This window comes from Rhinatrema bivittatum, chromosome 12 (genome assembly GCF_901001135.1).
Source record: "Rhinatrema bivittatum chromosome 12, aRhiBiv1.1, whole genome shotgun sequence".
In the NCBI taxonomy this organism is placed as follows: Eukaryota; Metazoa; Chordata; class Amphibia; order Gymnophiona; family Rhinatrematidae; genus Rhinatrema; species Rhinatrema bivittatum.
Genome location: NC_042626.1, coordinates 72,957,851 through 73,213,902, shown reverse-complemented (window position 1 = coordinate 73,213,902; position 256,052 = coordinate 72,957,851). Strand labels below are relative to the sequence as shown.

The 256,052-nt window shown below is 48.3% G+C and overlaps 2 protein-coding genes across 2 annotated transcripts; one reads left to right on the top strand and one right to left on the bottom strand.

Annotated features, from left to right (window-relative positions):
• Positions 1-16,969: 16,969 nt before the first annotated feature.
• CSF3 (colony stimulating factor 3) lies at positions 16,970-43,048 on the top strand. Its single transcript, XM_029572250.1, has 5 exons — positions 16,970-17,251; positions 35,389-35,664; positions 36,587-36,694; positions 39,240-39,386; positions 39,749-43,048. The coding sequence occupies exons 1-5, from the start codon at positions 16,970-16,972 to the stop codon at positions 39,914-39,916; spliced, it is 981 nt and encodes a 326-aa protein (XP_029428110.1). The 3' UTR covers positions 39,917-43,048.
• A 78,259-nt stretch (positions 43,049-121,307) lies between these two features.
• Positions 121,308-255,570, bottom strand: MED24 (mediator complex subunit 24). Its single transcript, XM_029572517.1, has 25 exons — positions 255,121-255,570; positions 253,762-253,844; positions 233,553-233,591; positions 218,926-218,999; positions 218,606-218,829; positions 218,059-218,170; positions 217,630-217,780; positions 211,715-211,828; positions 203,664-203,711; positions 203,467-203,549; positions 186,987-187,073; positions 185,579-185,690; positions 184,707-184,849; positions 184,534-184,571; positions 177,472-177,554; positions 155,677-155,855; positions 143,876-143,975; positions 142,603-142,778; positions 141,496-141,760; positions 141,225-141,406; positions 140,816-140,909; positions 140,259-140,358; positions 125,406-125,483; positions 124,079-124,227; positions 121,308-122,296 (listed from the first exon to the last, which is right to left on the bottom strand). Exons 1-25 carry the CDS (start codon positions 255,248-255,250, stop codon positions 122,180-122,182), a joined length of 2,961 nt encoding a protein of 986 aa, XP_029428377.1. The 5' UTR covers positions 255,251-255,570; the 3' UTR covers positions 121,308-122,179.
• Between the last annotated feature and the right edge of the window lie 482 nt (positions 255,571-256,052).

The following is a 256,052-nucleotide window of genomic DNA, read 5'->3' as shown; positions in this document are numbered from 1 at the left end:
TAAACAGCGTTGGTGAGAGGGATGATCCCTGAGGTACTCCATGCGATGTGCAGATGGGGGGGTGATACCTTATTGTTTATTCTGACCTTGTATTTTCTGTTGCTGAGGAAGGATTTAAACCAACTGAGGGCGGTACTGGAGATGCCGATGTCTGCAAGTCGGTTGATGAGGATGGGATGATTCACAGTGTCGAAAGCTGCTGAGATATCAAGTAAAGCCAGTAGGTAGGATTGACCTTTGTCTAGGCTCAGTAAGATGTCTGTAAGTGAAATCAGAAGGGATTCTGTGTTTAGTAATTTACGGAATCCGAACTGGGAAGGGTAGAGAATCTTGTGAGTGTCTAGGTATTCTGAGAGTTGGTTGTTAACCAGTTTGTCCATTAGCTTAGCGATGAAAGGAAGATTGGCAATGGGGCGAAAGTTAGCAGAGTTAGCTGGATCCAAGTTGGGTTTCTTTAGTAGAGGTTTGAGCGTGGCGAGTTTCAGGAGGTCAGGGACGGATCCTTGGGAAAGGGAGCAGTTTATTATATCTGCCAGAGGTTTGGAGATGGTGTTGGGGATGGTAAGTAGGAGTTTAGTTGGTATGTGGTTGGATGGGTGAGAGGAAGGCTTCATGTTCTTGAGGATGGATTTGATTTCTAGGGATGAAGTGGGTTTGAAGGAGTCGAAAGTAGGATGTGAGTAGTGGGGGGGTTTGTAAAGGGGCGGTGGTTGGTTATTCAAGGGGATCAGAGGGGCCATAAGTTCGAGATGTTCTTCTTGAAGAACGTTCCTAGTTCGATGGATTTATTTTGAGCTTCATCATCAGGGATGGTTGGGGGAGTGGGTTTTGTGATATAGAGACATATGAAAACAAGGCCTTTGCGTCATAGAGAAAGTTGTGGATTTTATTGGCGTAGAAATCTTTTTTTTAGTGCGTAGTATGGTGTTCCTGTAGTAGTTCATGGAGGCTTAGTAGGCTGATTGTGAAGCAGGGGTGGGGTCCTTGCGACATCGTTGTTCTTTGTGGCATAGCTCTTATTTAAGGTTTTTTGTTTTGTCGGGCAGGGTTAATTTTCTTCGATGACATGGGACATACTTTATTAGCTACGGAGTTGGTGATATGCCAAGAGGTCATGGCAGAGTCTGCGTTGGTGAGGTCGATGTTTTGTAGGTTCGTAGAGAGGTGGGAATTGAGGTCATCCATTGAGCAGGCTTTTCTGAAGTGGATATTCGTTTTGGGGAAGGGTGGGGTCGGTATTTTCATTATTGCGAGTTCAATGGAGATCATCGAATGGTCAGACCAAGGGATCGGAGATCATCAAATGGTCAGACCAAGAGCTCGGATCGGCCGCCAACATATAGATGTTGGTGGCCAGTCCTTTCGCCAATGTACCGCCAGCTCCTGCCGAGCAACGCTGATCACTTGATGAATTAGAGCCCGCACAGTCGATGACCAAGTTGCTGGGTAATCAGATAGCAGATAGATCTCCGGTTGAAAGGAAATGGTAATGTTCAGCATTTGTTTAATCAGTGTCTGTATCCACTTCCAGTATGGTACTATCTTAGGGCAATCCCACCAAATGTGAAGAAAGGTACCTACTTGATTGCAGTGCCTCCAACATTTTATCCCCCTGGCTGGGATAAATTTTATGTAATTTAAAAGGGGTAAGGTACCATTGAGACAGCAATTTATAGTTAGTTTCCATGATGTTAGCAGAAATAGATCGCTGGGTAAGGACACTAAAGCATTGTTTCCATTGTATAGCAGTCCATTGTAAATTTAAGTCCTGTACCCATTCCGACTGGTACCGGGTCAAAGTTGGTTGTGGACGAGTCAGTCATACAAATATATTGGATATGGTGCCTTTCGTGCCCGGCTGCGTGCAGCACATATTTTCAAAATCAGTTCTTGCCCGGATCACATCATCCTTAATGTATAAATCCTGAAGACAGTGCCACAATTGTAGATAGTGATAGTATTCCGTATCAGGCAATCCATATTGGCGCTGTAAGTCCACAAAAGGGATGATACGTCAGTCCTGTATCAGCTGTCCGTAACACCACACCCCCCATTTACTCCACATAGAATGTTGGATTCCCCCTTGGTGCACCCAGTACTTATTTTTATATAAACCAATTGGTAACAGTGGTGTGACTAATCTCGGCCCAGTCAGTAAAAATCAACATTTCTGCCATATCCTCAATGTGACCCGGGTAAAAGGGTTACCCATTTCCCGTTCTGTATCTTTCTGTGGCAGACCCCATACTCTGTGATGCATGGGGCCCCCATTGCCTATTGATTGCTCAATTAGTACCCATTGTTTCGGGTTTTGTCTTGCGGTCCATTCAGGAATTACCCGTATTTAAGCTGCTTGATAATACCAGAGAAAGTTTGGGACAGCTACCCCCCCCCCCCCCCCCCCCTTCCTGTATAGCTTTATATAGGACCTGTCTGGCAATGCGCGGTGGCCTCCTGTGCCATATAAAATGAAATACCTTGGCATGTAGAGTTTTCAGAAATTTAGTTGGTAATTCAATTGGCAACGTCTGAAAGAGATATAGCCACCGCGGCAGCACGTTCATTTTTATAGTGGCCACTCTTCCCCACCCATGAAAGCATATAAGGACACGATATCTCAAGATCTCTAGCCGTTTGCATCATCAGGGGTATATAATTTAAAGCAAAAAGTTGCCTCCAGTTCGCACTCGGGGTGATACCCAGATATTTTAATCCTCGGGTATTCCATTTAAAGGGGAAGTGGTCCTGAATACCAGAAATCTGTGCATCCGTTAGCATAATATTCAGTATTGCCATCTTTGTCATGTTAACCTTAAAACCCGATATGGAGCTAAATCGATCCAATTCCTGAACCAAAATTGGCAACGTAAGTTGGGGATATGCAACCGAAAACAGAATATCATCTGCAAATAGCGATATTTTATATTGGGCTTCCCCACTAGGAATCCCTTTAATATCCCCATTTTGTCGAATCACAGCTGCAAATGGTTCCATAAACAGGGCGCATAGAAGTGGGGATAAAGGGCACCCCTGACGGGTACCCCTTCCCAAATCAAAGGTGGGGGAGTATGAACCATTAACTTTTATGCAGGCCTTTGGGGAAGAATACATAGCCGCAATCCACGTTCGGAAATTATCCCCTAGGCCCACCTTTCTCAATACACCAAACAGAAATCCCCAGTGGACCCTATCGAATGCCTTCTCTGCATCCACCGACATCAAAACCGAAGGGATTTTATGCACTCGTGCAGTCCATATCAGATTAACCACCTTTCTAATGTTATCCCCTGCTTATCTACCCGGTATAAATCTCGATTGATCGGAGTGTATGAGCATTGGCAGAACCATATTTAATCTACGTGCCAAACCTTTGGCCAGGATCTTTAAATCCAAATTAAGCAGAGATTTGGGCCTATACGATCCACAAAGTGACTTATCCTTTCCCAGTTTAGGTAGTACCGTTATACCAGCTAGATCCATGGTTGATGGCAGTGTTGGTGTATTGAGAAGGTCATTATATACCAATTGCAGATATGGAATAGGTAGTTCCTTAAATTTTTTATAAAATAGGCCAGTGAAGCCATCTAAGCCCGGGGCTTTATGAGGCTTAAGAGTAGATACAGCATCAGAGATCTCCCCTTTGGTTATAGGTTTATCTAGTATTTTGGACTGATCATCAGTTAAAGATGGCATTACAATCCCCTGTAGATAAGCATCAATCTGTCCAGCTGGTATGTTGTGCTCGGCAGAGTATAGTTCCTTATAGTATTGGGCAAATCTATTCCGAATGCCTGTGTTATCCAAAATATAGTTGCCCAAAGGGTCCTTAATTTTAAAAATAGTACTCTCATGCTATTTGCTGCTTTAATTGTCTCGCCAGCAGCCTACCCGGCTTATTACCTTCCAGAAAATAGGTACCCCTTGCACAAAAAAAAACAAAAAAAAAAAAACCCCATCAACAAAAACTTTATTGAGAATTCGATCAGACCCTAGTAGGCCACTACCAGACATATAGTGAATTCACTAATACATTTAAAGGAACTTAGACACATTCCTACTCCCATAGCAACCTAAAACTTAACTAGGAACTAATCAAAATTGAGATGAAGGCAGCAGTCCAGCAGCAAGAGGGGGGCTTCCCAGTCTTTTGCATCGAGTGTCACATGTATGATTTTTTACCCACCGGTGAGAAGTTGTACATGTGCATGCGATGCAAAGAGCTCCTGGCTCTCAGAGAACGAGTCCGATCTCTGGAGGCTAGAGTGGCAGACCTGGAGGAGCTGAGGGAGACAGAGAGGTATATAGATGAGACCTTCAGGGACATAGTAGTCCAGTCCCAACTTCAGACTGGCAGCCCTGGTGCTGCCTTGGAGGAAGAAGGTCTCATAATGGGAGAGCACCAACCAGATGTAGCAGGAAAGGATCCTGTAGCAAGGACCTGCTCTCTAGGTGATGCATTGTCCTTTCGCACTGAGGATATCTCCCCAAGGCCTACTGCCCAGGAGGGAAGGGTTAGGTCGGCCGTCATAGTTGGTGATTCGATTATTAGGAATGTAGATAGCTGGGTGGCGGGTGGGCGTGAGGATCGCCTGGTAACATGCCTACCTGGTGCGAAGGTGGTGGACCTCACGCGTCACCTAGATAGGATTTTAGACAGTGCTGGGGAGGAGCCGGCTGTCGTGGTACACGTGGGCACCAACGACATAGGAAAATGTGGGAGGGAGGTTCTGGAAGCCAAATTTAGGCTCTTAGGTAGAAAGATTAAATCCAGAACCTCCAGGGTAGCATTCTCTGAAATGCTCCCTGTTCCACGCGCAGGTCACCAGAGGCAGGCAGAGCTCCGGAGTCTCAATGCGTGGATGAGACGATGGTGCAAGGAAGAGGGATTCAGTTTTGTTAGGAACTGGGGAACCTTTTGGGGAAGGGGGAGTCTCTTCCGAAGGGATGGGCTCCACCTTAACCAGGGTGGAACCAGACTGCTGGCGCAAACCTTTAAAAAGGAGATAGAGCAGCTTTTAAACTAGAACAAAGGGGAAAGCCGACAGTCGCTCAGCAGCGCATGGTTCGGAGAGATGTATCTTTAAAGGATACTAATGATGCATTAGAATTAGGGCATCCCGACAGTGAGGTTCCAATAATTAGAAAAGTAGTCCAAGTGCCTGTAACTAAAAACTCACCTGAGCTAAAAAATTCTAACTTATCCCTATCAATTAAAAAGCAGAATAAAAATACAATCAAAAAACAAACTTTGAAATGTTTGTATGCTAATGCCAGAAGTCTAAGAAGTAAGATGGGAGAACTAGAATGTATAGCAGTAAATGATGACATAGACTTAATTGGCATCTCAGAGACATGGTGGAAAGAGGATAACCAATGGGACAGTGCTATACCGGGGTACAAATTATATCGCAATGACAGAGAGGAGCAGTCGGGAGGAGGTGTGGCGCTTTATGTCCGGGATGGCATAGAGTCCAACAGGATAAACATCCTGCATGAGACTAAATACAAAATTGAATCTTTATGGGTAGAAATCCCTTGTGTATCAGGGAAGACTACAGTGATAGGGGTATACTACCGTCCACCTGGTCAAGATGGTGAGATGGACAGTGAAATGCTAAGAGAAATTAGGGAAGCTAACCAAATTGGTAGTGCAGTAATAATGGGAGACTTCAATTACCCCAATATAGACTGGGTAAATGTATCATCGGGTCACGCTAGAGAGATAACGTTCCTGGATGGAATAAATGATAGCTTTATGGAGCAATTGGTTCAGGAACCGACGAGAGAGGGAGCAATTTTAGATCTAATTCTCAGTGGAGCACAGGACTTGGTGAGAGAGGTAACGGTGGTGGGGCCACTTGGCAATAGTGATCATAATATGATCAAATTTGATTTAATGACTGGAAAAGGAACAGTGTGCAAATCCAAGGCTCTCGTGCTAAACTTTCAAAAGGGAAACTTTGATAAAATGAGAAAAATTGTTAGAAAAAAACTGAAAGGAGCAGCTACAAAAGTAAAAAATGTCCAAGAGGCGTGGTCATTGTTAAAAAATACCATTCTAGAAGCACAGTCCAGATGTATTCCACACATTAAGAAAGGTGGAAAGAAGGCAAAACGATTACCGGCATGGTTAAAAGGGGAGGTGAAAGAAGCTATTTTAGCCAAAAGATCTTCATTCAAAAATTGGAAGAAGGATCCAACAGAAGAAAATAGGATAAAGCATAAACATTGGCAAGTTAAATGTAAGACATTGATAAGACAGGCTAAGAGAGAATTTGAAAAGAAGTTGGCTGTAGAGGCAAAAACTCACAGTAAAAACTTTTTTAAATATATCCGAAGCAGAAAGCCTGTGAGGGAGTCAGTTGGACCGTTAGATGATCGAGGGGTTAAAGGGGCACTTAGAGAAGATAAGGCCATCGCGGAAAGATTAAATGATTTCTTTGCTTCGGTGTTTACTGAAGAGGATATTGGGGAGGTACCCGTAATGGAGAAGGTTTTCATGGGTAATGATTCAGATGGACTGAATCAAATCACGGTGAACCTAGAAGATGTGGTAGGCCTGATTGACAAACTGAAGAGTAGTAAATCACCTGGACCGGATGGTATACACCCCAGAGTTCTGAAGGAACTAAAAAATGAAATTTCAGACCTATTAGTAAAAATTTGTAACTTATCATTAAAATCATCCATTGTACCTGAAGACTGGAGGATAGCAAATGTAACCCCAATATTTAAAAAGGGCTCCAGGGGCGATCCGGGAAACTACAGACCGGTTAGCCTGACTTCAGTGCCAGGAAAAATAGTGGAAAGTGTTATAAACATCAAAATCACAGAACATATAGAAAGACATGGTTTAATGGAACAAAGTCAGCATGGCTTTACCCAGGGCAAGTCTTGCCTCACAAATCTGCTTCACTTTTTTGAAGGAGTTAATAAACATGTGGATAAAGGTGAACCGGTAGATATAGTATACTTGGATTTTCAGAAGGCGTTTGACAAAGTTCCTCATGAGAGGCTTCTAGGAAAAGTAAAAAGTCATGGGATAGGTGGCGATGTCCTTTCGTGGATTGCAAACTGGCTAAAAGACAGGAAACAGAGAGTAGGATTAAATGGGCAATTTTCTCAGTGGAAGGGAGTGGACAGTGGAGTACCTCAGGGTTCTGTGTTGGGACCCTTACTGTTCAATATATTTATAAATGATCTGGAAAGAAATACGACGAGTGAGATAATCAAATTTGCAGATGACACAAAATTGTGCAGAGTAGTTAAATCACAAGCAGATTGTGATAAATTGCAGGAAGACCTTGTGAGACTGGAAAATTGGGCATCCAAATGGCAGATGAAATTTAATGTGGATAAGTGCAAGGTGATGCATATAGGGAAAAATAACCCATGCTATAATTACACGATGTTGGGTTCCATATTAGGTGCTACAACCCAAGAAAGAGATCTAGGTGTCATAGTGGATAACACATTGAAATCGTCGGTTCAGTGTGCTGCGGCAGTCAAAAAAGCAAACAGAATGTTGGGAATTATTAGAAAAGGAATGATGAATAAAACGGAAAATGTCACAATGCCTCTGTATCGCTCCATGGTGAGACCGCACCTTGAATACTGTGTACAATTCTGGTCGCCGCATCTCAAAAAAGATATAATTGCGATGGAGAAGGTACAGAGAAGGGCTACCAAAATGATAAGGGGAATGGAACAACTCCCCTATGAGGAAAGACTAAAGAGGTTAGGACTTTTCAGCTTGGAGAAGAGACGACTGAGGGGGGATATGATAGAGGTGTTTAAAATCATGAGAGGTCTAGAACGGGTAGATGTGAATCGGTTATTTACTCTTTCGGATAGTAGAAGGACTAGGGGACACTCCATGAAGTTAGCATGGGGCACATTTAAAACTAATCGGAGAAAGTTCTTTTTTACTCAACGCACAATTAAACTCTGGAATTTGTTGCCAGAGAATGTGGTTCGTGCAGTTAGTATAGCTGTGTTTAAAAAAGGATTGGATAAGTTCTTGGAGGAGAAGTCCATTACCTGCTATTAAGTTCACTTAGGGGCAGATTTTAAAAAGCATTTACATGCGTAAATCTGGGTTTTACGCATGTAAATGCACTTTACTCGAGTAAGTGGGCTTTTGAAAATTGCTACAATATATGCCATTGAATCGTCCATAGGATTTATTCGCATAAGTGCACTTTACTCGAGTAAGTGGGCTTTTGAAAATTGCTACAATAGTAGTTACATTTATGCGCGTAACTCCTTTTGAAAATTACCCCCTTAGAGAATAGCCACTGCCATTAGCAATGGTTACATGGAATAGACTTAGTTTTTGGGTACTTGCCAGGTTCTTATGGCCTGGATTGGCCACTGTTGGAAACAGGATGCTGGGCTTGATGGACCCTTGGTCTGACCCAGTATGGCATTTTCTTATGTTTTCTTATCTAACTTATCCATTATTTCCCCATCCAATAGTATCCGTAACTCATTACGCTTTTTGTCCAATTCCTGAAGGGTACGCCACCCCCCATGTTTTTTATGTTTCCTTTCCAGCCTACCAATTTCTGTATTCAGCTCGAAGTGTAACCTCCTAGCCTCTTTTAGTCTTGCTGCCACTTTAGCTATTAACTTCCCTCGAATGACAGCCTTAAAACAATCCCACACTGTTGTTGGAGGGACTTCATCATTATCATTAAGATCAAAGTGATATTTAATATCTGTTCTTAGGGATTCGCACACCTGAGAGTCCATGAGGAGATTGTTATTTAAGCTCCAATATTTAACCCCTGGTTCATCCTTTAAGATACAAAAGGTGCCATGAATTGTTGCATGGTCAGACCATGTTATATGTCCTATCTTGGATTCCTGACATCCCATATACCAAAGCTTACTTCCTAGCTACATATCTATGCGAGAGTAAGACCCATGGACTCTGGAGAAAAACGAATAGTCCCTATCTTTTGGATGCTGTTGGCGCCAAATATCCAATAGTCCCCAGTGTTTCATCAAAATTTTTAACCTCTGTGGCCCCTGGGCCCCCCTCCAGTCCAATTACTGTGATCCAATTGAGGGTTCAGGATAGAGTTGAAGTCTCCTCCCATTAGTAAAGACCCTTGACTAAAATCACTTAATGATTGTTCCAGCTGGGTGAAAAAAGCCCCTTGATTTTGATTAGGTGCGTATACATTAAGTAATGTAACCAGAACATATCTACCCTTTCGATCTTTCCTGCTGTCTATAATTTCCACTCGAAGCTCCTTTGCTAGCAGGATTCCCACCCCACATCTTTTTTTCCTCGCAATTAGAAGCCAAGAAAATATGTGGGTAAGCCTTATCCCTTAGTAGCCTCTCATCTTTTCTGAGCAAATGTGTCTCTTGTACAAAATAGAACGATGCCTTATGTGCCTTTGCATCTTTAAATAACAATTGACGTTTCCTTGGCTGATTCAGGCATTTAGCATTAAGAGATACTATACACAAGTCAGCCATGGTGTCTGTGATACTTCTCGCCAGTTATGGAGCCTCTCCCCAGCTTCAAAGGGACACTCTTCACTACCCCCCCATGAAAACCTTCTTTTATACACCAGAAACCTTCCCCAAGACCCCCCCCCCTTCCCCCATCCCCCATCCCTATCCAGCAACAGTGAGGTACCCTTCCTCACCCTAATTATAGTGGAGGAATGGCGTCATCCCGTCTAGCATTTAAACATAAACCTTAATACTATTGCTAAATACAATATGCTATTACTTGAAATGCCCCCCAATACCACCTGGAAGCCCCATGTAAGCTCCAGATTACTTAATATACCCACTTTCATCCCACAGCCATCGTAAACTGCTTGCTCTACTGCCATCTATACATATGAGAGTCCCGAGAGATTGGGGCAAAAAGAAAAAGCCATAACGTCCCTCTTTCCTGAAGAGCTCCATCCGGATCCAGACGCAGGAACTGAATCAGCCGTCACTGTGACCAGTTCCCTCTTTGGTGCTATCTTGTTTTCGCAATCGCTTCCCTCCTTTTCCCATGCGCTGCCATCTGGGTGCCGGGCCAGTTCCTACTTGTTGGTTCCCTGCATTCTGCACTTTCATCTCAATTCCATGTTGGCACAGAAATTTCTCTGCTCCTTCTGGAGTTTTCGCCACACAGGAATTCCCACTGATATTGAACAGGAGTCCAAACGGTTACAACCATCTGTATCGCACATTTTCCGCTCTCAGGGTGTCTGTGATATTTTTCATCGCCCTGCGTTTTTTGCAGCGTGACTGCCGATAAATCATTAAAGATTTGGATCGCCGACTCCCGCCACACAATATGCCCCAGCGTGCGTGCATTATTCATTATCAATTCCTTTATCGGGAAGTTATGTAGGCATACAACCACATCTCTAGGTTTATTATTGATTGGCTTACCCAGGGCCCTGTGTGCTCTGTCAATGGCAATGTGCTGCCCATACTTAACACAGCCTTACATAGGTCCTGCACGAATCCCACATAGTCAGTGGTGTCCTCTGTTTCTGGAATACCTCTAATGCGAATATAACATTGCCGCTGTCTGTTTTCCAAGACTTCAATTTTATTGAGCAGTTCATCCGTGGCTTGCTGAATGGACTGAATATCTTTGGTATGTTGCGAGATGGCTGTGGCCTGCTCGTCTGTGCTCTGTTCCACCACGTGCATTCTCTCACCCAACTCTTCCACCTCAATACGGAGAGCTCCCATGTTTTCTTTTATTTCCAATTTTAAGGTCTGTATGATTTATTTTTTTATCTCCTGGAGCCACATTTTAAGCTCTTGTCCGGCGGGGCTGGGCTCATCGGTCATCCCTGTCTTAGGCGCTGTCTCCGGCGCAGATCCCGCCGCCATGTTGTCTTCTTCCTCCAGTGTCGGCATGTTCATGTTCGCGGCATTCCCGCTATAAGAAAATTCAGACAAGTCTATTGTTCGCCAGCATGCAGCCATCCGTCTCACCCGTGCAGAGATCCAAATTGAGATTCGGCGGGGGGCAATTTCGCTATTTTTTCCACGTTTATATCCCACAGCTACACGGAGCTAAGAGATTATGCTGCCATTCACAGGGGATGGCGTCACTTCCTCTCAACATATACATTTTTTAAATCAATCCTTTCATACTGTGGGCATGAGAGCAGTAACCTTCAGAGAGATTTCTCCGGGGACAAGAGCGATCTTGCCTGTAAGTCAGAAATGAAGTGTTTGATCTGAAGATAAGGAAAGAATTCAGATTCAGGGAGCAGATATTTAGTCTGTAATTCAGCAAAAGAAAGTGTCTTACTATTTACATATATATGTTCAATAAGACAAATCCCTCTATCTTTCCACGCTTTGAAGGACTGAAGGGGTAAGCAGGGAGCAAATGCGATTGTGAAAAAGAAAAGTGGATTGAAAGTACCAGCTGGTGTTTCCAAGCTGTCCATAACTTCAGGGCGTGTTGGGTAGTGGGTGCTATGTTAGGACAATGACGCCAGGAACGGCGAGATTGCCAGAGGGTAGCCTGCAAAGACATGTCCTGAAACCAGAACTGCTCCATTTGAACCCAGTTTTTAATCAATTTAGAATTCTGCCAATTGATAACGGGACGCAGCTGAGCTGCTGTGTTAGTACCAAAGTAGATTGGTTACCCCTAGCCCACCTTCCGATTTAGGCTGGTATAAATGGTGCGAGCAATCCTAGGGGGTCTACGTTTCCAGATAAACCAGAAGAGTTTCTTCTGCCAGAGTCTCAAAATAGAATTGGGTTGAGAGAGGGGGAGGGTTTGGAACAAGTAAAGAAATCTGGGTAGGATGTTCATTTTTACTGTAGAAATCCTCCTTAGGTTAATGTAAGTCGGGCCCAATTATCTAAGTCTTGTCTGATTTTCTTTAGGAGGGGTCTGTAATTTAGAGTAAAGGTCCTCCAGGTGTCTGCCAATGTATATGCCCAAAATTTAAATTTGTGCTGCGCCCATTTAAAAAGATGGGGCAACTACAAATATGATACTAAGTGTGCATAACAAGAGATATTGAGGAGCTCTGACTTTTCCCAATTAGTTTTAAAGCCGGAGACAGCACTGAATGATGCCAGATTCGATTTAATTTCTAGCAGTAAAGCGTGGGGGTTGCTAATAGTAAATAGAACGTCATCCGCAAACAATGATAATTTAAATGACTGGGACCCCAATTGGAATCCAGGGATAGGGGGGTTATTTCTTATGGTGGTGGACAATGGTTCAAGGAAGATAGTGAAGAGTAGAGGTGAAAGAGGGCAACCTTGCCTGGTTCCCCTCTTAACCTCAAAAGGATTAGAGTACCCTCCATTGATTTTTAGGCATGCTTTAAGGTTGTGGTAGAGGGAACACAGCCAATTTTGAAAAGAAACCCCAAATCCCATTTTATATAAAGTAGTGAACAAGAATGGCCAGTGGACCATGTCAAACCCCTTTTCAATGTCTATGGCTAATAGGAGGGTCGCTTTGTGATTCTTGTGAGTCCTCCAAATAATATTCAAAATTTTGCGGACATTGTCACTGGCCATTCTGCCTGGGATAAATCCTACTTGGTCCTGGTGGATGAGTTGGGGGATGAAACGATTGAGACAGTCGGCCAATATTTTAGCTAGCAATTTAAGGTCTAAGTTTATCAAAGAGATGGGTCTATAAGAACCGCATATAGAGGGGTCACGGCCCGGCTTAGCAATGACTGTAATACTGGCCAAATTAGAGTCTGGTAATAAGGACCCTCCATTACATAGGAAATTGAAAACCTTTTGTAGGTGCGCTACTAAAAAAGGAGCAAATTGCTTATAAAATTTAGCTGTTAGGCCATCAGGACCTGGGGGCCTTACCCACCTTTAAATTTTTAATAGCGGAAAGGATCTCAGGAGTAGTAATTTCACAATCTAATGATTCCCTCATGGCCTCAGATATATATGGTATGGTACGGAGTTCAGGTAGCCTTCTATCGCCTCTGTAGATATTGAGAGATCTGAGCTACAAAGGGTTTGGTAAAAAGAAACTGTTTCCTGATGTCTGTGTTAGTGGTGAGAATCTGACCTACCTCATTTTTAATCTTTAGAATATGGTTTTGGAGGGTTATCATTTTTAGTTTATTCACTAGGGGGCAGATTTTAAAAGGCCTACGCACACCAGGCCTATTTTAAAAAGGCCCAGCGGCGCGCGTAAAGCCCCAGTACGCGTGTAAGTCCCGGGGCTTTTCTGAATGGGCAGGGACGGGGCGGTCTAGGGGCATGGCCAGAGGCCTACGCATGGCTGCTGGGCCGAAGGATCCCACACTGACACTTGGCAGGCGCGTGCGCGCAAGTTTCGCCTGCCTCTGGCAGGCGGAACTTAGAAGATGAAGATACTGGGGGGGGGGGGGGGGGTTCGGGCTGGGGAGGCGGGACAGGGAGGGGAAGGTGGGGGGGAGGGAACAGGGAAAGCCAGCTGGTCTCCCCAAGGGCTCGGCGCACACAAGGTGCACTAGTGTGCACTTCCCTGCGCACGCCGACCCCAGATTTTATAACATGCACACGGCAGCGCACACATGTTATAAAATCGGGCATACATTTGTGCGCGCTGGGTAGCACGCACAAATGTATGCCACGTGTGCATGTTATAAAATCCGGCCCTAGTAGTTTACCTGCTTTTTCTCCTCCTTCAAAATATTCCTGTTTAACAAGTTCCATTTGCTGGGCAATTCGTGAAGTTTCTAAACGATGCAATTCCTCTCTAGTCTTGACAAGTTGGGAAAAGGTTTTGTTTGAGTTAAGGAATGCTGATGCGAGAGAGCTTGAATTTTATGATGAGTGAAACGCATGTTGCTTCTTCCTGACGTTATAATCACCTTAAACAATCCCACACTGAGACAGGAAGTCACGGAGTGCTCATTATTGAGAAAGAATTCTTGGATAGCAAGAGTGACAACTTTGGTATAAGCTGTGTCTTGTAGGAGAGAGTCATTGAGATGACAACATTTTTTCCCCCATCGTACTGATCAAACGTGATATCTAAAGAAATAGGGGCATGGTCAGACCAGGAGATAATTCCCCAATCCACTTTCCTGTTGTTATGAATCAGTGACTTATCTACTAATAGATAGTCAATTCTTGTGTATAAATCATGTGTCGCTGAAGAGAAGGTATAGGACTGAGATTTAAAGTAGCGTGAGCGCCAGATATCAACTAGTTGTAGGTCCTCCATGAGAGTTCTCAAAGCAGCTACATGAGATTTATCCAGAGAAGAGGTGCCCTTCAAGGTGTCAAGGCTGGGGGTTACGGCTACGTTATAGTCTCCTCCCTAGATTAGGGCCCCAGTACAATGTGGGAGAAGAAGTTGTAGCTGTCTAAAGAAAGCGGCCTGCTCTTTGTTAGGGGCATATATATTGACTAGGGTATACGGTAATCCATTAACCACAATACATAGGAGAAGATACCTTCCTTGAGGATTGGGAATACATAGGGTACACTCACTTATGAAATTCTTGAAAAATAATATAGGGACCCCTGTATATTTTGCAGACTTACTGTGAGGGGTAAAAATTATTGGGGAAATCTAGATGATTTAAGCAAGTATTCATATCGATGAGACAGGTGTGTTTCCTGTATAAATATGATCTCAGATTCATTCAGTCTCATTTCTCGAAATAATAAGCTCCTGTTATAAGGTGAGTTAAGCCCCTTGGCATTAATGGAAGTTATGCGAAAGGGTGGCATTTACATTATTGATAGTTATTACTTATTGAAATATCGCATTATTGCCAAGGCTCTCAAGTCTGTAGGACAAAAAAAAAAGACTTTAGGAGCCCGTGCAGTTTTCCATTCAATGGAGCTATTCGGGAAAACAAATTGGGAAAAAAAAGTAAATGTAATAATCCTTTCAAGGAAAGCACATTTAAAGTAAAATAGGATTTCCAATGGAAATACAAAAAGGAAAAACAGGCAACAAAAACCCAACCCAAAACTACTCACCCCCCCCCCCCCCCCCCCAGTTGGAACTGATCTGCATATTCCTCCTTGCAGGCCGGTACAGCCCCTTTCCAGGGAGGAATTACCATCATCAGTGGAGTGGAGCCCCATTGCCGCACACACATAATAAAGCATAAGAGTACTGTATAGCAAATTACTCAACATCAGATTAACTATAAGATAAAGGAAAGAATCATAAGCCGTAAGTATATAAGGTCCAAACTATATGGATCCTTAAACAGCAGAGGTAAGGTTACCCAGATTTACAAATTATGTCCTCTGGAGAGGAGGAAAGAAAGTCAAGTTGTCCCTTGGCTGGACACAGAACCTCCAGAATGTCAGTGGAGCCTGCTCTTGCATTTTCCTATCCTCTGCCACAAAGGAAGCACAGCTCTCGTGTTAGACTGTTTAGCTGTCTAACACGAGAGCTGTACGTGGGTACTTCCTCAGGAGAGTGCAGCTTATAGGAGATGCCTTCAATAGCAAAAGAAAGTCCGAATGGATGTAGCTATCTATATTTAATATTTTCTTTTCTTAAGAATACAGTAACCTCTTTTACATTTTGTCTGTTCTGAAGGGTGGCTTGAGAGAGGTCTGCAAAGATTGAAATTTCTTGGTCCTCCCAGTGCCAGGTAGTTTGTTTTCTTGCTGCTAGGGCCACCATCTCTTTAACAGAAAATTGTGAAAGCAAACCACAATATCGCGGTGATGGTTAGCCATCGGAGCGCGAAGAGCACAGTGAGCCCTGTCAAGATGAATATCGGGGGCATTAGGACCAGCCTCGGTGTTGGATGTAGCCCGGAGAAACTGACAAAAACGTTTAATTATTGCCTTGCAGTCCTCGCTCCCTGGGGACTCTTTAAAACCCCTAAAGCGCAAGTTGCTTCTTCGCGCTCTGTTTTCCAGGTCAGCCAGCTTTGCCTTCAGGTTTTGATTATCCTCTTGCAGGTCAGCACATGTTGATTTAAGATTTTTAGCCATTTCAGCCTGGCAGTCCAATCAGGTATCCAAGTCATCTACTCGGTGACCTAGCGTTGCTATTTCCTCCCGAATTTCTGCCATGTGTTTTAGCATTACTTGCTGGTATGCTTTTATATCCTTTTGTAGATTGGAAAACCACTCCTGGAATTCTGTTCTGGTGGGGAGTTCAGAGTCCGGAATGGCAGCGGGATCAGGGCTGAGCACCTCTTCCTCTGATTACAACATAGCAGTGCCATCTTAGGTCTCGTGAGCGCTCTCCATATTTACAATAGGAGAAGCGGCAAAAGTCAATGTTTTTGCATTTGGAAGACATGTCGTCGCTTCTAAGACACAGGCACAGCTACTGGGTATCAAGGGAAGATTGAAAACGGCTTTGATTACAGCAGATTAAGAGAGCGGCACTGGGAGCTCGTGATTCAGGCTGCCATCTCCGCCACTGACATCACTTCCTCCCTCCATGAGGCTTATTTGGCACAGCAGGCAGGGCTGGGTTACCAACAGACAGGGCTGGGGTCCCAGTCTCTGCACCTGGGGGATCACGACATGGCTGCTAGGCCTAACCGGTCCCGTAGTTATCTGGCCTTCTGTAGTGCAGCATTTATTGGGCTCTGTTCAGGCTGTTGGACCGCTGGAGACCCCCAGGGATTCGGGGGCGATGTTGGGGGATCAGGATGCTGATCCAGATGTGATAGGCTCGGTTCCAGGAGATGATATGGAGAATATTCCGATCTCAAAGGGGGACGACCCCAGAATACTCCGCTTGTTCCGGAGGGAGGAATTAGTTCCTTTGATTCCTCAGGTTCTGGAGGAGCTGAGGCTAAAGGTCCCTCAGGAAGACTCAGACACGGAAGGGGTCATGGATGGGCTTAGGGGCCCCTCCGAGAGCGTTTCCTTATCTTAAGTCCATAAAAAAGATAGTGATAGGGAGTGGGGTGCTCCCAATTCTGGCTTGAGAGTAGGAAGAGCGATGTCAAAGCTTTATCCCTTGCCTGAACAGGCGTTGGAGCTTTTTTCTCTTCCAAAACTGAACATGGCATTTTCGGTGGTCACAAAGAAGACGACTATTCCTGTCGCTGGCTCTGCAGCTTTGAAAGATATTCAGGATTGGAAGCTGGAGATCCACCTCAAAAATATCTTTGAGGTGTCAGCCCTGAGACTGCAGGCTGCCATTTGCTCCAGCTTCATGCAAAGAGCATGCCTGTGCTGTTTACAACAGCTTCAGGACAGGCAGGCGAAGTCTGATGACGAGGAGGCTAAGGCTGAACACTTGGAAGCGTCAGTTGCATATGTGGCGGATGCTTTGTATGATTTGGTGAGGACTTTGTCTCATGGGATCCACTGTGTCAGCCAGGCGGTTATTGTGGCTGTGTAATTAGTTGGCGGATGTGTCGTCTAAATCCCAGTTGGGTGTGTTACCTTTCAAGTCTTTTATTTGGGGAAGACTTGGAACACTTGATGAAGCGACTGGGTGAGAATAAGGTATACAAGTTACCGGAGGACAAGCCTAAGCAAGCAGTCTTTTCAGTCTCGTTTGCGTTTTTGGGAAGGCAGAAGGTCTCATCATGCGAGAGGAGCTCCAGCGTCCCAGAAGCAGGTTTCTCTTCAAGGTCAGGCCAGGGGGAAGTCCTTTGTGGCAGTCGAAGGTCCTTCAGAGCTTCCACAGGAGGTGAGTCTACGGGGGCTAAATCTGAACAATGAGGTCCACTCCGTCGTTCCCTTTAGAGGGGGGTCATCTAGCACGATTTTATGGAGAGTAGGCCAAGGTCACTCAGGATCAGTGGTTCTCAGTGTAATAACAGACAGGTACGCATTATAATTTGCACTTCCTGTTCGCGAACTGTTTCTAGTCTCCCCCTGCGGGGCGTTAGAAAAGTGTTGGGCGATCCAGGAGACTTTAGACAGGTTGCAGAGATTAGGGGCCGTGGTTCCGGTCCTCTGGACGAACAGGGCAAAGGTCGATATTCCATTTACTTTGTGGTTCCAAATAAAGAAGGCACTTTTCGCCCCATTCTGGACTTGAAACGAGTAAATGCGGTGTTAGAGGTTCCGAGATTTCGAATGGAGACCTTGCAGACAGTAATTGAAGCGGTGGGCAATCAAGAATTCTTAGCTTCTGTGGACTTGACTGAGGCATACCTGCATATCCCTATTCAGAGGGATTACCAGCGTTTTCTGAGATTTATGGTACTGGGACAGCAATTCCAGTTTCAGGTTCTTCTTTTGGGCTGGCCACAGCGCTGCGCACCTTCACCAAGGTCATGGTGGTAGTGGCGGCGGCTTTACGATGCGAGAGGGTGTTGGTTCACCCTTATCTAGTCGACTGGCTCATCAGGGCAAAGTTGGAGGACAATTGTTGCATCACGGTGCAGAAGGTGATTCATATTCTGGAATCTCTAGGCTAGATGGTGAATTTGGCAAAGAGCCACCTAATTCCGTCTCAGACTCTCGTTCAACATGAGGAAAGGCAAAGTTTTCCTGACGGAGGAGAGAGTTTGCAAGTTACAGAAGCAAGTTTGGCACTTGTTATTGTTGCAAGTACCCAGAGCCTGGAATTTTTTGCAGGTTCTGGGTTCGATGGCTTCAATACTGAAGTTGGTACCGTGGGCCTTTGCGCATATGAGACCACTACAGAGGGCTCTGTTTGCACAGTAGAATCCAATATTGGAGGAATTTCATCAGCCCATGTCTCAATGGTCATGCGCAGGACAGTCTCTCTTGGTGGTTGCAGACATCCAATCTACTACGTGGTGTCGATCTGGAGGTCCCGAATTGGGTAATTCTTACTACCAATGCCAATCTTTCTGGTTGGGGGGCCCATGGTGCTTGGTCAGCGGAAGAAGCCTCTTTCGGATAATAGAAGGACTAGGGGGCACTCTATGAAGTTAGCATATAGCACATTTAAAACTAATTGGAGAAAGTTCTTTTTCACTCAACGCACAATTAAACTCTGGAATTTGTTGCCAGGGGATGTGGTTAGTGCAGTTAGTATAGCTGTGTTTAAAAAAGGTTTGGATAAATTCTTGGAGGAGAAGTCTATTATCTGCTATTAATTAAGTTGACTTAGAAAACAGCCACTGCTATTACTATCATCAGTAGCATGGGATAGACTTAGTTTTTGGGTACTTGCCAGGTTCTTAAGGCCTGGATTGGCCACTGTTGGAAACAGGATGCTGGGCTTGATGGACCCTTGGTCTGATCCAGTATGGCATGTTCTTATGTTCTTATGTCTATCAATCTCTTAGAGACCAGAGCAGTGCGGTTAGCATTACTTGCTTTTCTACCTTTGGTTCAAGGCCGCTCGGTGAGGGTCTAGTCGGACGATGCAACGACCATAGCATATATCAATCGGCAGGGAGGAACCAAGAGTCAAGTGGTGGTGCAGGAGGCTCAGGAATTAATTATTTGAGCGGAACAGGACTTGGTTCATATAGCGTTGTCTCATATTGCAGGGGTTGAAAAAGTCCAAGCGGATTTTCTAAGTTGCAAAATGCTAGATCCAGGGGAGTGGGAGTTGTCCAAGTCAGCTACGAGTTAGCAAGGATTCCGGTCCTGCTAATTTCGCCTTGCATTCAGACGCCATCCGCTCTGAGTTCTCGCTCCTGCATACCCTCCGGGGATACTCCGTTCCAGCAAGGACACTCAAGGCACCCGCTCCTCGGGGGTTTTGCCTCGCTCTTGTCTACGCTCCTCGGGGGCCTTGCTTCGCTCCTATCTACTTCCAGGGTTGACCTATTCCAGCAAGGATGTTTAGGCACCGGAGCTCCGGGCCTTGACTCATTGCTACCCTCGCGCTGTGAGGGTCATCTCTTCGACAGCTACCAGCCGTAATGAGTACTCTACTCTTCAGTCTCTCTCTCTGCCTTGCCTCACCAGTATAGATTCTCGGCGTACTCCGCTCTGCGGACCACTACCGGATCTACCTTCGCTGGCTACGTCATCTATACCTAGGTTCTCGACCTACACCGCTTCGCGGACTACTACCGGACCGTCCACTCTCCAGCATTCGGTGAGACTTCATCTGCACTTACAACCCCACAGTGCCTAGACTGAACATCACCATCTGAGACTACTCCATTGGCTGAAGAGAGCTGCCAGCTCCTCAGGCATTGCTCTATTGCTGCATAATAAAGACTCCATTCTCTCTTTGTTCGTTACTGTAGAGCAAGCCTATTGCTATATTTCCCCACAGGGCTCCACCCCATGGGAGGAGTCATCAATATAGCAACCAAGAGCCCACAACCATGTGAAACCCACAACACCTATCTTCTCCAGACCCTTACTGTACTGGAGAAAGTTGGGGAGGGGAGTCCCTGCACACCCTGTCCATGACAGGCCTCCTGCCACCTGGAGGCAAAATGGTTGCTGTCTGTTTTAACCCCCCTAGGGCCTCATGGACGGGGCCTGCAGACCACGTGCAGCATCCACCTGCTGAGACCTCTTCACCTCCAGAGGCACAGCCGGCGCATCACAGGACTCCTTCCCTCCGGGGATTCGGAGGAAGAAGTTTGTTACAACTGTATCCTTCCTTTCTCAATAGTGGGCAAATCAGTTTCCGATATGATTCGCAGACACTGGCATGCACTCTCACTATCTAATCTGCTTCATGGTTCCCTCCGGTTCACTTTCCGGAGAGGGAGGAATCTCCGTGATCAACTTGTGCACACCAATTTTCACGGACACGGGAGGGAGCCTGTCTCGGAAGGGATTTATAGCCCCTGTGGACATTGTACTATGTGTGAGCACACTGGTTTGGTTACTGTATTTAAACATCCTAACACTGATCGTACATTTCACTTACGGTCTAAATCCGATTGTACTACTAAAGGTGTGGTATACATAGTGCAGTGTCCCTGCCCCCTTCTGTATGTAGGGAAGACTATAAGAATGGTGAAAACAAGGATGTTTGAACATTGTTCCAACATACGACATTTAAGAATGGATGAACCCCTTGTGACTCATTGGTCCCAACTTAATCATTCCATCTCGGACCTCTTCTTCTCCGTACTTGAGGTGGTCGCCCGCCCATCCCGGGGGGGTGACCTTGCTGAGGTACTGGGGAGGAGAGAGCAGAGATGGATATACACGCTAGATACTGTCAGCCCGGGAGGTCTCAACAAGGAGATTGAGTGGCATCTATTTGATTGATTTGTGCTCTGCTGTGATTGGTTCAGGGATCTCGCGAGGGATCTCTGTTTCGCGCCAATTTTCTGCTTTAAATGTTTGTCTGACTGAGGGCGCTCGCGCTCCATGACGGCTAAGAATGGTATGTACTATCTTTTTGAATGTTTTGAAAATAATAGCCTGTTTGTTTTAGATTCCACTACACGTATATTCTCTTTTTACAGATTGCTTGAATACTTGTGGTCCCTCTCGATGCAGCCACCGCGAAACACGGGACCGTGTCGGGGGACTCTATATAAATGAATACTTATTTACTTGTGGAGTTGCCAGTTTCACTCTTTTGAACTGAATAAATATAAACTTGTTCTGAGAACTGGTGGAATTGAAGATTTGTTCCTGCACCGTTGTCTTTGAGTACTTGCTGATGTTATTATTATTATTATTTATTTCTTTTATATACCGACATTCAATCGAGATATCACATCGGTTTCCAGATAACCAAGAGAATAGGGCGTAGTCCGCCCTATTTTACATTATAACATGGTAACCAAAAAAAAAAAAAAAAAAAATTATAACATATTATAACAGTGGTACATGGAACAAAAGGTTATAGGATATAACAAAAGGTTATAGAAAATAACATATGTACATGAATGTGTTGTTGATAAAATAAATTTAGGATTAGGGACTTGTTGGTTAGGTAATTTAGGAATAGAGGTGGGGGGGATGTGCAAGGTTTTTGCTTCGTGACTGTCTTGGTAATTGAAATCTCCCATTATTACTGCACTGCCAAATTGGTTAGCTTCCCTGATTTCTCTTAGCATTTCATCATCTGTCTGACCATTTTGTCCAGGTGGATGGTAGTATACTCCTATCACTATACTCTTACCCAACACACATGGGATTTCTACCCATATAGATTCTATTGAGCATTTAGTCTTTTGTATGACCTTTATCCTTTTGGATTCTATATTCTCCCAGACATAAAGTGCCACACCCCTACCAAGTTGATCCTCCCTATCATTGCGATATAATGTGTACCCAGATATAGCACTGTCCCATTGGTTATCCTCCTTCCACCATGTCTCTGTGAGGCCAATTTTGTCAATCTCATCATTTACTGCTATACACTCTAACTCTCCCATCTTACTTCTTAGACTCTGCCATGACATACAGACATTTCAAATTGTGTTTTTTGTTTGTATTAACAACCTGCTTTTCGGTTGATAGGGATAATTTGGTAATCTTTAGTTCAGGTGATTTTTTACATATAGGCACATGGACTACGTTTGCTTTTATTGGAACCTCTCTGTTGGGATGCTCTAACTATCCTGTTTCATTAGTATCCTTCAAGGATATATTTCTCCGAACCATGCACTGCTGAGTGACTGACGGCTTTTCCCCTTGTTCTAGTTTAAAAGCTGCTCTATCTCCTTTTTAAAAGTTAGTGCCAGCAGCTTGGTTCCACTCTGGTTAAGGTGGAGCCCATCCTTTTGGAAAAGTCTCCCCCTTCCCCAAAAGTTTCCCCAGTTCCTTGCAAAACTGAATCCCTCTTCCCTGCACCATCGTCTCATCTATGCATTGAAACTCCAGAGCTCTGCCTGCCTCTGGGGACTTGTGTGTGGAACAGGGAGCATTTCAGAGAATGCCACGCTGGAGGTTCTGGATTTCAGCTTTCTAGCTAAAATCCTAAATTTGGCTTCCAGAACCTCCCTCCCACATTTTCCTATGTCATTGGTGTCCACATGTACCACGACAGCCGGCTCCTCCCCAGCACTGTCTATAATCCTATCTAGGTGACGCGTGAGGTCCTCCACCTTCGCACCAGGTAGGCAAAATACCAGGTGGTCCTCATGTCCACCGGCCACCCTGCTATTTACATTTCTAATAATCGAATCACCAACTATGACGGCTGACCTAACCCTTCCCTCCTGGGCAGTATCACTGGGAGACACATCCTCGGTGTGAAAGGACAATACATCACCTGGAGAGCAGGTCCTTGCTACAGGATCACCTCCTGCTACACCAAGGTGATGTTCTCCTACTAAGAGACCTTTCTGATCCAAGGCAGAACCGGAGCTGCCAGACTGGATTTGGGACTCGGCTACTATGTCCCTGGACGGGCTGCGTGGACTTCCAAAGGCTTTCCCTTTGCTGAAGAAGGTGAAGAAGTTAATTGACCAGGAGTGACATTTTCTTGAGGCAGGACATAAAGTGGCCAGGGCTATGGCCAGGTTATATCCGTTCATGGAGGTCACTTTGGAGGTTTGGAACTTTTCGAAGGTGGATGCAGCAGTGTTGGCGGCGACAAAGAAGACAACCATTCCTTTCGACCCATTTTCGATCTGCAAAAGGTCAAAGCGGCCTTGTGGGTGCTGCACTTTTGGATGGAAACATTGCAGACAGTGATTGCAGCGGTACGCAATGGGGAGTTTCTCGCGTCCTTGGATCTAACGGAGGCATATCTGCACATTCCCACTTGAGCAAACCATCAAATGTTTCTACGCTTCACGGTGCTAGGAGAACATTTTTTAATTTTGTGCGGTTCCCTTCGGGCTGGGGACTGTACCAAAAACATTCATGAAGGTGATGGTGGTAGTAGTGGTGGTGGACCTCAGAAGGGAAGGGATACTAGTGCATCCCTACCTGGACGATTGGCTCATTCGGGCGAAGTCAGAGATGGCGTGTCACTGTTTCATTCAATGGGTTACGGAGCATCTAAGGTCCCTGGGCTGGGTGATAAACCTAGCAAAGAGCCACCTGGAGCTGTCTCAGTTGCTAGAAGATGGGAGCACAATTCGACACCCAGTTAAGCAAGGTGTTACTTACCCAGAGAGGTTAGTCAAGTTGCAGTCACAAGTGGTTTGACTGCTGGATCTGTCGGTTCCCAAAGTCTGGGATTATCCTGGATTGGTGCCATGGGCCTTTGTTCACATGCGATCTCTTCAGAAGGCGCTCCTGTTCCATTGGAATCCATTGTTGGAGGTGTTTCAGCTACCTTGCCACTCCAGGAGGAATCCAGATCCAATCTCTCGTGGGGGCTGTCGCATCCCAATTTGGAGTAAGGCAAATGCCAGCCTCAGTGGTTGGGGAGCGATGTGTCAGGTATCAACGACCCAAGGGCAGTGGTCACTGGTGGAGGCATACTGATCAATCAACCATCTGGAAATTAGAGCGGTTCGCAGGGCACTATGGTTTTTCTTCCTCAGATTTAGGGGCGTGCGGTGCGTGTGTTCTCAGACAATGTAACGACAGTGGCCTATATCAATTGACAGGGCAGAACAAAGAGTCATTTAGTGGCTCAGAAGGTTCAGAAACTCTTTGCCTGGGTGGAGCGTCATCTAGCAATATTAGTAGTTTCGCATGTGGCAGGTGTGGACAATGTGCAGGCAGAATATCTCAGCAGACAACAGCTGGACCTGGGAGAATGGGAGCTGTCAGTGGAGGCCTTTAGCCCTCATTTGGCGCAGGTGGGGCAAGCCCCAATTCAATCTTATGGCAACACGGAAGAATGCTAAGGCGATCAGATTTTTCAGCCACCGGAGGGAATTTGGCTCCAAAGGTATCGACACTCTGGTTCAGCCAAGGCCAGTGAGACTTTTACTGTATGTATTTCCCCCATGGATGCTCATAGGTCGAGTGTTACGGTGCATTAAGCAACATCCAGGAAGAGTGATCTTAGTGGTACCGGAGTAACCGTGCCATCCGTGGTTTGCAGATGTAGTCCAGCTGGTGGTAGACGTCCCCGTCTGGTTAAGCCACCTGAGGGAATTGCTGCGTCAAGGGCCCATCTTTTCAGAATAGGCGGATCACTTCTTTCTAGCAGCCTGGCTTTTGAGAGGCGATGCTTCTGCTTGAAGGGGTATTCAGAGCCGGTGATTACTACTCTACTTCAGGCTAGAAGGTCTTCTTCTTCTTTGGCATATGTCTGAATCTGGAGAGTGTTTTAGTCCTGGTGTGGGGTTCATGACGCTAATCCTTTGCAGGCAAATGTTGCCCAGGCTTTCACCTTTTTGCAAGATGGCTTGTTAAAGGATTTAGCTTATAATTCTCTCCGAGTCCAGGTAGCACCCTTGAGCTGTTTCCGAGGGAAGTTTCAAGGACAGCTGGTAGCATCTCATCTGGACATAGTACATTTTCTTAAAGGAGCAAAGCATTTATGTCCTCCAGTTTTTAGAATTTGTCCATCTTGGAATCTTAATCTGGTTCTTCGAGCATTGTGTGGGCCTCCTTTTGAACCATTAAGAAGGGCATCTTTGAAGGACCTTACCCTGAAAACTGTGTTCCTGATGGTGATTTGTTCAGTAGGTGAATTTCGGAGCTACAAGCCTTATTGTGCAGGGATCCTTTTTGGCAGATTTTGGACGACGGAGTCTTATTGCATACGGTGCCTTCCTTTTTACCAAAGTTGTGTCAGCCTTTCATCTTAGCCAGATGGTGGAGTTGCCGGGTTTTCCACGCCTGATGTCTGGTTCGTCCAATGCAAGGGAACTTCATCTTTTGGACGTGCGTCGGCTCCTATTGCAGTATCTGAAAGTGACAAATGACTTTTGGACGTGGGACCATCTCTTTTTTTTATTCAGTGGAGCAAAGAAGGGTGGCAAAGTGGCAAAGAGCACGAGTGCAAGTTGCTTGAAGGAAGTAATTGCTTTGGCCTGAATCTGTAAGGGTCGGTCGGACCCAGAAGAATCAAACGTTTCTACGCTTCATGCTGCTAGGGCGCAGGCAGCCTCCCGGGCAGAGCGTCAATTGGCTTCTCCGCAGGAGATTTGTCGAGCAGTCACTTTGTCCTCTTTGCACACTTTTATTAAACTTTACCATTTGGATGTTAGGGCATGGAAGAGGCCACATTTGTTGAGAGTGGGCTGCGTGCGGGCCTTTCAGGTTCCCACCCAATGTAGGGGGGCTTGGGTACATCCCACTTGTCTGGACTGATCTGGGTATGAACAGGAAAGGAAATTGGTTCTTACCTGCTCATTTTCGTTCCTGGAATACCACAGATCAGGCCAGACTCCCGTCACCTTATTATTATGAAAGAGTTTCCCGCTTCTGGATGCTGCTGGTGATGCAGAATTTGAATGAGTAATGCAGAAATTGAGCAAGATTGTACATAGTTTTAAGCTAGTTTGAAATTGGAAGTTTTTCCATTGCCCTAACTTGAGGGTTCAGTTTTGTTGGGGGTTCCCACTATATCCTCAGCTTGCTCTAGAGGGAGAAATCCTTTGAGTTTGGAAAGTAGCCATCTTAGCTTGGGTACAGGTCAATACTGAGGGACCTCAGGTGGCTCTCTCAGATATGTAGCAGTGCCTGAAAAGTTTATTCTCTGCCTCCATCTGCTGGTAGGGATGCAAAACCCACTTGTCTGGATTGATCTGTGATATTCCTGGAACAAAAATTAGCAGGTAAGAACCAATTTTCCTGTTTTCATAAAATAAATATTTGTTTATTTTAAAATATTGTAGCCTGCTTTCTGCAGAGTTTGAGGTAGGCAACAAGATAATCATAAAATATAACAAATTCTCTAGACAAATAAAAAAAAATTATACATATAAACAAACTAAAACCATACAAAGACAAAACTAATAAAAGTTAGTAACTGGGCTGTCATCATGAAAAAATAATGAAATAAAGATAAATGTATTTTCCCTAGCCTCATGTTGGAGGTTTAGCCCAGAGGTGCATTATTTTATTTAGTTTTTTATATTCCACTTTTCATAGATACATCAAAGCAGATTACATTCAGGTACTGGAGGTATTTCCCTATCCCCAGAGGGCTTACAATCTAATTTTGTACTTGAGGCAATGGTGGGTAAAGTGACTTGCCCAAGGTCACAAGGAGCGACAGCAGGATTTGGACAATGGTTTCCTGCTGCTCTAACCTCTAGGCTACTCCTCCACTCAAATTATGCCATGTAAGTACTTAGTAACTGTCTGCTGTGGATGGGCAGTGACTTTCCTTGGCCTCCAGGCACGCAGTGTAAGCTGGAGTTGGAAAGGCTGAAACAAAACCTTTGCTTTCCATATACTGGTGGGAGCGAATCTAACTTTTGACAAGTAAAAGGGAAAACTGGCTTGACCCTTTATTGTGTTATTTCTATTGAAAAATTTAGCTTTTACAGGTTAAAGGTTTCATTCTTTTATCTTACAGATATACAAAAATTCAGAGGAACCAATACATGAATAAAAGAAAAGTCATGTGGGACATTCATTGCTTAAAAAAAAAAAAATCAAATCTCATTGCCCTTAGGACCTTGAACAAATCACGTCACCTTTCATTTCCTCAGGTCCAAACCCTCTGGACACAGGAGAATACCTGGAGTACCTGAATATACTTTCCCTGAGCTAACAATGAAAAGGCATGAGCTAAATATAAAGAAATATTCCTACCCAGATCTCAGTTTCTACCATGTAAACCTCAGTAAATGGTCAATCTAACAGTGTTCTTGTGCAAACGATTCTACTCTATTCATGCAAGCTCTATGCACTTAGTTTTTCATTAGCACACGGACGCCTACCCTGGGTCAAAAATTGTCTTTCCAAAGGGAGCCAGGGACTGAGGTGCTGTTTAACCTCCTGTGACCAGCAGATGGGGCTCTTGTGTGGGCACAGCTGCCTGTCTTGCTCTCAGGGATGCTGAAAGGCTCTCTCTCCAGATGTTTTTGGCAAAGACAGATGAAGATTTGTTTTCTGCTGCCTGGCTCCAGCATTTTCCTTGTAATTTTGGTGTCAACAGCAAAACATTTGAGGGGAGGCTCTGAACTGACTTTATACAGGAAAACTGAAACAGATCCTGCATGCATAAAGCACATTCAGATGTGTATTACCCTAAACCTGTCCTGGGCACCCCAAAGCCAGTCAGATTTTCAGGATATTCACAATTAATATGCAAGAGATACATTTCCATATACTCATCCTCCATAGTATGCAAATTCATCTCATACATATTCATAGTGGAGATCCTGAAAACCCGACAGGTTGTGGTTGTCCCCAGGACAGGTTTGGGAAGCCTTGCACCAGATATTCCTCTTAGCTACACAGATTAAAATCATATTGTCTGTAGAATATATTCAGAGGATAATTTTATACCTACACGCAAACTCAGGTGTGTAAGCTTGCCTTGAAAACATGTGGGTTATTCACTGAATGAATGCACGCAGTCACTCGTGTAACATCCTGCTGATCCTCCGAGGCCCTCAAAGTCTATGCAGGGTAGATAAGAAGGAAATGCTAAACAGTTTAGAGGAAAGGTCCACAGAAGGAACGAACGCCAAGAAGAAAATTGCAATAATCAGCAAAAAGAACACAAATACTGGACTTATTTTCCAAAGGAATGAAATGGGGACAAATGAATGGATATAAATATCACAGTAGCTGGATCACAGAAGACAGACAACATTTAACTGAAGTGAAAGGAGAGCTGGAAAAGCCTAAATATGGCTTTTGGGACTAGACGGAGTTTCATGGGAGAAGCTTACATTTAACAGCAGAGAGAAAATTACTGCATCAGGGTGGTAGGATGGGGAACTGAAAGGTGGATTTATAGTAAAGAGGCCATGATGAAATTAAATCCATCTGAAATGTGCTCTGAAGATTAGTTAGAAGATTGATGGGAGGTGGAAGAACAGGAGAGCAATCATCCTGGGTCAGGTCAATGGTCCACGAGCAGTGGCAAGTCCGGGTCACTAGGAATGACCCCACAAATCCCAATATGTTTCATGTTCCTCACCCCAAGAAGTAAGAGGCAGAGAAACCAAAGTATCTGGCTAATAAGCGTTTATCAACCTGCTCTCTAGAAACTTTTCCAAACCTTTTTTAAACTCAGTTACACACTAGCCTTCACCAGATTTTCTGGCAACAAATTCCACAGTTTCTTAAGTTTATTTTAAATCTTCTACCACCTAAAACAAATTTTAAGAGAAAGAAGAAGACCTGACCAAAAGGAAAATGAGATTTATTGGTGATGCACTCCGAGAAGATGGCTGGCAAATTAGCAAATCTAGTACTGGAGAGCACAAGAGAAGGGCAATCAAGGAGAAGTCGGGGGCAATGGCATTAACAAAAGATCCCAGTCTGGAACCTAAAGGGAAGCGGAGCACAGAGGCAGTAGGTGCCTGCTAGCTGCCACCCTTCGTACCAAAGATAGCACCTGAGGGTGGCAATGCCAGGTAGAATGGATCTGACGGGGCCCTTCTCAGGCTGATCAGCAAAGTCTGTGTTCCAAAAAACAACGAAGAAAAAATTGCAACCAAATTCCTATTCTCCATGCTTTGAAGCCAGGCAGAAATAAATGGAACGCTCCTTCCTTTATTAAGGTGATTGCACTGGTAGACAATAGTCCAGTCTGTGGGCAAGGCTTGTTTTGCCTTTGCAAATGGCTTTTCTTCTTTCTTCTTTAACCTGGATTTCAAACTCTCTTACAAGAAGACACTTCAAGGAAGGGATGTGAAATATGTAAAAGTAATTTTTTATCTGCAAGTATATATATATAGAGAGAGAGACAGAGTGAGCGAGAGATTGGTTGGGTAGTTCCAGGTGACCTGGACTTGGTGCTGGGCTCGTGGGCCATTGGTCTGACTCAGGATGATTCCTCTCCTGTTCTTCTACCTCCCATCATCCCATGGATTAACACCTTCATTTCAGATCATATCCTTACAACTAATCTTCAGAGCACATTTCAGATGGATTTAATTTAATCATGGTCTCGTTACTGTAAGTCCACCTTTCAATTCCCCATCCTACCACTGAAATGAGATCTGCGCTCAGTAACTTTCTCTTTGTTGTTAAATCTAAACTCCTCCCATGAAATTCCATCTAGTCTCAAAAGTCATATTATATGTGTGTGAGTGTGAGTATTGCATCTGAAAATATGTTCCAACAGAATAGGACATGTTGGAAGCTCCCAAGAACTGCAATATTTAGGCATCACAATGTTACATGACGTCATTAGCTCTTGTGGTTTTCCTGTGGTGAATTTCCAGGAAATAAGAACATAAGAAATTGCCATACTGGATCAGACCAACGGTCCATCAAGCCCAGCATCCTGTTTCCAACAGAGTCCAAACCAGGCCACAAGAACCTGGCAATTACCCAAACACTAAGAAGATCCCATGCTACTGATGCAATTAATAGCAGTGGCTATTCCCTAAGTAAACTTGATTAATAGCAGTTAATGGACTTCTCCTCCAAGAACTTATCCAAACCTTTTTTGAACCCAGTTACACTAACTGCACTAACCACATCCTCTGGCAACAAATTCCAGAGCTTAATTGTGCATTGAGTGAAAAAGAATTTTCTCCGATTAGTCTTAAATGAGCTACTTGCTAACTTCATGGAATACCCACTAGTCCTTCTATTATCTGAAAGTGTAAATAACCAATTCACATCTACTCTTTCAAGACCTCTCATGATCTTAAAGACCTCTATCACATCCCCCCTCAGCTGTCTCTTCTCCAAGCTGAACAGCCCTAACCTCTTCAGCCTTTCCTCATAGGGGAGCTGTTCCATCCCCTTTATCATTTTGGTTGCCCTTCTCTGCACCTTCTCCATCGCAACTATATCTTTTTTGAGATGCGGCGACCAGAATTGTACACAGTATTCAAAGTGTGGTCTCACCATGGAGCGATACAGAGGCATTATGACATTTTCCGTTTTATTCACCATTCCCTTCCTAATAATTCCTAACATTCTGTTTGCTTTTTTGACTGCTGCAGCACACTGAGCTGATGATTTTAAAGTATTATCCACTATGATACCTGGATCTTTTTCCTGAGTGGTAGTTCCTAATATGAAACCTAACATCGTGTAACTACAGCAGGGGTTATTTTTCCCTATATGCAACACCTTGCACTTGTCCACATTAAATTTCATCTGCCATTTGGATGCCCAATCTTCCAGTCTTGCAAGGTCCTCCTGCAATTTATCACAATCTGCTTGTGATTTAACTACTCTGAATAATTTTGTATCATCTGCAAATTTGATAACCTCACTTGTCGTATTCCTTTCCAGATCATTTATATATATATTGAAAAGGCAATGATCAGCTTCACCTTTGGCCTGATAATGCCCCTGCAACTCACTCTCTGCTGTGGATCATCTGTGCCACTGAGATGCCCAAGGGAGGCGTGGCCAGCATAATACTGGGATTTTATTGTGTCAGGCTGTGCTGAAAGGGGCTTCAGAGAGACCCTGATTACATTATTGTATGAAAATCAAGAAGGAGGCAGAAGTGATGAGCCCTTGGATAAGAAATTGGTTTCTTGTCATCAGAGGGCACATTAATATCCGAACTGGTATGACCTGAAGATAATAACAGGCTTTCTGGCTAATTAGCAGCTGTTGTGAGATACTAACCCAATGCCACAGGCAACTATTCAGTAAACTTTGTGTCTAGTAGCCTACAGAAATGATAAATAGTCCTAAACTTTACTCACATAACTAAGAGAAAAAACAATAACTGTGTATTGACAAATCTTTTCTTTATTGTATAAAGAATCATCATTTATTGTATGTTTAAACAATTTTATTGAGTTTTTTAGAAGAAATATAAACAGTACAGGAGAGAGTGGTATCAGATCTCTCCCCTCACAGACAAACCCAACAGATCCAATCTTCCCCCCAGCAGAAAACCCCTCCCCTCCCCCCCAAGTGCTAGAATCATCATTTATTGTATAAAGAATCATCACGCCACAATTCATCCATTGGAGTCCCACAAGGCTCCTCTTTATCCCCTACTCTCTTCAATATTTACCTTCCACCACTTTGCCAACTCCTCACTAACCTCAATTTAAAACACTTCCTCTATGCAGACGACATTCAGATACTGATCCCCATCAAAGAATCCTACTCAAAAACCCTCGACTACTGGGAATCCTGTCACCTAGAAATCAAACGCCTCCTCAATAGCCTAAACCTAGTACTAAACTCATCCAAAACCGAAATTTTACTCCTAACTCCGGAGAACAGCAATCTCACCGCCTCTCCTCCAACCAACCCACAAACCACACAAGTGAGAGATCTAGGTATGATAATCGACAATAAGCTGAACTTCAAAGCCTTCATCAATAAATCAACCAAAGAATGCTTCTACAAACTTCAAGTTTTAAAAAGGATAAGACCCCTCTTCCATGCCAAAGACTTCAGAACCATCCTCCAAGCTATTATTTTTTCTAAGTTAGACTACTGCAACTCTACCTTACTTGGTCTCCCTTCATCATACACCAAACCACTCCAATTGGTACAAAACGCAGCAGCCCGACTACTAACAAACACCAGGAAAAGAGAACATATATCTCCAGTTCTAAAAGACCTTCACTGGTTACCCATTCAATTCAGAGTTATCTACAAATCCATCACCTTGATATACAAAATTATTCACCAACATACCACAATCGACCTACAACTTCCCCTCCGCTTACACAAATCCATAAGACCAACCAGAGAAGCATACAGAGGATCACTCCATGTTCCCCCTAATAAAGCCACCTTCCACAGCACCTTAAGAGACCGAGCCTTCTCTACAGCAGGCCCATCTTTATGGAACTCCATCCCCCCTGATCTCAGAAATGAGCCATGCCTCCTAACCTTTAGGAAAAGACTCAAGACATGGCTGTTTAAGCAAGCCTTCCCGAACTCCAATTAACACGCCTCGCCAGCAAATATCCTACACAGCAGCTATATTTATTGTTTAATGTATATATTGTATACTTGTATATAATTAACCTCTTCTATCTCTCTTTAATTCCTCCACCCCAGTTCAATAGTCCTTGTTAATTGTAACTGCTTCTCTTCATCACGTTTAATCTATGTTCGTTGTTATATCCATTGCACCCCTGTTCTATGTAAACCGACATGATGTGAGCTCTTCATGAATGCCGGTATAAAAAAACCTTAAATAAATAAATAAATAAATAAATAAATAAATATAATATTAATTTATTTTAAACATTTTTTACTCCCTTTATAACATAGTGCTCAAAGCAAGCTACAACAATGTTAAAACAAGCAACAAGCAACAAACAAAGCATAAAAGAAAAGATTTTCACCCGTTAGTACATAAATATATCAGTAATAAAAATAAATGTGCAATGATCAATAGCAAGAAAAAGTAACAGTGACAATAAAGAATTAAAAAACATGCACAGTCCCATGCTGTTAGAAAAACAATAGTTTTCTGTTCTAGGAAGGGATCTCAGCACTATGGGGCCGATGCAATACAGTGCGCTCACACGAGCGCACTGTTTAACCCGCTGTCGGACACGGGTTACATAGGCGCTAATCCACCCCCTAATGCAATAGGGGATCAGCGCCTATTTAACGCGCATCCAACGTGGAGTGAATGAGAGAGCGCTCATCACATGCAAATACATGTGAAGGAGACTATTACTCAGTCACTCCACATTCAAAAAATAAATGTGAGTCTCAAATGCACATTTATCGCTCACATATGAGCGCATGTAAAAGAAGTACAGAAAAGCAGAAAAAACTGCTTTTCTGTACTTCTTCAGTAAAAAAAGGAACCAAACAAAAATACCTCGGCAGACCGCCGGGTTATTGAAGACCGACCCCGGTAAAATCGGCGTGCGTTTTTATTACTGGCAGACGGCCGAGTTTACCGGCGTCGGTCTTCATAACCGGCAGCTGCCGTAGGCTCGCGTTAGCAAGGAGGCGCTAAGGTCGTGCAAGGTACCCTGCCCCTCCTTGCTAGCGCGACCCCCTAATTTGTCTATTGCATGGCCCGCCTTGCGGGCGCCATGCATGCGTTAAGAAAGCAGGCACTGAAAAGTCAGCACCCGCTTTCCGCGAAAATTATTGCATGGGCCCCTGTGAGCGGCAAAAGGTATCAGATTTGACAGGCAAGGAAAGCTCAGGGAGGGTCCTTTGCACAGGGCGTCTGCAGGTGGGATGTGCTGGACGCACAGAAATGGCCTCGCCACGTATGCACATGTGGAGCGGGGTTTTAGATAAGGCAGATCTGTTTCCCAGGAAATCTGTGCAGATGTTATACCAGTGAGGATAATTTCCAAAGCGGGCTTAAGCACGCAGGTCCAGTTTGAAGACTGGTGTAAGTTACATGCCCGTATGCACGATGTTACAAAATGACCCTCTTAATCTGCAACCCTAAACAGGGATAATCTGTCTCACCTGCGCAGCTGTGGACTCTTCGGACGTCCCAGTTACAGGTCCATGCAGCTTCAGGACCTCGGGCCTCCTATACAGCAGCTGCCTCCCCAGTCTAACAAATTAGATGGAACTGGAAAAGTCTGCATGACATCTGACTTCTCTGATACAGAAGAAGGTGATATGTGGAAGAGGTGGCCGCATATAGGGACTCATTTTTATTTTCCCATATACATAGAATGGGGGGAAAAGCCTTAGTTAGTAAATCAGGCCCTTAACTAGTAACCAGATCCCTCCCCCTGTCCCCACAAATTCTGTGAATTAACCCATATTATTGCTGGGTTTTGTCTGTATTATAGAAATCATTAAAAGAGTTTCCACTCTCCTCAGACCAGAGGCTTCTCCTGACATGGCTTACACCGGGCTGATCTCTGCCAGTTACATGAAAATATTCCAAAATCTTCTTTGCTTTGACAACTAATTCCAATAGAAAGAAAACCCCAATTGCTAGAAGCATTCTGAAGCCCCCAGATTATAAATCCCTCCCACCCCATCCCCCCTCTCTCTTTCCATCTCATGGGCTTCTCCTCATCTCCCCTACAACTCCCAGAGACGTTTTATTAATCTGGAGAGCAGTTTACGATTGAATTGGAATTTGCAATTAACGGAGCATTGGGATCCAGCATAGGAAAACCCAGTTGTGAACAGTTTCAAGATTAGGACTCTCATTAATATTTACAAGTATATATTTAAAGGATTTTAGTTGTTCTAAACTATATTTGCAGGGATGTAAGTAACTTGTTTTGTAACTAAAAAAATAAATAAAACTGAAAGGAAATTGACTCGTTTCTTTCAAAGAAAAAGATGTTTGATCAATAAAGCCTAACAGTATGGAAAGCATATCCTCCTTGAATCTTACATCACCAGGGATATTCCCAAAGCCAGGTATATATAAGTGCCAGGCTCTCACCGGTGTATCAGCAGTTCTACAAGGACAGGGAGTCCAACCCACAGTGCAGCCAGCTCCTCAGCATGAAAACTTCAAGAAGTGAGTATCCGCTCTCCATGCTTCCAGGGGCCTCCTTAAATGGAAGGAATGGTGGGGAATCCCAGCTCCGCCACTGACTGTGTGGCTTTGCTGACTCTGCTTCAAGGCTCGGGGGTGGCAGTGAGTGGGGAGTCCTGACACGATGACTCTTCTCAAGGCTTTAGAGGCAGGCAGGCAGGCACAGGCTTGCTCCCTGGCATTTCTCCAGTAAGCCACTTACTCTAACTCCTCTGTCCCCCCCTTCTCTTCCAGATGTGCTGCAGCTGGTCCTTTGCCTGCTTGCACCATTACTGCAGGGACTGTGGGCAGCTCCCCTGCCTGAGTTCTCGGGGGCGTATGGCTATTTGTCCGGAGATCAGGGGTTCCAGCAGTTTCTCACCAGCAACCTGGAGTTCAGCCTGAAGATCAAAGCCGGTGCCGAAAAACTGCGGGAGGTTTTTGTAAGTAGTCCCAACATGGAAGGTGACCAACTAGGAAATGCATTGGACACGGCAACTTCCATTTAATTTCCTCTTTGTCCCACACCCCCCTCCCCCTTCTCAGCATTAGAAGATCTGATCCAGGGTTAGCAGCATTTCAATCCTGTCTGCCAAGAATCACACACCCTCTGCCAGTTATTCCACTAACCAGCAGCTTTTGCTTAGCTTGGCTGTCACCCTGCCAGACTCCCAGCAGCGGCTTTCTCGCCTGGCCTGCAACCAACCTCCCCCCATCCCTTGGAGGGGCGCTGGAGTGCTGGGGCTCAGTATTTCTGTCCTAAGAGAATCATTAGGAAGGCTTGGAGGAAGGTGACAGCTATAGAAACTACTAATTATAGACAAATCATTCTCTGCAGAAAAGTCCTTGGGGTATTAAGCGTGATGGGTGGCTGGCATTCTCCTTTGAGTCTCAGACCCAGGGCGGTCACTGGATGTGTGGTGGCAGAGGTTTCTGCTCAGGTGCTGTCCTGATCCTCCTTTGGGTGTGGGTTCAGCTCTCAGGAATGCTCAGGGTGCAGCCTGGGCACCGGCGGGCAGTGCTCCTGCTTGTGCCAATCTCAGGGTCAGTGAGTGGGAGGAGAAGAGATGGGATGGACAGGGCGTGAAGGGGATTAAAGTGGTCTGGGAATTGAAGGGAGAGTGCTTCCGTTCCAGCTGATTACAAGAATCTGGCTTCAGAAGTTTCCCTTGCAGGAAGATTCGATGACTGTTTATTTATTTCAGCGTGCGTGTGAGTGGGAAAAGCAGCACCAATCTCAATCAATTTATTTCCCCTTTCATATCTGCGGGGGGGGGGGGGGGGGGGGTGTCTGATCTGTTGAACTTGTCAGCCCTGGCAATACTTTCCAGCCTGACTCTGTCTTGTCTTGTCCTTGTCCATTAGTGCCAGGATTACAGACTGTGCAACGAGCAGGAACTCAGCCTGGTGAGGCGGCAGCTGAAGATTTCACAGGCGCCCTTGGATCAGTGCCAAAGCACCAACTTTAACCTGGTGAGTGATGGGCCTGGACTGCAGCCCCCCAGGACCCCCTGCTGCAGAGGACCCCATGAGCAAAATGATCTTTCCCATGCTGTGTCTATGGGGACCCAGCAGAACTAGAGTGCGAGTCCCACTGCTGCAGGGCAGCTGAAGGAGGAGCTCTGGGATGGAATCTTGTTCCAAAGTGAAAACATTGTCTTGAATTCTCTGTCCCCATGTGGCATTCTGAAGGGGCCAAGGGAACGCCAGGATTCTGGTTTGGTCATCAGGTGAACCCTCAAAGCCCAGGCCTACTGACTCCCCCGCCCCCAGGAACCTTTCAGCTGAGAGTTTCAAAGTTAACATCGTCTTATTTCAGGAGCAGAACGCATGTTTTGCCTCTTGCTCTCAGGGCATTACTCTAATTATTGGAGATTCTATACGTAGCATTAGATCTGGAGGCCCTCAGCCTCGCTGAGTCTTTAACATGACTTACACTCTGCAGTGCTTATTTTTCATCTAACATTTATACTTTAAATGTTTCTATGGATAAATAAGGAAAGTTTTAGTTGGGGGTCGAATGACTTTTAATTTAGTAAATGCTTGAGAAATGGAAAAAGAATCCATGAGGTTGGAAGATCTCTCTCTATCTTTCAGGCCGACGCAATAAAACCTGTGGGAGAACGGGCGCTCTGAGGCGAGCGCCCGCTCTCCCGACGCGCGCCCAGGCACCTCTCCTGGACGCACAATTTTGTATTTAAATTAGGGCCTGCGCTAATAAGGAGTCGCTAGGGACACTAGGGCATCCCTAGCCCCTCCTTATTAGCGGAAGCGGAGGCTGTCAGAGGGTCCAACAACAGACGCTTAATTTTACCGGCGTCGGTTTTCAAACCTGCTGACAGCCACAGGTTCAGAAAACGGTCGCCAGCAAAATTGAGCGTCTGTTTTCAAATCCACAGACTGGCGGGCAGATTTTATTTTTTTTATTTTTTTATTTTTGGTGCCTCCGACTTAATATCGCTATGATATTAAGTTGGAGGGTGTACAGAAAAGCAGGTTTTTTCTGCTTTTCTGTACGCTTTCTATGGTTAACACTTGCCCTTGGCCGCACATTTTACTTTCAGTATTCCGGGGGAATAACTAAAAGGCTCATCAACATGCATTTGCATGTGATGAACGCTATTAGTTTCGGGGTGGTTGACCACACGTTTTCCACGCACTATTACTACCCCTTACAGTATAAGGAGTAATAATAGCGTGTCTAAAACGTGCGGCCAAATGGGGGCTAAACGTTGTGCTCGGCTGAGCGCCCCATTCTGTATCGGCCTGTTTGAATGTTGTTGAAGGGCAGAAAAGCTATCTTTTGTCATTTGGATCCTTGTATGACGAATCTGGTCAAGAGTGTCCCGGATTATATTAACAGCTCTTTATCTCAGGGTTTAGTGTCTTCAGCTCGGCTGTTAATCTAGTCTTGAATTGTTTGTTGGATCCGTTTGTTATAGTTGTAGACCGATGTCTCACATTCCCTTTTTATGGCGAAGCTTTTAGAGAAGGCTGTATCCAAACAAATGGCCCTGGCTTTGGAGGAATTGGGTGGATTTCATCCCAAAAGGGAGGCAGTACAGAGATGGATTTAGTTTCTCACTGGCTGGATGTCTCTTCCGTGTTTGATCTAGTTGGCCATGCTACTCTTCTTGATGGATTAACTGGTACAGTTTCTCACTGGCTGGATGTCTCTTTCGTGTTTGATCTAGTTGGCCATGCTACTCTTCTTGATGGATTAACTGGTACAGTCTTACTCTGCTTAGCTTCTTTTTTGAGGTGAGGGATAGAACCTCTAAGGTTTGTGTATAAGGTTCTGTTTCTGCCCTTTTAACATGTGGTGTTCTGCAGGGATCCCCTTTATCCCCTCCTGATATTTGTTTTGCAACCACTGGGGACTTTCTTTTCCCCTCTTAATCTATGAGCATTATATGTATGCAGGCGATATACAAATCATTGTTCCTATAGGCTCTGATAGATCAAGAGTGATCTGAAGTTATAGTCAAACTTTGCAGTAATATCTAATTGCTCCTACACATCAATTAAGATCAAGTCAAGGGGCATTATTAGTAGCCCCAACTTATATCTGGTTGCAGTCTAGGACATTTTCAATCAGTGGCCCTGTATTATGGAATTCACTGCCGGTTGATATTAGGCTGTAAGGTAATTATTTGATCTTTTAAAAAATAAAAAAAGGTAAAATCATGGTTATTCTCACAGGTATAGTTGGCTTTTTAGTGGAAGACTGGAGTCAGATTGGATCATTGTATGTTGAAGTAATTTTCTTAACTGCATGTTTGATTTTAATGTGTGTTAATTGGATTATGTTAGTATGCATTTGATGGAATTATGTATGTTATTTCTTGTACACTGCCTCAGGCAATTTTTATATGGGAGAAGCGGTTAATACGTTTCATTAAATAAGTATTTAATGAATGTCTCAGGGCAGGCCCTCTCCCACCCTTCCAGACCATTTCCCACTCGTCGGTGATTAAAGGAGCTGAGATTTATCAATTCCTTCCTTCTCTTCCTCCAGGACTCCTGCTTCACTCAGATAAGGAACGGGCTCCAGATGTATCACACCGACTTTTCCGTCGTCCAGCAACACCTCCCCGCTAATTCAGTGGCCATTGGCAGGCTGGTGCTGGATATTTCAGACTTCGCCAGTAACTTCCAACAGCAGGTAAAATGCTGTTCATTCTCTTGGAGGGCAGGGCCCAGCCCAGAGTGTCATTTCCAAGCAGTGACCCCTTGATCTGTGTCAGCCATGTCATGAGGAGAAATGTTCAAATGTCTTCTCTTCATCTCAGTCTTTGAGCATTATTGTATCGTGTACTTCTTTAAAAATAGTCTTGCATGTGAAAGGTCTCTACAAACAGAACCTGAGCCTCTGATTTACTATCAGCCTATTAGAGGCAGCAGGCAGCATGATGTGGTGTCAAAGGATTCTGGGAAGAGTGGGGCATGGCCATTTTTGCTCCAAGTCATTGATCTGAGGGACAGGTCTGTTTACTCACACCTATATGTGTTCCTTGTCTTGTTTAGATGGAGACCATGGGCATTGCTGTCGTGAGTTACCCAGGCCTGACGGGGCAGGATCTCAGCTTCCCAACCACCTTTCATGAGCAGGCTGGGGGGTACCTCCTCCTCTCCAACCTCCAGCACTTCTTGGAAACTGTGTTCCGAGCTCTGCGCTTCCTCCAGAAGCAGTAACTCCACCAGCCTTCTGTCCGCCGTCACTGGCAGTCACCAGGAACCAGAGGTCAAAAACAGCAACAGAAATCAGGAAAGCCTGGGATAAGCACAGACAATCCTTGTTTGCGAAGAAGAGAGGGATCTACGGCAGTATTCCCGGAAGTAAATTGGGCGGATACAGGCAGGACCATCGCAAGACATAAGGGCACCCTATATGTCTGGGGAGGGAAGATCCCCCTCCGATGATGCGGCTGCATGGGGCAACCTCCACCGCTTGTGTGATTCTAGTGGAGGCATGGATATCCCCAACCCCAGGCAGGTGCCCATCTTGCCTGCCCATTGCAGTGGTCCTGGATACAGATGAGCTTATGATCCTTATCTGTCTTATTCTATGCTTCTAAGTCATCCATTCCTGCTTTCACAATGAGGACATCCCAGAATGCTTTGCAAGAGTTGCACTCCCAGGTGTGACCCAGATGTTCCTTGTGATGGTCTGATTTCAGCCTTGCAGACGATACAACACAATTCTGGCTGGCTATGTACTGCCTGGCTCTCCAACAATTTGTCTTTTTCCCTGTTACTATGTTCTTCTTGTTCAATGGTTAGAACAAATATTTTGTTAGTTTCACTTCTAGAGTTTTTGCAGCCATGTATTGACAGCTAGTGGTTATAAGGATCATTGGATGCTGAAAATCACCAGCTCCTGATGGGCACAGCCTGGGATCCCCTGCTGCACATTACCAGGTGCAGATGGGCACAGCCTGGGATCTCCTGCTGTAAAACATCAGGTTCTGATGGGCACAGCTAGATTACTGTGTTTAATATTTAAACAACAGAGATACAGAAATCTGGACAGTCCAGAAAACGTAATTCTGCAACAGTGATCATAGATCCATAAATCCTGTTGCAGAGAAAGCATGGAGCTACAGCACTAAAGCACAAAACAGGTTCAAATCCTCCTTTCCAGCTGCCCCTTTCTTTATCTCCATGTGCCTAGTAACTCTGATTTGAACAGCAAACAACAACATTACTGCCCCCCAAATCCCTGCAGTTTGGCAGCTGGGGTCCAAGTTTAATCTTATAAAACTTGAGGCACCTAGGAGTGACGTGCCCTGGCCAAGGTGCGGCACCTAGAGAGGATACAATAGATAAATAAAGACAGATGTGTTGCAGGATCCCATTGTTTAATATTTAAACTTCAGAGTATAACTCTTATTTAGTTTTAATGTATGTACAATAATGCAATGGTTGTGCTTTCTGTTCCATAGGTTAAGTGACCTGACTAAATTGTAAGCTCCTGTAGCAGGGACCATCTCTTAGGTGTGTATCTGCACAGCGCTACGACTTACCTGGTAGTGCTATAGAAATTATTATTAATAGTGATAGGTTCCTGCTCCTGTGAGCTTCCTGAAAGACCGTGCAGGAGACACTGTCCTTCCAAAGCCAAGAGCATTCAGAGGAGAATGGTAAATTTGTTTGGCAGGTGAGGAAGTTCGGTCTGAACTCTTGTGTTCATCTACCAGAAGGTCCTGCCAGTCTGATCTTCTGAGATGTGAGACAGGAACCAGCGCCAAGCAGCTGTTAGGGGGACATATTTCACTTCCAAACAGATGTAAGATTTAAAAAAAATGAAACAACTCTTCAAAAACTAGGAAGCTAATTTGCTTCCAAAAATAATTGTATTCTGTTGGATATTTAGGACCTGCTTCATGAAACCCTTTCCCAGAGACGCAGAAAAGGAGAAAAACCTGGAGCTACGCTACCCTTAGGGTTAAGATTATTATTTTGGTTCCAAAGATGCCAGAATATTAATTTCCCGACAAGGAGCATTTTCTGTTTGTAAAATGTTATATTTAAAGGAGGATGTTTGTAAGCCTCATTTTATACTTTGTCCTCGGGCTTGTTTACACAAGAGCACACGGGTCTGTGCCTATATGAGAGATTCTAATTATTATTTTATTATTATTTATGGTGTGGTTGGATTCTTCACTTCCAGAGCAAAGATTTCATTTCACAAGACAAGAAGTGAAAAATGAATTTTATTTTATGATGAATATATTTCTATGTATTTATTTATTTAATTGAAAGGTTTGTGCTTTTCTAAAGATTTGATATGTAAATGTTTAATGATTTTTGCTTTTATGTATGTATTTTTTTAATATTTGTGGGTGGGATATTTATTTCCTCGGTACATTATTTAGGCCTTCTTCACTGTAAGTGCTGTAGGAACGAACTTACCCGGGTAACTCTCCTGGCAACATAAAGTGACGGGTGAGATTAACCCACAGACAGGCAAAAAGGAGGGGGATCCATGAGGGTGGGGACAGGACCAGAATGGCTGGAGGGATTCCCTGTGGTCAGTGACCTATTCTGCTTATTGAGATGGGCACCCCTGCAAACACCGCCAGGCTGCCCCAGTAACCTCAGCTCTAAATGACTCCTACATTTGGGCAATGTCATCCTTAGCTCATTCAGCACCGACCTGAGGAGGGCACTGAGTGCTCAAACTTTAATCACAAAAGGGAACAGATTGTAGCTTGTTTGCTAATCTTACTTTCTATGTGTCCAAGTGGACTCACACAGCAACCTCAGGGTTTAAATCTATTATAAATGCATTTAGGAGCCGGTCTGATTCCAGCCTCCTCACATAAGCAAGAAAGCACTGAACGTTACAAGGGCCAAATGGCCTCCTACCTGTCCAGACCAGAAATGGAAAATACTTGAAGTTATTCCTATATATTGCCTTGAACTTTGTATTATTTTTATTATTATTATTGTTACTATTTATTGTTTTCAGTTTTTTCATAATTTATGAAATCATTATTAGTTTGTAATTGTCAATTTTATGGTATTTCTATGATTTTATGTATTATTGGATGTTGATTTTGTAGCGTTCAAGTTTTTCTCATATGATTTAATGTTATTGCCTTTTGGTATAGTATAATCCGGTGTTTTTACCTTCTGTTTGATGAACCCACCATGAACTGCCGAAGGAAAGGCGGGCTGTAAATAAAGTTGGTGTGATTTCATTTGACGGCTGAAACCGCTAATTTATATTTCAGATTATTTATGCAGGAAATTATTTATTGACTGTGTGAACTGTATGCTGCAGGAATCTGAAGTTTACATTGCATGGTTGCTGTTTGCTAAATGGAGATTTCCAAATAAATTCCATATTTCTTTCATGTGTTGTCACTGAGTGCCTTTGTTGATTTGCTTAAAGCTGACTTCATTCTCCTTAGCCTAGAGAGATCTCATCTTTCTCTTCCTCTTATCTGCAGCTGGAGAAGTGACTTTCAAAGGGGCATATGATGATAACACTCCAGGGACTTTTAAGAGATGAGAGAACAGAAAAGGTCACCATTTCCCCACCAAAACCCCATACTCTGTGAAACAAAAAGTTACCCAATTCCATCACTCACCTCCATAAACCTCAATGACATCTCTCTCCTAACCCATCGCTCACCTCCAAACACCTCAATGGAATCTCCCTCCTAACCCATCCCTCACCTCCATACACCTCAATGACATCTCCCTCCTAACCCTATCGCTCATCTCCATACACCTCAATGGCATCTCCCTCCTAACCCATCACTCACCTCCATACACCTCAATGGCATCTCCCTCCTAACCCATCACTCACCTCCATACACCTCAATGGCATCTCCCTCCTAACCCATCACTCACCTCCATACACCTCAATGGCATCTCCCTCCTAACCCATCACTCACCTCCATACACCTCAATGGCATCTTCCTCCTAACCCCATCGCTCACCTCCATACACCTCAATGACATCTCCCTCCTAACCCCATCGCTCATCTCCATACACCTCAATGGCATCTCCCTCCCAACCCCATCGCTCACCTCCATACACCTCAAATGGCATCTCCCTCCCAACCCCATCGCTCACCTCCATACACCTCAAATGGCATCTCCCTCCTAACCCCATCGCTCACCTCCATACACCTCAGTGACTTCTCCCTCCCAACCCCATCGCTCACCTCCATATACCTCAATGGCATATCCCTCCTAACCCCATCACTCACCTCCATACACCTCAAAGGCATCTCCTTCCCAACCCATTGCTCACCTCCATACACCTCAATGGCATCTCCCTCCTAACCCCATCACTCACCTCCATACACCTCAAAGGCATCTCCCTCCCAACCCATTGCTCACCTCCATACACCTCAATGGCATCTCCCTCCTAACCCTATTGCTCACCTTCACAGACCTCAATGGCATCTCCCTCCTTACCACATCGCTCACCTCCACAGACCTCAATGGTATCTCCTTCCCAACCCCATCGCTCACCTCCAAACACCTCAATGGCATCTCCCTCCTAACCCATCGCTCACCTCCATACACCGCAATGGCATCTCCCTCCCAACCCATCGCTCACCTCTAGAGATGTGAATCGGAACCAGAATCGGTTCGGATTTCAGTTTCGATTCACATCTCTACTCACCTCCATACACCTCGATGGCATCTCCCTCCTAACCCATCACTCACCTCCATACACCGCAATGGCATCTCCCTCCTAACCCATTGCTCACCTCCATACACCTCGATGGCATCTCCCTCCTAACCCTATCGCTCACCTTCACAGACCTCAATGGCATCTCCCTTCCAACCCTTCCAAGGTACAGAGAAGGGCTACCAAAATGATAAGGGGAATGGAACAGCTCCCCTATGAGGAAAGACTAAAGAGGTTAGACCATTTCAGCTTGGAGAAGAGACGAGTGAGGGGGGATATGATAGAAGTGTTTAAAATCATGAGAGGTCTAGAATGGGTAGATGTGAATCAGTTATTTATGCTTTCGGATAATAGAAAGACTAGGGGGCACTCCAAGAAGTTAGCATGTGGCACATTTAAAACTAATCGGAGAAAGTTCTTTTTCACACAACGCACAATTAAACTCTGGAATTTGTTGCCAGAGGATATGGTTAGTGCAGTTAGTATAGCTGTGTTTAAAAAAGGATTGGATAAGTTCTTGGAGGAGAAGTCCTAATTAAGTTGACTTAGAAATTAGCCACTGCTATTACTAGCAACGGTAACATGAGATAGACTTAGTTTTTGGGTACTTGCCAGGTTCTTAAGGCCTGGATTGTCCACTGTTGAAAACAGGATGCTGGGCTTGATGGACCCTTGGTCTGACCCAGTATGGCATGTTCTTATGTTCTTATGTTCTTAACCCCATCACTCACCTCCATACACCTCAATGGCATCTCCCTCCTAACCACATCGCTCACCTCTACAGACCTCAATTGCATCTCCCTCCCAACCCCATCGCTCACCTAGCAGCAGACCGAGGGGGTCGCCAGGCTGTTGGCGCACCCAGGGGCCCTTTCTTGTATTTTTGCAGTGCATATACTGTGGGGGGCGAGCTCTTACGAAAAACTCTGGGCCCTGCAGCAGGAGCAGGGAGCACATGGGCCCTATGAGCAGGCAGGCGGGGGAGTGTGATTTTGTGTTGTGTGCCCGAGGAGGCGGAGCATGGGCATCGGCCCTGCGCGCTTGAGGCCTCCAGGGGCTGTTGAGAGCCTCAAGGTAGGAAAGACCTATAGAGGCTGCTGCGCACACCATCCAGTACTCTGAGTCGCCAGCAGCCACACCCTCCCTCCCCTCAGATTTTAATGTGAGGCAGAGGCCAGGGTGAGAGAGAGTGTAAGTGTGTGCCTGAGACAGAGGGAGCTAGGCACACAATGCATAGTGGTGGGCATAACTAGTCAATATGAAGAAGACCAGAACCACAGGACGGTCATATGGCGGTTGTGACTGAGGGAAGGGAAGGAGTATGCATGAGGGAAATAAAAAGAAGGAGAAAATGTGAAGGGAAAGGGAGTTGAGTGAGTGGGAGAGGGGAGTAAGGGAGAGGGGAGAGAGAAGGATAGGGTAAAAGCGAGAGTGTGTGCGTGTAGAAATATTTTGTGTTCCCTTCTCTCCTGCCTCCCTCCCCACAATCCAGGACTATCTCAGGGTGACTGGAAATTAAAAGTACATAGGTATGGTGAGGGGAACATTTTTTATCCTTATTTTATTTTTTTTTTTTGTTAATAGTTTTATTCATGTGTGCAGGAAAGTAAAACATACAACAAGAAATATGAGGTAGCTTGACAATAAACCTAAAATATAAACCATAAATTGCAATTCCTAGATTTATACCACTCCACATGAAGGCATTTTCCCATTTAGCCCTTACTCCCACCCCACCCCATCCCTCCACCATGCCCCAGTAGAGAATCCATAGGAAGGCAGCCATAAGCACCATAATCAAGAGTCTGAGTCCAGCAGAAAATCACAGATCCGCTTCAACGCCAGCCAAAATCAATCGTTAGTGATCATAGGGAACCAGGCTCACGGGAGGAGCGCCAGTGCCAATAATTACGCCAAGTTTCCTCAAAGCGACCAAGTTTATCCTTCTTAACAGCGGTCAACCATTCCATATAGTATATCCAATGAAGTCTCCGTAAAGCGCTGTCGAAAGATGGAGGTGAAGCCAACCTCCATTCCCGTGCAATGGCGCCCTGAACAGCTTGCAAAGCAGCCTGTAGAAATAAGTTCTGAAGGTTGGAGTTTCCAGCAACTGGAAAAAGCAAGAATCCAATCTGAGGTGTCAAAGTGAGGGGTATATCCAATACTAAATGAATCCAATCTTCAGCCGATCGCCTCGTTGCAGTATAATAAATATATTCTTCTCTCTGTGTTTGTTCCTGCTGAAGCCTAGCCATCGTGGCAAGTCCCCACAGGGCTCCTCCCTGTGGTTGGAGTCAGCTCTTGCCACGATCCAGGGTTCACTACCAAGCCAAATTATAACAGATTGCTAACTCCATGGACCCGGCTCAGGTCTCAGTCCTACAGGCCACCCCTGGCCTGGCCCAACGCATCACCGAACAACAGAGGACCTTAGAGACCCTGGCTATCGCCTTTAATCAGTTGAAATCCAGACTGAACACTTCTACTTCGGACAAAGATGCTTCGCCTCAAGTGGTTGCTGTACATACTGCAGTTCCTTTGCCAGCACCTACCCACTTCTCAGGTGATTCCCTGATGTGCAGAGGCTTTCTAAACCAGTGCTGTATGAACTTCTCTCTACAACCATCTTACTTTCCTACTGCCATAGCCAAGACGATGTATATCCTGTCTTTACTAGATAGAAGAGCCCTGGCCTGGGCATCACCCCTCTGGGAATGTACTTCAAAGATTAAGAGATAATCGTCTTTACGCTAAGCTCGAGAAATGTGCCTTCCACCGGGAGTCAGTTCCCTTCTTGGGATACATTGTGTCCAGCAAAGGTTTTCAAATGAACCCACAAAAGACCAAGAGCATACAAAACTGGCATCAACCCACTGGGCTAAAGGCACTTCGGTGCTTTCTTGGCTTTACCAAATACTATCGCACATTCATCAACCACTACTCCTCCTTAACAGCACCACTTACCACCATGACTAGGAAGGGTGCTAACCCTTCAGAGTGGTCTCCAGAGGCTATTGCCACCTTCCAAACCCTTAAAGAAACATTCCTCAAAAAACCTTGCCTACATCATCCAGACCCTTGATGACCATTCATCGTCAAGGTCGATGCCACTGATGTCAGTGTAGAAGCTGTGCTCAGTCAAATCAGCAATACCAATACTCTACACCCATATTCCTTCTTTTCATGGCATTTTACACCGGCCGAGAGGAACTATGGTATCAGCGATAAAGAACTGTTGGCTATTAAGCTGGTCTTTGAGGAATGACGGCCTTGGTTGGAGGGAGCTCAACACCAAATAACGGTATATACAGACCACAAGAACTTGGAATATTTGTGTCACGCCCAGCGACTCAACCACCGACAGGCTAGATGGTCACTCTTCTTTAACCGGTTTAACTTTCTGCTCAAATACCGCCCTGCGGATAAGAACGTCCATGCTGACGCCATCTCACGTTCCTTTGTGCCTGAAGATGTTCCGGATGAACATCGCCACATCATTAATCCGTTAAAGGTGGTGTTGGCCACTACTCACTCTGTACCAGCAAGTAAGACAGTAGTTCCTCACAACCTGAGGAAGAAGCTTCTAAGTTGGTCCCATGACTCCTGATTGGCTGGTCATCCTGGACAAGCCCACACGCTAGCCATCTTACAGCGCTTCTATTGGTGGCCTTCGATGAAAGCAGACGTACAAGCTTATGTGGAATCCTGCGCCACTTGCGCCCGACAGAAACCTCCGGCCGGACGTCCCTGGGGCCTTCTCCATCCCTTGCCTGTTCCAGACAAGCCATGGACACACATCGCGACTAAATTCGTGGTAGACTTGCCGGTATCCAACGGAAACAACACAATTTGGGTCACTGTCGACCGCTTCTCAAAAATGGCACATTTTCTGGCTCTGCCTGGACTGCCATCTGCTCCTGAACTGGCCAAGCTGTTTATAAAACACATCTTCTGCCTGCACGGCATGCCTAAACACATCCTATCAGATAGAGGCATACAGTTCACAGCCAAATTCTGGAGTGCACTGTGTCGAAAGTTCGACATCACATTAGACTTGACATCAGTATATAATCCACAATCAAATGGTTAGACGGAAAGAATGAACCGGACACTTAAGCAATTCATTCGTTCTTACGTGAACTCCAGACAAAGCGATTGGGCAGAACTAACCCCCTGGGCTGAATTCGCCCTGAATTCTCACCCTGCATCTGCTTCTGGATCAACTCCGTTCCAAATAGTTTACAGCTGGCAGCTGTTACCACCACTTCCTTTACCTTTGATGGTAACATCGCCTGCAGCTCAAGCTCAAGCAGAGGAACTTCAGCAACTTTGGAGAAAGACCAAAGACCTCTTACATAAGGCGGGACAACAGGCCAAAAAGAGCTATGATGCCCATCACAGAGCAGCACCCCAGTTTCAACCAGGAGATAAGGTATGGCTCAGTACCAAATTCATTTGTCTCAAGCTGCCTTCTGTCAGATTTGCCCCACGTTACATCAGGCCTTTCTCCGTCCTTCGCCACCTTGGACCTCTGACTTACAACCTGAAATTGCCTTCATCCATGAAGATACATAATGCTTTTCACATATCTCTCTTGAAGCCTCTCATACTCTCAGAGTTTTCAGGCAAAGCTCCGGATCCAGCATCTCTTACTGCCAAAGAGGACATTACCTATCAAGTACATCCTGGATGTATGTTAAAGAGGAAAGCACTGGGAGTACTTGATCTCATGGGAAGGATACGGCCCTGAAGAAAATGGCTGGGGAGCCTGCTACCAATATCCTCATCAAAGAGCTGATTCTCCAGTTTCACCTAACTCACCCTAGGAAGCTGAAACCCCTTGGGAGGGGCTCTAAGAAGGGGGGTACTGTTACGCTCATCGGTCGCAGACGGATGCACCCTCTGTTGCTCACCTCTTTTTTCCCAGCTCCTGCTACTCTTGCCAAGATGGCCACTTCCTTCTCTGAACGCTGACCTCCCTGGCGTCCCTGGGATGGCGTGAGCAATTGCGTTCGCCATTTTGATTCGGGAGTTACTTAGGGCAGGCACGCGCCAGCCTCCCTCTTAAGCACGTCTTGGCGGGAACCTCGGGAGCGTCCCCTCCACATGTCATCACTGCCTACGTGTATTTAATCTCACCGCTCCGTCCTTCCTACGAGTTAGCAAGGACTTTCTTCCAGCTGAATTCCCTTCGTTACAGACGCCTACTGGTTCCTGTATCCGAACGTCTTAGGTACCCGCTCCTCAGGGGCATTGCCATGTTCTGGTCATCCGCTCCTTGGAGGGCCTTCTTCGTTCCAGTCATCTTCACTTCTGTGTGAGTACTGCAACTACCCTGCCTGTCTCTCCTACTTTGCTTGTTCCTTCAGTGTGGATTCTTGGCGTACCCTGCTCTGCGGACCACTACCGGATCTACCATGCAAGCGTGTCATCTACTGTGTGGATTCTCGGTGTACCCCGCTCTACGGACCACTACCGGATCTACCTTGCAAGCATGTCATCTACTGTGTGGGTTCTCGGTGTACCTCTCTCTGCGGAACTCTACCGGACCTACACCACCTCAAGCTTTGGAGAGAGCAAGTTCCAGCGCACCCCGCTCTGCAGGCAGCTACCGGAAACCATCGTTGGGTATTTCTTACTCTGGACTATGCCTTACTGCCTATCTCAGGGCAACCTTCCTCGTTGCAGTATAATAAATATATTCTTCTCTCTGTGTTCATTACTGCTGAATCCTAGCCTATCGTGGCAAGTCCCCAGAGGGCTCCTCCCTGTGGGTGGAGTCAGCTCTTGCCATGATCCAGGGTTCACTACCAAGCCAAATGGTAACACTATCCACATCACTCACCTCCATAGACGTCAATGATATCCCCTTCCTATCCACATCACTCACCTCCATAAACGTCAATGATATCCTCTTCCTATCCACATCACTCACCTCCATAGACGTCAATGATATCCCCTTCCTATCCACATCACTCACCTCCATAGACGTCAATGATATCCTCTTTCTATCCACATCACTCACCTCCATAGACGTCAATGATATCCCCTTCCTATCCACATCACTCACCTCCATAGACGTCAATGATATCCTCTTCCTATCCACATCACTCACTTCCATAGACGTCAATGATATCCCCTTCCTATCCACATCACTCACCTCCATAGACGTCAATGATATCCTCTTCCTATCCACATCACTCACCTCAATAGATGTCAATGATATCCTCTTCCTATCAACATCACTCACCTCCATAGACGTCAATGATATCCCCTACCTATCCGCATCACTCACCTCCATAGACGTCAATGATATCCCCTACCTATCCGCATCACTCACCTCCATAGACGTCAATGATATCCCCTACCTATCCGCATCACTCACCTCAGCCTTCAGTGATTCCTTCTCCTGTCATTCTCCTCCATAGACTTAACTGGCATCTCCTTCTAAAGTTTTTTTTCTTAACTTCAGAGACTGTGTACTGTACATCTTCCTCATCATTATCTCAGCTAGCTGAGATGTACATTTTCTGGCATCAGAAAGGAAGAATTCCTCTTAAACATTTGTGCCTAGACCCCATGTCCACTTTCTACACTGCATTTTTCATTCTTATAATCAAAAGGGAAGTGGAATAAGAGATGGCAGGGTCTTGTCATATGCACTCATGGTCTCTGTCAGTGAATTTCTGAGAATTAATTGAAGTAGAAAGTGCTGCTCCCTCAATCACCTTCCTCGCAAGGGATTGCTGCCAAGTCTATTTATTTATTTATTTATTTAGAGGGGTTTTTTTATATACCAATCTTCGTTTGCACATCATATTGGTTTACACGGAACAGTTGTAACAGAGTGAGAGAGAAATACATGGAACCGGTAGAGCTAACATTAGAGCAGGCAGAAGCACAACAGGTAACAACATTAAAAGTAAGTCAACAGTGATGAATTAAAATGATTTACAAGCTCACATTAGGCCGGATGCAAAAAGTGAGGGAGGCGATGAGGAGGTGGAGGGTATTGTAGCGGAGGAGGTATTTGATATAATGTGTGAGGTGGGCGATGTGCGAGGTGGTGTTATGCGAATGCCTGTACAAAGAGCCAGGTTTTCAGTTTTTTTTTTAATTTCTGAATGCAATGTTCTTGGCGCAGGTCGGGGGGCATGGCGTTCCAGATTGAGGGCCCTGCAATGGACAATGCATGTTCTTTCGTGGAGATGAGATGAGTGAGGTTAGGAGAGGGAGTGTATAATTTCCTTTGCAGGTGGATCTGGTGGGTCTGTTAGAGGTGTGGAACTGTATGGAGTCACTGAGCCAGTGCATGTCCTGGTTGTGTAGGGTTTTATGAATGATTGTGAGGGTCTTGTAGAGGATTCAGAAGGAGATTGGGAGCCAGTGGAGGTCTCTGAGGATGGGGGTGATATGGTCTTTCTTGCGGGTGTTGGTTAGGATTCTAGCTGCAGAGTTTTGGAGCATTTGAAGGGGTTTAATGGTAGCTTTGGGGAGGCCTAATAGTAGGGCGTTGCAGTAATCGAGTTAGGAGAATATAGTGGCTTGTAGGACCGTGTGGAAGTCGAGGTCCTACAAGTTCTCGGTGAATGGCCACCACGTCCCCAGGGCAGCCTACCACACCACACAGGTTTCCCAAAGATCCTGAGGAAAGGACTGTGGATTGGTTCTTAAAGGAGAGTTGCCATCTGCCAGCAATTGTGTGGGCTATGGAGGAGAATACCATAACTCTGCATCAAAAATCTGTATTTATCTGTCTATCCAAGGAGCTGGTTTGGAAGTATGCAGAGCCAGAAGAATGTAGTGAGGGAGGTTAAGGCATCCAGGACTGGGGCGGAGAGCTCTTGTTCAGCTCTGGCCCATTTCCAGGAGAATATGAGTTTGTTTCCTTGGCTTGATCAGAAAGGAGAGTGCTTTAGTTTGCTAACATACACATTCACAGTCTAACTGCCGGGGCACACTGACTGTCAAGCACGCTTTCTGCGTCCACCTCCCTGAGCTGTGCTGGTGTAGGGAGATCTGGGAGAGGGTAGGAAAGAAGATCCCAGGACCTCTTGGCCCCACTGTTTTAGACAAACAACAAACAGGAAGCATCTGCCATGGACACAGAATGAGTGGAATTTTTTCCAGGAGGCTTCTTAAGAAAAGGCTGGCCCTCAGTTCCCAGTCAGATATCACAGAGGACTTGAGGCCTTGCAGTCCAAAACTCAGGGAGCAGGCAAGAGGCATTAGAGGAGATGATAATATGCAGTGGAATTCCAGTGCTACAGGAAAGTAACTGCACGCCATCTCCAGCTGAAGTGATTCAGTGCAATGGGAGAATCAGTGGTAGAATCTCTGCTTAATCTAAATCACCCTATTTACCCCCATATACCAACGCACAGAGTCCATCGCCCCACCCCACCCTCCCTACCCCCATACAGCAAAGTACGGAGCCCAACGCCCCAACCCACCCTCACTACCCCCATATAGCAAAGTTCGGAGCCCAACGCCCCAACCCACCCTCACTACCCCCATATACCAACGCACAGAGCCCAATGTCCCAACCCACCCTCACTACCCCCATATACCAAAGCACAGAGTCCATCACCCCAACCCACCCTCACTACCCCCATATACCAAAGCACAGAGTCCATCGCCCCACCCCACCCTCACTACCCCCATATACCAAAGCACAGAGCTCACCGCCCCAACCCATCCTCACTACTCCATATACCAACGCACGGAGCCCAACGCCCCAACCCACCCTCACTACCCCCATATACCAAAGCACAGAGCTCACCGCCCCAACCCATCCTCACTACTCCCATACACCAACGCACGGAGCCCAACGCCCCAACCCACCCTCACTACCCCCATATACCAACGCACGGAGCCCAACGCCCCAACCCACCCTCACTACCCCCATACACCAACGCACGGAGCCCAACGTCCCAACCCACCCTCACTACCCCCATATACCAACGCACGGAGCCCAACGCCCCAACCCACCCTCACTACCCCCATACACCAACGCACGGAGCCCAACGCCCCAACCCACCCTCACTACCCCCATATACCAACGCACGGAGCCCAACGCCCTAACCTACCCTCACTACCCCCATATACCAACGCACGGAGCCCAACGCCCCAACCCACCCTCACTACTCCCATATACCAACGCACGGAGCCCAACGTCCCAACCCACCCTCACTACCCCATATACCAACGCACGGAGCCCAACATCCCAACCCACCCTCACTACCCCCATATACCAACGCACGGAGCCCAACGTCCCAACCCACCCTCACTACCCCCATATACCAACGCACGGAGCCCAACGCCCCAACCCACCCTCACTACTCCCATATACCAACGCACAGGCTCCTCCCCAACCCCCCCCCCATCCCCCGTTTATCATACACAGGCCCCACTACTTGTTCTGCATTTTCCTTATGTAGTTGCTCTGTAGTACAGCATTTTCCAGTTTTTCAAGTCCAAGACACACCTGTCACCTGCATTAGCACAAATGTCTGGCACACCAACCTCCACAGGGGGGCAATACAGGCAGAGAGAGGATTTGTGTGGCCAAAAGAAGAGGTAGAGAAGCACTGAAAGTCCCACCAGTCTCTTTTCCAAATGGCAGAGAGAAGTCAGTGTGGTGTGGGCAGCTGGGCTTGGCTGCACATTTGGCTGCCAGAGCTGCATCACTGCTGCCGTCTCCGCTTCCCACACTCTGAGTGCTCAGTGCGTGCACTCCCCATCGCACCTCGCCTGGGATAACACAGAGGTCAGAAGGACTCACAGGAGGAGGAAGTGCACTGTATGTACTGCATACAGTGGGGCGGAGCTATTCAGGTCCTGCATGCTGCCCATTAATTGGTGCGCTCGGGCCGTAGCTAGGAAGGGGCGTGCACGATTACACGTGCTCACAAAGGGCTACAACACATTTAACAGCTGCCTCTGCTATATCTTGTTGCTGTAAGGTGCTGAGAGAAAAGGTGCTGGTCTGGATTTGAGCATCAGGCAGTGGTGACCTGAGCAGGTCTGAAGGCAGGCTGATTGGGAAACACCTCTCAGTGGATTTCTTTTCTGTCTCCCTGTGTGTCTTTAATGATTTCTGCCATTACCTTGAGGTAGAATTTCACAGAGGTCAACACTCCCCAAGTGTTCAAGGCTTCAACAGTGGATGCATATGTTTCATTTGTAATACAATATACTGTTAGACAAATCTTTTCCTTGTTTCACAAGACCCAGTCCAACCATAAACTGAATTACCCACATCACATGGCTGTGAACCACAGGACACAGAACACAAAAATGACATCACCCTACAGAGAGAATAGGACACACCCTAAGGCAAAAAGATAACTGACAGCTGGCAGGAAATGCTCTGATGTCACTTCCTGACCCATAACAGTTAAAAATATGCAGAGCTGTTCTTGTTGGGGAGGGGGACAAATAGGAGCAAATGCCCTAGGGAGGGCCCTGTCCTGCCATGGCAGCCCCATCCCCAACACTATCATTTCCGCATTCCAGGGTCCTGCACCCTCCTAAGGTCAGCCCTGAAAATATGCACCAAATATAAATCTAATTGTTAGCAGCATGTTCAGTGCTGTAACTGTGCTCTAGGCCCAAAGCAGCTGCTAAGCAGTGATCCCCACCTGCAGAATCTGGTGCACAGGAGCAGCGGAAGAAGATATCATGGACCTGGGAGACCACAGACAGCACCACCTTTAGCTCTCTACCAAGGTTTAATAGCTACATCTGACACTAGAAGTCCCTCTTATTCTGTAATGCTGTCACTGCGTTTGACATCTCTCACAGCAAAGAAATGCTAGGAGAAAATGGTTGTGGAAGGAAAGATTCTCTGATTTAATATTAAATATTTCTGTAAGGGGCAAAATAAGATCTAGAAATAGCTATTCACATTGGCCAAAGAGTCAAAGATCTTCTTCGTTAGGGATTGCTCCCTTCCCTCATTCTCAGGGCTGGTAGGATGGGGACACAGGTTCATCCAAGCCAGGCTAATTATCCAGCGAGCTTCCTTTGAAAGAGCAAGGGTGCAAGGCACCTGGCCGTGTGAAACACTCACCACTTGTGCTCCTTACTGTCCAAGTCCTTATTTAGCTCTACGGCTGCTTAGGTCACTGGAGGGCAGTGCCATCAGGAGAAACCAGACAGAATTTTGTAAAGAAAGCAGCTTTGCTCATAGCGAGAGACTCAGCTGATCCCGGTCTTCCTCCTGGCAGAAAGAGGAAGTTCAGAGTGTGAGAGTGGAGGGTGACAGATGTGCAGAGAGGAAAAACACAGTCAGCCTGAAGTGAGAGTGACAGCACGAGGTGAGGTCAGCAAAGCTCAAGAGTGACTCAACAGCGACTTGGAGAATGAACAGGGTTAGTTTACCCCTACTGCTCCCAGGTCAAGCTTTGAAACCTCCAAAGACTGAGATATGCTGGAGGGGAAGGGTGAGATAACCTTGCATTCCAATAGAAATGCACTTTCTGAAATCAAACAACCCAGTCAGCAGCTCTGTGGCAGCCTCTCTCTATTTGATCCTGGGTAGTAAAGGGAAGGGATCATTTGGTAACCTGACTGGCAGCAGAGGTCGATGTGAAGAAAGCTTTAAGTTTCCAGAGGCGGAAGATCTTCAATGAGGATGTTGCCGCCGGCAAAGGAAGCGGTCAGGGCTGAGGCGTGTGCAGGGAGGCTGGAGGCTCCCAGCGGCTCCTTACTAACCCACTGCCCTCCTCTCAGCAGCCCTGTGCAGGAAACGGTGAGTCATGGCAGTGAGAGAGGATGACGGGGCCAAATCCTTCTCTACAGAAAGAGGATTCTGCTGACGCATGGCAGCTTGTCAGATCCTCATTCATAGGTTCCCGCAGGTAAACAAATTGGAAAGGAAACATTATGAAAAAGGTGAGATAAAAAGAATTCCCTGCGCCCACCAGTTTGCCTTTCCATTGAGTCCATACTTTCAGATTGGTAAATACAGTAATTGGAAAATTCAGCAGCGGTTGCCAGGTGGACTTAGGCTGCCATGGGAGAGCAGAGAGGGGCAGAGAGCCTACCATTGTTTGCGCAGCTGTGACCCTATTGTTTTGTGTGTCCTATATAAATCTGTCAGGGCCCGAAGTTGAGAAGCCGCAAAGTCCCAATGTAAGTTGGAACCCCCAGGCTGCCTCGTACCCCAGGCTGGCATCGTCCTCTGTGACATCCTCGGAGGACGACGCCTCCATATAAAATCAAACACCTTTTTCTGCCAAAGATGTAAGAGGGCCACAGATAGATGAATTGGTAAGGTGATGCAATAAGACAGAAATCGCAGCAATCTATTCATTTTAATGATGGCAAGAAAAATGATCTCTGTGCCACTTCTCCTTATCCCCTATTTATAGCTTTCAATAAAGTTAAATAGTTCAGGGAAAATAAATCTGCAACACAAGAGCCAATATGAACATCCAAATACTTAATAGTTTTCTTAGCCCATTTGAAAGGGAATTGCGACTTAAGCGCACCAACTTCAGACTCATCCAAATTAACATTCAAGATCTCAGATTTGTCAAGGTTGATCTTAAAACTTGAAACCGCCCTGAATTGTTTTATGTTTAATCTGTTTATTCACATTTGCAAACATATACATGAGCAGACTCAGCATATGATACATAATGGACTCTGTTACACACCACATGCATCAGAAACAAGATCGTGCATGAGATATTCTGAGCCCCAGCACCCCCTCCTCTCACCCACCCACTGATGAGAATGCTCGTTAAAAGAAAAGAAAGAGTCATTCAAATTTCCAAATGGTTAAGGAATAGGCTGCATGATCTGTGTGAAGGAAGATAATAAGTAAGGCATCCAAACAGATATCATCTTCTTCTTAGATGAAAAAGATGTGTCTATTAGACAACATTTCCATAGTGAGAAGATGGATAATAGTGGTGTGCCAATGCGGCGTAGACGGTTCCTCGGGCTTCTGCCACACCTGCAATATTGCTTTAATTGCTAGCATGGAGTGGAGGAGTATCCTAGTGGTTAGAGCATGGGGCTATGAACCAGGAGACCACTGTTCAAGTCCCACTGTCACTCCTTGTGACCTTAGGCAAGTCACTTTACCCTCCATTGCCTCAGGTACAAACTTAGATTGTAAGCCCTCTGGAGATAGGGAAATACCTCCAGTACCTGAATGTAACTGCTGTTATATGTCAGTTTGTAATTAAATAAAATGTAGAAATACTTTGTTTATCCAAAGCTTGTAAGGTGAAGTGCCCTTGAAAGATGGAGGAAAAATACCAAATAAAGCTATGAGAGAAGAAAATGGAAGCAAAGATCTATCACCTGGGCAGCAAAGTGAAACATTTTCTTTCAAAATAGTTGGAGACGCTCACACTACCAAATGGAATAACCCATGCATGCCACCTCCTTTTTGCACCTTAAACAAAGATCAGAGTCTGTAAGCTTGGCCAAATAAGCTCAATGCTGAGAGAAGAACAATCTGTAGAATAACTTGTATCTAGTCTCTCTGAGCAAAACATTGCACGTAATTTTAGAAGTATCCATGAAGGCGGCAATAAAGGTCGAAAGAGAAAAAGTACTTTGCAGTTCTTGTTGCCTCTTAGTCCAAGCCGTCTCCAAAGACCACATTTTGTAAGTGCTTTCCAAAAACGTATAAAAAAAGGATATTGAGTGGCGTTGGGGTTCTTCCACGTTAAACCAGTCCAGAAGAAAATGCCAGTTCGGGTTGCGCAATTCCAGGAGCTTGAAGGTCTGAATGTAATGTCTCACTTGATGGTAAGAAAAAAAGTCCTTAGGAGATACGTCATATTGATTACAAACATTAGAAAAAGCGATCAAGGAAATTAGGCACAACCCTTTCACCTCCCACTTTTGAAAAATAGAGACACCCAGTCCCGGAGAAAAATCACCATTGCCCTGAATAGATAGAAAAGGAGATGCATTGGAAGACAAGGAAGCTTTGGTCAAAAGCCAATGCCAAGTTCTCCACAATGGTAAAAGAAGCAGAGCAGACTATACATGCGAAGAGATGGTAGAGACAAAGGGAAGACCAATTGTGCTTCCAAAATAGTAAGAGTAAAAGGTGGCATTTAACAACCAATCCCCCTATGTGTCATAAATTAATAGCATGATTATAGACCCGTAGATCAGGCAGGCCAAGCCCCCCCTTAGAAACTGATTTCATCAACACTTTAAGGGCTAATCTGGGCTTCCTCCCCCTCCAGAGAAACCAGCTAAGCAACACTTGAAACCTCTTAAGAGTAGAGTTGCGCAAATTAAATAGGAGTACCCCTAAGGCATAGGTAAAATAGTTATTTTCAATAAGTGAATACGGCCTGTAAGGGACAATGGTAGAAGCATCCAGGAGGAGAGTGATGCCTCCATTTTCGCCTGCAGCTTTGAAATATTAACAGCATACAAGGCAGAAATATCTCTAAGAAGCCATATGCCCAAATACTTAATTTGATCCCCCATCCACTTTAATGGGAATGTATCCCCCCATTTCACCTCTGTACCAATCATCATAGCCTCCGACTTATCCAAATTCAATTTAAATCCAGCTACGGGCCCATATTCTGTGATTACCGCTAAAGTGCTCGACAGAGAACTAATTGGGTCTGCTACATGAATCAACAAGTCATCAGAAAAGCTGCCACTTTAAAAGACGATGTCCCAAACCGTATCCCAACAATTTCAGTCGAAGAGTCTATAAGCCGCAGAAAAAGTAAAGAGGACAGGGATAACACAAAACGTTTAGTGAATTCCCCATTGACCAGCACCGCTGCATGCGGATTTGAATATAACGTAGTGATAAGAGATAAATTGGCCCTAAAAGCCATACCTTTTTAAAGTCTCAAATAAAAAGAGCCAGTTTACTCTATCAAATGCCTTTTCGGTGTCAAAACTGACCAATAGGAATTCAATTTCCTTTAGAGAGAAAGATCCAGGGAGGCCAGATCCTGCCATACATTAGTGACCGCCTGTCGCTCCTTAACGAAACCCACTTGGACCAATAATAGCAAATGAGGGAGAATGGATGCCAGATGGTCTGCCATCACCTTAGCCAAAAAATTTGATATCACAATTTATAAGGCATATAGGCCTGTATGAGCTAGGTAAAACAGGATCCTGGCCCGGTTTGGGGAGGACTACTATTGTAGCTTTATTAGCCTGCCACATAGTGAATTGCAGGTCCGACAAGGAACAAAAGACCTCCACCAAAGGCATACAACTTGGTCTGACAAAATCTCATAAAACTCATTAGACAGTCCATCTGGACCTGGAGATTTACCCAGCGCTGAAGATTGGATTGCCATGGCCAGTTCCGCTCACTGAAGTGGAGCATTTAAATGCTGTAAATCTTACTCCTGTACAAGGGCAGATCTATTTTAACTAAATTGTCCTGTATTGCTATAAGGTCTCATGACTCAGCTTTATATAAATGCTGATAATAGTAATAAAAGATATCTCCTATATCCTTAGTGGAGGCCTTGACTTGTCCCCTATCATCTTTCAGAGCTAAAATATGAGTTCTCCCATCCCAGGACTTTATCAGATGGGCCAATAGTTTCCCTGCTCTATTTCCATACTGAAAAAGCTTATACTTATAATAAAGTAAGCTTTTCTGAGTTTTTTGTTGAATAAGATCATGCAAACCACTTTGAGTTGCATAAAACTGTGTTTGAGTCACCGCTGAAGGGGCTTGACAATATTTCTTTTTGGCTATCCCCAACTGATGTTCTAAAGGTAGAATGCCATTAGCTAGCTCTTATTTTTCGCCTTGTGACATAAGCAATTACCTCCTCCCCCAGTATGTCTTTGTCAGTTTTCCAATAAAGGACTGGCTTGGACTGATGGTCTTGATTAAAATGAGCAAACTCTCTCCACTTTTCCCATAAATAATCCTAAAATTTAGTATCATAGTAAAGAAAAGCTTGGAATTTCCATCGTTGACTCTCCTGCAGCCCAGTAATATCCACCCATACAGGTGTATGATCAGAAATAGCACGGGGGCCTATCTCGGAACTAACCACTTTAGCAAAGTAATCCCAACTAATCAACACTTAATCTAGACGAGACTTGGACCCATGAGCCCTGGAGACATTAGTAAAGTCCTCCTCCTCCGGATGCAGGGCTCTCCAAAAGTCCACGAGGCCTAAATTATGACAAAGATAAGGAAAGGCCTAGAAGGCCACCTATCCATAGTAGAGTCATAAACTGCATTGAAATCCCTCCCCCAAAATAATCAGTAAATGAGAATATGAAAGAAATATATTGAATACAGAATTGAAAAAAGATTGAGAATAAGCATTGGGAACATATACATTGCCTAGGAGTAACTTTTTACCCAATAACTCAATTTCTAGAAAAATGTACCTTCTTTCAGGATCCACCAGAGACTTTTGAAGTGTGAAAGAAAGGGACTTGTGAAGCAATATAGCAACCCCTGCTTTCCAAGAGTTAGAGGAGACGAAAATACCTTCCCGACCCATTGTTTTTGTAACTTATTGTGCTCTATATCTGAGATCTTAGTCTCCTGCAGTACATATGGAAATGGTCTACCCCATTTAGAGATAACACAAATTTGTTGTGGGTATGGAATCCCCCAGCCTAGACCACCCCTCCACCCCCGGAAAAAAACCCAATAATAATATTCCTGATCCCCATAAGATTGAACAAAAGCAGCCAGCACGTAAAAAATAAGAGAACAAGAAGCCAAAAAGAAGTGAAAATTCACCATACAAACATATCGCATGATAAACAATTGTAAATCCCCTGCCTTCTCAGCATATGCCCCAAAACAATGCCCCAATATGGGTTCAGGATAGAGCAGAGGAAAAAAAAATCCCCACTCCAGCCATAACAGCCACAAAAAAACAAAACTCTCCAAAATAGAGAGGTCATTAACGCTATGAGGGCCCCCGCCTACAATATATGATCATAAAGATGAAAAACATCAAACAAGAGAACGTGAAAGTACAAACTATGAGCTATATCAGCTCACAGAGCAAGTCATTAGGTCCATGATACCTTATGCAGAAGTTCTCACATCCCCATCAGCCAGGAGTTAAACCCTGTATAAAAGTGGTGACAGCCTCCACGTCTGTATAAAAAAAACAAACAAATATCTGCCCATTGTGAAAAACTTTTAACTCGGCAGTAAATAGCAACGTTGATCGGATCTTCAGCTGTGTGCATGCCGGAGCAAATGGCTTCCTGCGCTTAGCAACAGAGGCAGAATAATCTTGAAATATGAGAATTTTCTCTCCCTCAAATCGAAGCTCAGGCAAGCATCTACAGGCACGCAAACTGCTGACTTTGTGCGCAAAATTTAGAACTGGGAAAATGACTACCCAAGGTCTATTGGGGGTAGTGTCTCCAGAGTTATAGGCCCCAAGCGGTGGTCCTGTTCAATTCTCAGGCTGCCATTTTCATTACCCAGATTGAGGGCCTGCGTCAACCAAGTTTAAAGTCGGGAGCCTACAGCCTGCTCCGGTATAGATTCTTAAATTGTTGTGATGGGACCTGTTTCCAGGGTCCTCTACTTTTACTCGTAAAGTCTCATGAGTGTCTTTAAGCACCTTCAGTTCGTGCGCCATGGAGGCCGAGGTATCTTCCACATCCGAGAGATGCTGTTCTGCAGCTTGTAGTTGTTGTATAGCCATTAATTGCTTGCTAATTTGAGAGGAGAGATGGATAAACCTGCTTTCAAGGGCAGCGATTGCAGCCGTGGCAATATCTGAGCCGGCCGTGTCCTAGTTTTCCGACTCTGAAATAGGGTCAGGAGCGTCAGCCATTTTGGCATCCGTCCCTCTCACCTTCTTTTCTTTTCTCGCTGACTTCGTCACCATTCTGGACTGAATAAAGCTATCAAAAATAGTTGGTGGGCTCCCCTGTGTAAGAGAGAAGCTGATGGTAGGTACTGCGAACTCTTTTAATAACGTAGCTTTTTGAAATAACTCTTAAAAGGGGAGGGGACCCTCAGAGAGATCAGGAACACATCTGTTCTCCCTCACAGCATCATGTAACCCTCTCTCTTATAGCATCACATGACCCCTGCTGAATTGTTTTAATTCATCCACTATACCCAACAATGAACAGCTAGGATTAGTTAAAGTAAATATGAAGTCGTCAGCGAAGAGAGACAACTTATACTGCCAACCCCCCACCCTTACCCCTTTGATCCTTGAAGAAAGGCGCACTTTAGTAGCAAAGGATTCAAAAAACAGGGTAAATAATATTGGGGATAGCGGACATCCCTGCCTCGTTCCTCTCCCCACTTCAAAACACTCTCCATAACTCCATTGACTTTTATACATGCCATCAGCGCGTCATAAAATTTCCCAAGCCACTGCATGAAGAAAGGTCCAAAACACATCTTTTCCAATGTCTTAAACAGAAATGACCAGTGCACCATATCAAATGCTTTTTTGGCGTCGATAGATAACAACAGGGAAGGAACATGCTCTCTGTTAACCCACCAAAGAAGGTCAACAATTTTGCAGACATTGTCTGCGGCCATACAATTAGGTATAAACCCAACTTGATCTGTATGAACCAGGTTAGAAATGATCTTGTTCAGCCTTTCAGCTTGGACCCTGGCCAATATTTTAAGGTCTGAGTTAATTAATGATATTGGTCTATAGAATCCACATAAAGATTCGTAATACTGAGATACCGGCATCATTAGAGTTATGTGGAAGAGAACTACCATCCATGAGATAATTAAACAACTCTGCTAAAGGGACCGTCGACATGTGAGGGAACTTCTTGTAATAACCAGTAGAGAAACCATCGAGGTCCAGCGATTTCCCTGTTTTGAGTAGTTTAATAATCTGTAGGACTTCAAAAGAACTGATGGGTCCGTCCAAAAATTTCTGCTGTTCATGAGTAAGGGCAGGTAGGGATACAGAGGCTAGATATTGATCAATGGCAGCGGCCTCTATATTTACCTCTCTGGAATATAAAGAGGCGTAAAATTGAGAAAAACACTGCCTTACCTCTGTGGTTGAAGTGAGGAGCTCACCTTCAGGCCGATTCAATATAAAGTGCAGGAGAGCTGGCGCTCCGTGTTGAGCGCCCGCTCTCCTGATGTGCGCCGGGCCGGTTCTCATCAAGAGCTTGCTTTTAACCAACCTTGCTTCCTCATGTGTGGGTCTCCCTCTCTCTCTGTTATGGACATTTTCACCATGTGGAAGATCTTGTCTGGCCCGTCCTGGGACTGCTGCACTCACAGACCCTAGAAGAGAGAGCTTCCAGTTCTGAAAATGGTGGGGGCGGGGGTCAGCTCATTTTGGGGATGGTGATCAGAGGCAGCCACTGTGTAAGGAAACTTGGTCAGCAGCTCTTCCAATCAACCCGCTTGAGGTTCCTTTACAATCTCCTTTCACGTACTCATTCTGACCTGGGGGGAGGGGGGCTTTATTGCGGCTTCACTACCTGGTCCTGGGAGAAGGAAAGGGGACAGAAAATAGAATAGAGAAATAATGGTGCCGGTGCAGAGCCGCCATATAATCTAGCTGATGGGCAGAAATAGACTTGAGTTTGTGGGGTGGTGTTATAGGACTGGAATAGGGCCAGATGTCCCATTTTGTGTTTCTTGGTTGTAGGATAGAGCACTGTCAAGTTGACTCTGCTTACTGTGAGAGCAGACTTTCATCTGTTGTTGGTCTTTTGGGGCTTAAGGCTGGGCATGGTTCTGAAATACTCTATGCATGGGCATAACCCCCAGCCATACAGATCTGACAATCAATCATTGAAGGGCCTAAGTCTGAAGAGGGGGAGGGGGAGCCTGGTGCCAATGAGTGGCTGGCAGGAATAACTCTAATGCAATCCCAACAAGCAGTCCCTTCCCAGGGCCCGTGAAGACAATAGTAAGTCAGACCAGCCAATTTCTCATCTCCTGGGCAGTTACAGGAAATGTTCGCTAAAGACTGAAGCCTTCCTGGAGATCTTTAGCTCGGGGTTTAGGAAGGGACTTTTTTATATGAACACACTGACTGTCAGACAAAAGACAGAGGTGTCATAAACAGAAAAAAAATAAACAGAAAGGCAGCATGCAACTGCTCAGTCCTGGCTTTATCCTCTCTCCCTCCTTCACATGCAGGACTCATTCTTCCCTACAAAACACAGGACTACATCTCCCTGCATGCAGCGGGGTAAAACCAGGGGTGGCTTGCCTGTTCCTCCTGACCTGGTCACCTTAATCTAAGATAACCAAATGACTTCGTAAATTAGTGCAACGTTGTACTCAGGTTTAATATTGCTTCTTACATTCTACCTTTCAGGCCCTTCAAAGCAGATTCCATTCAGGTACTGCAGGTTATTTCCCTGCCTCCCGAGGGCTCCCAATCTAAAGTTTGTACCTGAGCTGATGGAGAGAGAAGTGTCTTGCCCAAGGACATACAGAGTGACAGCGGGAAATGAATTCTGGTTTGCAGTCCGCTGCTCTAACCACTATAGGGCTGCTCTGGTGGGTTGGAAACGTCTCAGACGTTTCTGTACTGGGGCTGCCAGCAGCTGGAATAAACAATTTACATAGCTGCAAAGAGCTCCCTTACTGCATCTGGAAATAGCTTTTTAGCACCATGGAGTGGTTTGCTCTATCTTTTCATCAATTTGTGTGCTAGGGATGGTAAATCGGCACAGCAGACTTCTCACAATGTTTGGTTCTGAGTAAGGACTTTGTGTCTCTAAGAACCTTTTCTTTCTATGATGTGAGAGTTATTGATTTCTAAACTGATTAACTACATCATGCTCTAGTGCAGCGATATTTAGTCCTAGCCCTTGAGGGCTGCCAATAGGTCAGATTTTAATATATATGAGATAGATTTGCATACAATAGAGGTAGTGTGCAATCAAATCTATTTCATGCATATTCATTAGAGATATCCTGAAAACCCAACCTGTTGGCAGGGCTGGGAGTGAATACCAGGGCTCTAGGGCTCAGGTGGTATATAGCGCAATACTGACAGTGTGCACAGTACTGACAGTGTGCAATGCGGAGAGTCTGCACCCACGCTGACAGTGTGTGCAGTGCTGACAGTGCACACCATGCGGATAATGTATGTTGCACCGACTGTGTAGGCAGCTGTATGAAGGCACAGCAAATGACTAAGATAAATAAATCAGACAGGTTATCCGGGTAAGTTCTATTGAATATATGATTATAGTTTATCAGGGGAAATTTCCCATTCATAGGCTTCCTCTAAGAATCAAGCTGTGGGAGAAACCTTTTTAGTGGACTAAGTTAAGACAATTTTGCTCAGTTCTCCCAGGCTCTGTGCCCTTCAGCAGGTCAGCACAGTCCTTTCTGGTTGACCTTTGTTTCTAAATGTCCAGGACTGAGCAGTTGCATGCTGCCTTTCTGTTTATTTTTTTTCTGTTTATGACACCTCTGTCTTTTGTCTGACAGTCAGTGTGTTCATATAAGAAAGTCCCTTCCTAAACCCCGAGCTAAAGATCTCCAGGAAGGCTTCAGTCTTTAGCGAACATTTCCTGTAATTGCCCAGGAGATGAGAAATTGGCTGGTCTGACTTACCATTGTCTTCACGGGCCCTGGGAAGGGACTGCTTGTTGGGATTGCATTAGAGTTATACCTGCCAGCCACTCATTGGCACCAGGCTCCCCCTCCCCCTCTTCAGACTTAGGCCCTTCAATGATTGATTGTCAGATCTGTATGGCTGGGGGTTATGCCCATGCATAGAGTATTTCAGAACCATGCCCAGCCTTAAGCCCCAAAAGACCAACAACAGATGAAAGTCTGCTCTCACAGTAAGCAGAGTCAACTTGACAGTGCTCTATCCTACAGCCAAGAAACACAAAATGGGACATCTGGCCCTATTCCAATCCTATAACACCACCCCACAAACTCAAGTCTATTTCTGCCCATCAGCTAGATTATATGGCGGCTCTGCACCGGCACCATTATTTCTCTATTCTATTTTCTGTCCCCTTTCCTTCTCCCAGGACCAGGTAGTGAAGCTGCAATAAAGGCCCCCCCTCCCCCCAGGTCAGAATGAGTACGTAAAAGGAGATTGTAAAGGAACTCGGAAGAGCTGCTGACCAAGTTTCCTTACACAGTGGCTGCCTCTGATCACCATCCCCAAAATGAGCTGACCCCCGCCCCCACCATTTTCAGAACTGGAAGCTCTCTCTTCTAGGGTCTGTGAGTGCAGCAGTCCCAGGACGGGCCAGACAAGATCTTCCACATGGTGAAAATGTCCATAACAGAGAGAGAGGGAGACCCACACATGAGGAAGCAAGGTTGGTTAAAAGCAAGTTCTTGATGAGAACCGGCCCGGCGCACATCAGGAGAGCGGGCGCTCAACAGGGAGCGCCGGCTCTCCCGCACTTTATATTGAATCGGCCTGAAGGTGAGCTCCTCACTTCAGCTACAGAAGTACGGCAGTGTTTATCTCAATTTTACGCCTCTTTGTATTTCAGAGAGGTAAATATAGAGGCCGCTGCCATTGATCAATATCTAGCCTCTGTATCCCTACCTGCCCTTACTCGTGAACAGCAGAACGTTTTGGACAGATCCATCAGTTCTTTTGAAGTCCTACAGATTATTAAACTACTCAAAACAGGGAAATCGCTGGACCTCAATGGTTTCTCTACTGGTTATTACAAGAAGTTCCCTCACATGTCGACGGTCCCTTTAGCAGAGTTGTTTAATTATCTCAGGGATGGTAGTTCTCTTCCACATAACTCTAATGATGCCGGTATCTCAGTATTACGAATCTTTATGTGGATTCTATAGACCAATATCATTAATTAACTCGGACCTTAAAATATTGGCCAGGGTCCAAGCTGAAAGGCTGAACAAGATCATTTCTAACCTGGTTCATACAGATCAAGTTGGGTTTATACCTAATTGTATGGCCGCAGACAATGGCTGCAAAATTGTTGACCTTCTTTGGTGGGTTAACAGAGAGCATGTTCCTTCCCTGTTGTTATCTATCGACGCCAAAAAAAGCATTTGATATGGTGCACTGGTCATTCCTGTTTAAGACATTGGAAAAGATGTGTTTTGGACCTTTCTTCATGCAGTGGCTTGGGAAATTTATGACGCGCTGATGGCATGTATAAAAGTCAATGGAGTTATGGAGAGTGTTTTGAAGTGGGGAGAGGAACGAGGCAGGGATGTCCGCTATCCCCAATATTATTTACCCTGTTTTTGGAATCCTTTGCTACTAAAGTGCGCCTTTCTTCAAGGATCAAAGGGGTAAGGGTGGGGGGTTGGCAGTATAAGTTGTCTCTCTTCGCTGATGACTTCATATTTACTTTAACTAATCCTAGCTGTTCATTGTTGGGTATAGTGGATGAATTAAAACAATTCAGCAGGGGTCATGTGATGCTATAAGAGAGAGGGTTACGTGATGCTGTGAGGGAGAACAGATGTGTTCCTGATCTCTCCGAGGGTCCCCTCCCCTTTTAAGAGTTATTTCAAAAAGCTACGTTATTAAAAGAGTTCGCAGAACCTACCATCAGCTTCTCTCTTACACGGGGGAGCCCACCAACTATTTTTGATAGCTTTATTCAGTCCAGAATGGTGACGAAGTCAGCGAGAAAAGAAAAGAAGGTGAGAGGGATGGATGCCAAAATGGCTGACGCTCCTGACCCTATTTCAGAGTCGGAAAACTAGGACACGGCCGGCTCAGATATTGCCACAGCTGCAATCGCTGCCCTTGAAAGCAGGTTTATCCATCTCTCCTCTCAAATTAGCAAGCAATTAATGGCTATACAACAACTACAAGCTGCAGAACAGCATCTCTCGGATGTGGAAGATACCTCGGCCTCCATGGCGCACGAACTGAAGGTGCTTAAAGACACTCGTGAGACTTTACGAGTAAAAGTAGAGGACCCTGAAAACAGGTCCCATCACAACAATTTAAGAGCATTTGGAGTACCTGAATCTATACCGGAGCAGGTTGTAGGCTCCCGACTTTAAACTTGATTGACGCAGGCCCTCAATCTGTGTAATGAAAATGGCAGCCTGAGAATTGAACAGGACCACTGCTTGGGGCCTATAACTCTGGAGACACTACCCCCAATAGACCTTGGGTAGTCATTTTCCCAGTTCTAAACTTTGCGCACAAAGTCAGCAGTTTGCGTGCCTATAGATGCTACCCTGAGCTTCGATTTGAGGGAGAGAAAATTCTCCTATTTCATTACAGACATAAGAACCATATACTGGAGGCTAGTAGGAGATTTAAAGAGGTCACTTATCAAGTGAAGCGAGTATATACTTTTCTCAAGACTTCTCAGTAGAAGTACAGAAAAAGCAACAAAGCTTTGCAGAAGTCAAGGAGGAGCTAAAAAAGATGAGACTGACCTATATACCGCTATATCCAGTGGCTCTCTCAGGACGGCACCACCTTGATTTTCAATAATGCTAAGGCAGCGACACAATATGTGCAAGAGCTTGAGGCGTGCATTGTAGGAGCTGCTTGACTTTGTGCCATATATACTTTTTTTCTATAGTCACTTAAAGTGCTGTGAATTGCAGGGTGCGCTTGAAGGGGGTCTGTATTTATGTGCGGTATTAGAAGCAAAGGGAGGGGGAGTGGGAGGCAGGTTGGAATCGCTGGGTCTATTCAGCTTGGCTAAATTGAGCGGCAGGGAAATGGGTGCGGGGAGGGTGGCTTTAAGCTGGTTTCTTATTCTCCTTGCCACCTTTACATTACAGTCGGGGGTCGCTGAACAAGCTATTTTGAGCAGCATTGGCCGGAAGCATCGTGCTGGATCTCTGAACTTGGCCTGCACATGGGCAGGTGGAAGTGCCAATTTGAAGAATCCTGATGCGGTGGACCAAGTGGCAAGGTGGTGGTTATGGTATCTACACAGAAGATAAAGGCAGCTATTGCATCAACAATCTCTAAGACTGGGCGGCGATTTTGGCAGGGGTCTGACCAGTCGATTTGAGGGGTGGTGGAGAGGGGGGAAGGGAAGAGTACTGATTTTTGGAGGGGGAGGGATGGAATGGTTCCTTTAGTTGGGGGGAGGGATTACGTGGCAGGGTCTGTTTACAGGTTTCGTTGCTGGGGGTGCTGGGTCTCAGGGGTTCCTTCATGCAGACACACTGACAGTTCAGTTGGGAGGGGGGTGGGTAAGGGGTTATGTTTTGGGTTTGGTTGGAAGGGGGATAGTTTCCTGTCTTGCCTTTGGCTGCAAATGTTTGGGGAATTGTTAAATGGTTGGTTTTGTTGGGAGTTCTGTGCTTAAAAATGATGCAGACACATCACTGCAGGAAAGAGATACAGGTGCCCTTTAAAATCTACTATGGCTAGCAAGATGTTCCAATATTCCCTCCCTGAACATTAGGGGAACAGGGACTCTGGTTAAACAGAAAAGGATCCTAAATTTTCTGAAAACGAAAGGTACAATGGTGGTGTTATTACAGGAAACCGATTTCTCGCAGGCTAAGCCTCTGAAACGGCAATGTGACTCTTACTAAATCCCTCTCTGACCCTGTGGGCAGATTTATGGCTTTGGAGGGTGCCATATATGACTGGAATTTTGTGCTGGGTAACATGCATGTGCCCAACGAAGGTCAGCAGGCGTATTACAGAGAGTTGACTAATATCCTGCAAAGTTTTTCATCACATCCTTATATCATGGAAGGGGATTGGAATCTGTGCCTGGATCCGGTGCTGGATCACCCTTCAGGGTCCAGTGCAGATAGGTGGCAGATTCCAAACTTACAATGTCTAATACAACACCTGGCTCTCATGGATGCTTGGCTCGACCAATATCCATCTGGAAGAGACTACACTCATTTTTCCTCAAGGCACAACACTTACAGCCAGATAGACTATTTTGTATGCGCGGCCCTGCTGGTGAAGCTGGTGGGGCAAATAGACATTCTGGCACGTAGTATAACGGACTATCATCCGGTGCTTTTTCCCCTGAATGTATCTTAGGCTCTAGATTCAGTCAAGCAATGGCGCCTCAATGCATCCTTTTGGGTAATGATCAGTTTTGCATTATGGTGATTTAGGTGGTACAGGATTATACTGCAATTCATGCAGGAGCCAAACAATCTCGTGTAGTGCTATGGGAGGCGCTCAAGGGAGTGCTATGAGGGCTAATCATTAGCTTTGCCAGTCATCTAGATGGGTGGAGCGAAAAGGAACTGTCCCTGGAAAGGAGGATCCAGCCCTAAGAAGGCAGGCACAAAGTTACATTGCTCTCCTCCGGTTTTACACAGAGCTAAGGAGGTGGAGAGGAGAGCTGCAGCACCACCAGATATCTGGGACAGAAAGATCTTTAAATTTGCCAGACAAAAACTATACAAACATGGGGGCAAAATGAATGCTTTACTGGCAAGGGCATTGCAGAAATGTGCTATGCCGACACTTATACATGGGAGTTGGGGGGCAGATGGGGCAAAGATTTTTTTGCTAACCTGGAGGAGTTCAGTTTGAAAGAGCTAAATAAATACCTACCTGTGGGATGTTCATGTCCGCGGGCTGAAAGGCAGGTCATGAGATTGTCTGCCCAGATAAATATAGAGATGTATAAAGCAATGCTGGGGTTCCCTAATGGGAAGTGTCCTGGGCCAGACGGTTTTGCTCTTTAATTCTATATGAGATTCTCACAGGAATTCTCTCTTCTATTGCTAGCTGTATTTTCTTTCTTACAGAAGTCACCTAAGGCTGACAGTACCATAACACCATGGACCCTGGTTCTTATAGACCAATTTTGTTGCTGAAAATTTTTTTAACTCTTTATTTAAACAAATTCCAATAAGGAAATAATGAGAAAAAGACAAAGGAACATTTGAAGAAATCTGAAACCTTCCCCCCCATAACTACCTAGAACTCCTCCACAGAAGGGAAGAAAAGCTTAGTTAATATACCTCTCTGTTCCTTACAGCAATAGGATTCATGTTTTCTGCAATCAACATCATCTCACCCTTATTTGGTTTCCATATACCGTTAATTTCTCTGATTGGCTATTCCAGTACTTCCAGTAGGAGGACTAAATCTTTTCATACAGCAACATATTTCTTTTAAGTAAATAGGTAAGCTTCTCCACCAACACAATTTCATGCACTTGATTCTGCCATCTACTCAATGTGGGAGCAGACTTTCACATCGATGCTATTGTGAACATCCCGGCATGTATTAACTGATCTGCCAAACACCTTTGTGAGGCGGTGAGAGTATGTTGCCTCCATATTCCCAACAAACACAGTTCGGGCTTTATATCAATTACTTTTTCCAATATTGTATGGCACTCCGCTTTAACTTATTGCCAGAAAGATGTAATATGTACACAGGTCCACCACACATGTATCCTCAGTGACCACAACCCTGCCAGCAGAGCCCTCTTGAGGTTGGTGAGAACTTAGAATAAAAGTGAGGGTACCTGTAAGCTCTGTGGAGAAGCTTAACCATCATTTCTACACGACGAGTACATATGGAAATCTTATGTATCTTTTTCCATATACCCTCCCAGTGCTGACTACTTAATTCTAGCTGAAGGTCCCTATTCCATTGCTGCATTATACCAAGAGGTGGGACTTGGTTGATTTGGCATTTTTGCAGGGCTTTATAGAAAAGAGAGATATCTCTATGGAGTATATCTTCTTGTATTATTATGTTCTCTACCAGACCTGGTACTAGGGGCTGCCATCCCTTTTTCTCATATGTGCTCAGCTCTTCCACCAAGCTTTGGTAAAAGGATTCAGAGCCTCTCTCTACCTCAAATTCTTCCTGAAGGCCCTGAAAGGATTTTAACTTAGTACTACCATCTTCCATAATTGCCCTAAAAATGTTAGGCCCACTTTTCTCCAATTGACAGCATCCCTGTATAGCATTGATGATGCCAGTTTAAGATGACCTCTTAAGGGGTAATCTTAGACTGGGCACTTTAATTGTTTACTCAAGGCTTTCCAAATTTTCAAAGTATGCGGAATATGGGGGCTAGCCTCCACAGCTTTCTTTATACCGATAAGAAGTTCTGGCTGGAGTAAATCCACTCCACCCACAAGTCTAGCTTCGAGCAGTTACCAGGGCAGTTTGCTCTCTATGAAGCCAAACCATAGCTCCCGTCAGACCACATGCCCATAGTAGCTCTGTAGGTCCAGGAGAGCAGTTCCACCTGCTTCCTTGGGTTACCAAAGTATACTCAATTTTATATGCGCAGGTTTACATTGCCATATGAATTTATTCATAACCCCATAGAGGATCGAATAAAAACCTTTCAGGCAAATAACAAGGAATATGTTGGAACAAATACATTAGCCGAGGCAGAATATTCATTTTCAGGACATTAATCCTACCAGTCCAAGAAAAGAAATGGTCATCCCAGCCCTTGAAATCGTTCTTGATCTTGTTGATCACTGGCGTGTAATTAAGTCTGTATATCTCTGCTGTTCTGCTTGGTACCCATATTCCCAGGTATTTAAAACCATCTTTTGCCTTCTTAAAGGCGGGGAAACATCTCAGTATCTCCTCCATCACCAAAGGCCCTAGTGGAAAAATTTCAGACTTGGCATAGTTAATTTTATATCCAGATAGCCTACCTTATTCTGACAATATGACTAATAACTTGGGGCCGGATAGTCTGGGATTGGTCAGGAAAAAAAGGACATCATCTGCATAGAGGGATATGACATGTTATTACACACTCCACCTGAAACCCTGTCACATCTGGGTTTTCTCTGACCTTATATGTCAAGATTTCAATTGCCAGGTTAAATAGCAACAGAGAAAGGGGACACCCCTGTCTCGTGCCCCTAGCTATAAGAAAGGGGTCTGAGCAATAACCATTTGTGAGTACTTTGGCGCAAGGATGTGCATAGAGTATTTTAATCCATTCCCTGAACTCTATCGGAAGACCAACTTTACCAACACTTTAAATAGAAAGGCTCACTGGAAATGGTCGAATGCCTTTTTGGCATGTAAAGCCACTACCAGGCCTGCCATGTACGTTTGCTTTGCCAGGGTTATGATGCTGAATAGCTGCTTCGTATTTGTGGTCAAAAGGCGTCTTTTAATAAATCCCATTTGATCTTCTTTAATAAGGGGAGGCATTACCAGCTCTAGTCTCAGCTGAAGAATTTTCGCTAAAATCTTAATATCTGAATTCAAGAGCGAAATTGGGCAATATGAAACCAGATCTAGCTCGTATCTACCTGGATTTTGAATAGGTACTGTAACCGCATTAGACATATTATGCAGTGTCAGGACTACTCCTTAAATAGTCATATGTCTCTTTCAAGCTCGAGGCTAGCTCGAATGGAAATTTTTTTTTAAAGTCTATATGAAAACCATCCGGTCCCGGGCTTTTACCCTTGGGTAATGACATATTGGCTCTATACACCTCTCCCTCTGTAAAAGGGGCCTTTACACTATCCATTTGCCATTCAGTAAGTAGTGGCAGGTCAATCCCCCTTAGCTATTCATCTATCTGTCCTCCCTGTCTTCCTCAGTATTACTGTAAAGTGTTTAATAAAATTCTTTGAATATGTCATTAATGGACTGTGACCAAACGTGACATCCCCAGCAGGAGTTCTTATACTACCAATCACGTTCTGGGACTTTCCTTTCCTTATGGCTCTGGGTAGCAGTGCCCCCGTTTTGTTCCCATGTTCATATATTCTCTAACGAGAGAATTGAAAAGATATAGTTGCGATAGAGAAGGTACAGAGAAGGAACAGAGAAGGGTGACCAAAATGATAAAGGGGATGGAACAGCTCCCCTATGAGGAAAGACTAAAGAGGTTAGGACTGTTCAGCTTGGAGAAGAGATGGCTGAGGGGGGATATGATAGAGGTCTTTAAGATCATGAGAGGTCTAGAACGGGTAAATGTGAATCGGTTATTTACTCTTTCGGCTAATAGAAGGACTAGGGGGCACTCCATGAAGTTAGCATGTAACACATTTAAAACTATTTGGAGAGGGGGGCGCTGTTGCGCGAGCGATGGGAGCAGACGTGTGAGTGCTGTGCTCCTGCTATCGGGCCCTCAATCCCTTAATTTAACTAGCGAAAAATATTGCAACCCGCTTTTTCGTGACACAACAGAGCTTTGTGAACTGTTCATAATGACTACCAAGCGAAAAACAACAGATCTGAAGCACTTTGGCTTTCAGAAAACGATGCTGGAAACACTTTGGCTTTCAGAAAACGATGCTGGAAACAGACCTCCGGATTCAGCGATGACACAGGTACTCAAGAGGGGAACTCTGATGTCATCCCGGAGCTTAGCACCAGTGATTTACCTAGTCGAGATGAAATTCGCGGCTGGTTTATGGGGCTCCAAGGTGATTTACGCCAACATTAAACGGAGCTCCTCGCCTCCATGAATGAAATCCAAGATGATCTTGCGGCCCTAGGACACAGGGTTGATGAGCTGGAGACCCACGTGGAGGGACACGCGGTGAACATGGCGGCCAGCGCTTCTCAATATCAATTACTCCAACAAGAAAATCAAGCGATTACAGAGAAATTAGAAGATCTAAAAAATCGCTCGCGGAGGAGCAATTTAAGGATAAGAGGGGTACCCGAACTGGATACACATAAAGACACAGCAGAGGTAGCAAGAAATATTTGTATATTCTTTTTTATCCAGCCCACATCGGGGCAAAATGCAGCATCGGGAGATTTCTCACCCATCATTGACATTGAACGTGTTCATAGAGCTCTAGGACGTCGCACTGAAAATAAGATCCGCAATATTGTCATCTGCCTTCGTAGCTTCGCACAGAAGACTCAAATTTACGACGTGGCACACCAACAATCCACGTGGCAGTGGGAAGGCCACACTATTGCTATTTTCCAAGATTTAGCTCCTCTGACTTTGAAAAAACGCTTTGAACTCCGGGAGGCCACGAGAGCGCTGAGGGGTGTGCAGGTCCGCTATCACTGGACCTTTCCATTTGGATTCTTTTTCACCATCCAAGGCACTTCATACCGAATAAAGACCCTTAATGAAGTGGCGGAGGCCATTAAATCTGCAGGTATTCCAGTTATTTTCTCCTTGCCAGATGCGAGTACAGCACTACCGAAGAGAGATGACTTTCCTTGCTGGCAGCGAGCAGGCAACGGCCATCTTTATCTGACCAGGGCTGACAATTTCTGACTGGAAAATACCTGCTGGCATTTAATTATCTCTAAATGGTTATCCTTCATTATCTTAGAAGTGGCCTAACATAGCTTAAGTATATATAAGTCATTGGATGCGCTTCTTACCAAGCGCCAAGTTCTACAAGGTTCTTGTTTCCAGCTGTTATGTTGCCTATATGGCTTAACTGATTATTATGATTTGCCGGTTGAATTTCTAAATTTTCAGCTTGTTGAGAATCTAAGGGATATGGGTGGGGGCCCGGGGGGGGGACATTGGTTGTTTGTCTGTTTTCATGGCCGCCAAGGTCCCCGAGGGGTCGTTACTCTGCCAGGGAGGTAAGGCAGATCTTTGGAATTTTAGGGGACATGTTGAAACATGCTACCAAACTATAATTTCCTACTAATTGTTGTTCTATATTTAGACCTTTGTTATCTTTTAAAAAATTTAGCATTAGAATGTACTTCCTATGAAAAATTGCTAACCATGTTAACAAAATGTTAGAATTGTAAACCGTTGTGATGGCAATACCGAACAACGGTATATAAAACTCTACAATAATAATAATAATACGATTAATGCTTGTTCACACTAAATGCTATGATTCTGTACATTCAGCATTCTATGGAAATAACTGTGTTTCCCTAAGCGAGGAGATTTCTATATTACCCAATGGTTAAGCTACTCTCACTAAATGTAAAGGGACTACAAACATATCGCAAATGTCAGCTTTTATTTCAAGAATTGAACCACTTTAAAATTGACATAGCCCTATTGCAGGAGACACACCTGAAAGCTAGATATGAAAGGTTACTTACACACAAAAACTATCCTGCACAATACTTTGCATCTAGCATGGTACAAGCTAAATACACGGGGGTCGCTATCTTAATCTTTTCAGCTATAGTGTATGAAGTAATTTCTCGCTATGCTGACCCTGGTGGGCACCTATTACTATTTACTATTCGCATAGGTCAGGAGATCCTCACTGTAAGGAATATTTATGCGCCAAACGTAGCACAGGTATCTTTTTTGCAGCAATTGGAGAATCGCTTATCCACTATTGCAGGGCACCACTTGATCTTAGGTGGCGACTTCAACATAACCTTGAAGCCTACCTTTGACAACTCTTATAAGGGCTTCCTACTGCGAAAGAGGCTAGATGAACACTTGCCCATTTAATGAACAATTGGAGCCTCATAGACGTGTGGCACCAACGATACCCTAGCTCCCGCCAATATACCTTTTACTCTCACACCCACTCCACATATACTTGCATTGATTATTTCCTTATTGATAAGGGTATATAGAAACAGAGAAACATTGAAATGACGGCAGAAGAAGACCAAACGGCCCATCCAGTCTGCTCAGCAAACTTCGCACTTTTTATTTTCTCATATTTATCTGTTACTCTTGGCTCTTAGTAACCTTTTGGTTCTATTTCCCTTCCAACCCCACCATTAATGCAGAGAGCAGTGTTGGAGCTGCATCTAAGTGAAATATCTAGCTTAATTAGTTAGGGGTAGTAACCGCCGCAATAAGCAAGCTACACCCATGCTTATTTGTTTACCCAGACTATGTAATTCAGTCCTTGTTGGTTGTTGTCTGTATATAGATCCACTTTTCTTCATTCCCCCTGCCGGTGAAGCAGAGAATTATGCTGGATATGCATTGAAAGTGAAGTATCAGACTTTCTCCCCTGCCGTTGAAGCAGAGAGCTATGCTGGCTATGCATTGAAAGTGAAGTATCAGGCTTATTTGGTTTGGGGTAAGTAACCACCGTAACAAGCAAGCTACTCCCCACTTTTTTGTGAATGCAAATCCTTTTTTCCACATTCATTCACATCCTCTATACTTTATGGATCCACAGTATTTATCCCACGCCCCTTTGAAGTCCTTCACAGTTCTGGTCTTCACCACTTCCTCCGGAAGGGCATTCCAGGCATCCACCACCCTCTCCGTGAAGAAATACTTCCTGACATTGGTTCTGAGTCTTCCTCCCTGGAGCTTCAAATAGTTACCCCTGGTTCTGCTGATTTTTTTTCCGACGGAAAGATTTGTCGTTGTCTTTGGATCATTAAAACCTTTCAAGTATCTGAAAGTCTGTATCATATCACCTCTGTTCCTCCTTTCCTCCAGGGTGTACATATTTAGATTCTTCAATCTCTCCTCATAAGTCATTCGATGAAGACCTTCCACCTTTTTGGTCACTCTTCTCTGGACCGCCTCCATCTTGTCTCTGTCTCTTTGGAGATACGGTCTTCAGAACTGAACACAGTACTCCAGGTGAGGCCTCACCAAGGACCTGTACAAGGGAATAATCACTTCCCTTTTCTTACTCGATATTCCTCTCTCTATGCAGCCCAGCATTCTTCTGGCTTTAGCTATCGCCTTGTCACATTGTTTTGCCGACTTCAGATCATTAGACACTATCACCCCAAGGTCTCTCTCCTGCTCCGTGCACATCAGCCTTTCTCCCCCCATCGAATACAGTTCATTCGGATTTCCACTCCCCATATGCATGACTCTGCACTTCTTGGCATATCTTCGACCACTCTTCTAGCTTCCTTAAATCCCGTCTCATTCTCTCCACTCCTTCTGGTGTGTCCACTCTGTTGCAGATCTTAGTGTCGTCCCCAAAAAGACAAACCTTACCTTCCATCCCGTCCGCAATGTCACTCACAAAGATATTGAACAGGACCGGTCCCAACACTAATCCTTGCGGTACACCACTTAACACCGCTGTCTCTTCAGAGAGAGTTCCATTTACCATCACACATTGTCTTCTGTCCGTCAACCAGTTTGCAATCCAGGCCACCACCTCGGCACTCACTCCTAAGCTTCTCATTTTATTCACCAGTTATTCACCAGTTTCAGCTTTGCTGAAATCCAAGTAGATGACATCGAGTGCTCTTCCTTGATCCAATTCCTTGGTTACCCAATCAAAAAAGTCAATCAGATTTGTCTGACAGGATCTTCCCCTGGTGAATCCATGCTGCCTCTGGTCCAGCAATTCTCCCGACTGTAGATAGTTCACTATTCTCTCTTTCAACAGTGACTCCATTACTTTTCCCACCACCAAAGTGAGGCTAACTGGTCTGTAGTTACCAGCCTCTTCTCTGTTCCCACTCTTATGAAGCATGTTTGCAAAATCATGTTAAACGTGTGGAGATAGAAGCGATTACATGGTCTGACCACTCTCCTATATCGATGGATGTCTCTATAGCTGACATGTCATGGGGAACGCAATATTGGCGCTTAAACGAAAGTCTGTTAGAAGATGCCCTGTATGTTAAGCTGGTGGAGCACACTTTGCTGGACCTTTTTTCAGAACCAGAATACACAGGAATCATCCCCGACCATTGTTTGGGAATGTTCCAAAGCTTTTGTGAGGGGCGAGCTTATATCTCGTGCAGTTTACTGTAAGAAGTTAAAGGGAGAAAACGAACACAGCTTCTACAAGAAATTCAAACATTATCTCGTCAGCATATGTTAAACCCAACAGATCAGCTTTTTAAACAATTAAGCATTACTCGCAGATTCCTTCAGATTATAGATAATGACCATATTGCACACACCCTTAACATCACCAGACAAATCTATTTCAAAGGTGGCAACAAGGCAGGACGTCTTCTAGCTAGATGCCTCAAAGGTGTGCAACTTTGAAATAGCATAGCCAAGATAAAAAATGATCAGGGAGTAATGGTAACAAAGACCATGGAAATCAGTCAATGTTTCACCAAATTTTACGCTGACTTATATAGTGCACGCACTGATATTTCTCTGCTGGATATCGACCGGTATCTAGATTCTGTACAGATCTTACAGATTCACAGCAAATACTTTTAGTCAGCCCTATCACCATAATAGAGGTACACCAAGCAATAAAAGCCCTTAAACCGGGCAAAGCACCATGCCTCGATGGCTTATCTGGCAAATATTATAAAACATACGCCTCCGCCCTAGTTCCACCATTAATAGAAGTATTTAATTATTTGGGAACTGAAGGAACCCTAGGACCTCACTCCAACACTGCAGGCATATCGGTCATCGCTAAACCTGGAAAAGACCCCACCTTGTGTGCGTCCTACCGCCCAATATCTTTAATCAATTTAGACCTTAAATTACTAGCTCGCATACTTGCGGAACATCTTAACCACCTCTTACCGGAGTTGGTGCACAATGATCAAACGGGGTTCATCCCAGTTTCAGATCTGCTTCAGATAATGTGCGCAGGACTATTGATCTCATATGGTGGGTTCAGAAGGAATCGATCCCAAGCGTACTATTGGCAGTCGACGTGGAAAAAGCGTTCGACATGGTTCACTGGCCATTTTTGTTTCGTACTCTTGCTAAGATGGGGTTCGGGGAGCAATTCCTAACCTGGCTGCATCAGCTCTATCATCTACCCACTGCGCAAGTGAAGGTCAATGGAGGTTAAGGGGCAAGTTTTAATATTGCCCGTGGAACAAGACAAGGCTGTCCTTTCTCCCCACTACTTTTCGCTCTTTTCTTAGAGCCTTTTACCACCACTGTCCGGGGGACAGCAAACATTTGCGGGGTGCAGTTGGGTGCAAACTAATATAAAATGACTCTATTTGCCGACGATATTCTTTTTACACTTACACAACCCCAGACTTCGTTGCCTGCAGTGTTGGAAGCCATTAAGTCCTTCAGCGCTGTTTCAGGGTTTAAAGTAAATTTAGAGAAATCTGAGATTCTCAACTTTAATGTAGTAAACTCAGTAGCACAGCAGATAAAGAATATGCTTCTGTTCCGATGGACAACTAAGTTCCTGAAGTACTTGGGTGTCTACTTAAGTGCAGATGTTAACTTGTTCCAGTTAAATTATACTCCCTTATTTAAGACCATAGATGGAGATTTACAGCGATGGTATGGAGACACTCACTCTTGGCTTGGCAGAATAGCCATAATCAAACTGAACATTCTCCTTCGATTGTTGTATCTGTTTATTACTCTCCCAGTATACCTGTCTTCTGGTATTGTGAAGAAAGCCCAGAAAAAAAATGTTTGACTTCATCTGGAAAAGGTGACCACCGAGGGTATCCCGGGCTGTTCTCTACTGCTCTAAAGAGTGTGGTGGGATGGGTATGCCTAACTTGAGTTGGTACTACGCCGCCGCTCAGTTGAAGGCTATCTTAAATATCCATAACCAGCGTCTTCGCCCTACCCCTTGGCAACTCATTGAACAACAGCTTATGGGTGATATGCCACTCATTGTCCTTCCCTGGCAACCCAGAATGACCTGGAGAACCATTCTGGCTCTCCCTCTCCCACTTCACACAACTCTGCGGGTCTGGTCACAGTGGAAAGCGATATTTGTGGGAAATACACCTTATCATTGTCTTTCCTCTCTATTCCACAACACTCATTTCCCGGTGGGCCTACCCAAGCGTGCTTTCTCTGTATGGAAAACCCTGGGTCTATCGACTATGGGCACTCTAGTATAGCAGGGGAGAGTAATTTCTTATACATCACTTGTAGAACAATCTCATACAGTTTCTCTCCCCTTCCTGGAGTATGCCCAATTAGCACATTTCCTTAAGGCGGAGTTATCCTCATCCTGTCTGCATATAGGTAAATCCCTTTTTGAAACAAGAAGAGAACACATAACACCTATCTTGATGGACCTCCATTGGCTGCCCATCCACTTCAGAATAATCTACAAGGCCATTCTCACCATTTTCAAAAACATCCATCAATTAGCCCCAATCGATCTACATATCCCCCTCCGATTACACCATTCCACAAGACCGACAAGAGATGCTTACAAAGGATCACTTCAAGTACCTCCAGCCAAGACTACCAGACACATCACGCTCAGAGATCGGGCATTCTCCACAGCCGGTCAAACATTATGGAACTCCATTCCCCCGGATCTTAGAATGGAACCCAACATCTCAACATTCAAGAAAAGACTCAAGACGTGGCTGTTCATGCAGGCCTTTCCTAACTCCAATTCCATCTAACTTCCTTCTTTCAACACGCTCCGCTAGCATTAGCGTTAATAGCCACCTCTTACAATGTTATTTATACTTATATATAACTATCTGATCTTCATTTCCCTTCTCATTCCAAGTTATTGTTTTCCTTGTTATATGTAACTGCTTTTCTGCACTATTGTTTAAATGGTAAAGTTTATTATAATTACACCCCTGTTTCTTGTGAACCAGCATGATGGGACCACCGTCTTGAATGTTGGTATATAAAAAGTTAAATAAATAAAATAAAATAAAAAACCTACTGTACATCAAATCGTAATATCAAAAAGGCGATATCAAGGTCCGCAAACTACCAAGCTGGAATGCATGCTTGCCTGGGAACGGGAGCTAAATCTTACTTTCAGCTTAGAGGAATGGGAGGACTTGTTCCTCCGTGCTTGTAAATGCTCTATGTCTGCTAACTTACAAGAACGCTGTGTGAAGCTTTTATATAGATGGCATTATGTTCCCACCCGCTTGCATACCATGTACCCCATGCTTGATAATAAATGTTGGAGGAAGTGTGGACTAATTGGCACTTACCTGCACATATGGTGGCAATGTCCAGTGATACTTCATTATTGGACACAGGTCGCAGCATGGCTCACCCAGATTTTAGAAATGGCCATACCTGCTGATCCGACAATTATACTACTGGGAAGACCCTTTGTGGACGTGAACTCCTATTCTCAGAGGTTATGCCATCAAATATTCTTAATAGCACGTATAGCATTGGCCTGTCATTGGAAGAGTCCCACTGTCCCGACCCTGCAGTCCCTTATCAGTCGCCTTCATAGAATACGAGAGCTAGAACAAATTACAGCTCTTCTCTATCATTGTACGTCTGCCTATCAGGTGATATGGGGACCCTTCATTCAAAAATTGGAAGAAGGATCCAACAGAAGAAAATAGGATAAAGCATAAACATTGGCAAGTTAAATGTAAGACATTGATAAGACAGGCTAAGAGAGAATTTGAAAAGAAGTTGGCTGTAGAGGCAAAAACTCACAGTAAAAACTTTTTTAAATATATCCGAAGCAGAAAGCCTGTGAGGGAGTCAGTTGGACCGTTAGATGATCGAGGGGTTAAAGGGGCACTTAGAGAAGATAAGGCCATCGCGGAAAGATTAAATGATTTCTTTGCTTCGGTGTTTACTGAAGAGGATGTTGGGGAGGTACCCGTAATGGAGAAGGTTTTCATGGGTAATGATTCAGATGGACTGAATCAAATCACGGTGAACCTAGAAGATGTGGTAGGCCTGATTGACAAACTGAAGAGTAGTAAATCACCTGGACCGGATGGTATACACCCCAGAGTTCTGAAGGAACTAAAAAATGAAATTTCAGACCTATTAGTAAAAATTTGTAACTTATCATTAAAATCATCCATTGTACCTGAAGACTAGAGGATAGCAAATGTAACCCCAATATTTAAAAAGGGCTCCAGGGGCGATCCGGGAAACTACAGACCGGTTAGCCTGACTTCAGTGCCAGGAAAAATAGTGGAAAGTGTTCTAAACATCAAAATCACAGAACATATAGAAAGACATGGTTTAATGGAACAAAGTCAGCATGGCTTTACCCAGGGCAAGTCTTGCCTCACAAATCTGCTTCACTTTTTTGAAGGAGTTAATAAACATGTGGATAAAGGTGAACCGGTAGATATAGTATACTTGGATTTTCAGAAGGCGTTTGACAAAGTTCCTCATGAGAGGCTTCTAGGAAAAGTAAAAAGTCATGGGATAGGTGGCGATGTCCTTTCGTGGATTGCAAACTGGCTAAAAGACAGGAAACAGAGAGTAGGATTAAATGGGCAATTTTCTCAGTGGAAGGGAGTGGACAGTGGAGTGCCTCAGGGATCTGTATTGGGACCCTTACTGTTCAATATATTTATAAATGATCTGGAAAGAAATACGACGAGTGAGCTAGTCAAATTTGCAGATGACACAAAATTGTTCAGAGTAGTTAAATCACAAGCAGATTGTGATAAATTGCAGGAAGACCTTGTGAGAATGGAAAATTGGGCATCCAAATGGCAGATGAAATTTAATGTGGATAAGTGCAAGGTGATGCATATAGGGAAAAATAACCCATGCTATAATTACACGATGTTGGGTTCCATATTAGGTGCTACAACCCAAGAAAGAGATCTAGGTGTCATAGTGGATAACACATTGAAATCGTCGGTTCAGTGTGCTGCGGCAGTCAAAAAAGCAAACAGAATGTTGGGAATTATTAGAAAAGGAATGATGAATAAAACGGAAAATGTCATAATGCCTCTGTATCGCTCCATGGTGAGACCGCACCTTGAATACTGTGTACAATTCTGGTCGCCGCATCTCAAAAAAGATATAATTGCGATGGAGAAGGTACAGAGAAGGGCTACCAAATGATAAGGGGAATGGAACAACTCCCCTATGAGGAAAGACTAAAGAGGTTAGGACTTTTCAGCTTGGAGAAGAGATGACTGAGGGGGGATATGATAGAGGTGTTTAAAATCATGAGAGGTCTAGAACGGGTAGATGTGAATCGGTTATTTACTCTTTCGGATAGTAGAAAGACTAGGGGACACTCCATGAAGTTAGCATGGGGCACATTTAAAACTAATCGGAGAAAGTTCTTTTTTACTCAACGCACAATTAAACTCTGGAATTTGTTGCCAGAGAATGTGGTTCGTGCAGTTAGTATAGCTGTGTTTAAAAAAGGATTGGATAAGTTCTTGGAGGAGAAGTCCATTACCTGCTATTAAGTTCACTTAGAGAATAGCCACTGCCATTAGCAATGGTTACATGGAATAGACTTAGTTTTTGGGTACTTGCCAGGTTCTTATGGCCTGGATTGGCCACTGTTGGAAACAGGATGCTGGGCTTGATGGACCCTTGGTCTGACCCAGTATGGTATTTTCTTATGTTCTTATGTTCTTTTATTTCTTGGTGCCAGCTCCATATTAAATCTTAAGGCTATCTACTAATGAGTTCCTTTACAGTCTCTACCTGATGTTGATTTCATGTCGCACTCATGTGATTGTGCTTCTTTGTTTATTATTCATGGATACGCCACTTGATGATGACTACCATTGTGTGTAAAGTGCAATATGCTTTTGCATTTCCATAGTATTCTCTTTGTTGCTAATGCCTTATCACTTTCAAGTCTTCCATGTATTTTGTGGACAATTGACGCTGTTATGTATGCCGTACATGCCACCTTATGCCATATTGTAGCCTGTTTGGTAGGGGGGGTGGGAGAAAAGGGTTGGATTTGAATTGAAAAATGGAAAATGTTGACAATAACTTTCGGGCCGATACAGTACAGTGTGCTCCGATGGAGCGCACTATTAACCCGCCATTGGACGCGTGTTTTCCCTTAGGTATTCCCGCGCGATTCAGAAAACAAAATGTGCAGCCAAGCTGCACATTTTGCTTTCAGAAATTAGTGCCTACCCAAAGGTAGGCGCTAATTTCTTTGGCACTGGGAAAGTGCACAGAAAAGCAGTAAAAACTGCTTTTCTGTGCACCCTCCGACTTAATATCATGGCGATATTAAGTCGGAGGTCCCGAAGGGTAAAAAAAGTAAATAAAAATTTTTTTTTAAAATTTGAAGTCGGCCCGTGGCTGTTGGGTTGAAAACCGGACCTCAATTTTGCCAGCATCCGGTTTCCGAGCCCGTGGCTGTCAGCGGGCTCGAGAACCGACACCGGCAAAATTGAGCGTCAGCTGTCAAACCAGCTGACAGCCGCCGCTCCGGACCTCATTTAAATACAGAATTGCGCACACAGGCGAGCGGGCATTCGCCCACTCTCCCGTGGACTTTACTGAATCGGCCCGTTTGTTTGTTAGATTTATATGTTGTATCATTATATTTGCAAATTTGTCAATAAAAGCTTTAAATAAAAAAAACAAAAAAAACTAATTGGAGAAAGTTCTTTTTCTCTCAACGCACAATTAAACTCTGGAAATTGTTGCCAGAGGATGTGGTTAGTGCAATTAGTGTAGCTGGGTTTAAAAAAGGTTTGGATAAGTTCTTGGAGAAGTCCATTACCTGCTATTAATTAAGTTGACTTAGAGCATAGCCACTGCTATTACTAGCATCAGTAGTGTGGGATAGACTTAGTTTTTGGGTACTTGCCTGGCTTGGCCACTGTTGGAGACAGGATGCTGGACTTTATGGACCCTTGGTCTGACCCAGTATGGCAATTTATTATGTTCTTAACAGTCTTTCGATTCCCTCCACTTGCAAGCACCAGAGTTCATCCCTCGCCCACTGAAAGAACCATATACGTTTGGAGAACAAACGGCTTTATGTTGTACCTCCAGAGTTTTAATTTTCCCCTCCAGAGATCTTTTCTGCTGCAATCAGATCTTCTTTTAGTAGGATGCAAAACTAATAATTTTACCCCTCAGTACTGATTTTAGTGTTTCCCAAAGTACTTGTGGCGACTGCTCTGCTGCTCGATGCACCTCTGTAAATTCTTTAATTGCATGCCTTAGCATCTGACAGAACTTCTCATTGCCCAGCAACAAGGGATTGAAATGCCACGTTTTAACAATCGGGGGTCCCTGAGATATTTGTAATGGCAACAGATCTGGATTGTGATCTGAGATGTGGCTGGTAAGGATGTCTAATTGTCCCATACATGTGAGCACAGAAGCCATGCATAGAAAGTGTTACGCCTGTCGGTCGCAGATGGCTGCGACCTCTCATGCTCACTTCTTTTTTCTCCACTCCATCAAGTCTAGGAAGAATGGCGGTGTCTGCCAGTTCAAGCCGACCTCTCCAGCGTTCCCGGGACAGCGTGGGCACTGCCGGCCGCCATCTTGGACCTGGAATTACCTAGGCACTCGCAAGGGCCTTATTTCAAAACGTCATGGCAGGAACCTCGGGGGCATCCCCACCCGATGACGTCAACCCTCTAGCGTATTTAATTGAGCCAGCCCTTGCCTTCCTCAAGTTAGCAAGGAGTTCCGTCTTGCTGTACTCTGCTCATTCAAGGACTTCCTTTTTCAGCTTTGGCAATTGGACGCTCTGAGCACTCCTCGGGGGCTCCCCTGCGTTCATGGCTATCCGCTCCTTGGGGGGCCTTCGTGCCTGTCTGCTGCTGATCTGCTTCTCTGATCTACTTGCTCCAGGAACCACCTACTGTGAGTATCTCTACAGACATCTTCAATTCAGAATATTACTGAGGAGCCTACTGCTGTCCCGCTCTCCCTTCCCGCAGTTCAAGAAGTTGGGAAAGGTGGACGGGCTGTAGGCAGAGTCACTAAGCCGGCACCGGGATTCCTTCCTCTCGCTGGAGGTTCCAGGGGAAGGGGATGCTTTCAATGCGTTTCTAGTGCTGTCCTTTGTTTCAAGGCTGGAGGGCAGGCTCCGGTGTTTCCCCTGATGCTGCTTGCTGGCGACCAAAGAGAACACCAAGGTGTCATGGTTTTACAACCACCGGTCGGAAGAAATCAATGCTCTGGAGCTGCCATGGACTCAAGGGATTCTTCTTTATGTCTTCCCTCTGTGGCCTATGATGAACAAGGGATTATGGAGGATAGAGAAATATCCAGGCAACGTGATCCTGATAGCTCCAGAATGGCCACAACAACCATGGTTCCCAGATCTGATCAACAGACATAAGTCGACTCTTCTCCCCCAGAGTCCAATATTTTCAGGTCAGGCGGATCACTTCTGTCTCGCGGCTTTGCTTCTGAGAGGAGACGACTGAGATGGAGGGGATATTCTGAAGTAATTATTTCCACCTTATTGTAGGCTGGGTGATCTTCTATATCCTTGACATATGTGCAAATTTGGAGGGTCTTCGAGTCCTGGTCTGCTGTTGACAGAGTGCAGCCTCAGCCTGTTCAGGCTACGGTGTCACATATTTTGTTTTTTCTACAGGAAGGTTCTGGTCAAGGCCTTTAACTCTCTGAGAGTCCAGGTAGCAACATTGTGTTGTCTCCGGGGTAAGGTGCAAGGGTATCCTCTGTCTGTTGCATCGGAGGTGAACACTTGAGCCGAGGTGGGGTTGATGCAACCCGTAGGTAAGGACCTACGGGTCCCCACCGTCAGCAGGTGGAATGGGCTGATAGACAGAGGCCACTGGAGCTTCACCTATACCAGCCCTCATTCCCCGTGGGTTGAGCCTTTGGGTGCTGGGGCCGGCAGGACTTAGGTGGGCCTCTGTGTGTAGTCGACATAAGAGTTGGTTCAGTCCAGAGACAGCAGGTAAGAGATGGTACAGTCTTACTCTGGTCTGGATAATGTCCTGGAAACTCGGGTGCCAATGGAACGGAGGCAGACAGGGGGTGTTCGAGCAAGAGCAGGCCGAAGCCTGAATAAATCACGTCCAGGGAGTAAGCTGGAGAGGCATCAAAGAGCAGGCTTGAGTCAGGGCTGGCGGCAATCCGAAGGCAGTGGCAAGCAAGGCTGAGGTCTGATCACGGAGATAGTCAATGGCGTAGTCAAGCGAAGCAGAGGTCTGGGTCTGGAGATAGGCAATGGCGTAGTCAGGCGAAGCAGAGGTCTGGGTCTGAAGATAGGCAATAGCATAGTCAGGCGAAGCAAAGGTCTGGGTCTGGAGATAGGCAATAGCGAGGTCAGGCGAAGCAGAGGTCGGAACTTGGAGAGAGTCAATGACGTGGTCAGGCGAAGCAGAGGTCCAGGCTTTGAGAGAGTCAATTGCGTGGTCAGGCAAAGCAGAGGTCCGGGCTTGGAGAGAGTCAATGGCGTGGTCAGGCGAAGCAAAATCAAAGTCTGTGTAGTCAATCCGAGGAATGAAGCAGGATAGGAACAAGAAGACAGGAACCAGGAACAATGAGGAACAGGAACGCAGAGATGAGACGAATATCTAGGAGGCAACGAGTATTCGACCAGTGAGGAGACCTGTTGCAAAGGCAACGGTAGGGAGCGGAGCTTGAGCTTAAATACTGTAGCTGGGTTGACGTCATCATCCAGGGCCGCAGCTAGGTTCCCGCCGCGGTCCCTACTTAAATATCAATGGTGCGTGCACGCCTAGGGAGGCGCGCAGCGTGAGTAGCAGTGTCTCTCCGCGGGCCACGCAGAGAGGCCTGTTGAGAAGTGGTAGCAGGACCGGGAATGCCAGGGACTGCGGCAGGGCTGGAGGCACCGGGGGAGGCCCGAGGACAGAGCTGATGCCCACCGCCACCAGCGAGGAGGAACCAGGAGCTAGAGTCATTGTAGAAAGGTGAGGGGGCCATGCCGTGGGTCTGCCGTGGACGGCACGGGTAACACTGTCCACACATCTCTCAAATTTAGATCTCACCTATCTGATATATGCTGACGATATACAAATCTTACTCCCCATAAACAAATCCATCGAAGACAGCCTAAAGAAATGGAACCAACTCAGCACAGAGATCACTCAACTGCTATCCCAACTATCACTATGCCTCAACCAAAGCAAGACAGAAATACTACGCATCTCCAATGACTTCATCTCAGCCCCCATCAACCTCGTCAACTACACCAACGCAGAGGCACATCTCACACCATCCACAAGAAACCTAGGAGTAACTATAGACGACGAACTCAACCTCAAGCATCACATCTCTAACATTATCAAAGATGGATTCTTTAAACTGCAAACCCTAAAAAAGCTCAAACCCCTACTACACACACAAGATTTTCGGACAGTACTACAATCGATTATATTTGCTAAGTTGGATTACTGCAATGCCCTATTCCTTGGACTACCCGAAACCACAATCAGACCTCTTCAAGTCCTGCAAAACGCAGCTGCCAGGTCCATCACTAACTTAAAAAAATGCAACCACATCACACCCACACTAAAAGAACTCCACTGGCTGCCCATCGCCCAAAGGATACAATATAAAGCCCTCACCCTCATACACGAAAAAATTAACAATGAGATGAACTGGCTAAACACCGCCATCCGCCCATACTCCTCCCATAGAAACCTCAGATCCACGGACACTGGCCTACTCATCGTTCCCAGCTCTAAAAATGCACACCTCTCCTCCACCCGAAATGAGCCATATCTGTTGCCGGCCCCACCCTCTGGAACTCCCTCCCACCCCTCCTCAGGAACCCAAGCTTTCAAAAAACAACTCAAAACCTGGCTCTTCAGAAAAGCCTTCCCCCCTGATACATAACCCTTCGTGGATCCATCCGGTCTCCTTTTTGATACATTCCCACGTCTTAATTACTATTGTTTTTAACTAAAATGTTTCCTCTCGAGCCACATCCTAAATATTAATATCAGTATCTCAAGTATTTCTCCTGTATGTATAATTTTTACCTACAATGTTCCTCACGATCTCCACCCTAAACATTAACATCTATGTATCATGTATCCTTCAAGTTACTTTGTTGTTAAGTCTTGTTATTCATTTTTACTAATCTTGTTACCATGTTACAATGTAAGTTACCTAGTCACCAAGTAAGTTACCTAGTTACCATGTAAGTTCCCCTGTTACAATATAAGTTACCTAGTCACCAAGTAAGTTACCTAGTTACCATGTAAGTTCCCCTGTTACAATGTAAGTTACCTAGTTTCAATGTAAAATAAGCAGTTCCTGCCTTATTGGTTTCTTGTTTCATGTGAACCGATGTGATATCTCGATCGAATGTCGGTATATAAAAACAGTTAAACAAATAAATAAATAAACATCTGGCTGTTATACAGTTCCTTCAGGGAGTTTGCATCTTCAGGTACGGAACATTTGTCCGTCTTGGAATCTGAATCTAGTTCTTAGAGGATTGTGCGAGGTTTGGTTCGAACCACTAATGACGGCTACGGTTAAGGACTTGACTCTTAAAGTGATTTTCCTGGTGGTTATTTGTTCAGCCAGGAGAATTTCAGAGCTCCAGGCACTGTCGTGTTGAGAGGCTTACATTGGTGGTGATTTTTATCCAATTCGGAATCTTCAGTTCCTCACCATGCTTGAAACTGGTGCAAATAAGCAGCATGAAAGACTGTCCTTGGCTTCTCCCACTAATGGAAGAGAGGGGATGAAACTCTTCCAATAATAGATTCCAGCGGGAGAAGAGCCCCGCTGTAGAAGCCACATATGTGTACACACCCAATGCATTAATTTAAATGTCAATGTCATAGAACTCAAGATTTGTAAACAATCCCAGATCCTGGGCACTGAAAGCTTTAGCAGAAGCCTAATCTATCACTGCAATTTCAGCAATCTCTCTCTGTGAGATTGCTGAAATTGGGATCTCAGCATGTCCAACTGAGATCCCAGATACTCCGGAGTTTGTAAGAGGACTAAATGGCTCGTTGCTAGGTTCACAATCCATCCTAGAAACTTCAAGTGCATCGGTAACTTTTGTACTGATTGTTGACAGAAGTCATTTGATTTTGCACGAATAAACCAGTCATCCAGCTATGGATACACCAACACACCCTCCCTTTTGCAATGCAGCTGCCCCAACCACCATCACCTTGGTGAAGGTACGTGGAGCCATCGTCAGCCAAAGAGAAGGGCCCGAAACCGAAAATGTTCCCTTAGGACCATGAACCTTGGGAATCTCTGGTGCTCCAGCCTGATGGCTATGTGCAGATACGCCTCTATCAAGGTGAGAGATGCCAAGAAGTCTCTCTTGCATACTGCCGCTATGACGGACCTCAGAGTTTAACTTCTTCAAATCCAATATCTCTTAAAAATTGACCTCTGACCACACTAAGCGTGTTCAGGGTCTGAGTCAACAAACTCAGCGAGATATCTCTGTGAAAAAAGAAAAAAAATCTGAGCAGAGTCCGAAGCAGCTCTCAATCATATGCAATTTCTCACTCTTCTAGAGATGAGGGAGACAATTCCCCATTGGAATCCTCTGATGTCTTATGATACACACCCCTTTGAACATTACCAGGGACAGCTTCCCTGCAGCGTTTTCCTGCCATGACTGACAAATGGGAGACCTGAGCACACGATCCCTTCATAGCAAGTTGCTTCGTCTTTTCTGGGCACCCCTACAGAAAGGTCTGCAGGCCCTGGAAACATTCCACCCAGGAGGAGGAGGATGGATCTATACCAGAGCCCACAGGCCCAAACTTGCTCTCTCCAACCTCTCGGGGAAGCTTCTGCCCTCAGGAACAAGGGAGGAGAACTGACCATTGTCTCACCTCCTACTCCACTCCATGCCAGAGACACCATAGGCCGAGGGGATGTCCCAACATGAGCAAAAGTTGTAGTAGTAGTCAAATCGCTTTGAGCATCTAAACAGCGCTGACACAAATGGAGAGAGAGTGAGGACTGAATTGCTATCAGATGGCAAGTTTCAAAGAAAGCAAGGCGCTTGGACCTGTTCATTCCCTGCGCCTAGTTCTCCTGAACTTCGGCTGTAGGTGGCCTCCTGTGCCCACACCAATGTCACCTGAGCGAACACGCACACCCCTCCAGGATGCGCACAAATACATGCTAAAGGCTAGGTCGCTCTGGTACGTACACAAGTATATGTGCAAATATGCGCTTGTATAGGCCATGCACATATGCGCACAAGTAGCTGCGCAAATAGGCACTCAAGTTTGGGTTGCAATCTTATGCACACCAGTACCTGCGCAAATACACGCTCCAGTCTAGGTTGTGGCCTTGCGCACACAAGTACCTATACAAATATGCGCTCAAGTCTAAGTCACAGACGTACACGCTTAAATCTAGGCCACAGCCTTATGCACACAGGTCCTTGCGCATGCAACTGCCATGTGGCAAGAATGTGCACACCTGTGCACGTGGGAAAAGAACCATTGATGTGGACTACCACATGGCTAAGCAAAGCCTATCTGCACCTTCAGCGTGTTTAGGCCTGGATCTGTTTAACAACTGGCACCGAAAATCATCAGCCTGAAGAGCTTCTCAACAGCTTAGGCCTCTTGTCTGGCTGAAAATCCATGGAGACTGGGGTCAAGAGCCAGCATCCCACTAAACACACTTTGCACAGAAGCAGTTAAAACCAGCAGGAGACCTCTACCAGAACCAGAGACTCCTCCTCAGAGCAAGAGCCTCTCTGCACCTCTGTAGGACAGGGAACCGCCAGCAATAGTTGAGGAGAGAATTCTCCTGCCTCTCCTGCCAACCAGTGGCATAGCCACGGGTGGGCTTGGGTGGGCAGCTGCCCACCCAACTGGAACCGGACCTGCAAGACCGTTGCGGGATCCCATCTCCGCGTGGCGAAGAGGAGGACCCAGGGCTGGTGCACCATTCCGTGCATTTGCACGGCACACATGGGGAAGCGATCCTGCAGCCGTACGGCCCACCGATCTTCCTATTTTGTGGGGGGGAGGGAGCAGAAGCGCAGCACACAGCTTCCGCTTCCTCCCCCTCCCCCCCCAAGCAGGAAGATCGGTGGGCCATACGGCCCAAAGATAGCAGGAGGCTGATGGCAGTAAGAGAGGCCAACCGATCTTCCTGCTTGGGAGGGGGAGGAAGCAGAAGCTGTGCGCGGGCTTAAATGTGTATGTGTGGGTGAGAATGGGAGCCTAGGTGTGTGTGTGAGAATGGTAGCTTGAATGTATGTATGTGTGGGAGAGAAAAGAAGCCTGGGTTTGTGTGTGGGTGAGAATGGAAGCTTGAATATGTAGGTGAGAATGGAAGCCTGGGTTTGTGTGTGGGTGACAATGGGAACTTGAATGTAAGTATAATGGGAGCCTGAGTGTGTGGGTGAGAATGGGAGCCAGGGTTTGTGTATGGGTGAGAATGGAAGCTTGATTTTGTGGGTAAGAATGGGTGCTTGAATGTGTGTATATGTGGGTGAGAATTGGACCTTAAATGTGTGTATGTGAGGGTGAGAATGGGAGTCTGGGATTGTGAGTGGGTGAGAATGGGAGCTTGAATATGTGTATGTGGGGTGAGAATGGGAGTCTGGGTTTGTGTGTGGGGGTGAGAATGGGTGCTTGGATGTGTGGATGTGTGGGTGAGAATGGGAGCTTGAATATGTGTATGTGTGGGTGTGAATGGGAACTTGAATATGTGTATGTGTGGGTGAGAATAGGAGCATCGGTTTGTGGGTGAGATTGGGAGTCTGGGTTTGAGTGTGTAGGTGAGAATGGGTGCCTGGATGTGCGTCTGTGTGTGCATAAGAATGTAAGCCTGGGGAGGGGTGAGAAAGTGAGAGCTTGTATGTGTGTCTGCAGATAATGTGAGCTTGTGTGTGTGGGGGGGGAGAGCTTATGAGAGAGAGAGAGCTTGAGTGTATGAGGGAGTTTGTGAGAGAAAGCATGTATGTGTGTGTGTGGAAGGGAAGAAGACAGTAGGAGAACATAAGAACATATGAACATGCCATACTGGGTCAGACCAAGGGTCCATCAAGCCCAGCATCCTGTTTCCAACAGTGGACAATCCAGGCCATAAGAACCTGGTAAGTACCCAAAAACTAAGTCTATTCCATGTTACCGTTGCTAATAATAGCAGTGGCTATTTTCTAAGTCAACTTAATTAATTGCAGGTAATGGACTTCTCCTCCAAGAACTTATCCAATTCTTTTTTAAACACAGCTATACTAACTGCACTAACCATATCCTCTGGCAACAAATTCCAGAGTTTAATTGTGCGTTGAGTAAAAAAGAACTTTCTCCGATTAGTTTTAAATGTGCCACATGCTAACTTCATGGAGTGCCCCCTAGTCTATTATCCGAAAGAGTAAATAACCGATTCACATCTACCCGTTCTAGACCTCTCATGATTTTAAACACCTCTATCATATCCCCCTTAAGCCGTCTCTTCTCCAAGCTGAAAAGTCCTAACCTCTTCAGCCTTTCCTCATAGGGGAGCTGTTCCATCCCCTTTATCATTTTGGTCGCCCTTCTCTGTACCTTCTCCATCGCAGCTATATCTTTTTTGAGATGCAGCGACCAGAATTGTACACAGTATTCAAAGTGCGGTCTCACCATGGAGCGATACAGAGGCATTATGACATTTTCCGTTTTATTCACCATTCCCTTTCCCAACATTCTGTTTGCTTCTTTTTTTTTTATTTTTCAGTTTACAAATATGTAACTACATTGCATTCAATTGAGTCCATTGAAATGTAACATGTATTTCAACTAAAAGAGTAAAGGAAAAAAGAGAAAAAAAATCATCATTATCAATAGTATTAAACATAAATAGTTGAAATACTTCAAATGAAACAGTTATATTTATAATAACATCTTTCTAAAGAAACATTTATAATAAACTGGGGCTTCACTTAGTACTGGAGAATAATTAGAAACTATTACCATTTGATTAAATTAGCACAATATCACTGCTGTTTAATCCTTATGCCTTACACATTGTGAGATAATGGAGATGAGGTTACCGGTTCTCGTGTTTCTACGAAATGACGCAATTGATCTAACAAGGTAAAACTAAAAGACTCATTTCCTCTCTTCAAAATACATTGATATGGATATCTAAGAAGAAAGGAGTAACCCAACGAAATAACTCTTTGCCTGAAGGTTAAGAATTCTCGTCTCTTATTACGTGTTACAGGTGCTAAGTCTGGAAAAATGTTTACATTTTGACCATAATAGGATACAGGGTATTTCTGAAAATAACTCTTCATTAGTTTACTAATATCTGATGTTGTTATAAAAGATACTATTAAGGTATCTCTATCTAAAACCTCCATAGTTGAATTTTCTAGAAAACTAGTAAGATTTGCAGGAATAGGAACAACTGCTTGAGAGGGTCTTTTCTTAACAAAGAAACATGTATTAATGGATAATATGTTATTTTCAGAGAAACCAAGTACCTCTACTAAAAATCTCTTTACTGATACATATGGAATTTCACCTGCAATTTTTGGAAAATTTAGAAATCTAACATTCAGATATCTCATATTATTCTCTAGCATTTCCAAACGTCTAGAACACATTAATTGGTCTTTTATCATAACAGTATTCAAGGATTGTATAGATTTAATATTTTTCTCCGCTTCTTGGACTCTATTATTAACCTCACTCGCTTGTTGCTGCAAGGTTTGAAATTGTTGCTGGAAGTTAGAGGTAACAGAGTCAATTTTTCCTTCAAGTCTATTCACAGTCACACTTAAACTACTCACCAAATCCCATATAGCTCACAATGTTACCGTCTCTGACCCTAATAACGTGGGCTGATGTTCTTCAAATTGTCCAGATTGGAGGGTGTCACGATGTAATCTTGCAGAAACTGCTACCTCTTCCTCCAAGGGGAGGGCCTCTTGCGAGCTCCTCTCCTCTACTCCACTCCCCTCCAATTCCAAGACGGAGCCTGCTCCTTCACCCACTATGTCTCGCTCCACATCTTTGGTGGGCTGCACAGCTGCATCTCCGTCGACACCGTGTTAGGCTGGAGGTGGACGTTGATCTGGGCTGAGAGAAGCCTCATCTAGGGGAGCCACCCGTTCTCCCTCCGGAGGGCTCCCAACAGATTCACTGGTGCCCTCACTCACCAGCTGTGTCATGAAGCGATCGATCTCTAGCTGCAAAAGCGGGGCAAGGGCTCTGAAGGGAAGACCCTTACCTTCCCTTTCCTTTTTGCTGGCATAATTCATCCAAAGAAAAAATAACTCTTAGTAACCTGGAAAAGCTGGAGACTCGAACACTCCAGATATGTGCTATCTTCTTGAATAGGCCTCAGTAAATGGGACCAATATGAAGAAATTCCCCCATCAGTCCGTCCTAGTCTGGACTAAGCCTGACCAAGCCGCGCGCACCCCTTAGGCGTGTGCGGCTTTGGCAGCGCGCCACTTTTATGGCTCGTTGGGCTCCTCCTACTCACACCGGGGCTTCCAGGGGTGAGTGATGTTCCGGCCCTGGTCCTGGAATTCAAAGTCCGGTTCCACAATAGCGCGCCGCTCCCAAGCCGCTTTTATGGCTCGTTGGGCTCCTCCTATTCACACCAGGGCTTCCGGGGGTGAGTGATGTTCCGGCCCTGGTCCTGGAATTCAAAGTCCAGTCCCACCTCTGTTTGCTTTTTTGACTGCTGCAGCACACTGAACCGACGATTTCAATGTGTTATCCACTATGACACTGAAAAGGAATTAGGTAATGAGCGACAAGGGAAAAAATAGGAAAAAGAGACCAGGACCAACTGATTAGAAAAATACAAAGATCAGACAACAAAGGTAAAAAAAAAATGATTTTGAGATGTTAGATATGCCATCTTTGGAAATGTGCATTTTGTATCTACCATATAAATGGACTTGGACCGACGTGCCGCAAATGCGCAGTAGAGAGCAGCTCTACTGCGCATGCGCAAGAGCACGTCGGTCAGAGGACAGCAACATGGTGCTGGGAAGGAATGAAGCGGTGGGGAGGAGCAGTGGTGGTGGCGGCGGCAGCAGCACAGAAGGTCTCCGGGGTTCTCTCTCTCGCGCGGGGAGAAGCGGCGGCACAGACATAGAAATGGGAGGTCTCCAGGGGTCTCTCTCGCGTGAGAGCGCCTCATCACCGAGCGTCAGGCGGGCCAGCAACGAGCCCCGTGGAGAGGCGCGCACGAGAGAAAGACCCCTGGAGACCTCCCATGGAGCAACGGCGGTATCTAAGCGTCAGGCGCGCGTTCTGGATAAGAGAAGAGGGAGTGGAGGAGGGCTGAGGGAGAGGGACAGGTTTGTGGAGGAGGTGGGAGGGGAAGGGGAAGAGGAAGGAAGAGGATGTGAGTAAGTGGGGAGGGTAAAGTTGTGGAGTACAGAAAAAGGGAGTGGAGGAGGGATGAGGGAGAGGGAAGGGGTTGAGGAGGAGGTGGGAGGGGAAGGAAGAGGATGTGAGTAAGTGGGGAGGGTAAAGTTGTGGAGTACAGAAAAAGGGAGTGGAGGGGGGCTGAGTGAGAGGGAAGGGGTTGAGGAGGTGGGAGGGGAAGGAAAGGGAAAATGAGAAGGGATGGAAGGAAGAGGATGTAAGTGGGAAGGGTAAAGTGGAGTAGAGAAAAAGAGGGAGTGTAGGAGGGCTGAGGGAGAGGGGAGAAGGGGAAGGAAAGGGAAGGTGAGGGGGAAGGAAAAGGGAAGAGGATATGACTGAACAAGTGGGAAGGGTAAGAAGTTCTGGAGAAGAGAAAAAAGAGTGGAGGAGGAGGGCTGGGAGAGGGAAGGGGTTGTAGATGAGGTGAGAGGGGAAGGAAAGGGAAGATGAGGGGATGGAAGGAAAAGGGAAGTTGTGGAGAACAGAGCGGCTCTAACCGTGCCGGTCTGACCGATGGAATCTCGCCCGTTTTAATGGGCTTAACGGCTAGTATTTTTATATTTTGCTCTTTCTTCAGTATTCCTCTGTTCAGAGACTTTAATTTCTTAGGCTTTCTATTTTGGTTTTATCTGCATGTTTCTGTTTCTAATTTGTGGTCTCTTATTTCTATATTAGGTAAAGATCGGTCCCTGTTTTGCCTGTGTGTGACTGAAATGCAGTATTTCTGCTAGCGTGTAATTTCTCTGTAGTAGTAGTCCAGCTTGTTCTGTTATTCCCGTAGGTGATGTATTAATGATCTAGGGCCTGGTGTAGTGTTTGCATTGCTGCTTTTTCATAAGGTTGCTGTTATTTGAATCCTGAGTCAGTGCTGTGACTGTATGACAAGGTTCTAGATGCTGCTTTCTTTGCAAAATTTTGTGTTACTTCACAAAATAGCAGTGGAGGGTTATTTTTTGCTGAGGTGACACCAGAATTTGAAATTTTTTTTTTCATGTTAGTTGTAATGTGAATTGCCCTAGCTCTGCACCTGTTCTGATGATTAATGATATTTTATTGTATTTATGAAGATTTCTGGTTTTCTGCAAAGATGGTTCATGAAAGAATACATTAATTTTTGTTTTATTACATGATTGGATTGGATTGTTTTCTATACTTGTGCATTTATAAACTGCAATAAATATAAAATAAATTCTGATTAATATGGAATTTTTAATGCTGGTAAGTGCTTGAAATAATTGAGGTAAAATGTTTTAAAGTTTCACACATGATGCATAATGGCTGTTGCAAATTACTTAGAAAGCCATTGTAGGGTGCAGTATATGGCATTATTTATCAATAAGAATACAACTACTAGGTCTCAGACCTGCATGACTACAGCCCACCCATGTTAACCTTTTGCCTACCCAAAAAATCAATTCTGGCTACGCCACTGCTGCCGACGCTGCTAGGGAATTGAGCATGGCTGCCGTTTTTGCCTGATAGGGAAAGCTTCAGCTCTAGACCCCGTCACCAGTGAGGCTTGTTCTACTGGTGCAGTCATGCTTGATGCAGACCCCGAATGCTTTTGCTGCACGCACACGCTGTTCCACCCCCACACCCATGGCACCACCATCACCTAACTGCAAGCAGGGGAACAGTCCCTCAGCACCAAGGAGCCAACACCCGGTCTCCTCCGCAGGCAGAGAAGCTGCTGAAAAACCCCATCGCTGAGCTCCCAGAGCTGCTGAAGAAGCTTCCCCCTCTGGAGCCTCACTCCTGCAGATTCCTCTAACTCAGAGCTTTCCAAACTGTGTGTCGGGACACGTTAGTGTGTCGCCTGCAGTGTGCAGGTGTGTCGCACATGCCCGGTTAACTCTGACCAAGTTTGGGCTTTTTTTTTTCTAGAGATTCACTTTTTTTTTTCAGTTTATGGGTTGCTTATTATTGGGTGATTTTTGCTGTCAATCGTGTTTTTTTGGGGGGCTTGGTGGGTGGAACAAGCCCAGCCATCCTTGCATTGGCTGCTGCTGCCGCCGATGAGGCCTGGCCATGAGGAGTACTGACTGCAAGCAGCAGTGTCTGGTGATCATGGAAGGGAGTGAAGCACTTAACTGGCAACAATCAAAAAGACGAGGTACATGAGTGTGGGGGCCAGACATGTGCTGGGGAGAGAGAGATGAGTGAGTGGGGGGCAAATGTGCTGGGGGGACAGACATGTGCTTGAGGGGGAGAGATATGAGTGTGTGGGGGCCAGACGTGCTGGGGGGAGAGAGATGAGTGAGTGGGGGGCAAACGTGCTGGGGGGACAGACATGTGCTTGAGGGGGAGAGCTATGAGTGTGTGGGGGCCAGACATGTGCTGGGGGGAGGAGAGAGATGAGTGTGTGGGGGACAGACAATTTGTTTTATTATTGTTTCTCATAAATTATAACAATAACATGAATCTTGGAATATATATTTTTAATATAAATTTAAGGTTTTCATGAGATAGGTTGTGTTGTGAAACATTTTATTTATGTATATATTTAAGGAAACATACATAAATTGTCGAAATATGTTTCGTTCGTTTAACCTTTAACCTCTGGTTTACTAGTAGACTGAATTACTGTGTCCCGAAATTATGTTTGTCTAAAAAGTGTGTCACCAACATGAAAAGTTTGGAAAGCTCTGCTCTAACTAGTTCCTTGTTTTGGGGTTTTTTTTACTTTCTGAGAACAAATAGAGATACTTAGAAACCAACACTTTCCTTTGGTGCAGAGGTTCCAATTCCAGGAACGCATGCTGCATGGCAGATCAGAAAAGAGCCAGACCACTGCCTATTAGAGATGTGAATCAGAACCGGAATTGGTTCTGATTCCGGTTCAGATTCACATCGTGGTTTTTTTTTCGTCCGGCCCGATCACGGTTTTGTTTATCGGCTGCGCCCGAGCCGATAAACAAAAAAACCCACCCCGACCCTTTAAAACTAATCCCTTAGCTTCCCCCACCCTCCTGACCCCCCCAAAAAACCTTTTACAGGTACCTGGTGGTCCAGTGGGGGTCCCGGGAGCGATCTGCCGCTCTCGGGCCATCAGCTGCCACTAATAAAAATGGCGCCGATGGCCTTTGCCCTTACCATGTGACAGGGTATCTGTGCCATTGGCCGGCCCATCACATGGTAGGAGCACTGGATGGCCCGCACCATTTTTAAAGATAGCGCCGGCCATCCAGTGCTCCCTCCATGTGACAGGGGCCGGCCAATGGCACAGATACCCTGTCACATGGTAAGGGCAAAGGGCCATCGACGCCATTTTGATTAGTGGCAGCCAACGGCCCGGGAGTGGGAGATCACTCCCGGGACCCCCACTGGACCACCAGGTACCTGTAAAAAGGTTTTTTTGGGGGGGGGAGCTAATGGATTAGTTTTAAAGGGTTGGGGTGGGTTTAGGGGTTATTTTTGTGTGCCGTTTTTCCCGCCATCCCCCAAACGATAAGAGAACCCCCACGAACAATTTCGTGGGGTTTTCCTATCGTTTTGGGGGAGCCCCCGATTTCTGACGATTTTGAAAATATCGTACGATATTTTCAATCGTCCGAAGCCCGATTCACATCCCTACTGCCTATATCCATCTTCTTTCACCAAACTTTAGCAACCCAGCCCAGGACAAACTGTATAAAAGGGATACTTCCCTGCTCCACTGTAGTGCAGAACTGACAGCAGGTTCCACTGCTGTCTCATGGGGGATGAGGGATCTAGAGCACCAGATGTCCAACCCACGGACCTCCGAACTGAGCTATAAGACGGGTCACCAACCCTCTGTTCATCTGCCTCAAACCAGGGGGAGATGGCCCCACCAGGACCTCACAACCCCCTGGGAGGAGCCAGAAATTTGGCCTTTTATTCTTTCTCTCCAGACTACAGGTTTAGCACCATCTACCATCTGCTGGAGACAGAGAAATACTGAGGACTGCAGGTGGCACACTGGGTTATGTACAGTGTCAGTGAAACGTTCTCTGTCTCCATCTGCTGGCAGGGAGGCATAACCCGGGAGTCTGGAACTAAAATTATGAGGGCTGGGATTGCTCTGGTGCTATGCCTGTTGGGGACTTGGATAGACCGGAGCCTGTCAAGCTCTAAGAGAATTCTAGCAGACCAGTAAATTATCTCCAATACATGGTTGGAGATAATTTACTGTAGCACTATTGTGGATAGAAGCTCCCACTATCAGGCTGATGCAATACAATGTGCTCAGCCAAGCGCACTGGTTAACCTGTGGTTGAACGCACGTTTTGGACGCACGTCCACAACCTCTTATGCTATAAGGGAATTGGTGCATCCAAAATGCACATAGATAATAGCACTCATCACATGCAAATGCATGTCGATGAGGCTATTAGCTATTCTCCCTGATTGAAAAAAAAAGTGTGCCCGACACGCACCTATTTATCCTCAGAAATTAACCCCTGACTGGAGCAGGCCTTAATTTTTTAGCAGCCCGTGGTGATATTAAGTCAGAGGAATAAAAAGGAGGAAACCTTTAAAAAAAAGTAAAACCAAATGCCGGTGGTCAGGTTAGGAAAAGGGACGCTCAATTAACTTGTGTCCATTTTCGTAACCCGTAGCTGTGCACAGATTAGGAAAATGGACGCTTGTAAAATTGAGCATCCGTTTCCCTAACCGGCTGACAGCCACCTCTCCTGGGCGCCCGCTGTCAAGGTGGCACTAGGGGTGTCCCGGAGAAGTCGATATTGCATTGGCCTGTTTGGCAGTGTGGAATAAACAGATTTATGAGATTGCTTTAATTGAAAAATTGACATATAAGCTGAAGAATAAAGATGAGATCTTTGATAAGATTTGGAAATGCTATTAGGAATACTGGGATAAAGCAATTAAGTAGCCATGTTAATGGAGCAGCCATGATAAATAAGTATGAATTGCTATCTCTGAACTCAGCACGTCATGTCTCGCATGCTTCCCACATAATTTCTTGGAGGATTATTACGCCTTGTTATTTTTATTTTTCCCTGTGTGTGGTATGCTGTTTCTTCCTAAATAAAAAGTTAAAAACAAAACAACCCAACAGAATTCCTTGAGCCTGGGGCAGGGACACACGAGGGTGAAACTCAGGCCTGGAGGGAAAGTTCCAAGTGCGCTTCAAACTCTGAACAGCTGAGAAAATTCTATGGGGAAAACCTCCTTGGCTAAAAGTGATAATGAACTCCCCTGCCTCGCCCCCAGTCTTTAGCCAGAAATCCAGAGCCACCGGGTGACTTGCATTCCAGTGCATTGTGGTAGCTGTAGTCCTGCTCTGAAAGAAACAGGTTCCAGGCTGCAATGGTGGGGGAGGCGTGGAGTGATAAAGTCAGGAGCGTGCTACAGTCTCCCTTCAGGAGCCAGGACACTGGGCAGCTGTCAGAAAGGCCCTGCTGCTAGTGGTGCTCGATGGCTGTCCTCAGTAGCTGGCGCGTGCTGTTATGGTGGCAGGGCCCCATGCTTGCTGGGTCATGAATCAGGGTTAGAGGTTAAACCTCTTTAAGTCCTGCTGCAATTCCCAAGAATCCATTACAAGCTGCTTTCAGGTGCTGCTTCCTATTTCCCAAACCTTTCAGTTCCGCAGAAAATCTCTCCTGCACAATTAACATTCTTTTCGTACTCGGGCTGGCATCCTCCCAGCTCTGGGTTTCTGATACAGGCGCCAGTTCTTAGTCGGAGCACAGCAAGCACTGAACTCTTCACCTGCACCTTTCCTGCCCTCCTGGGGTTTTCCCGCCCAGGCCATGTGGCTACTGGTTCTCCTGCAGATTTATTGAGTTCTCAGGTGCTGTAAAGGCCAGAGCCACTAACAAAACACAGATCCCACAACACCCAACACAGGTTTCAGGAAAAAAAACCCAAAACCTCTGGAGAAATGCCAGGTGTCTGGAAGCAAGAGATGTTTCAGACACGAGTCCTTTCCGATCTAATTCATTATTATTACCAATACTATTTAATATTGACCACGTTCTTAGCCATGTAGACAGCTGAACAAAGCAATGATGTGGCCAAGACCCTGCCTCTTAAGAACCTGATATTAAAAACAAACGTTTCCATGGGCATAGAAAGGGAGAAAATGTTGTATAAAGCAAGACCACACACGTGTCTGACCCAAGTACTAATTATTTAGTTAGTGTACACCTTTCCATTGGTAGCTCAAGGCGAGGAAACAGAGTGATGTGACTTTCCAAGATCATAGGGAGCATCCGTGAGAGAAGTGGGATTTGAACTCTGCCTTCCCCAATTCTCAGCCTGCACGAACCACTAGGCCTTTCCTCTGCTCCATGATTGCAGCAGGTTAAACATGACTAATCCCTGGGCACACAGAGAGCATCTGTAGCAAAGCTGGGATTAGAACCCATCCATTTTCACTGGCAGCCATGCCCAGCTGTATGTATGCTGCCTTCTCCAAGAATGGCCTCCAAGCAGATTACAACAGAATTAAATCAATAATAGCATTTGAAACAACTTTACAGTCGTGTGTTGCTTTCTAAGAGCCAAACCAGGGCTTCTCCTGTAGCGAGCAATAACTACTGACCTTTTAGAGCTAAGGAGTAGGTGAAAGAGTGAGATATTTGTATACAACTATTCCAGTTATTACTTGCACGCTGCAGGTGTTGCGTTATTTAGTATTTTAAATTGGTTATGTCTCCTTCTCCCCTTACTCTCGTTCCTTCCTCCTTCGCTTAACTGTGTTATTTTCCCTTGCCCACTCCTCCCATTTCTAGCCTGCCCCCTCTCCCCCTTCCTCGTTCATTGAAATTTCCTTCTTCTAGTTAATTGTAAACCGGTGTGATGTGTCCTATGAACGCTGGCATATAAAAGTTCATAAATAAATAAAGAAAATAAACCCTCTGAAACCGTGATATCCAGCTCCCTCGGGCGAGCACCAGCAATTGCAACAGCTGCCTTTTTCTTTGGGAGAATCATGAGAGCTTATGTTTTAAGTGGCAAACCAATTTAATGATGTTTCCCCATTAATCCCATCCAAACTCTCTCCTCCTCTAAGGCAGACAGCGGTGGGCATGAGATAGACCCTTTTAGGAGCTTACAGGTAATGCCAAAGAGCAGCTTCAGGAATCCCAGCCCCAAGCCGACTTTCCCCCTGTCACTTTTTAGCAATGTCCTGGCAGAATCCCACAGGCGGCTGCGATGGCATTGGTGCACTGCTCGGAGGAAGGATTAGGCAGTCGTGCTGGCTTTCTGATAACAAGCAAGCTCCTGGACTGGGATGTGGGGAGGTGTTTCCCCAAAGTACTGAAGCATATCCGGATGGGTCTCATTACGCCCAGGGAGAAATACAGAGACAGCAAGGAAACTATGAGCGCCCTCCCCAAGGAGCATGACTAAAGGGGGAAGGGATGGGGACAGACCTGATCCCTCCTGCTTGCCCAGTCTCTCAGGGCAGTGGAAGGTGACGTGCAGGGGATTTTTAAATGTATCTCAGACAGTGGTATTGGTTCATGGAAACACAGATGTTGGTAGATAAAATCACCTTACTCTCCCCCTCCCCAAATGCAATCTGTGCCTGCCAAGGGTACGGTCCCCTCTCCTCCTCCCCCGTCACAAAGGTCCCTTGTGTCTGCATGCTTGACTTCTGCCAGTGTTTGGGCTCCTATAACCTCGTCTGTCTGTTGCAGAGAGAAGTCCAGGATGCTCTCAGTGCAGAAGGTTCAGCCTGGGTTCCCTTGCTATAGGATGAAGCTTTCAGTCGTGAAGTGGCAGTCTTTTCCAGCCCTATTCCTGGAAGTGCCGTGCAGCAGCGAGAAACTTCCTGCTCTCTGTGTTGTGGATACATATTGTTCTCAGGCAGCCCTAGCGACAGCTTTGCTCACATTAAACGTTCAAGGAAGGTAAAACAAGACTGCTGTAGCGGTTTCCTATGACATAGACTTGCTGGGAAACAATAGACTTTGCAGAAGGATTGAACGCCCCACTGATATATTTGTATTTTTGTGATTGTGCTCTGGTTGATGGCTTAGACCCATTTCTTTTTTTAATGTTAAGCTATCCATAAATTACAATAAATGTAAATGAGGCTGCTGGGAAATAGCAGAGACTATGCAGAAGGGCCGAGTGCCCTGTGACATAAAGGGTAGAAAAGAGCAGGGACTTTGCGGAAGGGTTGAGTGTCCCACTGCTGTAACTGCTAGGAAATTGCAGAGAGTGTGCAGAAAGGCCCAGTGTCCTGTGATATACAGGGCAGAAAAGAGCAGGGACTTTGCAGAAGGGTTGAGTGTCCCAGTGATGTACAGGCCTGAAAACCATGGGGACTTTGCAGTGTTATAGGAGCCCTCCTTGTCCTGGAGAAAGCAGGTCCTGCTACCTTCATCATGTACTCTTGAAAGTTCATTTCCATCTTCGCTATAGCATGCTTCCAGGTGGTGCAGGAGGCATCGTGAGCTGCAAAGGAACATTGATGCCTACCAGATAATTTTCATTCCTATAATATCACAGATCAATCTAGACAAGTGGGTTATACATCCCTACCAGCAGACGGAGGCAGAGAACAAAAGCTTTGAGGCACTGCTACATAACCAAGAGTGGCACCTGCACGCCCTCAGTACTGACCTGTACCCAAGCCTAAAAGTAGACCCCATTCCCCCCTTCTTAGGGCAAACTGGAAAAATCCAAACAGAGGGTTGGAACCCCCTAAACTAGAAAGCCAAATAATGCCAGGCAAGTGCCTGCTAACCGCTTACTCAGAAAAAGAAATACAACTTTTTAACTGCGTGAAAACAAAAAGCACTTGCTGTACAAGGGCTAATCTTCATCGGGAAATTCAGTCTTTCGGCAGCAACGACGGGGCAGGTCTCTGGCATTATAGGAACAAAAATTAGCAGGTAAAACCCAATTTTCCTTTCCTGTTCATACCCAGATCAGTCCAGAGAAGTAGGATGTATCTGAGCACCCCTATACCGGGCGGGCACCCGAAAGACCCGCTCTTAACACACACTCACCAAAAGATGCATCCTCCTGCTCTCGAACATCCAAACGGTATTGCTTGGTGAAAGAATGTAATGAAGACCACACCACTGTCTTACATATCTCTTAAGGAGGCACCAACTGACACTGCACACAGGAGGCTGCTTGTGCCCAAGTTGAATGCACCTTGAGGCCCATCAGAATTTCACAACCCTTGAAGATATAGGCTGAACAAATGGTCTCTTTCAGCCATCTAGAAATCGTAGGCTGAGTGTCTTTCTCCCCTTTTTTTGTTCCGCCAACCTCCAAAAGCTATTATTATTTCAATTAACACAACAGCTTGTGACGCACATCCAGGAGATGCAAATCCCTATCCTGAGGAGACCCACGAGACCATTCTGGAAAGGCTGGCAACTCAACAGTCTGGTTCACATGAAAAGAAGACACCACTTTCGGGAAAAAGGAGGCAATCATACGTAAGGTCACTCTATCCTCCTCAATAATCAAACATGGATAGTGACAAGAAAGTGCCTGAAGCTTGGAAATCCACGTGGCTGAAAATATAGCGATCAGAAAAACTGACTTCAAGGTCAAGTCCTTTATGGAAATCTATCTCAAAGGGCACGCTACAAAGAATCCGCAAGATGAGGTTTCAATTCAGACACACCTTCCGAACCAGAGGCCACAAATGCTTAACCCTCTTCAGGAAACGTGTGACATCAGGATGAGCGGCCAAAAACCTTCCCCAGATTTTGTCCTTCAGACAACCCAAGACTGAAACCTGAATGCAAAGCGAACTATAGGCTAGGGCCCTGGATAAGCCTTGTTGTAGAAAGGACAAAATGTGAGAGACTCCCATCGAAAACAGTTCCAGACTCTGTTGCAGACACCAGGCCTTAAACACCTTCCAAATCCTACCATGCATCAAAGACATAGAAGATCTCCTAGCCTAGAGCATAATGGAAATCACTGGTTCGGAATATCCCTTCAGGCGCAAGCATCACCTTTCAAAAGCCAAGCCGCGAGACATAAGTGATCCTCCCGATCCAAAAATATAGGTTCTCGCCAGTCGGTCTGGCAGATGAGCCAACCGCAGAGGCCCATCGATCGCCAGATACACCACATCCGCGAACCAAGGACATCGAGGCCACTCCAGCACCACGCTTCTTGGATGAGACTCTATGCACCGTTACACTATCGATGAGTGGCCAAGGAGGAAACACATAGAAGAATCTTGGTTGGCCACGGGCAAACCAGAGCATCTAGTCCTATTGACCTAGGCTCTCTTTGGCGACTGAAGAATCTTGCAGTCTTTGCATTGGTCCGCGTTGCCATGAGGTCCAACTGCGGAAGACCCCACCTGACACAAATGTGATTCCAGGCTTCTGAGGACAGTTCCCACTCCCCAGGTTCTTGCTGTTGTCTGCTGAAGAAATCTGACTGGGCGTTGTCCATTCCTGCAACGGTTGAGGCGCAATCCCCTCAAGATGATGCTTCACCCACACAAACAATAGCTGAGTCTCCCAAGCAACAGCTTAACTCTTTGTCCCTCCTTGGCGATTGATGTACACCACTGTCGCGTTGTATGAAAACCATCCCTCCCCTGGACTACCGGCAAAAACGCCTCCAGGACTCTGGGTACAGCTCTTGTCTCCAGACAATTGATCGACCAGATGGCTTCCACTGTTGACCGAAGACCCTGGGCAGACTGACCCAGGCACACCACCCTCCAGCCCTTGAGGCTGGCATCTAGGGTCACCACCACTCAGTCCGGGGATCCCCAGGTCCACTCCTTTTCCCAGGCTGCTCCTCGATAGCCACCATGAAAGACTGGATCTGGATTCTCCTTGCAGAGGTAATGGCAGATGATACTACTCAGATAATGGATTCCATTGGACAAAAGCACTCTTTGCAAGGGATGCATGTGAGCAAAGGTCCACAGAACCAAATCCAACATCGAGGCCATGGAACCCAGCACCTGTAAACAGTCCTAGACCTTTGGCACTGACAGACTCAAGAGCCGCGTCACCTGCGCTTGCAACTTTATCAACCTGTCCGCCATCAGGAACACCCTGCTCTGCTGGGTATCGAAGTGGGCACTAGATACTCCAATGACTGGGACGGAACCAGGTGACTCTTCGCCACTTTGATCACCCACCCCAAAGAACTGAGGGTTTTCATCACTCACTGCACTAACTGACCGAACTCCTCCTCTGTCTTTGCCTGAATAACTCAATTGTCCAGATATGGATATACCAGGATCCCTTCCTGTGTCAGGGCTGCCGCCACAACTACCATCACTTTTGTGAAGGTCCGGGGAGCCACAGATAACCCGAAGGGAAGAACCCGAAACTGGAAGTGTCATCCCAGCACCATGAATCGGAGAAACTTCTAATGGTCCTTTCGAATGGGAATATGAAGATAGGCTTTGGTCAGATCCAGGGATGCGCAGAATTCTCCTTTGCGGACTGCCGCTATTACAGTACGTAATGTCTCCATCCAGAAACGTGGTACCCGCAAGGCTACATTTACCTTTTGCAAATCCAAAATGGGACAGAAAATGCCCTCCTTTGTTAATACCATGAAATAAATGGAGTACCTCCCCGTCCCTATTTGCTCAGCGGAACTGGAGTGGCCTCTAAGCTTAGCAACCTTTGCAGAGTCTGCTTCACTGCGCTCCTTTTGCTGAGAAGCGAGCAGTGGGACTCCAGAAAGGCCTCCCTGACTGGGCGTGAAAATTCTAAGGCATAACCCTCTCTTACGACTTCCAGCACCCACCGGTCCATAGTGATCTTGGTCCATTCCTCGTAAAAACAGGACAACCTGCCCCCTACTGCTTCCAGCAAGGAGTGGATGGGCCTGGCTTCGTTGAGAGGCCTTACCCCCTTCGGTCCCCTAACCAGAACCGCCTCTGGAGGATCTGCCAGTGCTCCAAAAGTCCTGAAGTCCTGATGACTGCTTTGACCCAGAGGTTGTGACCCCTCTTCCGGGATGAAACCTCCTTGAATGCCGAAATTAGAACTGGGATGGAAAGACCGTCTTAGAACTCTTCTTATCCTCAGGCAGCCTGTTTCTTTGGATTGCCCGAGGGACTTCATCAGCTGATCCAGCTCCTCCCCGAATATCAGTTTCCCCTTAAAAGGGAGATTGCACAGCTGGGCCTTGGTCTATATGACCATCAACCAACTGCGTAACCACAGAAGCCAGCATGCTGACACCGCCGAGACCATACTCGTGGCAGAGGTACAAACCAAATTGTACAGTGCATCAGCCACATAGGCCACACCAGTCTCCAGCCCTAAGCCTTCTGAATCCAGCATAAGCAGGCCTGCTGCATCATGCTTCTGCTCCCATCCGGAGTTGGGCTTGGTGCCCCCCCGTTTTGGCAGCACAGCGTGAGCGAACCACCGAGAAAGGGAGGGACGCCCCCGAGAGAGAGAAGGACGCTGCTGAGAGAGAAAGGGACGCTGCTGCATAAAATTGAAAGAGAAAAGCACACTGCTGTGAACCTGCTGTGAACCGCTGTGAGAAAGGGCGTCTCCGATCCTGCCCCAGCCGTACCAAAAGGGAAATAAAAAGAAAAAACACCACAACGGGAGTGAGAAAGTGAAAAAGCTCAAGAATTTCTGAATCAGCTCCTACAAAGTAAGCCTCCCCTTCGAGCGACGCCTTACGCCGCCCACTCCCTCCCTGAGCTCCACCTCCTCCAATCCGGAGACCGGAGCTGCGTCCACGTGGACGCCTGGGAGGAAGGCCCAATAAAGCCTTTAAATTTGCACCTTTATCCGCGGCGCCGCGTGCACGAAGGAGCGCAAACTAAGGGGCCTGCCCCTTAGTGCGCCCCTTCGTGTGCCTACTGCAGGGAATACACTTTGCCACCTTCACCAACAGAAAATCAACAGATTTCGCTGGAATGGACCCATCATAAGAAAGTACCTTGCAGTTTTTCTACTCACTCCATCTCGCAACTGCAACAAGAACATCTCCCACCCGCTGCGCCCCTGGAAAGGTCTCCATCCAGTTCAACTGACTTTCACATTAAGTATAACCTCTCTATCATGCATTATATCTGTACCTTGTAATTTGCTTTCAGATAACTTCCACCCCTCCTCCCCCCATACAAGGGCCTCACTCATATCCCACACCAACCATTCCCTCCAGCGCACTTAATCTTTTTTTTTTTTTTTAAACTGCCTGTTTCCTTTAAGATATTCTGTCTTCATCATGCACTCATTCCTCATCCCAACCATTAAACATCATACTAGGGTTCCCCCCACTGAACCACCACTGGTCAGACACAGAAACCTGGTACCCATCATGACCACGCCATTCACCCAACTCATTGGTATCACTACTTTCACAATCCTCCTACTTAATGCACAGTCCATCTCAAAAAAAAACCCTCTAATTCATGACATACTCACTGATGACAAACCCGACATTCTCGCCATCACAGAATCTTGGCTAAAGGATTCCGACACCGCCCTTATCAATCAACTACCCTTACAAACATATGATTTATTTTCTATCCCCCGACCTAAAAAAAAAAAAAGGAGGCGGCCTACTACTAGCTGTCAAAAAGGCCTTTAAAATCGCACACAAACCCATTACCCCACCACACAAACTTGAAATCAGCCTTTTCACTGCCTCCAATCTTCAACTTTGCCTTGTCTATGCCCCATCCGGCCTTCTTGAAAAGAACCCTTTCATCCTAATTGAATACATTACAAAGCATATAAACATTTACCTCCCAGCAATCATCCTTGGAGACTTCAACATCCATGTTGATGCAGCAATGCTCTCATCCTCCTGTGAAGCTATTCTTTCTGCATTAGATGCCCTGGGCTTCAAACAACTTGTCTCTACTCCTACACACAAAGCAGGTCATACCCTGGACCTTATATTCACCAATTCCCTAATCACTGCCAACTCCCCCAGTTGCACCCCCATCCCTTGGTCAGATCACTTTCGCATAGACATCTCCTGCTCCATAAGCAAATCACTTACACCCTCACCACACAAAAAAATCCTTGCAATTCAGACGAAGTTGCAAGCATGAGGACCTAGTAGCAGCCCTTACACAAGAATTTGATAAACTCGACCTTACAGACGCAAACACTGCCCTCAGCTCTTGGAATTTTCTCACCAATACTATTGCTGACGAACTCTGCCCCATACAATCACTCTTGATAGACCCAGTCAGAAATAAAAAGTAACCTTGGTTTACTAGAGAGCTAAAAGACATGAAATGCAGCCTTAAGAAACTGGAGAGAAAATGGCAAAAAAAACCCTACCTCCACTCTACGTGCCACCTTCAAAACTCACCTCCATGCATACAGAGCAGCCATTGATAAAGCAAAAAGAGACTTCTACGCCCTTAGAATTAATCACCTTCAATTCAATCCTCGGGCCCTCTTTGAGTTGGTAAACTCCTTAACTAAGTCCAGTCCCAACTGCTTCCAGGTCACTGACGAACAGAGCAAATGTGACGACCTTGCTGCATTCTTTAACACAAAGATTTGCAACATTCTAGCACGTTTCCCTAACAACCAAGCCTCCTCTGACTGTTATGTACCTACCAATATCACAAGGCTCCCTGCTCTTAATACCGTTTCCGCTATGGAAATTGACTCTATCTTAAAAAAAATGAGGCCCTGCACACATCCCTCTGATACTATACCGACTAAAACCCTACTCACGATCTCTCACATCATCGCCAAACCCATTGTGAATATTATTAACTGCTCCATCACTTTTGGTATTGTTCCCCAGAAGCTGAAACATGCCATCATTAAACCTATCTTAAAAAAACCTTTACTAAGCCCTTCAGACTGTACCAACTTCCGTCCCATTTCTAATCTCCCATTTATTGCGAAAATCCTTGAAAAGGCTATCAATCGACAGCTATCCGACTACCTGGACGAACACGACTTGCTCCCACACTCACAATATGGCTTTCAGCGACACCATAGTACTGAAACCCTGCTTATTACTATATCTGACTACATTCTCAAAAGCCTGGACTCAGGCACTTCTCATATCCTGATACTCCTGGACATTTCAGCCGCCTTTGACACTGTTAATCATGAAATAATGGTGCCTTTCAGATATTGGCATTGCAGGTACCGCGCTGCAATGGTTCCAATCTTACTTGCAAGATAGGCAAATCAGTGTACAAATTGGCAACTGCACCTCCAAAACCATTCCACTGCCACAGGGTGTACCCCAAGGTTCCTCCCTCTCCTCCACCCTGTTTAACATTTACCTTCTCCCTTTATGCAATCTTTTAACCAATCTAGGTCTCCCGTACTTCATACTTCATCTACGCTGATGACGTGCAACTTCTCATACCCGTAAAAGACACTCTTCAAAAAGCTATTGAGACCTTGAATTCCACATTATCAGCGATCAAAACACTCCTGACAAGCAACTTTTTGGCACTCAATGCGGATAAAACAGAACTAGTGCACATCTCTCCACAAAACATTCCCCCTCCACTGCAACCTTCCTGCAGCCCTAACTCCGCCCTTGTTTTCAGCCAACAGGTGCGCAGATTTGGCATCACTATTGACAGCCATCTCTCATTTAAAAAATATATCAATAACACCCTCAGAGCCTGTTATTTCAAACTGCACTCCCTCAAAAAAATCAAACCCCTGCTGCATCTCAGTGATTTTCGCACCATCCTGCAAACATTCATTTTATCCAAAATCGACTATTGCAACGCCCTACTGCTAGGTTTACCCAAAAGTACACTACTCCCACTACAGCTTCTACAAAACGTTGCTGCACGGATTCTCACTAACACTCACAAAAGCGACCACATCACCCCTGTTCTTAAAAACTTGCATTGGCTACCTGTCGCCGAAAGAATATCCTATAAAACTCTCACTCTGATCCATAAGGCCCTCCACAACCAAGACATGCACTGGTTCTCCGATCACCTCATCTTTCACAATTCAAGCAGACCGATAAGGCAACAACACAGGGCTACCCTCATTACTCCCTCACCCAGACAATCCAAACTTGCTTCCACTAAAGCTCGGGCACTATCTTTAGCTGGGCCTGCCCTTTGGAACAAACTCCCCCCTTATCTGCGGCAGGAACCCTGCCCAAAAAAATTCAAACACAATCTAAAAACCTGCCTCTACAAGCAAGCTTTTGCTTAATAGCATTCCCTTCACGCGTCCTACTTATAGTAATTTAACTCTTTATCTAATTATCTAACCATGCCTTTCTTTTGTAAATATCTCCCTCCTTTCTTCTCCCTTTATATTGTATCATATTTCCCCCTCCTTTTGTTAAACTGATGCACATTTGTAATTTAATTGAGGAAACTGTTAGAAATATTATGTTCTCGTTCTTTATTGTATATTTGGTTCAAGTTTCTCTGTAAAGCGCAGTTTGCTACACGTTGTTTCTTGTAAACCGATGAGATGTTCCCAACGTTCATCGGTATATAAAATCCTCTAAATAAATAAAATAAATAAATGCTGGCACACACTGCGGCTCAAAAGCTTAAAGCAGACATCTCAAACATGCACTTCAGCTGAATCTCCAACTTGCGATCCTGAACATCCTTAAGTGCAGTCGAACCGGCAACAGGGATCATGGTCTTCCTTGTCGCTGCCGAGACCAACGCATTTACCGTAGGCATCTTTAGGCAATCCAAATGTTCCTCCAACCAAGGATAAAGCTTCGTCATAGTCCTACTGATCTTTAAGCGTGCCTCCAGGAAATCCCACTCCTGGCTGATCAGCATCTGTATCTTCTTAGGCAATGGAAAGGCCGTAGGAGGACCCTGCAGTCCATCCAGGACCGGATTCAAACTTCATTGTCCAACTCCTCCTGAGTCCGCTTAACTCCCAATTCCTCCAACACCTGAGGAATGAGAGGCTGCAGCTCCTCTTTCTTAAACAGCTGGACTACCCGAGGGTCATCCTGCTCAGGTTCTGGTCTCATCGAGATCCAGATCATTCTTATTTAAATCCGGAATCTGACCCCCATCAGGTTCCCCATCCAGGTCCACCCCATGCGGTGATGCAGGATCTGGCATCTCATCCGAGTTATCCAGGTCCCTGAAGCCTTTGTCTGCCCTGGCGCGGCGCAGCCCCGGGCACTTCATTAAATCCCCAGAACCGCTCGCTGATGCCATCTTTGGCCTTTTGGGCAAAATGGAACGAAGCACCCAGGGAGGCTCTGTGAAACAGCAGGCTAAATTCCAGGGAGAACTCCTCCGGATCGTCGGTCCCCTGTGAAATGAGGCTGTCCTCTGAATCTGCTCCCTCTCCTCATGGCCATCCTCAGTATCCTGCACCACAGGAGAGAGAGGAGAATTGCTGGTGTCCCAGCCTGAACAACCCTCTGACCAAAATCCTCCACAGGCCCAGCTGAAGGGGAGATCCCCCCCTGCACTAATGGTGCAGTTCCCGACCCATGGGAGGCCTTCCTGGACCTTGTACCCCCCATGGAGGATCCCTCCGCTCCCGAAGCAGAGGGAGCTGGAATTGAGTTGGGTTGACCAGAGCCCGCAGGCTCTGCACGCTGCCATATGCGGTTTCTCCACCATGGTGCCACACACTCAAACCGTCGTATGGCCTAAAATGCGCTGCTACAAGGCAGTTCGCCCCACAAGGGAGCTCTTCAGCACTGCATACTCGTGGTGCGGAGACCGTGGCAGGCCGAGCAATGCACACCAAAAATCAAGCCACCCAGCCCAACTTTCCCCGCCAGGGAAAAAACAAACAAACAAACAAAAAAATCACAACACTTACACCCTCCTCCTCCTGTGGTCCTCAACAGCTCCCTGCTGTCCAACCACTCCATTCACTGTGCCACCGACCAAACTTCCTCACTGACAAGAGGAAAATTGGTTCTTACCTGCTAATTTTCCTTCCTGGAATACCACAGATCAGTCCAGACAAGAGGGTTTATGCATCCCTACCAGCAGATGGAGGCACAGAACAAAACTTTGAAGCACTGTTACATAATTGAGAGTGCTACTTGCAGTCCCTTGGTACTGACCTGTACCCAAGTCGAGATGTCTAACCCCAACTTCCAGGATCTCTTCCACTAAAAAAGCTGGAGCACAAGTTGAAAAACTCCCAACGAAACTGACCCCTGAACTAGAGGCAAGAAAAAGAATTTTGAGTCGCAAACAATATTATGCTGCAGCACACAACTTAAGTCTGCATCACCAGGAACATCCAGAATCAGGAGAGGTCTTTCAAAAAGTCCAGGATTCTGGACTGATCTGTGGTATTCCAGGAACACAAATTAGCAGGTAAGAACCAATTTTTCTTTCCTGTTCATACCCCAAATCAGTCCAGACAAGTGGGATGTACCCAAGCCCCTCTCACCTGGGTGGGATCCTGAAAGACCTGCACGCAGCACACTGTCACCAAAGGAGCCCTCCTCTAGGGCCCTGACATCCAAATAGTAATGCCTGGTAAAAGTGTGCAAAGAGGACCAAGTTGCCACCCAACAAATCTCCTGCGGCAACACTGACACTCCACCCAGGAGGCTGCCTGTGCCCTAGTAGAATGCGCATACAATCCCTCAGGGATCGATTGACCTTTACTAATATAGGCTGAAATTATTGCCTCCTTCAACCAATGAGCAATCGTATTCTTAGTTACTTTGCAACCCTTCTTTGCCCACTGAACAACACAAAAAGATGGTCCCAGCAGCGAAATCTATTGGTCACCATGAGATATCCGAGGAGAACCCTGGCAGCTCCACTGTCTGGCTAAGATGAAAAGATGACACTATCTTGTGAAAAAAGGAAGGAACCCATCATCAGAAATCCACAAAAAAGGCTCTCTGCACGATAAGGCTTGGAGCTCAGAAATCTGTCTCACCAAGCGAATTGCCACCAGGAACACCACCTTCAGGGAAAGATCCTTCAAAGTAGCCCTTCGCAAACGTTTGAAGATAGGACCACACAGTACTCATAGGACCAAGTTAAGATTCCAGGATGGACAAAATCAATGGACTGGAGGACGCAAATGCTTTGCTCCTTTCAGAAAACGCACTACGTCTGGATGAGATGCTAAGGGTCTTCCCTGAAATCTCCCTCTGAAACAACACAAAGCTACCACCTGGACTCGGAGAGAATTATAGGCCAAACCCTTTGCAAGCAAACATTGCCCAGGTCTTAGCCTTTTGCAGGAAAGCTTGTTAAAGGATCAACGTCATGGACCCCACACCAGGAATGAAACACTCTCCAGACTCTGATATGTGCCAAAGAGGTGGAGGATCTTCTAGACTGAAGAAGATTACTAATCACCAGCTCAAAATATCCTTTCAAGTTGAAATGTCACCTCTCAAAAGCCAAGCCGCTAGACAGAAGTGATCCTCCTGCTCTAACAAGATGGGTCCCTGACGTCATACTCTCCTCAGGTGGCTTAACTGAATGGGCCCGTCTACCGCTAGCTGAACCAGATCTGCAAACCATGGATGGCGTAGCCATTCCGGCGCTACCAGGATCACTCGTACCTGATGCTGCTCGATGCGACGCGACACCCAACCTACGAGTGGCCATGGAGGAAGGACATAGCAGGAGCCTCTCTGGCCACAGCAGGTTGATCCCTGTGGAACCGAACTCCCTTCAGTGGCTGTAAAACTTGGTCACCTTGGCATTTTTCCTTGTTGCCATGAGATCAAACTGGGGTTCGTCACACCTGCACAGAATGAACGCAAAGGCCTCTGCTGACAGCTCCCATTCTCCCGGGTCCAGCTGTTGTCTGCTGAGATAATCTGCCTGCACATTGTTTATCCCTGCCACGTGAGAGACTGCAAATGCTGCTAGATGAAGTTCTGCCCAGGCAAAGAGTTTGTGAACCTCCTGAGCCACCAAGCGACTTTTCGTTCCACCCTGACGATTGATATAGGCCACCATCATCGTATTGTCCAAGAACAAACTTACCACCCGTCCCTGAATCCGAGGAAGAAAGAAAAACAGTGCCCTCCGGACCGCCCTTGTTTCAAGACAGTTGATTGACCAGGTCACTTCCATCAGAGACCACTGCCCTTGGGTTGTAGATCCTTGACATATCGCTCCCCAACCGCGCAGTCTGGCATCTGTGGTTACTACCACCCAGTCTGGAACTTCCAAATCCACTCCCTTCTCTAAACTGGATGGCGACAGCCTCCATGAGAGACTGGACCTGGATTCCTCCTGAACAGCAGCTGAAACTCCTCCGGCATCGGATTCCACAGGGATAGAAGTGCCTTCTGAAGTGGTCGCATGTGTGCAAACGCCCATGGCAGCAAATCCAGCACAGAAGCCATGGACTCTAGCAGCTGAAGGTAATCCCAGACCTTGGAGACAGACGGGTCCCTCAGCCGAACCACTTGCGACTGCAACTTGAGCACCCTTTCCGGGGGAAGAAACACCTTCTCTAACCAGGTGTCGAATTGTGCTCCTAGATAATCCAAGGACTGGGACGGTTCCAGAAGGATCTTCGCCCAGTTTAATCACCCAGCCCAGGGACTCCAGATGCTCCATTACTCACTGAATGGAACAGAGACACTCCCCACCTCCACCCAAATGAGCCAATTGTCCAGGTATGGATGCACCAGTATATCCCTTCTCTTCTAAGGGCTGCCACCACTACTGCCATCACCTTTGTGAATGTTCTCGGAGCAATAGCTAGCCCGAAGAAAAAAAGAGTTTGAAACTGAAAATGCTCCCTTAGCAATGTGAAGCGTAGAAACTTCTGATGGTCTGCTCTGATGGAAATGTGGAGATATGCCTTCATAAGATCCAAGGAGGCTAGAAACTCCCCTTTGCGCACCGCTGCAATCACCGTTTGTAACGTTTCCATCCAAAAATATGGCACCCGCAATACTGCGTTGAGCCTTTGCAGATCCAGAATGGGCCGAAACGAGCCCTCCTTCTTGGGAACCACGAAGTACATGGGAGACCTTACCCGACTGTGTTCCTCTTGCAGCACTGGAAGGACGGCTTTCAATCACTGCAGCCGCAGCAGAGTATCCCATACCACTGCCTGCTTGCTGGGCGTAGTGCAACCAGACACCTCGAAGGCGTCTTTGATGGGTCAAGAAAATTCTAAAGTGTAGCTTTCCCTTATTACTTCCAACACACACTGGTCCAAAGTGATTCTGGTCCACTCCTCGTAAAACCGGGATAATCTTCCTCAGACTGCCACCACAGGAAGGAGTGGACCAGCCAGCCTTCATTGGATGGGCTTTGCACCTCCGGAGCCCTGACTGGAACTCTCTCTGGCTGGTCTCTGCTACCTTCCTGTACCCTGCTTCCACGTAGAGCCTGAAGAACCTCTGCTGGAGCGAAATCTCATTTCACGGAAGCGAGTGTGGGGGGAAGGTCTTCTTAGTTCCCTTATCTTTGGGCAACGTATTCCCTTTAGGATCTCTCAAATGCTTCAGCAGCTTCTCTAGATCCTCCCCAAACAATAACCTTCCTTTGAAGGGCAGATTACAAAGCTGCACCTTTGACCAAACATCTGCCGACCATTTATGTAGCCACAGAAGCCTTTGTATGGCTACCTCGGACACCATATTCCTAGCTGAATTGCGAAGCATATCATAGAAGGCATCGGCCACATATGCCACTCCCACTTCCAACTGAGCATCCTGGCCAGGCTCCGCAGAGGTTTAAGAACATAAGAAATTGCCATGTTAGGTCAGACCATCAAGCCCAGCATCGTGTTTCCAATAGAGGCCTTCATCTGCTTGTTCTGCATCCAGCACAAACAGGCCCTCTGCATTAGACTAGAGCAGACTGCGGCCCTAAGGCTCAGAGCCGAGACTTCAAACCTCTTCAACAGGATCTCCAGCTTCCGGTCATCGGCACCCTTCAAGGCTGCTGACCCTGCCACAGGAATAGTCATTTTCTTTGTAACTGCCGACACTGCCGCATCCACTTTCGACAGTTTCCACAGCTCTGTTTCCTCCAGCAGGGGATACAATCTGGCTATAGCCCTGGCCACCATCAAACTAGCTTCTGGGAAATCCCATTCCCAGTCAATCATCTTCTTTACCTGCTTTGGCAAAGGGAAAGCCCTCAGAGGTCCACGCAGTCCCTCCAACAACCGGTTCACCCCGTCATTGTTGGAATTCTCCTGCGCAACATTAATCCCCAGCTCCTCCAAAACCTGAGGTATGAGAGGCCGCAATTCCTACTTAAGGAATAACCTGACCACCCTTGGATCATCCCCTGCTGCCAGAGGGACCTCGTCCGCATCCGGGTCCCCCAGCAGATCAGTCACTGGATCCACGCCCTAGTCCATTTGCGGGTCCTGCAGATCGCCACCCTGCGGATCAGCACCATCAGAATCCTCAGAGGAAAGACCCTCCCCTCGCGATCGATCCAGACCTAACAGACGCAAAATGCCCCCCATCCTGGGAGGCACCTTAGCCCAAGCCTTCTTAGCCTTGCCTCGGATCGTCTGAAAAGCTGGCCTCTTCACCACCAGCTCCTGCCTGGCGTCCTGCTCCACGAGCGCGAGGTCCTCCCCTGCATCTGCTGGCACATCTCCCCCTCCTCCAGGCTCCGATGCACAGGAGAAAGCAGGGGAGAGGAGTCCCTGCCTTTCCCATCCATGTCAGGACTCCTGCCATGTAGAGCTAAAATGGCCACCGTCTTTCACCCCCCTGGGGCCTCTTGCACGTGTGCAGCGTCTGCCCCCCCTGATCCTTTTGCCGAGGCTCCCTCACCTCCACAGACACAGGCAGGGCAGAGAAGGGCCACATTGAGGGGAGAGCACCTCCTCCTGCAGGTCTGATGGGCTTTCCCGCACTCAGTGGGAGACGGCATCGCACGCGACGCGGCTAAAAATAACTCCGAGCAGGAGAAAAATAAATCCGCCGCCCCCGCTTTGGGTTTTGAAAAACAGCCCCAGCTGCGTGGTTTCCTCCTCACTCCAATGCCGAGCTGACGCTCCGACGGAGAAATAAATAAACAGGCATCACAACTTCAGAGCTTTTTCTTTTTTTAAGTTAAGTTCTTTAAAAAAGCCTGCTGAGCCACACAGAACAGTAAAAGCAAATGAAAATACTACTTTCCTGTTTCTGGGAGCTCCGGGACGCTGCAGCCAGTTAGCCTGGGTGAGAGGACCTCAGGAGAAGTGAGGGAACCAGGACCCCTGGCATCAAGGGTCGAGCCTGACCAGGGATTTCCAAACCCTTCCCCCCCCCCCTCCCTTAACCAGTGGGATGAGAATAAGATAAAGATGCAGTTCAAAGGTCTCAGGAAATAACAGCCTGGATGCAAAGCCTTTGATACTATTTCCTATTATTCCCTATGCATGGGTCCAAGACCTTTTAACCCTAATCACATGGAGAGACTCTATCTAGATATGCTGACAGGCAGATATCAAGCACTGGGATGAGCCTGCCTCAGGAAGCAGGAACTAAGAAAGAACAGGAAGTAATACCATATAAGGGCAAGGAGGGAAAGAGAAGGACTGTATAAAGCTCTGCTCCACAGGCAAACATTTGGCTGACATTTTTTTTCTGCTACTTTGCTGGCAGAAGGCAGAGACTAGATCCCAGTACCTACAGAACTCTTTGTACTTTATTTGCTTTTAAACAAGGCTTCTGTAGTTTTTCCTTTTATTCCTCTTGATAATAAAAGTTCTTTGCTTGTAAGAAGACTGCCTAAGTTGTTATTTAAGAAAAACCGGATTAACAGAGATGGCTCACGAAGGAACCTAACACCTCTGGGAGCTCCATGTTCAGTCTTCTATCTTCTCTCTAAACCTAAACTAATCTTATTTTATTTTAACTATCAGGCTGCAAGTCTGCACCTCTACCATCTCCTAGAGACAGAGAGATACTGAGGGGCTGCAGGTTGCACTCTCGGTTATGTAGCAGTGCCTCAAAGTTTTGTTCTCTGCCTCCACCTGCTGGTAGGGAGGCAAAACTCGCTTGTCTGGACTGATCTGGGTATGAACAGGAAAACCTTTCAAGAGTCCCCCACCCAGGTCTTCATCCAATGATCCCAGACCCAATGTTCCTAATTAAACACTCACTGCTCATTCCATCGGCTGCCCTGCTCCCTATTTATGAAGTGCTTTGAGCTCAGACCCAGGAGAGAGTGTGCCAGGCTCAGCCTTCTGTAGCGAGCCACTAGTCAAATCATTTAAAAGCAAGCCCTCCCCACCCCACCCCCAACTCCTTTGGGACTCACAAATGAGGTGAGAGAGGAGTCCAGAAAAACGCAGTTCCTCCCGTGCTCCACCCAGCAGCAGAGAGGTGCAGGACTGGTTTACGAGAGGTGGACAGACAAAGCAAAAAAAATCACAGGTCAACCAGTCCACGGCTACAACTCACAAAGTAGGACTGAAGCCTAACCTATCAAAAAGGGTTTTATTTACAGAAAGGCAAGGTTGGAGGGCATAACTGGAATTCCAGATCCACAATGTTGAAATGTACAGAGCGTTTTATGCTAGCTAACCCTAGGAGATAGAATTGGCATTACAAGAATAGTGCATTTTAGTGGATGTACCTAACTCTCTCTTTTGCAAAAGGCCCAGATGAAGTTTCTTCTGCAAAGCAATGCCTGGACTTCTGTGTATGATGCAGTGCCAGGGGATCCTTACCCAAGCAGCTCCAAAACCTGCATCACAAATCTCTTCCAATTAATATAACATTTTAAAAAAGGAGTTACAATAAAAATGCATGATATTTTCTGCTGCTTCTTAATCTTTGGCTCCTTAAGGTGAGTGAGAGCAATGCCGAGCTGCAACCTCTGCTACAGATGCACCTTCAAAACCATCTGTGCACACGAGTGTGTGGCTGGAGGTGTGGACAAGCACAGCATTTGTGCAGGAAGGACAGGAGAGATGAAGCCTCACGCTCTGGAATCTGTCTCCGGGAGCAAAACAAGGGTCTCTCTAGTGAGCTGCAGGGTTTAGAGCAGGGGTGGGCAATTCCGGTCCTCGAGGGACGCAAAGCAGTTGTGCTTTCAGGATATCCCTAATGAATAGGCATGAAACAGATTTGCATACAACTGACGAAGAGTGCATGCAAATCTCTCTTGTGCCTATTCATTAGGGATATCCTGGAAACCCGGCTGGTTGCAGTCCTCGAAGACCAGACTTGCCCACCCCTGGTTTAGAGGAAGGAGAACTATGTGAAACTTTGCTGTAGTTACCCCATTGTTTCCTGTCACCTGCCCCTGCCACCCCCCCCCCCCCCGATGTGGCCCTTGCTTCCCAGTTCATAGAGTTGCAATGGCTTTGGCAGCAACCCTGCGGCCCAGGGGCAAGCTGAGGTCTGAGACAGCCAGCACGATTCTGGGACTTGACATGGTCGACATTTTCACCAGCTCTGAGACCTGCCGAGAGAAGAAGGGGAGGGTCAGGGTTAAACAGGATACAGCCATCTGCTCATTCTCAACAAAGGGGGAACGTATGTATCTCCTGCGAAGGGCACGTCCTCTTGCGAGGCCAACCCACACCCCAATATTAGGCTACAAGAAACCTGCAAACCCTTCCCAACAATCCCCAGATTATTTTTGATATTCTTTAAGTATCTCCACCTCATAAGAGGGTAAAGGTGACTTGTACAATTCCTAACTCCTGTGGACTCAAACTGATTTAGGACAGACAGATGCCTCCCCTTGTAAATACCACTCGTTACTTCAGTTACAGGAGCTGCTCCTCAGCTCACTAGCACCACCCTATCACGATACTGTAGCACCACCCAAGGCCGCAGTACACGTGAAGCTTGAATGAGGCACTAGTGTGCAAGCCTGCATGGCTCCAGATTACCGGGGTGTGATGGCGTGCAAGCCTGCATCTGTGTGTGGTGGTGTGCAAGCCGGCATCTGTGTGTGGTGGCGTGCAAGCCTGCATCTGTGTGTGATGGCGTGCAAGCCGGCATCTGTGTGTGGTGGCGTGCAAGCCGGCATCTGTGTGTGGTGGCGTGCAAGCCTGCATCTGTGTGTGATGGCGTGCAAGCCTGCATCTGTGTGTGGTGGCGTGGAAGCCGGCATGGGTCCAGATTACCGGGGTGTGATGGCGTGCAAGCCTGCATCTGTGTGTGGTGGTGTGGAAGCCTGCATGGGTCCAGATTACCGGGGTGTGATGGCGTGCAAGCCTGCATCTGTGTGTGGTGGCGTGAAAGCCGGCATGGGTCCAGATTACCGGGGTGTGATGGCGTGCAAGCCTGCATCTGTGTGTGGTGGTGTGGAAGCCGGCATGGGTCCAGATTACCGGGGTGTGATGGCGTGCAAGCCTGCATCTGTGTGTGGTGGCGTGGAAGCCGGCATCTGTGTGTGGTGGCGTGCAAGCCTGCATGGGTCCAGATTACCGGGGTGTGATGGCGTGCAAGCCTGCATCTGTGTGTGGTGGCGTGGAAGCCGGCATCTGTGTGTGGTGGCGTGCAAGCCGGCATCTGTGTGTGGTGGCGTGCAAGCCTGCATCTGTGTGTGGTGGCGTGGAAGCCGGCATGGGTCCAGATTACCGGGGTGTGATGGCGTGCAAGCCTGCATCTGTGTGTGGTGGTGTGGAAGCCTGCATGGGTCCAGATTACCGGGGTGTGATGGCGTGCAAGCCTGCATCTGTGTGTGGTGGTGTGGAAGCCGGCATGGGTCCAGATTACCGGGGTGTGATGGCGTGCAAGCCTGCATCTGTGTGTGGTGGCGTGCAAGCCTGCATGGGTCCAGATTACCGGGGTGTGATGGCGTGCAAGCCTGCATCTGTGTGTGGTGGCGTGGAAGCCGGCATCTGTGTGTGGTGGCGTGCAAGCCTGCATGTGTGTGTGGTGGCGTGCAAGCCTGCATCTGTGTGTGGTGGCGTGCAAGCCTGCATGGGTCCAGATTACCGGGGTGTGATGGCGTGCAAGCCTGCATCTGTGTGTGGTGGTGTGGAAGCCGGCATGGGTCCAGATTACTGGGGTGTGGTGGCGTGCAAGCCTGCATCTGTGTGTGATGGCGTGCAAGCCTGCATCTGTGTGTGGTGGCGTGCAAGCCTGCATGGGTCCAGATTACCGGGGTGTGATGGCGTGCAAGCCTGCATCTGTGTGTGGTGGTGTGGAAGCCGACATGGGTCTGTGTGGAAGCATGCAGGGGTCACAAACCCCCGGGAGAGCTGAAGGTAAGGCACATTCTCCTCACCATGTTGAATGGCATGAACTGAAGAATACTCCCTCGGCACTCCTGCTCCAGGCACTCCACGCACTCCTCCATAAACCACTCCACAAACTGAGTGTGTGTGCCGGCCGTCCGTGACCCCAGGATGCACGCGATCAGCAGGAATAAGTTTGCTGGGAAAGGGAGGGAGAGCCATTTCAGTCTACATTTAGCAGGGACTCTCTGATAAAATGTCTAGTGGTTGCACCCAGTTGAAATGCCAACAATCCTAGTGTTTTGGCAAGGTGCAACCCTCAGCTTTTTCTGCTACTGTCTCCTACCAACATCAGGGCTGTTTACACCCATGAGCGAGAGGAGAGCTCATGAATTCAGCTTTGACCAATACCACCTCCCACACAATTTATTTATTTATTTAACACTTTTCTATACCGACCTTCATGAAAAAATTCACATCAAATCGGTTTACATGTAACAGGGGGATAACATTGATCAACCATTTAACAAGAAGTGAAAGTTACATATAACAAGGAGGTATAACTTGGTGTGGCTAGGGTAGCCTGAGGTAAAGGACAGAATATTTGAATAAATTAAACAAAGGCATAAATATAACGTTTAAGCTAGGCGAGGCACCTAGTCAGGAAGGTCTGACTAGGGGCTGATGCAATTACAAAGACAATGGGGCTGATGCAATACTGTGCGCTAGCCGCTGTGCACGGCTTAACATGCTCAAGGGCAATACTAAGTAGGAGGAACCAAAGAAAGCAGTATTTATTTAAAAAAAAAAAAGTCTTTGAAAAAAATTCTGAAAATTAGAAAATAGCCACTGCTATTAATTGCATCAGTAGCATGGGATCTTCTTAGTGTTTGGTTACTTGCCAGGTTCTTATGGCCTGGATTGGCCTCTGTTGGAAACAGGATGCTGGGCTTGATGGACCCTTGGTCTGACCCAGTATGGCAGGTTCTTATGGAATAAAAACATTCAAGATACACAGTTCAGGCCCTGGTGCGAGGAACTCCTACATTGAGCGTTCGTTTTCCCAACCCGCTTGACAGCCACCTCCCCTGTGCACCCGATGCCGAGGAGGCCGAAGGACATCATTTGTCCCTAGTGCCTCCTTTTTTTTAGTGCGATCCTTCATTTAGATATTGGATTGCGCGCTCAGGAGAAGTGGCTGGGTGCGCATTAGGAAAATGAGCTCTCAACACTGCGTGCCCTTTTCTGTGCACAATTATTGCATCGGCCCCATTGTGCACGAAAGTCTGAGACCAACTATCATTTTAAAATGTTTAATTTGTTTTGATGATTCTAGTTAGAGCTTTGAAAGCCCCAAGGTCCTTCCTTGCCCTTTACCTAGGACTCTGTTGAGTGGGTCTCTCATGTTGATACTGTGCAGCTGAGAGGCGCAAAGAGAGCTGCTCATGGACCGATCTGCAGGGGAAGAGGACACGCAGTTAGCAAAGAGCACAAAGAGCCAACTTTCAGAGAAATACTGAGGGACTGCAGGTGGCACTCTAGCTTATTGGGAAATTACTTACCTGATAATTTTGTTTTTCTTAGTGTAGACAGATGGACTCAGGACCAATGGGTTATGCTCCCCTGACAGCAGATGGAGACCGAGTCGGGTTTCAAAGTTGACGTCATCCGAGGGGGGACACTGCGTTCCTCGCACCTCAGCCCTTCAGTATTCTCTTCAAAAGCCACTGTGGACGTACTATTGAAAAAACTTGATTTAAAATATGTTTAAAATTGGATAACCATAACTGTATTCAACCAATCAAACACTAAACCCCAGTAAGATTACAGATGCCCTGATCTAGGGACTGGATGACGGCTTACATGTAGTCTCTTGGAATAGATATCCTCTCCACGGGCGAATCCTTGGCACCGTTCTTGGGCAGCTGTGGGAAAGATGCTGAGTCCATCTGACTACACAAAGGAAAATGAAATTATCAGGTAAGTAATTTCTCCATTTCCTACCATGTAGCCAGATGGACTCAGGACCAATGAGATGTACAAAAGCTACTCCCGACTGGGGTGGGAGGCTGCCCGCAGTCCAGTTAACACCGCCCTTGCAAAGGCTAAATCCTCTTGGGCCTGTACATCCAGGCAATAGAACCTGGAAAAGGTGTGCAAGGAGAACCACATCGCTGATTGGCAGATGTCGTCAGGAGACAGCAGTCTAGCTTCCACCCATGAGACCACCTGAGCCCTAGTGGAATGAGCTTTAACCTGAGAAGGTAATGGCTTTCCTGCCTCCACATAGGCTCCCGTGACCACCTCTTAATCCAGCCCATGAAGCTGGTTCATCCACTTCCTTCCAAAACTTCCAGATACCGCACCAAAGGTCTACTGACATTCAAATGGCGGAGGAGGCAGTATTCTTCCACATCCTTCTGCTTATCTAGGGATGGCAACAAATTGGACTGATTCAAACGAAACTCCGAGACTAACTTGGGCAAGAAGGATGGAACAGTTCGAAGCTATAACACTCCTGGAGTCATTCTGAGGAACAGTTCCCAACTCAATGCCTGTAGTTCAGAGATGCGACATGCTGAGCATATAGCCACCAGGAACACTGCTTTCAAGGTTAATAAACGCAAGGAAAGAAAACAGCGGCCGAAAGGAGGGCCCTGCCAAAAACTCCAAAACTAGATTAAGACTCCACAAGGGAACCGGCCGACAGGAGAGTCACTACCTGGACCTTCAAGGACCTAAGGGTCAAACCTTTATTCAAGCTGTCCTGCAAAAATTTCAGAATTAGTGGGATTTTGACTGCCCGAGGGGGAACACTGCGTTCCTCGCACCAGGCCTCAAATAATCTCCAGACCCACACATATGCTAGGGATGTAGAGAACTTCTGAGCGCGGAGTAAGGTGGCAATTACTGTACTGAATATCCTCACTTCATCAGGCAAGCCCTCTCAATGGCCAGACCATGAGACAGAATCGAGTCAGATCCTTGTGAAGGACCGGTCCCTGCTGTAGCAGGTCTCTGTGTGGGGAGTGGGGGTGTCTCCCCCAGGAGTCTCTACATGTCTGCATCCCATGGATGCCTGGGCCAATCTGGAGCTACCAATAGGACTAATCCCCTATGGCGCTCGATTCTGCGAATGACTCTGCCCAGCAGGGGCCTTGGAGGGAACACATAGCAACTCTTCTTCTGGCCAGTTCTGAACAAGCGAGTCGATCCCCAGAAACCCACTGATCTCTTTTACAACTGAAGAATCGTGGAAGCTTCACATTGTGAGATGCAGTCAGCAGGTCGACGGCGGGAGACCCCAGCGATCTACTATCAGCTGAAAGCTTTTCTCGACAATGCCCACTCTCTCCTGGATCCAAACCTCCTTGCTTAGAAAGTCTGCTCTGTCTTTTCCTGCGATGTGGGTGGCTGAGATCATCTGTAGATGTATTTTCACCCATTCCATAAGGAGATCTATCTCCTGTGACACTTCCTGGCTTTTGGTTCCACCCTGGCGGTTGATGTAGGCTACCAGTGTTGCATTGTCCAATATTACATGGACTGCTTGACTCTGGAGTTTGCGGTTGAATTGTAGACACGCCAATCTGACTGCCCAGGCTTCCAGGCAGTTGATGTTCCAGAGGGCCTCTTCCTCAATCCAATGTCCCTGGGCCATCAGCTCCCGACAGTGAGCTCCTCAGCCATGGAGGCTCGCATCTGTTGTGAGGGCCAGCCAGTTCGGAGAGGACAGGGGTACACCCCTGCTCAGATGAGCTTCCTGTAGCCACCACTGGAGCCGAGAGCATACTCTCATTGGTAAGTGGAGGTGAATTGAAGAGTCTTGAGACCTCGGGTTCCAATCTGACAGTAGTGAGTGTTGAATTGGTTGCATGTGTGCCCTCGCCCATGGCATTATCTCCAGGGTTGCCGCCATCAAACCAAGAACTTGGGGATAGCTCCACACCATCTGGTGTATCATGCTCATCAAATGACGCACTTGGGATATCAACTTCCTTATCCGCGTGGACAGAAGGAAGACCTTGCTCTAGTTGGTGTCAAACCAGATTCCCAGATATTCCAAGGACTGGGAGGGCTTGAGACTACTTTTGTCCAGGTCTATGACCCAACTGAGTTCCTGAAGAAAGGAGGTCATCCTGTTGGTCACCTGGAGACACTTTTCCATGGACTTAGCCCAGATCAACCAGTCATCCAAGTACGGGTGCACCAGGATTCCCTCTTTTTTCAATGCTGCCGCTATGACCACCATAATCTTGAAAATGTTCTGGGGGAGGTGGCTAGGCCAAAGAGCAGTGCCCGGAACCGATAATGGTGACCCAGTTCCGCAAAGCGTAGGAAATAGTGGTGTTCTTGATTGATTGGAATATGTAGGGTAGCCCTCGGATAGGTCCAGGGAGGTTAAGAACTCTCCTGAATGTACGGCCATTATCATGGAGCATAGGGTTTCCTTGTGGAAAGGATTCACTCGTAGATGTCAGTTGATACACTTGAGGTCCAGGTTGGGGCAAAAGGAACCTTCCTTCTTGGGAACAATGAAATAGATGGAATAATGTCCCATATTTTTCTCGGACACAGGTACTAGTCTCCACTGCCTGCTTCTTGTGCTGGGAATGGCAAGGAGACATCATGAATATGTCCCAAGGAGTGCTGTGAAATTCCAGCGCATATTCTTCTGTTAAATACTCCAGTACCCATTTGTCTGAAGTGATCTCGACCCACCTCTGATAGAAGAGAGACAGTCGACCCCCTTTCTCCTTGTTCTGAGGGTGGGTCGGCAAATTTTCATTGGGAGGTTCTGGATGAACATAAGAACATAAGAAGAACATAAGAAAATGCCATACTGGGTCAGACCAAGGGTCCATCAAGCCCAGCATCCTGTTTCCAACAGTGGCCAATCCAGGCCATAAGAACCTGGCAAGTACCCAAAAACTAAGTCTATTCCATGTTACCATTGCTAATGGCAGTGGCAGTGGCTATTCTCTAAGTGAACTTAATAGCAGGTAATGGACTTCTCCTCCAAGAACTTATCCAATCCTTTTTTAAACACAGCTATACTAACTGCACTAACCACATTTTCTGGCAACAAATTTCAGAGTTTAATTGTGCGTTGAGTAAAAAAGAACTTTCTCTGATTAGTTTTAAATGTGCCCCATGCTAACTTCATGGAGTGCCCCCTAGTCTTTCTACTATCCGAAATGTCTAGAACGGGTAGATTCACATCTACCCGTTCTAGACCTCTCATGATTTTAAACACCTCTATCATATCCCCCCTCAGTCGTCTCTTCTCCAAGCTGAAAAGTCCTAACCTCTTTAGTCTTTCCTCATAGGGGAGCTGTTCCATTCCCCTTATCATTTTGGTAGCCCTTTTCTGTACCTTCTCCATCGCAATTATATCTTTTTTGAGATGCGGCGACCAGAATTGTACACAGTATTCAAGGTGCGGTCTCACTATGGAGCGATACAGAGGCATTATGACATTTTCCGTTTTATTCACCATTCCTTTTCTAATAATTCCCAACATTCTGTTTGCTTTTTTGACTGCCGCAGCACACTGCACCGACGATTTCAATGTGTTATCCACTATGACACCTAGATCTCTTTCTTGGGTTGTAGCACCTAATATGGAACCCAACATTGTGTAATTATAGCATGGGTTATTTTTCCCTATATGCATCACCTTGCACTTATCCACATTAAATTTCATTTGCCATTTGGATGCCCAATTTTCCAGTCTCATGAGGTCTTCCTGCAATTTATCACAATCTGCTTGTGATTTAACTACTCTGAACAATTTTGTGTCATCTGCAAATTTGATTATCTCACTCGTCGTATTTCTTTCCAGATCATTTATAAATATATTGAACAGTAAGGGTCCCAATACAGATCCCTGAGGCACTCCACTGTCCACTCCCTTCCACTGAGAACCTGAACCCCAACCTGCCCATCTCTTGGGCTGTCAACTACAAAAGGACTGAGACCTCTGAACTGGCGAGTTTCTGTAGGGGCGAAAGCGTTGGGAGCCCCTGGATCAACCCCTCATAGTCGACAATCACTGTAACTGCTTTCTCTTTTCTTCTGGTAGACAGGGAACTGGAGATTCACCCCATTTACTGGCCAGCTTTTCCAATTCGCTCCTGAAAAGAAGTGATCCCTTAAAGGGCATCTTTGTAAGATTTGCCTTGGAGGTTGCATCTGCTGACCAATTCAGCAGCCATAGCTGTCTTCTGGCCGCCGCCACTGAGGCCACTCCTCTGGCCGAAGTATGGACTAGATCCAAGCCCATATCAACTAAAAAGGCGGAGTTCCATAACCACTCTGGAATTCACCCCCGAGTCATCCACCTTCTGAGACAGGAGTAGGCACGAACGAGCTACCAGGGAACAAGAAGAAATCTGTAAGGTCGTTGCTACTGCACCAAAGGCCTGTTTAAGGATGGACTCCATCAGTCTATTGTGTGCATCTTTTAACGTTAGATAGTTGTTCACTTAGACACGGCACAGACCAGCGCATCCACTTTAGGAAAACGCAAATGCTCTATCACTGCCGGATCCAGTGGGTATAGAGTTTCTAACGCTCATCCCCCTTTAAAACTTGCTTCTGGGGCATCCCATTCCAGGTCAATCAACTCCTGGATGGCTTCCAGTACTGGAAAGTAGCAAGAGGCTTTCTGTAGGGAAATCAGAATGGGGCTAATCTTTAGTTCCTGCATAGAGTCCCCCCCCAGGAACTCCCAGCATCTTCAGGGTCTGGGAATCCAGGGCCGGCAATTCATCTCTATGGAAAAACCATAACATGATCCGATACGGTTCTAAACCTGGGGGAATTTTCCCATCTTCCAAGGAATCTGTATCCTCCCTCTTCATCTGTGCCATCAAGGGTCCCTGCCAGGGATACCTTTGGTGAGGCGCATGCCTCAAGGTCTGCCAACAGGACTGGGAGAGGGAGGGCTTACTGGCTGAGGTTCCATCCGGACAGGGGCAAGAGAGGTAACAGACTGCACCTGTACGAAATTCCACCCAAGAGAAGGCGGCTGGGTCTATGCCTAGCCCAGGAGGTACTGGGGTAGGTGCCGCTGTATTTCCCTCTCCCATGGATGACCGAGTCCCGGGATTACTCAGATCTGGGGTACTTCCAGTTAAGGCTGTGGCTAACCCATCCTCTGAATGAGAGGAGCCAGGTTTAGCAAAGTGCGGGGAGGCAAATTCTCCCTGGGCTTCCTCACAGTGCTGACCTCAGTTGGAATCCAGATCAGACTGTGAAGCCCTAATATGACAAGTAGCGCAGAGAGAAAGGCTCTTATGTTTCTTGGTTGCCGGACCCATTGGTGGTGGTAACTGTGTGTTCTGTCGGCTCATGTTTAAAATTTTATGCACACAGGTTTCGGGTGCCTAGGTGGGATGCAGCGAGGCGCACGCACAGCCCGTGTGTCTGGCTTTACCTGTATTCTGCGCTTAGTAGGTTATGCATGTATGTACGCGCGCGATGTGTGCAAAGCAGATGCACTGCACGTACTGACGTTCTATGGAGGGCAATACAGCACGCACAAAGGTGTACGCAAGATGGCATCGCCGGGGACTACCACGCAGCATGTTGACCAAGCCTACAGCAGGGCTCAACCTGCTCGGAAGCCCACGTCCCCTTTCCCCAATGGGATCGGGAATGATGTTGGTACAGCACGTTGAGCTAAGAGACCAGAGGAAGTCTTATCGAAACTCCACCAAATGTCTCTGAATCAGGAGGTAAATTATCTTCTCTCTCTTTTTTTTTTTTTTATACTTACCTGGGCTCAGCACTTACTGGCTGAATACAGAGATGGTCTCCGGCTGTGGGGGGAGATGGCTTTGGCCGTCACTGCTGCGTTCGGCTTCCTGCACCTGCTGCCTTTCAGCTGCTTCAGCAGCAAAGTCCATGCCGGGAACCGGCTACCAGACCAAGGCAAACCTCTGAGGGATCTTTGAAACTGCCTCAGGAATTCTCAACTGGGGGAGGGACCTTTAGGTATCACTGTAGGAGAATGCAGAATTTCTCCTTCCAAAAAGAAAAGCAAACCTCATAGGGAGGAGGAATAGCCTAGTGGTTAGAGCAGTGGGTTATGAACCAGGAGACCATGGTTCGTGCCCCGCTGTTGCTCCTTGTGACCTTGGGCAAGTCACTTTACCCTACATTGCCTCAGGTACAAAAACTTAGATTGTAAGCCCTCTGGGGATAGGGAAATACCTACAGTACCTGAATGTAACCAATGTGATATCTCAGATCGAATGTCAGTATATAAAAATAATAAATAATAATAATCTGCTGGAGATGGAGCAGTACTGAAGGGCTGAGGTCATTGCAGGGGTTTGACGTCAGCTTTGAAATCTGACTCAGTCTCCATCTGCTGGCAGGGGAAAGTAGCATTTTCAAAAATGTTTTTGTTCTCTGCCTCCATCTGCTGGTAGGGATCCAAAACTCACTTGTCTGGACTGATCTGGGGTATTTTTATTTATTTAGAAACTTTTATATACCGGTATTAGTGGGGACATCATACCGGTTTACAGTTGAACAAAAGAATTGAAAGTACATAATTAACAGGGGAAAATGAACATGGAGGGGATAAACCAGAGGCAGTATGGAAGCGATAGATTAACATAAACAAGAACAGAGCATAATATAACAATATAGTATTATAGTTAAATCCTTAATATAAGGAATATGCGATCACCCTAGGGTGGTGCAGGGTATTGAGGGGTATACTATTCTGGGTAAGCTTGTTTGAACAGCAGTGTTTTTAATTTCTTTTTAAATTTGATGGCACATGGTTCGAGGCACGTGTGCACAGGGAGGGAGTTCCAGAGGGCACGTTCGCCAGTGGAAGAGAGGTTGGCAGTTTTAAGAGAGGGGACGTGTATAAGAAAATTATTACTTACCTGCTAATTTTCGTTCCTGTAGTACCATGGATCAGTCCAGACAGTGGGTTATGTCCCCAGTCCAGCAGATGGAGTCAGCACAAGCTTCGAGGGGGCGTTCCCATATATACCACTACCCCCTCTGCTGGAGTTCAGTATCGAGAATATCAAAGCCCGAGTAGAGACCCCTTCTGGATCAAGTTTGCAGAAACAGATAATGCATAAGGATTGCAAACATTCAACGATTAACGATTAAAGACAACCAGCTTACCAACTTGTAGGGAGCTGTGAAAACATTGAAAAACTGCATAACGCAGAGCAGAGTAACAGAAAAACGTCGAGTAGAGCCGAGCAGGAAGAAGTATCCCAACGCGGTGGGCGTCTGGACTGATCCATGGTACTACAGGAACGAAAATTAGCAGGTAAGTAATAATTTTCTTTTCCCTGTACGTACCTGGATCAGTCCAGACAGTGGGATGTACCCAAGCATCCCTAAATCGGGTGGGGTTCTGCGAGGCCTGCTCGGAGAACCTGCTCGCCAAAATGACCCGAGGCCGAAGAGGCGAGGTGTAGCCGATAGTGTCTGGAAAACGTGTGCAACGATTTCCAGGTTGCCGCTCGACAGATTTCCTGAGTTGAGACCGAGCGAGCCTCCGCCCAGGAGGCCGCCTGAGAGCGTGTAGAATGAGCGACGATGCCCGGAGGGGGCGTCCGCCCCGTACCAATGTAGGCAGCGGTAATGCCCGCCTTCAGCCATCTTGCAATCGTCGTCTTCGAGGCCTGCGACCCCTTCTTGGGACCGGACCAAAGCACGAAGAGATGGTCAGAAATCCGGAACTCGTTGGTAGCCTCTAGATAGATACGCAGAGTGCGCTTGACGTCCAGGAGTCGGAGAGCCTTCGGTTCGGAAGAAGAGAAGGACGGCAATTCCACCGTCTGGTTCACATGAAATGCCGACACCACCTTCGGAAGAAAGGAGGGAACAGTACGAAGTGATACTCCAGAGTCAGTAAAGCGCAGATAAGGCTCCCTACACGATAGAGCCTGCAGCTCCGAAATGCGGCGAGCGGAACAGATGGCCACCAGGAAGACAGCCTTGAGAGTGAGATCCTTGATCGTCGCGCTTCGCAGTGGCTCGAACGGCGGGCCCGAAAGCGAGCGAAGCACAAGGTTGAGGCTCCAGGAGGGACAAGGGTCCCGTAACGGCGGTCGTAAATGCTTGACCCCCTTGAGGAAACGAGCAATGTCAGGGTGCTGCAGCAGGGAGCCGCCGTCACGCAACAGCGAGCCCAGGGCGGCCACCTGGACCCGTAGGGAATTATAGGCGAGGCCTTTGTCCACCCCCGCTTGCAAGAACTGTAGAATCTGAGGAACGGAAGCCTTAGTGGGTCTCGTGTCCTGGCTGGTACACCACAACTCGAATACTTTCCAGACCCGAACATAAGCCACCGACGTCGACGCCTTACGCGCCTTCAGCAGTGTTGATACTACCGCCTCCGGGTATCCCCGGCGCCGGAGACGGCGCCTCTCAAAAGCCAGGCCGCAAGACAGAAGAGTTCTGCCTGTTCGAAAAATACCGGACCCTGACGTAAGAGATGGGGGAGGTGGCCCAGTCTGACTGGCCCGTCGATCACCAGCTGCAGAAGGTCCGCGAACCAGGGTCGCCTGGGCCACTCCGGGGCGACGAAAATCACGGTTCCCTGATGGCTTTCTATTCTGCGAAGCATCCGGCCCACTAGCGGCCACGGTGGAAACGCGTAGAGCAGCAGGTGCGGTGGCCACGGGACAGCCAGCGCATCCACTCCCTCTGCGCCGTGCTCCCGCCGGCGACTGAAGAAGCGTGGAGCCTTGGTGTTGAGAGCGGAAGCCATCAGATCTAAGTGGGGGGCGCCCCACCGATGGACGAGAAGTTGCATCGCTTCCTGGGAGAGGGACCACTCTCCGGGGTCCAGCAGCTGACGGCTGAGGAAATCCGCCTGAACATTGTCCACCCCGGCGATGTGCGAGGCCGCGATCCGGACGAGATGACGCTCCGCCCATTGCATTAGCAACGCCGCCTCCAGCGCAACCTGCCGGCTGCGTGTGCCGCCTTGGCGGTTGATGTAGGCCACCGTGGTAGCATTGTCCGAAAGAACTCTGACCTCCCGGTTCTGGAGGAGCGGCAGGAAATGACGCAGGGCTAGCCTGACCGCCCTGGTTTCCAAGCGATTGATGGACCACTTTGCCTCCAGCGCTGACCACGTCCCCTGCATGGCGCTTCCATCGCAAACTGCTCCCCAGCCCGCCAGGCTGGCATCGGTGGTCACTACCACCCATTGTGGCACCTCCAGGGACACGCCTCGCGCCAGGTTCGATGGCTCCAGCCACCAGCCCAGGCTGTCCCTGGCGTTCTGCGGGAGCGGGAGGCTCATCTGGTAGTCCTGCGAGATGGGCTTCCAACGGGAGAGGAGCGCCCACTGCAATGGCCGGAGATGCGCAAACGCCCAAGGCACCATGTCGATGGTAGATCCCATCACCCCCAGGAGTTGGAGATAGTCCCAGGATGTGGGATCCGGTAACGCAGAGAACCGCTGTATATGATCCCGCAAAGCCTGCGCCTTGTCCTGACGCAGAAAGACTTTGCCCAGCCGGGTGTCGAAGGTCGCTCCCAAAAAATCCAAGCGCTGCGAGGGTGCGAGGGAGCTCTTGGAGAAGTTCACCACCCATCCTAGGGACTGCAGGAACTGCACCACCCTGTTTACCGACGCCTGGCACTGGCTGAAGGACTTCGCTCGGATGAGCCAATCGTCCAGGTAAGGATGTACCAGCACGCCCTCCCTCCGAAGTGCCGCCGCCACGACGACCATGATCTTGGTAAAGGTCCGCGGTGCCGTCGCCAGCCCGAACGGGAGAGCCACGAACTGGAAGTGCTGGTCCAGAATCTTGAACCGGAGAAGCCGGTGCTGATCTGGCCGAATGGGAATGTGCAGGTAGGCCTCCGTGAGATCCAGGGAGGCTAGGAACTCCCCCCGATGTACCGCCGCGATGACCGACCGCAGTGTTTCCATACGAAACCTGACAACCCGAAGAGACTTGTTGACCTCCTTGAGATCCAAGATGGGTCGGAAGGAACCGTCCTTCTTCGGCACTACGAAGTAGATGGAATAGTGGCCCGAGCCCACCTCTCCGAAGGGCACGGGCGCAATAGCGCCTATTTCCAACAGCCTGTCCAGGGTTGTCTGCACCGCCTGTCTTTTGAGCGCCGAGCCACAGGGGGAGAAAATGAACCTTGCCTGTGGGGGGCGGACAAGTTCCAATGCGTAGCCGTGTTGTATGGTGTCTAGGACCCACTGGTCCGAGGTGATCTGCGCCCACTCCTGATAGAACAGCGCCAGCCGACCCCCGTTTTGGGGACGGCGGAGTGGGCGAGCCTGACATCATTGCGACCCCTTCGGAGAGGGGTTGCCTGCTCCGGGGGCGGCGCGCGCGGGCCTCCGTCCGCGAAAGGAACGCGACCAGGGCTGAGACCTGGTGACGGCGGGTCTAGGGTTCGATGGTCTGTAGCTCCTGTATCGTCGTTGTGCCCTGGCTCTGGTCCGGGAGGCGACATACGGTCGCGAAGGTCGATATCTATCCTCTGGCAGTCGATGTACTGCGTTCTCCCCCAACGACTTGATGATCTGATCCAGATCCTCTCCGAAAAGGAACTTGCCCCTGAAGGGAAGGGAGCCCAGACTCGACTTGGAGGAGGTATCCGCCGCCCAGTTGCGAAGCCACAGCAGACGTCGAGCCGCCACTACGGACACCATGGATCTTGCCAGGACCCGAAACAAATCATACGAGGCATCCGCCCCGTAGGCCACCGCCGCTTCGAGCCGATCCGCCTGAGCGGCCTCCTCGTCGGGCAAGGACTGTGACGTGAGGAGTTGTTGCACCCAGAGCAGGCTAGCTCGCTGAGCGAGCGAACTGCACATTGCCGCCCGCATACCCAGGGCGGAAACCTCGAAAACCCTCTTGAGAAACACTTCCAACTTGCAATCCTGCGTATCCCGCAAGGCCGATCCGCCCGTCACAGGAATGGTCGTCCTCTTCGTGACTGCCGACACGGCGGAGTCCACTTTGGGCACCTTGATGAGTTCCAGGAAGTCCTCAGGCAGGGGATACAGCTTTTCCATGGCCCGACTGACCTTCAGGGAAGCTTCCGGGGCATCCCATTCCCTGGTGAGTAGCTGCATGAACGACTCATGAATAGGAAAAGCCTTGGCCCTCGGTCTAAGGGCCGCCAGGACCGGATCACCCTTCTTAGAAGATGTTACTACCGCGGGAGTCACTGGAGCGGGCGGGTCCGGGGGCGGGTCGAGATCCAATTCCTGGATGATCCGAGGGATGAGGTCATCCAGCTCATCCCTCTGGAAGAGACGCAGGGTACGCGGGTCGTCCCCCTCAGACGTTCCCTCTTCATGTCCCACATCGGGGCTCACGGTACCGGGCCCCACCGGAACCGCCGCTGCCCCCCCTGGAGTGGGTGGTAGAGGGACCCGGGGGGGGACCGGGGGGGCCCCCGGCACCCCCGGGTCAGGGGGAGCCGATGGTGATGGCGCCAACCTGGGCATCTTCGCTGGGGGAGGTCCCGCGGGGGCTTCCAAGCTCTGGAGATAGGCCGAATGCATAAGCAAGATGAACTCTGGGGAAAACCCCGGCCTGCCCGGGGGGTCCCCGAGGGAGGGGGTGCCGCCGTCCCCTGGGCTTGCGAGCCCTGCTGTGGTAACAAAAACGGTGGAAAAATGTCTGCACAGTCCCCAGCTCCTTGTTCTGCCTGCGTGTCCTCCTCGCGGCATGAACTCAAAATGGCCGCCGTTCCCGCCATAACCGGCAGAGTGGCCGGCCCGCACCGCCCGGGCAAGTCCTGAAGAAAGGAAAAATCACTGCGGGGCTGCGAGGTACCTTCCCCCCCCGGGGAGGCACCTAGCGCAGATCCCCTCGCGCGAAATCCGGGACCCCGGCTCGCCGCAGGCCGAACAGAGCGACGGCCGCAGCATCGGGTCCGGCGAAAAAGCAAGAAATTAAAAATTAAAGCCTCGGGGGGGGGCCAATCACAGGGGGGGACAAACGCGGGGGGGCCCGTCGGCCTGCGCTGCCCGCCTTCCCAGAGCGCGAGGTTTGTCGCGGGGGGGCCTGCACGGCCGCGCTGCCCGAGTGAAGAGTTCCTCTTCTGTCAGCTGCAGCCGACCTCGCGGCGCAGGAGACTGTCCGGGTGAGAGGAAACCCGCGGAGAGGCCGGCCCAACCGGCTTCCGCGCACCAGAAGCTGAAAAGGAAACTTTGCACAGCAAGACCAAAATCAAACTTACCCCCGGCCGAGACAAGCACGCGGGAGCCCGGACAGAAGGAGGAAGGTGAAAGCCACGCCTCCCCAAAAATTGACAGCTTTTTTTTTTTTTTTTTTTATAGATAAACTTGATCCAAAATACAGACAAAACAGACAGAAAGCAGAGAAAATACAAAGGCAGAAGAACTGAATCCCTGGCCAAATTGGGGAAGCTCCGATTCCCCTACTCGCATCTGCTGGAGTCAGAAGATACTGAACTCCAGCAGAGGGGGTAGTGGTATATATGGGAACGCCCCCTCGAAGCTTGTGCTGACTCCATCTGCTGGACTGGGGACATAACCCACTGTCTGGACTGATCCAGGTACGTACAGGGAAAGTGCCTTTGTTGGTGGATCTGGTGAGACGGGTGGACTGAGGGGCGATGAAAGGGAAGTCAAGCCAATTGGAGTTGTGGGCATGGATGGATTTGTGTATTATGGTCAGGGTTTTGTAGTGGATGCGGGAGAGAATGGGGCGCCAATGGAGGTCTCTAAGAATAGGGGTGATGTTTTCGTATTTACGCGTGTTTGTAATGAGTCTTGCTGTGGCATTTTGTAACATTTGGAGGGGTTTTAAAGTGGACAGGGGGTATGAACAGGGGGTATGAACAGGAAGAGTTGAATTGGCAGAGTAATGTGGTGTCGGCTCACTACTGATCAACCAGGAGGTCATGCACCAGCCAGCAAGCATTGTGAGAGAACGCTTTTTCTATATAAAAGAGAACCCTGGAAAGTTGGCAGAAGTGAAGCCTTGGCTCACACTGATTCATTAATAAGTTCTTCTGGCAACATATTCCACCTTCTATGCAGCACGAGGACAAGCCGAGAGCCTCAGCCTACCCCTCACTCTATCCAGTGACCTTAGGACAGCAACTGCACACCAGAAATTGTGAAAAACACAAGGCAGTTTGCGAGAAGGGAAGACTCAAACCAGTGACCTGGGCTGAGAGTTGGAGCCATTCCTTGAGTGTGATTTTAACTGTGTCAGTAATTTATTTGCCTGTGCTGTCATAATTCATTACCAGGAAAGAACCGACATCACACAGACACTGAATTCTGACATAATGAGAGCAATTCTACAACTGTTACACACACACACACACACACTGTGCTAAGACATCACTGGGAGGAGAAGGTGCTGCCTGAAGCAAAGAATCTCTCTTAGCCACACTAATCATGCTCAATACTGCAGCAGCCCTAGGAGCAGAAGCCTGGATTGGAGCCCACAATCTGAGAACTCCAGAAGGAAGCTCTCTGTGGCACAATGCAAGTATTAAGGGCAATGGCAGTAAATCTGAGAGACTGAGGTGAGGTTTATTCCTGTCAAGGGATCCACAAAATTAACCCATTTGGAAACATCACCCCATGAGAAGCAGGAGCCAGGAGTGGAAACCATGGCAACCCCAGCCAGAGCAGCAGGAGCTGGGATTGGAATTCAGGGCTCCTCCTCAGCAGCGAGAGACAGGACTGGAACCCAGAGCTCCACTTCAGTCTGAGGAGCAAACATCCGAGCCCAGAATGGAACTCAGGCTGCCTGCTCAGCAGTGCAGCGCTCAGTCTGGCACAGCTGGGAAATTACGTTTCTCAGAAATACTGATGAAGCCCAGGCAAAGACTGAATCAAGGTTTCAGCAAGACAAAAAGAAAAATCCCAGTAAATTTACAATACAAGGGCAGTCCCTAGGGAAGAAAGTCACTGCAAGTTCCCTGGAATATGCAAATCCTTTGCTGATGTCATTCACCACAAACATCTGTCAGACAATACAGAAGCAAAAAGAAAGGCTTAATTATGGAAACATGAGAAAAGAATCTGAGCAAGCCCAGGCGAGACAGCTTAGCACTAGGTAAATAAAACAGAAAAGGAGTAGAATTCCAGTAATCCTGCAAGGGGGAAACCTGAGGGGCAAGAGCCCCAATCAACATCCTGCCTACAGAGAGGTAAGGACCCTACCAGCCCACATCCTGCTTATATAGCAAGCGTGAGAGAGACGCACTTACTGGGACTGGCCAGGGTAGTGGAATCCTCTTCACTGGAACTCAGCAGGCGCATCAGTTTGGAAGGCTGGGTATCGTCCAGCGGGAACAGACTGATGTAATCCTGATGGCGGGTGAGGGGTAAAAAAACAGAGAGATCTCTAAGACATCTGCAGGCAGAATCACAGGCACATTAGTAATAGGGAAGGACCGAGATCACACACTTACTGCCCACTCCTCCCCAGAAACAGATCCTCTATCTCCAGGAACCCTTTCAATGCAGTGGACAGCAGATAAAGTGCAAGCACATTTAATCTTACAAGCAGACTAGAACTGGCTGGGCTCTGGACCCTACATCCACTCGAAAGAGGATTAATGTTAAACGTTACCCTTCACCCCCCTGCCTCCCACAAACGTTTCCCTCTGTGACCAGCAAACTGGAGCCAATGGAAAGGAATCGATTTGACAGGTATTATTAAGGCAGATTTAACTATGACCTAGCAGCCAAGAACGTGCCTCTGTGTCCCCGCCCTGGCCAGGCCCTTCTGGTAGAGTCCTGTGACCACCACAACCTCCGTTACCTCAATGTCCTCCCGATGACGCTTCCTCTGCCTGGGGGAGGCCTGACTCTTGTTGTGCGAGGAGTAGGAACTTAGAGCACACCAGACGGACAGTCTAAAGTCAGAGTACAGGGGAAAGAGTCAGGCATTCTTTTTCTGAAGAATATATTATTCTAAATGTTTCTTCAAATAGAGCATATTTCTTGCCTAATCCTCAAAAAAATTTTTAAAAAGGGGTGTGAAGACCTATTACTAATTTCAGCACCAAAAAGCCTCAACAAAGCAGCGCCCCCTTTTCCTCGTAAGGTCTGGAGACCAGAGGGACCCTCCTCCCCTCCCCAGGCCAGAAGATCAGAGGTGTACTGCACCCTATAGCCAGAGTGAGCCCGCTGTCTTATCAGTTACTCATGAGATGGTCAGCTGTCCTTACTTGGCAAGGGCTTTGCCCGGAGGATCCATCAGGGTGTGCCACTTGGACGAGTCTGTGAGCAAGCTGGGTAAAATGTGCCCCAGCAGAGTCAGGGTGAGCTGGTGCATATCCAGGCAGAAGATGGCATAGAGGATTTCCACAGCGCGAAGGGTGTGCTCCTTCCGAGTCTCTTTCAGCAGCTCCTGAAGGAAAGCACAGACACCCAGGTCTCAGCGATGGACATGAGGAAGGAGCACCCGGAAGTCCACGGCCTTCTTCAGGGCTCCCTTACCTTGACCAAGTTGTTACTGAACCAGTAAACACCACCCATGTGCAGCAGAGTGTCAAAGATATGGATGGAGCGGCTGTCTGCCCAGCCTTTCTCCAGCACTTTGGAGAACGTGGCCTTCAGCACCTCTCTTATGGGCGTCTTGGGCGGCAGCAGGTTCCAGTAGGGGATGGTGTCCATTCCTGTGGAAGGGAATTTGATTTGTGTGGCAGTCTGCTGGAGCACGTCAGCACACATGTGTTCCAGGATTGAGCTCATGATCACGACCCTGAGATGGGAGGGTGGGGCCAAAAGACAAGACAAACACTTCATGAACACGCCAAACTCAATACAAATCATAAGAAGTATGCTCCGCAGGGATCGCACACTCCTGAGACAATACTAGATTCCATATTAGCAGCTGCCACTTAGGATCTTCAAATCCTTTTGGTCAATACAGTGAAATCCTCAGCTCAGTGTGCAACAGTGGTCAAGAAAAGAAACTGAATGTTAGGAATGATCTGAAAAGGAATGGAGAACAAAAATGGGAAAATATCATATTGCCTCTGTATGGAGCCATAGTGTGACTGCATCATGAGGATTGTGTGCAGTTCTGGTCTCAAGAGTGGAACTAGAAAAGGTGCAGAAGAGGGCAACTAAAATGATAAAGGGGATGGAGCATCTCCCCTATGATGAGAGGCTACACAGGTCAGGGCTCTTCAGCCTCGAGAAGAGACGGCTGAGAGGGGACAGGACAGAAGTTTAGAAAATCATGAGAGGGTGGAACAACCAGAGAGAAGGCCCATGGGAGCTCTGTCTTCAGATCTTCTATCTTCTCTCTAACCCTAAACTAATTTTTTTTTTTTTTTTACCACCAGACTGCAGGTTTGTACCTCTGCCATCTACTGGAGACAGAGAGATACTGAGGAACTGCAGGTGGCACCCTCGGTTATGTAGCAGTGCCTCAAAGTTTTGTTCTCTGCCTCCATCTGCTGGTAGGGAGGCAGAAACCCACTTGACTGGAGTGATCTGGGGTATGAATAGGAAAGGATGGTTTTTAAACCAGCCCCTTGCTGGCCATGGGCAGAAAAGTGACAGACCGCAAAGAAGAGTTGCCATATGCCCTCTCACCGTTCATTGTAAAACTGTAGAGTGTTTTCACTGAACAAGGGCGTGGCAAGCTGGCGGATCATCTGCAGCGACTTCTCCCTCTCATCCAGTCCCAGCATGCGCACATGGGCCACCAGCCACGCCACGGCACAGACCGCCATGCTGCACACTTTCCCCTTAATGTTATCCGTGATTTTCTACAAAGCAAACAGCAATAAGAAAGGGTATCGGACAGAGGCACTAACAGTCAGCGGGTAGATTCCTGGCAAACGGAGCAAGAGCGGTTCAGGATATATATTAAAAAAAAATAAAAGTTTCAGAGTTGGATGGGAGAATGTTTTTCATTTTGCACCACACTACTATGTGACATATTAAAGTCACCACAAGCTAAGGGCAAAGAGCTTCCATCCGAGTTTCAGCAAAGGGAGGTTAAGTGGCACAGCAAGGTCATGAGACAACTGGGCTTCTGAGTCACACATGACTGCTCTCTAAACGAAAGATTCTTGAATCTGATCTCCGCGAAGGCTCCAACAGGTCGGGTTTTTGGAACAGTCATATATTCTACTTGCTTGTATTCGGTGCATTGTAACAATGTATTGGTTTACCCGTAAAAAGACATGACCCAAACTGAAATGACATTACATTAGAATATATTTGCTGTGGAAGGGAGCCATGGTCATTGCCTAAGGGCGACACCTAGAGGGGAGATTCAGGGCCCAATATTACAGGGTTACACAGAAGGAGCCCCGGTCTCTCACTGCCATGACAGACTAGGTACATTGTGTGGGGGAAGGGAGAAAACATCTGTGGGCAGTTGTGAATTAAGGCTCTGGGTCCCAGACACCGAGCTTGGTTCCGAGCAGGAGCAGACAGCTGGGTTACAGCATGGAAAACACATGACATCTGAAGAGTTTCACTTTAATTAGCTCACAGTGGAGCGCTCCCCACTTCCCACACAAGCACATGCCCTCCTCCGATCTTACACAAGCTCCTCTGACTACACAGAAAATGATGAAACAGGATATGGCTTCATGGAAAAAAAATGCAAGTTTCCTACCTGTCCTCCCTCCTCCCCTTCCCCCCTAACTCCATGGGTACGAGAAAAACTGCTGAGAAAACGATCCAAAATTTCCAAAACCTCACATTTAAAACTGAAAGCCTTGGCTGCAGAATGACTAGCATTTCTTTTAAATGGATTTGTGCGACTGTGGAAACTGTCACAGTATTAGAAGCCCCGACGGCAGCATCGCTCCGTGCTGGCCTCTCTGCAACATGTGGCAATGCTAGCAGGTACCTGAATGGATTCAAAGGCGAGGACCCCATTCTCCCAGGCATTGAGTATCTCTAGGATGGCAGCTGAAATGCTGAGACAGGCTTCGTGCCACTTCATCTGACTGCACACAAACAGGGAGAGAAAGGGATGTGTCACAACATGGAGAATGCAAGGATGTTGTCCCAGGCACATTCTTTCTAGCAGACTCCTGTCCTTGGTTTCTTTGATTCTATTCTAATATATTTATTGTCCCTCTTTAAGTGAAAAATTATCCTCTCTCCGTAGACCATTCTTCAATTGACAACACTGACACACTAAAAATATCTGGGTGTTGGTGATGAACAGCACAGTGACACTAAGACCTTCTTACACTTATCATGGTGGGAATGAAAGGAAATTTGGTTCTTACCTGCTAATTTTCATTCCTGTAGTACCACAGATCAATCCAGACTCCTGGGTTTTACCTCCCCTCCAGCAGATGGAGACAGAGAAAGTTTTACTGACACTTAAACAGAGGTGCCACCTACAGTCCCTCAGTATTAATCTGTACCCAAGCCAGAAAAGTAATCAAAACAAATCAACTAAGCTCCCCCGAACGAACAGGGGGAGAAGGTAACCCTTCAAAAAATGAAACTGCGCCCACACTAGAAAAAGGAATTGTGTGGGACTAACGAAACCTCTGCCATTCTTCAGAGAGTGAACAGAAAGACAGATAAATCGAGCAGACTCTCCCAAACTACCCAAATCCTCCAGAGGGGCAGGACTCTGGACTAATCTGTGGAACTACAGGAATGAAAATTAGCAGGTAAGAATTAATTTTCCTTTCCCTGTACCCACCCAGATCAGTCCAGACTCCTGGGATGTACCAAAGCTTCCCTAAACAGGGTGGGACCCGGAGCGTCCCGCTCGAAGCACACTTTCACCAAATCCCCTGGTCCCTGAACATCCAGCCAATAACGTCTGGCGAAAGCGTGCAGCGACTTCCATGTAGCTGCTTTGCAGATCTCCTGCGGAGAAACCAGCTGACACTCGGCCCAGGAGGCCGACTGAAAATGAGTAGAATGCGCCCGGAGCCCCTCCGGAACCAGGCGCCACTGACATATATATGCTGAACTAATAACTTCCTTCAACCACCGTGCAATGGTTGCTATCAACGCTTTATGCCCCTTTTTTGCACCGCTCCACAGAACAAAAAAAGGTGATCTGACAAGCGGAAACTGTTGGCGACCTCCAAATACCACAACAAAGCACATCTCAAGTCCTTAGAACTCGGCTCCGAGGGATCCAAAACTGAGAAGGATGGGAGCTCCACGGATTGATTTAAGTGAAAAGACGACACCACCTTAGGCAAAAAGGAAGGAACTGTCTGCAAGGACACCTCGTCGTCTCCCTCGAAGATAAAGCTTGAAGCTCAGAAATCCTGCGAGCCGAACCACTTTCAATGTGAGGACCTTTAAGGTCACACACCTGAGAGGTTCGAAAGGAGGTGCACACATACTCTTTAAGACCACAGTTAGGCTCCAGGAAGGACACGGCTGGCAGACCAGAGAGCATAAATGTTTCACTCCCTGAAGAAAATGCACCACATCCGGATGAGCTGAAAGAGTAATTCCGCGAATCTTTCTGCGTAGACAATCTAAAGTTGCCACTTGAATCCGGAGGGAATTAAAGGATAAACCCTTGACTAAGCTGTCCTGAAGAAAGGCCAAAATATAAGCCACAGCGGCTCGCCTAGGATCCAATTGTTGACCGGCACATCAGGAGTCAAAACCCTTCCAGACTCTCACTTAAGCTAGAGAAGTGGAGGACTTCCTAGACTACAAAAGGGTAGTGACGACTGCATCCGAATAACCCTTAACTTTCAAGCACTGTCTTTCAAAAGCCAGGCCACTAGACAAAATTGATTCGCTTGATCGAAACAAACGGGGCCCTTATGTAGAAGATTCGGTAGATGAGCAAGCCGTAAGGGCCCATCCACTGCCAAGCTGACTAGATCCGCAAACCACGGACATCTCAGCCACCTCTGGAGAAATGAGAATTAGTTCGCTTAGATGAGTTTCTATGTGTTATATGATCTTGCCTACTAGCAGCCAGGGAGGAAACATATACAACAGGACATCCAAGGGCCAGGGTAGAACCAAGGCATCTACCCCTTCCACCCCTCTTTCCCTTCGACAACTGGAGAAGTGTGGGGCCTTGGCATTGTGGAATGTTGCCATCAAGTACACACTCAGGCAGCCTCATCTGCGAGTGACAAGGTGCATCTCTCCCTGAGACAGCTCCCACTCCCTGGGGTCTAGCTGTTGCTAGCTCAAAAAGTCTGCTTGTATGTTGTCCAAGCCCACTATATGCGAGGCTGCCAGGCGTTCCAGATTGTGCTCCACCCAGGCCACTAAAAAGCGGGCTTCCTGAGCTATCGCTTGACTCGTTTCCTCCTTGCTGAGTGATGTAGGCTACTGTCATTGCATTGTCCGACAACACCCTCACCGGCTTTCCCCTTACCAAGGGTAATAAAGCCATCAGTGCGAGACGGACTGCTCTTGCCTCTAGGCGACTGATGGACCAAGAGACTTCCTCCAGCAACCAAACCCCTGAATGGACTGGTCCTGACACACTGCTCCCCAGCCTGAGAGACCAGCATCGGTGGTAACTATCGTCCAGATGGGTAGATTAAGATCCATGCCGTGGCTCAACTTGTCCGGGAGGAGCCAGCAAGAAAGACTGGAACACGCAAACTCTGGGAGAGGGAGAGGAAGGTGAAAACGCTCTGTTGACGGATCCCAATGAGAAAGCAACACAGACTGAAGAGGCCTCAAGTGGGCAAAAGCCCAGGGAACCAACTCCGGGGTACAGGCCATAGAGTTGAGCACCCATAAATAATCCCAGACCATGGGGAACTGCATGGTCAGGAATCCGCGAACCTGGGCCTGAAGCCTGGAAATCCGCTCCACGGTGAGAAAAATCTTTCCTGCTTTCATATCGAAATGCGCCCCCAGGAACTCCAAACTCTGGAAAGGAACAAGATGTCTCTTGGAGAAATGATTATCCAGCCCAAAGATTGCAGGCACCAGAGCACCAGATCCACTGCCTTGCGACACAGAGTTTCCGATTTCACCCGAATCAGCCAGGCTCCGGAGAGCCGCCACCACGACGACCATCACCTTGGTAAAGGCGCGATCGCCAGACCAAAGGGAAGAGCGCAGAACTGACAGTGTTCCCCCAGAATAATGAAGTGGAGACATCTCTGATGATCGGGGCGAATTCCTATGTGTAAGTAGGCTTCAGTTAAGTCCAGAGACGCCAGAAACTCTCCCGGATGGACCACCACGATCACAGATCATAGAGTTTCCATCCGGAAATAAGGAAACCTTTAGAGACTGGTTCACTTTCTTTAAATAGAGGATTGGTCAGAACGTTCCTTCTTTTTTGGGAATGATGAAGTAGATGGAATAGTGACTTGTTCCTTGTTCTGCCGGAGGAACCAGGACAATGGGTCCATTTGCGCAGATGAGAAATGGTGTCTCTTACTCCTATTTGCTTCGCGCAGTAAGAGCACGGGGAGATTAAGAAGCGGTCCCTTAGAGGCCGAGCAAATTCTAAAGCATAGCCTAGTTTTATCACACTTAAGACCCACCTGTTGGATGTGATCTTGGTCCATTCCTCATAAAACAAGCCCAATCGGCCTCCTATCACTGGGACTGAGGAGTGGACCAGCCTGGCATCATTGGGAGGATTTGGCACCACCAGATCCCTGTGAAGAGCTACCTCTGCTGGGCCGATGACCCTGAAAGGACTGACTCCACGACTGTTGTCTGGCCGAGAACTGTCGCTGATTGGACCGGGAAGGCCTGGGTGCCCGAAATCTGCGACTCCCCTTGAAACGAGGACGAGAAGCGAAGGAACTCTTTCCTTTCGGCTTATCCTCCAGCAACTTGTTTTCTCCAAGAGATTTGATCATCTCTTCCAGGTCTTTACCAAAGAGTAAAGGAAAATTAGTTTCTTACCTGATAATTTTCGTTCCTGTAGTACCAAGGATCAGTCCAGGACACCTGGGTTGTGACTCCGCACCAGTAGATGGAGACAGACTAAAACTTGTGGGCGGAGCCATATATGCCCCTGTGCCAGTCACAGCCCCTCAGTCTTACGGAATGTCAAAGTAGAACACAACCAGAGAAGTGAACAAAACTAGATACCGCTAACTAACGGGGAAGAAACACCCCTTCTGGAACCGGGCTCTCCAACCGAGAGAGCGAACAAGCGAAACAGAGCAAATCAAAAACACAGAGCGGACTCTCCGTTACTTCAGCGCAGCACTGCGGGCGGGATCCTGGACTGATCCTTGGTACTACAGGAACGAAAATTATCAGGTAAGAAACTAATTTTCCTTTCCCTGTACGTACCAGGATCAGTCCAGGACACCTGGGATGTACCAGAGCAACCTACTGAGGGTGGGAAGCAGAGAGTCCCGCTCGGAGAACCCTCTCTCCAAAACCCCCGGAATCGGTAGCCCGGACATCCAGCCGGTAATGCCGGATAAAAGTATGCAACGACTTCCAGGTGGCCGCCCTACAAATCTCTTGAGGCGACACCTGAGAGGCTTCCGCCCAGGACGCTGCTTGAGATCGAGTCGAGTGAGCCCGCAGCCCCACAGGAAGAGGTTTTCCCCTCACCAAGTACGCTGAACCAATGGCCTCCTTGAGCCAACGAGCGATCGTTGTGCGGGACGCTGCAGCTCCTTTCTTTGGACCAGAGAAGAGGACAAACAGATGATCTGTGACCCGAAACGGATTAGTGACCTCCAGATATCGGAGAAGGGATCTCCGCACGTCAAGCTTCCGTAACTCCCTCTCCTCTGTAACAGAGGAGCCTCCGCACGCAAAAGCGGGCAACTCCACCGATTGATTCACATGAAACGACGAGACCACTTTCGGAAGAAAGGAAGGAACCGTCCGTAAGGAAACCCCCGAATCGGAGATACGCAAGAAAGGTTCCCTACAAGACAGGGCCTGTAACTCGGAAACCCGCCGTGCCGAGGCAATCGCCACCAAGAATGCCGTCTTTAAAGTGAGATCCTTAAGAGTTGCGCGTTTCAAGGGCTCAAACGGCGCCGTGCATAGAGCGGAAAGAACCCAATTGAGGTTCCAAGCCGGACAAGGAAGACGTAACGGGGGGCGAAGGTGCTTAGCACCCCGAAGGAAACGAGCAATATCCGGGTGAAGCGCCAGGGACTTACCTCGCAAACACCCAAGCGCCGCCACTTGGACCCGTAGGGAACTGCACGCCAGACCTTTGGCCAGACCCGCCTGGAGGAACGCCAGAACATCAGAGACGGAAGCCGAAGTGGGGACCACCCCGCGCTGCACGCACCAGTCCTCAAAGACTACCCAGACACGGACATAAGCCAAAGACGTCGACTGCTTCCTGGAACGCAGCAGCGTGGCCACCACCGCATCTGAATAACCTTTTCTCTTCAGACGATTCCTCTCAAAAGCCATGCCGCGAGACAGAAGTGATCCGGATCCTCCAAACAGACGGGGCCCTGATGGAGCAGGGCCGCCATTCCCTGGAACCGAAGGGGTGCCGCTACTGCCAGTTGTATGAGGTCTGCGAACCACGGCCGGCGAGGCCACTCCGGTGCCACCAAGATCACGTTGGCCGGATGCAACTCTATGCGCCGTAGAATCTTGCCGATCATCGGCCACGGGGGAAACACGTAAAGCAGCACATCCGTAGGCCAGGGAAGCACCAACGCATCGACGCCTTCTGCCCCCCGCTCTCGACGTCGACTGTAAAATCGCGGGGCCTTCGCGTTGTGCCACGTGGCCATCAGATCCATGTGGGGCACCCCCCACGTTTCGCAAATGAGAAGAAATGCTTCGTCCCCCAGCTCCCACTCTCCGGGATCCAGACGATGACGGCTGAGATAGTCCGCCTGCACGTTGTCGACTCCCGCTATGTGAGACGCTGCGAGGTTGCTGAGATGTAGCTCCGACCAGGCCATCAAGCGCTGAGCTTCTTCTGCCACCTGGGGGCTCCGTGTCCCCCCCTGCCGGTTGATGTATGCCACGGTGGTCGCATTGTCCGACAACACTCGGACTGCCTTTCCCCGCAGCAATGGTAGAAAAGCCTGCAGAGCCAGACGGACCGCCCTGGTCTCTAGGCGATTGATAGACCACTGGGCTTGCGACACTGACCACAGGCCTTGAACTGAGCTCCCTAGGCAGACCGCTCCCCAACCGGAGAGGCTGGCATCCGTGGTCACCACTGTCCAACTGGGCACCAGGAGAGAGACTCCGGCGGAAAGGTGACTTGGATCCAGCCACCACCGCAGGCTGGACCTCGCGTGTCCCAGTAGAGGAAGCGGTAAATGGAAGTCCTCCGAGACCGGCTTCCAACGGGAAAGCAAGGATGACTGTAAGGGTCGCAGATGAGCGAACGCCCAGGGAACCAGCGCCAGCGTGGAAGCCATAGACCCCAGGACCGTAAGGTAGTCGCAGACCCGCGGCTGGCGAAGAGACAACAAGCGGTGCACCTGAGTTAGCAGTTTGCCCCTCCTTTCGAGCGACAGAAACACCTTGCCCTGCTTCGTGTCGAAAAGAGCTCCCAGATATTCCAAGGACTGTGTGGGTGTCAGATGACTCTTGCTGAAGTTGACCACCCATCCCAGGGACTGCAACAGATGGAGGACCCTGGCCACCGCCATCCGACACTGATCCTCGGACTTCGCCCGAATCAACCAATCGTCCAGGTAAGGATGGACCAGAAGACCTTCTCGGCGCAGTTGCGCCGCCACCACGACCATCACCTTCGTGAATGTACGAGGGGCCGTTGCGAGCCCAAACGGGAGCGCCCGAAACTGGTAATGCCGGCCCAGAATGCAGAATCTGAGGAAGCGTTGGAACGACGGCTGAATGCCTATGTGAAGATACGCCTCCGTGAGGTCCAGGGAGGCCAGGAACTCGCCTGGCCGGACCGCGGCGATGACTGACCGGATCGTCTCCATTTTGAAGCGAGGAACGCGAAGGCATCGGTTCACCCCTTTGAGATCCAGAATTGGTCGGAACGTGCCGTCCTTCTTTGGTACGATGAAGTAAATGGAGTAACGGCCTTCGCCGTGCTGGCCGACCGGAACGGGGGAGATGGCTCCCAAGACCTCTAGGCGGCGGATGGTGTCTAGCACCGCCGCCTTCTTCTCGGGAGCCTTGCAGGGTGACACAAGGAACTTGTCCACTGGAGTGCGAGCAAAATCTAACGCGTAGCCGTGTCTTATCACGGTGAGGACCCACTGGTCCGACGTTATTCCGGCCCATCTCTCGTAGAACGACAGCAACCGCGCCCCGACGTTGGGAACGGCGTGCTGAGGCTGCGGCGGGAGAAGGGCCGACCTCCTTTCATTGTGAAGATTTGGGCGCCATGATGGCCAGGGCACCCCCTGGTCTACCATAGCGCCTCCCACGAAAGGACTGCTGGTGAAAAGACTGCTGCTGCTGCCGCCACTGTGGGGTACGAGAGGAGGAAGACCTGTACGATTGCCCCGACGACCTTTGAGGGCGCGCCTTCCTGGGCCCACGAAAACGGGACCTGGATGCAAAGGAAGACCGCGACCTGGATCTATCTTCAGGCAACCTGAAAGCCCTATTTTCCCCCAGGGAAGCCATTAAATCATCTAATTCCTTGCCAAATAGTAACTTACCCTTGAAAGGCAGCGCCCCGAGGTGAGCCTTAGAAGAGCCATCCGCCGCCCAGTTGCGGAGCCACAGGAGGCGGCGCGCCGAGACAGCCGCCACCAGGGATCTAGATGAAGTGCGCAGTAGATCGTGGAGTGCATCTGCACCATATGCTATTGCCGCTTCCAACTTATCCGCTTGTGCTGCCTCCTCTGCCGAAAGATCCGCATTGGCTTGGAGGACTTGAGCCCAGCGCAAGCTAGCTCTCAAAGCGAAATTCGTACACATGGCGGCCCGAATTCCTAGCGCTGAAACCTCAAAAATCTTCTTGAGCTGTACTTCCAGCTTCCTGTCCTGAAGATCCCGAAGGGCTGTCGCTCCCGTAACTGGAATAGTAGATCTCTTGGTTACCGCCGAAACCGCTGAATCCACCTTGGGGAACTTGAGAAGGTCCAGCGCATCCTCCGGGAGAGGGTAAAGCTTGTCCATGGCCTTGCTGACCTTCAAACCTAACTCCGGAGTGTCCCATTCCCGGAACATGATGTCCGTCGAAGAAAAATGGAACGGAAAAGCCACTGCCGGACCCGTGAGGCCCAACAGGACCGGATCCATGTTCGCTTCTTGCCGAACCACCGCCGGAGGAGGGGGGTCTATTCCCAGTTCCTGGAGAATGGCTGGAATTAGAGGTGGCAATTCTTCCCTACGGAATAGTCGTACCACCTTGGGATCGTCGCCCTCCGCTGCCTGTGACGCCTTTCCTGCTGCAGCTGGAGCGGATCCGTCCCCTGCCACGTCATCGGTCCCTTTTTGTGGCTCTTCAGAGGCATCAGTGTCTGCCCCCGTGGAGGAATCCAGGTCCGCCTCCTGTGGGACGCCACGCGGAGGACGTTTCCCCCTGGAAGCACTCGGGGCCCCACTGTTGGCCTTCTTCAGCGGCGGAGCCCTGCGGGACTCCCTCCGGCCGCGCTTGCCCTTACTTTTCCTGCATTTCAGGACTTTGCGCAGCAAAAGCGCAAAGTCCTCTGAAAAAGAGCTGGAACCCGAATCAGCCTCCGCTGGGCTCCCCGGGGACCCCGGGTCCCCCGAGGGACCCCCCCCGGCCGGGTTCCGCTGAGGAGACAGCGCCGGAGGCAAGGCCGCAGGCCCTGCCGCTTCCCGCGCCATTTCGCGGCCCGTGGCTAAAATGGCCGCCACTCCCGCGCTGAGCGGGAACAAATCCTGGGGCTTCTCCAACGCTCCCCCCCCGCTCGGCGGTGGTCGCGCGCGCCGCACACGAGCCCCCCGAGACGTCCCGGACGACCCTTCATCACCCGGGATGCAGGAAGCGCAAAGACCGTCGCGAGAGAGACGCGCGCGCGCCGAGCCGCAGGCTCGGCAAGCGGAGCCACAAGGCATGCCGGCGAAAACGGCGCGAAGAGGGCCGCAACAGAAATCAAATTGAAGAAAACAAAGTCGCGCGAACGGCCTCCCCCCTGTCAGCGGCCCCCCCCCCCGAGAGCGGCGACGCAAGGAGCAGCTTCCCCCCTGTCAGCGGCGCCCCCCCCCGAGAGCGGCGACACAAGGAACAGAGAGCCGGAAAAAACAGACAAACTTTTTTTTTTTTTTTTTTTTTTTTTACAAAAAACAAGGCCTGTCGCTGTCCGCGGTCCTGGAGCCCTAGTCCAGCAGGGGTGAGTGAACCGGGCTCCCCGGTGTCACCCCTGACACTGCTAAATGGCAAACCGGGTCCTCGACCCTAGCAGTGGCCTCAACCGGGGGGGGGTAGTCCCCTCAGGACCTCTCAACCCCCCTGGGAGGCAGGGCAAACGGACGTCAGTGACAATTTGGCAAAAAATTCCAATTACAACACCAAAAGCCTAACCTGGCCTAACCCAAAGGAAAGAAAAAACCAACCCTGACGGAGTACCAGAATCAGGGCAGGGAGGAGCTGTGACCGGACCTGCACCATCTACTGGAGACAGAGTAAGACTGAGGGGGGGCTGTGACTGGCACAGGGGCATATATGGCTCCGCCCACAAGTTTTAGTCTGTCTCCATCTACTGGTGCGGAGTCACAACCCAGGTGTCCTGGACTGATCCTGGTACGTACAGGGAACTTCCCTTTAAAGGGCAAAGACCCCGGCTGAGATTTGGAAGAAACATCAGCCGACCAATTCCTCAGCCAGAGGAGCTGTCTGGCCGAGACTGCTGACATCATGGTCCTGGAAGAGGTTCTGAGAAAATCATACAATGCATCTGCACTGTAAGTCACCATAGCATCCAACTGCTCAGCTTGAAGAGCCTCAGCGTCAGACAAAGATTTGTCCATCTGTAACTGCTGCACCCATTGCAGCCCCACTCTGAACATGAAACTGCTGCACATTGCTGCTCGGCCCTCAAGAGCAGACCCCTCGAAGATCTTTTTGAGATGAACTTCCAGCTTCCTGTCTTGAAGATCCTTCAGAGCTGCAGCTCCCATAACTGGAATGGTCGTCTTCTTAGTGACTACCGAGACCGAGGCGTCAACCTTGGGGACCTTGAGAAGGTCCAGCACATCCTCAGGCAACGGATATAACCTATCCATAGCTCTGTTGACCTTCAAACCTGTGTCCAGGGTATCCCACTCCCTAAACAGGATAGCGCTGACCGAAGAATGGAAAGGAAAATATTGAGTGAAACTCCGGAGCCAACCATGACCGGGTGCACAGCTCCCGAGGGATCTCAATGCTCAACTCATCAAGGACCGCCAGTATGAGAGGAGACAACTTCTCCTCGTGGAACAAGCGGACCACTTTGGGATCATCACCGTAGACCTCCGACCTAGAGGCAGACTGTTGATCCATATCTTGGTCTCCCACTGCCGGTGTCACATCCTGAAGGCCCAAGTCCTGATGATCCTCCTTATCCAAGGGGTCCAGAGAAGAATCTAGGGCAGCCGGAGGAGACGAGGCCCCTAAGAGCTGTCGGACACTCGTGGCCCCAAGATTAGCCCTGGCCTTCTTGAAGTGCGTCCCTGGAGGCTCCCTCGCCGTCTTGCGGCGAACCAATTTATGCGCCTTATAGGCCTTATGCAACAGTAAAACAAAATTGGAAGAGAAGGAGGAGGACGAATCAAAGCCCCCCCCCCCCCCCCCGGGATCTTCCTCACTCCCTACTGGGGCCCAAACCTCCGGGGACAGCGGGGAGAAGATCTCTACCCCCCTCCGCGGAACGTGCTGCCGCATCAAACGCTGCCAAAATGGCTGCCGTTCCCACATTTAGCGGGAATGGGTCCTCCGGAGCCTGCCATGCTCGCCTGATCCCCGCTCGCACCCCTAGACAGTCCCTTCCCCCCAGGGAGGCAGCACGTACAAAGGCCATCACGGGAAAGAAGCACTCGCACGTCCCCACAAGCCGCACCACGCAGTATCAAGTTCGGGATTGGCAGGAGAAATAAAGGACAGCGCCGGGCTGAAGAGAAAAAACAAGCGCCGGTACAGGCTAGTGCTGGTGCTGCCAGAAGAAACAGCAACCCCCAGATGTGAGAAGCCCTGTGCACAGGAATTCCCACTGCTGAATAGATACTTTTTTTTTTGTCAGCAACTTTAAGCCAGCGCAGAGGAAAAAGCAAAAACAAACTTCCCTGAGAAGTGGCTGTGGCTCCGTTGGACTCTTAGGGCGAGTGACTCAGATACCTTCTACTGCTCACTCTCCTTTCTGGCCCTGTTCGGCTAGAAAGGAGAGTGAGCGACAGAAGGGTCCCTGCTCGTGTGCCTCTAAGACCAGAGGGGATGGTCTCACTAGGACCTAGCACCCTGTCAGGCAAGAAGTTTAAGAAGTGCTGCCACATTCAGAGCCCTTTTTTTTTTTTCAGTCAGACTGCAGGCTTTGCACCTCCACCATCTGCTGGAGACAGAGAAATACCGAGGGACTGCAGGTGGTACCTCGGCTTAAGTGGCAGTGTCAGTAAAACTTTCTCTGTCTCCATCTGCTGGAGGGGAGGCAATACCCAGGAGTCTGGACTAATCCGGGTACGTACAGAGAACATGGACCTTTCCAACACTCGAGAGTTTCTACTCTGCCTTGGGAACAAACATAAGATATGAAGAAAGCAGTAAATCCTTAAGCCTCTGTATTCTAGGAAATGGCCGACATATTCAGGATAGTCCTACAGCAAATCTTGGAGCGCACCACGCACACAAGCTTCATCTCCGAGGAGTTGTTGAGTAGAGTGACCAAGGATTCTACTTTAGTGGAGTCAGGGCGGAAGCAGGGATGGTCTGGGTTCAGAATCTTTCCTTCTTCCGGCATGCAGGTCTGCATCCAGGTCTCAAAGAATGGTACCTCCCCAGTGACACTTGACTCCGAGAGGATCACCTATAGGAAGAGAGAGATCATTTTCTGGCCAGAGAAACAAAAAGAGCTGCGGGATGTGCAATCTGAACAAACAGCAGGTGTTGAGGCCAGTGCTACAGTTGCAGAGAGAGTGGAATCATGTGAACGTGAACCCTATCTGTCCACTCAGATGGCAGATAAAGGAATGCGTCATGAGCAGACTGTTTACAGACATGTTTTTTTCATTGTTTCTTTTATACATAGGTTTTTATTCTATTAGAAAAGAAACAGAACAAATATCCATAGCAGCATCATCTGGCATAAACCCAACCAGCTTGTCCCTACCAGAATAAATATTACCTTTTGGATAGAGAGAGACTCAGCTCCTAACCAGCCTGACTCTCCCAGAATAAATAAATCTTACCTTTTGGATAGAGACCCAGCTCCCAATCAGCCTATCCCTCCCAGAAATATTACTCTTCGGATAGAGACACACAGTCCCTCCCAGGCATGATGCCTCCTGGATTGAGAAAGAGGAACCAAAGCCCCAACTAGCCTGTCCCTCTCAGGCATGTTACCCTTTGGACAGTGAGACTCATGTCCTAAGCAGCCTATCCCTCCAAGGTATGCTAGCCTTCAGACAGAGAGAGATCAAGTCACCAAGCAGTCTCTCTCTCCCAGGAATGTTACCCCATGGATAGAGCGACTCAGCACTCAACCAGTCTGGGTTCCTCCCAGACATGTTACTCTTTAATTAGAGAGACCCTTGGCCTATCCAGCCTGTCCCTCTCAGGTATGTTTCCTGCGACATGTCAGGGTTTGAAAAACAAGTATGTTCTCTCCATTCCAGTAAAAGATGGAACAATTGATTCTTACCTGCATATTTGCTTTTCTTGAGTCCTACCAGACCAGTCCAGATGGATGGGTTTTTCTCCTCAACTAGCAGATGGAGATAGAGAATGAAAACTTCACTGTACTGTTGGTACTTAACACACTGTACCACCTGCTGCCTCTTAGTAAATATGTTAAAAGCTAAACCAACTCTCCCCCAACACACAATGAGCAAGGGGAAGGAACCAAACAATAGTGAGCATAAAACTAGGCCTGACACTCCTCCACTGAGTAGTTACTCATACCAAGGGAAACTGCTCCGACACCGGCTTCCAGCGGGACAGCAAAGCTTTCTGTAATGGACGCATATGCGCAAAAGCCCAAGGAACCAGATCGATAGTGGAAGCCATGGACCCCAGGACCTGAAGGTAATCCCAGGCCATGGGTAGTGAGAGCGAGAGAAAATTGCGCACTTGCTCCATGAGTTTGAGCGCCCGAGCGTCTGGGAGGAACACCTTTCCGACTCGGGTGTCGAATCGTGCTCCCAGAAATTCCAGGATCCGGGATGGCTGTAGACTGCTCTTGGAGAAGTTGATTATCCACCTGAATGAGGTCAGGAAGGCCAAGACTCTGTCGACCGCCACCCTGCAGAGAGTCTCCGACTTGGCCCGGATGAGCCAATCGTCCAGGTAAGGGTGGACCAGAACTCCTTCCCGACGGAGAGTGGCCGCCACTACCACCATGACCTTGGTAAAAGTGCGTGGCGCTGGGGCGAGGCCGAACGGGAGTGCCCGGAACTGGAAGTGCTGTCCCAGAATATGGAACCTGAGATACGTCTGATGGTCGTGGCGTATCGGTATGTGCAAATAAGCCTCCATTAAGTCGAGCGAGGCCAGAAATTCGCTTGCGCAAACTGCTGCAATCACAGCCTTCAGGGTCTCCATTCGAAAATGGGGAACCCTGAGAGCCCGGTTGACTCTCTTGAGATCCAAGATCGACCGGAAGGGCCCGTCCTTTTTGGGAACGACGAAGTAGATGGAATACTGGCTGAACCCTTGTTCCTCTACCGGGACTGGAACTATGGCACCGAGCGCTTGTAGCCTGTCAAGGCTCTGGTCGATCGCTGGCCGCTTCCGGCTGCCGCAGGGAGAAATTATGTGAAGGTCTGGTAGGTCCCAAGCAAATTCTAATTCTCACCTCTAGGACCCACTGATCCGTAGTAATCTTGACCCATTCCTTGAGAAACAGGGACAGCCGTCCACCTAAGTTTGGAACAGAGGAATGGGCCGGCCGCATCTCACTGGGGAGAGGACTTGGTGGTAGAGTGCTGTTGGTTGCCATCCCGGAAGGGACGGTGGCCATGAAAGGAATGAGAACAGGACTGGGATCTGGAGGAGGTACCTCTCGGAAAAGATCCCTGCGCTCTGCTATTATACCGCCGTTGCCCCCGGAAACGAGAGTGCGAAGGGAAGAAAGACTTGGACTGTTTCGGGCGGCCCTCTGGCAGCTTATGAATCTTGTTGTCTCCCAAGGATTTAATAAACTGTTCAAGGTCCTCACCAAAAAGCAACTTACCCTTGAAAGGAAGTGTGCCCAACTGCGACTTGGAAGAGGAATCCGCTGCCCAATTGTGGAGCCAGAGGAGGCGTCTGGCTGACACTGCAGAAAGCATAGCCTTGGCCTGTACTCGGAGCAAATCGTAAAGGGCATCAGCCCCATACCCACTGCCGCCTCTAGCCTTTCTGCCTACTCCGCCTCTGCAGACGGGAGGTCCTGGGTGCTGAGCAATTGTTGAACCTACCTGAGGCTTGCCCACTGCATGAGACTGCTGCAGATTGTCACCCGGACTCCTAAGGCCAAGACTTCAAAGATGCGCTTGAGATAAAGCTCGAGTTTGCGGTCCTGAACATCTTTCAATGCCGTGGCTCCCACCACTGGGATGGTTGTGTGTTTGGTGACAGCGGAGACTGAAGAATCCATCTTGCGAACTTTAAGCATGTCCAGGCATTCATCAGGGAGGGGATAGAGCTTGTCCATTGCTCTCCCTACTTGGAGCTTGTGCATAGGATGGAATGGAGGAGCCCTAAGTCCTGCCAGGACTGGGTCCACGTTAGCTGGCATAGCGGCTGAAACAGTATCGTCAGGTGGCACATCAATTCCCAGTTCCTGTAAAATAAAGGGAATGAGGGGATCCAGCTCTTCCCTTTTGAACAAATGGAGAACACGTAGGTCGTCACCCTCGAGTGAAGGACCCGGGAGAAAGTCAAAGTCCTGATCGGGATCAGGAATCGCAGCCGGCTGTGGGTGGTGCCAGGCCGAAGGGCCTGGCACCACCCTGACCCTGAGCCCTGCACATCCAGAGCGGGAGGGGGCTGCGAAGCAGGCTCCCGAGGGATCTTGGCTGGGGAGGGACCTGGCGAAGGGTGATCCTGTTCCTGCAAACTAGCTAGATATGATTTGTGCATTAACAGCACAAACTCTGTGGAAAAACAAGGTCTGGATTTCCCAGGCATGGAGGGGGGAGGGGGAGAGGGAGAAGGATCAAAATCCCCCTCCGGGGCTCTAACTGGGCTTAAATCCAGCAGTGAAATAGTTAAATCTGGCTCTCATGAGCCCTGCAGACTGGAGTCTGAAGAAAAACCTGCCCCCAAAATGGCCACCGTTCCCACGGTTTTCTGAGAAGAGGAAGGCCTAGTCACGCATTTGGGGGGACGAGCCTGAGCTGTCAATTTAGTTGCAGCTGCGGAGGGCCCCTCCCATCCGGGCAAACAGTGAGAGCAGAGCCTATCGCGGGAGAGCCGAATCGCAGGCTCCCCAGCCACTGGATCGGGGCATGAAGGCAGGTTAGAAAAGCCTTGGGAGGGAGAATCAGCTGAGCTGTGCTGCCCCAGCAGCAGAAGGAACCCTGCTGTGCTGCTATCCCTGCGCAAAAGGTGTTGAATTCACTTGTTTCTTGCCTTTTTTTTTTTTGTAAACTTAAATGAAGGCAGGGGAATTGAGCTTCCCTGTTAAATCCTGTAAGGCAGCACAGGCAAGGAGGGGGAGTGACTGGACCACCAGTATCGTCCCAGCAGACAAGCAGGTCACTGGGAAAAGGGGTCCTAGGCTGTATAACATGTGTCAAAACCCCCCTAAGAGCAGGGAGACAGCTGTCTCCCAAGCAGGAGTTTTGAATCTTTTTTTTTTACAGAAATAAGGTAATACTTGCTTGATATAAGACAACATAGGAGAAGGAACAATCTCACAGGTAGAAAGAAATTGAGAAAAGGAAGGGAGCCGCAGGTTCAGCTGCCTGCATCTGCTGGAGACAGACAAATACTGAAGGGTTACAGGGTAGGCTCTGTTCTCATATAGGATACCCTTTCAGTTTTAGTCTGTCTCCATCTGCTGGACAGGAGGCTCAACCCACGGTCTGGACTGATCCAGGTACGTACAGGGAAATGTAATATTTCGATGGAACTCCAAATCTGGCTCTTTGGCCTGTACAAGAAATTGTTTACTGACATTTCTGTTTCTCAATCTTGATTTATGGATAAAGTGACTCTTATTGCTAAGACACAGTGGTCCTCTAGCACGCCTATACTGATGCCTACATGGAAGAGGCAATTCAATAAGCTGCTAAATATGGAATATCTCACTGCCAAGAAACTTTCTCCAAAAAAGCCTGCAACTATGAAGAACTTCTGGAACAATTATATTTGCTACCTGCCTCTTGAGTTGTCTTTGTTGCTAACTGAGTGAACTCTTATTGTTTTGTTTTTTTTCTCCACTTGACTTTATCCCATGTGGTTTGTGGTTCTTAACTCATTAGCAATTTATATTGGGGGGGGGGTTAAAAAAGAAAACGTTCTTTGCTCTAACTCGAGTTCTTGTTTAGACAAAGTTTTGTTTGGCAAGGTTCTAGCAAACATATATAGATATCTTGTTGTTACATGCCAAATCTTAATTATAGACACAGCAGTACTTTACATACTACAGATGTATATCTTTTGTTTCATTCTTGTGAGTTTAATTGTTTTCTGTGGTATACACCAAATTGTCAATAGAAAATAATATACAAACCCCCCCCCCAAAAATGCAGGACCACAGACAAAACCTGCGCCATTCTTCAGATTGATTATTGTAACAGATTGAGCGGACTCTCCAAACCCAAGACCTCCACTGGGCTGGACTCTGGACTGATCCGTGGTACTACAGGAACGAAAATTAGCAGGCAAGAACTAATTTTCCTTTCCCTGTACGTACCCAGATCAGTCCAGACGGTGGGATGTACCAAAGCTAAATGGGGTGGGACTGTGAGAGTCTCACTCGAAGCACACTTTCTCCAAAGCCCCTTAACTCTGGGGCTTGGACATCCAAACGATAATGCTTTACAAAAGTGTGCAAATTCTTCCAAGTAGACGCCCTTCAAATCTCCTGGGCGACACTTGTTGACATTCAGCCCAGGATGCTGCCTGAGAACAGGTTGAATGAACCTGTAACGCCTGTAGAACAGGACGACCCTGCCAGATGTATACAGAACCAATAGCATCCTTCAACCACCATGCAATCGTGGCCTTCGAAGCTTTACAACCCTTTTGTGCACCACTCCACAGCACCAAAACCTGATCCGTTAGCCGAAAAATGTTAGTGACCTCAAGTTGCCTCAACAAAGCACGCTTGACATCCAAGCGTCTCACCTCTCTAGCATGAGGCACTGTAGCATCCAAATTTGAAAAGGACGGCAGTTCCACTGACTGATTCAAGTGAAACGACAAAACCACATTCAGCAAAAAGGAAGGAACCATCCTCAAAGAAACCATGGAGGGATATTGCATATTGGCGGGCAAAATGCAGAAAATTATATCCAAGGTCTATCAATTATTAGTGGGTCATGAATCTCTACGAGCCACACATTTAGCAGCCTGGGAGGTGGACCTAGGAGATACATAGGATAGGAGTAAGTGGGAAGAATGTTTTCGCAATCTCGGCCACACCTCAATGTCCTCAGCCATGATGGAAAACCGATATAAACTGTTGTACCGCTGGCATTACTCCCCGGCCCGTTTAGCCAGGTGGCAACCAGGCTATTCTCCTTTATGTTGGAGACAATGTTCACAAGTAGGATCCTTTATTCACATGTGGTGGCGATGTCCGCAAATACAAATATTCTGGCAGGATTGCAGAGTTTGATGGAAAGGTAGCAGGGATTCGGATTCCACTCAGGGTTGATATCTGGCTGCTAGGGATTCATTATGAGGCGTATACAGAGGAGCAACAGAGAGTGTTTACGGATGTGCTTATGGCCGCCTGCCTTTTGGTAGCGGCCCAACGGACAGCTCCTAACATACCAACCCGGTCACAGCTACTAGCTAAACTCCGCCAGATATATTTAATGGAAAAATTGACAGAGGTTCGGAGAGACACAATACCCCAATTTCATAGGATTTGGTCTCGCCTAAAGCCGTACCTCCAAGAATAAACCAGCTCTAGGGAGCTATTCTTCCCCCCTTTGGTTGCAGCCTTTAGATGTAAAGGCTATCGAATGGATGGGGAGCCTGGTAGGGAGGGGTGGGTAGCGGCGATGTTCTCAGGGGGTCAGAATCATTGGAGAGGCATATTTCGGCTGTATAGTTCCTACTGTCTGAAATGCTATTAGCTAATATATTTCTCCTGTTAGCAAGAATATGCTATTCTCCATGTTATATTTCTATCAACTGACCCTGTTTTATATGTCTTATAGTTAATAAAAATTGTCAATAATAAAAAAAAACAAAAAACCATGGAATCAGAAATCCACAAAAAGGGTTCTCTACAAGACAATGCCTGCAATTCCGAAATCCTTTGGGCAGAACAAATGGTCACGAAGAAAATCACCTTCAAAGTGAGATCCTTCATAGTGGCTCTCTTAAGAGGTTCAAATGGCACAGCAAACAAACTCTTAAGTACTAAGTTAAGGTTCCAGGAAGGACACAACTTCTGAACCGGAGGATGCAAATGTTTCGCCCCCGGAGAAAACGCATTACATCTGGATGCGCCGCTAGAGATGCTCCCTGTACCTTTCTTCATAGGCAGCCCAACGCCGCCATCTGAACTCTGAGGGAGTTAAAACACAAACCCTTCACCAAGCCTTTCTGCAAAAAATCCAAAATATGAGCCATGGAGGCCCACATAGGATCCACTCCCTGTTCTGCGCATGAGACTTCAAAGACTTTCCATATCCTCACATATGCCAAAGAGGTGGAAGTCTTTCTTGCTTGCAAAAGAGTAGCAATAACGTCCTCAGAATACCCGCTCTTCCTTAAGTTCTTCCTCTCAAAAGCCAAGCTGCGAGACAGAAGCAAGCTGCCTGATCAGAATATATGAGACCTTATCGCAGAAGCTTCGACAGATGAGAGTCTCAACAGACTGGCCACCACTAAGTTTATCAGGTCTGCAAACCAAGGTCGCCTTGGCCACTCCGGCGCCACCAGGATCACCTTGCCCGGATGGATCTCTATCCACCTCAAGACCTTGCCCACCAGAGGCCACGAGGTAAACACGTACAGAAGAATTTTGCTCAGCCAAGGAGAACTAAGGCAACGACCCCTTCTGCTCCCTTCTGCAACTGAAGAACTGCAGGGCCTTGGCATTTTGGAAAGTTGCCATTAGATCCATGTGTGGCCTGCCCCACCTTCGGGTGATGAGGCGCATTGCTTCCTCTGAAAGTTCACACTCTATGGGATCCAACTGCTGATGGCTGAAGAAATTCGCTTGTACACTGTCCACTCCCATTATGTGAGAAGCCGCTGCTGCTCCACCCAGTTTAACAACTCCTGGGCCTCTTGCCCCTCAACAGAGACAGGAATGCCTGTTTTGCAACTGCACTGCCCTCATCTCTAGGTTGTTGATGGACCACGCCGCTTCCTCTGCCAACCATAAACCCTGAACAGACTGGTTCTGACACACCACTCCCCACCCAGAGAGACTGGTGTCTGTGAAAACAATTCTCCAGTCCGGAACCTCCGAGTCCACTGCTTGTCTCAACTTACCCCGAACAAGCACCACGAGAGGCTGGACCTAGCCAACTTTGTTAGGGGGAGCGGCAGATGAAACTGCTCCGACAACGGATTCCAGCGGGAAAGCAACGCTGACTGAAGAGGCCGCATATGAGCGAATGCCGACGAAACCAACTCCAATGTGGAAGCCACAGAGCAAGTAATCCCAGACCCTGGGAACCTGTTTCTATAGCAAAGCTTGGACCTGTAGCTGTAATTTAGATATGCGCTCATCTGTGAGAAATGCCTTTCCCACCTTGTTATCAAAACACACACCCAAAAATTCCAACACATGAGAAGGGTTGGCCTGATTGACAATCCATCCTAATGACCTCAGGCGCTGAAGCACCATATCCACTACCTGCTGTTAAAGGACCTCCAACTTTACCCGTATCAGCCAGTTCATGGGTGAACCAAGACACCACCCCTCCAGAGAGCCGCCGCCATAACTACCATCACACCTTGGTGAAAGTCCTGGGTGCCATTGCCAGACCGAATGGAAGGGCACAAAAAGGAAAATTAGTTCTTACCTGTTAATTTTCGTTCCTGTAGTACCATGGATCAGTCCAGCCCATGGGTTGAACCTCCTTTCCAGTAGGTGGAGACAGACTAAAACTGAAAGGGTATCCTATATGAGGACAGAGCCTATCCTGTAACCCTTCAGTATAACCATTGTCAAAGCAGAAAATTGTTGCGGTCTCGGTCGCAAGTCCTGCGACCGAGTCCTTACCTTTGTCTCCATGGCGCCAACGTCGGGCTCTGGTGCTTGGGCCTGCTCCTCCTGCCCCGCTGCAGTGACGACGAGACCCGCTGCTGGTCGGGCCTGCTAGGGCTGCCTCGCGGCGGCGTCTCTGCGAGGGAGACGCTGCCAAGTCTCGAGGCTTGGCTCCTCCTTTTTTGGACGCGTGCGTGGGGAGGGGTTTTTTTTGAACGGGCTTTATTGTCTGAATGTGGGCCATCCTTTGTGAGTGACGTCAGACACCGGTAATGTTAAAGCCGGCGTCTAACTGAGTCTTGTTGCTTGGCAACAAGGTTTCTGCCGGTACTGGCTGCAGCGTTTTGACTCTGCTTGTCAAGATCTTCAGTTAGGATTTTGTCTTGTTCTTGTTCCACTCTAGTTTAGATTTTTTGCTTCAGTTCCAGCTCAGAGTCTTCTGCTTGTTTTCTTGGGTTCTGACGCTGGCCTGTTTTTGATTCTTCACACTTGCTGCTTGTCTCGACCAAGGTTAGTCACATTCATCTATCTTCCTCTCATTGATCTCCTAAGTCCCAGCGGTCCGGGATCTCACGGGCTCCTCCCGGAGGGTCCTCGGGCTTCCAGGGTGAAGACGTCTCTTCAGTTCCCTTGATCTCCTAAGTTCCAGCGGTCCGGGATCTCATGGGCTCCTCCCAGAGGGTACTCGGCTGGCTTCTAGGGCCACCAGGCGACTGCAGGTGCCCCCCTGACGATTGATGTAAGACACGGTGGTGGAGATGTCGGACACTCTCACCGCTTTGCTGAATAAGAGGAGCAGGAACTCCTGCAGAGCCAGACGCACCGCCCGGGCCTCCAACCGATTGATGTGCCAATGAGTCTGAATCTGCGACCAGATCCCTTGAGTGGACCAGGACAGGCAGACCGCACCCCAGCCCGAAAGACTGGCGTCCGTGGTTACTATCGTCCACTGTGGAGATTGAAGGGGCTTTCCCCGGAGAAGATGGAGTGAAAGCCACCACTGCAAGTCGGCGACAGTAGAGGCCGAAAGAGGGAGGACTATGTGAAACTGTTCCGACACCGGCTGCCAACGTGATAGCAAAGCTTTCTGTAATGGTCGCAAATGAGCAAAGGCCCAGGGGACTAGGTCGATGGTGGAAGCCATGGACCCTAGTACCTGCAAGTAGTCCCAGGCCGTTGGAAGAGGCAGTGAGATCAGATTCCGAATCTGGCCGATCAAATTGAGGGCCGGTGTACGAGGCAAGAAGACCTTGTCGAAGGTGTCGAAGTGGGCTCCCAGGAACTCTAATTCCTGGGAGGGCTGAAGGTTGCTCTTGGAAAAATTCACTATCCACCCGATTCACCTCCTGCTTGCAGAGAGCCTCCGACTTGGCCCGTACAAGCCAGTCATCCAGATAGGGGTGCACTAGGATGCCTTCCAGGCGAAGGGCTGCCGCCACCACCACCATGACCTTGGTGAAGGTGCGAGGCGCGGTCGCGAGGCCGAACAGCAGGGCCCGAAACTGGAAATCCCGGTTGAGGATGTGGAAGAGTGAAGATACTTCTGGTAATCGCGGAGAATCGGAATATGGAAGTACGCCTCTGTCAGATCGAGCGAGGCGAGGAACTCTCCGGGGCAAACCGCCGCGATGACCACTCGCAAGGTTTCCATGCGAAAATGTGGAATCTTGAGAGCTCGGTTGACCCGTTTGAGGTCTAGGATCAGCCGAAAAGTCCTGTCCTTCTTGGGAACCACGAAGTAAATAGAATACTGGCCTGCGCCGAGCTCCTTTTCTGGGATTGGGACAACTGTACCCAGACTCAGAAGTCTGGCGAGGGTTTGCTCTACCGCTTCCCGTTTGAGACGCCTGCATGGGGAGAAGAGAAAGAGATCTGGTAGGTCGCGAATAAGCTCGAAGGCGTAACCATCTCAGACAATGTCGAGGACTCACTGGTCAGACGTGATTTTGACCCATTCCTCGAAAAAAAGGGAGAGGTGGCCGCCCAGAAAAGGGACCGAAGAATGGGCCTACTGAACTTCATTGTGTGGCAGGCTTAGGGGTGGAGCATGCAGGCTGGCCCTCGCGAAAGGGCCAACGCCCACGAAAGGGCTGCGACCAAGACTGAGACCGAGAAGAATAACCCCTGGAGGAGCCACCTCGTCCGCGTGGGGTATACTGTCTCTGTCCCCGGAAACGAGGACGGGAAGGTGTAAAGGAGCGTGATTGTTTCGGACGGTCCTCCGGAAGTTTATGAACCTTATTTTCCCCCAAGGATTCCATAAGCTTCTCAAGGTCCTCTCCAAACAGCAACTTACCTTTGAAGGGTAGCATGCCCAGCCTTGCTTTGGAAGACGGGTTGGCCGACCAATTGCGCAGCCAGAGTCGTCGTCTAGCAGACACCGCCGAGGCCATCGCCTTCGCCTGGACGCGGAGGAAGTCGTAGAGCGCATCAGCCCCATAAGCGATGACGGCTTCCAGACGTTCAGCCTGCTCCGCCTCTGCCCCTGGGTGCCGAGTAACTGTTGAACCCACCTGAGACCTGCCCGCAGCATGAGACTGCTGCAGATAGTCGCACGGACCCCAGAACCAGGACTTCGAAAATGCGTTTCATATGTGCCTCAAGCTTGTGGTCCTGCCCGTCCTTCAGAGCAGTCAATCCCTCCACAGGGATAGTGGTGTGCTTGGTGACCACGGAGACGGAGGAGTCCACAGGGGGATTTTTCAACATTTCCCAACATTCCTCCGGGAGGGGGTAGAGCTTGTCCATGGCACGCCCCACCCGGAGTCCTGCTTCGGGAGCCTCACATTCCCGCAGGAGCAACAGCTTGTGCATGGGATGAAATGGAAAAGCGCTTGCCGGAGCCCTGAGCCCCGCCAGGACTGGGTCCATATTTTTGGGCAAGGAGGCCGTAAGGGTATCTGCGGGGAGCCCCTCCAACCCCAATTCCTGGAGGACAAAGGGGATGAGGGGCTCCAACTCTTCCCTTTGGAACATCCAGAGGACCCTGGGATCGTCCCCCCCTCCAGGGGTGGGAGGGTACCCGCAGCATCAGAAATGAGGTCAGAATCCGGGAGTACCAGGACCACTGGGGGGGGGTACCCCTGGGACCACCCGCACCCGAAGTGACCCCGGAGGCTCTGCTGCCGGGCAAAAAGTCAACGGCACGGAGCGTGGAATTTTTGCCGGTGGGGAAGTCCTTCCTCCTCCTCCTCCTGCAGGCTAGCTAAATAAGATATGTGCAGGAGGAGGACAAACTCCGCAGAAAAACGGGCCCTGGATTTCTGGGGGGGGGGGGGCGCTGGCTGGCAGAGAGGAGTCAGGGATCCCATCCTGGGGGGCCACGGGGCTCAAATTGGGGGGATACTCTGAAAAATCCAGCTCCCCAGCCCCAGGCAGCTCCAAAAAGCGGGAGCTGCCGAAAAATCCATGATGGCCGCCGTTTCTGGGCTTTGCCGACCCGGGAACGGCCTGGCCTTGTGCTGGGGATGCAATCCCCGGGCTAGATTTGCCTGTCCTGCCGAGGAGGGGCCTTCCCCACCCGGCAGGCAGAGCAGAGCCCCTCGCACGAAAATCGCGATGAGGTCTGCCCACAGGCAAGGCAGGCTGCCAGCCGCGGCATGAAGAGGAGCCGCTCTGCAAGAAAAAAAAAAAAGGTAAAAATAGATTTGATTGGCAGCCCGCCGGCAGGAGTGAAGCAGGGGAGAAAAACCTGCTGACTCCTGCCTGTCTAGCTGCCGGTTCAATCCCCCTGAAGTACAAATTTAAAAAAAAAATGTAAAAAGTATTGTTCAATTGCCGTTTGCAAATTAATAACAACTTTTAAAAAACTTTCTTTATTTTTATTTTTTTTTACAGACTAAGCACAGCAATGAGGCTCTAAGCCCCCTAGGCAGCCGGGGGGGGGGGGGAGACGAGAACTGGACCACCAGACTCTGTCCTCACACCTGGAAGCACTCACGGACTCAGGCTATGCTCCGCACAAGGGGAGAAGCCCCCCTGAGTCCGGCAAGAGCCAGGAGACGGTACAGTCTCCTGCACAGAAAAAACACTGACTACTGTTTTCAATTTTTTTTTTCCGAGTAAAAGCCAATCCAAAACCTAAGGGAGAAGTACTTGCTTGATCCAAAGAAAAGAAGAAGAAGAGACTGCTGACTAGCCGAAATCAGGAGACCGAAGGGTGAGCTGATCCACCTGCTGGAGACAGACAAATACTGAAGGGTAACAGGATAGGCTCTGTCCTGATATAGGATATACTTTCAGTTTTGGTCTGTCTCCATCTGCTGGAAAGGAGGCTCAACCCACGGTCTGGACTGATCCGGGTACGTACAGGGAACTGAAAATTCTGTCTCAGGACCATGAATTTGAGATCTCTTTGATGGTCGGGTCAGATTCCTATATGCAAATGCACCTCGGTCAAGTCCAGAGAAGTTAGGAATTCTTCCTTGTGCACCACTGAAATCAAACGCAGAGTTTCCATACAAAACAGAGGATCTCTGAGCTACGTTCACTTTCTTCAAGTCCAAAATGGGCCGAAATATCCTTTCTTTCTTGGGAATGATGAAATAAATGGAATAGTGGCCTTTCCCCTGCTCTTCTAGAGGTACGGGAACAATGGCTCTCAGCAACCGCAGACAGTCGACAGTCTGCTATACCTTGAGTATCTTTCCCTCGTATGAGCAAGGGGAGACTATGAACAAATTTCTTAGCAGACTAGAAAACTCTAAAGCGTAACCTTGTATTATTACATCCAGCACCCACTGGTCCTGCGTGATCTTGGCCCACTCCTCGTAAAAAAGAGTCAACCTACCCCCTACAGCTGGTACCGAGGAATGGACCAGCCTCGCATCACTGGGCAGACTTAGCTCCACCACTCCCCTGGTTAGAGCCATCCCTATTCGATCTTCACCCGCGAATGGACTGATTCCAGGATGATTGCCTCCCGGCGCCACTGGGAGCTCTGTTGAACGGAAATGTTTTTGCCTCTGAAACGAGAGTGCAAGGGAAAAGACCCTTTCCCTTTAGGCAACTTATGACCTTTACTCTCCCTGAGAAATTTGATCATCTCCTCTAAATCTTGACCAAAGAGCAGCTTCTCTTTAAAAGGTAAGGCTCCCAGCTGAGACTTAGATGACACATTTGCCGACCTCATCACTGACATCATTGTCCTTGAAGAAGTTCGAATGAGGTTGTACAATGCATCGGCTCCATAGGCTACCACGGCTTCCAGCCGCTCAGCTTGCTTAGCTTCAAAGTCAGACATGGCCTCGCCTTACTGCAACTGCTATACATAGTGAAGACTTGCCCTTAGCATAAAACTGCTGCACGCTGCAGCCCGTATCCCAAGGGCGGACACCTCAAAAATCTTCTTGAGGTGAACTTCCAGCTTCCTATCCTGAAGGTCCTTTAGTGCTATAGCACCGGCCTCAGGAATGGTGGTCTTCTTCGTGACAGCCGAAACTGAGGCGTCTACCTTCGGTTCCTTAAGCAGTTCCAGAGTATCCTCCGGCAAGGGATATCATTTATCCATTGCTCTGCTCACTTTCTAGCCTGTCTCACGAGTATCCCTGAAAACCAATTTCTTAATGGACTTATGGAAAGGAAAGGCTTCTGTCGGACCTCGGGGCCATCCATGACCAGGTCTGATCAGAGTTTTCCTGTGGAAGCTTTATCCCCAATTCTTCCAGAACACGGGGTATCAGGGGACCCAACTCCTCCTTGTGGAACAGCCGAATCACTTTCAGATGATCCACGTCCAAGGCTGGGCCACTCCCCGGCATGTCTAGCCTGCAACTCTCTGAGGGTACAGGTTGCGGATGCCCTCTATGATCTCTGAAGAGACCTCTCACATTCTTCCTTTGACTTCACCCAAATGAGCCAATTGTCCAGGTACGGATGTACCAAAATTACTTCCTTGCAAAGGGCCGCTGCCACCACCATCACTTTGGTGACTGTGGATGGCACCGTCACCAGTCCAAAAGGAAGGGCTCGGAACTGAAAATGCTGACCCAAAACCATGAAACGAAGAAACTTTTTATTTTATCTAGACTGCAGGTTTGCACCTCTGCCATCTGCTGGAGTCAGAAAAATACTGAAGGACTGCAGGTGGCAATCTCGGTTATGTAGCAGTGCCTCAAAGTTTTGTTCTCTGACTTCATCTGCTGGTAGGGATGCAAAACCCACTTGTCTAGACTGATCTGGGTATGTTCAGGAACCCCAGTTATCTGCCTGTATAGGCGATCTAGGACTGAGCACTAAAGGGCCACCAATTCTCTGCTCGTCCGCCTCAAAACCAGGGAGGATGGTCCCATCAGGACCTAGCAACTCCCTGGGAGGCAATAAGAAAATTATTACTTACCTGCTAATTTTCGTTCCTGTAGTACCATGGATCAGTCCAGACAGTGGGTTATGTCCCCACTCCAGCAGATGGAGTCAGCACAAGCTTTGAGGGGGCGTATCCATATATACTACTACCCCCTCTGCAGGAGTTCAGTATCGAGTATATCAAAGCCAGAGTAGAAACCCCCGAAGGATCAAGTTTGTGGAAACAGATAATGAAAACAATTGTAACCGCAACAAGTAACTGCAAACATCCTACCAACTTGTAAGGAGCTGTGAAAAACAGCGAAAAGAAACGACTGTGAAGACACAGAACACTGCGAGCAAGAAGTAGCGCAGAGCTGAGCAGGATCAAGAACCCAAAACGTGGTGGGCGTCTGGACTGATCCATGGTACTACAGGAACGAAAATTAGCAGGTAAGTAATAATTTTCTTTTCCCTGTACGTACCTGGATCAGTCCAGACAGTGGGATGTACCCAAGCTTCCCTAAATCGGGTGGGGTCCTGCTAGGCCTGCTCGGAGAACCTGCTCGCCAAGGTGTCCAGAGACCGAAGAGGCGAGGTGCAGACGATAGTGCCTCGAGAACGTGTGTAACGATTTCCAGGTGGCTGCCCTACAAATTTCCTGCGAGGATACCGAGCGAACCTCCGCCCAAGAAGCCGCCTAAGAACGTGTAGAATGCGCTACGATTCCGGGTGGGGGAGTCCGACCCGCCCCAATGTAGGAAGCAGCAATGCCGGCCTTCAGCCATCTGGCAATGGTAGTCTTCGAGGCCTGAGACCCCTTCTTAGGACCGGCCCAGAGTACGAAGAGATGGTCAGAGGTCCGGAACTCATTTGTAGCCTCCAGATAGAGGCGCAGAGTGCGCTTGACATTCAAGAGACGGAGAGACTTCGGCTCTGAGGAAGAGAAGGACGGCAACTCCACCATCTGGTTCACATGGAATGCAGAAACCACCTTCGGAAGGAAGGAGGGAACGGTGCGAAGCGAAACTCCAGAGTTGGAGAAACGGAGATAGGGCTCTCTACACGACAGAGCCTGCAGCTCCGAGATGCGTCGAGCGGAACAGATGGCCACAAGAAATACAGTCTTGGGAGTGAGATCCTTTATCGTTGCGCTGCGCAGCGGCTCGAACGGTGGTCCCGACAGGGAGCGAAGCACAAGGTTAAGACTCCAGGAGGGACAAGGGTCCTGTAACGGAGGACGCATATGCTTGACACCCTTGAGAAAACGAGCAATGTCAGGATACTGTAGAAGAGAGCCCCCATCGCTCAACAGCGAACCAAGGGCGGCCACCTGAACCCGTAGTGAATTATAGGCGAGCCCTTTTTCCACCCCCGCCTGTAGAAACTGAAGGATCTGAGGTACAGAAGCCTTAGCGGGTCTCGTGGCCTGGCTGGTACACCACAGCTCGAACACAGGCCGCCGACGTCGATGTCTTTCGTGCCCACAATAGCGTGGATACTACCACCTCCGGGTAGCTCCAACGCCGGAGGCGGCGCCTCTCAAAAGCCAGGCCGCAAGACAGAAGAGTTCTGCCTGCTCGAAAAATACCGGGCCCTGATGTAGGAGCTGGGGGAGGTGCCCCAGCCTGATTGGCCCGTCGATCACCAGCTGTAGCAGGTCCACAAACCAGGGTCGCCTGGGCCATTCTGGGGCGACGAAAACCACGGTCCCCTGATGGCTTTCTATTTTGCGGAGCATCCTGCCCGCGAGGGGCCATGGTGGAAAAGCGTAGAGCAGAAGATGTGGCGGCCACGGGAGGACCAGGGCATCCACTGCCTCCGCGCCGTGCTCTCTCCGGCGACTGAAGAAGCGTGGAGCCTTGGCGTTGAGAGCGGACGCCATCAGATCCAAGTGGGGGGCCCCCCACCGATGGACGAGAAGTTGCATCGCTTTGTCGGAGAGAGACCACTCTCCGGGGTCCAGCAGTTGACGACTGAGGAAGTCCGCCTGGACGTTGTCCACACCGGCGATGTGCGAGGCCGCTAGCCGGACGAGATGACGCTGCGGGCTGCGCGTGCCTCCTTGTCGGTTGATGTAGGCCACGGTGGTAGCGTTGTCCGATAGGATTCTGACTTCCCGGTTCCGAAGAAGCGGGAGGAAATGTCGCAGAGCTAGCCGAACCGCTCTGGTTTCCAGACGGTTGATTGACCACTTTGCCTCCACCGTGGACCACGTCCCCTGCGTGGCGCTTCGATAGCAGACTGCACCCCAGCCTGCTAGACTGGCATCGGTGGTCACCACCACCCAATTTGGCAGATCGAGGGACACACCACGGGCCAGGTTCGGCGGATCCAACCACCAGCCCAGACTGTCCCTGGCATTCTGCGGGAGCGGGAGAATCATCTGGTAGTCCTGCGATACTGGTTTCCAACGGGAGAGGAGCGCCCACTGTAAGGTCCTGAGGTGCGCAAAAGCCCAAGGTACAAGGTCGATGGTGGACCCCATCACTCCCAGGAGTTGCAGGTAGACCCAGGAGGTGGGCTCTGGTAACGCAGAGAACCGTCGTGTGTGATCCCGCAAGGATTGAGCTTTGTCCTGGCGCAGAAAAACTTTGCCCAGTAGGGTGTCGAAGGTCGCCCCCCAAAAAAACCCCAGCGTTGCGAGGGCATGAGGGAGCTCTTGGAGAAGTTCACTACCCATCCCAGGGAATGTAGAAACCGTACAACTCGAGTCACCGCTGAGCGTCCATGATTGAATGACTTCGCCCGGAGGAGCCAATCGTCCAGATAAGGATGAACCAGGATGCCCTCCTTCCGGAGAGCTGCTGCCACAACTACCATGATCTTGGTGAAGGTGTGCGGCGTCGTCGCCAATCCGAACGGGAGAGCCGTGAACTGAAAATGCTGGTCCAGAATTTTGAAACGAAGGAAACGGTGGTGGTCCGGGCGGATGGGAATGTGCAGGTAGGCCTCCGTTAAGTCCAGGGAGGCGAGGAACTCCCCCCGATGCACCGCCGCAATCACTGACCGGAGCGTTTCCATGCGGAACCGAATGACTCGAAGGGATTTGTTGACTTCCTTGAGGTCTAGGATAGGCCGGAAGGAACCGTCCTTCTTTGGTACGACGAAATAGATGGAATAGTGGCCCGAGCCCACCTCTCCGAAGGGCACGGGCGCAATAGCGCCTATCTCCCGGAGTCTGTCCAGAGTCAGCTGCACCGCTCCTCTCTTGAGGTCCGAGCCACAGGGGGAAAAGATGAACCTTCCCTGCGGGGGGCGGACAAATTCCAATGCGTAGCCGTGTTTTATGGTATCCAGGACCCACTGGTCCGAGGTGATCCGTGCCCACTCCGCGTAGAAATACGTTAGTCGGTCCAGGGGAGTGGGCGAGACTGGCATCATTGTGAAGACTTGGTATAGGGGTTCCCGGTTCCGGGAGTAGTGCGTGCGGGCCGACGCCCGCGAAAGGAGCGCGACCAGGGCTGAGACCTGGGGGTGGATGACCGGGAGCCCGCCTGTCTGTATCCCCTGTAGCGCCGTTGCGCTCTGGCTCTGGTCCGAGAAGAAGAAAATGCTCTGGATGGTCGAAACCTATCCTCCGGCAGCCGATGAACAGCGTTCTCCCCCAGGGACTTGATGATCTGGTCCAAATCCTCCCCGAAGAGGAACTTGCCCCTGAAGGGAAGAGAGCCCAGACTCGACTTAGAGGACGTATCAGCCGCCCAATTGCGTAGCCACAGTAGTCGTCGTGCTGCCACTACCGAAACCATGGATCTTGCGAGGACCCGAAAAAGGTCGTACGAGGCGTCCGCCCCATACGCCACTGTGGCTTCTAGCCGATCTGCCTGGGCAGCCTCATCGGACGGCAGGTTCTGAGACGTGAGGAGTTGTTGCACCCAAAGGAGACTAGCCCGCTGGGCAAGCGAACTGCACATCACCGCCCGCATACCCAGAGCGGAGACCTCGAAAACCCGCTTAAGGAAAACTTCCAACTTACGATCCTGTGTGTCCCGCAATGCCGCACCTCCCGTCACTGGGATAGTCGTCCTCTTCGTGACCGCTGACACTGCGGAGTCCACCTTTGGGACCTTGATGAGGTCCAGAAAATCTTTGGGGAGCGGGTACAGCTTTTCCATAGCCCGGCTGCTCTTCAGGGAGGCCTCCGGGGTGTCCCATTCCCTGGTGAGAAGTTGTAAAAACGAGTCATGAATGGGAAAAACCCGAGCCCTCGGCCGGAGTGCCGCCAGGACAGGATCTCCCTTCCTTGAAGAAGTGACGACAGCGGGAGCTACTGAGGCAGGCGGGTCTGGTGGCGGGTCCAAATCTAATTCTTGGATGATCTGCGGGATGAGGTCGTCCAGCTCTTCCCTCTGGAAGAGGCGTAGGGTACGCGGATCATCCCCCTCCTGCGTGCCGTCCCCTTGTCCCCCGTCCGGGAGGTCAAGTCCATGTCCCGCTGGGTCTGGCACCGCCCCCACTGCCGCGGGTGTGGATCGGACCCGGGTAGGAAGGCGGGAGGCCCCCACTCCCGGAGGGTCGGGGGGGGCCAGCGTCGAGGGCGACATCCGAGTGATCTTAGGAGGGGGGGTCCCACAGGTGCTTCCAGCCCCTGCAGATAAGCGGTATGCATGAGCAGGATAAACTCCGGAGAGAACCCCGGCCTGCTCGGGTGCGGCGTGGTTCCTGCTCCCTGGCTCTGGGTGCTTGGTTCCTGCACCAAAATCGGGGGAACACCCCCGCTGGTAGAGTCCTCCAGGGATCCGTTCTCCCTCGTGGCCTCCAGCCCCTCGTGGCCTGCGCCTCAGGGCGCTCAGAATGTAAAATGGCCGCCGTTCCCGCCAAAAATGGCGGAGTGGCCGGCCCGCGCCGCCCGGGCAAAAAAGAGAAATCAGTCAGGGACTGTGAGGTACCTTCCCCCCCGGGAAGGCATCGTGCACAGATGCCCTCCCGGGAAATCCGGGACCCCGGGTCTCCGCAGGCCGCACAGCGGGACGGCCGCGGCATCGGGATCGCTGTAGGAGAAAAGAAAAAGCCACGGGGGGGGGGGGCCACGCGCACAAAAGCGCCGCTGCGGGGGGGCCCGGTCGGCCCGCACTGCCCGCTGTCCGAAAATAGAGGAGGGTGCCGCGGGGGGGCCTTCCCGGCCACACGACCCGCCCCAGACATCTTTCCCTAAATGGCTCAGCAGCCCATGAGGAGCTGTAAAATGGCCGCGGGTGAGGGAGTAAAGAGCGAAGAGGCCGGCTCCACCGGCTTTCGCGGGCACCGGGGGCTGAGCTGTGAAGGAAAAAACTACAAAGGCAAAACAAACTTACCCCTGGCTGCAACGAGAAATAAACAGCAAGGCCGCAGAGAAGAGACAAGGAAGATAAGCTACTCCCCAGAAGTTGAAAGAACTCTGCCTTTTTTTTTTTTTTTTTTTTAACTTAATACAAACTTGATACAAACTTGATCCACAGAAAAAGACAACAACAAGCCATAATCAAGCAAGAAAGTGAAGAAAAAGGAAAAGGAGGGGAAGCCTGATTCCCCTACTCGCATCTGCTGGAGTCAGAAGATACTGAACTCCTGCAGAGGGGGTAGTAGTATATATGGATACGCCCCCTCAAAGCTTGTGCTGACTCCATCTGCTGGATTGGGGACATAACCCACTGTCTGGACTGATCCAGGTACGTACAGGGAATCCAATTTTTTGTAGCCTTTTTTTTTTTTTGGAAGGGTTTTACACCTCTACCATCTGCTGAAGACAGAGAAATACTGAGGGACTGCAGGTGGCACCTTTGGTTATATTGTAGTGTCAGTAAAACTCTCTCTGTCTCTATCTGCTGGCAGAGAGGCAAAACCCAGAAGTCTGGACTGATCTGGGTACGTACAGGGAACCTCCAATGGTCCCCCCCATGCTAGGCAGCGTTTCCCACACTCTGCAGGAGATGCCATTTTTCCAGCCCAATGTAGCACGGGCAGCTCACCAGTCTGCTCCAATGCACACTCCCTCTCTGTGATCAGAAACCGTCCAACTACAAACAACCTGCACTGCAGGTAAAACTGAAGCCGATCCCCTGCGTACAAGCCCTCCTTCTCCAAAACAACTCCGCTGTTCTGTTCTCACTTTTTTTTTTTTGTAATCAAAACCCTTAAAGAGTCAACCTCAAAATGAAAAGAAATATACTTCCCTCACATCTGTCTTTACCTCAGAGACCAGGAAGGGATCCTGTCTAGGATGGGAGGAAGCCAGCACTGCTGGTTATCAGATCCTCTTGATAGGATTGTTTCAAGCCTACCAAAGATCAATGACCCCCCTGCTTGACAGATGGTCACCAAGATCTAACACTTCCGGAAGCCATTTTCCATCATGACCCCCCACCATTTGCTGGAGACAGAGAATACTGGGAGACTGCAGACGACACAAATGCCTTAAGTACCAACAGTACGGTGAAGCTTTTATTCTCCATCTGCTGATAGGGGAGAAAATCCCATCCGTTTGGACTGCTTTGGTGGATAAGGAAGACACAGTTGGGAATTTGGAGTAGCCCTTGACTCTTAAGTTGCAGGTCAATATGCAAATGTGTTACAGCCTTCAAAGGGCACGGTCTGAGGCAGACAATAACCTTCTAGAAGGCAGGTGTTAAGAGCGCCCTGTATTAAGGAGTGGGATTCCCAAGGAGATTAGAGGTTACAAAATCAAACTGCAACAGAAAGGATGCCTGGGACAGGTCCACAAGTCTCAAGGCACACCCTTCCCCATGCAGCAAGTCTTTGGACAGAAGCACGTGGGTCCAGGAGAAAGAAAACACCACTTGCGCTGTGTGGACTGGTAATGGGATTCACTCACCTCAGAGCCATACGTCTGAGCCACGTGGCACAACATTAGGAAGGAGATGTCAAAGAGCAAAGCCCTCACAGATGCAGCTTTGGCTGGAGGAGAGAGAGATGCAAAAACCATGTTAGTCTCATGTGCAGGCTGGATCTCTGTGAAAGAAATATTATTGCGGGACCGAGGTCCCTGTGCTGCCGCTACCTACGTGTCTCAACCCTGTCCCAGAGGGCAGAGAGGAGCTAGGTTTTAGTTCATGACCTCTCTCTGCTGAGATTGCCACTGCATTTGCGATAATGGAAAGCTGCCCCAAGACCCTTAAACGGATGTGAAATGGAAACTACTTTCAGTCACTACTGATCCAGACAAGATTTACACCATGCTCTGATTGTCTTACTCAGAAAGGAAAATTGGTTCTTACCTGCTAATTTTCGTTCCTGTAGTACCAAGGATCAGTCCAGACTCCTGGGTTTTGTCTCCCCTCAAGCAGATGGAGACAGAGAAGTTTTTGACTGACACTGCCAGTTAAGTTGAGGTGCCATCTGCAGTCTGCCAGTATTGAACTGTACCCAAGCCAGATGAATAGGAACACAATCCATACTATGTACAATTTCCCCCAAATGAGCAGAGGGAAGAAGAAAAACCTTGGCAACTCAAAAAATAACCCTTGCACGCACAACACCCCTGCACGGGACCAGAACCTGAAACCAAATTCAGACTGAGCGGACTCTCAAATCCCTAAGCCAAAGTGGGCGGGTCTCTGGACTGATTCATGGTACTATAGGAATGAAAATTAGCAGGTAAGGACCAATTTTCCTTTCCCTGTATGTACCCGGATCAGTCCAGACTCCTGGGATGTATCAAAGTTTCTCTACACTGGGTGGGACCTGAGAGTCCTGCTCGAGGCACACTGTCGCCAAAACCTGAGGCCTAGACATCCAGAGGGTAGTGCCTGGCAAAGGTATGTAACGATTTCCAAGTAGCCACCCTACAGATTTCCTGTGGCGAAACTTGTTGACACTCAGCCCATGAAGCCGCTTGCGATCGAGTAGAATGAATATGAAGCCCAACAGGCAACGGCAGACCTCAGGCGATGTACGCAGAGCTGATAGTCTCCTTCAACCACTGAGCAATAGTGGCCCTAGAAGCCTTCTGCCCTCGTCTGGGGCCATTCCACAGCACAAAAAGATGATCCGACAGGCGAAAACTGTTAGCAACCTCCAAGTAACGTAACAGAGCCCGCCGCACATCCAACCTTCGCAAATCTCTGGACTGAGGGGTGGAAGGGTCCGAAACCGGGAAGGGAGCTCCACAGACTGATTCAAATGAAAAGATGATACCACCTTAGACAGAAAGGAAGGAGCCTTTCTCAAGGACATCCCTGAATCAGTAATCCTCAAGAAGGGTTCTCTACAGGATAAGGCCTGCAGCTCCGACACCCGCCAAGCTGAGGAGATAGCCACCAGGAAAATTACCTTCAAAGTAAGATCCTTTAGCGTTGCATGCTTTAAAGGCTCAAACGGCGACGTACACATGGCCCTTAAAACCAAATTGAGACTCCAGGAAGGACAGGGATTCCGGATGGGCGGAAGCAAATGTTTGACTCCCCGCAGGAATCGCACGACATCCGGATGTGCCGCCAAGCGAATTCCGCATACTCCTCTACCCCGAAAGTAACCCAGAGCCACCACCTGAACCCTCAGGGAATTAAAGGATAAGCCTTTGACCAGACCCATCTTGCAAAAAGACCAAGACATCACACCCACGGAGGCACGAGTAGAGACCACCTTGCGTTCCACACACCAAGACTCAAAAACACCCCACACCCTGACATATGCCAGGGAGCTAGAGGTCTTTTTGGACTGCAAGAGAGTAGCAATCACCGCATCTGAATAACCCTTATTTCTTAGGCGCTCCCTCTCAAAAGCCAGGCCGCTAGACAAAAGCGATCTGCTCCTTCCAAAAACACGGGACCTTGATGGAGGAGATTCGGCAGGAGCTAAAAACGCAATGGGCCGTCCACCGCTAGGTTTACCAGGTCCGCAAGCCAAAACCACCTTGGCCATTCTGGAGCTACTAGGATTATGTGCCCTCAGTGGACCTCTACTCGGCGCAACACCTTACAGATTAGTGGCCACAGCAAAACATCCGATGGCCAAGGGAGGACCAGAGCGTCCACCCCTTCTGCGCCTGTCTCCTGACGCCGACTGAAGAACCTTGGGGCCTTGGCATTGTGAAAAGTCACCATCAGATCCATGCAGGGCTGGTCCTACCTGCTGCATATAAGTGGTCACCACTGTCCAAGAGGGAACTCCCCTCTGTGGAGCCTGTCTGGGGTGAACCACCAGGCGAAACTGAACTGTGCAGATTCTGGAAGTGGAAGCTGAAACTGCTTAGAGATAGGATCCCAACAGGATAGCAAGGCTGATTGAAGAGGATTCATATGAGCAAAGGCCCACGGGACCAAGACCATAGTGGAAGCCATCGATCCAAGAACTTGCAGATAATCCCAGTCCCTGGGAATGCACATGGTCAACATCGAGCAAACTTGAGCCTGCAACTTGTGGATCTGCTCTTCAGTGAGAAACACCTTGCCCAACCTCGTGTCGAAGAGGGCCCCCAGGAACTCCATCGTCTGGGAGGGAACCAAATGACTCTTGGCCAAATTGACCATCCACCCCAGGGACTGCAAGAGGCACATGACCCAATCCACCGCCTCCCGACAGAGGGACTCTGACTTCACCCAAATCCAGCCAGTCATCCAAATAAGAGTGTACCAGAACTCCATCCTTCCAAAGGGCAGCTGCCACCACCACCACCATTACCTTGGTAAAGATCCTGGGCGCTGTTGCTAGGCCGAAAGGTGGGGCGCAAAACTGGAAGTGCTCCCCCAGGATCATGAAGCGGAGGAATCTTTGATGGTCGGGCCGAATCCCGAAGTGCAGGTAAGCCTCTGTCAAGTCCAGGGATGAGAGGTACTCTCCCTTGTGAACTGCTGCAATTCCCGACCGCAAAGTTTCCATGTGGAAATGCGGCACTCAAAGTGCTCTGTTCTTTAAAATAGAGGATGGCTCGAAATGTACCTTCCTTCTTCGGCACCACAAAGTAGACGGAGTACCTACCTGTTCTTTGAGCTGTCGGAGACACCGGCACAATGGCCCACAATTCTCTGAGACACGGACGGTAGCCTGCATGGCTAACACCTTTTGCTGGTAAGAGCATGGGGAGACGAGAAAACAATCCCTGAGAGGCCGAGCAAATTCTAAAGCGTAACCTTCACTTAGCACGTCCAAGACCCACTGGTTGGAGGTAATCTTGGTCCACTCCTTGTAAAAGAGAGCCAGCCAGCCAGCCCCCGATTAGCGGCACCGAGGAGGGGACTGGCCTCGCCTCATTGGGAAGATTTTGTTCCACCCACACCCTGGGCAGTACCATCTCTGCTGGGCTGGCGGCCGCGAAAAGGCTGACTCCATGAATGCTGCCTGCTCGACGGTTGTCTGGTCGAAGACCCCGAAGATCTAGAGGCCCAAAACAGTGTCCGAGAGGGAAAAGAAGTCCTTGCTTTGGGCTTATCTTCAGGCAACCTGTGAACTTTATTCTCCCCCAAGGATTTGATCATCTCCTCCAACTCCTTCCCAAACAGCAGCTTTCCCTTAAAAGACAGAGAGCCCAGCTGCACTTTGGAGGAGATGTTAGTCGCCCAATTTCTCAACCAGAGGAGCCTGCGAGCGGAAACAGCGACATCATGGTTCAAGCCGAGGTCCGCAGCAGATTGTATAACACATCTGCACTATAGGCCACCACGACCTCCAGCCGTTCCCCCTGGAGGGACTCCGCCTCCAAGAAGGCCTTATCAATTTGGAGCTGCTGCAACCAACCTAGACCTTCTCACAACATAAAGCTGCTTAGTGACCATGGACAATCAATTCAGCTACACAGGCTTCATAAATAACACAATAAAGGAATGCTATTCAAACTTCAAGTTTTAAAAAGACTAAGACCCCTCCTTCATTTTCAAGACTTCAGAACTGTCCTACAAGCGATTATATTTTCAAAACTCGACTATTGCAATTCTCTTCTCCACGGCCTCCCCGACAACTCCATCAAACCCCTCCAGTTGCTGCAGAATGCAACTGCAAGGATTCTTACAAAGTCAAACAAAAGGGACCACATAACACCAATCCTTAAAAAGCTTCATTGGCTCCCAGTCAAATTCAGAATCCTCCACAAGCTTCTATCAATTACTCACAAAGCCATTCTCAACATTGCCCCGCTGGACCTCTCAACCCCCCTGCAAATCCATACTTCTACCCGTCCTCTTAGATTAGCGCAAAGAGGCACTCTCAGAGCACCTACAATCAAAACCTCCCTAGGCAGAAGAGCGCTTTCTGCCGCAGGCCCCAAACAGTGGAATTTGCTTCCTCCCGACCTAAGACAAGAAAAATGCCCCACGACTTTCAAGAAGAGACTTAAGACGCTACTGTTCAGACAAGCCTTCTCATAACTGTCAAGGCCACCTCCTTCACGGACGCACCTCCCAAGCGGAGAATCCTAAGCTCACCCTTTTACTCTGCCTAAGCTATCCAGTACTGATTTTTGTCTCATTAGAGCTATGTTAAGCCACATTCCTTCCATCCCCCATCTCTTCATCCCTTCCCTTAGATTTCTCCTTTTCCCCTTAGATTTCTCCTTTTAGTCTGTCTCCATCTACTGGTGCGGAGTCACAACCCAAGTGTCCTGGACTGATCCTGGTACGTACAGGGAACTCTGTTTTTTGAACTTCAGTATAGAAAAAGTTATAAATAAATAAATAAATAGTGACGGCAGACACAGCCGCATCCATCTTCGGGATCCTGAGAAGATCCAGCGGATCATCCGGAAGCAGGTATAACTTGTCCATGGCCCTGCTCACCTTCAAACCAGCGGTCCGGAGTGTCCCACTCCCTGAAGAGCAGGGCGCTGACAGACATACGAAAGAGGAAAGCCGTGGTGGGACCCCTAAGGCCCAACATTACAGGATCCCTCAATATCCAGCTCCTCAAGCACAGCAGGAAGGGGGGCTAGCTCTTCAGTGCGAAACAAACGCACCACTCTGGGGTCATCCCCAGCAAATCTGAGTGAGATTGATTGGGGTCCTGGTCCCCACCCCCATCGGGAGACCCCCTGAGGGATCTGATGCTAGAGCATTTAGCAGGGGAGGAATCCCCCAGCTGAGGGGGAAGCCACTGACCGTACAGGCCGACAACTCTTGGAGGCCCTGTCATCTCAGGGGTCCTAAGCCTTGTGGGAGCTGCCAGGGTAACCTCTTCCTGCCACAGCCGTCTGACCCTCCGGGCTCCGAAGGAAACTTGCTTATGGCCGTGGCGTCTGGCTGATCGCCCCGCTTTTAAAACGTTACTCAAAAAATGAACAAAATCGGCAGAAATAGAGGAGGAGGAGTCAGAGCCCTCTCCTGCCTCATCCCCCAAGGAAAAATCCCCGGCCGCCTCGAAGCGGCCCCCCCTCTGGAGACCTGAGGCTGTGGCGATAACGAGGGGGTTGGAATCTCTCTCTCCCTTTCTGCGGGCTGAGCAAACGCGGCCAAAATGGCCTCCATTCCCGCGCTAAGCAGAAACGGGTCTCCCGAGGGCTTCTGTGCCGACACGAGCCTGCCAGGCTCCTGGCATGAAGGCGGCATCCCCCTAACAGCTGCCCTGGAGGGGTCCCTCCCCAATGGGGAGGCACTCCCAGCAAAGGCTGTTTGCTGCATTCCTGCACTACAGCATGGTCAGCGAGCATGGGACTCGAGGAAAAGCAGCGCCGAAACAGCAGGGGAGCCGCTAGAAGCGGGAGTTGCAAGAGCCAGGAAGTGCTGAGCCTACCTTCCAAAAAGAGCAGGTATAGTTTACTGCAACTTTTCATTTTTTTTTTTTTTTTTTAAGTCAATTTACTGTGTGCTGAGCTGCAGGTTCCTGAGTCCATCTGCTACACGCTAGGAAAAGTCAATTTACTGTGTGCTGAGCTGCAGGTTCCTGAGTCCATCTGCTACACGCTAGGAAAAGTCAATTTACTGTGTGCTGAGCTGCAGGTTCCTGAGTCCATCTGCTACACGCTAGGAAAAGTCAATTTACTGTGTGCTGAGCTGCAGGTTCCTGAGTCCATCTGCTACACGCTAGGAAAAGTCAATTTACTGTGTGCTCAGCTGCAGGTTCCTGAGTCCATCTGCTACACGCTAGGAAAAGTCAATTTACTGAGTGCTGAGCTGCAGGTTCCTGAGTCCATCTGCTACACGCTAGGAAAAGTCAATTTACTGAGTGCTGAGCTGCAGGTTCCTGAGTCCATCTGCTACACGCTAGGAAAAGTCAATTTACTGAGTGCTGAGCTGCAGGTTCCTGAGTCCATCTGCTACACGCTAGGAAAAGTCAATTTACTGTGTGCTCAGCTGCAGGTTCCTGAGTCCATCTGCTACACGCTAGGAAAAGTCAATTTACTGTCTGCTCAGCTGCAGGTTCCTATCGTCCGCTGGCAGGGTGAGTGAACCGGGCTTCCCGGTGTCAACCCTGGTGGCTGCCTGAAGGGGGGCAAGTGACAAGGTCTCCGACCCTCTGCCCGGATGCCTCAACTACCAGGAGGGATGGTCCCCCTGAGACCTAGCAACCCCCTAGGAAACTAGAGACTTCAAGGTCTTCCTTACTCTTCTTGTTTTTTTGGAAACTCAGACTACATGGTTTTGCACCTCCACCATCGGCTGGTGGCAGGTGGCACCTCAACTTAACTGACAGCGTCAGTCAAAAACTTCTCTGTCTTCATCTGCTGGAGGGGAGGCAAAACCCAGGAGTCTGGACTGATCCGGGTACATACAGGAAACTGCTTGATTTTAAAGTCTAGGTCCAGACTAGCACTTGAAGCATGCACTAGATGTGCTGTGACTGGGAGGCTCACCCCAAGGAAGGCAAGAAGGCCTTACCACCTGTCTAATCACATGGACAACCATTTCAGAGTTCTCCTCTGGAGGACCTGGCTCCAACATTACCCCCTAGAGAGGAAACTCTGACACTGCCCCCAAGTTTGTGTAACTCGAAATCATGAACAGCAACTTACAGCTCTCTTCGGTGATGCGTCTGGTAAATTCATTCAAACTGCAAAGAGAAACCAGAAAAGAAGAAGAAGTGTGAGTTGTATTGCCACAGTCAGGGACAGCTGTCACCGTGTGAATAACTGTGCATGTGTAAGGATGGCAGCAGGAATGCCAATGCCAGGAAGATGGCACCTACTTGATAAACTTGCGGGCGAAGGACTTAAGCTTCCCGGTGGCTGCAGCTGCTGCCAGCAATAGGTCCAGACTCTTCCCCGACAGCATGTGCCCCAGCACTCCCAGTAACCCCTCCGGAGACTTGGAATGGTCGGCATCCATCGTCTAAAAAGGAAGAGAAAGCAGAAAGCACAGGGAAGCGAACATCTAACCGCAGAGCTATGGGTTCCACACCTGCCTCTGGCAGTCAAGCCATTCATTTAATCTTTGGTTGGGGTGCAACCACTTTGGCCCTTTTACTGGTTTTGGTTAAGCTGGGAATGTGATTTCTCATCCAACCACTTGGGTAGCCTGGGCAAGGTACCACAAAAGTTATACAAAAACAATCAAGCATAAAACTCAGATACACCACAAAATAACCAGTCCCCATGACCTATTCCCAACTCCTCATACAGAACACAAGCAATACAACCACCAATTCAAATTCACCAGGATAACACAATTTTGTACAGAAAAACAATTCCTTAACAAACTTTTACACGACAAACAGCTTTTTCTTCCACATTCCCCAGTCGTACAAGCACGTCTTTGCTTACTGCGCTCCGGAGAGACTCTCTGGCCTGTAGATGGCTGGATTCTACGGTTTCCCAGTGATGTCACAGCTTGTGAACTTTCCAGAGCATGTCCACCCCCTCCCAAAACTGCCCTCTCACCTTTTTATTTCCCCAAAGAGGTCTAGGGGTTTTCTTGTGAAAGAGGGGAGCCAGCCCCTGGGCTAAGCGTTCATAATCTTTCAAGCCCAAGGTTTACCTCACTGCCTTTCCCCTCCTGAAATCGGGAGGGGGGGGGGGGGGGGGGAGACGACACACCTCACGGACATGCTCTGCATTTTACCTTCAGGATGTTGGTGACGGTGGGCTCCGCTCGCAGAATGAGCCCGGGGTTGGGCTGAATGTTGGCATTTTCAGCAGATTTTAGGCATGGTGCATGCTCCCGGTCTGCGGTCCTGGCAATCAGCAGCAAAAGGATGAACAGAAGGTGAGAGGAAGCACAGGAATCCTCATGCTCATGGGAACTAATGCTACCTACCTCCTAGCCCCCTGCCCACATTCTGAATGTATGACTGCCCGCACAAGAAACAGCGAGAAGCACACACAGCCAGCTTTGCTTATTGTGGCTGCCTGTCAAGTCTTGTTTATTGAAATTCTTGACAACATGAGAACATGCCATACTGGGTCAGACCAAGGGTCCATCAAGCCCAGCATCCTGTTTCCAACAGTGGCCAATCCAGGCCATAAGAACCTGGCAAGTACCCAAAAACTAAGTCTATTCCATGTTACCGTTGCTACTAATAGCGGTGGTTATTATCTAAGTCAACTTAATTAATAGCAGGTAATGGACTTCTCCTCCAAGAACTTATCCAATCCTTTTTTAAACCCAGCTACACTAACTGCACTAACCACATCCTCTGGCAACAAATTCCAGAGTTTAATTGTGCATTGAATAAAAAAGAACTTTTTCCGATTAGTTTTAAATGTGCCCCATGCTAACTTCATGGAGCGCCCCCTAGTCTTTCTATTATCTGAAAGAGTAAATATCCGATTCCTCTTCTTCTATTTTGCAATTTGAACAGATCAAGGCAGATAAATTCACATTCACAAATAAAAAAAGTTGTCAATTAGTATATATAACACACAATAAAATAAACTTAAAACATTCCAAACATCTTAATAAATGAAAACCACAAAAATAAATGATCATCATAAGCTAGCTACCATCACAAAAAGCTGTCAGTCAAAAGAAACCCTGCATAAACAAAAAAAATCTCTAATCACTTTCAGGAGGAATTTCTGCAGGCAAACTATTCCATAACAGAAATCCAGCAATAGAAAAATTTCTGCTTTCAGTTTCTTGTAAGTTCAAGACATGAATAGAGGGCACCTCAATATAATCTTGTGCCGACAATCGTAATGTATGCACCGAATTATAAAACGTAATCCTACTGGCCAGTATTTTTAATTCCTAGCCTTATGCATTATTGAGAACATTTTAAACTGATTCTTTAAAAAGCTGGTAGCCTATGTAATTTGTTTTCTATACACATACCCTGTTCATATCCACCTTGAGCGCAGCCACTAAGGCTGAACGCAGAGTTTGTGGGTTAAAATGGAATGAACAAATGTCTCTGAAAATGAAGGATATTCTCTGCCCTAGGAATATTTGACTACATCTCCTGGGAAAGAAAGCTGGCAGAGAGCCCTTGGGATTCCGCTGCCCTCCCCCCATGGTGCCCACGGCTTACCGCTTGGCCAGAAGGTTGCTCATGTTGGCCTCTGATAGCAGGCCCTGTTTGCTGCATTCCTGCAGCAAGAGGCTCATGCAGTCACAGCTGGAAGGGAAAGTGCACGGGTAAAAACAGAGCCTACGAAAATTAAGAAATGCCAGGTCCACCAAGCCCCCGGGTCTCTGACAGTGCCCAATCCAGGTCACAAGTACCCAGCAGGATCCAAAGAATCGATCCAAGCCTTCTTGTTCACAGCCAGGGATAAGCGCTGGCTTTCCCCAAGTCTCCCTGGCTAATAATGGTTTATGGACTTCTTCTCCAGAAACTTGTCTAAACCCTTTAGAACCCCAGCTACGCTAACAGCTTTCATCACCTCCTCTCACAATACGTTTCACAGTTTCTGTGGGCTGAGTGAAAAAAATACTTTCTCGGATAGACCTAGAACTATTGGATAGGTTAAATAACCGTTCCACCCCACTCATAATTTTATAAAATCTCAATTATGTCCCCTCTCAGCGATCTCTTATCCAGGCTGAAGAGCCTTCACCTGCTCTCCCTCGTCTCACAGGGGAAACAATGCATCCCCTTTATCATTGGGTCGCTCTTCTCTGTACCTCTTTCAGTTCTACTATATCTTTTTTGACATGTAGTGATCAGAAGCACACACAATACTTTAATTGTTATTATTTTTACAATCCCAACTATTTCAAAGCATGCAAGGACGAGGTACACATCTGTATATTGTTTTTACTGGAGCTCTCCCATCCCTGCATTGTGACAGGAAGGCTTTTAGCTGTAGTTATTATTACTACCCCCGGTCCGCCTCATTTCCCTTGACACTCCAGCTTTTATTTCTACCCCCGGTCCGCTTCATATCCCTTGCATATCTCCATACTTGCCCCCACTACCTAGTTTTCGGTCTTTCATCTCTACTCTGTATTCCCCCACCCCCTGTATATTTTTGTACTCCCACATTTAATCTTACCATATACATTTTGTACATTCTAACTCTGGACTCATGCACCCCTTGTATTTTTGCACCCCTGCACCTTATTTAACCATTTATATATTTTAACCTGTGTTACTTAGATGTTACCGTTCCTCTTGTTCTCTTTCCCTCCTCTATTTTGTTGGGGTCCCCATTCCGACCCCCTGTTACTCTTAGTTCTCCACCTCCCCCCCCCCCCTGTTTTTTGTAATTTCCACCTTTTATTATCATGTAAACCGATATTTATTTATTTATTTAACATTTTTCTATACCGAACTTCATGACAAGCTTCATATCAGGCCGGTTTACATCAAACTTAGGGATTAACTGAACATAACCATATAACAGGAAGGCCGAAGCGCAGGTACAAATAACAGGGAGAATGAACTTGGGGGCTAGAGTAGCCAGGAAATAAAGGACAGAAAAAACTGGAGAATCATAACATTTAGTTCAAAGATATGATGTGTATTTTAATGTCGGTATAGAAAAACTGTTAAATAATAATAATGATAATAATAGGTCTATTGCATTCGTGGGTAGTAACCAGCGGTGATGCACTGGCACCCCCTGCAGGAAAGGCCTGGTACAGCATAAGGCTGGAAAACAAAAAGTATAGGAAAATTGGTTCTTATCAGCTAATTTTTGTTCCTGAAGTACCACAGATCAGTCCAGACAAGGGGGTTCTACATCCCTACCAGCAGATGGAGGCAGAGAATAAAAATTTTTCAGGCACTGCTACATAACTGAGAGTGTCCACCTGCAGTCCCTCAGTATTGACCTGTATCCAAGCCAAATAAAGCCCCAAACTCAAACTCAAATTCAATGAACAATGATCCTTATCAGAGCAATCACGGTTGGTGCCCCCTGTTAGGTGAAAACCTAACAGTGCTAAAAACTCCAACTATATTCATTTAAAGAACGTTATCACAATCCTGTCAGTCTTTCTGAACCAGGGGATGGGTCTCTGGCCTGATCTGTGGTATTTCAGGAACGAAAATTAGCAATTAAGAACCAATTTTCCTTTCCTGTTCATACCCCAGTTCAGTCCAGACAAGCTGGATGCACCCAAGCTCCCTTACACTGGGCGGGAAACCAAAAGACCTACTCGTAGAACACTCACCAAAACTTGCATCCTCTGGCACGCACACATCTAAGTGATAATGCCTAGTGAAAGTACAAAGGGAATACCATGTCACCGCTCTACAGATCTCTTGAGGTGACACCAACTGACACTTTGCCCAAGAGGCTGCTTGCACTCTAGTAAAATGTTCTCCCAACCCCTCCAGAACCTTCCGGCCTTTACAAAGATAGGCCAAAAAAAATAGCCTCCTAGATGATTAGGCTTCTTTATTTGCGCCCCTAAACAAAACAAATAGATGATCCTATCACTGGAAACAGTTAGTGACCTTAAAATAATGCAACAAGGTCCACCGCACAACCAATAAGTGAAATTCTCTTGCATGTGCCCGCTCTGTAAACAAATCCGTAAATGCTGGTAATTTCACAGTCTGGTTGAGATGGAAAGAAGAAACCACTTTCGGCAAAAATAAGGGTACGGTACGCAAAGTCACTCAATCCTCCAAAATCTGCAGAAAAGGATCCCTACAAGATAGCACCTGAAGCTCCGAAATTCTTTCAGTCGAACAAATCGCCACCAGAAACACCATCTTCAAGATGAGGTCCTTCAACAATGCCCTCTATAAAATTTCAAACGGAGGACCACAAAGACATCATAAAACCATGATGGACACATTCTTCTCACTGGCGGATGTAAATGCTTGGCCTTCTTGAGAAAATGTATGATATCCAGATGAGAAGCCAAAGATCTTCCCCCTGTAACTTTTCCCGAAGACAGCCCAAAGTCACCATTTGCACCCGAAGCAAACTGTAGGCAAACCGTGACGTCCTATTGCAAAATAGCCAAGATGTATGGAATATCCACCTGCTTCGGATCCTCCATAAATCAGGACTCAAACACTCTCCATACTATGACATAAGCCAGCAAGGTGGCTGTCCTCCTTGCCTACAGCATTGAAGCCACAACTGACTGAGTACCCTTTGGATCTTAAACGTTTCCTCTCAAAAGTCAAGCTGCAAGACAAAAACAATCCACCCAATCTGAAAAGATAGGTCCTTGCCTGAGCAGGCCTTGCAGATGAATGAACCATAGGGGCCCGTCCACAACAAGCTGAAATCAGATCCGTGAACCATGGATGCCGCGGCCACTCTGGCGCTACCAGAACAACCCTGCCCGGATGTCGTCTATGCGCTGCAATACTCAACCCACGAGCGGCCATGGAGGAAATATGTACAGCAGGACACCCGGTGGTCATGGAAAAACCAAAAGCGTCATTCCCTTTGGCTTCTAACTCTCTTAAGCGACTAAAGAACCGTGCTGCCTTGGAATTGCCTTGTGGCACTATTAAATTTATTTATTTATTTTATTTTTAGATTTTTATATACCGGTGTTCCTGTATGAAATCAGATCACATCGGTTTACACTGAAACTGAACATAAGTTTTTGCCTAGAGGCATTACATAGAACAAGGTTGTGGAACTTGGAAAAGGGTAAACTAGATCAAAATTAACATTGTAATGTAAACATATTAGCTAACAAATCTCATAGAGCAGTATACAAAAAAACCCCAAAAAAACATAAAAGCAAAACAGTAGATGTCACGTAAGACCTGCAGCAAGAGAATGGATATAGAGTCAAGTAGAAGTATAGATCCTGGAGAATGCTATGATGAGGAACTCTTGTTGGTTGTAGGTGAAAAAAGTGCTTATGGTCCTGTAAAAGCTTGTTTAAAGAGCCAGGTTTTAAGTTTCTTTTTGAATGTGGAGTGGCAGATCTCAAGACAGATATCTGGCGGTAGCGCGTTCCATTGAATGGGGCCAGCAGTAGATATGGTACGTTTCTGAAGCGAGGAGTGCCTCACCTGCCTCCAATGAGACCCAAAGCCTCCGCCGACAGCTCCCATTCCCCTGGATCCAATTGCTGCCTGCTGAGAAAATCTGCCTGCATGGTGTCCACTCCGACCACATGAGATGCCGCAATACCTTCCAGATACTGTTCTGCACAGACAAACAATTCCTGAGCCTCCAGAGCCACACCTAAACTCTTCATCCAGCCCTGCCAATTGATATATGCCACTGTTGTTGCACTGTCCCAGAACACTCTGACCATTCAACTCTGAACATGTAGAAGGAACTCCACCAATGCCTTGCGAACTGCCCTTGCTTCTAATTGACTGATAGACAAGGCAGCTTCTTCTGGCAACCAGTTCTTCTGTCACCTGCCCTTGGCAGACCAGCCCCCAACCTCTGAGGCTGGCACCCATGGTCACCACGACCCAGTCTGGAACCTCCAGATCCACTCCCCTCTCCAAATTGGGCCAAGACAGCCACCACGAGAGACTGGATCTGGAGAAACCCTGCAGCGGTAAGGACCAATGAAACTCCTCCAACAACAGATTTCAACAGGACAGAAGTGCCCTCTGGAGCGGAAGCATATGGGCAAAGGCCCATAGCACCAAGTCCAGCATAGACACCACAGAACCCAGCATCTGAAGATAATCCCAGGCCCTGGGCACCAGATTCGCAGAAGCCAGACCACCTGCGACTAACTTCAGAATGTTTTCTAAGGACAAAAACACTTTGCCCAATCGGGTGTCAAACTTCACTCCCAAGTATTCCAAAGACTGGGCTGGAACCAGGTGACTCTTCCCTCGGTTCACCACCCAGCCCAGAGATCGCAACATCTCCAGTACGCTCCAAACCGACTGAAAACATTCTTCCTCTGACTTTGCTCAGATAAACCAATCGTCCAGATAAGGATGAATTAGGACCCCTTCCCTTCGAAGCGCCACCACCACCACCACAACCATCACCTTCGTGAAAGTGTGTGGCACTGTCGCTAAACCGAATGGAAGGGCCCGAAACTAGAAATGTTGCCCCAGCACCATGAAATGAAGAAATGTCTGATGATCTGCGCCTATGGGAATGTGCAAATATGCCTTCGTTAAGTACAGCAAAGCCAAAAAGTCCCCTTGACAGATTGCCGCTATAACTGTCCGTAATGTCTCCATATGAAAAAGGGGCACTCACAGCATCGCATTCATCTTCTGCAGTTGAAGAATGGGTCAAAAGGTCCCTTTATTTTTGGGAACCACAAAGTAAATCAAATACCTCCCTTGACCCTGCTCCGTTGATCGCACCAACTGTTGAACGTTGGGCAACGTTTCCCGAATGGCTTCTTGCTTGCCGTGGGACACACAATGTGAGACCATAAAGGCTTCCCTGATGGGGCGAGAAAAAGCGGAGCCGTCTCTTATCACTTCTAACACCCATTGGTCCGAAATGATCTTGGTCCACTCCTCATAAAATCGTGTTAGGCGTCGCCCGACAGCCTCCTCAAGAGAATGGACTGATCTGGCTTCAATGCAAAAACTTAGTAGTTCTGGTGCCCTGACTGGAACTATCTCTGAGGGCTCTTCAGGAACCCCAAAAGGGCTGCTGCCTTCCTGCTCCCTACTTCTGCAAGGATGCCAAAGAGCTTTTGTTGGGACAAAATAGTCTTGTATCCCAAAACCGGGTGCGAGCCGGGAAAGTCTTCTCGCTGGTCTTATCTTCCGGCAGCTTGTTCTCTTTTGATTCCCCCAAATGCTTCATCAACTGTTCCAGATTCTTTCCAAACAAAAAACTTTCCTTTAAAAAGATTACAGACTTGAGACTTGGACCACATACCCACCAACCAATTCCATAACCACAGAACTCTGTGCGCTGATACTGCCACAACCATACTCCTGGCCGAGGTCTTGATCAAATCATATAATGCGTTGACCACATATACAACACCGGCCACAACCTGGGCCACCTGCAGGTTAAGGTCTCCTTCTGAGACTTCTATACCCAGCACAAAACGGACCTTTGCACAAGGCTTCTACCAATCGTCGCCTGTAAACTCAAATCAGAGACCTCAAACATCCCCTCTTCAGCTGTTATTTCCAGCTTACGATCTTGAGCATCCTTCAACGCAGCCGACCACCCACACCGCAGCATCCACTGTTGGAAAGATTAGCAATTGTAAAGCATCCTCCGTTAAAGGGTATAACTTCGCCATTGCCCTGGCCACCTTGAGCCCAGTTTCTGGAAAATCCCATTTCTGGTTCGCTAGTTTCTTAATCTTCTTAGACAGCATAAAGGCCTTTGGCAGGCCTCACTACCCATCTAGCACGGGATCCACCTCTTCATTATCCGACTCCTCATGAATCTCCAGCTCCTTTTGCACCTGGGGAATAAGAGGCTTCAACTCCTCTTTGCGGAACAGACGAACCACACGTGGGTCATCACCCTCTGCAATCAGAACCTCATCTGGGTCCACCAAGATCAAGGTCCCCGTCGCGGTCCCTACTTGTCGTGTCACCTGCCGGGTCATCTCCAGTATCATCCTGCAGATCAACACCCAGCCCATCCTACAAATTTTCTGATTCCTCAGATTCATAGTCCCCATCAGGATGGACAAGGTCCAAACAGCAAAAGAGGACCCCCGGATCCTCTGTTTGAGGAGCCCTTAGACCTCTTAGATGGATGCTGTGACTGATAATTCAGCGACTATTTGCCTCCTGCACTTTTCCTGGTCAGATAGGCCTTGTGCAGAAGCAAGACAAAATCTGTGGAAAAATCTTCCACATCATGGTCCCCTTTATCTGGCACGGGTCCCTCGGCCTGAACATCCTCCTCCTGATCATCCAACTAGGTCTGGATTACAGGTGAAAGCGGGGGAGAGGAATCCCTAGGCTCCTGAGGTCTGCTTGCCTCTTGCCTCTTGCTGCATGCCTTCATCCTGCCTGCCAGGCTGCAAACACTCCCTGGAGTTTCTCTGACAGGGCCTTGGGAACGAGTGGCTCTTCTAATGCCTGCCTCGCTCTCAGAGGATCCTTCCCCTCTCCTAGCATATTCCTGGCATAGCATGGCTGAATCAAACTAAACACGACTGGTGCCACAGGCCTGACACAGTTACCTGTACTCAGAGGCTGCCGCCATTACGCTTCCATGCGGCGGAGACTGCCTGCCGCACTAAAACGTCAGCCTGATCGCGGCACGAATTCACCACCGAATACACAGCCCCGACACTCTACCAGAGCTAAACACTGCCCTGCCTCTCTGGCCAGCGCCAACATTCAGCCTCCACCCTCCCCCCCCCCCCCCCCATGAAGGCCCACTATGCTACTGCACAGCCCAACAGCCAGCCGCTCACTCCTCTTTTTTTTTTTTTTTAAAGACACAGTGGCCACTAAAGAATAAATAAGGTTACAAGAAAAACGCCCCATCCCTTGATCAATAACTCCCAAATTGAACACCTAAGGTAATGTGCAACTAACCTCACTTACTACCCCCAGCCTATATGTAACAGTCTCCTTCTCTTATATGTATCAACAACATCATATGTTATTAACATTGCTGTCATAGAAGATTGCTAATAAGTAATAATAATTCTATATGTAACCAACACTCAAACCCCAAAACCTCTTTCTGTAAGATATTTTGCTAAGTTGATGTTTGTAACCAATCTTATGTCACAACCACTGTAAACCGTTCTGATGGCGAAACCGAATGACGGTATACAAAACAGGTTAAAATAAATAAACAAACCCCAGGTAGAATAAAGTACTTCCCTGCTGCCAGAGAAAGTCTCAGGGAAGAAGCCTTCAGAAGGAAAGAGGGAACCAGGTCCCCTGGTTTTCAGACCCCTGGATGTTGTGGGCTAAAGCTGCTGAGGGAATGCTAACTCCCTGCTCTCCTGGCTCAACCTGAGGGATGGTCCACAAAGCTACCTAACACCTCAAGGAGTGTCTCCTGAAAACTTTTCTTCTCTCTAATCTACAACTTTCTCTCGTATTTTTTTCCCCTAACTCAGACTGCAGGTTTGCACCTCTACCATCTAAGAGAGAAATACTGAGGGATGGAGAAATTACTTACCTGATAATTTTGTTTTCCTTAGTGTAGACAGATGGACTCAGGATCAATGAGTTATGTGCTCTCCTGCTGGCAGATGGAGACGGAGTCAGGTTTCAAAGCTGAGGTCACTCTAGATAACCCCTGCAGTAACCTCAGCTCTTCAGTAATCTCTTCCAAAGCCACTGTGGGCACACTATTGAAAAACTTGAATACAATTTAATAACCTGATTAAAACTGGTGGCCGTAACTGTACTCAGCCAAACATAAGCGCTGAATCCCAGCAATATTACAGATGCCCAGATCTAGGGATAGGGTGATGGCTTACTACCTGTAACCTCTTTGGGATAGAGATTCATGTGGGATTCCTTGGCACGGTTCATGGGCAGCCGTGGGTGGAATGCTGAATCCAGCCGTCTACACTAAAGAAAACAAAATTATCATGTAAGTAATTTCTCCATTTCCTACCATGTAGCCAGATGGACTCAGGACCAATGGGATGTACAAAAGCTACTCCCGATTGGAGCGGGAAGCTGCCTGTGGTCCGGTTAGCACTGCCCTCGCAAAGGCTGCGTTTTCTCGAGCTTGGATGTCCAGGCAATAGAACATGGAGAAGGTGCAAAGGTGCTCAGCAGAGATCGACGGGAGACATAGAAACATAGAAATGACGGCAGAAGACCAAATGGTTCATCCAGTCTGCCCAGCAAGCTTTCACACTTTTTTTTTCCATACTTTTCTGTTACTCTTGTCCCTTTAAATAACTTTTTGGTCTATTTCCCTTCCACCCCTGCCATCGTAGATAGCAGTGCTGGAGCTGCATCTAAGTGAAGTATCTAGCTAATTGGTTTGGGGTAGTAACCACCATAATAAGCAAGCAACTCCCACGCTTGTTTACCCAGCCTGTGCAACTCAGTCCTTGTTGGTTGTTTGAATAAAAATCATCTTTTCTTCATTCCCCCTGTTGCTGAAGCAGTGAGCTGCGCTGGATATGTATTCTAAGTGAAGTATCAGGCTTGATTCAGGGTAGTAACCGCCGTAACAAGCAAGCTACACCCATGCTTATTTGTTTTACCCAGACTATGTAATTCAGACCTTGTTGGTAATTGTCTGAATATAAATCTTTTCTTCATTCCCCCTGCCACTGAAGCAGAGAGTTATGCTGGATATGCATTGAAAGTGAAGTATCAGGCATTTTTTGTCTGGGGTAGTAACCGCCGTAACAAGCAAGCTACTCCCCTGCTTTTATGTGGGTGCAAATCCTTTTTTCCACATTTCCTCTTGCTGTTGAAGCATAGAGCAATGTTGGAGTTGCATTAACCGTGTGTATGTTTAATGAATAAGGATATTAATCTCCAGGTAGTAGTAGTCATTCCCACAAGCCACCCCCATGCCTCTTCTCTTCATTCACATCCTCTAGACTTTATGGATCTACAGTATTTATCCCACGCCCCTTTGAAATCCTTCAGTTTTGGTCTTCACCACTTCCTCTGGAAGGGCGTTCCAGGCATCCACCACCCTTCTCCATGAAGAAATACTTCCTGACATTGGTTCGGAGTCTTGTTCCCTGGAGTTTCAAATCGTGACCCCTGGTTCTGCTGATTTTTTTGCAACGGAAAAGGTTTGTCATTGTCTTTGGATCATTAAAACTTTCAAGTATCTGAAAGTCTGTATCATATCAGCCCTGCTCATCCTTTCCTCCAGGATGTACATATTTAGATTCTTCAATCTCTCCTCATAAGTCATTCGATGAAGGCCATCCACCTTTTTGGTCGCCCTTCTCTGGACCGCCTCCATCCTGTCTCTGTCCCTTCAGAGATACGGTCTCCAGAACTGAACACAGTACTCCAGGTGAAGCCTCACCAAGGACCTGTACAAGGGGATAATCACTTTCCTTTTCTTACTCGATATTCCTCTCTCTATGCAGCCCAGCATTCTTCTGCCTTTAGCTATTGCCTTGTCACATAGTGTCTAATGATCTGAAGTCGGCGAAACAATCACCCCAAGGTCTCTCTCCTGCCCCATGCACATCAGCCCTTCTCCCCCCATTGAATACAGTTCTTTCGGATTTCAATCTCAGCTGCCATATCTTCGACCACTCTTCCAGTTTCCTTAAATCCCATCTCATTCTCTCCACTCCTTCCAGCGTGTCCACTCTGTTGCAGATCTTAGTGTCATCCGCAAAAAGACAAAACCTTACCTTCTATCCCTTCCGCAATATTGCTCACAAAGATATTGAACAGGACTGGTCCCAACACGGATCCTTGCGGTACACCACTTAAAACCTCTCTCTCTTCAGAGAAAGTTCCATTTACCATCACGCATTGTTTTCTGTCCGTCAACCAGTTTGCAATCCAGGCCACCACCTTGGCACTCACTCCTAAGCTTCTTATTTTATTCACCAGTCTCCTGTGTGGAACAGTATCAAAAGCTTTGCTGAAGTCCAAGTAGATGACATCGAGTGCTCTTCCTTGATCCAAATTCCTTGGTTACCCAGTCAAAAAAGTCTATCAGTTTTGCCTGACAAGATCTTCCCCTGGTGAATCCATGCTGCCTCTAGTCCAGCAATTCTTCCGACTGTAGATAGTTCACTATTCTTTCTTTTAACAGCGACTCCATTACTTTTCCCACCACTGAGGTAAGGCTAACCGGTTTGTAGTTACCAGCCTCTTCTCTGTTTCCACTCTTGTGAAGCGGGATCACCACGACTCTTCTCCAATCACTCGGCACTACTCCCGTTTCTAGGGATCTATTGAACAGGTCACAAAGTGGACCCACCAGCACATCTCTGAGCTCCCTCAGTATCCTGGGATGAACCTCATCAGGCCTCATGGCTTTGTCCACTTTCAGTTTCCCCAGCTCTTCCCATATATTCTCTACTGAAAATGGAGTTGCATCTACTCCATTCCCCTCCAGTTTCTTGTTAACTAGCGTCGGTCCTTCTCCAGGGTCTTCTTTAGGGAACACAGAACTGAAGTATTTGTTTAATATTTCTGCCATTTCTTCGTCTTTCTCCACACATTGATCCTTTTCACCTTTCAATTTCACTATACCACTTTGAACTTTTCTCCTTTCACTGATGTATCTGAAAAATGTTTTGTCTCCTCTCTTCACCTCTTTGGCAATCCTTTCTTCCGCTTGACTTTTTGCTGTCTTGATTACTTTCTTTGTCTCCCTCAGTTCTACCAGATATTCTTCTTTGTGCTCCTCCCTTTGGGATCCTTTATATTTCTTGAATGCTGTTCTTTTAGCCTTTATTTTGTCAGCAACCTCCTTGGAGAACCAGATAGAAAAGCAAAAGAAAAATGAAACCTAACATATAGATTAGTTGCCTTGGTAAAAGCTCTTTTTAGTTTGGCCCACTGTTGTTCCACATCTCTCTCATTCTCCCAGCCTACTAGTTCTTCCTCCAGGTACTTCCCCATTTCATCAAAGTTCGTGTTTTTGAACTGCAAAAACTTGGGTCCGTGTGCTTCTTTTTCGTATCCTTTTTGTGATATTAAACCATACCGTTTGATGATCACTGGTGCTGAGGTGGGCGCCCACCTGGACATCAGAGACATTATCTCCATTAGTGAGCACTATAATCAAGTATAACTCTCTCGTGAGTTCCATTACCATTTGTTTGAACAAAGCTCCTTGCAGAGAATCCACTATTTTTCTACTATTGTTAGATTCTGCAGATGGGATTCTCCAATCTACATCCGGCAGATTAAAGTCTCCAACAATCACCACTTCTCCCTTCTTTCAAATCTTTTCGATGTCTTCAACCAGATCTCTGTCCAGCTCTTCCTTTTGGTTTGGAGGCCTGTAAACCACTCCATTAAAAATGGATGTCCCATCTTTTTTTTAGGTTGGCCCATAGTGCTTCTTCTTTGCCCCATCTTCCTTGCAGCTCCGATGCTTGGATATTGTTCCTGATATAAAGAGCCACTCCTCCCCCCTTTCCTATCCTCTCTGTCCTTCCTTAACAAGTTATAGCCTGGTATTGCCGTATCCCAATCGTGAGATTCCATGAACCACGTCTCCGTGACAGCAACAATGTCCAAGTCCGTCTCCACCATTAGGGCTTGCAGATCTGGGATTTTATTGCCCAAACTACCAGCATTTGTGCTCATAGATTTCCAGCTTTCCTCGTTCAGGTTGCTGCTGTTCCTGGACTCCTTTTATGACTTATTTAGTTGAGTTTTGTTATCCACTTCTCCCTTTCCCTTTGTGCAAGGGAAAAGATTAGTGCCTTTGATGACAGATTCATCCAGCACAATGAACTTTTTCCTTTGGTTACTGATCTGGAATTCCTGTATGCATTGGGTTTCTTCTTTCTTTTCAGATAACACTTCAATCTTTTTTTCAAGAACTTCTTCAGTATTTAATACAGAGAAGGCTTTTTGTACTTGATACAGTGTGTGACTCTGCATCAGAGGTTCAATTCTATCAAAGCCCTCTGAAATCGTGTTGTTTATTGAGTTCCTTAATGCCCTGTGTGTTGCACAGCTGTCAAGAACAGGTGCCTGTGGGTCACAGGTCTTATCCTACCTGAGCCCACTGTAATCTCTTTATCCTTGACTTTTGGTTTTTCTGTGGTAATGGGGAATTAATTCCTGAATATTGTAAAGAGGATGAGCCTTTCTTCATTGAAGCTAATTTAGCTTTAACTTCAGCCAGCTCTTTTTTCAAGGAAGAGAGTTCTGAACAAATGGGGCAAGCCCTAAGTTTCCAGATAATTTCCCTTAGAATAAAGGCTCCACAATAGTTACATTGGATAGTCCTCATTTTGGTAATTTATTGATGGTTAACACCTAAGGAAATACCAATTTACTAATTTATCTTGTTGCCAATTATGAATTTAGGCAGACTATATCAGGGGTAAGTGGGTAGAGGGGTAGGGTGGGAGGGAGTCAAAACAGTTAACCCTTGGTCACGGATGTTCTCAGGACTCTGTATCTGCAACTGAGTTTAACAAGACCCTCCCCCTGATTGGCTTACTAAGTTAAACTAAGTTAAACCTTTACATAGCTGGACACCAGAATCTTTAGTGCTCCCTGGCTCCACACTGTGCACTGGCCACAATGGATCTGCAGCTTCTCAAAATTTACCTCCCCCAAGCTCTGAGACAGCCACACCGAATCTAGATAGAACAGAACACTTCTAGCTTAGCTTCTGCCCAGGATACTGCCTGGGCCCTAGTGGAATGAGCTTTAACCTGAAAGGGTAATGGTTTCCTGCCTCTACATAAGCTCCAGTGATCACTTCCTTGATCCAGCAAGCTATGATAGCTCGCGAAGCTGCTTTGCCTTGTTTCTTTCCACCGTGAAGAACAAACAAGTGGTCCGTCTTGTGCACTGGTTCTGTAGGTTCTAGGTACCGTACTAAAGCCTACTGATGTTTAAGTGGCGTAGGAGGCGGTAGTCTTCCGTGTCCTTGCGTCTATCTAGGGACGGTAAGGAAATGGACTGGTTCAGGTGAAACTTCGAGACTACCTTTGACAAGGAAGGAAGGGACGGTGCAAAACTGCAACATTCCTGGAATCAACCGGAAGAACGGCTCCTGACATGTCAGCATCTGTAGTTCAGAGATGCAATGAGTCAAGCATATCGCCACCAAGAATGCAGTCTTCAGCGTTAACAGGCGTAGAAACAGAGTGCACAGCAGCCGAAAGGAAGACGCTGCTAAGAAGTCCAATAATAGATTGAGGTTCCATAACGGGGACTGGTCACTTTAAGGGTGGTTGGAGGTGTTTATCTCCTTTTAGGAAATGGGCCATAGCTGTCTTCTGGCCGCCACTACCGAGGCTACTCCTCTGGCCAATATATGCACTTGGTCAGAGCTTGCATACACTAGGAAGGATGCAGCAAGCTGGATCGTCTCTCTGGGATGCACCCCTGAGCTATCTGCCTCTCTCAAAAGAAGCCACCTGGGCACAACAGTAAGCGATCTGCAGTGTCATTGTTGTCACATCAAAGGCTTGCTTAATGATGGACTCCAACCGCCTATCGTGTGCATTCTCCAAGGTCGCTCCTCCCTCTACTGGGATGGTTGTTCACTTCGAGACAGCACAGACCAGGGTGTCCACTTTCGGGAAACCAGACTTTCTTTGGCTGCCAGGTCCAGAGGGTACAAGGCCTCCAAAGGCTTGACCTCCTTTAAAACTGGCTTCCGGAGCATCCCACTCCAGATCAATCAACTCCTGGATGGCTTCCAGCATCGGGAAATTGCAAGAGGCTTTCTGGAGAAACACCAGGATGGGATTCCTTTTTGTACCGACATAGGGTCCATGCCGAGAACTCCCAGAGTCTTCAGGGTCTGGAAGACCAGGACCGGAAATTCATCTCTGTGGAAAAACCGTAGCATGGTCCGGTATGGCTCCAGGCCTGGGGGGATTTCCCCATCCTCCAATGAGTCCGCATCCCCATCGTCATCCGTGGTGTCTGTGTCCCTGTCAGGGATACCCTTGGTGAGGAGAGGCATGTCCTGAGGCATGCTGATAAGGCTTTCCCAGCTGGGGCTCAGTCCGGGCAGGGGCAGCAGCTGACCAAAGCCTCGAAGGCCCTGAAAGAATTCCACCCAGGAGGAACCGGGGTAGGGGCCGCTGACCTGCCCTCTCCCGAGGAGGACGCAGCACCGGGATTGCTCAGATCTAGGGTGCTACCAGATAAGGTCGTGGCTGAGCAATCCTCTGACTGGGAGGGGCCGGGCTTGGAGAAATTCTGAGACTCCCTGGGCTTCCTCACAGTGCTGACACCAGAAGGATTCCAGGTCAGACTGTGCAGTCATAACATGGCAGGCAGCACGAAGGGAGTGCCGCTTGTGCTTTTTTGTTGCCAGAGCCATAGTTAACTGTAGCTTGTGCTTTCAGCCAGTTAGCACCTGAGCTCGAGCGCGCACCAATCCACCCCAATGCGCCTAAGTATAAGCGTCCAGTTGTGCGTGAATGTATGCGTGCACTTATGCGCGCATTAGGCGCACAACAAGGCTGGCCCGCACCGCGTGTACAGACGGTCAATGGGGGAAAATGGCGCCGCACCAAACCGTGCACAAGATGGTGCTGCCGTGGCCTGCCACGTGGAGTGCCCACTGAGTCTGAAGCGGGACCTAGCCCATCAGGGGCTGCTCAACCCACTCAGAAACCCCCTTCCTTTGCCCTAACGGGACCAAGAATTTCGTTGGTACAGCACGCCGAACAAGGAGACTGGAGGAAAGAGTTACCAAAGCTCTTCCACATCTCTGAATCGGAGGAGTTCTTCTTTACTTACCTGGGCTCAGCGCTTACTAGAGAGGATGGAAGTTCTTGGGCTGCGAGTTCATCTTTCAATTGGGATGAAAGACCGTCCAAGTAAATGGCTTGAAGACAGAGAGGGGGGAGAGAGGGGAGGAGGGCATAGGCTGTCACTGCCACATTCGGCTTCCTGCACTCGTTGCCTTTCAGTTGCTTCAGCAGCAAAGTCCATGCTGGCACACCTCTGAGGGATCTCGGAAATCACCTCAGGAATTCTCAACTGGGGGAGGGACCATTAGGTATCACCGCAGGAGAGCGGGGCTCGATCTTTCCCCAATTTAAAGGCAAAATTTCCTCTTCTAAGGAGTAGTGTTCCCGATAGGGAAGGCACAATCCACATCTGCTAGGAGACGGAGAGATACTGAAGGGCTGAGGTCACTGCAGGGGTGTATCTAGGGTGACGTCAGCTTTGAAACCTGACTCAGTCTCCATCTGCTAACAGGGGAACACTTAACCCATTGGTCCTGAATCCATCTGGCTACACGCTAGGAAATTGAGGTGGCACTCTCGGTTAAGTAGCAGTGTCTGAAAAGTTTTTATTCTCTGCCTCCATCTGCAGAACTCACTTGTCTGGACTGGTCTGGGGTACGAACAGGAAATGACACCCAAACCTAAGGGCTGATGTAATAAGCTGATCATTAAAACTGGGCACTGAAATTCAGCACAAAGTTTCTTAATGCACATGCTAAAAACGCAACTCCCAATCCAATAACCAAATGATATGCTAATGCATTGGGGATCATAAAATATATATGTTTTCTATGCAGAAAATCCCAGCTACAAGTCCCAGCACTGGAGCTCCAGCTTCTACATGTCACTGCATTAGCCCTGGAAACTTTACTCCTCCTCAACTAGGAGTTAAGTTTCCAGCACTAAGAAAACAGGGGGTAAGCCAGTGCACCTCTTTGCACTGGGGGGGAGGGTTTAATAGCTATTGTCATCATTAGCAGGGAATTTGCATGAGAGGGCATTAACCTCTACATTGTTGTGCACAAAACTCCTTGCTGCATCAGAGTACAGTTTACGGATTAAAATGTGTGCTCTGCCGAGTGCACCTTGTTAAAATTCCCTTGCTCGATATAGACAAAACCTGACTTGCTGGATCTGCTCACAGATACATCAAAGAGAAAGCAACACATCCACACATACAGTAACACTTGGAGAAAGAGTTTCACACAGACAAATAAATTAGAGGATTTTTTGCTCCTCTCTCCAAATGATGCCGAAGGTGACTTTCTGCATTTTAGAATTTGGGTAGAATATGAGACAAGCAGACTTACTTGCACCTCTGATCAGCTTTATCAAGCAATGGGGTGAGTTTCAGCAGGAACTCAAAGGCACAGTTCACATCTTCTGCAAAATCCTGCAGGAAAAAGTCCAACTCGGTGTCAGAAATTCCCAACAGAGCACAGAATTTGGAATCAAGGCACACCTGGCCAGTTACCAATATATCCCAGACAGGACCCTGGCATCTCACCTTTTCTCCTTGAGGATATTTCTTCAGTTTCACCAAAACCTGTGGAATCTGGAATAAAGAGAGAGGTTTTTCTACTTCCTTTCAACACAAGGCCTTGGGCTACAACAGAAGTCTCCAACCCTGTGAGGAGAGCCTGGTTTTATAAGGCCTCTGACCTCAGGCAGCCATAGGGTAACACTTCATTTTATGACAATACACAAATTCTCCATCTACAGAGCTGTCCCAAAAACAGGCTAACATACATGCACAATACACCCTCTTACTAGATTTCTAAACTATTACGGAGATAATCTGTAGGCTCCCTCCCCAGGTATCTCTCTAGTGCTTGTAATGGAGAGATGAAGGGCTTGGTCTCACTACACTTTCCACAGCTGTTCTCATATTAACCTCCACAAAACCAGATCATGATTATATATGCCACTAACTCGGATCAGTGGATGACAGCGGTCAAAAAAGCAAATAGAAGAGGTCACGTGACAGAGTAAGATGTGATTTCTGTTGCTCCGTGCCACCTCCTGCCACATCTACCTTCCTCACATCCCCTTTTTGTGAGTTTTCGATCTTGTTTTTACTTGGGACTTGTTTTCCACGGCATGTCTGCTCATCTCGCTAAGAGAGACAAGGATAAAGAAAGAGAGAAATCTCGGTTCGGGACAGGAAAGATGGCGGATGTTCTACCAGTTTCCGACTCATGTTGCGCTGATGGTGGACCCTTGGCCCGAGGTGGGGTTGACGTTACCCGCAGGGCAAGCCCTACAGGTCCCCACCGTCGGGAGGCGGAGCAGGCTAGAAGACAGGGCCGACTGGAGCTTCGCCAATACCAGCCCACGTTCCCCTTAGGTTGAGCCCTTGGGTGCCAGAACTGGCTGGACTTAGAGTGGGGAAGATATGGGATAGGAAAATTAGTTTCTTACCTGATAATTTTCGTTCCTGTAGTACCAAGGATCAGTCCAGGACACCTGGGTTGTGACTCCGCACCAGTAGATGGAGACAGACTAAAACTTGTGGGCGGAGCCATATATGCCCCTGTGCCAGTCACAGCCCCTCAGTCATACGTAATGTCAAAGTAGAACACAACCAGAGAAGTAAACAAAACTAGCTAGAAACCGCTAATAGAACGGAGAAAACACCCCTTCTGGAAACGGACTCTCCAACCGAGAGAGCTAACAAGCGGAACAGAGCAAATCAAAACACAGAGCGGACTCTCCATTACTTCAGCGCAGCACTGCGGGCGGGATCCTGGACTGATCCTTGGTACTACAGGAACGAAAATTATCAGGTAAGAAACTAATTTTCCTTTCCCTGTACGTACCAGGATCAGTCCAGGACACCTGGGATGTACCAGAGCTAAATTACCGAGGGTGGGAAGCAGAGAGTCCCGCTCGGAGTACCCTCTCCAAACCCCCCGGAATCGGCAGCCCAGACATCCAGCCGGTAATGCCTGATAAAGGTATGCAACGACTTCCAGGCAGCCGCCCTGCAAATCTCCGGAGGCGACACCTGCGAAGCCTCCGCCCAAGCCGCCGCTTGCGCACGAGTCGAGTGAGCCCTCAGGCCCACGGGAAGCGGTTTTCCCCGCACCAAGGACGCCGAACCGATGGCCTCCTTGAGCCACCGGGCGATCGTTGTGCGAGACGCTGCGGCCCCTTTCTTAGGACCAGAGAACAGGACAAACAGAAGATCTGTGACCCGAAAAGGATTAGTGATCTCCAGATATCGGAGGAGGGACCTCCATACGTCAAGCGTCCGCAATTCCCTCGCTTCTGGAACAGAGGACTCCCCGCCCGCAAAAGCGGGCAGCTCCACCGATTGATTCACGTGAAAAGACGACACCACTTTCGGTAGAAAGGAAGGAACTGTGCGCAAAGAAACTCCGGAATCGGAAATGTGCAAAAAAAGGGTTCCCTACAGGACAGGGCCTGCAACTCGGAAACCCGCCGTGCCGAGGCGATCGCTACCAAGAACGCCATCTTTAGAGTGAGATCCTTAAGAGTCGCGCGTTTCAAGGGCTCAAAAAAGCGCCGCGCATAGGAAGGAGAGAACCCAGTTGAGGTTCCAAGCTGGACAAGGGAGACGCAAACAAGGGCGAAGGTGCTTGGCACCCCGGAGGAAGCGAGAAATGTCCGGGGGGAACCTTACCCCGCAAACAACCAAGCGCCGCCACTTGGACCCGAAGGGAACTGCATGCCAGACCTTTGGCCAGACCAGCCTGGAGGAACGCCAGAATGTCGGAGACGGAATCCGGAGTGGGGTCCACCCACGCTGCACGCACCATTCCTCAATGACCACCCAGACACGGACATACGCCAGAGACGTCGACTGCTTCCTGGAACGCAGCAGCGTGGCTACCACCACAGCTGAGTAACCTGTCCTCTTCAGCCGACTCCTCTCAAAGCCATGCCCCGAGACAGAAATGATCCTCATCCTCTAAACAGACGAGGTCCTGATGGAGCAGGCCCGCCATTCCTTGGAGCCGAAGGGGCGCCGTTACCGCCAGCAGGGCGAGGTCTGCGAACCACGGCCGGCGCGGCCACTCCGGTGCCACCAAGATTACCGTGGCCGGGTGCAATTCTATGCGCCGTAGAATCTTGCCGATCATCGGCCACGGGGGAAACACGTAGAGCAGCACCTCCGTCGTCCAGGGAAGCACCAACGCATCGACGCCTTCCGCCCCCCGTTCGACGTCGACTGTAAAATCGTGGGGCCTTCGCGTTGCGCCACGTGGCCAACAGATCCATGTGGGGCACCCCCCACATTTTGCAAATGAGCAGAAATGCTTCGTCCCCCAACTCCCAAACACCGGGATCCCAACGATGACGGCTGAGAAAATCCGCCTGCACGTTGTCAACTCCCGCAATGGGAGACGCTGCCATGCTGCGGAGATGTAGCTCCGACCAGGCCAACAAGCGCTGAGCGTCCTCCGCCACCTGGGGGCTCCTTGCCCCGCCCTGGCGGTCGATGTATGCCACGGTGGTCGCATTGTCCGACAACACTCGAACTGCCTTCCCCCGCAGCCACGGCAGGAAGGCTTGCAGGGCCAGACGGACCGCTCTGGTCTCTAGGCGATTGATAGACCACTGGGCTTGCGACACGGACCATAGGCCTTGGACCGAGCTCCCCAGGCCGACCGCTCCCCAACCGGAGAGGCTGGCATCCGTGGTCACCACTGTCCAGTTGGGCACCCGAAGAGAGACCCCAGACGACAGATGCTTGGGATCCAGCTACCAGAGCAGGCTGGACCTCGCGTGTCCCGTGAGCGGAAGCGGTAGATGGAATTCCTCCGAGACCAGCTTCCAGCGGGATAGTAAGGATGACTGTAATGGTCGCAGATGAGCCAATGCCCAGGGAACCAGCGCCAGCGTTGAAGCCATAGACCCTAGGACCCTAAGGTAGTCGCAGACCCGCGGTTGGCGGAGAGAAAATAAGCGTCGTACTTGAGCTTGCAGTGTGCACACCCGTTCGTGCGACAGGAACACCTTGCCCTGCTTCGTGTCGAAAAGAGCTTCCAGATATTCCAAGGTTTGCGTGGGTGTCAGATGACTCTTGGCTGTAGTTGACCACCCATCCTAGGGACTGCAGAAGGTGGCTGTAGTTGACCACCCATCCTAGGGACTGCAGAAGGTGGAGGACCCTGGCTACCGCCATCCGACACTGATTCTCGGACTTCGCCCGAATCACTTCGCCCGAATCAACCAATCGTCTAGGTAAGGATGGACCAGGAGACCTTCTCGGCGCAGCAGCGCCGCCACCACGACCCTCACCTTCGTGAATGTACGTGGGGCCGTCGCGAGCCCGAATGGGAGCGCTCGGAACTGGTAATGCCGCCCTAGGATGCAGAACCTGAGGAAGCGTTGGAACAACGGATGAATGCCTTTTGAAGTGAGGAATGCGAAGGCATCGGTTTACCCCTATGAGATCCAGAATCGGTCTGGACGTGCCGTCTTTCTTCGGGACGATGAAGTAGATGGAGTGACGGCCCTTGCCGTGTTGTCTGACCGGGACTGGGGAAATAGCTCCCAAGCCTTCTAAGCGTCGGATAGTGTCGAGCACCGCCGCCTTCTTCTCGGGAGCTTTGCCAAGCCTTCTAAGCGTCGGATGGTGTCGAGCACCGCCGCCTTCTTCTCGGGAGCTTTGCAAGGCGAGACCAGGAACTTGTCCGCTGGAGTGTGAGCAACATCTAACGCGTAGCCGAGTCTTATCACAGTGAGGACCCACTGGCCCAACGTTACACCGGCCCATCTCTTGTAAAATGACATCAACCGCGCCCCGACGTTGGGAACGGCGTGCTGAGGCTGCAGCGGGAGATGGGCCGACCCCCTTTCATCGCTAAGACTTGGGGCGCGGAAGAGACGAAGTACCCTCGGGTCATCGCCGTCTGACGTTTGGCCCTGTCGCGCCTTCTCCTGCGCGGACAGGTCGTCCCCCTCTGGCGGGGGCTCCTGATCTTCCGAGTCCTCCGAGGAGTCAGACGTCACCCTGTCCTCCCTGGGTGGAGCGGCACGCAGCGAGCGATTTACCCTAGTGGGGGCTCGATAGGGCCTCCGCCCGCGGGGGTCCGAGGGTGTCTCCCCCGGTGGTCCTGTGGATGCGGGCGCTTCTGCAGAGTCTTGCGGGCCTTAAAAGCCCTGTGCATGGCCAAAATAAATTCTGATGAAAAGAAGTAGCTGATCCCGCCGAGTCCGAAGCAGTATCATGCCCCCTCACCTGCCCCGCGGGAGGGACTGGGCTGGTGACAGGCCGTTGTGGTGAGAGGGAGGGGGGAAATCTCTAGATCCCTCCCCATCGGGACCGGACACCGCGGGAGCCGGGGACAAATGGCGGCGGCGCCCGCACTAGACACCGCGGGAGCCGGGGACAAAATGGCGGCGGCGCCCGCACTACCCTCAGCCCCGGCAGAGACCCCCACGGAGCGAGCTCCCACCGCGATCGCGATTGAGGTCTGCCGAAGCACGAGCTCCCGGAGAGTTCACGACGATCCCTCCCCCCCCCCCGGGATGCAGGCCGAGCACAGCCCATCCCGGGAGAGGTGCGTGCAGACGGAGCCGCAGGCTGTGCAGGCCGCGCCACGTGGCATGCCTGCCTTGCCTAAGAAACGAAGAAAAAAACCGCGCGAACCGCGCGACGCGACGGGAGAGCGGCGAAAAAACAAACAAACAATGAGGTCGGGGAGCCGCGGCCGAGAGAAAAAGTTCCGTTTGCGAATTTAAACTTTTTTTTTTTTTTTTTTTTTTTTACACGGAAACGCTCACCGGCGCTGTCCCCCGCTGGGTCCTGAAAGGCGGGCCGTCTGGGGTGAGAGATCCAGGCTCCCCGGTATCACCCCGGCTGGGCTATGTCAGGTGGGATCCTCGACCCCGAGCTCCAGCAGTGAGCTCAACGAGGAGGGATGGCCCTCTCGGGGCCTGGCAACCTCCTGGGAGCTCCAACCGGCAGCAGCAAAGATGAAGAAAAAACCAAAACCTTTTTTTTTTTTTTTTTTTTTGAAAACTTAATTAACAACCTGTCTGCCTCCTAAGAGCTTTAAACCTACAACATCCTTAACCGGGCGGTGAGCTATGCACCCGAACCAGCTGCGAAAAGTCTTGGGGCCGCTATGCCGAGCCCCCCCCGCACGGCGGCGATCGTGCGCTGCGGGGATCGAGCCCCCCGAGGCGCCCCGGACGACCCCTCTCCGCCCGGGATGCATGTCGCACACCGGCCGGCGCGGGAAAACCGCGCGCGCCGAGATGCAGGCCCTACAGGCCGAGCCACGAGGCATGCCGGCGAACCGCGGTGAAGAGCGCAACGGGAGAAAAATAAATTTAATCTAAACCGGCCCCCCCGGCCTCCCCCCTGCCAGCGGCACCCCCCCCCCCCCCGGAGCCACACGGAGCGGTGACGCAAAGCAGCAGAGAGCCGAAGCAAGAGAGCCGAAAACAAAAGTAAAACCCCTTTTTTTTTTTTTTTTTTTTTTTTACAAACAACGCTTGTCACTGTCCACGGCCTTGGAGCCCTAGTCCAGCAGGGATGAGTGAAACGGGCTCCCCGGTGTCACCCCTGCCGCTGCTACTGGAAAAGCCGGGTCCTCGACCCTAGCAGCGGCCTCAACCAGGGGGGGGTAGTCCCCTCAGGACCTCACAACCCCCCTGGGAGGCAGGGCGGGTGGGACCTCAGTGACAATCTAGCAAAATCAAAAATCCCAATTAAAACCACTAACTGGCCTAAAATCCAGAAAAGAAATGAACCGACCCTGACGGAAAACCAGAACCAGGGCAGGAAGGAGCTGTGACCGCACCTGCACCATCTACTGGAGACAGAGTAAGACTGAGGGGCTGTGACTGGCACAGGGGCATATATGGCTCCGCCCACAAGTTTTAGTCTGTCTCCATCTACTGGTGCGGAGTCACAACCCAGGTGTCCTGGACTGATCCTGGTACGTACAGGGAAACCCGCATTTCTTATAGGGGTCGGTGTATAAGAACACATCAGCCCTGTTGAATGTGCATTTTGCTTCCTGTACCATTAGGCGTTGCGGATGGGGAAGAAACTGTAAAACTTCTTGTTTGCATGATTGTTGCAATATTAATAAAGATATTTAACTAAAAGCATACAGAATGTTAGGAATGATCTGAAAAGGAATGGAGAATAAACCAGAATTATCACATCGCCTCTGTATTGAGCAATGGCGCAACTGCACCTTGAGCACTGTGTGCAGCTCTGGTCACCCCATCTCAAGAAAGACAGAGCAAAACCTCACAAGATGCAGAGGCGGGCATCCAAAATGATAAAGGGGATGGATGTGGAATCTACTGCAAGAAGACATGATCAAGGCAATTAGTATAGCGAAGAGGTTTGGACAAATTCCTGGAGAAAAAAAAATCCATCACACAAAGCCAGATAGAGTTAAGAAAGCTATTGCTATCCCTGGAAGTGAGTAGGAAGAATTACATTTACTTTTTGGAATCTTGTTGGATGCTGGACTTGATCTGACACAGTAAGGCATTTACTATGCTCTCTCTCTTTTGTGTTAACAAGTATGAAGCCAAACAGAAGCTCAGCACATGGAGATGGAAGGAATGGGTGCCATGTTCAGAAACTATCCCAGCAGATAAGTTTAGTGAGTTTTCAGATTCAGGAGCAGATATAGCAGGAATTAACTTTTGGCTGGCAGGCCAATAAAAGGAATTTAGCATTCCTGTTCAGTCTAGACAAGTGGGTTTTGCATCCCTATCAGCAGATGGAGTCAGAGAACAAAAGCTTTGAGGCACTGCTGCATATCCAAGTGTAACACTGGCAGTCCCTCTGTATTTCTCTGTCTCCGCAGGAGCAAGGGGAGAATAAATAGAGAGCCGCCGGAATGTTAAAACAGCCGAGCCGGAGTAAAGCTGTGCTGTCCCACAGCAATTACCCACCTACTTTTTCTCCTGATGTTCCTGCTATTTAATAAACTTTTTTTTTTTAAACAAAACTAAATTTTATTATACAAGAAAGAAGCATTTCCCTTAAAAATGGCTGCAGGCTCAGGCTGGTCCTCAGGGCAATGGAACTGGGACCCCCAGTTATCAGCCCTGTCCAGCAAAGAAGGACCGAGCAATAAAGGGTCTCCAATCCCCCTGCTCATCCACCTCATGAACAAGGGGGATGAACCCACCAGGATCTAACAAGCCCCTGGGAGGCAATCACTCCTGATCTCTGTAGATTGTCTTTTTTTTTTAAAACTTGGACTGCAGGCTTTGCACCTCCACCATCTGCTAGAGACAGAGAAATACTGAGGGACTGCAGGTGCCACCTGGTGTTAAAATGTCAGTAAAAAACTCTCTCTGTCTCCATCTGCTGGAGGGGAGGCAAAACCCAGGAGTCTGGACTGATCTGGATATGTACTGGGAGCTAACCACATTCTGGTTTACAGATGTCTGTGTGCATGGCCCGTCGCACCCAGATGATCTTGCTCTGGATTATCTCTGGGCATGCATGTCTATCCTACTACTGTAGAGTAGGAACGGAAAACACCCCGCAGTATAGCACTGCTGCTCCTTCCCTCTTTTGACGCCCCTAAGAGATGGCAGAGTTACCTTCAGGAAAGTATAAGCAGTCCACTTGAGCTCTTCTGTTCCTTCCAGGGTTTCGATCAGTCCCACAAAGCAAGCTTTCCAGATCTCCAGGACAAACAGTGGAGAGGGGATACGCTGTGGAGGGGGGGGGGGAAGAAATCACACTGTGCCATTTTCCCTTCATCGTCTGAGCAAGATGCACTCAATGAAACACATTATTGGGACCTTTTACCAATGCATTCAGTATTAACCAACACCTGTTGAAATTTCACCCAAAAATATTCAGGATTGTCAAGTTTCTGTATTACAACCCTTGAATTCCTCTCTTTCCCCTCTCTCATCTCACTCTCCCCCAGCATTCATCACCCTCAATGAATGTCAGCACTCTCTCCTCCCCTTCTCTAGGACTTTCCCCACTCCTCCTCCTCCCTCTCCCTCTCCCTCTAACCCAAACACCCATTCTACTCCCTTCCTCTACTCATCTCCACTACTGTAGCTTGAATCACTCAAATCACCAGCATGGTCTGTCCTTTGCCACTGCTTTCACCTTGCTCATTTCTCAACTTGTGATTTGCCAAGTACATGCATACTTTGGCGAAAGCATAAGCTAAATTTGTTTGCAAAGTGTGCGTGCTGTGAAAAAAAATTTGCCTCTGCACTCAGGCAGGCTAATCCACAGCAGTGGGTTATATGCATCTCTACCAGCGGATGGAGACAGAGCAAAAGCTGATGTCACAGACATCAACCCGCCAGTATTCTCAGTTTCCAGCAGATGGTGGACATGCATTTCTCTTCTGGGGCTTGCTTGTGGTAAAAAAAATTAATGAAAGGAAAGAAGATAGAAGAAATTTTGAACACCAGTGGGTCCCCCCCTCAGTTGAGTGTTTTCAGTTCGGGAGCCTGCCCCAGGCATGGACTTAAAAAGTTTAGCGGTTGAAGCCAGAGGGAAGCTCAGCAATAATGGCTTTTGCCCTCTTCTCCTGTAGCCTGAGACCTTTATCTTTATCTTTTATTGAATTTATTAATCGCCCATATCCTGGGCAATGTACATAAGAACAAACAGCAGTAAAACACAACCTGTTCGTTTTCTCAGTCAGGAAGGCTGAGCTCAGGTAGGAAAAAAAAAAAAAAAAAAAGGGAAAAAGAAGAAAGTTTAAGGAGGGTTTTTTTCCCTTCCTTGCCAGGCTCCACTCGACACTGGGTGCTCAGCATCCCTTCCCCTTTCCATTTCCTATAGAGCGGGTTGAGCTGTGTGGAGGGCCACGGCAGCGTGTTTTCCCGTGTGCTGAAGGGAACGCGTAAGTGCACATGTACTTGTGCGCTTAAGACCGTGGCCTGTATACAGTGTTGGGGGTTATGGTTTGAGCGCATGGTGAGTGTGTACTATTTGAGTGCATGCCGAGCGCCCACTATTTGAACGCCCACCATTTGAGCGCATACTAAGCGCACACTTTCGGAGCGAGTACTGAGCACGGTCTAAGCGCCTCCTATCTGAGCGCCTATTATCGGATTGCCTACCATCTGGGCGCACACTAGCTGAGGGCACACTCTTTGGGTATTTAATGTTTAGGTGCATGCCGTCTGTGCGCGTTCTATCTGGGCACACACTGAGTACATGCTGAATGGAAGATTGCTACCGTGGCCCTTGCCGGAGTGCATTCGCGCATGTTCTCCAAGAATGTATGGTGCCGGGGTCATAGAGGTTTTCAGCATCTAACTTGGCTGGCCTAAAGGTTAAGACACCAGTCCTCAACCTCGCAACCAATACCGGGTGAAGCCCCTTTGGGGGTCCCTTCCAGACAAGCTTCTTTAGCAAGAGTTTGAAATTGTACCTGCTTTAAGGACGTCATATAAAGGAAGTTGGCATTGTGTATATGGTGTAATTATATTTATGTGGCTTACCATATAAGGGCAATAGAGCCACCGCTTTCACTGTGTTTGTGTCAGTTCTGGTTGAACAAGATGATTTGCCTACTATGGTTTTAGTGACGTTGAACCATCCCCTTGGATTAAGATGAGTGGGGCAGAAGGCGATACAACAAATGTACCCCCTCCTTCTTGATTTTCCATGACCAAAACATCTACGAGAGATGTGGGTCAGTCAGACAATGTTAGTCTTGGGCCTATGGGCTCCCAGATGGACCCATCCTCCTTTTTCTGGCTGAAATCCCAAGGTCTTCAGGATTTTTCTGCAGGGTCGCCCAGCGGAGACTCCAGGATCCCATTTTCTGCCACTGCATGCAAGCGCCATGGTGAGGCGGTTCCTGGTGATAATTCAGGAGGCTGTGCTTCCATCAGAGGTCTCAGACAGAGATTTGGGGTTTCTTCCTTCTGGAGTTGAAGCCACATTACACTCTGATCCGAGCTTTTCAAAAAGATGAGTTCCCAGGTTTGTTGTTTCAGACTGAAGATGTTTGGAATGGCTGCGGGTGACTCTGCTGGTGTGCAGAAGGACCTCTTACTGGTCACCCTACGCAAGGTGTCGTGTTTTCTTTCCCCTCCTGGGTACAATTTAAGGCTCTTTGTCCTTGAATGGAGAGCCTCCTAATCTAAATTCACTGGAGGGTGAACTTTAGCGGGATTGTGACACTGGTAAACAGTGAGGGTGCAGTTGTGATTCCCGAAAGTGGATACCAAGTGATCCACCATCCTGATGTCCAGAGGGGCAGCTCTACACGATGATCAGGATAGGTCGGAGTATCTTTAGGCAGGTCTTGCGCCCATGGCAATGCATTTACAGAAGGCATCATGTTGCTCCCTGGTAATCAGTATGGAACTCGAGGGGGCCCGCATTTCAAGCCAACGCAAGCTGTAACTTGATGCAGATGGACGCTAGACGGGGGGCTTCTGCGATTGCGGCTTCACGCCAGCTGTGGCTATTTTCAGGACCAGTTTCACAGAGTTACCTTTTTAGGGTATTCATCTATGATGCATGCTCCAGGCCCATAGTTCCTCCTTCTTCACAATGAAGGTCCAAAGACTCACCTACTGGTTCTGAGGTGGTCCAGGCTACAAAGACCGTTGGGTCCTAGGCATAAGGAATGACTATGCTCTGGATCTCTCTGTTCAATTCTCTACCAAACAGAATGGTGACAGACTACCCTAATAAAGCTGTCAGTCGAAGGCCATCATACTTGTTCCCAGACCGTTTAAAAAAATAAAAAAAAAAAGTGTGGGCTGCTATTCACCTCTTTCTATCATTCTTACGAAAGTTTAGCATCCTTTGTGTTTGACTCCTTCCAAAAAACAAACAAAAAACCCAAAACTCTGCGTTAGAGAATTTCCTCATGTCTGCGTTTCTGACCGAGGCATATCACGCATTTGCCAGGAACATCAGCGTTTCCTGAACTTTGCCGGTCTGGGACGTCATTAGCCCTAGACTTGGTGCTTGCACTCATGAACTCTCTACAAAGTCATGTGGGCCACTTTGGACACCGTCCCCTGTGAGTAGGTGCAATTGCGGCCTATTCATCGTGTGTTGCTCTCCCGGTGGCATCCGCGTCCGCAGGAGTGTGTAGTGTGGTTTCTCTTGCCCCTGAGGATGAGTGTCCAGTTGCAATGGTGACTACAAGCGGATCATCTCAAGGAGAGATTTCCCTGGAGGCACTGGGCTGCTTGGTTCTCATAATCTTTTCTTTTTTTAATTTAGAATTTTATTGAAAGTGTAAACATCAAACAGTATACATAAACAACAACATTTGTCACTGTTAAACATAATGGTTCTCATATCTAATGCAAACTGTCTGAGCTATCAGGAGGCTTGTGCAGTCCGTCCGGTATGTTTGTGCTTCTCCGAGCAACTGGAAGCTCTTCTGGTCATGGGTACTGTCAGACAATGCATAGACAGAGGTCTACATCAATCACATAGGCAGCACAGAAGCCTTTCAACTCCTGATAGCAAATCAGAGTTCTCCAATATCGCAAAAATACTGCGATTCTTCAGTTGGTGGTCTGAGAATACAAAATAATGGTGTTCTCGTTCAGATGTGTCCGCGGAGTAGGATATTATAAACCATCCTGCTTGGAACATAGATAGGCTTCATCTATCTCAAGATTGCTAGCCAGACTGTAGCTGGTGGCTAGAGATTGGCCCTGGAGGCCACGTTTGCTGATCTGCAGAGGCTGCTGGTAGCCACTTCTGTCACCCTGTCGCTCATGAACCTGTGCTAATCCAGGTTCTGGGTGGATTTTGTTTTATAGTTTGGCCCTTGAGAGAGTGCGGTTGCTGGAGTGTGGTCTTCTTCTGCGGTGATTTCGATTTTGCTCCAGGCCCCAGTGTTTTATCTCTCTGGCTTCTTTTAGAGTCTGAGATTTTCCAGGCCTGGTATGAGGAGCAAGATCCTCAACCTCTCAATAATGAAATTCTTACTCTTGGAATTTTTGCCAGAAGATTTGCTTTACCACCCTGAAGGTGCAGGTAGCAACTCTTGCTGGTTTTAGCAGGCGCATGTATTCGGTGGGCCATTATCTTCAAATCAAGAGCTGTCCCAATTCGTTTTTTTTTCCCCCCCATTTAAATTTTTATTGAACAACTTCAGCATATGGAACAGGAAACAAAACATCTTACAAAAAAAGAAAGAAAGCTACATGCAGAAATTAAGAAGCCCTCTTTACCAGCGCACAAGCTTAATAGTACAAAGCCTAAACCCCAGTACATTAATCAGGATTGTAGATGTTAGATGTCCCAGTTCTTGACGGGAGTTAAGTGTTTTCGGCTTCCCGTCGCTACCGGTGTTGTTGCGGGACTTTCATCAGGTCGTCACTGTCTTTGGTGAGTTCTGCCACTGTGTGGGCGTTACTTGCTGCTACTTGCCTTGAAGTAGTTTTCTTTTATCTCGTAGCAATCTGTTCAGCATGGTTCTGGGCTGAGAGACCTTTTTTGCTATGAGCCGTCTTTGTTCCTGCCTCCGGGGGCAATGCAACTTGAGGCTGTGCCTTCCTTCTTGCCGCTTTATTCCTCTGCCCGTGCTGGTGGGGGTCTTGTTTTTTGGGTGCATTGGATGAAATACTTGAAGATTTCTGAATCTTTCAGGTAGTTGGATCGGTTGCTTTTGGTCCATGGTAACACAGGCAGCTATAGCCCGGATGGCGAGATTTCTTCCTCTAGGTAAGTTAGAGCGCATTTAACAGTATTGTGTGCAGAGAGTTGGGTTATTCTCTCCGGAGATGATTTCCCAAGCAGCGACATGATCTTCCTTGTGCATTCCCATACATTACTGCTTGGACGTTTGGGCCCCGTCTTCACGCATGCGGTGCTGACTGCACCGTGGGCAGCCTCCCGCCCTGCTCAGGAATAGCTTTGGCACATCCCACTGATGTGTATTAGCCTGCCTGAGTGCAGAGGAAGGAGAAATTACTACTTACCTGATAATTTCCTTTCCTCTAATCCACAACGCACCCAAGGTTGCCTATTTGCTTTTAGCTCATCCCTTCTTGTGGGCGATGCGGGCAGTTTTTTCTGTTCATTCATCGAAGGACTGGTAAGTGACATGACTGGCCCCCGAGATTAGTGCACGTTAATGCTTTTGTCTGAGCTCTGTGTTCCTGATTGGGTGACAGCATGACTGGTTCACTGTTAATAATCATGTTCCTGTATAACCAGTCGGTCCACAGTTTGGCAGGTTGATATCAGGGCGGGACTAAGTGTCTGTGACATCAGCTTTTGCTCCATCTCCATCTGCTGGCAGAGATGCATAGCCCACTGGTAGGATTGACCTGCCCCTCCTTAGAGGAAAGGAAATTATAGGTTAAGTAGTAATTTCTCCACACTATTTGCAGGATTCTCTCTCCTGTCAATGACACTATAACAACACACCACCAGCCCCAAGTATATTATTGTACACAGATGCTATTGGATTGGATCCATCAGTTACTATGTAACACCTCTGCCCAGCCATACCCCCTTTATAATTTTGCCCCTGAGCCTTTCTCCCCACCTGCATTCTTTTGACCATCAAGAGTTGCTCGACTAGGGGTTGGGTGTCTCCTGTCAGGTTCATGGTCCCCTCCAGGAGGACCACAGCGTGCACCGTAGGGAACTCCGTCTTGTTCAGCTGCTCTGAGTGGATGGACAGCATGGTGGAAATGCTGCAGAAAGACACAGTCTCAATTCATAATGCTTTCCAAACAGTTCTCTTCAGGGAAGCATCACACATAATCTTTCTCCACATGCTGCCCAAGTGACCAAGGATGCAGTTTTCCCAGAGCTACTGCCTTCAGTGCCTGGGCTTACTCCGAGTCAGGAGCCAAAGCCAGTGGTGGCCTTCATACCCTGCCTCCCCCCACCCCCAGCTGAGATCTCCATGTCTGCCCCCAGCCGGCCATCCTTCCCTCCCCAACCATGCCTGTGACACCAGAGTCGTTACCTTCTGATGAGCGCAGTGCACTCCTCCGCCTGGTTTCGCAGTGCCAGGCTGGTGAGACTGGGCAGATTTTCGCTCAGTTTGATCAGTGACTGCTCAACAGCTGTCCAAGAAGCTGAAGAGAAAAAAAAAACACACACACACACAAAGCAAAGAAAGTTCTTAGATGAGAAATCAGAGCAATACCTGTGAAGAGAGCCCGGGGAACCAACCAATTAATAATGCAAATAAAGCACCAAGCTGTCTGCGTCACAGCCATGTTCCTCTCTGCTGGTTTATTCTGGTTCTCCTCCCTTTATCACCCTAGATCTATTTTATTTTGTTTATGTTCAGGAATTAGAAGCCCATTTCTTTAAAATGAAGCCATACCAACTTCTATCCCTCAATCTTTCCCCTCTCAGGCAAGTCTCTCAACAGTCAGTCTGCTGCTGCTGCTGCTGTGGAGCTCAGGAGGGAGAGTTTGCTTTTCCCTACTAGCCAGACCAAAGTCACACTCATACCCTCGTCTCCTCTCCCAAAGAAGTCCATGGAGAACATTGCGCTTGCTTACCGGTGTCCTCCAGCTTAGCAATGTGGATCAGGGCTCTGTTCTTGGTGCTGCTGAGAAAGGTGCCCAGCCGTTCCAGGCACATCCTGAGCTGGTTTTCCCCGGCCACTGGGTCAAGCGCTTCCTTGAACTTCTCAGCATAAAAGGCAGCACAGCGCAGCAGCCACATCAGTGTATTCAGCATCGCCCGGCACAGGCCGAGGCACTCTTCGGCTTTACCATAGCAGCTGAAGGGGGGGGAAAAATCCAGCAGAGTGTTACTGCAGTGCCACAGCCTTCCAGAAACAGGAAGCACCAAAAGCAGAGACAGAAAGGAGCAATACCTGAGGTTGTCACAAAACAAATCCATGATCTCTAGCAGTGACTGGACACAGCGATCCCGGGAAAAGTCATCAAACTGGAGACACAAAGGAGAAAGATTACAGAGCTGGCAGACAGGCTCTGTACACCTCCGAGTAAGGCCACCTATTGGATAACTGGAACAGGTTACTGGAGTTTACCTAAGTTAAAGGAAAATTGGTTCTTACCTGCTAATTTTCATTCCTGTAATACAGCAGATCATTCCAGACCAGTGGATTGTGTATCCCTACCAGCAGATGGAGGCAGAGAACAAAACCTTTGGACACTGCTACATAAGTGAGAGAGTGCCACCTGCAGTCCCTCAGTATCGGCCTGAACCCAAGCCCTTGAAACTAAACTTCAACCAAGGGCGACCGATCCCTCCCAATTAACCAGAGGTCTAGGTCACCAAAAACCAACGAAACATACACCAGTAAGCCACCAGCCCTGGGGTTTAATAGAAATCCAATCATTCCTTCAGAATACTAAAAGCCCCACAGATTGTCTTTCGGAGTCAGAACAGGATGGGCCTCTGGCATGATCTGTGTTATTACAGGAACCAAAATTAGCAGGTAAGAACCAATTTTCCTTTCCTGTACATACTCAGATCAGTCCAGACCAGTGGGATGTACCCAAGCCACCTTATACTGAGCAGGCCTCCGAAAGTCCCGCTCGCAGAACACTTTCGCCAAAGGACGCCTCCTCCTGCACCCTGACATCCAAATGATAAAACTTGGTGAAAGTGTGAATGGAAGACCAGATAGCCGCCCTACAAATCTCCTGCGGAGAAAGCAGTTGACACTCCACCCAGGAGGCCGCCTGTGCCCTTGTGGAGTGGGCTCTCAACCTCACAGGAGCCTGCTTTCCTTCAGAAATGTACGCGGAAGCGAAAACTTCCCAAATCCATCTAGAAATGGTAGCTTTTGATGCTTTGTCTCCCTTTTTGGCCCCGGCAAAATAAAGATAAAGAGGTGGTCTGACCGCTGAAAAGCATTAGAAACCTCCAGATAGCGGAGAAGGACGTGCCGCACATCCAACAAATGCAGCTCCCTCTCCTGGGAGGAATCACGGGACCAGCCCGGAAAAGCTGGAAGTTCCACCGTCTGATTAACATGGAAAGAGACTACTTTGGGCCCGAAGGAAGGAAGTGTTCACAAGGATACCCTGTCCCAGTAAATTCTCAGGAAAGGGTCTCTACAGGATAAGGGTTGCAGCTCCGAAATCCTACATGGTGAACAGATAGCCACCAGGAACACCGTCTTCAGAGTCAAATCCTTCAATGATGCCCTCTTCAACAGTTCAAACGGTGCTTCGCATAGAGCGCGGAGTACCAGATTTAAGCTCCACTCTGGGCATACTTTGCACACTGGCGGATGCAAATGCTTTGCTCCTCTAAGAAACCTGATGATATCCAGATGCAGTCAGCTTCTGACCTTGAGCAACATCTTGGAGGGCTCCTAAAGCAGCTACCTGAACTCGAAGCAAGTTAAAGGTTAAGCCCTTAGCTAACCCCTGCTGCAGGAAATCCAACATCTGGGACACCCACACAGCCACGGGGGCTCAGGTTCCTCTGCAAGCACCAACTTTCAAACACCTGCCAAACCCTGGCGTTCACCATCGACGTAGCAGATCTCCTAGCCTGAAGAAGAGTGGAAATTACAGACTCAGAATACCCTTTTCAGACGTAACCTCCGCCTCTCAAAAGCCAAGCCACGAGACAGAAGTGATCGACCCAATCCGAGAATATAGACCCCTGACGCAGAAGGCGCGGAAGATGAGCTAGACGAAGAGGACCGTCCTCCACCAGTCATACCAGATCCGCGAACCAGAGATGCCTGGGCCACTCCAGAGCCACGAGCACCACAGACACGCAATGCGACTCTATCTGCCTGAGAACGAGGCCTATCAAGGGCCACAGGGGGAAGACAGAGAAGAAATCCTGTGGGCCATGGACACACCAGAGCATTGAGCCCCACTGATCTGTGTTCCCTCTTTTGACTGAAAAATCGAACCGTTTTCGAGTTGGCTCGAGTCGCCATCAGGTCCAACTGCGGCGCACCCCATCTGGCACAAATGTGATTCCACGCCTCAGAGAACAACTCCCACTCTCCGGGGTCCAAGTGCTGTTGGCTGAGGAAGTCCACTTGCACGTTTTCCAGTCCCGCGACATGCAATGCGACGATGTCCCCAAGATGAATCTGTGCCTAGGCGAACAACCGTCGTGCTTGCACCGCAGGGTTCCTGGTTCTCCCCTACCTGTTGATATACAACACTGTGGTTGTGTTGTCAGACAAAAACGCGCACCATTCGACCCCTGACTAAGGGGAGGAACACCTGAAGGGCCCGGCGAACCGCCCAGGTTTCGAGTCTGTTGATGGACCAAGATTTGTCCGACATTTGCCACAGGCCTTGAACGGTCTTGTCTCAAGACACCGCTCCCCATCCAGAGAGGCTGGCATCCGTAGAGACGACCACCCAAGCTGGGGGGTGGGGTCTAACTCCACCCCTTTCTCCAGGTTGCGATGCAACAGCCACCAAGAGAGACTGCGTCTGGGTTCCTGAAGAAGAGGCAATGGAATATGGAACTGCTCCGACACAGGGCTCCACCTGGACAACAGCGCATGCTGTAAAGGTCTTAAGTGCGCAAAAGCCCAAGGCATCAGCTCTAATGTGGAAGCCATGGAGCCCAGGACTTGGAGATAATCCCAGGCTGTTGGCCCCATTAAGTGAAGAAGGCCTGAGTCTGTAACTTCCGCACTCTGTCTGTCGCCAGGAAGAGCTTGCCCTTTTGCGTGTCGAACCGCACACCTAGGTACACCAGGCATTGAGTGGGCACCAACTGGCTCTTCTGCAGATTGATAACCCAACCAAGAGACCATAGGGTAGTCATCACTCTCTGAAGAGATCTCTCGCAGTCCTCCCGAGACTTCGCCTGGATGAGCCAATCGTCCAAATATGGATGTACCAAGATCCCTTCTTTGCACAGAGCTAACAACTAACAACCTGAAAAGCAGGTTGTTAATACAAACAAAAAACACACTTTGAAATGTCTGTATGCCAATGCCAGAAGTCTAAGAAATAAGATGGGAGAGTAAGAGTGTATAGCATCAAATGGGAGATTTCAATTACCCAAATATTGACTGGGTAAATGTAACATCGGGACTTGCTAGAGACATAAAGTTCCTGGATGTAATAAATGACTGCTTCATGGAGCAATTGGTTCAGGAACCAACAAGAGAGGGAGATATTTTAGATTTAATTCTTAGTGGAACGCAGGATTTGGTGAGAGAGGTAACGGTGGTGGGGCCACTTGGCAAAAGTGATCATAACATGATCAAATTTAAACTAATAACTGGAAGGGGGACAATAAGAAAATCTGCAGCTCTAACACTAAACTTTCAAAAGGGAAACTTTGATAAAATGAGGAAAATAGTTAGAAAAAAACTGAAAGGTGCAGCTGCAAAGGTTAGAAGTGTTCAACAGGCATGGACATTGTTTAAAAATACAATCTTAGAGGCGCAGTCCATATGTATTCCACAAATTAAAAAAGGTGGAAGGAAGGCAAAACAATTACCGTCATGGTTAAAAGGTGAGGTGAAAGAGGCTATTTTAGCCAAAAAAACCATCCTTCAAAAATTGGAAGAAGGATCCATATGAAGAAAATAGGATAAAACAAACATTGTCAGGTTAAGTGTAAAACATTGATAAGACAGGCGAAGAGAGAATTTGAATTGAAGTTGGTCATAGAGGCAAAAACTCATAATAAAAACTTTTTAAAATATATCCAAAGCAAGAAACCTGTGAGGGAGTCGGTTGGACCATTAGATGACCAAGGGGTTAAAGGGGCTCTTAGGGAAGATAAGGCCATTGCAGAAACACTAACTGAATTCTTTGCTTCCGTGTTTACTAATAAAGATGTTGGGGAGATACCAGTTCCGGAGATGGTTTTCAAGGGTGATGAGACAGACTAACTGAACAAAATCACTGTAAACCTGGAAGATATAGTGGGCCAGATTGACAAACTAAAGAGTAGCAAATCACCTGGACCAGATAGTATACATCCTAGGGTACTGAAGGAACTCAAAAATGAAATTTGTGATCTATTAGTTAAAATTTGTAACCTATCATTAAAATCAGCCTTTGTACCTGAAGACTGGAGGGTGGCCAATGTAACCCCAATATTTAAAAAAGGCTCCAGGGGCGATCCGGGTAACTATAGACCAGTGAGCCTGACTTCATGCCGGGAAAAATAGTGGAAACTATTCTCAAGATCAAAATCGTAGAGCAAACAGAAAGACATGGTTTAATGGAACACAGTCAACATGGATTTACCCAAGGGAAGTTCTGCCTAACAAATCTTCTTCATTTTTTTGAAGGGGTTAATAAACTTATGGATAAAGGTGAACCAGTAGATGTAGTGTATTTGGATTTTCAGAAGGCGTTTGACAGAGTCCCTCATGAGAGGCTTCTAAGAAAACTAAAAAGTCATGGGATAGGAGGCGATGTCCTTTTGTGGATTACAAACTGGTTAAAAAACAGGAAACAAAGAGTAGGATTAAATGGACAATTTTCTCAGTGGAAAAGGGTAAACAGTGGAGTGCCTCAGGGATCTGTACTTGGACCGGTGCTTTTATATATATATATATATGGAATACGACGAGTGAGGTTACAAAATTATTCAGAGTAGTTAAATCACAAGCGGATTGTGATACATTACAGAAGGACCTTGCAAGACTGGAAGATTGGGCATCCAAATGGCAGATGAAATTTAATGTGGACAAGTGCAAGGTGTTACATATAGGGAAAAATAACCCTTGCTGTAGTTACACGATGTTAGGTTCCATATTAGGAGCTACCACCCAGGAAAAAGATCTAGGCATCATAGTGGATAATACTTTAAAATTGTCGGCTCAGGAGACCGGTGACGTCACCTGCTAAGATGGCCGCTTAAGACCTCGGCTCCCCTCTCCTCCACCGGTTATCCACCCCCATCGGCGCCTAGCTGGATCGGCGAACTCTGAATTTGGGTGTATCGGGGTCCCTGCACATCACTCATGGTCACTCCACGGAAAAAGCCTGATTTAAATCGCTTCTCCTTTGCGGCGGCGAGCACAGTGGCAGCACTCGAGGAAGCAGGCAAGATGGCGACGATTCCGGAGCCGGAGGGGGAGGCGGGAGACGGCGATCGCACCCGCGGATGCGGAGATCCCTAACCGGGGAGAATTTCGCGCCTGGTTTCAAGAATTGCGGGGGGGACATGGCCCGCTTCCGTCAGGAGCTTTGGAGATATGCTAGAGAGCACAAAACAGATGTCCGTGAACTGAAAGGAGAGCTGGCCGAAAATGAGCAGGGCCTGCAGGACACGCAAGCAGAGCTGGACTCGGTCCGGGAGGAGCTGGGACAGCTTCGGGATGCTCACGAGGAGCTCCATTCCCATGTTGAAGATCTAGAAACAGAACCAGGCGAGTAAATCTCAGATTCCGTGGGGTGCCAGAAGGGGACGCCTTTAAAGATTGCACACAAGTGGTGCAGGACATTTGTGCTTATTTGTTGGATCCAGAGGGTATCCAGGAGAAGCCGTGGGAAGTGGTGTTAGAGAGAGCACATAGAGCTTTTGGTAACCCGAGAGAACAAGCAGACGAGGGACATAATAGCCTGCTTTCATAGCTTTCTGTTAAGGAAGGCGGTAGCACGAGCAGCGCGAGCCCATGGTTCTATAACTTGGAAAGACTGTAAAATTGAGGTGTTCCAAGACCTGGCAATTTCCACTATCCGGAAAGGCGTGAATTTAAGGATGTCATCAACATACTTCGCGCCCAAAATATTAAGTACAGATGGCTTTTCCCATTTGGTCTACTCTTCTCGATAAACGGCGTACAGTCCCGTGTACAGCGAGTGATGGAAGCGGAAAAGACATACTGCGGGGGCGCCGGCTTACCAGCCGTGGGTTGCCGAGGGGCCCTCTGCATCTTCTGCAGGGAGTAATAGCGGAAAACACGATCGCCCAAGTTGGAAGAGAGTGGACAATGGGGGAAGAAGATTACGCCGCAGATCCGCAGGCACCTCGGGACTCGAGGAACCAGGATGAGCTAGTCTGGACTGTGACATGGTGGCCTGGTGAGCTGGCGGGTAACTGCCAGGGTATGGAGGAATAGACTGAGTTTGAGTTCTGCCGATATTACTGGACCTGTGGTATGCAGTGGATTAACAGGGGGTCTGCTTAAATCACAAGGGACCATGATTTAGCACCCATGATTATCACAGGGGGTTAACTGTTTATGATGTTAAACTTGCTTTTGTGTTTATTGATATGGAGGAGAGGGGATCCTGTTCAGGTCCTGCGGTGACGTTAGGTCTCTACTGGAGGGGATTCACTCTGTACAGAGTGGTTGGAAGTGGGGAAGGGGGGGAGGGTTGGGGGGAAGGGGGGGGGAGGGGGGGGGAACACGGTGAGGAGTAATTGTGGAGTAGGACTAACTCCATGGGGCGAGAGGCGAACAGTTATGAAGGGAAGTTTTGGAGGGCGAAGTCTCGGCGGCTATGCAGTGACTTTATTGTGGCTTTGGCTGCCCTTTAACACAGCACCATGAAGCCTTTAAAAATAGTTTCCATTAATGTCAAGGGTCTGAACACGTATCACAAACGGCAAATGTTTACACGTGATATGGCCCATCACAAGGCGGATATTATTTTCTGCCAGGAAACCCACATTAGAAAACGCTACGAGCGTTTGTTGGTTTCTAAAGGTTACCCACCAAGTTTTCCATGCTGCAGCTACTGTTCAGAATAAATACACAGGGGTTGGGATATTGTTTGCTAATATGGTAGTGGCGGATGTTTTTTTCTGAGATCCGGGATGTGGAGGGTCGCTATATACTAGTAAAAGCAACTATTAATGAAGAAAAGTATACTTTCCTGAATGTATATGCCCCCAACGTAGATCAAGTTGCGTTTTATACGAAAACTATCGGCTGTCATTAGCGACTGGCCGAAGGGCGCCTCATTGTGGGGGGAGATTTTAATCTCACGAGATACCCTTATCTGGATAACTCCCACAGTGGTGGAGTGGGGGGAAAACTTGCACGGAAAACCCTTAAACATCTTGTGGGAGATCGTGGTCTCCTGGATATTTGGAGGTTGCGCAATCCCACATCCAGGAACTATACATTTTTCTCCCCACCCCCATCAATCCTATTCCGGATTGATTACTTTCTGGTGGATACGGATTTAGTGGGGAAGGTCCTGGAAGCGGAGGTGGGCACTATAACATGGTCCGACCATGCCCCAGTATGGCTCACTCTACAGACCAAAGACTCCCGGGCTGGCACTAAATTTTGGAGACTGAACGATAGATTGCTTGAAGATAAGGTGTTTGTGGCACAGCTTAAGCAGCACATTAGCGATTATTTGGATATTAATGGGAACGGCGAAGTGTCACCAGGGACTGTCTGGGATAGCTTAAAGGCCTATGTGAGGGGTTTGTGTATAGCCAGAGCGGCATATGTTAAGAAGGAGAGGGACCGGGAGAGACTCTCTCTATTGGAGAGAGTGGCTAGCTAGAATTGAGGCATAAGCGTACTCTCGACCCTGGTCTATTACAACCCCTATTGGCCGCTCGGCAGGCGCTTCAGGTTTTAGATGGGGATCGGATAGCGTACCAACTTCAGCTGCTGAAACAGCACCATTTTGAATGGGGTAATCGGGCTGGAAGACAGCTTGCCCGTAAATTAAAAGAAAAGACAGCGCAATCCCAAATTACTAAGCTTAAGGGAGATCAGGGGCAATATGTGTATTCTCAGCATGAAATTGGGCAATGTTTCAATCAATTTTACCGAAAAACTATACGACTCGGAGCCCCTCTGCTCGGAGGAGGAGATAGACCAATCGTTACAAGCTATCGATTCTACCGGTACTATCTCCAGAGCAGTGTTCTGCGCTCAATGAGGAATTGAGGGAAAGGGAGATATCCCTTATTATTAAGGGCCCTCAAATTGGGGAAGGCTCCTGGGCTGGACGGGTTCTCTGGAAAGTTTTTATAAAGTTTTTAGTGCAGAATTGTTACCTCCGCTAGTGGATATGTATAATGATCTTCGGGGGGGAGGAATAATATCTAAGGAATCCAATACCGCAGGAATCACAGTGCTGGCCAAGCCCGGAAGAGACCACACCCTCTGCGGGTCATACAGGCCAATATCCCTGATAAACAATTGAACCTGAAAATTTTGGCGAGGGCGCTGGCACTTCGCCTTGGTAGAGTAGCTCCTAGGTTGGTGGCTGGGGACCAGTCGGGATTTATTCCTGGCCGGCTCGCCTCGGACAATGTTCGCAGGGTAGTGGAACTGATGTGGTGGCACAGTCTAAGGAAATCCCGTCGGGTGCTGTTGACGGTGGATGCTGAAAAAGCGTTCGACCGGGTGCATTGGCCGTATTTATTTAAGGTTATGGAAGTTATGGGTATAGGGGAATTCTTTATTAATTGGGTTAGAAAACTTTACAGTGGTCCGCATGCTCGAATCAAAATCAATGGGGCGTACTCAGACCCTTTCGCAGTTAAGAGGGGCACGCGACAGGGTTGCCCACTGTCGCCCTTGTTGTTTGCCCTCTCGTTAGAACCACTGGCCGAGAAAGTAAGACGGCATGCGGGCATACACGGCATATCGGTTCAGGATTTAGATTTCAAGATCTCGCTCTTGCAGACGATCTGTTATTTACTCTCAGCAAGCCAGAGCTCTCCTTACCAGTCTTATTAGAGGAGATTCGGGAGTTTGGGAGACTGTCAGGCTTTAAGATCAATGCTGACAAGTCTGAGCTGCTAAATGTTTCCATGACAGAGGCTCAGTATGCGTCCGTGGGGAAAGCACTGCCTTTTCGCCAAGCTAAGGACTCTATAAAATACCTGGGGGTTAAACTGGGGGCCCATCTGGAGTCTCTATATCAACTCAATTATGATTCCTTGTGGTCTCAGATACAACAAGACTTGGACAGGTGGGACAGGACTGATCTATCCTGACTAGGCAGGATAGCGGCCATTAAGATGAACATCCTACCCCGGCTTTGCTATGTCTTTCAGACGTTGCCGGTGGCGGTGCCGGATGGGGCTATCAGGATATGGCAGAGAAAATTGTTCCGCTTTATATGGAAGCATAAACCGCCTAGGGTTTCTAGGACCATTTTATATAGGGACCGAACGAGGGGAGGTCTTAATGTCCCTAATATTGGTTGGTACTATACTGCAATCCTATTGGGTGTGATCGTCAGTTGGCACGCGACGGGCGCACTTAAATCCTGGATTGCAATCGAGCAGGCAGCATCTGGTGACTTTCCATTGGCAACCAGGGTGTGGAGTAAGGATGTCGGGAAAGTCAACGTATCTTCTCTGACGCCGTTCACCCAGGCGGTGTTGCGACTTTGGGCAGTGTGGAGGCCTAGGGTGGCGGGGTCCAAGAGGATTTACCACTTAACCTCCTTTTTGCGCAACACTGGGTTCTCCCCCCGGGATTGGAAAAAGCTTTCTCAGATAGATGGACCTGCATGGGGCTAACGAAGGCTGGACAAATGTTTCCAGGGGTCAGCTGAGTTGGGTTTGGCGGAGATCCAGGAAAAGTACGGGGGAACACGAAGGGATTGGTACGCATACATGCAAGTCACTCACTTTTTATGATCGGAGGGGGCGTCAGGGGAGCTTTCCAGAGGTAAATCCCTATTTGAATCCTTTTGTGATCAGCGCAGTCCTTTATCTAAACCGATATCTAGGATCTACTTACTTCTAACAGTGCGGATAAAACCAAAGGATCCTATCAATTACAGTGGGAATCCGATTTGGGTCAACAGTTAGAGGACCACGAGTGGGACCGGGTGTCATATGCTAGTGGGTAGGAGCTCTGTATCCGCAAACATCAAAGAAAACGGATATAAATTAATGTATCGATGGTATATGTCCCCGGACAAATTGCACCGTATGAACCCCCGAGTCAGTGGTACTTGCTGGAGATTATGCGGCGGTAAGGGGACCTTCTATCACATGTGGTGGGGGTGTCCAAGATACAAGCTTTTTGGGATATAATTACGGGGTTTGCAACCCAAGTCCTGGGAGTTACGATACGACTGGATCCCAAGGGGTGTCTCCTAAGCCTGGTGAAACGGGGATCTCAGCGACAAGCATGCCACGCTGCTAATACAGATATATATCGCTGCTAGAAGTGAAATAGCGTTCAGATGGAAATCTGATGGTGCCCCTACATTGTCGCAGGTCCAGTCACGATTGGGAAGGATCTATCAGATGGGTTACTTAACCGCACTTCGGCATGATAGGGTGGGTAAATTTCAGGATGTGTGGGCACCTTACCTGACATGGCTACAACAGTAGGCTGGTTGTTGGCTCTACTCGTCTATGGAGATTACTTAAGGGAAATCTGGGGAGGGGGGGAGAGGGGGATGGGAATTAGAGGGAGGGGAGCGGTTAGGGGGGAAAAAATTATTGAGAGGCTATTGTCTGCGACTGGGTATGATAATGTAATCTGGCTTCAAAACTGAGACGAGACATTGGTTGTTTATGGTTGTTTTATTGATCACAAATTCAGTTTGTATTTTTACATGTTAATAATCTGGATATCATGTTCTTCTGTCTGATATGCCTTTCATGCATAAATAAAAACTTGCAAAAAAAAATTGTCGGCTCAGTGTGCTGCAGCAGTCAAAAAAGCAAATAGAATGTTAGGAATTATTAGGAAAGGAATGGTTAATAAAATGGAAAATGTCATAATACCTCTATATTGCTCCATGGTGAGACTGCACCTGGAATACTGTGTACAATTCTGGTCGCCGCATCTCAAAAAATATATAGTTGCGATGGAGAAGGTACAGAGAAGGGCAACCAAAATGATAAAGGGGAAGGAACAGCTCCCCTATGAGGAAAGGCTGAAGAGGTTAGGGCTGTTCAGCTTGGAGAAGAGACGGCTGAGGGGGGATATAATAGAGGTCTTTAAGATCATGAGAGGTCTTGAACGAGTAGATGTGAATCGGTTATTTACACTTTCGAATAATGGAAGGACTAGGGGGCATTCCATGAAGTTAGCAAGTAGCACATTTAAGACTAATGGGCAAAAACTCTTTTTCACTCAATGCACAATAAAGCTCTGGAATTTGTTGCCAGAGGAGGTGGTTAGTGCAGTTAGTGTAGCTGGGTCAAAAAGAATTGGATAAGTTCTTGGAGAAGAAGTCCATTAACTGCTATTAATCAAGTTTACTTAGGGAATGGCCACTGCTATTAATTGCATCCATAGCATGGGATCTTCTTAGTGTTTGGGTAATTGCCAGGTTCTTGTGGCCTGGTTTGACCTCTGTTGGAAACAGGATGCTGGGCTTGATGGACCCTTGGTGTGACCCAGCATGGCAATTTCTTATGTACTACCAATCACCTTGGTGAACATGTGAGGAGCCGTGGCCAGCCCAAAGGGAAGAGCCCCAAACTGAAAATGCCAAACCTCAGGAATCTTTGATGGTCCTGCCAGAACGGAATGTGCAGATAAGCCTCCGTTAGATCTAAGGACGCAAGGAACTCCCTTTGCACACCGCTGAAAGCACTGTTCGGAGCTTTTCCATGCAGAACTTGGGAACTCGTAGGCACCAGTTCACCTTCTGCAAGTCGAGGATAGGACAAAAGGACCCTTCCTTCTTGGGAACCACGAAGTACACCAAGTACCGCCTCTGGCCCTGCTCCGCAGGAGGGAGTGGACAAATGGCGTTGAGATCGAGTAACCTCAGGAGAGTTGCCCACACGGCCTCTTGCGAGAAATCACACAAGACTCTACACAAAGGTGTCCTGAATTGGAAACAAGAAATCTAGAGCGTAACCATACCGGACTACTTCCAAGACCCTCCTGTCAGAGGTAATCTTCTCCCACTCCTTGTAGAAGCTGGATAATCTGCCTCCTACAGCTTCTACATGGGCATGGGAGCCCCTGGCCTCATTGGAGAGGCTTACCGTCTTCTGAGCCCTGACCTGTACCATCTCTGGGAGTCAGACGACCTCCACGAAAGGACTGCAGACGACCAGAGCCTTGCCTGGACCCGGTAGGGGGAGGGAAACGACAGGTTTACCAGAACGAAAACACAGAGAATCCCTAAAACGAGCTTGTGAAGGAAAAACCTTCTTACTCTGCTTCCTATCTTCTGGCAACCTATTGCCCTTAGTATCCCCCAATACCTTCACCAACTGGTCCAAATCCTCCCCAAACAGGAGTTTTCCCTTGAAGGGGAGATTACAGAGCTGCGCCTTAGAGAACTAGTTCCGTAACCATAAAAGCCTGCGAGCCGCCACAGAGGAAACCATACTATGTGCAGCGGTGCGAACCAAATCATAGAGAGTATTCGCCCCATAAGCCACTCCTGCCTCAAGGCGGGCCGCTTGCAAGGGCAAATAATCACCCGCTGCTACCGCCTCCACAACCTTCTGGACCCAATACAGACAGACACGCTGCATCATGCTGGCACACACCACCGCACGAGGCCGAGCGCGGAGACCTCAAACAAACGCTTCAGCTCAGTTTCCAGTTTGTGGTCCTGCATGTCTTTCAAAGCAGCCGCCCCAGCCACCAGGACTGTTGTCTTCTTGGTGACTGCCGAAACAGCCGCATCCACCCGCGGCACTTTTAGAAGGTCCAATGTCACCAGAGAGAGCGAGAGGCAGTACATTTTTGCCATCACTCAGCCCACCTTCAAGCCAGAATCAGAAGATTCCCACTCCCTTTGTCACCCACTTCCTGACCTTCTTGGGCAGAGGAAAGGTGGTTGTTGATCCTCGCAGACCAATCGAGCACCGGATTGACCCCCTTCACTATCCGACTCTTCCTGGGAGACCTAAAACTTGGGGAATCAATGGGTGCAGCTCCTTCAGCTTGAACAGCCGGACAACTCAAGGGTCATCCCCCTCCGGGATTGGGAATCCATCCAAGGCCGGGTCATCCGTGTCGGGATCTCCCAGGTCTGGGGAGGGATCAGATCCCAGGACTGTCCCTCACATGTCTAGGGGGCCACCTTGCAGCGCCCCCAAAGCATACCCGCTGGAGGCCATGTTACCCCGAGCCTGACAGAGACCCAGGGGCCGCAGTGGATCCTGAGAACGTTTGGATCTCCTGCTGGCTGGGTCCGCTGACCGCTTCTGTCCTTTTAATTCCGGATCTTTGATTGGCCAAAAAGGCCTGATGAAGAAGCAGCACAAATTCAGGAGAAAAGTCCACAGGCTGCTCCCCCAACCCCTGCGGGAGCTCGGGCTGTACAGTGTTGTCCGGAGGCGTGTAAACCAGCTCCATAGGGGAAAGGGGGGAGGGGCATTCCCCCCGGCACCACGAGTTCAGACTCCTTGACTTTCGAGGCAGAGGCAGGAGGCCCGGCCAAACGGAGGCCTAGCCTAACTGAGCAGCCCCCTCCCGAGGGGCCCTCCTTTCCCGACCCGCAGTTAACGCAGAGAGAGTATGAATCCAACTTGCCCCCTGCCGCGCCACACGCGCGGCAGGCGGCCATTTTGGACTTTGGCACCATGCGGCAAACTGCAGGAGAGCTCCGTCGAAAACAGCACCCGCCAAAAAGGAGCCATACTCAGCCACCCGCTGGTGGACCAAAGCACCTGCGGACCAAGGCACCGGGGCCCGCAGCTGCCGGTCCCGAAAGCGTCACTCCCACCGCGGGATATGAGAAAGAACCAGCACGTGCCCCGAAAGAGATGAGGGAGCCCCCTCCTTCAGCAAGCAATCGCGTCTGATGTCACACCCGTCCGGAGCCCCGGGCTGCTGACCCTCACATGCCCCAGACACTGCCCGGTCTCCTCCTCGGGCCGCAGTACCCACTGTCCCGGCCGGTCCCCGACTAAGACCAGAGGCCTACCTGAGGAACTTCTTAGGTTTTGATGAAATAACTTTTCTTTTTTTTTTTTTTTTAAATAAAAAGTTTAGCCAACATCAGCAGGTCCAGAGTAAACCGGGAACAGCTTCGGAGGCTGAGGGAACCAGAAGCCTCTGGTTATCAGGCCCTCCGGCAGGGTGCAGGCGAAACACAGTCAGGGGTATCTATCCCCCTGGACGCCCGGCTCCACTGGAGGGATGGCCTGCAACGGTGCCTAACACCTCAGGGAGCAAAATCTCAGCTCAGCTAATCTAAAACTAACTACACTTTTTTTTTTTTTTTATATAACTAAACCCTAGACTGCAGGTTTGCACCTCTACCATCTGCTGGAGTCAGAGAGATACTGAGGGACTGCAGGTGGCTCTCTCTCTTATGTAGCAGTGTCCAAAGTTTTTGTTCTCTGACTCCATCTGCTGGTAGGGATACACAACCCACTGGTCTGGAATGATCTGAGTATGTACAGGAAAAGAAATTCTAGGTCCTCTCCATGATTCTAGTCTCCTGTCCATTGGTGTTGAGGGAGAAGGAGAGTGTAAGCCTGTAATGGAAATAATGCCCTCAGTCCTAGGGTGAGGGCAGCAGGAAGAATGAGTGGCAGTGTATTTGGGGGAGAATTTCCTCTAACATGTCTGCCATGAAGGAGAAGTGATGTTATAGAATGGCCAAGAACCCCTTTAGTGTATTAGTGGTGCAGTCTAGACATGGTGCATACCTTACTGATGGCAGTCAGCACTGTCGAGTACGATACCATCTGAAAGCAACAAAACAAAGATAAAATCAGAAATAAATTATTCTACGTGCTCTGTACAGCAATAATCAGTTTCAGAGTGTTCGGCTGCAAAAGAGCACAGGCAAGGTAACCTGTCTGTTATACTGACTCTGCTCTGGGCCCAGCTTTCCAGATTCCTTGAGACAGGTTTCAATGGAGAAATTACTTACTTGATAATTTATTTTTCCTTAGTGTAGACAGATGGACTCAGGACCAATGGGTTATGTGCTCCCCTGCTAGCAGATGGAGACTGAGTCAGGTTTCAAAGCTGACGTCACCTTAGATATACCCCTGCTGTGACCTCAGCCATTCAGTATTCTCTTCAAAGGCCATTGTGGACATACTATTAAAAAATAAATACAATTTAATAACTTGATTAAAACTGGTGACCGTAACTGTACTCAACCAAACATAAGCGCTGAAGAGGCGGGAGGCCCGGCCTCAGTTAGGCCTAGCCTAACTGAGCGGCCCCCTCCAGAGGAGCCCTCCTCTCCCGACCCGCAGTTAACACAGAGAGTACGAATCCAGTTTGCCCCCTGCCGCGCCACATGCACGGCAGGCAGCCATCTTGGATTTCAGCACCATGCAGCAAACCGCAGGAGAGCTCTGACGAAAACAGCACCCGCCAAAAAGGAGCTGTACTCGGATATTGTCTTTAACCGTGATGTGGGAGGCCAAGATCCCTTGTAGATTTAACTCTGCCCATTCCATTCGGGGGTCTATCTCCAGAGACACTTGGTGGCTTTTGGTTCCTCCCTGGCAGTTGATGTAGGCTACCTTTGTTGCATTGTCCGACATCACACTGACTGCTTGTCCCTGGAGCCTGTGGCTAAATTGCAGACATGCTAATCTGACAGCTCGGGCTTCCAGGCCATTTATGTTCCAGTGCACCTATTCCTTGGTCCATTGCCCCTGGGTTGTCGATTCCTGATAGTGGGCTCCCCACCCTCGGAAGCTTGCTTCCGTCATGAGGACAGTGGGAACAGGCTTACACCCTTGCTTAGATGCATTTCCTGTATCCACCACTAGAGCCAAGAACATACTTCCATCGGTAGTTGGAGGCGAATCATGTAGTCTTGAGACAGTGAGTTCCAACGTGACAGCAGGGAGTGATGAAGTGGCTGCATGTGTGCCCTCGCCAATGGTACTAACCTCTAGGATTGACACCCTCAGGCCAAGGACCTGGAGATAGCTCCACGCGCATTGTGTTCATCAACCGGCATACTTGACGCATCAGTTTCCTTTTCTTCGAGGGAGGGAGAAAGACCTTGTCCTGCTTGGTGTTGAATCGGACTCCCAGGTACTCTAAGGACTGGGAGGGCTTGAGGCTGCTCTTGTCCATGTTCACAATCCAACAGAGTTCCTGAAGCAGGGACCTGACCCTGCTGGTCAACTGAAGGCTCTCTTCCAATGACTTCGCTCAGATCAGCCAGTCGTCTAAGTAAGGGTACACCAGGATCCCTTCTTTCCTCAGTGCCACCTCTACGACCACAATTTTGGAGAATGTTCTGGGTGCGGTTGCCAGGCCGAAGGACAATCCCCGGAACTAATAATGGCGGCCCAGTACCGCAAAGCCGAGGAAACGCTGGTGGTCTTGACTAATTGGGATATGAAGGTAGGCCTCCGAGAGGTCCAGAGTTGTTAAGAACTCTCATGGTTGTATGGTCATTATGACGGAGCGTAGAGTATCCATGCTGATACTCTTGAATTACCTGCAGATGACAATTGATGCTCTTGAGATCCAGGATGGGGCGAAATCAACCCTCCTTCTTGGGTACTATGAAATAGATGGAATAACGCCACGTATTTTCCTGAGGTGTAGGTACCGGGATTATAGCCCTCAAACTGATGTGCCTTATCAACGTGGATTCCACTGCCAGTTTTTTTGTGCTGGGAGTGGCAAGGTGATATTATGAACATGACCCGAGGAATGCTGCGAAATTCTACAGCATATCCTTCTTGTATGATGTTCAGTACCCATTTGTCCGACGTGATCTCGAACTACCTCTGATAGGGGGTCGACTATTCCTCTTCTATCTCCTCGTCCCATGGATGGGTCGGCCAAAATTCATTGGGAAATCAGGGTCGAACCTGAGCCCAAACCAGTTCCTCTTTTTGTTTGTCGGCTCCAAAAGGACTGAGACCTTCCTGAGGGCAGAGATATCTGAAATGATGAGTTTCTGTAGGGCTGGAAGCGCTGGGAACCCCTGGCCCAACCCCTCGGCTACCGGAAGATAAGAAAAGAAGGTCCCAGCACCCTCAGGGTGCTGGGACCTTCTTTTCTTATCTTCAGGTAGCCGAGGCACTGGAGATTCACCCCATTTACTGGCTAGCTTTTCCAATTCGCTTCCAAATAGAAGGGATCCCTTAAAGGGCATCTTTGTGAGGTTTGTCTTAGAGATCGCGTCCACAGACCAATTTTGCAGCCATAGCTATCTTCTGGCCACCACCACTGAGCCTACTCCTCTGGCCGAGGTAAGCACTAGGTCAGAGCTTGCATCCACTAAGAAGGCCTCGGCGGGCTCCATCGCCTCTCTGGAATGTGCCCCTGAGTTATCTGCCTCTTGAGAGAGAAAAGCAAACACGAACAAGCCACCAGGGCACAACAGGAAGCAATCTGCAGTGTCATTACTGTTGTGTCAAAGGCTTGCTTAAGGATGGATTCCAACCACCTATATTGTGCATCCTTCAAGGCCGCTCCTCCCTCTACTAGGATAGCTATTCGCTTTTAAGACGGCGCAGACCAGGATGTCCACTGTCGGGAAGCTCAGGTGTTCTTTGGTCACCGGGTCCAGAGTGTACAAGGCCTCCAAGGCCCATCCTCCTTTAAAACTGGCTTCCGGGGCGTCCTGCTCCAGGTCAATCAACTTCTGGATGGCTTCCGGCATCGGGAAATAGCAAGAGGCTTTCCGTAGAAACACCAGGATGGGATTCCTCTTTGGTTCCGACACAGGGTCTGTACTGGGAACTCCCAGAGTCTTCAGGGTCTGGGAGACCAGGGCCGGCATTTCATCTCTGTGGAAAAACCATAGCATAGTCCAGTATGGCTTCAGGGCTGGAGGGATTTCTCCATCCTTCAATGAGTCTGCATCCCCATCGTCGTCCGTGGTGTCTGGGTCCCTGTCAGGAATACCCTTGGTGAGGCGAGGCATGTCCTGAGGCATGCTAATAGGGCTAGGAGGATGAGGCCTTCCCAGCTGGGTTCAGACCAGGCAGGGGCAGCAGCTGACTGCACCTGAACAAAGGCTTGAAAAGCCCTGAAAGAATTCCACCCAAGAAAAAGGTTGCCGGGTCCATACCTAGCCCAGGAGGAACTGGGGTAGGGGCCTCTGAACTGCCCTCTCCTGGGGAGGGCAGTTCAGATAGGAAAATTAGTTTCTTACCTGATAATTTTCGTTCCTGTAGTACCAAGGATCAGTCCAGGACACCTGGGTTGTGACTCCGCACCAGCGGGTGGAGACAGAGCAAAACTTGTGGGCGGAGCCATATATAAGCCCCTGTGCCAGTCACAGCCCCTCAGTCATACGTAATGTCAAAGCAGCAATGCAACCAAGTAACAAACTGGCTAGAAAAATTCAAACTAACATCGAAAAACTCCAACTTGAACTGGGCTCCCCAACCGGGAGAGCTAAAACAAGCGAACAGCAGAACTTAAGAAATTATGAGCGGACTCTCCGTTACTGTAGCGAAGCCCTGCGGGTGGGATCCTGGACTGATCCTTGGTACTACAGGAACGAAAATTATCAGGTAAGAAACTAATTTTCCTTTCCCTGTACGTACCAGGATCAGTCCAGGACACCTGGGATGTACCAGAGCAAACCTACCGAGGGTGGGAAGCAGAGAGTCCCGCTCGGAGTACCCTCTCTCCAAATCCCCCGGAATCGGTAGCCCGGACATCCAATCGGTAATGCCTGATAAAGGTATGCATGGACTTCCAGGTAGCCGCCCTGCAAATCTCCTGAGGCGATACCTGTGAAGCTTCTGCCCAGGACGCAGCCTGGGAACGAGTCGAATGAGCCCGAAGACCCACCGGAAGCGGCTTACCCTTTACCAAGTACGCTGAATCAATAGCCTGTTTAAGCCAACGCGCAATCGTTGTGCGGGACGCTGCGGCCCCTTTCTTTGGCCCTGAGAACAAAACGAACAGATGGTCGGTTACCCGGAACGGATTAGTAACCTCCAAATAATGAAGAAGAGACCTTCGCACGTCCAGCTTTCGCAGTTCTTTGAACTGGGGATCAGTGGACTCCCCGACCGTGAAGGCCGGTAACTCCACTGACTGATTGACGTGAAAAGACGACACCACTTTAGGAAGGAAGGAAGGAACCGTCCTCAAGGATACTCCGGAATCGGAAATCCGCAAGAACGGTTCCCTACAGGACAGCGCCTGCAATTCGGAAATACGCCGAGCAGAGGCAATTGCCACCAAAAACACCGTCTTCAAAGTAAGGTCCTTAATAGTTGTACGCTTCAATGGCTCAAAAGGAGCGGAGCTTAGAGCGGAAAGAACCCAGTTAAGGTTCCAAGACGGACAGGGGGGACGCAATGGAGGACGGAGGTGTTTTGCCCCTCGAAGAAAACGGGCAATATCAGGATGAAGAGCCAGGGAGGTTCCTTGGACCTTACCCCGCAAACAACCAAGAGCCGCCACCTGGACCCATAGCGAACTGCACGCCAAACCTTTGGTCAGACCGGCTTGAAGAAACGTTAGAATATCTGAGACTGAAGCAGAAAAGGGATCCAACCCTCGCTGCACGCACCAATCCTCAAAAACCGTCCAGACCCGGACATAAGCCAGAAACGTAGACTGTTTCCTGGACCTCAGCAAAGTAGCTATCACCGCGTCTGAGTAACCTTTTTTCTTCAGACGATTCCTCTCAAAAGCCATGCCGCGAGACAAAAGTGATCCGCATCCTCCAAACAGACGGGGCCCTGACGTAGGAGCCCCGCGAACCCCTGGAGACGAATGGGTAATGACACTGACAACTGGATGAGATCTGCGAACCACGGACGACGTGGCCATTCCGGTGCCACCATGATCACATGGAACGGGTGCAACTCTATGCGCCGAAGAATCTTGCCTATCATCGGCCACAGGGGAAACACATAAAGAAGTACATCCGTCGGCCACGGAAGTACCAGCGCGTCGACGCCTTCTGCTCCCCGTTCTCGACGCCGACTGAAGAATCGTGGAGCCTTCGCGTTGTGCCATGTGGCCATGAGATCCATGTGAGGAACTCCCCATGTCCTGCAGATGAGCCGAAAGGCTTCGTCCGCCAACTCCCACTCTCCGGGATCGAGGTGATGACGACTTAGAAAATCTGCCTGTACATTGTCGACCCCGGCAATGTGAGAGTCTGCTATGTTGCTGAGATTTTGTTCTGACCAGGTCATCAAGAGCTGTGCCTCCGCAGCCACCTGTGGACTCCGCGTCCCTCTTTGTCGATTGATGTAGGCTACGGTGGTTGCGTTGTCCGATAGTACTCGGACCGCCTTTCCGCTTAGTAACGGTGAAAAGGCTTGAAGAGCTAGGCGGACCGCTCTGGTCTCTAGCCGGTTGATAGACCACTGTGTTTGAGACGCTGTCCATAGCCCCTGGACCGACCTTCCTAGGCAAACTGCTCCCCAGCCGGAGAGACTGGCATCCGTGGTCACTACGTCCATTTGGGTACCAGCAGGGACACTCCACAAGATAGATGCTTGGAGTCGAGCCACCAGTGGAGGCTGGATCTCGCTTGGCCCTCGAGTGGAAGAGGCAGGAAAAACTCCTCCGAGACCGGCCGCCATCGGGATAGTAAGGACGACTGCAACGGCCGCAGATGAGCGAACGCCCAGGGAACCAAGGCTAGAGTAGAAGCCATCGAACCCAGGACTGTCAGATAATCGCAAACTCGAGGAGTGTGAAGAGAGAGCAATCACCGCACCTGAGACTGTAGCTTGTCCCTGCGTTCCTGGGACAGGATCACTTTGCCGTGCCTTGTGTCGAATAGAGCTCCGAGGTATTCTAGGGTCTGAGTCGGTTCCAGTTGACTCTTGCTGAAATTGACCACCCAGCCTAGAGACTGTAACACCTGGAGGACTCTGGCAACTGCTTGCTGACACAGAGGCTTGGATTTTGCGCGAATCAACCAATCGTCCAGGTAAGGATGAACCAGGAGACCTTCTCGGCGTAGGTGTGCCGCTACTACCACCATCACTTTTGTGAACGTGCGAGGAGCGGTCGCGAGACCAAACGGTAGCGCCCGGAACTGAAAATGTCGCCCCAGAATGCAGAACCGTAGGAATTTCTGGAACTCCGGCCGAATTCCCACGTGCAGGTACGCCTCCGTGAGGTCCAGAGAGGCCAAGAATTCGCCCGGCCTTACCGAAGCAATGACCGAACGAATCGTCTCCATCTTGAAGTGAGGAACGCGTAGGCATCTGTTTACGCCTTTGAGGTCCAAGATCGGCCTTGACGTGCCGTCTTTCTTTGGAACTATGAAGTAAATGGAGTAACGGCCTTCGCCGCGCTGATGGATCGGGACCGGAACGATAGCTCCCAAGCTTTCCAAGCGCCGGATGGTGTCTAGCACTGCCGCCTCTTGTCCGGAGCTTTGCAAGGAGAGACTAGGAATTTGTCTGCTGGAATTCGAACAAAATCTAATGCGTAACCGTGTCTTATCACGTCGAGGACCCACTGGTCCGACGTAACCCTGGCCCAATCCTCGAAAAACAACGTTAACCGTGCCCCGACATTTGGGATCTCGTGCAGAGACTGAGGCGAGGATTGGGCCGACCGCATTTCATTGCGGCCCCTTGTGACCTCCCGCGGCCGAGGTTCTCCCTGTTTGCCGAACCGCTTTCCTCGAAAGGATTGCTGCCACTGAGGAGTCCGAGAGGAAGAAGACCTGTACGAGGGACCCGAGGAACGTGGTGGACGTGATTTTCTGGAACCACGGAACCGTGACCTGGAGGAGAAGGAGGACCGCGGTCTGTACTTATCCTCGGGCAATTTAAACGCCCTGTTCTCTCCTAGGGAGACCATTATGTCATCCAACTCTTTGCCAAACAGTAGCTTGCCTTTGAAAGGCAATGCCCCGAGGTGAGCTTTAGAAGAGCCATCCGCTGACCAGTTCCGTAACCACAAAAGGCGACGTGCCGAAACGGATGCCACCATGGATCTGGCAGAGGTTCGCAATAGATCATGTAGAGCATCTGCTCCATACGCTATTGCCGCCTCTAGTCGATCAGCTTGAGACGCCTCCTCCGGGGATAGACCAGCATTCGCCTGAATTACTTGGGCCCAGCGCAGGCTAGCCCGCATTGCAAAGTTAGTACAGATGGCGGCCCGCACCCCTAGGGCGGAAACCTCAAAAATCTTCTTAAGCTGTACTTTCCAGCTTCCTGTCCTGGATATCCCTGAGGGCCGTCGCTCCCGTAACCGGGATGGTAGACCTCTTTGTCACCGCCGAGACTGCCGAGTCCACCTTCGAAATCTGAGTAGGTCCAGTGCATCTTCAGGGAGTGGATATAATTTATCCATGGCCTTACTAACCTTCAGTCCCAGTTCTGGAGTATCCATTCTCTAAATAAAATATCGGTCGAAGAAAAATGAAAAGGAAAAGCCACTGCCGGTCCTGTGAGACCTAGCAGAACCGGATCCATGTTGGCTTCCTGACGGACCCCCACTGGCGGAGCCTCAATTCCTAGTTCCTGAAGAATGGCCGGAATCAAAGGGGTCAGCTCCTCTCTACGAAAGAGGCGGACCACTTTGGGATCATCCCCTTCCACGGCCTGAGCACCTTTGCTCGCTCCGGGCTGAGAGAGGCCGTCCGCCGCTGTTCCATCGGCCCCCTTCAGGGGCTCTTCAGCGGAATCCGTATCTGTTGCAGTAGAAAAAATCTGACTCCGAGTCCTGAGGGACGCCCCTCAGAGGCCGCTTCCCTCGCGGGGGTTGACGAGCGGATCCGTCAACTTCCTTAGTCTTCCTTTTCTTTGGGGCGTGCTGGCCAGAACCCCCCTCAGGGGCCCCTCTACGCCTGCGTTTACTGCGCTTAAACTTAAGAACTTTGCGCAGAAGAAGTGCAAAATCTTCAGAAAAAGAACTCGAGTCTGAAAAATCGGGTCCGGAGCCCTCCCGGGACTGAGACCCCTCCGGAGCGACCCCCCCCAGCACGACCTGACTGCGGAGAAAGCGCAGAGAGGCACGGCAGAATTTCCTGCCGGCTCCCGAGAAATTTCCCTGCCTGTGGCCAAAATGGCCGCCACTCCCGCGCTGAGCGGGAAAAGATCTTGCTTGTCAGTGAGGACACTGGCAGGCGGTGGCGAACGCGCGGTCCGAGAACGGGCCCCCCGAGACGCCCCCGACGAGCCTTCTTCACCCGGGATACACGAGGCACAGAGGCCTTCCCTCGAGAGACGCGCGCGCGCCGAGCCGCAGGCCCGGCAAGCAGAGCCTCGGGGCATAGCGGCGAAAAACGCGGGAACACAAGCAAAAAAACGGCCCTGACAGAAAAAATAAAAATTTAAATAGAAATAGCACCACGAGCACCCCCTTGCGACCTGCGCCTCCCCCCCGACGAAAACGGAGCGGCAGCGCTAAGTAGCAGAGAGCCGGCACAAGAAAACAAACAAAAAAATTTAAACTTTTTTTTTTTTTTTTAATTTCCTACCGCTTGTCGCTGTCCACGGTCCTGGAGCCCTGTTGCAAGAGGGGTGAGTGAACCGGGCTCCCCGGTGTCAACCCCTAACGCTGCTACTAGTAAGCCGGGTCCTCGACCCTAGCAGCGGCCTCAACCAGGGGGGGGTGGTCCCCTCAGAACCTCGCAACCCCCCTGGGAGGCAGGGCAGACAGGACACCACTCACTAAAAACAACCAAATTTAAAAGAAAATTAAATTTAAGAGAGAAAAATCTGAAAAAACCTGACTAACTACAACAATCAGTGCAGGCAGAGGCTGTGACTGCACCTGCACCACCTGCTGGAGACAGAGTAAGACTGAGGGGCTGTGACTGGCACAGGGGCTATATATGGCTCCGCCCACAAGTTTGCTCTGTCTCCACCCGCTGGTGCAGAGTCACAACCCAGGTGTCCTGGACTGATCCTGGTACGTACAGGGAACTAGGGTGCTACCAGATAAGGTCGTGGCTGACCCATCCTCCGACCGGGAGGGGCCAGGCTTGGAGAAATTCTGAGACTCCCTGGGCTTCCTCACAGTGCTGACACAGGAAGGATTCCAGGTCAGACTGTGCAGTCATAACATGGCAGGCGGCACAAAGGGAGTGTCGCTTGTGCTTCTTTGTTACTGGAGTCATAGTTAACTGTAGATTGTGCGTTCAGCCGGGTAGCGCCTGAGCTCGAGCGCTCACAAATCTGCCCCGACGCGCGTAATTATAAGCGTCCGGGTGAGCGCAAATGTATGCATGTACTTATGCACGTGGTTATGTGCGCACTTATGTGTGCGTTGGGCACACAACAGGGCCGGCCCGCACCGCATCTACCGACAGTCAATGTAGGAAAATGGCACCACACAAAACAGCGTACAAGATGGCGCTGTCGCAGCCCGTCACATGGACTGCCCACCAAGTCTGAAGCGGGGCCTAGCCCCCACAGGAGTCTGCTCAACCTGCTAGGAAACCCCCTTCCCTTGCCATAATGGGATCGGGAACATCGTCGGTATGGAGCGCCAAGCAAGGAAACCAGATGAAAGACTTACTGAAGCCCTTCCATGTCTCTGAATTGGAGTTCTTCTTTACTTACCTGGGCTCAGCGCTTACCAGCTGAGTACAGAGACTGTCTCTGGCTGCAGGGGGAGAGGGCATAGGCAGTCACTGCCGCACTCAGCTTCCTGCATTCGGCTTCCTGCATTCGTTGCCTTCGTTGCTTCAGCAGCAAAGTCCATGCTGGCACACCTCTGAGGGATCTCGGAAATCGCCTCAGGAATTCTCAACTGGGAGAGGGACCATTAGGTATCACCGCAGGAGAGCAGGGCTCAATCATTCTCCAATTTAAAGGTAAAATTTCCTCTTCTAAAGAGTACTGTGTTCCCGATAGGGAAGGCACAATCCACATCTGCTAGGAGAGGGAGAGATACTGAATGGCTGAGGTCACTGCAGGGATGTATTTAAGGTGACGTCAGCTTTGAAACCTGACTCAGTCTCCATCTGCTAGCAGGGGAGCATAACCCTTTGGTCCAAAGTCCATCTGGCTACGGATAAGGAAATCCTTGTTTCTCTCCTAGCTTTAAGTGGGGAGATCTTCCAGCTGTGTCTAAAGAGAGAGACTTTACAGCTATATTACAGGCTGAAGGAAGTTCCCCACCTAAGAGGATGGATGGGTCTGTAAGCAGATGAAGTAACTTGTACAAAACCTATGTAAGAAATCCAGCAAGGTAAAAAAAAAAAAATGCTCATTTTGGAACCCAGAAAGTGACAAACTGGGGGAAGCAAGACCATGACTGCTGAAACTTTATACTGGGAACAGAGCTAACCTTCCCCAGCACAATGCGGGCTAAGCGAATTCAAGTGACCTGTAGACTTTCTTCTTAAATTCCAGCTGATGTGAATAAACCTTTCTGAAGTATTTTAGACCTCAGCTGGCTGTGTGCGAAGAGGCTTGAAACTGCAGATCCCTCACACTGACTAACCATCTCCAGGACCACACAATATACAATGTTAACACATATATAAATTACATCTGTTTGATGTAATTTTCTGTTCCTTGTTCTGTGTAAACCGAAGTGGTATGCACTAGTGCATGAACTCCGGTATATAAAAGCCTTTAAATAAATAAATAAATAAATAAATAAATAAATAAACAAACAAACAAACATACATAGTAACATAATGACGACAGCAGAAAAGAGCCAAATGGTCCATCCAGTTTTCCCAGCAAGCTTTTTATGGTAATATCTGCCACACCGTGTAGATCAGCCCCAAAAGTTTATCTCAAGGGTGGTCCATGCAGTTACCCCCAATCTTTAGGTAGTAATATTTATTTATTTAACTCTTTTATATACAGACATTCATGAAACAAAAACCAAGCAACTGTCAAACCCATAAAAAAAAAATTACTGCTAGCAATATTTTTACTGGGTGAGGAGCTTTCCTGAAAATTCAGGCAATGCTGACTTGTTTTGCTTTAGGACTTGGTCGTAGAAGCAGTCCTGTGCTTTCTCTATTATGTTTGCATATCAGCACCCTAGCCCGTAAAAGTTGGGGCCCATGTTGGTTGCCATATGAATCCAATTCCCCTTTTTTCTCCCACGCCGTCAAAGCAGAACAGCTGACAGCGACAAGCAGCGCTCTCCACGCCTTCCACACAGGTGGTTCCTATGAGCATGGGTGGTTTCAGCTGGATTGATTTATTTTTGCTGAGGGAACCCATACAATCAGTTCATCAGGAAGAAATACTGGAACAGACTTGGGATAAAAGCAAATAACTCTCCTCAGGCCTCAGCAGTTCTGGACGGTTGCACCCTTAAACATTCCTGCGTTTTCTATGGGAGCAAGTTCTAATAACTTTGATTATTCTTGTAGACAGCGCTCTCTTTCTGATCAGTGCAACATGCTCTTTTACAATCAAATGGTAATACATTTAAAACTAACTAGGGAAAATATTTTTTATTCAAAACAATTAAAATAGGAAAATTGGTTCTTGCCTGTTAATTTTCGTTCCTGTACGTATCCAGATCAGTCCAGACTCCTGGGTTTTGCCTCCCTGCCAGCAGATGGAGACAGAGAAAGTTTCACAATGTGCCAAGATGACCGCAACAACCTTAAATTTCTAAACAAACACGATTCCCTCCAAGCCAGAAGAAGGTGAAGTTGCCCAAAAAGACCAAGGAAAACTCATTTCCCAAACTTAACATAAGCAATCAGCATTGAAAACCTCCAGCAACTTTGCACTATAAACAAAGCAACAGTACGAGCGGCGGACTCTTCCCCCCCCCCCCCCCCTCAGTAAATGGGCAGGTCTCTGGACTGATCTGTGGTACTACAGGAATGAAAATTAGCAGATAAGAACCAATTTTCCTTTCCCTGAACGTACCCAGATCAGTCCAGACTCCTGGGATGTACCTAAGCTCCACGTAACTCGGGTGGGACATGGAGAGTTCTGCTCATAGAACCCTCTCACCAAAGCACATGGAAGCCGGAGCCCCGACATCCAAGCGATAATGCCTAGTAAAAGTGGGCAACGACTTCCCAGTAGCTGCCCTGCAAATTTCATGCTGAGACACCTGATGTGATTCAGAGCAGGAAGTCACCTGAGAAAGCATAGAGTACACCCCTAAACCCCCCAACATCAGGTGCCCTTTTAGAAATGTAAGTTTACTCAATTGCTTCCTTCAACCACTGCAAAATTGTAGCCTTAGACACCTTCTCTGGACCATTTCACAGTACAAAGAGGTGATCCGATTTACGTAAATCATAAGTGACCTTTAGGTACCTCAATAATGCACGCCTCACATCCAAGAGCCTAAGCTCCCCCACGTGAGGCGTAGAGGAATCCAAATCCGGAAAAGCTGGAAGCTCCACTATCTAACTAAGATGGAAAGGCAACACTACCTCAGGCAGAAAGAGAAAGCACCTTGCATAAAGACACCCCTGAATCAGACAAAACTGTGCCTGGAGCTCTGAAATTCTCTTGGCTGAAAAATAGCCACCAAGAAAACCACTTTAAGAGACCTTAACTGTAGTCAACCTGAAACAGCGTTGAATTTAACAGAGTTTCTACAAAACTCGGCAGAAATGGTTGTTGCTGGTAACGTTCCATTCCCCTCTGATAGAGTCAATGTGTTAAGATCTTTTTTTTTTGCCATCGTTTACCACCACTCTATGGCCAAAAGATATGGATATACCCAGACTTAACTAAGTCTACGCAGATGCGCAGGAAAAGATTCCCGACAATGAGATCAGAAGTTCAATCTAAGGGGGGGGGGGAATTTTATATTAAAATACCCATGCAAATGTTTGATAAAATATAAGCAGGCTAATTATGTCTTTATAGAACCAGAACAATTGAGGGCACTATTGGATGCTCCAACATGAACAACGGTGCAAGTATAGAATAACTGGGGTAGGGAGGTGCTTAGATCTATTTTTACTTGTGTGTAATGCTCTTATTTTCTTTTCTTGCTCTCCCAAATTACTACATGGTAATAAGGGTTACTAATTAATTATGAATGGGTAATAGTATACATGTTAAGTAAGAATTTGTATTTGTTTATTTTGTAACCCATAATTCTATGCAAGATGCTTCTTGTTAATTTGTAAAAATGCAAAAATATAAACAAAAAAATAACACGAGACCTTAACTGTAGCTATCTTTAGTGGTTTCAAACCAAGCCTCACACAATCCTCTATGGACTATTTATTTATTTAGTTTTATACACCGTCACTAGAGGACCATCATAACGGTTCACAACAGTAAATAAAAAACAGTATACTTACTCTAATATAAAAATAAATGAACCTAAAGTGCCTACATTATGACATAGGTAACTTAAACAAATCTAGATTCAGATTCCAAGACAGACAAATATTCCACACCTGAGGACACAAGTTCTTAGTTCCCTGAAGGAACCATAGAATATCCGAATGTGTGGACAGAGGGTACTCTGTCCACACATTCCTATTGTTGCTACTTAGACTCTCAGACAGTTAAAAGCTAGTCCCTTAACCAGAACCTTTCTGTAGAAAAGCCAAAATATGCAACACCATAGCCTGAACAGGCTGAGGCTGCACTCCGTCAACAGCAGACGGACTCGAAGATCCTCCGAATTCGCACACACATCAAGGATGTAGAAGGTCGCCTAGCCTGCAATAAGATGGAAATTACCGTTTTGGAATATCCCCTCTATCTTAGTTGTCTCCTCTCATAAGCGAAGCCACCTGACCTGAAATTATTGACCCTGTTGGAAAAGAGTCAACCGATGTCCGAACCTCAGGGGCCCATCTATGGCCATGTTGATCAGATCTGGGAAGCTTGGTCGATGTGGCCACTCTGGAGCTACCAGAATCACGTTGCCCGGATGTTTCTCTATTTGCCATAATTCCTTGTCCACCAGAGGCCATGGAGGGAAGACAAAGAAGAATACCGAGTCCATGGAAGCACCAGAGCTCCGATTCCTTTGTACTGAGTTCTGTTCAGGGGCTGAAAAACTGCGATGCCTTGGTGTTCTCTTTTGTCAGGGTACCCCATCCTCCCTGAATGAGACACATCACTGCTCCGACAGCTTCCATTCCCCAAGGTCTAATTTTTTCCAACTGAGAAAATCTGCCTGAACGTTGTTCACTCCAGCAATGTGAGACTCTGCCAGCCACTCCCAGTGCTGCTCTGCCCACAGAATCAACTCCCGGACCTCTCGAGACACCGCCTGATTCTTTGTTCTGCCTTGACGGTTAACGTAGGCTGCCGTCTGCGCATTGTTTGATAAGACCCGTACTGGATGGCCACATAACCTTGGCAGACAGTCAAGCAATGCGAACTGCACTGCTCTCATTTCTTACTGACTAATAGACCATGAGGCCTCCTGTTTCGACCACAACACTCTCCATCCGGAGAGGTTTGCATTGGTGGTGGCTATTACCCAATTCAGAACCTCCAATTCTGCACCATGCTCGAGATTGGTGCAAGTAAGCCACCATGAAAGACTATCAGGGCCGGTGCATTTGCACAGGGCAGCGGCTCCAAGGAGGCGGCGGCCTGGGTCCACCGGTGGCTGTGATGGAATGGAGGCTATGTGGCTGCCTGGAGGATGCCCACCCCACGGGCAGTCGGAGTGAAAAAAAAAGCAGTACGATGCAAGCAGGTTTGCCAAACCGATATAAGGGGGGAAAAAAGTACATCCTCTGTAAAAGCTGGCAGCGGAAAGCAGCGGCATTTGGGTGGCATCGTCTCCGGCTGCTGTGGCGTCAGTCTCGCAAGAGGAACAGCGAGATTTCGCAGCTCCAACCGCGATATTGGTTCTGAAGCGATGGTGAGTGATGTCACTCGGATGCAGCCCTTGCTCCTGGCTCGGAGGGATGAGGCAGAAGCCCAACAGTAGACTGTTAGGGAAGGCCCTGCACTTGGAGTAGGAGAAGGAAGAGCCTGGGAGTGACTGGGTGGGGAGGAGTGTGAGAAGGAGGAGGGAGGAGGAGGTGACAAAATTCCTCATGAGAGGCTTCTAGGAAAAGTAAAAGTCATGGGATAGGTGGCGATGTCCCTTTCGTGGATTGCAAACTGGCATAAAAGACAGGAGAAGGAAAGAGAGAGGGATTAAATGGACAATTTTCTCAGTGGAAGGGAGTGGGCAGTGGAGTGCCTCAGGGATCTGTACTGGGACCCTTACTTTTCAATATATTTATAAATGATCTGGAAAGAAATACGACGAGTGAGGTAATCAAATTTGCAGATGATACAAAATTGTTCAGAGCAGTTAAAGCACAAGCAGATTGTGATAAATTGCAGGGAAGACCTTGTGAGGCTGGAAAATTGGGCAACCAAATGGCAGATGAAATTTAATGTGGATAAGTGCAAGGTGATGCATATAGGGAAAAATAACCCATGCTATAATTACATAATGTTGGGTTCCATATTAGGTGCTACCACCCAAGAAAGAGATCTAGGCGTCATAGTGGATAACACATTGAAATTGTCGGTTCAGTGTGCTGCGACAGTCAAAAAAGCAAACAATGTTGGGAATTATTAGAAAGGGAAATGGTGAATAAAATGGAAAATGTCATAATGCCTCTGTATCGCTCCATGGTGAGACCCGCACCTTGAATACTGTGTACAATTCTGGTCGCCGCATCTCAAAAAAGATATAATTGTGATGGAGAAGGTACAGAGAAGGGCTACCAAAATGATAAGGGGAATGGAACAACGCCCCTATGAGGAAAGACTAAGAGGTTAGGACTTTTCAGCTTGGAGAAGAGACGACTGAGGGGGGATATGATAGAGATGTTTAAAATCATGAGAGGTCTAGAACGGGTAGATGTGAATCGGTTATTTACTCTTTCGGATAGTAGAAAGACTAGGGGCACTCCATGAAGTTAGCATGGGGCACATTTAAAACTAATCGGAGAAGTTCTTTTTTACTCAACGCACAATTAAACTCTGGAATTTGTTGCCAGAGGATGTGGTTAGTGCAGTTAGTAAGGCTGTGTTTAAAAAAGGATTGGATAAGTTCTTGCAGAAGTCCATTAACCCGCTATTAATTAAGTTGACTTGGAAAATAGCCACTGCTATTACTAGCAACGGTAGCATGGGATGTATTTACTGTTTGGGTACTTGCCAGGTACTTGTAGCCTGGATGGGCCACTGTTGGAAACAGGATGCTGGGCTTGATGGACCCTTGGTCTGACCCAGTATGGCATGTTCTTATGTTCTTATGATGAAAGCATAGGAAGGGGAGGAAAGAGCAAGGGATAGAGGGAAGGAGGGAGAGGAAGAAAAGGGGGGAGGAAGCAGAGGTAATGAGGAAATAAGGTGAGAAAGGGGAATCCTCAGAAAGTTTGGGGTGAGGGAGGGGAGTCTCTGGAGGGATGGGGTGGGGGAGGAGCTGAGATAGTGTGAGAAGGGGAAAGGGTGGAGCTTCTGGAGGGAGAGAGGGGGTGGGGAAAGGAGTTGAGGTAGTGAGGCTGCTGTCTGCCTAGTAGACCCCTTCTGTCCACTGATGGCCTAAGTGGAGAAGAGGCATTGGACAGCATCCCACCAGCAGCTCAAGTTGAGTGGAGGCCACCTTGTGATCTCGACCCGATAGGGGCCAAAGTGAAGAGACGGGCCCAGAGCTCCCAGGGAGTAATTGGAAGAAAGAAAAGGTGAAGCCCGTGTACGTGAGACAGTGTGTGTGTGTGAGCAAGGAAGCATGAGAGTGTGTGTGCACATGTGAGAGAAGGAAGAGGGTTTTGTTGTGCCCTGCCTCCACCACGAATTCTCAGCTAAGGGGAGTAGTAACTTTTTTTTTTTTTATCCTTTTTGGTTTTGGTTGTGGCTGTTTGATGGGTCTGCAGTGGGCCTGGTGGCGTCTGGGTGTTTTTGCAGGGTTTTTTGGTTGGCACCACAGCAGTGCATGTGGATGTAGCGTACAGGTTATTGGGGGATATTTTCGCCTCGCATGAATGAACTTTGAATGTTATTTAAATGCAAAATCTGCTAGTAAAGATTCATAATTTGTAATTGTGTGTTTGTAGAGGGCGGAGTGACATCTAATGCTCTTTGCATTGGCCATTGGGCTCCGGAGGAGAGGGGATGGACCCATGTGAGCAGGAATGTCAGATTTTAGGGTTTGGATTGCTGGAGGGAGATGAGTGAATCAAGGGGGGGGGGGGAAGGGGGCAGCAAAAAAGCTAGCACCGGCCCTGAAGAAATTCTTCTAATAGAGAACTGCAGCGGAAGAGAAGAGCCCCGTGCACAGACAGCACATGCGCAAATGCCCAATGCATTCATTCCAACGTCGATGCCCTAGAACCCAGGACCTGTAGTTCTAGCAGAAGCCTAATCTGACTCTGCAATTTCAGCAGTCTCTCTCCGTGAGAAACACTCTCTCTGCCTGTGTGTGGACCTGAGCTCCCAGATACTCCAGAGATTGTAAGAGGACTAAATGGCTCATTGCTAGGTTCACCACCCATCCTAGAGACTTAGAAACATAGTAACATAGAAATGACGGCAGAAGAAGACCAAACGGCCCATCCAGTCTGCCCAGCAAGCTTCACACATTTTTTCTCTCATACTTATCTGTTTCTTTTAGCTCTTTTAGCTCTTGGTTCTCTTCAAGCGCATCGGTTCATGTTGTACTCATTGTCGACAGAAGTCCTTTGATTTCACATAAGTGAGCCAGTCCTCCAGATATGGATACACCAACACACCCTCCTTTTGCAATGCGGCCCACCCCCACCACCATCAACTTGGTGAAGGTACGCGGAAGCCGTCGCCAGCCGAAAGGGAAGGGCCCGAAACCGAAAATGTTCCTTTAAGAACAAGAGCCTCAGGAATCTCTGGTGCTCCGGCCTGATGGCTATTGCAGATACGCCTCTGTCAAGGTGAGGGATGCCAAGGAACTTTCCCTTGCGTACCGCAGCTATGATGGGACTTCAGAGGCTCCATGCGGAAATGGGGAACCTTGAGAACCACATTTACCTTCTTTAAAGCCAATATCTCTTGAATTGGATCAAGGGGGAAAGAAAATGGTACACTTAACGCGCTCAAGGACCTACACAAGTAAGCACTTAAGTCTAGCTCGCAGAAGTATGCACTCAAATTTAGGCCATGGTCTTATGCGCACAGGCCCCCGCGCATGCAACTGCCACATGGCGATATTGCACACACACACACACCTACACTCGCCGGAAAAGAACTGCTGCTGCAGCCTACCACAAAGCTAAGCAAACCCTGCCCTGCACCTTCAGCGCATTTAGGCCCGGATCTGTTCACATCGGGCACCAAAATTCATTGGACTGAAGAGCTTCTCAACAGCCCCGACCTCTTGACTGGCTGAGAATCCATGGAGACTGGGACCGAGAGCCAGCATCCCCCCTTCCCGCTGTTTGTTCTGCTAAACAAGCTTTGCGCATAAGCAAATTAAAACCAGCAGAAGACTTACCAGAACCAGAGACTCCACCACGGTGCCAGTGTCTCTCTGTACTGCTGTGGGACAGTGAACCGCCGATGATAGTTGAGGAGTGTTTCCCCTGTCGATACTGCTAGGGAATCAAAAATGGCTGCCGTTTCCACGCTGACAGGGAAAGCCTCAGTGCTAGAGCCCCGTCACCTGCCAGGGTTCTTGTAGCCTGGTTTGGCCTCTGTTGAAACAGGATGCTGGGCTTGATGGACCCTTGGTCGACCCAGCATGGCAAGTTCTTATGATCTTATGACATTTTCTACTGGTGCAGCTATACTCATTGCAGACCCCCAAATGCTATGCCACTTTTGATGCTCGCGCACGCTGTTCCTCCCCACACCCACTACGCCACCAGCACCTCAACGGGAAGCAGGGGAACAGTCCCTCAGCACCATGGAGCCAATACCTGGTCTCCTCCGCAGGCAGAGAAGTTGCTGAAAAACCCCATCGCTGAACTCCCCGAACTGCTAAGGTAGTTCCCCCCCCCCCCCCCCCCCCCCCCCCCCCCCCCCCCCCCCCCCAAGAACCCTGCTGCTGCACAGATTCCTGTAACTAGTTCCTTGTTCTCTTTTTCTTTTTCTTACTCTGAACAAACAAATAAAGAAACATAGAAACCAATACTTCCCTTTGATGCAGAGGTTTTGGTTCCAGAAGCACAAGCCGCATGGTAGATCAGAGAAGAGAACTAGACCACTGGCTATATCAGTCTCCTTTCGCAAAACTTTAGCAACCTAGCCCCTGGACAAGCCATATAAAAGGGATACTTCCCTACTCCACTGGGCTTGCAGTGTAGAACTGCCAGCAGGTTCCACCCAGGAGGCACACTGGGTTATGTACAGTGTCACTTAAACTTTCTCTGTCTCCATCTGCTGGCAGGGAGGTAAAACCTAGGAGTCTGGACTTATCTGGGTACATACAGGGAACTGAAATTCGTTGCCAGAGGATGTAGTGAAAGCTATTAGTGTAGCTGTGTTTAATTCTGGAGGAAAAGTCCATGAACCATTAGTAAGGTAGAACTGCAGAAATCCACAGCTTATTCTTGGGATAAGTAGCTTGGAATCTATCCACCCCTTGGGATCCTGCCAGGTACTTGTGACCTGGGCTTGGTCACTGTTGAAAACAAGATACTGGGCTTGATGGACCTTTGGTCTGACCCAGTATAACAATCTTATTTCTTATATTAGTACGTTGCACTCCTGCTGTACAGTATAACTGCCTGAAAGGCTATGAGGCAATGTATGTTTTCAGTCTGTAAGCCTTACAAACTATGATTTGTAAAATGTATGTATGTTAGCTGAAAGAAGATTATGATGCCCCTGTTAAAGATTGGTTTTATTCATGAAATGTTTTTAATGTGATTGGTTGTAACGTGCTCTGAGTGCGTTTTGTGATAAAATTGGGATAATAAATCTAAAATTAATTTTAAAATAGTTTGCATATTCTGAATAATCAGCTTGCTTTGTGAAAACTCTTTAAAAAGTAAAAAGTTGGCATTCCATGATCGCCTGTATATTTTTAGGTTGCAACACAGGCACAGATGGACACAGCACCTGTCAGTGGGACTTTTACCTGAGAACTGATGGCATATCTCAGATAGGAAAGGATCAGAGGGTTTGGGGCAGGACCAATCATAGCCTGCTCAAGAAGGGCATCTGAAATAAAAAAAGAGAGATGGGAGAAGACTGATACGTACTTCCAGAAAAACACATACAGGACTGGGCCATTTGACCTAGAAATTGTGTTGCCCACATGCAGTTTCTTCACTTGGGCTACAATACTATCACTGTATCTTCCAATCAGGCCGATACAGTACAGTGCGCTGTTAACCTGCCATTGGACGTGCGTTTTCCCTTACCCCTTATTCAGTAAGGGGCCGAAAATGCGCGTCCAACCCGCCGAACCTAATAGCGCCCTCAACATGCAAATGCATGTTGATGGCCCTATTAGGTATTCCCGCGCGATTCAGAAAACAAATGTGCAACCAAGCCACACATTTTGCTTTCAGAAATTAGCGCTGACCCAAAGGTAGGCGCTTAATTCTTCGGGGCACCGGGAAAGTGCACAGAAAAGCAGTAAAAACTGCTTTTCTGTGCACCCTCCGACTTAATATCATGGCGATATTGTCGGAGGTCCCAAAGGGTAAAAAAAGTAAAAAAAGAAAAAAATTTGAAGTCGGCCCACAGCTGTCGGGTCGAAAACCGGACGCTCAATTTTGCCAGCATCCAGTTTCCAAGTCTGTGGCTGTCAGCAGGCTCGAGAACTGACGCCGGCCCAAAATTGAGCATCGGCTGTCAAACCCGCTGACAGCCGCCGCTCCGGGCCAAAGGAGGCGCTAGGGACACGCTAGTGTCCCTAGCGCCTCCTTTTGCCTGTTTCTACCGCCGGGCCTCATTTAAATACTGAATCACACACACAGGCAAGTGGCCTGTGCATTCGCCCGCTCTCCCACGGACTTTACTGAATCGGCCTGAGCAGGCCCTGGCTCAACCAATGACCTGGCAGGGCATCATGGGTGAGCTGATGTACATGCAAGGAAACAAAACGCAGAAGGCATCACACGCCAGGTCAAGTGCTCACCACTGACAGCTGCAAAACTTTGTACCATCAGTACTGCAGGGTTGTCAACTGGCTCCAGATTTGCACGATAGGCTGAACCAGTCCTGGCTTCACCACACTGAATGCAGAGATTTGTAATCATACCTTTTTTAGGAACGGCGGTAGGAAAATCAGAACTACAAGTCCCTGCATGCAGTGGGGTAAAACCAGGATTGGATTGACCTCTCCTGAGAAGCTATTGCCACGGGAGGCTCTCGAACCACTCTCTAATATTACAAGAGCAGTAGCCAATGCACACATAACTTCATCCAAGTACACAAACACGTACAACGCATGTTCTCAGACCTAACACACACAAGGGCTGCACCAAACCTGCCAGGTTAAGAATGTCCCAGGTGGCTCCTTTAGGGAACAGTTTCCTCATATTTATGGCCCACTGGTAATCGCTCCACCGCTCCTTCCAGGCCTGCAGGATGGCCTGCTTCAGATGCACAACCTTCATGGCTCTGTCCGAATACAGACTCGCGGCTCCTTATCTTCTCCTACCATGCAACGCTGCAACCGGCAAGTCGCTCTGCTTTTCTAACTTTACAGACGGGCTTATCACCACGCTATCGCCGAACAATCTGTCACGACACTTTCCCGCCTCCGGCCCGACATTGCGAAAAGACGGGGGGGGAGCTGGTGATCCGCGCATGTGTACCAACACGCAGTGATCACAGGCTGCCAGCCGAAATCCAACTTCCGCTTCCAGTCCTGCAGCGACGAATAACACCATGCATGCTCCAGACGGGCTGCTGCCACTTCCTGTCTCACGGTGACTAATAATGCTGCGCATGGCTCTTGCAGCTCCTCTCCCAGGTGCAGTGCACCTCGGTCCTTCCTGTCTGGGGAGAGCGCGCGAGGGTTCAAACAAAAGAAGGAGGGTGGTGTAAGAGCTAGAGAGGTTTCGCCATCTTTATTGCAAGCAGTAACATTTTTTGACACTGTTCTATGTATGAATGCCGGAATATTAGCTGGCGGGGTAGCTGAGATGGAAGGCTCGCGACGTCAGCTGATGGCCTGCGGTTGTTATGGGAGCGTGAAGCCTGGGCATGCGCGTTATGGTTCTGTGAGTCACGGGGCGCGGAAGCAAGCGAGGGGCTTCCAGGCAGTGCACGGAATCACCGGCGAACTAAGCCTATGTACTGTTTCTCTTTAGATAAAGTTGCCGAATCTCTGAGCTCAGGCACTGTGTGAAACACGTTTTACTTGATGAGCCTTCCTTAAAATGAGGAGCTGAATTCTGGATTTTGATAATTTAT

Coding starts and splice junctions, on each gene's coding strand:
- CSF3 (XM_029572250.1), top strand. CDS start 16,970: ATGGCATTTTCGGTGGTCACAAAGAAGACGACTATTCCTGTCGCTGGC. Junction 17,252..35,388: donor CGGATGCTTTGTATGATTTG/GTGAGGACTTTG, acceptor TCAAGGCTTTAG/AGGCAGGCAGGCAGGCACAG. Junction 39,387..39,748: donor CCAGTAACTTCCAACAGCAG/GTAAAATGCTGT, acceptor TGTCTTGTTTAG/ATGGAGACCATGGGCATTGC.
- MED24 (XM_029572517.1), bottom strand. CDS start 255,250: ATGAAGGTTGTGCATCTGAAGCAGGCCATCCTGCAGGCCTGGAAGGAG. Junction 219,000..233,552: donor TGCTGACTGCCATCAGTAAG/GTATGCACCATG, acceptor TTGTGTCTCCAG/TTTGATGACTTTTCCCGGGA. Junction 203,712..211,714: donor CTGCTTATACTTTCCTGAAG/GTAACTCTGCCA, acceptor TCTTTATTCCAG/ATTCCACAGGTTTTGGTGAA.